This window comes from Caretta caretta, chromosome 9 (genome assembly GCF_965140235.1).
Source record: "Caretta caretta isolate rCarCar2 chromosome 9, rCarCar1.hap1, whole genome shotgun sequence".
NCBI lineage: Eukaryota > Metazoa > Chordata > Testudines > Cheloniidae > Caretta > Caretta caretta.
The window spans coordinates 59,180,192-59,467,236 of NC_134214.1; the positions used below are offsets into that span (position 1 = coordinate 59,180,192).

Consider the following 287,045-nt stretch of genomic DNA (forward strand, 5'->3'; position numbering starts at 1 on the left):
TCTTTTTGAAGTTCTTCACAGTCTGCTTTGGTCTTAACTATCTTGAGCAGTTTAGTATTGTCTGCAAACTTTGCCACCTCAGTGTTTACCCCTTTCTCCAGATCATTTATGAATAGGTTGAATAGGATTGGTCCTAGGACTGACCCTGGGGGAACACCACTAGTTACCCCTCTCCATTCTGAAAATTTACCATTTATTCCTGCCCTTTGTTCCCTGTCTTTTAACCAGTTCTCAGACCATGAAAGGATCTTCCCTCTTATCCCATGACAAATTAATTTACGTAAGAGCCTTTGGTGAGGGACCTTGTCAAAGGCTTTCTGGAAATCTAAGTATACTATGTCCACTGAATCCCCCTTGTCCACATGTTTGTTGACCCCTTCAAAGAACTCTAATAGATTACAGAGTGGTAGCTGTGTTAGTCTGTATCAGCAAAAAAAACCCATGAGTGCTTGTGGCACCTTAGAGACTAACAAATTTATCTGGGCATAAGCTTTCGTAGCCCACGAAAGCTTTTGCCCAAATAAATTTGTTAATCTCTAAAGTGCCACAAGTACTCCTCTAATAGATTAATAAGACATGATCTCCCTTTACAGAAACCATGTTGACTTTTGACCAACAATTTATGTTCTGCTATGTGTCTGACAATTTTATTCTTTACTATTGTTTCAACTAATTCGCCCAGTACTGACGTTAGACTTATCGGTCTGTAATTGCTGGGATCACCTTTTGAGCCCTTTTTAAATATTGGCATTACATTAGCTATCTTCCAGTCATTGGGTACAGAAGCTGATTTAAAGGATGGGTTACAAATCATAGTTAATAGTTCTGCAATTTCACATTTGAGTTCTTTCAGAACTCTTGGGTGAATGCCATCTGGCCCCAGTGAGTTGTTACTGTTAAGTTTATCAATTAATTCCAAAACTTCCTCTAATTACACTTGAATCTGTGACAAATCCTCAGATTTGTCAGATTCCTTGAGGACCTGCTCCATGATTTATTTGTTTTAAACCTGCTTCCTATTGAAAAAATGGCAGATGCAATGCAATGTTGATAAATGCAAAATAATGTACATTGAAAAACATCATCCCAACTACACACCTCTACCCCAATATAATGTGGTCCTCGGGAGCCAAAAAAATCTTATCGCATTATATTGAACTTGCTTTGGCTTCCAGCATTTCCATTATTAATAGTCAGTTCCCGCCCCCGACTGACCCCTCAGAACCTCTGACCCATCCAACGCCGCCACCCGCTCCCTGTCCCCTGACTGCCTCGACCCCTATCCACACCCCAGATCCCTGACATGCCCCCGGGACTCCCAAGCCCTATCCAACGCCCCCGTTCCCTGACCGCTCAACCCTCAGAACCTCTGAACCATCCAACCCCCCCTGCTCCCTGTCCCCTGACCGCCCCCCAAGACCCTCGGCCCCTTATCCAACCCCTCGGCCCCAGCCTGGCACCCTTAACATGCCGCTCAGAGCAGCATGTCAGAGCCTGATGTGCTGATCCGCCGGAGTGCGCAGCCCCGCCCCCCAGTGCACTGCTTTACTGCATTATATCCAAATTCCCGTTATATCGGGGTAGAGGTTTACATACAAAATGATGAAGTCTAAATTAGCTGCTACTACTCAAGAATAGAGATCTTGGAGGCATTATGGAAAACATCCACTCGATGTGCAGCAGCATTAAAAAAAAAGCTAACAATGTTAGGAACCATTAGGTGCCGAGCCGCAGCAGGTAATTTGGGGGGGGGGCGGGGCTCAGGGGAACCAGTCCCCGCCCCAGCTCACCTCCGCCACCCTTGGCCTGAGGGGAAGCCGCAGCCTGCTTCTCAGCCCTCCCTGGCTTCCCGCTGAACAGCTGATTTGCGAGAAGCCGGTGGGGGGGGAGGGGGGGCGGAGAAGCAGAGCAGGGCGGTGGGTTCAGGGGAGGAGGCGGAGGCAGAGTGGAGGTGAGCTGGGGTTGGTCATGGGATGGGGAGCTGTCGGTGGGTCCTCCAGCCCCGGAGCACCCAGGGAGTCGGCGCCTAAGGCACCACTTTTGATGTGATCAGTGGGGGAGCGGCTGCTCCCCCTGCTCTCCCCCAGCTACTCTCCCCTGCCCCTAGGAGCCAGTGGGACCTGCTGGATGCTTCCTGGGAGCTTCCCCAGGTAAGCACCGCCGGGACTCCCCACCTCGCCCCCCGGCAGGTGCCTCTGGCTCTTAGGGGTGGGGTGGGCACCCACTACGGTGGCCAACGAGACCCTCCTGCCCGGTTCTGGGGTCAGTCAGGGGACGGGGAGACGGTTGGATGGGGCAGGGGTCCTTGGGGGGAGGGCTTCAAGGAACACAGGGGGGGGGTTGGATGGAGCAGGAGTCCCGGGGGGCGGGGGTGGGCAACGATGCCCTCGTGGGGTGAGGAGGGAACCCATTGTTAAGGTTTTGGCAGCTCATCACTGATCTGCACTCACTACACCACTGGGAGGGCTTGCAAGAACTCTGGAGGGCAGGATTAGATTTCAAAAAGATCTTGATCAAGTGAGGAATTGGTCTGAAATCTACAAAATGAAATTCTGTGAGAATAAGTGCAAAGTGTGACATTTAGAAAGCAAAACTCAAATGCACAACCACAAAATGGGGAATAATTGGCCAGGTGGTTGCATTGCGGGCAAGGGTCTGGGGTGCTAGTGGGTCACTGATGGAATGTGAGTGATGCAGCTGTGAAAAAGGCTCATATTGTTAGGGGTGTATTAACAGGAGTGGGGTATCTGAGACACGGGAGGGAACTGTCCCGCTCTGTTCCGCACTGGTGAGCCCTCAGCTGGGGAAGTGCGTCCAGTTCTGGGTACTGCAGCTGTAGCTCACGAAAGCTCATGCTCAAATAAACTGGTTAGTCTCTAAGGTGCCACAAGTCCTCCTTTTCTTTTTGCGAATACAGACTAACACGGCTGTTACTCTGAAACTTTCAGAAAGAGGACAAGTTGGAGAATGCCCATGGGACTACAGCTCCCAGCATACCCTGGGAAGGGCAGGCCGCGCCATAGGACTACAGCTCCCGGCGTGCCCCGGGCCCGGCAGGCTGGCCCCTCGCGTGCCGTTGGTCCGGACAGGCCAGAGGGCGCGGAGCCGGCTTGGGGCCCGATGGAGGCGGCTCTGCCGCTGCGCCCGGTCTATGTCTGTAGCCCAGAGTACCTGGCGCTGTGCGACTCGCTCTGCAAAGTGCCTAAAAGGGTGGGTGAGTGGGGGGCCCTGTGGGGGGTGGGTAGGGCACTGTGGAGTGCGGGGTGGGAAGGTTGGGGGGCAGGATAGGGCGGGGCGGCGTGGGGAGCTGGGGGGGCACTGTGGAGTGCGGGGTGGGGAGCTGGGGGGCGGGAAGGTTGGAGGGCAGGATAGGGCGGGGCGGGGCGGTGTGGGGAGCTGGGGGGCACTGTGGAGTGCGGGGTGGGGAGGTTGGGGGGCAGGATAGGACACTTCGGAGTGGGGAGCTGGGGGGGGCAGAGTAGGGCACTGTGGAGTGCGGGGTGGCAGGGTGGGGATGTTGGGGGGCAGGATAGGGCACTGCGGGGTGGGGAGCTTGGGGGGGCCTGTTGTGGGCAGGGTGGGATGGTGCAGGGTGGGGAGCTGTGATGGGCTCGGTGGGTAGCTTGAGGGGTGGGGTGGGGAGTTTGAGGGGGGTCCTGTGTGGGGTGGGGTTTCTGGGTGGAGGTGGCAGAGGGTGGTGGACCCTGGGGAACAGGTTGTGACTTTCCCATCCTAGTTTAGAAGGGTCTGGTGTGATCCAGTGGTCTGGGAGTAGCAGCAGGGCGGGTATAAAAACAGTGTGAAGCACACCCCCTGCCAGTGAGAACATCTGTGTTATAATTGTTATTTGTACATCTGGAGGCCTTTCCGGAGATCAGGGCCCCGTCGTGCTCAGCCCCGCACAGACACATAGCAAGCGATGCTCCCTGCTGCAGAGCCTCAGCTGACTGAGGGGAAAAGGGGAGCTACCAAGGGGAAGAGATTTATGTGACAAAATAGCGACATGGGAGCTAATGTACCCCAGAAAGATTTGTAAGGACCTTTAAAACCTGCCTGAGGGAGAAATCGGGAGCAGGGAACCTTGTTTAGGAAAACGGGGCATAAATCTGTTTTGCTTTGATAACATTTATGTTAAAATCTACTCCTCTTCCCTGTGCTTAACTCCAGAGGGGGGATCTCAGCAGACCTGGCAATCTCTAGACAAGCTGCTGTTGGGAATGCTCGACCCGGCTGCAACAGATCCCAGACTGAGACAGACCTGGATAAAATCCTTATACCAAACTCTGCACCCCCATGTATTCTGCAAATGCCACGTTCTTCAGAAGAACTATTTCAGGTGTAAAAAGAAAAGGAGCACTTGTGGCACCTTAGAGACTAACAAATGTATTTGGGCATAAGCTTTCGTGGGCTAAAACCCTGATGAAGTGGGTTTTAGCCCACGAAAGCTTATACCCAAATACATTTGTTAGTCTCTAAGGTGCCACAAGTACTCGTTCTTTTTGCTGATAGAGACCAACATGGCTACCACTCTGAAACCTATTTCAGGTGTGAATAGGAGTAAGAAGATGTTCAAGCCTTGTATCGGTATTGCTGTTTAGGTTTTCACAAGGCTGCCTATAACCATAGTTTTCAAGCACTAAACCCATCCAAGTCACACTGGGAAGGAAATCCATATAAGGGTGGGGGAAAAGAAATATTGAGTGATTCCTTTTAATTAAAAAAAAAAAAAGGAAAACAAAGAAAAAGCTGTTTGAAGCTGCTCAGAGTTCAGGAGTGGTTGATATAGTCCCTGGGAGATGGATCAGTGGGCAGAGTCCAAGTGAGATGGTCAAAGATGCATGATAAATTCAGTATATCACATGGATGTCACCTGTGTGGTATATATAAGGCCCTTTGGGTTTGTTTTTTATTTTATTTTTAATTTCTTGGGATTTTCATTTTTATTAATTTAAAAAAAAAAAAAAAAAACCCTGGAGAAAATAGGTAAAAACTGAAATCAAAGGGCAGAGTGGGGGTAGGGGGAAGCCGAGTCTCACCATGTGGCAGTAGCCTTCCACTCCTTGCAGTGGTCCAGCCCTTTCAGCTTCCAGGACCTAGCTCCCTGCCCTTCTCATTCTACCACTGTGTGGAGGAAGCAGATGGGGCCATGGGGAAGGGCTGAGTTCTGAAGGGGAGCAGAAGGCTGCATCCCTGACTACTGGCCCCTGGTGTACAGAGCCCCTCCTAACCTGGCTTTCCCTTCCACACAGCCACATCTGGTTTCCCTGCGAAAAATTCCTGGGTCCTGAAAAAGCCAAAATTTGGATGAAAATCAGTAAAACCTGAATATTTTTTTTTTTGAAAACCCAGGAATTTTGTGGGGAAATTGGTAAGGCCCTTCATTATTAGTCTTTTGGTACATACGAGCTCCGTTTAAGTTTAGGATCTCTGACATATCTGCTGTATGTTTGTGTGGAGGTTAGGTTGCAAGTTGTTGGGTTCGGGACATTCTTCTGCATATGGCACAGGCCTACTTGGTAACCCATGCATAACTTGGTAACCTGTGCTCTTATGTTTCTATTCTGTAGGCCAGTATGGTGCATTCTTTGATCAAAGCATATTCCTTACTTGACCACATGAGGTAAGTCACATCATCTATTTCCTGAAGACTGTATGCTAATTGCCTGATCCTGTAGGTCAGAGGTGGGCAAACTATGGCCTGCCTGGTCCTTGAGCTCCCGGCTGGGGAGGCTAGCCCCCGGCCCCTCCCTTGCTGTTCCCGCTCCGCCGCAGCCTCAGCGCACTGTGCCACCAGGTCACTGGCCTGCCGCTCCTGCCGGGCAGTGCGGCAGCGTAGCTGGCTCTGGTATGGTAAGGGAGTGGGGGGTCTCGGGGGGCAGTCAGGGGACAGGGGGCGGTTGGTTGGGGTGGAGGTTCTGGGCTGGGGGGGCAGTCAGGGGATGAGGAACAGGGGGATGGGGGTGGAGTCCCCATCCCCCTGTTCCTCATCAGGGGCGGGGGTATGGATAGGGGTCATGGCAGTCAGGGGACAGAGGATGGGGGTTGGATGCGGAGGGGGGAGGTTGGGTGGGGTCCTGGGGGGTGATTAGGGGCGGGGAGGTCCTGTGAGGGGGCTGTCAAGGAGCAGGGGGGGTTGGATTGGTTGGGGGTTCTGAGGGGGGCGGGAAGTGGGAGGGGGTGGATGGGGGCAGGGGCCTTGCTGTTTGGGGAGGCCCAGCCTTCCCTACCCGGCCCTCCATACAGTATCACAACCCCGATGTGGCCCTCGGGCCAAAAAGTTTGCCCACCCCTGCTGTAGGTGCTGAGTATCATCAGCTCTCCAGGAACTCAGTGCCATGCACCACAGTGCAGGATTGGGTCCTGCATTCTGTGCGTTCATAAAACCCATGCACTTAGTTCTTGTGTTGTTGATTTGTAAGCAGAATTTGCTTGTTCTGCTAAATGGACAGTGTTACAGTAGTTCTAACAGATGCGATTTATCATCAGACCTCAGAATCTGATAAGAAAAGTCTTCCAGATACTAAGTATCTAGTGCTTTTTTTTTTTAAAATGTGCCATGCCATCTTCAACTTCTATTAATGAGTGACAGTGACCAAGCACTGATTAGCTTTCCTGCTGCTAGTAGAGCCTGATGGGCAGCTGGGAAACCAGCATAGACCATGTCAGTTTCTCATTGCTGCTTGAGAACAGACTAACCAAGTCTTAGAGCTATTCATGGGGTACAAAGGACTCAGACAGAGGTTTGGAGTACGGTATTGAAGAGCGCTTCCCTCAGGAGGGTGGTGGGAATTGGGTAGGGAGGAAGAGAGGTCAACACTTCTCTTCCAGCGCTTAAGGGAGCTGGTTTATGTGTTCAAACATACTGGACGCCTGTTTGCCTGCTACAGATGATAGAACCTCTGAGCAGTGTCCAGTAATAGCATCTTAAAGGAATCCCAGCTTTTCTTTGAATGCTTGTTCATGTTGATTCCATTCTAGGTGTGCGCATGCCCACGAGCATGGTTGGAGATTTTTGCCTTAGCGGTATCTGTAGGGTTGGCAGTGGTGCCCCATTGAGTGCCGTGCTCATGCGCTGGTATATCAGGTGCCACCGACCCTACGCCCTCTCAGTTCCTTCTTACCACCCATGGTGGTTAGTCGGAGTGCCTTTCTTCGCATTGCAAGGGCTAGTGGTTTTCGTCTTACTGACTTCGAGCCTTAGGGCCTTGTAAATAGTTAGTTTATAGTAGTTAATGCTAAGTGTAGTTAATAGTTAGCAGTTAGAGTCCCAGTGGGTACTTTGCCCCAGGTGAGGCATTCCCAGGTCTCCAGGGTTTAAGCCCTGCATGTACTGCGACAGGCCTATGCTGCCTCAAGTGCCTGGGAGAATCATATGTTAGAGATAAGTGCTGAATTTGTTAAAACTTTCAGCCCTGCATGCAGAAGGAGTGGGATATTCATTTACAGGCTCTCCTCATGGAATTTGCCCTTCATCCAGCTTCTGTGCCATCCCACCAGGACTCGCTGAGGGCCTCGGTGTGCTCCCAGCACTGGGCTGCATCCAGCACCATTCCCTGTCACCGGTGCCCAAAAAGAAGGCTAGGAAGCATGGCTCCCTGACATCAGGCAAAAACAGACATGAGCCATTGGGCAAGGGACCCACTTCGAGCCATGCAGCCACTCTGGAGCCCCACACTTGTGCCTCCCCGGTCGGGACCCTTAGCCCCTTGAAAGATCCACCACTGACTCCTGGGAGCGGCATGGGACTGAAACCCCCAGATGGCACCAACGCCTTCACAAGCTTCCCTGGAGCCAAGAGAGCAAAGGCCTCTGCCTGCGCTGCTGATACAGCATGTGCCTCAGAAACTAGTAAAGGCTCCCCTCGGGGGCAAGCCAGCTGCTAAGACCCCTTGGGGCGGTAGAGTGCCACCGATCCCCTGAGATGAAGCGGCACTCTCCTCCTCCATGCCGCAGGTCACCGGAATAGCAGCCCAGACCCTCTGGGACTTGCCCTAAGTCACCAGCACTGTGATTGCGGTTCCCAGCATGGATCGCCTAGAGGAAGGTGCTGGTCTCCGTATGACCGGCACTGTTTGCCCTCCCACCAGTTGTTCTCTCAGCGAAGATTCCGGCCGCCTGCCTCATGTGTTCCCTGTTGTGTTTCTGGTTCCCCCGGCACCGGTTCCCTCGATACCGGCACCAATCCCCTTGCTCCAGGCACCAGTCTCCGACAGCGACAGTCAGCAAACAAACTCAAGCACTGATAGCCCCACCGTGGTCACCGGAAGGGGATTCCTCTGGCATGGAAGCTCAGTTCAGCCCCTTGCCTAGACGGCACTGGCGCAATGGCCTTATTGCAGCCCAGCCCAGCAAAACACCCTAGGGGCCAGAAGCACTCATTTTCAGGGTGCAGTCAAGAGCAACGCACCAGTCACCTCCCAGGATTCATTCTGCTCTTTCCTCAACCATCACCGTCCCTTCTGTTTGGCCTGGTCCCGAGTCACCTCAGACCGTTGGGTGCTGGAGATAGAGTTTTAAAGTTACACCCTGCGTTTTTTGGCCACTCCTTCCTTCCAGTCCCCATCCTTTCCATCCCTCTTCAGGGACCCTTCACATGAGCAACTCCTCGTTCAAGATGGGCGGTGGAGGAGGTCCCTCAGGAAATGACAGGGAAGGATTCCACTCCCGTTATTTCCTAATCCCGAAAGCAAAAGGGGGCCTCAGGCCCATTTTGGACCTGTGATGCCTCAGCAATTCTCTCAAGAAGTTGAAGTTTAACATGGTCTCTCTGGCCTCCATCATCCCATCCCTGGATCCAGAAGACTGGTACGTTGCCCTTGGCTTGAAGGATGCATATTTCCATATTCCAAGGTCACAGACGTTTCCTCCATTTCATAGTGGGGGAATGCCATTTCCAGTTTACAGTGCTCCCCTCTGGCCTCTCATCGGCTCCAAGGGTCTTCACGAAATGTATGGCACCAGTGGCCACTTACCTAAGACATTGAGGGGTCCAGGTCTTCCCGTATCTAGACGATTGGCTCATCAAGGGCAGGTCTTGGGAACAAATGCAGAGAAGACTCGATCTGGTGCGTTCCACCTGCCGCAACCTGGGCCTGTTGATAAATGAGGAAAAAATCCAACTTAAGGCTAGTCCAACGCATGAAGTTTATTGGGGTGGTTCTCGACTCCACACGAGCCAGAGCCTTCCTTCCAGAGGCGTGTTTTCAAGTTATGTTGGACATGATCTCCCATGTGAAGAACCACTTGCTCACCATGGTTCACACCTGCCTGCAGTTGCTGGGCCACATAGCCACCTGTACATACATGGTCAGTCATGTCCGGCTCCACCTGTGGCCTCTTCAAGCATGGCTGGTGTCTGTTTACACCCCCAACAGACACCACATACTCCGGGTAGTCAGGGTGCTGGATCACATCCTGTTATCCCTGAAGTGGTGGTTGAACCCTAGGTTGATGTTGCAGGGTGTTCCCTTCATGGCCCCGTCCCCGTCGCTGACCCTGGTTTCAGATGCTTCTGACCTGGACTGGGGATCCCTCCTGGGCAAGCTCAGCACTCAAGGCCGCTGGCTGTGGGACGATCTGGCCCTTCACATCAATGTCAGGGAGCTAAAGGTAGTTCGCCTGGCCTGCCAGGCTTTCTTGCCCCACCTGAGGGGCAAGGTAGTGCAGGTCCTCACGGACAATACTGTCATGATGTATTACATCAACAGGCAGGGCGGAGCCAGGTTGTCAACCCTTTGCCAAGAAGCTCTCAGCCTTTGGGATTTCTGTGTGTGGCATTCCATTCATCTGGTAGCTGCGCACCTGCCGAGGACCAAAAATGAGCTAACAGATTGCCTCAGTAGGACTTTCTCATCTCACCACGAGTGATTGCTCCATCCAGAGGCAGCTAGTATGATCTTCCGAAAGTGGTGAACTCCCCAGGTGGACTTGTTTGCGTCCTGCCAGAACAGGAAATGCCACGTGTTCTCTTCAGTCTGGGGTATGGACGGGGTTCCCTGTCTGATACTTTCCTGCTCCTGTGGTCGGAAGCCCTGATGTATGCCTTCTTGCTGGTGCCATTGATCCACAGAGTCCTCGTGAAGATCAAACAGGACAGGGTGAAGGTTATCCTGATAGCTCCTGAGTGACCTTGCCAGCACTGGTTTGGCATGCTACTGGACCTTTTGGTAGCTGCGCTGCTGCAGCTTCCTCTCTGTCCAGCCCTGCTGTCCCAGGAGCATGACAATGTTCTGCATCCAAACCTAGAGGTGTAGCACTTGACAGCATGGCTACTGCGTGGCTGAATGCAGAAGAGCGGGAATGTTAGACCCAGCTGCAACAGGTCCCAGACTTGAGTATCAGAAAGTCCTCCACCAGAGAAACTTATCTGGCAAAGTGGAAAAGATTCACATGCTGGGCTTCGGATCGGTGCGTCTGTGCCGAGCACACCTTGCTGCAGGTGATCCTGGATTATCTTCTGCACCTCACATTTCAGGGCGTGTGACACTCTGTATCTCTAGTGAACACCCTGTACCCCCATGTTCATCCTTATAATACAATTGTATGTTACCCAATGCAAACTTTGTCATATTGTATGTCTTCGGAAGGCTCATGATGCACTGAGCATTGTAGTTACAGTAATGTTATAGGTTGTAATTTCATATATGTATTGAGTTATGAGGCTGAAAATGTGTCCTCATGGCTTAAAACAAGCCTAGGCAAAACTCTCCAGGAACAGAGGGGAAGTTCATACCTCATCAGGGCATGTATGGGACAAGCCCAGCCCAGCCTCACAGGAATAAAGGACACTGGCCTAGGCAACAAAAAATATCTGTTGGACTCTCGAGTGAATCACGCCCCTCCCCCCTTCCTTTGGTCAGTTTGGGACAATGAGGTAATGCTCACCTGACCCTGAAGGGGGGAGGGGCAAAGCCAAGAGAGAGGAAAGAACATGATAAAAGGGAGAGACATTTGCCTTGCTCCTCCTCTCTCTTCCACCTCCATCCAAAGACACCAAGTGACTGAAATGCTGATCAAAGGGGAGAGCCTGGCTGAATGGCAACGAGCCAGCCTGTGGTGAGACGCATCTTAGTGTGTAAGGGCACTGAAAGTGTTAAGATCAGCTTAGAATGCGTTTTGCTTTTATTTCATTTGACCAAATCTGACTTGTTGTGCCTTGACTTATAATCACTTAAAATCTATCTTTTGTAGTTAATAAATGTGTTTGTTTATTCTACCTGAAGCAGTGCGTTTGGTTTGAAGCTTGTCAGAGACTCCCCTTGGGATAACAAGCCTGGTATATATAAATTTCTTTGTTAAATTGACGAACTCATATAAGCTTGCAGCGTCCAGCGGGCATAACTGGACACTGCAAGACGGAGGTTCCGAGGGTTGTGTCTGGGGCTGGAGATATTGGCTAGTGTCATTCGGTTGCACAATCTAAGTAGTGGCTGGCCAAAAGTGCTCACTCACGTGCTGGGAGCAGCTTACATGCCAGAGGCTGTGCATGAACAACTCGGGAGTGCGGATTCTCACAGCAGAGCAGGGTAAGGCTGGCTCCCAGGGTCAAGGATTGGAGTGATCTAGCAGATCACTGGTCCAGATAACACAAGGGGAATGTCACAGCATGTCCCTGTCATTGATCAGGGTTCACCTGGCCACTATTTCGGTGTTCCACCCTCTGTTCCAAGCCAGGTCGGTCTTCACTCACAACATGAAAGCCTGGTTCTTGAAAGGTCTGTGGCATCTTTACCCTCATGTCTGGAACCCTGTCCCTCCCTGGGATTTGAATCTCATGCTGTCGAGGCTCATGAGGCCTCCCTTCGAACCTCTGGCTTCTTGCTGTTTTCTGTTTCTCTCCTGGTTTAGCTGCAGAGTGTCTGAGATCAGGGCACTTATGTCAGAACCACCCTGTACAGTGTTCTACAAAGATAAGGTCCAGTTGCAACCCCACCCAGTGTTCCTGCCCAAGATAGTTTCCTAGTTTCATGCCGGCCAGGACATTTTCTTACTGGTCTTCTTTCTGAAGCCCCATAAATCTGAAGAGGCGTGCAGGTTACACACCCTGGATGTCCGGAGGGTGCTGGCCTTCTGTCTTGACAGGATATGGCCGTTCCAGGACATGGCTGTTTGTTGCGGTGGCAGACAGGATGAAAGCTTGCCCAGTGTCTGCTCAAAGGATTTCGTCCTGGGTTACAGCCTGCATCCAATACTGCTATGAGCTGGCGAGTGTGCCTCCACCGGCGATAAAGCGCACTCGACTAGAGTGTAAATGTCATCAGCGGCCTTCTCAGCTTAGGTGCTGATCCAAGAGGTCTGTAGAGCGGCTACCTGGTCATCTGTCCATACGTTTATGTGCCATTATGCGCTGACCTACCAGGCCTGGAATGATGCTGGCTTTAGCAGGGCAGTGCTGCATGCTGCAAGACCGTGAACTCCAAGCCCACCTCCATTGGCACTGCTTGTGAGTTACCTAGCATGGAATAGACATGAGCAAGCACATGAAGAAGAAAAAATGGTTATCTACCTTTTGTAACTTGTTCTTCTAGATGTTGCGCATGTCCATTCCATTACCCACCCTCCTGGCCATCTGTTAGAGTTGCTGGCAAGAAAGAATCGAGACGGCGTAGGGTTGGCGGCACCTGATATACCGACGCATGATCGCGGCACTTAAGGGTGTGCCACTGCCGGCCCTACGGATACGGGTAAGACAAAAATCTCCAGCCACGCATGTGAGCGCACGCACATCTAGAATGCAATGGACATGAGCAACACATCTTGAAGGACAACAGTTACAAAAGGTAGGTAACCGTTTTTTCCTCTAGCCTGATGGGGTGGTGCCTGGAAATTCCCCTGTGGAAGCTTTGGGGCAGAAAAGGTGGTGGTGGCCAGTGTCACGGTTCCAGGGCTCGCTGCACATTTGGCCCTTCTCTAGTCACATAGGTGATATGCCCTGTGTCTTTAGCTATCTCTGGGTGGAATCCCATGATTCTCCCACTCTCAGGCTACAATGCCCTGTGTATCAACTGTGATTGCTTCACAGATCCAACGAGGTTTGGCTACTTGTGGGTCTTCTCGTTGGCAGCTTTGACCCATGGTGAATACAATGACACACAGCAGCCTTCTTAGAACAAAGTAGTGTTTAATCTCAACAGTAGGAACAAAGCATAACCAACACAGGCACTGGCTTCCAACTGTCCCCGGGGGTGCTCCACCCCCGTCCCTGCCCCCACTCCGCCTCTTCCTGCCCCCACTCCGCCCCTGCCCCACCTCTTCCAGCCCAATTCCAGCCCCGCCCCTGCTCCTCCCCCTCCCTCCCAGTGCCTTCTGCAGGCTGCAAAACAGCTGATTGTGGAAGGCACTGAGAGAGACGGGAGGAGTTGATTGGCTGGGCCACCGGCAGGCAGGAGTAGGGGGGAGGGTGGGGAGTTTGGCTGCTGGTGGGTGCTAAGCACCCACTAATTTTTTTTCTGTGGGCGCTCCAGAGTCGGCGCCTATGATAACCAGAGAAAGGGGTTTTTAACACTGTAAAAAGTCTATGGTCACACATATCCCTCTTGCTATAGATGTAGGTACTGGTAGGCCTTGCTTATCCCAGACACCCCCATCTCTGGGCACAGGGGTTCAACCTACTCCTCTACCTCGTTCTCTCCTGTTCTTTAAGGACTGTTCTTTGTTCCAGTTTTTCCTACTTGGATCCCCTTCCGGTAGTTTCCAGATTATTGAAGTCTGTCTGGTGTCAGAGGTCACACTTCAAAGTGATTGACACCTGCATTGTCCTTTCTGATGCTGTTGTCCCCTTTTCTTGCTATGTGCAAGCAACCCCCACTTGAATGAATCCCTTGTTATCCAATAGCAAACAACACAATAATAGATCGAACTGGTGGGCATATGGTATTCATAAAATATTACAGGTGCTCCCTGGTCTTTCAGACCTGATTTATGTTCTCTAAGACAAGGGGCCAATTCATCATTAAAAACAGAAGACCAACTGGGGAGACTGGAAGCAGGAGGGACTTTGCTTCCTCCAGGGGCGCTGACCAAACACAGAGACTCACAATGGGGCGGAGGGTGAGATCAGACTGAGGGGGATGCATTCAGGAGTTTGCTGTTTTCCATTGATCTGTAACCCTTGTGTTTTGTAGCAGTAAAGTGTGTGTGTGGTAACGCATTCATTTACTAAGCCTGGGTATCCTTGTTTTACTGTGATGTAAGGGGTTAACTCGAAAGCAGAGTTCCCATAGCCAGGTGGACTCCGTGGAATTTGTCTAAACAACTAGGGATTCAGGAAGGCTATGAAACTGGTTCTGGAGTCTGGGGGGCCAGACTGCAGGGTCCTACTGCCCAAGATGGGTGTTTCTGCTCTGGGGTGTGCGCCTGAAAGTCACAGAGCTCGGACCAGCGACCAGTCACTCTCCAGACCCAGGGGCTTAGCAGCATGTGGCATCCAGAGATTGGATTCCTTCATAACGGATTGGTGTCCATTCAGAGAGTGGGACTAGACCTAGTTGTGACACACAGGTGTTATCATGGGTGGTGAGTATCATGGGAAGGGGGAGGCTGTGCCTCCCCAAACAGCGTAGCATGGCTCTGCCCCCAGGCCAGGCCCCAGACTTGCACTTCCCAGCGCTCTGCCCTGGCTGGCCGGGGCTGGCTGGCCTGCCTCCCGCAGGGACTCAGGGTGGCTGGTGCTGGGGCCGTGCTGCCTGGGGCACCGGGACTGCGGGTGGCTGTAGCTGTGCCACCTGGTGCTCTGGGGCTGGGGGCGCTGCGGCTGGGCCACCTGGGGCACCGGGGCTGGGGCCGGGGGCCACGGTGGGGGTGGTCTGATCTCCTGCGGGGGAAGGGGAAAAGAGAGGAGCGGGAGAGGGGTCACAAGGGGAGGGGCTGGGCCTTTGGCACAAGAGGAGGGGCCAGGGGCTAGCTTCCCCAACGGCCAGGTCATTGGCCACCCATGGTTGTTACCTATCTATGTGTGTGTGACCAAAATGTTTGGATCTGTAGACAGTCAGCCAAACTCAGAGCAGCAGTAAATAAGAGTGAAAATAGAAATGGAATCCAAACAAGGGCAAAAGATTAATTGCAAAGTAATCTGCAGCCAGTGCCTGCAAGTGCTCCACATCAAAGGCAACCATGATAACATTGCCTCGCACCCATTAAAATCAGTGGCCCAGCTTGGAGCAGGAGGCTTTTTTCAGTCAGAATGGCAACCTTTGCTGGGTGCTTTGTGTCCTGTTTATCTTAATAGCATAAGTCGATTCGAGATCCCTAACCTGAGGATCTCCCAGTCAAGTAGTTCCCGCTATACCTTGTGAATCTGCATTACTGCTCTTGTTCCATCTGTCTTGCTAGGATAGTCAAGCCCAAAGTGGCTTCCATGGAGGAGATGGCAAGCTTTCACACTGATGCCTATCTGCAGCACCTCAAGAAGGTTAGTGAGGAGGGGGACGATGACCACCCGGAATCAGTGGAGTATGGACTGGGTAAGGAGCCTTTTTAAGCAAAGATGAATGAAAGATGGTTGTGTTCGTTTTGAGCTTGAAGTCCTGAGCATTTTCCAGTAGGAGCCGTCAAAGGTTTTCTCCTTTTCAGCTTTCTAAACAAAGTCCATTTCTGCTCTGATAAGTGACTGTAAAAATGGGCTGCTCTCACTGCACAGATCTTCTCCCTGTGTTAATTGGCAGAACTACTAGCTTTCCCAGTGCAAACCTTTTTTAAAAATTGCTCCTTTTAACCTAGAAGAGGCAGCACAGCCCTGTGAAAGGGAACTAGATTCTAGTCTGGCTCATGCATCATTAACATAATGCTAATTGAGTTTCAGTTCGAGAATCTATATTACTGGGGCTGGTGTGACAAGGAATGAATCCAGCATCTCTCTTAGATCACTGGGTGAGTTGGCAGGCTGGCAGCTAGACACAAAACAATGGTTTACTTGGAAACGAAGTGCATTTGATCAGGTATGTTTACACAGCCTGCGGCAGCAAGCCTCCAAACCTGGGTCAACAGACTTCGGTCGGTGGATGGGGTTTGTGCTAGCGCTCTAAATACAGTTATGTAGACACTGCTTTGAAGTTGCAAACTGGGCTCTGAAGCCTAGGGGGGGGGGTCTGTATAGCTATTTTGAGAGCTCTAGTGAGTCCTGTCAAGATGGGCTGTGAGGCATGCTTCTGCAGACTTTGTAGACATACCCCCTGAGATGATAAAGATGGAGCTCCAAGAGACATTTTGACAAGGTCACTTTCAGGGTAGAACTATACTTCAGTGGCCATGGCTGAACAAAGAGGGACTTAAACCTTATCTAGATTGCACATAGGTCCAGATTCTAGCCATTGGTATAACTCCATCCATACACCTCTAGTGTGGATGTGCAAAGCTGCTATTTGAACTGCTGGAGCTTATGGGTTTCTGGGGGGGCAGGAAGGGGGTATTACACAGTGACCATCATGCGGAACTTGCTGTGTTCCTTGGATCTGAGGCTTCACTTTCAGTTTCAAAGGAGCAGAGGGCGCCAGAGAGTGGTCCATGATATAACCTGTTACAGTGTTTCTTAAGAGGTCTGGAAGCCAGGCTTCCTGAACCAGTGATGCAAAGGGGGCGGGTGTGGGGGTGGTGTCTTCCTCCTCCGCAGTGGAGCATTAACTTGAAAACCTAAAGATGGATACTTAATTGCCAATGCCATTAACCTCTTCTCTGCTGTTCAGCATGATTCTTGGGTATTGGATTCTCCACTGGACGTTTTGACGTGTGCTGATGTTCCAGGCGTTTGAAAAGCCATTTCATAGGAAGCAGCCACCGAAACCCATGCGCCTTGCAGCAGCAGAAAAGGCAGATGTTCAACAAGCTGGGACTGGCTTTGATTTTAGCTCCAGCACATGCAAGCAGGAATCACAGGAATAGCAGGAGCTCAGTGGGCTCCAATCACGTACAGTAGCATTGTGCTCTATAGTGGATTTATACTGCTCACTTGCCTGCCATGGCACTTGCAGCTACTCCTTGAAGTCAGCTCTCTGAAGGGCTTTAGCATTTCCAGCTGCACAGTGGGAGGTGAAGTTTGTCATCTTTGTGTGAGACAGCGGGAGACACTACCTCCTTCCTGATGTTACACTGAGCCCGACTACAGAGTCCCGAGTTCTGCACAAAACACTCAAGGCTCTTCCAAGGCGACAGGTTTAATTCTAGAAACTGGTCCTGGAATTTGTGCTGCTCTGAGGGTCTGTCTACAGTGCATCAGAAGTGTGACTGCAGCACATCGTTGAAATAGCTTTGATCTAGCTAGCGCCAGTAAACAGGAGCAGTGAAGCCAGGGCAGCATGTGTGGTAGCACAGGCTGTAGAAGCCCTTTTGAGTGACTAACCTGTGCTGCTGCAGCTCACTGCTATTGTTTGAGCTAGCAAGAGCAAAGCTAGCGTAACGTGCTGCCGCCATACCTCTGATTGCAGTGAAGGTACGCCTTGAGATTTTGGATATGCCTGGAAAGGTCTTCAATGCGTGGGGTGGTGCTGAAGGTGAGAGAGTGGGTTACGTTCTAGGTCCACATCCGCTGAGTTCCCATGATAGTGTTCAAATGTAGAAGGGCTCTGCTTCTGGAGACTAAGGATGTTCTGTGTGGTTGTTGGGCAGGTAGAGGGGTTACAGGTACTCCATGTGAAAGAGGGGAATAGAGCAAAGCCAACCCAGTGTATCTGGTAACTGAACCAGTGTTTGTGTGCAAGTGGGGCTCACTGGCCTAGCACTTGCTTGGCACTGAGCCAGGAGGGGTTCATACAACCTCTGAGTATTCTTGGTCTGAGAAAGCCATTTGGCTTTTAATTCTTTTTTCTGTGGGGCACGGCCCAAAGAAACCCATCTTGGAAAGCCAGAGGGTAGCATCTTCCACATAGACCATGCTCGAAGAAGGTCAGTCCCCTTGCCAGCAGCCTCGCTTTGGCTCCCTACAGTGGCCAAAATGGAAAGCCAGAACTGTGAATAAAGTGAAATGCAGTTCTCTGGTGTACTTCCACCAGGAATGCAGTGATGTTCCCACTGGAGTCTTCTGTCCTGAGTGACGCTCTCTGGTTCTTGCCCGTAGGTTATGACTGTCCAACCACTGAAGGTATCTTTGACTATGCAGCAGCTGTAGGAGGGGCCAGCATCACAGCAGCCCAGTATCTGATGGACGGCAAGTGCAAGGTAGCGATTAACTGGCCTGGAGGGTGGCATCATGCAAAGAAGTAAGAAAACAACTTGTTACCGTGTGCTTTCCAACCTGGTATCTGAATTGAGCCTGATTGCTCCTAGCTTTCCACACAAACCATCAGGACGAGGACAAACAATAGCATCCAAAGAGACCAATACAAATGAATCGGGAGTTTTTGGGGGGCGGGGAAGAGGATGAGTGGGTTGAAAGACAAGAGGCAGCTGGGGAAGAAGTGTTGTACAGTGCAGAGGACTGGGAGCCAGGAGTCCTGCATCTAAGTCCTGGTTCTACCATGGGCTTGGTTGTGCAACGTAGACCAATCCCTTAACTTCTCTGTGCCTTGGTATCTCAGGTTCTGATAGTACCTCATGTACTTCATTGGGGTGTTGTGAGGCTTAATGCTAGTAAAGTAGCACACTGCTGAGATAGAAATGCACACTGCTGGTGTGTTGCCAGGCACTGAAGAGAATGGAAACCTGGAGACAAATGAAGTATTTGAGAAGAGGTGAGGTGAAATAGAATTGGCTCTTCATATTCCTTCCTATGCTCTGAAAGTATCTGTTAGATCTGTATTGTAATAGCTGAGATAGGGCTGTACAGTACTGTCAATAACAATATTTCAGAGCCCAAGAGAGGAGATGGGCACTTTGCCCCTAAGTTGCTCTCATTCCCAGGAGGTCACAGGACTAAAAATAACGAGGAGTCCTTGTGGCACCTTAGAGACTAACACATTTATTTGGGCATAAGCTTTCGTGGGCTGGAACCCACGCTGTGGCCTGCACCCTTATTGCTCTCTGAGTTTCAGGGGAAAGTAGTACTTTATCTTCTGAAGCACAAGGACTGTGTTTAATAGCATGTGCAGGTGAGGAAGTGACCCCTCTTTCTAATAGAATCATAAGATTTTCCATACCAGACTGAACCAACAGCCTGTCAGTTATGGTATACTGCCTGTGATAGTAATCTATAGCTGATGCATTGGGGAAAAAAATCCTCAGGAAGTACCTCATCAATTGTGGAATGCTGTATTTAGGGGCAGGGCAAGATTCCTTCCTGATGTTTGCGGCTCAGTGTTTTCCTTGAAGCATGAGATTTGGTCCCTCTATTCTATGTATGTCTACCAGATGGAATCATTCATAAAGTTCTCTCATCCCCTTGAAATACAGCTGCAGCTTTTGCTTCCTGCAGCAGTGCATTTTCTGAGCTGACCAGGAGCTCTGGGAAGAAATGAGGTCAATGTGCACACTTTGGGGACCTATCTAAAAATACTGGTAGTTTAAAGTGAACCCCCAGGTCAGCATTAGAACTGTCCAAATCTGGATTTGGATTTTGTTTCCGTTGAGTGAGCGGAGTTCAGATTAGTCAAGCAGAACAATCTTATTCTGCTCAGGATGAATGGCGTTTTAGCTTCTTGTGCTGTTCTATTTTGACTACATTGCCTGGGTTCTTCCTCATTAGTGATGCCTGGAACTAAGAAACAATCTCAACAGCTTTGCCTCCGATGTGCTGAGCCATTCATGCTGTTTTGGGAACAAATGTTGCATGCTAAAAGGTGCACATTTCACTTACTGATTTTAAAATGTCCTTTCCAGCTTTAGCCAAGGTACCACTAGAGAGAGCTCTAGGTTAAGTCAGAGGGTTTTCCTAACCCTTCAGTGGATTCCCCCCACTTCTGCCAGTATGTGGAATCTGTTAGTTGTGTATTGTGTCTCTAGCTGAAGGTTGTGTCAACATTTCCATTATAAATGTCTGTTCTCAGCAGTTAATTGCTCAGCCATAATGTCTGGCACTAGCCAGAATGTAGTATACTTTGAACAGAACAGTAAGTAGTTGGGATTTTGAAATCAGTCTCCAAATGTCTCACTGAAAATGTCTTAGGGCGTTCTAGTGCGCACTTAAGGATCACAGGACAGCTGCATTGACAATGATGTAATGATGTCTTTTAGCATTAGCCTTGCTCAGAGAAAAGCCTTCATTCCAGTAAGCTGGGAGGGGCCCTTGGGGAGCCTCCGTCAGTCACTGATCTGTGAAACAATGCATCTCGAGGTGTGTCCAATAAAGCTGAAGAAAAATCACCTGTGGTAGGTGTAGCAGACACCCCCGTTGCACCTGTCAATAGTCTGTGTATTCAAATTTCCAAATGAGGAATTTCCCGGATAGCCCTGTCACTCCTGCCCACAACATGCATTTTAAAAACTGGCCTAACTGTGTTCTTTGTGATCAGTTTCAGAGGCACCTAAAGTTCCTGTTGATCTGCAGAACCATTACGGGGGTCTGCTAAACATAGACAAAATCTCTTCCTGTTGCTCTGCTGTCAAGTGAACTGCCTCAGCAATAACATCCCCTCCTCTTCCCCCCACCCCCAACCTGGATACACTCAGCACCTGCTGTTAGCAGTTCCATTCGTGGCCCTCTGTTTCCATAGGCTCGTTGGTAGAGCTTTGTAAAAAAATCTTCACTGATATATAATCATCCCCTTCCAATGAGATTTGTACAGTAGGGCTTTTTGTTGTGCTTGTGGCACCTTAGAGACTAATCAATTTATTGGTTGCTCAAATAAATTGGTTAGTCTCTAAGGTGCCACAAGTACTCCTTTTCTTTTTGCGAATACGGACTAACACGGCTGTTACTCTGAAACCTGGCTTTTTGTTGGTGGCTCTGTTCCGTTCTAAACTTCCAAGTGTAGGTTTCATAGTTGATCCTGGATTGACTGGTACCCCAACAGACAATAATTAATGGAGAAAATGCTGGATTTAATGAGGACTATTGCACAGTTAAAGGCCCTGCTGAAATGTCAGCACAGATTAACTCCCTTAACAATTGCTTTTGTGGCTTTTTACCATATTTGTGTATTTATATACTGGGATTTTTTCCAAACTCCTCAGGGCACTAGCCCCACTGTGCTTTAATTTCTTACTCATGCGTATTGTGCCCTGAGGCCTTCCTTTGCCTCTCAGTGTGTCTAAGTGCCAAAACGAAGATGTTAGCTTGAGTTCTCAAGCATTTAGTAATTCCCTCCCACTCACACAGCTTGCGCTGCACCCCTACTTGGTTCTAAACTTGGGAGAGCCCCTGACAACTTTCTAGGCAAGAGTGCCTATGGTTTGGGCCAAGTTTTCATGATTGCATATGCTATTCCTGGAGAAATTCTGTGCCAAAAAAATTAAAAATTCTGCACACAATATTTTAAAAATCTGCAAAATTCTGCATATTTTATTTGTGAAAATAACACAATATAATCACACCAGTTTCAAGTATTTTGATAAATTATTTAAAAATACCTGTCAGCAACTATGTCTGTAACAATACAGACAACAAAAAAGATTCAGGAAATGTTTTTTGACAAATAGATTCCTTACTAGGCATATTAATACAGAACTCTGAGTAATAAGTCATTTAAACTACAGTACAGAACTGTATTTCCCACACCCCTCAGAAGCAGTGCAGAGGCTTAGGTAGTCAGGGGTAATGGAGGAGCTGAGGGACAGGGAAGTAATTTTTGGGTAGGAGCCTGGCTGTGAACTTGGAGGGTTGTTGGGTATGGGTGGGAGAAGTAAGGAACAGGCTTCTTTTTGGGTGGGGAGGGATTGTCAGGGAGCCTCCACCATGCAGACCCTGTGTGACCCCTAGCCTTTCTCATTCAGTCAGGCACATCTGTCCCTGCACCCCCATTCAGCCACCCCCTCCCCCCATGTGTCCCTATACCCCCTCCCCCATGTGTCCTTGCACCCCACTCAGCCACCCCAATCCTCCCATGTGGCCATGCACCCCTCCCCCAATCTCCATGCGTCCCTGCACCCACTTCCATTGAGCCCCGGCCCCACTCTGTCCCTTTCTGAACCCCAGTCTGTGACACCTCCCCACCAGCATCCCCGTTTGCCCCATATCACGTGCCTGCTGAGCTGGCCACACAGACAGGTTGCTGTGAGGAAGGCAGCATCTTTCTCTTACCTATCCGCATCCTCTGTCCTGGTGCCACAGTGGCCCCTGCTGGGCGAAAGGAGTAACTGCAGCACCTTTCCAGCAGAATGTATTTTCTTTGGGGAAAAAAACAAAAATTCTGTGGGGCACATGAATTCTGCGCATGCGCAGTAGTCCAGAATTCCCCCAGGAGTAATATGCAACTAATATACCACATTTTCTGCAGATGTGATTGTGCACACAAAAGGCCAGTTAGGAGCGCAGTTGTGGGAACCAGTTTAGGTATGAAGTTATGACAATTTGACCCCTTATGTCTTTGCCACTCTGAAGAGGGTTACTTATCTTTTTGTGGTCTCCATTTTATATGGATTACTGAAATTAACGGGGCACCTCTGCAATCCTTAATTTTCAGCACCAGGCATTTCTTTTCCTTTCAAGTCCCTCTAGTGTTCTCCCAAGCAGCAACATGCAGTAGTTTTCTGAGTACACAGGGAACCATTTTTCATTATGTACTTTCTTCAGTAAGTGCATGTAAGCATTTGAACCAAACTCATTGGTCCTGTAGGTGTTAAAGTGACATCGGTCTGAAAATCTCATTGGCCTTGAAAATGTTGTACTTGCTTGCGACGGATGTGGGGGTGCTCCTTAATAATTATTGATTCTGGACCTGGTTGGGCAGCAGAAAAGGAGACCCTTTCCAACAGTTACCTAACAGCTTACATTTGGACATCTATTAGGAGACAGTGTCAGAGCAAGCAGTTTAATAACTCCCACCTGCTCTTGTAGCCAGCGTGCAAAAAACAGCTTGAGCAGGGCTTGGAGAGAGGGAACCATACTGAGTCCCACAGACACACTAGAGGATCTGGGCTTTGTAAGGGCTTGTCTTCATGAGGAAGTTATTCTGGAAGAAGGTAAGGTGTGAATTTAAACTCCTTTGGCTATTCTGGAATAACTTTCTTTGCGAACACCCTTATTCCAGAGTCAGGGTAAAGGAAGGAGTGAGATCAGAATAAGAACAAGACTTCAAAAAAGGAGACTTAGACTCAGAATGGATAGATAGGGTCCTGTGGGAAATAAAACTAAAGGGGAAAAGGAGTCCAGGAGAGCTGGCAGTTTCTCAAGGAGACAGTAGTAAAAGCTCAACTGCAAACTATCCCACTGTGAAGGAAAGATAGGAAAAATTGTAAGAGGCCAATAGGGTCCCACCAGGAGCTCTTTAATGAAGTGAAAAACAAAAAGGAATTTTACAAAAAGTGGAAATATGGGCAAATTGCTAAGGAGGAGTACAGACAAGATCAGAAAGGCTAAGGCACAAAATGAGTTACCCCTAGCTAGGGACATAAAAGGCAATAAGAAGAGGTTCTTTAAGTACATTAGAAGCAAGAGAAAGACAAAGGAAAGTTTAGATTCTCTACTTAGTGGAGAAGGAGAGATAATAACTTATGCTATCACAAAGACTGAGGTGTTTAATGCCTATTCTGCTTCAGTCTTCACTAACATGGTTAATGGTGACCAGTTACTCAACACAGTTAATATCAACAGCAAGGAGGAAGGAACACAAGCCAAAATAGGGAAAGAACAGGTTAAAGACTATTTAGATAAATTAGATGTATTTAAGTCAGTAGAGCTTGATGAAATTCATCACAGGGTACTTCAGGATCTAGCTGAAGCAATCTTGGAACCATTCACAATTATATTGGGGGGGAAAACATAGTACCTATCTTTAAAAAGACTGGTCGGTTGAATGCTGATACTTGGAAAGATACTGGAACAAATTATTAATCAATTTTTAAGTACCTAGAGGGTATTAGGCTTATAAGTAAGAATACGATTTGGTCACAGAGGTCATGGATTCCGTGACTTTAACAGACCTTCGTGACTACTTTGGCTTCAGCCCCTCCGTGCCCATACTCTGATTTTGTCCTTTTTTGACATAACTATTCCATGAATTTTGCTTAATTGTACCTTGACAAAATTGTATACGTAGTTGCAAGGAATAGCCAGCATGTCAACCCATCATGTTGTCAAGAACAAATCATGCCAAACCAACCTAATTTCTTTCTTTCTTTGACAGGATTACTGGCATAATGAATGTGTGGGAACCCAGTAGATGTGATATATCTTCACTTTAGTAAAGCTTTGATAGTCTCACATAAGTCTCAAAGCAAACTAGTAAAATGTGGTCAAGATGAAATTACTATCAGTTGGGTGCACAGCTAGTTGAAAGAGTGTACTCAGATAGTTATCAATGGTTCATTGTCAGACTGGGTGGGGGGTATCTAGTATCGTCCCACAAGGGTCTGACCTGGATCTTGTACTCTTCAGTATTTTCACTAATGACTTGGTTAATGGAGTGGAGAGTATGCTTATAACATTTGGGGATGACACCAAGCTGTGATGGATTGCAAGCATTTGGGAGGACAGGATTAAAATTCAAAATGATCTTGGTAAATTGGAGAATTGGTCTGAAATCAACAGGATGAAATTTAGTAAAGATAAGTACAAAGTACTACACTTAGGAAAGAAAAATCAAATGCACAACTACAAAATGAGAAATAACTGGCTAGGTGGTCGTACTGTTGAAAAGGATATGGGGGTTATAGTGAATCACAAATTGAAGGTAAGTTGTCAATGTTATGCAGGCTTTGAAAAAGGATAATATTCTGGGGTGTATTAACAGGAGTGTTGTATGTAAGACGGGGGACCCGGTAATTGTCCTGCTCTACTCAGGACTGGTAAGGCCTCAGCTGGAGTACTGTTTCCAATTCTGGGCAGCACACTTTAACACAGATGTGGACAAATTAGAGACAGTCTGGAGGAGAGCAACTAAAATGGTAAAAGGTTTAGAAAACCTGACACATGAGGAATGGTTAAAAAATGTGGTCATGTTTAGTCTTGAGAAAAGAAGACTATGGGGAACCTGATAAGTCTTCAAATCTGTTAAGGACAGTTATAAAGAGGATGGTGGTCAATTGTTCTTTGTGTCCCCCATGGGAGCTAGGACATGAAGTAATGGGTTTAATCTGCAGCAAGGGAGATTTTGGTTAGATATTAGGAAAAGCTTTCTAACTATAAGGTTAATTAATCTCTGGGATAGACTTCCAAGGGAGGTTGTGGAATGGCAAACCATTGGATGTTTTTAACACCAGGTTAGACAAACACCTGTCAATGATAGTCTAGGTTGACTTGGTCCTGCCTCAGTACAGGGAGTAGGACTCAATGACCTCTCTAGCTCCTCTGCAGCCCTACAGTGCTATGATTCTGTAAGTGGCCCTGCACAGGGAGCTATTGCAGAATAGTTACTCAGGTCAGTTTCCCCTTGTAGTCAGGCCCTAAGTGGTTCTGTTCTGTTCCTGTTACTTAAGAGGAAAGCCTCTTTAAGTGGGGCCATATCTATGCTACAGGCTTCTGCCAGCCTAGCTGTTGGTCAGGGGTGTAAAGAGATGTGATCTCTGACTGACAGAACTGTGCCTGCAAAAGACCCTCGCACAGACGAAATTACACTGGCAAAGGTGCACTTTTACTGGCATCGCTTGTTTCACTAAGGTGCTGGAATAAACTTATTGGTAAGAGCACAGTTTTGCCAGGATAACGTGTGTCCCTCCTAGGAGCGCTTTACTGGTATGGCTGTACAGGCAAAGTCATCCTAGTGTGGATGTGGCCTTAGCTTGTGGGAAAGGGAGGTGGTGGAATTACCTAGGGGGGTGGTGAAATCTCCTTCCTTAGAGGTTTTTAAGGCCAGGCTTGACAAAACCCTGGCTGGGATGATTTAGTTGGGGATTGGTCCTGCTTTGAGCAGGGAATTGGACTAGATGACCTCCTGAGATCCCTTCCAACCCTGATATTTTATGATTCTATGAAAGCATAAGATTAGATGAGACAATTCATAGAGGCTGCTTGCTCTAAAATTTTTCTCTAATCTTTGTTCTAATTGTTAAATAAAAATACTTTGTGTCAAGATGGTAGTTGGTCACTATTGCTGGTTACAGGTGCCCAAACCCAGTCGGACCTTCAGGGTGATAACCCCAACTATACCTACAGCTTATGTACCTGAGTCCCAGTCTAAGAGTGGGAGAATTGCAGGATTCCACCCGGAAGCAGATGAGGGCAAGAGGCTGAACACCTGAGGCGGTAGTGCTCAGGCAGCCCAGAATGGGGACAAGAGGTGCAGACAGTCCTGTAACTGTAACGGCGCTGTAGTTACAAGTAACACCAAGACCATTGTCAGTGGCTATAAGAGTCTTGGGAAGGCTAAGCCTCCCCAAATAGGGCAAGAAATGTTGAATGAGGTGCACCTCCCTTTGGAAGCATGCCACCCTTTGGAGCGCTGCCGCCGGAAGTTCCTGAGAAGTTGGGGGAAGGCTCCGGCACCTGAACTGTGGTCCTGCCACTGCTTGGCCTCTTCCCCTGTGGCCCTGCCCATGCTCTGCCTCTTCCCCTGAGACCCCCATTGTTTGCTCTTCTCTGCCCTCTCCCTCCTGTTGCTCACCCTTAAGGCAGGAGGGGGGCAGAAAGGAGTGAGTGGGAGGGGGGTTTGGGAGAGGGGGTGGGGAGGAGCAGGCAGCTGGTAGAGAGGAGCAAGTGGTGGCAGGGGGAGGGGGCGGAGTGGAGGTGAGAAGAGGCAGAGTGGGGATGGGGCCTCAAGGGAAGAGGCAAAGCGGGTCAGGGCCACTGTCTGGGCACTGGTGGTTCCTCCCACTTCTAAGGAGCTTTTGGTGTTCACATGCTGCATCCTCAAACACAAGAGTCATGTGCTGCATATAGACAACTCTAAGTGGAAGAGGTTAGTAAAAACTCTGTGTTTTGGGTTGCTGGGTTTTTTTTTTTTTTTTCAGTTTGCCTTATATGGTCAGTTTCTCTCTTCATTAAATGACATTTATAAAAGAAAAGGGAGCTGAAAAACCCTCAAGCCTTTTTTAAAAAGGACGTTAAAAAGAAAATCCTCAGGCTATGCTGTTTAATGGGTGTTTAGTTATAAACGAGGATTTTTTTTGTCAACTCCAAAAAAGGTCAAATTGTATCCCTTTAAAACATTAATTAGGTCCACAACTTAATATTGGGGCTGCTAGACTACTAATTTGCTTGCTGTGTTTCGTGTTATAATCCAGAGTGAGACTAAGGCCCAATCCTTATAGCAGATAAATTGGTCTGTGCGGCTTTTTCAGGCTCATATTGTGAAATCTAGTCAATTTAAAAATGGAGTTATAGTAGTAGATGTTCCCCTGCCAATTTTAATGGGTTTACAGTGACATTTTTCAAATATATCAAGATGTTTCTCTTCTGTGCTGTGCGAAAGACCCATGTGAACAACAGAGGAACCTGAGTACATGGGAAACAGGGCAATGAGCTACCCATAAGGCATTGTCAAATGCACAAAAGTAAACAAGCTGGGGAGGGGGAAGGTCATTTTTTCCGAACTTTCAGTTGTTGTCCTCTGAGGTGCTAGTTATAACCACAATAGGCCAAACACGTTCAGACTGTGGCTTTTTAAAAAGTTGACTGGGACCCTTTAGCATCAGAAGAGTGCACATTGGTGGCATGCATCTGATGAAGTGGGTTTTAGCCCAGGAAAGCTTATGCCCAGATAAATGTTAGTCTCTAAAATGCCACAAGTACTCCTTGGGACTAACACAGCTACCACTCTGAAACATGTCATTGGTGGAATGATCTCCAAAGAGAATGTAGGGAATGAGGTATGAAATTCAATAGTTTAATGATTCCAGGTTTTTTTTACCATCCCCCCATTTTTAATAGAGGAAATAATGGTGGTATAAAACCATAGAAGCCCTTTTCTGTAAAAGTCATTGAGTCAGATCTCACAAGAGAGTTATGCATTTGACAAGCAACTTGAACTGTGGTGCGGGGTGGGGAGGAGGGAGGGAGAGGCAGAAATACTGGGATTTAACTTTCTAGTAATAAAATAGATATTGGAAAAAAGGGAATCTGGCTGGCTAGATTCTGAACTTCCAGTTCTGGGGGAGGTGTCCATTTTGACAATGAAGGCTCAGGCTTGTTAGTTAATTTACCCTCCTTCAACTCTTTGCACTTATGGAAAAGGGGAAAAATTGGTCTGGAAGATCAGCTGTTCTCTGAAAAAGAAATTATGTTAAAACAGGGCTTTAACACCAAAGATCTGTTCCTTGCAATTATACAGACTCAGCTGCTGATATTAAGGAGGAAAACAAGCTTTTTTACTTCTGGTAGCTCCACAGAGCCTGCAAAGCTATGGGACAGTAGAATCCAAATCACTCTTTCTTGTGCATCAGTAGAATTAAATTCTAATGGGATATGCTGTGCCATTCCCCAGGGTACAGTCTGGACTGCTGGATAACTGTGTCCCCATAACTCTTCAATTGGGGGGGGTGGTCTTTTACACAGCTTCACTATAAAAACAACCATTCCTGGTCCATTGACACACAACCTCTAACGTGCAAAATCACTCTCAGCTGAATTATAAGAGTGCTTCTGGCTAGCCACTCATGAATTACATTACAGAGCAACACCAGCAAATTCCTAGTTCCAGACCTGTCCCCAGAAATATGCATCTTGTACTGCCCAGCACCCTCCTGGACAATACAAGCTCATAGAAAGTCCATCATTTCATTAATAGAAAATAAGATGCATAAACCCTGATATCTCAAATGGAGGTTTCTAAACACTTCAATCCAAGCACACACTGGGTTTAGATTAAAACAATAAAACAAGTTTAACTACAGAAAGATAGATTTTTAGTGATAACAAGGAATGAGGCATAAAAGTCAGAATTGGTTACAAAGAAATAAAAGGTAAAATGCAAACTAATAACTAACTTAACTAGCTAAGGAAATTTAAAGCCAAAGGTTTCTTCACATGCTTACAGCAGACTGGCTAGGACCCCACCCCCATTCAATGGTGCTGCTTTTGTTTTTCAAATGTTGGTGATGCCATGAGCAGAGATGAAGGGAGAGAGGTGATTTGTGGCCTCTTCCTCATTTTTATTTTTTCCCCTCCTCTTTGAGAATTGTCTTCAGCTGGGGTTCAGGCAACACCCAGTCTGTTCACACAGGAAGCCCCAGCTGTTCCATTGCCAAGATGTAAATTTCTCACTCACCCCCTTCTTCCTGCCAAAGAATGTCTGCTTACCCTGGTGGTGGTCTATTTGATTGTGCTGGCACCTGGCTGAGGAGTTAGTTTGCCTTTTGTCTCTGAGGAACTGGTCTGAGCTTCTTCTCCAGATTTAGAATATGCCTTAGTAACATCATACAGTTAAATATTATAACTTTACATACAATGTTGCTGCACCCATTTTACCAGGACAGTGAAGATCAGCAAATTATGAGTTTTCAAATGATATCTCACAAGGCATACTTTGTACAAAATTTATCATAGTTTTGTAAAAGTGGTGAACACAGGGGTACAGTCTGTCACATACACCTATACAAAACTATTGCAGATGACTGGGCTGCACAGTTATGACTGTGGACTTAATGTGTCCAGCAGAAATTAATTGCAAGTATTGTTGAAGGAAGGACTCTCAGCTTGACTCTCAGATCCCAGCACTAGTTTGCAGGGTTGACTGCTAGTTTGAGTAACCTATTTTACTAAGCACATGAGCTATGCAAATCATCGAGAAACAATAATAGTGACTCACTCATCTTGCCCATACTATTTTTAGAGTTAGTTTCCAGAGTAGATTTGCCCTCTGAAAATGTTTCTCTAACCATTTTCATGATCCCTTTTCAATACTACAGACTTCCATTTGTTGGAAACAAAGGGTAGCGGTTAAAGCGTACAGCTATTAAGTGTCTTGCATTCTCATCCCGAATCTGCCTCTGACTTCCTGTGTGACCTTGTAGTTACTTAATCCCCCTGTGCCTCTGTTTTCCCATCTGTAAAGAGAACATAATACGGCCTCCCCAGAGTGTCTGTTATGATACTTAATTCATCTGTGTTTGTAAGGTACTTTGAGATCCACTACAGAAAGGCAAAGAATGGCTGTCTGTTACTTAGACAGAGTGTGGTGCTTTAAACATTCCACTCAGATTTAAAATTCTAAATAAAATTAATTACAGTGCTAGTGAAAGCTGGCAGATTGTTGGCTCGAAAGTCTGAAGCCCTCTTTATCAACAGAATGCATAAGGAATTAGGCAGCAGAAATGCAGCCTTCCCACATGCACTGCTGTGTCCGTGTGCCTCAATCCCAACCCAAAGGGAGCCCATTTAGAGGAGACATTCTCCTGGTCTGTTCAGCCCTCGGTGTATCGTCTGAGACTGCCAACAAGGTTGTTGGCTCTGATGATGGCTTTTTGTGATGGGTACAGGCAGCTATGAAGCAGTGGGCTAAAGCCCCAAACTCATCCGATGTATTTTGAGATCGGAGTAACTGTTGGGAAGTCTCTTGCCATGGCTCTGGCACCTGGATGTTTGTTTCCATGAAGCACCTGCTGGTGGAGTGGTTAGAACTCCTGGAAATGTCACTGACTACCAGAGAGCTGCAATCTCCTTTCTGCTGAATGCCACCCACAGTGTCTAAGGCTTGATGCTCTTCTGGATTCTGGAGTGTTTTTAAAGGGGTGGGTCTGTTCTAATTTTATTAAAATTTTGCTTGTTTTGCTGCTGTCAGGTTTGTTAAAACCTCTCAGTGGTGCCACAAAAGTGAAATAAAATGACTACTTACCTCCTCCATTCCCTCTTCTGGTGAAGTCTGGCCCCGTGCTGCCGACTTCACAGACAAGTCATCTTGCCATGTAGAGGGGGAGCTACAGCAGCCCAGTGCAGTCAAACGGGAAATGGATCTGAAACAGAAAACTTGAAAGAAATCAGAAAGCATTAAGAACCCTGAAAGGCTCTTTCCTGGAGTGGTCAGAGGATCTGCTTTCCTGCCCGCACCTCTCCCATACCTGCTGTAGGCTTGTGCTAAAATGGAAAGGATTACAAGAGAATGGAAAGGATTACAAGAGAGTTGTTCCTCTTTCATTGTTCCTGGGTTTTTCGGAGCTTAGGGCTTGGCTACAATTGCGAGTTAGAGCGCATTAAAGCAGCCCCGGGCACCCTAACTCATGATGCGTCAACACTGGCAAGTCACGTAGAGCGCCCAGACTCCACAGCTGGAGAACTCCTGGTAATCCACCTCCACAAGAAGCATAATGCTGGCTGCACCCCGGCTGGAGCGCTGCGGTGCCATTGTGGACACCCTGGTCTATTAATGCTCTCTGATAGGCCTCCAGAAGTGTTCCACAATGCCTGTTCCAGCCACTCTGGCCATCATTTTGAACTCTACTGCCCTGCCCTCAGGTGACCAACCGGCAGACCCGCCCTTTACATTATCTGGGAATTTTGAAAATCCCCTTCCTGTTTGCTCAACAAGGCGTGGAGTGCTCTCAATGAATCTTTCCAGGTGACTGTGCTTCCACGCGCCAGGCGATCGCCAGAATGGAGCAGTGGTGAGGTGCTGGACCTCATCAGTGTTTGTAGGGAGGAAGCTGTCCAGTCTGAGCTGTGCTCCAGCCATAGGAATTACGATACCTTCGGGCAGATATCAAGGGACATGATGGAAAGGGGCCATGACCAGGATGCGCTGCAGTGCAGGGTTAAAGTGAAGGAGCTGTGGAATGCCTACCGCAAAGCGCACGAGGCAAACAGCAGCTCCGGTGCTGCCCCTGCAACCTGCCGTTTCTACAAAGAGCTGGACACAGTACTTGGGAGCGACCCCACCTCCACTCCAAAGACCACCATGGACACTTCAGAGCTCAGTTCAACAAGGCAGGAGGAGGAGGAAAGCGGGAGTGAGGGTGCTGAGGAGAAGGGGGACTGCTCGGCATCCCTAGATGCATGCAGCCAGGAGCTGTTTTCAAGCCAGGAAGAGGTAGCCAGTCGCAACAGACTGTGCTTGGGGAAGAACAAACACCAGAGGAGGTGCCTGGTAAGCGGCTTTTATTTTGGGAAGGAAGTTGTTTGGTGTGGGCTCTTGGGGTGAGGAGGGTTAGGGCTGCATGCATGCCTAGATGCGGAATAGGGCATCGATGTGCCCTCTCACATCGCGGTAATCGGCCTCAGTGATCTCTTCAAAGGTCTCATGCAGAAGCTGGGCAATGCGCTTGCGCAGGTTCCTTGGCAGAGCTACTGTACTCCTTGTCCCAGTAAGGCTAACGTGCACGCCACTGTGCCGTGATGGGGGGAGGGACCATTGCTGCACCCAGGCAAGCTGCATATGGGCCAGGGCAGAAGCTGCATTGTAGTAGAAGACCCTCCCTTCCCAGGTCACCCTCAGCAGCGAGATCTCTTCCAGGACAAACTTATCCTGTGGAAAATGTGGGGAGAGTGTTCAATAGAGGGGCCCCCTGCAGCTGTTGGCTCTCCCCAAGGCACAGAACCCCAGAGGACAGTACGGCCTTGAAACAATTAGCCCCCCTTGCCCCTGTGCTTACTCACCATTTTGGGGCTCCTGTGGGTTATGTGTGCTTGCTTTTGGACGGGCAATTTCTGCTATTGTGTAGACTGTGCTTGTCTTCAAGTACAGCCGAATCATTGCTCTGTCTGGTGTGAACAATGCTGCCTCTGTTAAGTGTTGCATTTTGCCTTTACCGATGCAACCTTGAGATCCCAGCCGACCTTGTTATCAATGGCCGAAAGACTCCAAAGAATCAGGGAGCATCCATGAAGAAGCAAAGAGGACATGCTGCATGAAGTCATGCAGCAGACCCTTAATGAAAATCAAAAAGTGCAGGAGTGGCGGGAGAGTGAAAGGAGGGTCCACCAACAGAATGTGGATCACTGGCACTAAAGCACAGAGCAGCTGCTAAGCATCATGGAGCGCTAAGCGGACTCGATACAGGCACTTGTAGCAATGCAGGCAGAGCACTTCTGCGCCCTCCCCCACTGCAGCCCTTGTCCCAAAACTCTTTCCCTTGTGCCCCCATGTCACCGCCAACCCACTTTCCCCAACATCCAGGTTCTTATCGCCACCAGCTGCCTCCAACACCTGTAGCTTCACCACCCAGCCCTGCAAACTATGACCCTTACCCACTGCACTCAACCCCAATCACCATGCATTTTAGCCATCCTGAAGTGCAGCACTCATTGTACGGCACTCCAGACAGGAAGGCTGAGTATGATAACAGGACATATGCAAATCTGTGACTGCCCCGTTCCCCACCCCACCTCCTTCCCTCGTCCCACACAGCACAGATGTGTCATGCCCTTTCTGTTTCCCAAGCAGTTATGTTTCTTTTCAATAAATGAATTTTTTGGCTTTGAAAACCTTCTTTATTATTGCATTAAGTAAAAGATACCGTAGCCCAGGAAAGCAACAGGCACTGCAAGTCAGTGCATCATATGTAGCAAAAACAGATTCCTACTAATATTGAAACCACTGCACTTCCCTCCCGTGCAGGGCACCAAACATTACTGGTGGCTTTCAGCCTCAGATTGCTCCCTCAAGGCATCCCTAATCCTGGCAGCCCTGTGCTGGACCCCTCTAATAGCTCTGCTCTCTGGCTGTTCAAATCCAGCTTCCAGATGTTGAACCTCTGAGGTCCATGCCTGAGTGAATCTTTCACCCTTCCCTTCACAAATGTTATGGAGTTTACAGCATGCAGGTATAACTGGGGGGATGTTGTCATTGGCCAGGTCCAGCTTCCCATACAGAGAGCACCAGCAGCCCTTTAAACGGCCAAAAGCACACTCCACAGTCATTCTGCACCGACTCAGCCTGTTGAATCATTTCTTGCTGCTGTCAAGGCTCCCTGTGTAGGGTTTCATGAGCCATGGCATTAAAGGGTAAGCGGGGACTCCAAGGATCACAATGGGCATTTCGACTTCCCCTATAGTGATCTTCTGGTCTGGGAAGAAAGTCCCGGCTTGCAGCTTCTTGAACAGGCCAGTGTTCCGAAAGATGCGTGCATCATGCACCTTTCCGGACCAGCCTGTGTTAATGTCAATGAAACACCCATGGAGATCCACAAGCACCTGAAGAACCATAGAGAAATACCCCTTCTGATTTATGTACTCAGAGGCTAAGTGGGCTGGTGCTAGAATTGGAATATGCCTGCCATCTATTGTCCCTCCGCAGGTAAGGAAACCCATTTGTGGAAAGCCAGCCACAATGTCATGCACATTACCCAGAGTCACAGTTCTTCTGAGCAGGATGCGATTAATGGCCCTGCAAACTTGCATCAACGCGATTCCAACGGTCAACTTTCCCACTCCAAACTGGTTAGTGACCAATCGGTAGCTGTCTGGAGTTGCTAGGTTCCAGATTGCAATAGCCACCTGCTTCTCCTCCATTAGGGCAGCTCTCAATCTTGTGTCCTTGCAATGCAGGGTGGGGGCAAGCTCAGCACATAGTCCCATGAAAGTGGCTTTTCTCATCCAAAAGTTCTGCAGCCACTGCTCGTCATCCCAGATTTGCATGACGATGTGATCCCACTGTTCAGTGCTTGTTTCCCAAGCCCCAAAGCAGCATTCTGTGGTGAGCATGTCCGTGAATGCCACAAGCAATCTCATGTCGTATGCGTTATGCGAGTCGACATCATTGTTGGACTCCTCACTGTCAGTTTGTAGCTTAAGGAGTAACTTGACTGCAGTGCGTGGCATGCTGGCGACCCCAATCAGCATATTCCTCAGCAGTTCAGGATCCATTCCCGCAGACCGAAAGGGAAGACAGAGCATGCAGTACAAAAAACGTTGAACAATGGCTCCAGTTATGGACGGAAGCACAGGGGTTGCTGGGATGCGAAGCGATGCATCATGGAGCATTGGGACAGGACCCAGAATGCCCCACCACCTTCCCACAAGCCACAGCTCTAGAATGGGAAGAGGTGCTCTGTGGGCTAGCTGCCCATGTGCACCGCTCCCAATGCCGCTGCAAGTGCCACAAATGTGGCAACGCCAGTGCACTTGCAGCTGACAGTGTGAACGCACTGTAGCGCTTTCCCTGCTGCGGTCTCCAAGGGCTGGTTTAACTCACAGCGCTCTACATCTCCAAGTATAGCCATGTCATTAGTGTGGAAGAGTTCGGAACCTGATCAGGGAGAGCAGCCTCTTGATCTAGATCAGTTGTCCTAGGCTTTTAGGTCACCTGTGCCAGCTTTTGACTATGGGCTCAGCTGTACTGGAGAGTGCCCTGGGCCACCCATTGAACTAACTCTTGGGGCATGTGCAGCTCAAGGTCCATTGTGGATTATTGGAGCATACAGCTGAGTGGGAAGCAGGCAGCAAGGTGTACCAGGACCTCACATGGAGGCTATTCACAAAGCCTGAAGCACCAATGCTAATGCAAATTTCAGTGGTTGGCAAACATAGAGTTAAGGAATCATAGGCGCTAGGGATGGAAAAGACCCATGAGATCACCTAGCCCCACCTCCCCAGAGCTCAGTGCAGGATGGCTTCTTGCAGTACATTTTTCTAGTGTCTCATAAAGTCTAGTATTAAAAATCCCAAGTGGTGGGATTTCCAATGCTTGCCAGGAAGACACTTCCACATCCAGCACACCTTGCTGTTGGGTAGGCTATCCTGATATTCCCCCTAAATTTTTCCTTTCCTAATTTCATCCTGTCACTCTTAATGATATACCAATAAGCCACCCCAATAAAATCTCTCTCCTCGGCTGTTCTCACTCCTTAGACACTTGTCCCTTCCTAGACAAGATCGTTAGCCCTTTCCTTGTAGATCAGCTCTCTCTGGCCCCTGAGCATTTTTATTTCTCTTCTCTGAACTCCTTCCAGTCTGTCGGCAGGTTTTGGAGAATGTGGAATGAAATATTCCAGGTGCAGTCATGTTCAGACGGATTGTTATCCCCTGCTCTGGGACATGGGTGCCCTTCCTTCACCCCCCTCCCCAAGCATAGAATCATAGAAACATAGATTAGGATTGGAAGAGACCTCAGGAGGTCATCTTCCAATCCCCTGCTCAAAGCAGGACCAACGCCAAATAAATCATCCCAGCCAGCGCTTTGTCAAGCCGGGTCTTAAAAACCTCTAAGGATGGAGATTCCACCACCTCCCTAGGTAACCCATTCCAGTGCTTCACCACCCTCCTAGTGAAATAGTGTTTCTGAATATCCAACCTAGACCTCCCGCACTGCAACTTGAGACCATTGCTCCTTGTTTGGTCATCTGGTTCCACTGAGAACAGCCTAGCTCCATCCTCTTTGGAAACCCCCTTCATGTAGTTGAAGGCTGCTATCAAATCCTCCCTCACTCTTCTCTTCTGCAGACTAACAGGCCCAGTTCCTTCAGTCTCTCCTCATAAGTCATGTGCCCCAGCCCCCTGATCATTTTTCTTGCCCTCCGTTGGACTCTCTCCAATTTGTCCACATCCTTTCTGTAGTGGGGGGCCCAAAACTGGATGCAGTACTCCAGATGTGACCTCACCGGTGCCAAATAGAGGGGAATAATCACTTCTGTTGATCTGCTAGCAATGCTCCTACTAATGCAGCCCAATATGCCTTTAGCCTTCTTGGCAACAAGGGCACACTGCTGGCTCATATCCAGCTTCTCATCCACTGTAATCCTCAGGTCTTTTTCTGCAGAACTGCTGCTTAGCTAGTCGGTCCCCAGCCTGTAGCAGTGCATGGGATTCTTCCTTCCTAAGTACAGGACTCTGCACTTGTCCTTGTGAACCTCATCAGATTTCTTTTGGTCCAATCCTCCAATTTGTCTAGGTCACTCTGGACCCTATCCCTACCCTCCAGCATATCAACTCTCCCACCAGCTTAGTGTCATCTGTGAACTTGCTGAGGATGCAATCTATCCCATCGTCCAGATCATTAATAAAGATGTTGAATAAAACTGGCCCCAGGACTGACCCCTGGGGCACTCCACTTGATACCGGCTGCCAACTAGACATTGAGCCGTTGATCACTACCTATTCAATCCGACAATCTAGGCAGCTTTCTATTCACCTTATAGTCCATTCATCCAATCCATACTTTTTTAACTTGCTGGCAAGAATACTGTGGGAGACCATATCAAAAGCTTTGCTAAAGTCAGGATATATCATATACCACCACTTTCTCCATATCCACAAAGCCAGTTATCTCATCATAGAATGCAATCAGGTTGGCCAGGCATGACTTGTGCCTGGTGAATCCATGTTGACTGTTCCTGATCACCTTTCTCTCCTCCAAGTGCTTCAAAATGGATTCCTGGAGGACCTACTCCATGATTTTGCCGGGGACTGAAGTGAGGCTGTAGTCCCCTGGGTTGTCTTTGTTCCCTTTTTTAAATATGAGCACTATATTTGCCTTTTTCCAATCGCCAGGACTGCCCCCGATTGCCATGAATTTTCAAAGATAATTGCCAATGGCTCTGCAATCACATCAGCCAACTCCCTCAACACCCTTGGATACATTAGATCTGGACCCATGGACTTGTGCATGTCCAGCTTTTCTAAATAGTCTTTAACATGTTCTTTCACCACTGAGGGCTGCTCACCTCCTCCCCATACTGTGTTGCCCAGTGCAGCCGTCTGGGAGCTGACCTTGTCTGTGAAGACAGAGGCAAAAAAAGCATTGAGTACTTCAGCTTTTTCCACATCATCTGTCACTATGTTGCCTTCCCCATTCAGTGAGGGTTCCACACTTTCTTCTTTTTGCTAACATACCTGTAGAAACCCTCTTGTTATCCTTCACATACCTTGCTAGCTGCAACTGCAATTGTGTTGGTGAATTCATGTCTAGTTTACTGTCCACTAACACCTCTAGGCGGCACTTCAACATTGCTGCATTCTAGGTTTCCCCACATTAAGTATGAGTATTGGGTCGTTTTCCCTAGCTGCCTTTTTCCAGGGTCAATCTCATTTAGATTTTTTTTAATCCAAGTTTCCCCTTTCTGTGACTTTTGTGTCCTCACTGCTGTTTTCAATTCCTCCCAATTTAGTAGCGTCTGCAAATTTCATTGTTGTGCTACATAACCTCTCCTCTAGATAGTTAATAAAGTTCTTAAATAAGAGTGGTCCTAACACTGGTCTCTGTCGTCCCCACCTGAGTTGCTACGTTGCCAGTTATTTTCCTTTGCTTTCATTCTCTAGTTTTTAGTCCTCATGACAATGTTCTGTTGCAAATCAATTTGAATTATTTTTTTGTTAAGATTTTGTGACACTCTGCATCTAATGGCTTACTAAATCCAAATATATTATTCACATAGGTTCCCTTAGCCTGCTGATAATTTAGTAATTCTGTCCAAAAAAGTCAGTTTTGTCTAAAGAATTATTCTTTATGAACTCATGCTGCTTATTGCATGTGAGTCAATTCGGTGGCTCTTTCTTCATGCTGGATGGACCATCATTTCTCTTGGGGATTGTGTTTAGACTTTCAGATGGTTATTGCTAGGATCATTTTCCTTTTCTCTTTGAATATTGTCTACTTGCTCTTCACTAATTTTTGGTACTTCCCCAGTTATCCATGTCTTCAGAAACAAGTAGCATTACTGTAAAATTTTGTACGATAATCCCACATATTTCAACATGGGTCTCTGTCTCAAATTTGATCTTGGCACATTGAAAGGAATGAGCAATATTCAGGTAAACTGTAAGCATGGTGCAAAACAGAATGAAGGGAGAGGGTTTATCTGTTGGACACACACTGTCTCGGTACATGCAATTAAACTAATAATAATCCTTTGTATCTTAGAGGCAGGAGCTGTTGTGCCACACTGAAAGTGAATAAGTACACTCTTCACCTTTTATCTTTCTTGAACTTACTGCTTTTTCTGCAACCGTTGGGGTGTGGGTGTATACACACACACACGCTTTTATTTTGGATTCCTGAGTCAAATGGGTGTGTATTCAGAATAAGTGCTCCTTTGTCAAAATAATCTGCTTTTGGGGGAAGCAGGATATTGGCTTAATTGCTTCCTGAGGTCATAAGCATGGAAATGGAAACCACCGTCTTCATGGGCTCAGGGCTTGAAGTTCAAAATAGTCTAGGATGGATTGGAGCTAAGGGTTGGTGCCCTTTATTGATCAAACACTGATGTTTCACCTCTGGTACCATGCTCAAAGCTTTCATCCAGCATGAATCTAGGAGATAAATTATCCCAAATATTATCCTCCCAAAGGAGGCATCTTTGCAGCAGCTAATGCTCCATCCTGGAAGGGCAATAGCTGGTTGGGAGTTGGCAATAGCTGGTTCTACTTTTCTTTGATTAGTATTTTAAATTTGTCATCTACTATATTTACAAAGATCGACAACTTCAAAAGACCCAAACAGCTGATGTTGCTGTCTTGTCAGCACAGATTGGGTGTAAAAGGCCTCTTTGCCACTCACAGACTTTAAGGCCAGAAGGGACCGTCTAGTCTGATCGTCTAGTCTGACCTCCTGCACATCGCAGGCCACAGAACCTCACCCACCCACTCCATTATCACTGGCTGAGTTACCAAATAATAAGTAATAAGCCCATTATCACTGGCTGAGTTACCAAAGTCCTCAAAGTTTGATTTAAAGCCTTCAAGTTACAGAGAATCGACCATTTATTCAAGTTCAGATCAGCAAGTGACCCAGGCCCCAAGCTGTAGACGAAGGTGAAAATCCTCCAGGATGTCTGCCCATCCAGAAAATTCCTTTCTGACTCCAAACATGGCAATCTGTTAGACCCGGAGCATGTGGGCGGGACCCACCAATCAGACACCTGGGAAAGAATTCACCGTAGTAACTTAGAGCCCTCTCCCTCTAGTATCTCATCTCCAGCCATTGGAGATATTTGCTAATAGAAATCGTGGGTGGGCCAGATGCCATTATAGGCAATCTAATCATACCATCCTCTCCAGATGAGTCTTGCAACCAGTTAGGGTTTGGGTTTTTTTGCCCCCACTGCTCCCCTTGGAAGGCTGTTCCAGAACTTCGCTACTTTGATGGTTAGAAACCATCATCTAATTTCAAGTTTTAACTTACTGAGGGCCAGTTTATATCCATTTGTTCCTAAGCCAACATTGGCCTTTACCATAAATAACTCCTCTTCCTCCCTGGTGTTTGTCCCTCTTAGGTTTGCTCTTTCTAAACACATATCTCCCCATAGCCTTCATTTGGTTAGACTAACAAGCCACGCACCTGAAGGCTCCTCTCATAAGGTAGTTTCTCTGTTCCTCGAATCATCCTAGTTGCCCTTCTCTGTACCTGTTCCAGTTTGAATTCATCTTTCTTAAACATGGGAGACCAGAACTGCACACAGCATTCCAGATGAGGTCTCACCAGTGCCTTGTATAATGGTACTAAACACTTACCTGTCTCTACTTGCAATACCTCACCTGATGCATCCTAAGATTGGATTAGCCTTTTTCATGGCATCTCAGAGTGATCCTGTGATTGAGAAATACACCCAGGTCTTTCTCCCGCGCTGTCACTTCCAACTGATACGTCCCCAGCTTATAGCAAAAAAAAATCTTGTTGTGAGTCCCTAGATGCATGACCTTGCACCTTGAACTGTTAAATTTCATCTCATTTCTGTTACTCCAGGTTTCAAGGTCATCCAGATCTTCTGTTATGATGTTGCCGTCCTCCTCCGTATTGGCAATACCTCCAAACTTTGTGTCATTTGCAAATTTTATTAGCATACTCCCACTTTTTGTTCCAAAGTCATAAATGGAAATGTTAAATAAGATTGGTCCCAAGACCAAACCCTGAAGAGCTCCAATAGTAACCTCCCTCCAGCCTGACAGTTCACCTTTCAGTATGACCTGTTGTAGTTACCCCTTTAACCATTCTTATCAGCTACGGACAAAAAATTGAAAGCACTTGCCAAAGGGATCCATACGTGCTCTCCTTAGATTGTTTTTGTGTGTCAGTCACCCTGGGATTGCAGCAGTAAAAGTCAGCAATTCTCAGTGTCCCTTCAGTAATTTCCCTAAGATGGTTCTCTCACTGCTCTTATCTGCACTAGCTTTATCTTGGTCAGCTCCACTGGTGGTAGCAATAGTGGGAGTGCTAGTATAGAGGAGATCCTGGTGGCCACCAGCATCTTAATCCATGTGTCATCTCACTCTGCCATCTAGAAGAATTAGGCCTGTCTCTATGAATGGAATTAGGTGACAGGGTTGCGGGGAACTGGACTCTATGATCCTGGAGGACCCCTCCAGTTCAATGCCTGGCTATGTAGACCCTACAGTGGTTACAGTTCCCTTTGCTGGTCTACACTGGCACTCCCACCTGGTGTAGAAGCTGTAGTCATGATACAGAGAACAATGGTGTTTCCTTCCATCAGCACCTAATGCAAACTTGAGCCAGTATAACTGGGGACAGTAATTCTCTTCATGAGAAAAAGAAAAGGAGGACTTGTGGCACCTTAGGGTATGTCTACAGTACGAAATTAGGTCGAATTTTTAGAAGTCGGTTTTGTAGAAAGCGGTTTTATACACTTGATTGTGTGTGTCCCCACACAAGTGCTCTAAGTGCATGTAGTCGGCGGAGTGTGTCCACAGTACCGAGGCAACCGTCGACTTCTGGAGCATTGCACTGTGGGTGGCTATCCCACAGTTCCCGCAGTCTCCGCTGCCCATCTGAATTCTGGGTAGAAATCCCAGTGCCTGATGGGGCTAAAACATTGTCGCGAGTGGTTCTGGGTACATATCGTCAGGCCCCTGTTCCCTCCCTCCCTCCGTGAAAGCAGGGGCAGACAATCGTTTTGCGCCTTTCTTCTTGAGTTACCTGTGCAGACGCCATACCACGGCAAGCATGGAGCCCGCTCAGCAAACCGTTACTGTATGTCTCCTGGGTGCTGGCAGACGTGGTACTGCATCGCTACACAGCAGCAGTTAATTGCCTTTTGGCAGCAGACAGTGCAGTATGACTGGTAGCCGTCATCGATGTAGTCCTGGGTGCTCTTTTAATTGGGCGCCTGGGCAAACATGGGAGTGACTCAGCCAGGTCATTTCCCTTTTAAGTTTCATCTCGTGGCGATTCAGTCCTACCGGCAGTGCACTGTCTGTTAACCTCCAGCCACCAGAAGATGATGGCTAGTCATCATACTGCACCGTCTTCTGCCAAGCACCCAGGAGATGATGATGGCTAGCGGTCGTATTGCACAGTCTGCTGCCAGCAAGCTGTATAAAGATAGATGAAGTGGCTCAAAACAAGAAATAGACCAGATTTGTTTTGTATTCATTTTCTCCTCCTTCCCTCTGTGAAATCAACGGCCTGCCAAACCCAGTTTTGAGTTCTATCCTTGAGGGGGCCATTCAGTTTCTCGCAAAGCCACCCCCTTTGTTGATTTTAATTCCCTGTAAGCCAACCCTGTAAACCATGTCGTCAGTTGCCCCTCCCTCCGTCAGGGCAACGGCAGACAATCGTTCCGCGCCTTTTTTCTGTGCAGACGCCATACCACAGCAACCATGGAGCCCGCTCAGATCACTTTGGCAATTAGGAGCACATTAAACACCACACATATTATCCAGCAGTATATGCAGCACCGGAACCTGGCAAAGCGATACCGGGCGAGTAGGCGATGTCAGCATGGTCAGCCTCATGTGAGTGATGAGGACATGGATACAGACTTCTCTCAAAGCAGGGGCCCTGGCAATGTGGGCATCATGGTGCTAATGGGCCAGGTTCATGCGGTGGAACGCTGATTCTGGGCTCAGGAAACAAGCACAGACTGGTGGGACCGCATAGTGTTGCAGGTCTGGGACGATTCCCAGTGGTTGTGAAACTTTCGCATGCGTAAGGGCACTTTTATGGAACTTTGTGACTTGCTTTCCCCTGCCCTGAGGCACAAGACTACCAAGATGAGAGCAGCCCTCACAGTTGAGAAGCGAGTGGCGATAGCCCTGTGGAAGCTTGCAACGCCAGACAGCTACCGGTCAGTCGGGAATCAATTTGGAGCGGGCAAATCTACTGTGGGGGCTGCTGTGATGCAAGTAGCCAACGCAATCAAAGATCTGCTGATATCAAGGGTAGTGACCCTGGGAAATGTGCAGGTCATAGTGGATGGCTTTGCTGCAATGGGATTCCCTAACTGTGGTGGGGCCATAGACGGAACCCATATCCCTATCTTGGCACCGGAGCACCAAGCCGGCGAGTACATAAACCGCAAGGGGTACTTTTCAATAGTGCTGCAAGCACTGGTGGATCACAAGGGACGTTTCACCAACATCAGCATGGGATGGCCGGGAAAGGTACATGACGCTCGCATCTTCAGGAACTCTGGTCTGTTTCAAAAGCTGCAAGAAGGGACTTTATTCCCAGACCAGAAAATAATGTTGGGGACGTTGAAATGCCTATATGTATCCTTGGGGACCCAGCCTACCCCTTAGTGCCATGGCTCATGAAGCCATACACAGGCAGCCTGGACAGTAGTCAGGAGCTGTTCAACTACAGGCTGAACAAGCGCAGAATGGTGGTATAATGTGCATTTGGACGTTTAAAAGCGCGCTGGCGCAGTTTACTGACTCGCTTAGACCTCAGCGAAACCAGTATTCCCACTGTTATTACTGCTTGCTGTGCGCTCCATAATACCTGAGAGAGTAAGGGGGAGACATTTATGGCGGGGTGGGAGGTTGAGGCAAATCGCCTGACTGCTGGTTTCACACAGCCAGACACCAGGGTGGTTAGAAGAGCACAGGAGAGCGCGGTGCGCATCAGAGAAGCTTTGAAAACCAGTTTCATGACTGGACAGGCTACGGTGTGAAAGTTCTGTTTGTTTCTCCATGATGAAACCCACCGCCCCTTGGTTCACTCTACTTCCCTGTAAGCTAACCACCCTCCCCTCCTCCCTTCGATCACCGCTGTCAGAGGCAATAAAGTCATTGTTGCTTCACATTCATGCACTCTTTATTCATCCATCACACAAATAGGGGGATAACTACCAAGGTAGCCTGGGAGGGGTGGTGGAGGAGAGAAGCACCAGGAGGGGTGGTGGAGGAGGGAAGGACAAGGCCACACAGCACTTTAAAAGTTTAAAACTTCAAAACTTATTGAATGCCAGCCTTCTGTTGCCTGGGCAATCCTCTGGGGTGGAGTGGCCGGAGGCCCACCCACCACGTTCTTGCACATCTGGGTGAGGAGGCTATGGAACTTGGGAAGGAGGGCGGTTGGTTACACAGGGGCTGTAGCGGCGGTCTGTGCTCCTGCTGCCTTTCCTGCAGCTCAACCATACACTGGAGCATATTGGTTTGATCCTGCAGCAGCCTCAGCATTGAATCCTGCCTCCTCTCATCACGCTGCCGCCACATTTGAGCTTCAGCCCTCTCTTCAGCCCGCCACTTACTCTCTTCAGCCTGCCACCTCTCCTCCCAGTCATATTGTGTTTTCCTGCACTCTGACATTGTCTGCCTCCACACAGTCATCTGTGCTATGTCAGTGTGGGAGGACACCATGAGCTCAGAGAACATTTCATCACGAGTGCGTTTTTTTCGCCTTCCAATCTTCACTAGCCTCTAGGAAGGAGAAGATGCTGTGATCATTGAAACACATGCAGCTGGTGGAGAAAAAAAAAGAGGCAGTGATATTTAAAAAGACACATTTTCTAGAACAATGGCTACACTCTTTCACGGTAAACCTTGCTGTTAACATTACATACACAGCATATGTGCTTTCGTTCCAAGGTCGCATTTTACCTCCCCCCACCATGTGGCTAGCCCCTCACACACACCCCCATCCCCCCCCCCCCCCGGCTAACAGCGGGGAACATTTCTGTTCAGCCACAGGCAAACAGCCCAGCAGGAACGGGCACCTCTGAGTGTCCCCTGAAGAAAAGCACCCTATTTCAACCAGGTGACCATGAATGATACCACTCTCCTGAGGATAACACAGAGAGATAAAGAACGGATGTTGTTTGAATGCCAGCAAACATACACTGCAATGCTTTGTTGTACAATGATTCCCGAGTACATGCTACTGGCCTGCTGTTGTAAAGTGTCCTACCATGGTGGATGGAATAAGGCTGCCCTCCCCAGAAACCTTTTGCAAAAGCTTTGGGAGTACATCCAGGAGAGCCGCGAATGCCAGGGCAAATTAATCATTAAACATGCTTGCTTTTAAACCATGTATACTATTTTAAAAGGCACACTCACCAGAGGTCCCTTCTCCACCTGGCGGGTCCGGGAGGCAGCCTTGGGTGGGTCCGGGGGGTACTGGCTCCAGGTCCAGGGTGAGAAACAGTTCCTGGCTGTTGGGAAAACTGGTTTCTCCGCTTGCTTGCTGTGAGCTATCTACAACATCATCATCATCTTCCTCGTCCCCAAAACCTGCTTCCATGTTGCCTCCATCTCCATTGAAGGAGTCAAACAACACGGCTGGGGTAGTGGTGGCTGAACCCCCTAAAATGGCATGCAGCTCATCATAGAAGCAGCATGTTTGGGGCTCTGACCCGGAGCGGTCGTTTGCCTCTCTGGTTTTCTGGTAGGCTTGCCTCAGCTCCTTAAGTTTCACGTGGCACTGCTTCGAGTCCCTGTTATGGCCTCTGTCCTTCATGCCCTGGGAGATTTTGACAAAGGTTTTGGCCTTTCGAAAACTGGAACGGAGTTCTGATAGCACGGATTCCTCTCCCCATACAGTGATCAGATCCCGTACCTCCCGTTTGGTCCATGCTGGAGCTCTTTTGCGATTCTGGGACTCCATCATGGTCACCTCTGCTGATGAGCTCTGGCCAGCGTGGCAAGCTGCAGGTGACCATGCAAACAGGAAATTGAAATTCAAAAGTTCGCGGGCCTTTTCCTGTCTACCTGGCCAGTGCATCTGAGTTGAGAATGCTGTCCAAAGCGGTCACAATAGAGCACTCTGAGATAGCTCCCGGAGGCCAATACCGTCTAATTGCGTCCACAGTACCCCAAATTCGACCCGGCAAGGCCGATTTAAGCGCTAATCCACTTGTCAGAGGTGGATTAAGGAAATTGATTTTAAGAGCCCTTTAAGTCGAAAAAAAGGGCTTCATCGTGTGGACGGGTGCAGGTTTACATCGATTTAATGCTGCTAAATTTGACCTAAACTCCTAGTGTAGACCAGGGCTTAGAGACTAACAAATTTATCTGAGCATAAGCTTTCATGAGCTACAACTCACTTCATCGGATGCATTCAGTGGAAAATACAGTGGGGAGTGATCTAGCTGTTGGAGACCTGCCCTGGCTTAGAATCCAGTTGTGCTCTTTTTGGGGAGAGGGAGATTCATTATTTTTAAAAAGTACATTTTTAAAAAGTACATTTGATTCTAATAAAGATGGCCAAGAGACAGGGCTGGTGGACGCTGCAGGTTCCCTGCACAGCCTTGCCAATGCACCTCCCCAATCCTGTCTTTGTGGCCTTTCCAGTGACCCCTGCTACACCAGTCCTGAACTGCTACCTAGTTTTACCCACTAGCTAAGTGCCCAACTTCAGCATCCTCTGCTAGTCCAGTCCCGGAGAAGATTGTCAGTCATCCTGTGAATTGTTAGCTCTGTAATGTGGGCCGTGGTCTATGAGAGACTAGTCCAGGAAGCCATATCACTTGTAACCCGATCAATCTCTTATGGTGTATGGTTAGTATGCTAAAATACTCTGTCCCCAGTTCTGTGGTGGGGGGGACAGTCTAGCAGGGGCTCTCTTAATGTACTGGTTCAGCAGTTTTATTACCGTGGAGCCCAGGTGAAGTTAAGCAGAAGCCATAATCTTAAATGTCAAACATTTAAAATGGGAAAAATAGCCTGTATGTTAGTAAAACTAAAAAATGCTCCCTGGATGCTTTTAGAGAAACAGTCCCTAGCATTTCTCTGTTAATGGAGCTAGAGGGTCCCTGGACAGTACCCGTGCCAATTTGCAGCATGAGTGTTAGAAACTTCAAGACTACTCTCCAGAGCTTGTTCCCATCTACCCCACAATCTTGTGCCGCAGAGGCAGAGAGTGGTGGTGGTGAGGATACTGAGCAGAGAGAACCACAGGGTGAATATCCAGCAACATTTCCAGTAGTGAGGTCTGAGAACATGGACAAGTCTGGTAAAGGAACAGGGGAGGCCCTGTAACTTGAACCATAGTGGACATGTCTACATTGCCACTGGGAGCAAGTCTGCCAGCCCTGGTCCACAGACTTGTGCTGGCTGTGTAGCTGTTGTGGCTCAGGCTCTCAAGCCCCCCCACCCCACCCAGGCCCAGAGCTTGAGGTCTGGCCCAAGCTGCAGCATCTACACAGCTGTTTCAGCATGCTAGTGTGAGACTATGGACCCGGGCTGGGAGGCTCATTCCCAGCGGCAGTGTAGACACACCCTTAAAAGTGGGCTAGAAAGCACTGTATGGGTCAGCCTGCCCTGAGTTACTCCTGAGGGCATTCTGCGCCCAAAATTTTAAAAGTCTGCAAAATTTTGCAATTTTTATTTGTCAAGCAATAAATGTGGAGGCTCCAGCATGGCAATGGGAGCCCAGGCACAGAGGTGGGAGATCACCCTGCAGCCCACCCTCCACCCCAGACATGGACTCGGCGGTAAGGCTGCAGCTGACCCTGACACATTGTAAGGGTCAGGCCTGCCCCAGAAACACCCCAGGGCCCCGCCCCACCGTGCCAATCACACTAGCTGTATGGAGGCAGGCAGACTCAGTCCAGCAGGATCCAAGTGTGGAGGGGCTTAATGTGGGGAGATTCAGGTATGATGGGGTTCTGTTTGGAGCAATCTGGGTGCAGGCGGCTTGGTGAGGGATCTGGGTGAGGGGGGATCTGGATGAATGGGCTTGTTGGGGGTGGTTCTAGGTGCAGAGGTACTGGGACTCTGCAGGGGGGTCAAGGTGAAGGTGGTTGGAGCTCATGGGGGGTGTCTGAGTGCTGGCTTCATGGGGTGGGTCTGTGTGCTGACTTGGTATGGCTCAGTGGGGTGTGGGTGCAGGGAGCTTGTCAGAGTGGTGCAGGTAGGGTGGGGCTTCTGGAGTGGGAGTTCAGTTGCAGGTGGCAGTCTGGGTGCAAGGATGGGGTGTGGATGCAGGGAGGTGGGGCTCGGTGGGGGGGTTCTGGGTACGGGGGTGAGGTTTGGTGGGGCGATCTGTGCCCCCTCCCCCAATAGCTCAGTGACCCTTCCCCCCATAGCTCAGGAGCAATGGAGGCAGGAAACAGAGGGGTGTGGAGCTTCCTGCAGCTGGAGAGGTTTCTGGGGCTGGATTTGACCTAGTCCTGGCTGCTCCTTGCAGGGGAAGAGGAAGTCCCATCCTCCCCAGCCCAGCTGGGACTAGCAGCTGGATAGAAGCCACTGGCCGGGGCATCCCCAGTCCTTTCCCCCAGTAATTAACGCCTCTGCTAGCTGCTTCTGGCACCTGAAACGATGCACGCACACTGCTGGGGAGTGGCACGTGACTGCTCTTGCGGCTTCCCTTTGCTTCCCCGTCAGAGAGTAAGTTTTGTGCGGGGAAGCAAAGAAATCTGTCGGGGACATGAATTCTGCACGCGCGCAGTGGCACAGAATTCCCCCAGGAGTAACTGAGTGGTGGCCAATTCTGCCTGCCTGGAAGACTTATTGTGGCTGTGCTCCAGGTGTTTACTGTTGCATTGCTGATGCTCTGCTCACAGACGCTAGCTCCAAGCATGACAAAGAGCTGGAGATTGCTGCCAAAGAGAGCAAGGCCCTGGCTGAGAAAAAGTTACCTTGATTTATTGTGTGGATTACTCAAAGTGGGCAGGACTGTAGGTCAGCTTTTGTGACTGGGCTTTGAAAGTGCAGAAGGATTTTCTTCACAGCTTTGCTTTTTATTGGATTGTATCCTGTAAGAAAGGCACCAGCATTCCTTGTTCTGCTAGAATTCAGCATGCTCCTAAACCTCCTGGGATATGGGCACCCAAACTTTGGCCAGCCAACGGTCACATGGACAGTGTTCCAGAAGTTGGAGGGCTGCCTTTAACTTCCATAAAAGGGAGAAGATTGCAGCTGCCCTTCCCTTTAGTGCAGTGGCATGAATATCAGGATCAAGATATTAAGGCTTATGGCCCATGAAGCTTGCAGCTTCGTCTTAGATATTGGGTTATTGATATTCTTTCTTTCCCTTTAATGGGCTTCTAGATGGGTGACTATTGTTACCCCCACTTTACTGGCGGGTGAGGGGGTGGGAAACTGAGGCACAAAGCAGTTAAGTGACTTCCCTGCGGTCACACAGCCCGTTAGTGGCAGAACTGGAAATAGAACCCAGGTCTCCTGACTCCTGTTGTGTGGTGCTGAGTTCATTGTGCTGTCCTGCCTCTCAAAGAGAACTCTAGGGGTTGTGCTTAGGTGACTTCTGTATTAACATGCTTTCCACAGCAGATCTGAGCCAGCATTCAGCCTGGATTCTTACAAAGTGGTGATTTCCCCTTTTCCTTTTCTTGCTGTCTCCTTAAATCAGCCTTGTACATATGAAGAATTCCTGGGATAGGAAAAATAGGACTTTTCTGCAGAGGCAGTGCTGGGAATGTAAAAGTCCCATGCACTAGCTGGGGACAGCAGTTTCCCTACAGCAGCTTGCATTTCCTCCATTTATATGACAATGTGGCAGATACACATGAGCAAGGAAAGCATGTTTCACATTAATTTCATGGGCCCTCCTTTCCATGGGGGGAGGAAGGAAGCCATTCCTACCAGCAGCTTAATTCCCACCCCAATGACTCCCTCGCTGGTGAATTTTCTGGAGGGGGAGGAGTGTTTAAAGTTGCACTCCTCTTCCTCTGAGCTGCATTGTTACACTTCATTGGGGATATACACTTCTTGCATGTGCAAGCTATGAGGTGGATTTCAACCATCAAAACTAAATGGAGACTGGGTGGGAGTGGGATCCAGCCCAGGACAGCAGTGGTTTGATTGCTATCCTTGAAGTAAGGCCAATGCTGAGTACTTTGGCTTTATCTGTTGGGTGTCGGAGTTCTTGGGGGAGTTCCTAGCAGCAGGAGTCCAGAGCGCCAGACTGCTCACTTTTAGCCAATCAGCTGAGACTGCCTACAAAGATTAGCTTGGGCTTGTAGACCTCCATGGTGGGAGAAAGGCGGGATATGTCTCTCCAAGGTAGGGCTGAGGTGCATTGGCAGGGGGAAGATTGTGCTGCAGTGTCTCAGTACTGTGCGCAGACAGAGGAGTTTTAGGCACTGGACTGTCAATCTGCCACCTTTCAGTAGCAGCAAATTCACTTAAAGTGTTTTAGATTTGCAAGAGGCTAATGGCAGCTGAATTTTTGTGTTTAGCTGCTCTGTACTTCCCTCTGCTGTTCATCCCTGGGCCACTCGAGCACAGTCTCTCAAGCCACCAGAGGCCATGATGTCTGTTTTGGTATGGGACAAGACCAGCAACCTCATATTTAACATTTCAAGCTGGACATCGAGCCCAGGTTTCCAAAGTCCCATGTAACTGATCAGATACTCTGTGTGTCTTGTGGCTGGCTCTCACGTTGCTGCTCCTGACCAGTGGGGCTAGTTGACAGCCGTGCCTTAGTGCTCCTTCTTTTAGTCCAGACAAGATGGATGCCATGCTGCTGGATGGGGGTTGTGGAGGGTGCAGGGGGCAAAGGTTGGGGAGAACAACTGTCTTGTCTCCACTTGGGGATGTTTAACTTCCTGAATGTTTCCTTGCAGAGATGAAGCTTCTGGCTTTTGCTACCTAAATGACGCTGTCCTGGGCATCCTGAGGCTGCGTCAGAAATTCGACCGCATCCTCTATATTGACTTGGACTTGCATCATGGGGATGGTAAGGCCGCCATTTGGGCTGCTAAGCAGTCCTGGCAGGGCAGTGCTTTGGGGAAGCTTTGCGGGAGCCAGGATCGCTGAGGGGCTGTTACTGCAATAGAGATTGCCCAAAGCAGTTTGAAGATAAAGTGGCAGGTGGGCAGGCTTTGTGCCTGTTTGTTTGGGTTTATAAAATCATATGAAAAGCCCCAGTGCTGAACTCTTGACACCTCAGCCATAAAGTAAAAATACACTTCTTCAAACAAAATGTACACAAATGAACAGCCTCATCTCGCCCCATTACTGCTCTTGCACAGATTGCAAGTCCAGAGGGGACACCTGTGATCACCTAGTCTGGGCTCCTGTGTAATGCATGCCACTGGACTACCCTTGCAGAACTGCTGTTTAAACTAGAGCATAACTTTTAGAAAAACATCCCTGCTATTAATCAACTACAACTAAGGGAAAGAAAGCAGTTCCGCTGCCCCATAGAAGAAGGGTGATGAGAGCTGCTCTTCAGGCTGTGAAAATAGATGAGATTTGCATCATGCCCTGAAGTTCGGCAGATCCAGGCTACTTTGGACTATTTAGGTATGGGGGAAGAGGCTATGCTGCTGAGGGCTCCTCTAGAAGAAGACCCTGCCAGTAGATCCTTCTCTTTAACACCAAGGGGACTTGAAATCAGCAGATGCACTAGAGCTAAACTCCAGCAGTACAGCACGAGGACTGAGAGGTTCTCTTAAATGGGAGGGGCCAAACCACTCAGAGCTTAACGGGTCAGAGCCAACACCTTTACATGATTTCCAGAAACCAGTGTAGATCTAGGAGCTCTGGTGTTCTGTCTTGATACCCTGCATAGCAAGTGGGATGCTGCAGTCTGTACACACTTGGATTTGCTAGTTGGTTTAAGGTACTCTCCCATGTCGAATGCACGGTGGTACCCTCAGGTCAAGGTAATAAACATGTGGATTAGTGGCATCCAAAAAAGTCCCAGCCTTCTAATGGAGTTGTGAAACAGCTGTCTTGATTGCAATGTCTGGGGATCTAGCCAGATCCTAAGACGGCAGATACGCATTCAGAGGGACAGGTATAATTCTGGCCAAATCTTTTCATTGTTTTCCCCAATCTACCAGTATCATTGCAGTCTTCAGTGAGTTGAGCCTTTGTCAGCTAGGCCAGATCCAGGCCCCGATCTCTACCTGACCCCTGGTAGAGCACATGACTGATTCACTTGGGTTGATATAAGTGAAGAGCTAGGGCAGGCTGGGGTGTCATCAGCGCCATAGCCCATGTCTCCTCGCCAATGCTGCTGGTGGGAAGTGAAGAGTGGTGAGGCACTGGGGCCCTGCAAACAGACTCATGTATGGAGGAGGATGTCTAGAGTGCAGCTTTCACAAGCCAGAGGTGCTAGCTCTCATCTTGCTGTAAAGCAGGGGTTCTCAAACTGTGGGTCAGTGGGTTAGGACTCTGTTTTAATGGGATTGTCAGGGCTGGCATTAGACTTTCTGGGGTCCAGGGCTGAAGCCCAAGCCCTGCTGCCTGGGGCTGAAGTTGAAGCCTGAGCCCCACCACCTGGGGACAAAGCCAAAGCCCAAGGGCTTCAGCCCTGGACAACAGGGCTCAGATTACGTGCCCGCTGGCCAGGGCTGACGCCCTTGATCTTCGGCTTTAGTGCCTCCACCTGGGGCGGTGGGGCTCGGGTTTTGGGCCCCCCAACCCAGGGCAGCAAGCTCAGGCTTCAGTCCCCACTCCTGGGGTCATGTAGTAATTTTTGTTGTCAGAAGGGGGTCACAGTGCAATGAAGTTTGAGAACCGCTGCTGTAAAGAATGGCTTTTTCTCCACTTAGCAAGGTGAGGTTCCCTCAATTCACTTAGGCCCAGGTCTTTAAGGTATTTAAGCACCTAACTCCCATTGATTTTAGTAAGAGTTTAGGTGCCTAAATACCTTTGAGCACCTAGGGCTAGTTGCTGACTCGTGTTAGGAGATGCCTTGTATGGCTCTCCCAACTCCTGGTGCTTGCTCTGTATTATTAAAACACAAGGCCCTGTGGTGATGTTCTGAGCAGTGGTGGAATATTAAAAACAATAAGCTCTGTATTAACAAGCTCTAATTCTATTAAGCCATTCCGCCAAGGGTCTCCAGCAAGAGGATTTCCTCACTGCCCCTTGCCTTCCATACAGGACGCAGGACTGTGTCATGGCCAATCCTGGGGCTTAATTGCTTAATGTTGTCAATGCAGATTTTTGGTGTTGCAGCAATCCATACTAAATGATGATTCTATAAAACAAAATCCGGAACGGGCCTTGACTGAAGCTGCTCTCTGCATTGGGGCCATTATTTCAACACTTTTTAACATTTCCTGCTCTCCTAATTTTTATGGTGTGTTTCATTTTGGTCCATTTCCCCCCCACATTTGGTTTGTGTTAAGTCTTCTGCAACTTCTTTCCCAGTGTCTATGTATATTAAAAAGAGACTTGGTGAACTGGAGTGCTGCTAAAAGGGATGGACCATTAACTCTGGTTATAATCAGGGACAGGTTTGTCCTGGGGCACCCTAATTCTGAGCTGCCAGGCTGTTCTCTGCTCTTCCAGTCTGAGCAGACAATACCAGTGCTGCTGACTTTTGCAATGATTTGTGATGTGGAGATGCATTCACCGATGATTAGGTTGAGACCAGTAAAACTCATTTCACTTGTCATCCACGCCACATTTGAACTCATCTCCATTTGTTAAGGATGGATTTACTGTGTCATGTCTGCCTTTTGCGCATTCTCTCCCTTTCCCCTACTGCTTGTTTGAGGTGAGCTCTTGTGTTTTCTTTGTAATGTGTAGTTTATGTGAGTAAGTGACACCTGAGTTTCTTTCTCTCTCCCTGTTAGGTGTGGAAGATGCCTTTAGTTTCACCTCCAAAGTCATGACTGTGTCTCTGCATAAGTTTTCACCAGGATTTTTCCCAGGTAAGCAATCTTATTATGGCTTCACTAACTAGCAGTTTCTGCGCTTGGGTTATGTCCTGTCCCCTTCACTCTTTCCAGGTTTCCCACCACCCATCTGTGTCTGAATCCTCTCTCTACCCAGAAAACAATATAAGAGGAGCCCATACACTCTGTAATGCACTTCCTCAGCTTCTTCCCGACACTATACCTCAAGGGCACAGCCACTGCTGGGTCCATTCCACTGTGCTGCCGCTCTCTGCCTGGGCTGGTGTCCTGCTGTGTAGCAGAGAAAAAAGTAGAGCATCAGCAGTGCTTGAATGAGCCCAGAAGGAGCACTGAGGGCAACCTCACCCTCTGTATACCTTTAGAGGGGAGAGGGGACAATGCGATGAGATGCAAGGCATCCTTTGCTTGTGCGTTTTTCAAGAGAGGTAGGCGGTGAGGCTCTAACGTGGGAATCTCTAGAGCTATGTCTTCACTTACTGCAGCGTGTCGAGTACAGACACTATATGGCACAGTGAAAGGCTCTGGCAGTGAGGAGACAGCGGGGACACTATGCTGCTAAAAATAGTGGTGTAGGCATGTGAGGCACTGCTTGGGCTGTACACAGCCCGTGTCGAATATCTACCGTGGGGGTTCAGGCATGTAGGGCACTCTAACCTTCTTGTCTAAGTCCTGTCTCACCGTCTCTACATTGCTAGTTATACCCATGCTAGCTGGGTGGGCAGTGTCTGTACTTTACATGCCACCGTGAATATAGACATACTGTATGAGTTAGCCTGTCAATGGCTAGGGAGGGCTCTATTGGCACTAGTGAAAGCTTTGCAGGACTCTGTCAAGAAACGTCTGCAGTCGTCCTCTTTACCTGCTTTCAGTTGTGATATGATTAGATGTATAGAAAGAAAAGGAGGACTTGTGGCACCTTAGAGACTAACCAATTTTTTTGAACATAAGCTTCCGTGAGCTACAGCTCACTTCATCGGATGCATACTGTGGAAAATACAAAAGATGTTTTTGTACACACAAATCATGAAAAAATGGGAGTTAATCACTACAAAAGGTTTTCTCTCCCCCCACCCCACTCTCCTGCTGGTAATAGCTTATGTAAAGTGATCACTCTCCTTACAATGTGTATGATAATCAAGGTGGGCCATTTCCAGGACAAATCCAGGTTTTCTCCCCACCCCCCTACACACAAACCCACTCTCCTGTTGATAATAGCTTATCTAAAGTGACCACTCTCCTTACAATGTGTATGATAATCAAGAAGCAACTCTTACCAGTGTTTTCCGCTTTTTCATGTGACACACTGTTTGCTCCGATCAGAGGTAAAATTTTTAAAATAGCTTTTTTGTTTAAAGGGAACATTTAATGAATTTTTTAGGTTTAGTGTTAAATAAACCTTAAAAGCCTCAATTCATGTCAGCTTTTGTAATTGAAGGAAAATGTAATTCAGATGTCCCCTGCAATGTTGGCAACCCAAACGCAACAGTGCTGTGCAGAAAGTGTAACTGACTATAGAAACCCTGCGTGAAGCTGGCGAGTCTAGTTTTACTGTCTGAGCTGAGTGAAATGTAAAGTCAGTGAAGATCTTAAATGATCAGTGAATCTTTCTAAATCCATTCCAGTTTAGTGTTAGGAAATGATTTTCCATGATATTGACCAAGAAACCTCTTATGACAAGTTTTATCGTCACCATATCCTGTTCATAGGTGCTGTGCAACCCATGTAGGTCTGTCCTGCCATGTGCTGAGCCCTCTGGCCCCAATCCAGCAAAGCACTTAAGCATGTACTTAACTTTGAGCATTTGAATAGTCCCATTGATTTCACTGGGATGACTTACGTACTTAAAGTTAAGCACATGCTTATGTGCTTTGCTGGATTGGGGCCAGATATCTCGGTGCCTTGCAGGACTGAGCCTGAATAGTGCATCTCCTCTGAGGTTGTACCTTCACTGCATGTGTGCCAGCAGCATCAAGATGCCTGCGCAGCTCCGAGAATAGCTGTAGGCCTTCAAACCACAGGCCAGATTCTTAGCTGGTGTTAACAGTAGAGCTAGGGCTTCTGCTTTTCAGAGATTAATAATTTCACTTTTCAGGGTTTATTTTTAGCAACTTTTGAGTTCCATGTTTCAGGGGTTGGGGGGCTTTTTCTTTGTATATACTGTAATGAGGTTGTGTGTGTGTATAAAAATGTCTATATTATGTGTATATCATATGAATATATGTAGTATATGTCTCCTCTCTGCCTCCCAGTGCAAGAGCCTTTTACTGCAGTGGGGAAAGGCTCCAGCAACTCTCAGCTGCCAGAGCCTTTCACACTGCCTCCTCCCATGCCAGAGCCTGTTTTAAATAGTACTACATTAAAGCGCACTAGGGAATGTTTAGTGTGCACCAGGAGGGTCTACACTCACTAATTAATGTGCAATGTGGTGGTGTAATTTAGAAATCACACCTTTGTAGTCTTCATCACTGCTCTGTGTAGACAAGGCCTTAAATACGAGTAACACTTCTGGGTTTTTTATTGGTGTTTGTTGGTTAAAAGTGAAAATCTGAAGCCCTGAGTGTAGCTTTGTTGTGGATCAGGCTTCATATTTTTGCAGGCTCTGTCCAATTATTGTATTATGATAATGCCCAGAGGCCCCCACAGGACCCATTGTGCTGGGTGCTGTACAGACGCTTCTCACTGCAGAATTAATTCGGGTGATTGGCATCTGGGTTGGCCTAGCCTGGGTGTGGACAGCCATACTGCAAATCCATACTTAAGTTTCTGTGTCCACACTGGTGCTGGGCTCCCCTGTGTGTGTTGCTAGGACTTCTGGGGGCATGCTGCATGGTGCTTAGCACTGCAGTAACTGAGCTGCTCTCTGGTTCTTTTCCAGTGAATTGTGGGAGAACTTGTCTGTCCTTCAGAGAACATGGGGGGGAATTGTGGGAAGGTAATGGAAGACTATCAGCGTTCAAATGGCCTGCATCATCACGGCAAAGTAGGCAAGTTAGCAGCCCAAGTGAAAGCAGTATTCAGGCTTTAGTCTTTTGCCAGATGAGCCAGCTATCGCCCAGGGAAAGCACCACTGCATTTGGGTCAGAGGTGTGTGCATGTGGATAGGAGCCTGGTTAGGGGCCACAGCTGAGCAAGAGCCCAAGTTCTCTCTGCAGTGAAGACACGCCCATAGTGAGAGACAGTCCCTGCCCTAAAGAGCTAACAGTCTTGCTGGGCAAGCCAGACAGTAGTTGTGAGAAAGGAAATATTATCCCCATCTTACAGATGGGAAGCTGAGTACAGAGAGACTGAGTGACTTGCCTAAGGAAGTCTGTGACAGAGGTGGAAATCAAACCCAAATCTCCCAAGTCCTAACCACTGGGCCATCTTTCTTTCTGTCAGAGTGGTATTTATTATACACCTTAGGGAATATAGAGCCTTAGCACTTGGATAGGTCATTGCTTTTATCCAAAACTTCAGCAGTATCCCTTTAACTGTCTCCCTTTAACATCAGATTCTACCAAAACCCCTTTCACTGTCAGTTGCAGCAACCTGTGTGTAGGTCTGTTCGTACATACTTCCCTCTCCCACTGTTGCTAATGTGTTGAAGTCTCTGAACTCTCTCTGGGGCTGTAGCTTGCAGGGTTTGAAATCTTAGAAGTATCTGCCCCAGGGCAGATACTTCTTGAACAAGGTAATCATAGGTAATCATAGAATATCAGGGTTGGAAGGGACCTCGGGAGGTCATCTAGTCCAACCCCCTGCTCAAAGAGGACCAATCCCCAATTTTTGCCCCAGATCCCTAAATGGCCCCCTCAAGGATTGAACTCACAACCCTGGGTTTAGCAGGCCAATGCTCAAACCAGTAACTCAAAAACCTCCCCTGTTGGAAGTAGAGTGCAGACTTCTCTGAAGGTGTGCTGTGCATCAATTCTTCCCATCCTGTGGAAGACATCTCTGATCTGTACAGCTGCTGTTATTGAGCTCATTTTCTCCTTAGCTGACTGATAGTTTGGGTTTGTTTTTTATTGCTCAGGAACAGGAGATGTGTCTGACATTGGCCTGGGGAAGGGGCGATATTACAGTGTCAACGTACCTATCCAGGATGGCATTCAGGATGAGAAATATTACCAGATCTGCGAGACGTGAGACCCATTTTCTATCTGTTTTGTTTGAACAGAGGATTTCAGAGAACAAAACCTGTACAGATTTTTAATAATCTTTTTTATTATTTAAGTTTTGGCCCCTTTATGGTGTCAGTTTAAAGACGCACAGATATGTTAACTGGTGAGCTCACCTTGTAGGATCCGAAATCCCTATACAGATTGTATATACAGAAGCACTGAACAGCAATGTCATCCACCTCTAGGTGGAAGGGGACAAGCACCCAGTTCAACTGTGTGTGTATTTTGAGGGGCAGAGGGTGTAATTTTAACCAAGCACACTAGGGCAAATATCTACTCTTAGTGCTGAGGGATCTCTAGTGTCCATACAGAGAGGGACATGGTGGGGGACAAGGTTAAGGTTGTTTGCAAAGCATCTCAAGTGCAAAGCTCCATTAAATTTATTTTATCTATCTTGGAAGGATTAAGGACTGAGCCATCTTTTCTGGAATTGGAACGGTTGGTTCTAAGGAGTCTAATTCTGCACCTTCACAGGTGCATGACACAAACCACTAAATCAGCCTCTCTGGCAAAAAATGAAATCCAGAGCCTGTTCTTTTCTAAAGGTGATTAACTTTAGGACACTGCTGCTGCATGCATTTGTATGTCAATCTAATGCTCATGAAAGCCAAGGGCTAAACCAGTTGCTAGCTCAAGACACGTGATAGGAAGTCATTGTGCAAGCTTCCCAATCCAGCTCTGGCAATACATGTTTGTCCTGACCTGTACAGTACCCGACTTCCTCCACTACCTCCATGATTCCAGTCCTGGATCACTTCTGAGCATACTGTGTCAAAATACAAAGTGATTTTAAGAATCCAATAAACATCTACCCAGGAGTAGGATGAGACCATCAGATTTGTTTCTACTTGTGACTCAAGTTGTGATTTAAACCCAAGTTCAAAACTATTCAAACAAAATACATGGAAAATCTAAAAATAAAACTTGTGAAGTCCGATGTGCTAAATGGGAAAATCTTGCATTGGCCTGGAGAGTGTTAAATAAGCTAAAAGATCCCTTCCCTCTGACTTCTTTTCTGAAATAAAACAATGATCATAGAGTCAAATTATCCATCCATTTACAAAGTGGTCATGGTATTTGATTCTGTGACCTCCTCTGACAGTGAATCCTGTAAACTGACTACCCCCTGTGCAAAGTATTTCCTTGTATTCTTCTCATCAGTGACCCCTGCTGGCGAGAGAAGCCCCTTTTCATTGGCGGCCTTTTCCTCTTTGGCAAATAGCTGGCCTCCAGACTTGCTCTTTGGCATTCCCACAGCCAAGCACCAGTAAAAAGTTATGCAAAATCATGCCACTTCCCTCCGTCTTGGTGGCAACTGCCTTCCTCGTCTCTATGGAAACTGTCCCATTGCAGCACAATGATATAAATAAATAAAAAGGAAGTTTTGCTCCTGGAGTCTTAAACCATGTGCACTTTGAACTTGCCTCTCTATAAATAAGAGTGCTTGTGTTTGAATGCTTTTGTTCTAGCAGATAAACTCCTATCCTGCTCTTGGGTGGTATGACATATGTATAATTGCCTATTGTTTCTGGAAATTGAATGACTCAGACTCCAATTAAATGTAATTGTTAGTAATAGCCGCTGTGTGGAACAGAGGCCATGGTGTGATATTTGTTTTTTTAAAAGTCTGACATGTCTTTAAAATATTGTAGATAAAGGCAGCCAGAGATGAGACATTTGAGACTGACAACTGCAGAGCTGGATACTCACCTGCAGCAGTATGCTTCAGTCATACACAGTGCAGAGATGTCCAAGAAATCTGTACACACACACTGCTCTGGAAACTTAGGCACTTACCTATTTCCTCCATCAAAAGAGAAAGTTACATGGGTTCTAGCTAATCACTGACTATCTCTTATTCATAAGATCATCCAGAATAGCTAATTTATTTGATCTTCATGAAAAAGGTTCTGATAAGATGATGGGTATCTTCACCTCTATTTTAAATATTAACCTTCTGAAGATAAAAATACAGCACCTGAACAACATTACAGATATGGAGAACCATACTAATAAATAATCCAGAACTTGCATTCAAACAGAAATATTTCACAGGATGTTTATTCAAATTGCTGTAGCAGTTAGTGTGGTACATTCACATTTAATGATGTGAGGAGGAGAAATTTAGTTAATTCTCGTCTAACAGAGTCAGTGATGTACAAAAGCAGTAAATATTTGTTCACTGGGTCATACACAGTACATTCCCAGTGCATAGCATATCACTATTTGTACACGTATGTAGTATGATTATATGTTAGCAGTACATGCTGAGCTGCGGTATCAAGTTTTTCTCAGCATGAGTTTGGGATTGTTGCTTTACTCTTGATTGGAGAAACCACAGTGCAGGTCACCCCAAAAGAGTGATTGTGAAACCTTTATAGCACAGATACCTTTGTGTGTTTTGTATTTAGTAGGGAAGAAGGCTTAAAATGTTAAAGAAGGGTTGGAACTGCATGTTTGTATTCCATCACTGAAGGTCACGAGCCTTAGTTACTTTGGGCCTAGTGATAACACTAGCAATTACATTATATAGGATACAAGTATAGAAATCTTCAGATTTCTGCATGTGTGTTGACCATTGATTGCCTGGGGTTAATAGGAAATGGCTGCTGTGGGCTGTTTGTTCCATATTTTTGTCCATGTTTCTTGTCCCTTCCTCTGAAGCATCTGGCAGTGGTCACTGTCAGAGGCAGGATATTGGACTAGAAGAACCAGATCTGATCAGGTGTGGTGGTTTCTTCTGTCCAGGCTTTTGAGGGAGAGAAAACTACAGTACATCTTAAAAATGATTTAAGCAAGGTTTTCTAAGTTAGTGCCTTAGTTTGAGGACCTTTCAGGATCAAAACAAGGGTTGAGCCCCCTCTTGGGGAAAGTGGAATCACCCTTTCACAATGGCACAAAATGCCCATTTCTAGCTTTGATGAGTCAAACAATATCAGATCATAAACCATCTGCTGGCCTAGAATGAACAGTCAATGAATGTAAGAGAGGTGGGTGCATGGAGAGGAGAAAATATTTTCATGGCAGATTGACTTTTTATTAAACAAGACACCTGTTTAAAGAACTTCAGATTTTGGAATGTTAGGCCCAGTCCTGAGGAAATGGGATCAGACGATAGAGAGTGCACGTGAGGCAGATGGAATGTGCATTTATGGCACATCTCTGTAATTTATAGTTTGCAGTGTTGTTGTAGGCCTGTTGATCCCAGGATATGAGTGAGACAAATAGGTGAGGTAATATCTGCTATTGGACTAACTTCTGTTGGTGGAAGGAACAGGCTTTTGAGTGTCAGAGCTCTTCCTCAAGTCTTGAACAAGTAACCAGAGTGTTGAAAGTAAATACAAGAGGGGCAGGTTGTTAAGCATAAGGGGTTCATGCAAGCTGTATAAGACCACTTAAAATGAAGTGGGCAATTAAGACTTAGCAGGTGGGAGACCAATTGGTGTAATGAGCCATAAAACCAGTGTCTCTGTTAAATCCATGTTTTTAGTGTCCAGCCAAAGTTATGAATTTAAGTTCTCAGGCTCGTCTTTTGAAGGTTTTGTGCAGGTTTCCTTTGAGGATGCGGACTGAGAGGTCGGATATGGAGTGATCGCTTTGTGAAAAGTGTGTACCCCGGGTGACAGGATGGTCTTGTCTTATCACTTTTCTGTGCGAGTTCATTCGAGAGCATAGTGTTTGGTTTCACCCACATAGTTATTGTTGGGGCATTTGATGCACTCGAGGAGGTATACCACACAGTAGTGTAGCCGGGGGGGGAGCGGGGCAGCGGCCGCTCCCCCACCGAGCAGAAGTGGCACCTTTTTAATTCTTCGGCGTCTTTTAAATTTTTACTCATCCGGCGGCGCTCCGGGTCTGGGGCGGCAGGTCAGGGGGAGTGGAGATAAAAAAAGGCGCCACGCCCTGATACTCACCCGGCGGCGCTCCGAGTCTTCAGCAGCACTTGGGCGTCAGGCCCTTCACTCGCTCCGAAGACCGGCATTGCGGCGGCGGGGAGGGAGGGTCCTTTGGTCCTGAAGACCGGAGCGAGTGAAGGACCCGACGCTGAAGTGCTGCTGAAGACCTGGAGCACCGCCGGGTGAGTACCAGGGGGTGGCGCCTTTTTTAAATCTCCATTCCCCCTGTTTTTTCCACCTGGCCACGCCACTGATACCACATATTGTGATAGGCATGTGTAGGACCTATGGCTCTTGAAAGTGTGTGCGGAGGGGGAGTATGATCATTGTAGCAGTGGATATATAGCTGCAGGTTTTGCATCTGTTGTTCTGATAGTCTGATGCTGCTTTGAAATGGTGTGTCCTGGTGATGATGAGTGTGAGGATGTTGAGTTGCTTGAAGGCCAGAAGAGGAAGTTTGGGAAAGATTTCTTTGTGGGTATGCTCCCCATCAAATATGGGTTGTAATTGTTTGATACCCCATATGGGTTCTAATGTGGGGTGATAGGTAACAACTGGGGGTGTGCAGTCAGTGTGTGTGTGGAGCAGTACTGTATTGCATCAGGTTCTCCTCTGGTATTTGGGTTGCCTGTTCCATGATGTGTTTGTGACGGGTTCAGTCACAGAGACTCCCCTCGAGACTGTCACTCGATGAGCTGGGATACCACTGAGAACAATCCTCCTGCCAGAACATGCGCCCCTCCACTCCTATCTTGCTGAGTTAGACACTCCAGTCAGCTCCAGCACAGACCCAGAGGGGTTGGGCCATGCCTCTCTGCAGTTCTCTGAAACTGAGATTTACTCAGCCCAGGAGCTTCTCAGTTAACAGGGACTTCCCCAGCACCCAGTATTCAGCCTTTCTGGGAGCCTGAACCCCAAATAAATCCATTTTACTGTGTATAAAGCTTATACAGGGTAAATTCATAAATTGTCTGCCCTCTATAACACTGATAGAGAGATATGCACAGCTATTTGCTCCCACAGGTATTAATCACTTACTCTGGATTTATTAATAAACAAAAGTGATTTTATTAAGTATAAAAAGTAAGATTTAAGTGGTTTCAAGTAATAACAGACAGAACAAAGTAACTCACCAAGCAAAATAAAGCAAAAACACGCAAGTCTAAGCCTAATACATTAAGAAACTGATTACGAGTAATATCTCACCTTCAGAGATGTTCCAATAAGCTTCTTTCACAGACTAGACTCCTTCCTACCCTGGGCCCAATCCTTTCCCCTGGTACAGTCCTTGTTAGTTCCAGCAGACATCTCAGGTGGTAAGCAGGGGTTTTCTCATGACTGGCAGCCTCCTTTGTCCTGCTCTACCCCGTTGTATAGCTTTGGCACAAGGCGGGAATCTTTTGTCTCTCTGGGTCCCCATCCCTCCTTCTAAACGGAAAAGTACCAGATTTAAGATGGATTTCATTATCAGGTGACATGGTCGCATGTCACTGTAAGACCCCTAGTCTCCATTCTCCATGGGCTGGCCCACACATACACAGGAAGGCTTTCAAGTAACTTAGGCCATTTACAACTGATTGTTTCTGGAACATCCTTAATGGCCTCCACTTAATATATTTACATCAGTGATAAAAGTTTCTATCTTATTCTCCTAACTCCAGATATAGAAATAATACATGTAAACAAATAGGATGAACACACTTAGCAGATTACAAGCTTTCTCATGACACCATACAAGGGGGTGGTTAGCCTAAAGCATATTCCAGTTATGTCATATTCATAAGCATATTTCCATAAAGCATATGGAATGCAACATCATAGTGTTGATCTGCTTCTCTGATGGAGTGTGCTTGTTTGATGAGGGCGGTTTTCAGTGTGTTAAGGTATGTACCCCAGACTTTCTCCTCAGAGAATATTCTGTGGTTTCTGAGTGCCTGGCTGTAGAGAACAGATTTCTAGAGGTGTCTGGGTCAGTGGAAGTAAGTGTGGTGATCTGTGGGGTTCTTGTATATGGGTATCTATAGGGTTTCATTGTTGAAGCTGATTGTGGTATCCAGGAAGTTGATGCTAGTGTGGGTGTGTTCTAGAGCGAGTTTGATGGATGGTGGTAGTTGAATTGTGGTGGAAATCTGAGGGCGTTTAGGTCATCTGTCTAGTGGATGAAATTATCATTGTTCTATTGTTGGTGGCCCATGAAGAGGTTGGCATATTGTGGAACCATCCTAGTACCCAGGCTGTTCCCATGGAAAGTTCCCACAGACTAGGCCTATGTCTACATTTAAACTTGTGCTGCTGTAGTGCGTCAGTGTAGACACTCATTACAGCGATGTGAGGGGGTTTTCCCATCACTGTACTCAATCCACCTCCCTTGGAGGCAGTAGCTAGGTTGACAGAAGAATTCTTCTGTCAATCTAGCAGTGTCTACACCAGGAGTTAGGTTGGCTTAACTAGGTTGCTCAGTGGTGTTTTTTTTCCACACCCCTGAGTAACATAGCTAGGTCGACCTAACTCTTTAGTGTAAACCTGGCCTAAGACATACCAACTCAAAGCAGCACTAGACCTTGTCAGAACAATAGATGCAAAACCTGCAGACATATCTCCACTGCTGTGATGATCTATACCTCCCACAACACACCTTTCAAGAGGCAGGATATTAGACTAGAAGAACCGGGGTCCTACATGTGGCTATCGCAACATGTGAGTGAATGTGAAACTTCACAACATGGGTGACACCAGACAATCACTACGGTCTCAAATGAACTCACAAAGGAAAATGATAAAAGACAAGAACAACCTTCTCTCGATGGGCAAATACATTTCACAGAGCGATCACTCTATATCCAACTTCTGAGTCCTCATCCTCAAAAGAAATCTGCATGACATCTTCAAAAGATGAGCCTGGGAACTTAAATTCATAATTCTGGCTGAATGCTAAAAAACCATGAACTTAACAGAGATGCTGGTTTTATGGTTCATTACACCAGTTTGTCACTCACCTTACTACCTGCCAGCCCTTAATTGCCCATTTTAAGTGCTCTCCGACAGCATGTGTGAATCTGTCCCACCTTGTATTTAGCTTGGACACTCAGGTTACTTTCTCTAGATCTAAGGTAGAGCTCTGTGTGCTCAAAACTTGTCCCTTCCACCAACAGAAGTTTGTACAATAAAAGACATTTTACTTATCTCATCTGTAACTTATCACATGGCTAGTGGTCCTGATTCACTTTGCACAAGTGGAGCCAGGTGGGGAGAACTGGGTTCTCCCCTCCAAGTATGGTGTGTGTTCATAATATAAACATAACTGTGTAAAATACAAAGTAATACTTAAATAAATACATGCCTCCAGGGTTTAAATTCTCAGAGATTATTTTGCAGAGCCCCCCACACCCTCCCCATTTGGGGGCTCTGGGCTTCAGCTGCAGGGCGGAGGGTCTTAGAGCTTTAGCCCCAAAGGAGGGAGGGTCGGGGGCTCAGGGTTTAGTCCTGTGGGGGTGGGGTGGTGCCCAGGCTTGGGGCTTCAGCCGCATGGCAGGCGCACCAGGGCTCCCGTGGGTTTGAAAATATTTTCCGGAGCTCTGCTTCAGTGGGCTCCAGCTGAATTTAAGACCTGCATACTTCTGCTGTTGTATTGCGAAGCTATGTGATAAACTGCATTTATCCTGCACCTTTGATCACCTCCACCAGCTCTTTACCCATGAATCCCATCTCATTTGGGACTGCTTATCCTTTCCTGTGCCTAGGCATAGATCTGCCACAAGATTGAGAGTGTCTGGAAACATCCAGATTACAGACACTTAGTGTAGACCATGAGCATTATGGGTCTGAAATTGACTGATCCCATATGCCAAACGGTTGCTAATGGATGCAGAAGGTGGCTGCTGCTCCTGTTAACTGTGATGCACACTGAAGTATAGGAATGACTAAAAGAACAAGCATGATACCCTGTGCCCATTCAAAGACCATCTGTTTTCAAGGCTTTCCATGAAATAATGTTGGGATTAGGCAGGAGCCACACCTGCTGCTGCTGTGAGGAGAGGAGATGTGCTAATACAGACAAGAAACGGCCGGCTGAAATGAAGTGACCAGGCCGCCTGATTTTTATGCCTGACCTGTTTTAAACACACTTTTTATCATTATTATTTCTCAAGTTATTGTCCCAAGCAAAACCACTGCACTTCTCCAGTCAGCCTGCCTCCTCCACTCTTCAGTCCCTGCCATCTTACTCAACACACCTGATAACCAGGACTTCCATCAGTCAAGAGGTAGAGGGAGGGCTTCTAGAAAGCTCCCCTGAGATCTCAGAATAAAGCTAATGACAGGCCAGGCTTTGAAAGCAACTGTGGAGCATGTGGGAGGGAAATGGAGGATCTCTATTTAGAAGAGTCCAAATTCAGGACCTGGACATCAGGATGGGGTACAAGCAATGCAGCTCCCATAAAGAGAGAGGTTTATTCAGGGTAAACACCCAACAGGTAAGAATGGGAGCACTGCTTGAATGCTGGACTTGGCATCTGTTTGGGGGGTAGTCTTGGAAGGTCAGGTGCCTACGCTTGTAGGGATTGCACTCAGCAAAGCACCTGCAACAATTGCAAGATGTCTGGTCCACCATCTGGATTTCTTTGAGTTGATCTGGTTTTCATCATGCAACAAGACACTGATTCTAAGTGCTTGGCCAGACTCTGTAAAGTTGACATGATTAAAAATATACTGCCCTGCAAAAATAACGGCTGCAACAGTGGTAAGATTTGCACCTAAACTCTACAGAGACCACGGCATTTGAAATGAGGGCTGAAAACCCAGACCCAAGCTTTCATTTCTTTCTGGCTTGAACACAGGCCCTGGTTCTAATGGGGGACTTCAGTCACCCTGACATCTGCTGGCAGAACAATACAGCAGTGCATAGACAATCCAGGAAGTTTTTGGAGAGTGTTGGGGACAACTTTCTGGTGCAACTACTGGAGGAACCAGCCAGGGGCCGTTCTCCTCTTGACCTGCTGCTTACAAACAGGGAAGAATTGGTAGGGGAAGTAGAAAGGATGGCAACCTGGGTAGCCATGACCATGAGATGATTGAGTTCAGGATCCTCACAAAAGGAAGAAAGGAGTGTAGCAAAATATGGACCCTGGACTTCAGAAAAGCAGACTTTGACTCCGTTAAGGAACTGATGGGTACGATCCCCTGGGAGGCTAATATGAGGGGGAAAGAGGTCCAGGAAAGCTGGCTGTATTTTAAAGAAGCTTTATTGAGGGCGCAGGAACAAACCATCCCAATGTGCAGAAAGAATAGCAAATATGGCAGGCGACCAGCTTGACTTAACAGTGAAATCTTTGGTGAGCTTAAACACAAAAAGGAAGCTTACAAGAAGTGGAAACTTGATCAGATGACTAGGGAGGAGTATAAAAATATTGCTCAAGCATGCGGGGGTGTAATCAGGAAGGCCAAAACACAACTGGAGTTGCAGCTAGGAAGGAATGTGCAGGGTAACAAGAAGGGTTTCTACAGGTATGTTAGCAACAAGAAAAAGGTCAGGGAAAGTGTGGGACCCTTAATGAAAGGGGGGGGAACCTAGTGACAGATGATGTGGAAAAAGCTGAAGTACTCAATGCTTTTTTTGCCTCTGTCTTCACAGACAAGGTCAGCTCCCACACTGCTGTCCTGGGCAACACAGTATGGGGAGGAGGTGAACAGCCCTCAGTGGTGAAAGAACAGGTTAAGGACTACTCAGAAAAGCTGGACATGCACAGGTCCATGGGTCCAGCTCTAATGCATCTGAGGGTGCTGAGGGAATTGGCTGATGTGAAAACTGGTGGCGATCATGGGAAGGTTCCGGACGATTGGAAAAAGGAAAATATAGTGCCCATCTTGAATAAAGGGAAGAAGGAGAACCCAGGGAACTACAGACTGGTTAGCCTCACCTCAGTCCCTAGAAAAATCATGGACCTGGTCCTTAAGGAAACCATTTTGAAGCACTTGGAGGAAAGGAAGCTGATCAGTAACAGTCAACATGGATTCACCAAGGGCAAGTCATGCCTGACCAACCTGATTGCCTTCTGTGATGAGATATGGATATGGGGAAAGCAGTGGATGTGATATATCTTGACTTTAGCAAAGCTTTTGATACGGTCTCCCACAGTATTCTTGCCAGCAAGTTAAAAAGTAAGGATTGGATGAATGGACTACAAGATGGATAGAAAGCTGGCTAGATTGTCGGGCTCAACAGGTAGTGATCAACAGCGCAATGTCTAGTTGGCAGCCAGTATCAAGCAGAATGCCCCAAGGATCAGTTCTGGAGCCGGTTTTGTTCAACATCTTTATTAATGATCTGGACAATGGGATAGATTGCACCCTCAGCAAGTTCATAGATGACACTAAGCTGGTGGGAGAGGTAGGTATGCTGGAGGGTAGGGATAGGGTCCAGAGTGACCTAGACAAATTGGAAGATTGGGCTAAAAGAAATCTGATGAGGTTCAATAAGGACAAGTGCAGAGTCCTGCACTTAGGAAGGAAGAATCCCATGCACTGCTACAGGCTGGGAACCAACTGGCTAAGCAGCTGTTCTGCAGAAAAAGACCTGGGGATTACAGTGGATGAGAAGCTGGATATGAGCCAGCAGTGTGCCCTTGTTGCCAAGAAGGCTAAAGGCATATTGGGCTGCATTAGTAGGAGCATTGCTAGCAGATCAACAGAAGTGATTATTCCCCTCTATTTGGCACCGGTGAGGTCACATCTGGAGTACTGCATCCAGTTTTGGGCCCCCCACTACAGAAAGGATGTGGACAAATTGGAGAGAGTCCAACGGAGGGCAAGAAAAATGATCAGGGGGCTGGGGCACATGACTTATGAGGAGAGACTGAAGGAACTGGGCTTGTTTAGTCTGCAGAAGAGTGGGAGAGGATTTGATAGCAGCCTTCAACTACATGAAGGGGGTTTCCAAAGAGGATAGAGCTAGGCTGTTCTCATTGGTGGCAGATGACAGAACAAGGAGCAATGATCTCAAGTTGCAGTGGGGGAGATCTAGGTTGGATATTAGGACACGCTATTTTACTAGGAGGGTGGTGAAGCACTGGAATGGGATACCTAGGGAGGTGGTGGAATCTCCATCCTTAGAGGTTTTTCAGGCCTGGTTTGACAAAGCCCTAGCTGGGATGATTTAGTTGGGGATTGGTCCTGCCTTGAGCAGGGGATTGGACCTGCTGAGGTCTCTTCCAACCCTAATCTTCTATGAATCTTTGATTTTTGGGACTTTTGTGCTGGTGGAAGGTGCCAGTTTGACAGCAGTAGAGCCTGAAATCCTCTAGGCATCAGTATAGGCAAACTGGAATGTGATGGGCTCAAGTACAGCCAGGACCTCAAGTCCAGTTGCCAGGCAAGAAAAGGAGATGGTCCCAATTCCTGTGTAAGCAAAATGAGCTTTGTTTACGAATGTGACTGTTGTCACAGTATGTCCAGTGCAAACTCTGGCTTTTCTCTGAACCTAGTGAGCTTGGCTACACTGACTGGCCCATCCAGAGTGACTGCAGCCAAAAACTAAAATGTGCTTCCCAAACCAGTGTTCTTATAGAGGAATGTTAGTTGCATCCCACACTGCACTTTGGGGAGAGATCATAAATGGTTAACAGTGTTTGGTAGGGAGTGCAAGGTGTACACGGCAACTAGAAGATGAATCTGATAAATGGACAAGCTGAACATGGAAATTATCCATTTCTTTTGCTTTTGGGTGCCAGGAACAGCTTCATTTTCAAGGCTGTTCCTAGCCTGCATCACAAGATGCATGAGGTTCTCCCCAGAGACCCATTCAATGTTCGGAATTCCCCCTGCATGGCGGAGAACGCTCCTCGGGATGAGAAGGGAAAGCCCATTCTCCATGTGATCCATTCTGAAAAGACTGGAGACTGACAGGAAAATGTGTCAGTAGTGAGGATGTTCTGTGATGCAGTCATCTGCCTGCCTGTAACAGGGCTGAGACCACCAGTGTGCTTCCCATACAGCCTATGGAACAGCCTTCAGGTGATGATCAGGTTTGGCTATTACTGGCTGGAGCTGGATTGTGTCTGATGGATTGCTATGCACAGGTGTTGCAGAGCTCTCCAGGCAGTAAAAGGTCTTTCATACCAGTGACCTGCATTAAATGAGCCTCATGGGCAGATTTCAGCCTTAAGTCTTTGGGATTTTGAGAGGGAAGGAGAATCAGGACAAGGATGCCTTTGTTTAATCTGGAAAGGAATGGATGTCATCTGTAAGGACAGAGAGAACAGGCTGAGTGGGGAGAGAGGCAGAATCTGTTACTGTTGAGTGCTGTGGTTGTTGAGAAGGAGAACGGATTTGGGGGGTGGTAGTTTGGTGGTTTTGGGACACAGTTTCATGAGGGCTAGGGGACTATTCCCTAACTTGTTTTTCGAAGGTCAAGGTAAATGCTTGAAGAGGAGCCCAAACTTAGGGAGCTCTTCCAGATTTTTCAAAACCACAGACCGTACTGAGATTCACTCGTGACTAGCTAAGAGAAGGTTTGAATGCCTCCAGTCCTTCCCTGTGCCTGTGTGATCACTAATGAGTGTAATCAAGGCTAGATAACATTTTGGCTTCCATTCTGTTTTCAGTCAAGAAACTAGAGTGGTTGGCTTTCACATCCCACCCCAACACAAACCCACCCTCTCTTCTCAGCTGCACTCCAGTCAGGAGGCTCTATTCTTCTGACCTTTCAGTATGTAACAAAGGGGTACTTATACTTCTGCCACTTCCTTGTTTTGAGTGAATTTAGAGCTGATGAAAGATGCTGGCCTGACAGCCCTGGGGACTGAGGGCCTCTGTTCAGCTACACAAAGCACAGCACAGGCAATGCCATCTTCTCCCTGTATGCTGCCCTGATGGGGTTTAATCAGTTAGCCGACACAATGCTGAACCCAGTTTGTCCTCGTCCACACTGCCCACTAAGCTATGGTCATCGTTGTCACCTCGCTTGATTGTCCACAGTCATGGTCAGGCATGATAGAATCCTGTGAGATAAACTCTTAGAGTGTTGGGCTGACTGGATGCTCTCTGGCCACCTGGAGTTGGTTTCTGTTACATTCTTGCATAGTTTGAAGTTTAGCCTGTTCGTCAAATCTGGCACCAGTATCAGAGGTTGCCTAGAGGAGAAATTCTCCCAGCATGTAGAGGGAGCTGACTGCAGAGCAGCACTTCTCATCTCTTCCCAGATCAGTAGAAAGAGTTACTCGCTCCTTGAGTATGGGGCTGAATTATCAACAGAGATTCCAGGAGCTTAGGCAGTATTGATGTTTATTGTTTAGGTAAGGTCTGCAAAGTGCTTTAAAAATGAAAAGTACTGTTTAGGGTGAGTGTTGAAGTTAAAAACTTTTTATATTGTCAGCAAAAAGGTCAGAGCAGCCTGCAGGGACACTTCACTGTCCTAACTGGGAGCTTTTGCTGAGAAATTTTGGGAAGACTTGGGACCTGGATTGGTTCTGTGTGGCTGGAAACCTCTTGCATGTGTCCAGGGTAGTTCTTTTCGGAATGAAGGGAATAATCACAGGGCTTGTGTGGTAGCAATTCTTGCCTTCTGTGGAAGTGGTGGATTCTGCCACAAGAATAGAATGTCCCCTAGATGAGGCAGGATTAAGGAGACCCAGACCTGTGCAAATGTTTACAGGTTCCAATGGGAGCTGTCGTTGGTGCTGGAGAGCTCTCACAAAATTGCCAATCAATATGTGTGTCTTGGAAAGTGGCTGTTGGCAGAAATTTCAGCCCCTCTGACATTGGAGCTAATGGCCTTAGACCTTCCCGTTCTTCTCTCGCAAGAGGCAAACATTCCACTGGACATGGCGTTTCACATGTGTCTGCCCTTTGCTAATGGAGCCTCGAGGAATGCAGAGTGCTTTGTTAGGAGATAGCAAGCTGTTTGAGGTAGCCAGAAACTAGTGTATATCTAACAGAAGTAGAGAACTTCAGCAGAGGGGAGTGTTCTGGGGAAAGGTCAGTTGGGATGAGGGATGACATCAGTGGGTGGGGTTTTGTTTACCTGTTCAATTATCACCTAAATTGTGATTCTTCTCTTCATCCTCTTACCCCCCCGGCCCCCTCCCCCATGCTGTCTACCAGTTAGCTCTTGGACGGTAGCAACTCTTGGTCATACCTGCCCTGAGCTGGCTCTGGAGCAGTGGTCTGCTGTAAAGCTGAAGAATCCATATCCTATTGCTAATCTCCTAAGACATCCGCTCTCCCCACACTGTACCCTGGTGACTTTCCCATTTGTGCAGCTCTGCTTGCTGAAAGCATCTGAACCTGAGTCAGCCATGCTGTACAGATCATGTTTCCTGGTTACATACCAAATATGAGATGGGCACCTCGTGTTTAGAAGGAAGTTACTAATATGCTGTAGCCTGATGCACTCCCTATATCCCTTCCGATTGGCAGGCGAACAAAACCTCAAACCTATGACTTGCTGGCTGGGTGCGGTCAGCTACCTCTTGAAACACCCTGATGTGGATAGTGATATCTTAAGTTCAAGTAGTTCCACATCATGGTTGTCAGGTAGAGACTTACAAATTATTAGAGTTCCTACAAAATACAAAGACTTGACTGTCTCATGTTATTGATCAGTGAAAATCCCCAGCGTGTAGCAAAAAGTGTGTCAGGCAAATAGATCACATGTGATCCTTGTATCATAGAAGCAAAAAAAAGTACAATGCCAAGGTTAGCAATGCCCTTTGTGACTGTATGGGGAGGTGCAGTATACAGTTTAGATCCTGTCTGCTGCTCACAAGAAGAAAAAACTCAAGGTTGGTTTATTTTGATGGGGGGTGCGGGTATGAAAGCTCCTCTTTCAAGATATTAATCTGCTAAAATCATCATTTTCCTCTTTTTATACCAATTCCCACTTCCCTGAGAAGTCCTGCGCCCTTGGCCAAGGTCTCAGCACATATGGGGCTTTAGTTTCCCTCCCAAATTCTGTGTGGGTAATTACCTGCTATTTACCTCTGCAGACAGACATGGATACAGCTCTTCCCTTCCTATCCTAAACTATTACTGTGTAGACGCCATATTATTAATGAATGAACACTGGACACTGCTGCACTCTTCAACATTTGTTGCATTTCTCCCAGAAGTGAGTGCACTTCAGGGCTTTTGTACACGGCAATGTAGTGTGCAGCAAGGGTGTGAGTGTACAGCTCACTAGTCTGCAGTACGCTAAGTTGCCACGTGGACCCTGCTGCTGCACACTTAAAGATCCATAGCAGTACATCAGAGTGCACTCCAGAACAGTTAGTGTGCAGTAGCAGGGTCTGCATGGCCAGTTAGTGCACTGTAGGCTTACACCCCAGCTTGGCACGAACTAAGTCACGAACTAAGCCCTCACTGGTGAATGAAGTAATGCTTTTACCTGAAGCTCATAAAACCCAGTGCCTTGGTCCTGCAGACACTTGTGCACACAAATAACTTTGAGCTCAGTGGGACTGCTCACATGTGTAAAGTTACTTAGGCAAGTAAGTGTTAGTACAACTGGGGCTGAAGTTTCACTAATGTTTGGGATACGTCTGGATGAATGTCATGTAAATGTAAGATCCTTATCACGTAGGAGCTGTTACCTGTAACTAGCTCTCTGATTTGTCACATTGTTTTATGTTTATGTATCAAGTGAGATCTGGGTACATTTTTCTCCTCATTTGCCGAGGTAAAAGTGTTTTTTTTTCCCCCAGAAATGTGGGCTAAGAGTGGTCTCTGGACCACAGTTTTGGAGCCTCTGGCCTGGATCTTTGTTGGTATATATGGTACTGCAAAATCACTTCCCATTTTCTTACTGTTTTTAGGCCCTTTTAGTGTGCAGTGTGACTGAAGAGCAGAGTCCAGGTCTACCATGCCTGCCATAACTTTGACCAAAGTGACATTTTTGGAAATAAGAAAGTACTTCTCTGCTCAGAATGTAAAGCCTAGCCAGTGATTGGAAAGGCAAAGTAACAATGTGCTGTAGCTGGCTGAAGTGGTCTGCACATACCACACTGTCTCAACGTTCCATGGAGGTGTGGCCATTTGTGGGAACTCCGTTTTGTTTTATTGCATGCAGTGTGTTGAAGGAGGTGTACATGGCATTCAACCCGGAAGCAGTAGTTCTGCAGCTGGGAGCGGATACGATAGCCGGGGACCCCATGTGTTCATTTAACATGACTCCAGTGGGGATTGGCAAGTGTCTGAAGTACATTCTCCAGTGGCAGCTGGCTACTCTCATCCTGGGAGGAGGTAAGTGCATGAGAGGCTTATTCTGCTCTTCAAGTAACAGGTTAATACGGTTTGCTCCCCTGAGGCTGCTCTTTGAAAGTGAGCCCCTCTGCTTCTGAAAGCGGCATCATTTGAGAAGGGCAGCTGAAGAAATTGAGCACGCATAGCATAAGGGGGGCACTGTATAGCTGGTGCAGTGCTATTTGTACACAGACTTCAACTCTTTGGTACCAACAAGTCCAAGTCTCAATTCCTGACTCCGAGATTCTGGGTTAAAGGTTGCTTGGCCCCTCCAGAGATCAGAAGCTGTTAACCCCAGTGACCTCTGACCCTGTCTGCTCAATGCCAGCTTTGAGTCCCAGCTCTCATGATCTGCACTGCGGGGCTTCTCTTTAAAAGTAAACATAATGCTCCCAGACCTACCTTGGGCATCTGGCAACGAATTATCTTTTTTGGATTCAGGCAGCGTTTGAATTTTTATCTGCTTTTTTCAGAATAAAGCAGAATTTTGATACCAGATGGAAGCCCCTTGAGTGCTTTTTCGCTTGTAGCACATTCTGCCGCTTGATATTACTAGCTGCTTGTCCAGTAGATGAGAAATAAGCAATTCCGTGTCAACAAAATGGGGCAATGGGGGAGCACTTTGTCCCAGGAAATCTCCTTAGCTTCTTTTGGAAGATGCCTTACCCACAGCATCAGCTGTTTGAGTAGCAGCTATCATTTTGGGGGCTCAGTTGTATCATTTAAGGGATATCATCAAGTACAATAGATTGGGCCTAAAATTTGACCTGGCTACTGCTAGTTGTGTTGTGACTGTTCTGTGTTAAAGCCAGCTGTGAGCATGAGGAGGCGAGGCACAGAGAATTTTGTTTTACCTACCACTTCTTGCCAAGAAATGAGGAAAACTAGCCACTGTCTTAGGGAAAATAACAAAACTGAGTATCCCCGATGACTCCATTCTCAGCAGGGAGATTGATGTTTGCCAGAAGGCAAAGAGGGACAGAGTTTGTGAAACTGTTTTCAATCTCCCAAAGTGGAGTTTTGATTAAGTTACTCTTCATTTTTTGTAAGAACTCCTCAACGTTTCTGACGGTTATTTGAATGGAAGGAGTCCCCTTGCACAAAGTAAGGACATCAGCGGTGCTGACTGCAAACAGATTGGTGCTTTTGACTAGCTGAGCCCCAGAATGAGCCCTACTAGGGAGTTTGTGTTAATTTGGGGCTGCTCAGATGCTGAACCTACTCACAGGTTGTTTCACCACTTTAATTGGCTTCATATTTTGATTACTACTTTTAAATAAGAGTAAATTCTCCTCCAGAGGGATTCTTGCTCAGAAGGTGGCACCGATGGAAATTTTATCAGCAAATGATCAGTGTTGCTTATCCTTGATTTCATATTGGGTCACAAGCTAAGGTTAAAAGTGAGATCCCAAACTACTGTACCTGATTAGTCTGCTCAGCTCCACTCACGTTAACTCCTTCCATGCTGAGCCTGAGCATCTCTCTCCCCACCATGTCACCTTTGGAAATCTTGACCCTTGGAGTCAAAGGCTTGCAGCTTACAGGTATCTCTTGAAGCCAGATCTGGAGGAGTGGATGATATTGCATGTGAAATTGCTGAGATGACCTGTGGGTTCAATTTTGCAAGTCTCCCTTCTTAGTACAGGTGATTAACTGCTTTAACTTAGCCCTATACATCCAACAGGTGCAAAATACAGTTACTATGCATAACTTTGGAAGACCAAATAAAAAGTCTTATTCATATGCATTGCAGATATAAAGTCTCTTGCTTCTCAACAATGCATTCCTTTCATTAAAACTGTCTCTCTCATTCTCTCTCCCTCTTCCCTTCCTAATTTCACTATTCTTGCTGGAGACAGGAGGCTATAACCTTGCCAACACAGCCCGCTGCTGGACATACTTGACTGGGGTCATCCTGGGGAGAACGCTACCCTCCGAGATCCCAGATCACGAGGTAAGGCTCTGACAAACCATCCCTTCTCCTAGAATGAGAGCTGAGTCATTCCACCTAATCAAAACGGCATCCTTGCCACTCAATACTGTTTTGTTGAGAGACGCTCCTGTAACAATAACACACTGTCCCAGCAGCATAGTGGGCTCTTGTTCCCAAAACCCGAGACCATCTGTATCTTTTTACAAGGGATCTTGGAAGCCAGTCGGTTTCAGAGAGGGCTTCACCTGTTTGCACAAAGAGCTCTTTGGGATATGCACATATTTTCACCAGAAAAAAGTAAGCCCTCTCTCAAGTTAAATTTAGTCTTGTTTTCCCTGGATTTATAGAAAGTTCCAGATGCAGCTTCCAAACTGTACTATTGCTATTCCAAAGGGTCATGTGGTCAGGTGTTGTTCTTTTAACACAAGCTATCTTGAAATGCATGATCTCAACAATGGTATCCTAAAGTGTTAAACAGGGCAAGGGGATCAGCTTGAACAAATGCTGTCTAGATAAAATTTTACACCTTCCAATCTGTTTGTTGAACCCAGATAACTAGGTGTTTCTTCCCAAGCCACATGCCTCAGTGCGCTTCCGTTCCTACATCAAAGTTCAGTGCTAGCAACCCTACCAAAAGAAACCAGTGTGTTCAGCCCGGCCCTACAATAACAGCACAGTACTTGGCACCTCTGCAGTGCCTTTTGTCTTGAGGATCTAACCAACCAGTATGCGTAGAATGAGGTAAAGAGCAAATGCATGGAAAGGAAATGGATTTCAGATTCAAGCTTGAAAGAGGTGATAAGCAATTATAAGGCTTATGAAGCCTTTTTAAGTGTGTCCTTTTTAAATGTGAACCTCTGATCACAGCTGGGGAACATTTGAGTGAACCTTGAGTATACATGGAGAGTAAATAAGGTACTATTTCAGGAATTAACAGGTATCTGTCATTATCTTTTTTTCTTGTTAATCTGAATATTCAGCATTTAATGATTTCTAAACAGTACTGAGGGATTAGTGTAATGCAGAAATGAAACAGTTGGAGGATGTTTCTGTGCATATAATGTTGCGACATTTGGCTCCAGGCCTTATGACTTCTTAATCTGAACAAGCTTGTCCGGGGAATGGGTTATGAAAAGTGGGGTGCTTTGCCTGCAAGGTAGGATTGCTCTGAGTTTAGGGTGTGAAATTGGCCAGACCAGATCAGCAGCAGATTCCTGTTGTAGCATTACAGTGCTTGTAATTTTCAAGGGTTGACATTAAGTTGATGTTCAAAGAGCGGTCTTGAATGCATGTTCCCAGATGGGTGTGCTTGGAGGTGACCCTAGATCACAGTGTTTGGAGAGGCATGGGATCTGGAGGAGGAGTTGCATTGGCTGCCCAGCAGACATCCCCATTCCAGTTGTAGAGCCATCAGCTCAGCTTAAGAATTCTAAGCAGGTTTTCTGCAGCAAGTTCTTTGATCTCAATGCCTGCCAGGAGCATCATGTGTGGCTGTCAGATCATGAAAAGGATGGTAGTAAAAGAATCTCTACATTTCAGTGTGGTGTGTCCACCAACTGGTTCAGCCAACAAACCAGCTGTTGATTGGCAGAAGAAGTATAGAATCTGTTTCTTTGTAAACTGTGTTTCCAAATCTAAGACCCTAGGAATGATCACAGTGTGAAGGTGCACTGATACTTCTAGTCTGATAGCCCTGCTAACATATCAGTACTTCTACTTTCTTACATCCTATTTCTCAAGTTCAGCTATTTCTCCTTAATGCTTTCTGACACTCTATATTCATGTCTCCTCTCATACTGTCCCCAGTGCCCAGAACAGCCTCTCTTTCTGGACATGAAGCGGTTTCCCTCTCTGCTTAAAGCCCACTCCGATGACCTAGGTTTCCATTGCCAATCAGCTGAGGCAGCGTTCTTGTACCCTAGTCTTTGTATTGCACCATTTATACTGTAAACTGTTCAGGCCAAGGAACGTGACTATGATGCCTTATTTAAACGCCAGGTAAATTGGCTGAAAAATCATGAATAAAGCTATGAAACACCTAGATGAACAGAGCATGGAGTGAAAGGATTTACTTTTGCAGAAACTGCGTCTCAACTCCATCAATCTATTAGAATACACTTGTGTGTCATCAAAATAGTGGATAAAGTTGAGTCAATTACATTTGTTTGGATTTTTAAATTTACTTTTAAAAAGCTTTTGACAAAGTCCCTCACAAGAAGCTATTAAAGAAAGATGAAGTACTGTCATTGGTCAAATGTTGGCTGAGGTGATGAAACCAGTGTGAAGAAATGGTCTATTGTAATCATGCAGAAGGCTAGCAGCAGCATGCCTGCCACAAGGTCACATACCAGGACTCCTTTTATTGAATATCTGTAATGATCTAGAAAAAGAGGGTGAGCAATAAATTGACAAAATTTGTAGGTGACATAATTATTTAGGTTAATTGAAAGCAGAGAAGACCAAAGAGCTGCAGAAGGACCTAACCAGGCTAAGTGAATGAACAATACAATGCATTTGTCAACAATGAATTTCAGCTACCAAAGTGACGTGCAACTAGTCATTCCAACTATTCCTTGCCTACACATAATCACACAGGAAAAAAGACTTGGGCATCTTTATGGCTTGCTGAATGAAAGTATTTGCTCAGTTGTATAGCAGGGCCAAAGAAGTAAATAAAGTTAGGATGATATTAAAAATGTTTAGAATCAGTGATACTGTGTTAAATTATGGCCTCCTCCATCTCAGAAAGAGCAGAAATGGAGGGGTCAGAGTTGTTCCATCAATGTGGTTAGAGGACTGGGAAAACATTCATATGAAGAGATCAAAATGATTGGGTCAGTTTAGGGATTTGTTGAATATGAGGGGAGATACAGATGGGAAGAGAGAAAGAGATTCTGTACATTGATTCTTTCTGGGAGGTGTTCTGAGACCATGGTGATGGGCATCATGTAAGGACCTAAGTAGAGCCATGATTACATTAAGTAGGATAAATGTAACGGGTATGAAACCATCTGGCTTCAGAACACAAACTGACCACTCAATGACAGGGGTCAAGTAAGAAAAGTTCCCCATGGGCAGGTTTATTCCATAATTGTCCGCTACGGGGTTTCTTGCACTTTTTTCCAAAGGGTTTGACACATGCCACTGCTGAAGACAGGATTGTTGATTATAGTGCAGTTCCTATGTAATCTGTAAAGTCCCATGCATGTCCTACGGCTGTCTGGTATAAGTAAATCTCTTATATTGGAATAGACCAGTGAGCCAGCTAGCCTGCTAGTATCCTCTCTCTGAGAATGGCTAATCCTGGATGCTTCAGAGGAAGGAATTCTTTAAAAAGTGCATCTATTTGTGTGATGCTATCTGGGAGGGAGGGTGAGTGTGATCAGCTGGGAATCAGTTTTTTGCCCTGAAGCATGAAGATTGAGAGCCCTGATTTTTATTCTCACTAGACGGCAGATGCTGTTTTTCATATAAATGCATAATCCTGTTTTGAAACTGTAAGCAGTTTGCATCAATAATATCCTGCAGCCCAGAGCTCCCTAGGCTAATGATTATATTTCCTTTGCAAGGATTTCCTTTTTCAGTTTTTAAATATACATTTCCAGTTCTCCCCATCAGAGATTGCATGTGTTTCTAGCTCTTGAACTATAACCAAGAGCAACAATTTCTGCAACTGACGGTCTTGACAAGAAGTCTGAAAGATTTTGTTTGTTTTTTTTAACATCACCCGCGCACTTTCCACCTCTCCCTGCTGAACAGGATCATTTGCAGGTGGACACTAAACTGGGAGGAGTGGTAGATACTCTGGAGGGTAGGGATAGGATACAGAGGGACCTAGACAAATTAGAGGATTGGGCCAAAAAAAGAAATCTGATGGGGTTCAACAAAGACAAGTGCAAAAATGATTAGGGGGCCGGAGCACATGACTTTTGAGGAGAGGCTGAGGGAACCGGACTTCTTTAGTCTGCAGAAAAGAAGAATGAGGGGGGATTTGATAGCTGCTTTCAACTACCTAAAAGGGGATTCTAAAGAGGATGGATCTAGACTGTTCTCAGTGATACCAGATGACAGAACAAGGAGTAATGGTCTCAAGTTGCAGTGGGGGGAGGTTTAGGTTGGATATTAGGAAAAACTTTTTCACTAGGAGGGTGGTGAAGCACTGGAATGGGTTACCTAGGGAGGTGGTGGAATCTCCTTCCTTAGAGGTTTTTACGGCCCGGCTTGACAAAGCCCTGTCTGGGATGATTTAGTTGGGGATTGGTCCTGCTTCCAGCAGGGGGTTGGACTAGATGACATCCTGAGGTCCCTTCCAATCCTTATATTCTATGATTCCAAAATGCTGAGCATAGTATTTATTTGGCTAAGAGTAAAGGTCCTGCCTGTGCTTTCGTATTGGGTAGTGGAAGATCATGTGCACTGAAGCTGAGATGTCCAACCCTTGACCATTGAAGAGCCATACTGTCAACTTGTTATAAATCTGGGGGTCTCACCTAATAAGCATAGGGTAACTCACATACCACCTGCTCTTATATTTAGTACATAAATGATGTTTATAAACATTATGCATCCTAGCATGCAGTATTGACTCACAATGTGATCATCCTCTTTCCAGATCCAGATGGAGCCTGTTTCTTCAAACCATTTTACCAAGCCACACTGTGTGCACCCTCTCAGTATAGCTTCTTGGGGGCAGTGAGCCAGTCAACAGGAATCTTTTAAAATGTCTTTCATTAGCCTACTTCAGGTCCTGAACAAAAACATGAACTGAAAGTGCTAATGTTGCAGACTTGATTAACAAGAGAAGCGTGTTCAGTGACTCAATTGTTTGCATTACTGATTGCAAGTATCCAGGCAGAGAAGCGTGTGGAGAAGGAAAGCACATGCATCAGTGTGCTAGGCTATTTGCTAAACCTATAAGATGGCTGGATCCCTGCTTTAAGGAATTTAAAATGTAAATTACAGAGGGCCTAGTATAGGCATGAAATATACCAGAGGAAGGTGCAGTCTCAAATGAGTTTTAATGAGCTCTCAGCCAAGCATCTTGTGGCCTATGTGCTACATCATGTCCTTTCAGGGCTTATTTAGCAAGACAAACCTTGAAAAGTAGATCTTGCTGCACGGGACAGTGTGTTCATTCTGCACCTGCGGTGACTGAATTGTTTGCATTACTGATTGCAAGTATCCAGGCAGCAGCAAACCTGCAAGCATTCAGTACCAGGGCCACAAAGCAGCTTTAGTGGGGCGTATTGAGCTCTGCATGTGGGGGGATATGGGGGGTGGGGGAGGATGTTGGCATCTTATTGAAAGATCTTATTGAAAGGGTCCGACAGCCAGTGACCATCACAGGGGGAGGTAATAATATAGGGCACTTCTACTGCAGGAGGAGGTCCTGTGGCAGACAAAGTCACTGTAGCCAGTTTGTATAGGTCTTCATTCTTTTATTCAATCTTTTGTGCTCTTTTCATGACCAGGGATCAAAGAAACACTGCTGTGGTCCTGCTAAGATACCACAAACAGAACCTAGTCATTTTACTGAGGCGCCCCCTCCCCTTCTCCCAGAGCCCCGGGGAGCAGCAGCTCAGCACTGTCTGGGGAACAAAAGAGACTTTGTACCTGCTGAATAAACTCCACTCCACTCCCCACTCTACCAGCTGCCACTGTGCTCCCAGAAGTGAGCAAACAGGAGGCCTGCCTTTCCAAGACCACGCAAGGGGTTTGGGGCGGGGAAGAGAGAGATTTGCATTTAGGATGACCAAAAAAAAAAAAAAAAGCCATCACAAAGCCTGATTGTACGCATAGTGTAGTCCTTTTGTTGTTTCTTCTGTGTGTGTTGGGGCTTGTTCTAGTGTCTCCTTGCTGCTTGGCGCCTTCTACCTATGAGGCTGGCTAGCCCCTGGGATTGCATTTTAAAAAATGAAACTATTCAATGAGGGTGAGGCAAATGGGGAGCCCTCTTCGGAAGTCAACTTTTCTGCCCCACCACTGGGCGAACTTTCATTCTAACTGTGCACAACATGTCTGGGACTTTCCTTCTACTGAGCTACAAATGGAGTTTCCTTTATATCTCAGCTCACTGCAAGGGGGATTGATCTCTTACTTCCTGTCCTATACCTGTGCAACCTTAATTCAGGCCCCTTGTGCATACACATTATGATGCAGTCTTTAGTTATTATTATTTAGTATTTTCCACTGAATGCATCCGATGAAGTGAGCTGTAGCTCATGAAAGCTTATGCTCAAATAAATTTGTTAGTCTCTAAGGTGCCACAAGCACTCCTTTTCTTTTTTCTTTAGTTACATGATTACATACTGTTTTTTCCACAGGGACCCTACCTTGTGGGCTTTTTCTGTGAGCCATAGAGAGAGTAAATTGTGGGTGTCTGATGTGAGATTCCTAGGACTTAATTTTACAGACTACTTAGCATTACATAGCACTTTATATTTTCAAAGCACAGCTTCTATTGATTTCAGCTGCAAGTGCTCAGCACTTCTGTAAATCAGATCCCTTTCTCTTCCCACAGTCCTCTCCCTCATTCATGACGCACCTTCCAACTTCTGCAACAAGCAAGGCAGGGATCCTACAGACAGCAGCCTTCTTCAGGTCACAGCCCCAGTGTCGCCCCAGAGCACTATCCGTCCTGGATGCTTAATGAGGCGGGGGGCCTGTGGAAAAATAGTATCCATAAAACAAATCCAGAGAAGTGAGGTCTAAATTGATGTGAGTGTTTGCACCACTTTAATTGAATCACTTTAAACCAGTGTGACTTCTGCATGTCCACCATCCCTAAGAACTGTGCTGCTCGATAGACCTCTTCCATACAGCCAGCATTTGAAGAGGGCAGTAGTTAGCCCTATGACTAATTGGAATATAGTGGCATTGGGCCCACCCTGCTAAACCTAGGAGTCCACACGTAGCATTTAGGTCACTCTCTGCATGGAAAAATGTTTTTATTAGGAGTGACAGAGCAAGACTGAAGGTTGCCAGCAGGTAAAATTGAGCTGGTAACAATCACTAATGGCTTCTCTAAAAACCAGGTTCACTGAAATTAGAGATTTGGGGAGACGGAGGGAAGCATACTGGGGTAGGTCTTATCTAGCCCTCCCCGCCAGAGCGAACTCTGGCCACTGCATGAATGATCTCGTTAGTTGACTCTCTAGGGCTTTATTCAGTTTTAGATGATGGAAGCAATGAGGTTTCCACCACTTCCCTTAGGAAAATATTCCTCCTTTGAAAAGATTTCCGTAACAGGAAATGCTCAGATATGCTGCTTGATTCACTTTGTTTAATTTCATCCTACTATCCCGTTCCCTCTTGGACCAAACTGTCCTTTGTGTTTATACCCTTCACATCTCCACCATCTCTTTGTTGTTCAGTGCGCACTCCATTCTAACCTTTCCTCCACCAGTAAATCTTTCTTTCTTTTTTTCTCTCTTTCTTTCAAATCAACATTGTGATTTAATAGTTATACTTTTTTGTGGACAAATAAAATGTGACGTGTGCATCTGCTCCTGATGAACCTGGGAATGACTCCTCCCTCCTGTCAACTTGCAGTTTAATCTACAGGACACTGGGCAACGGGTACACTGGAATTTCCATTAGGAGGAAGCTCATCAGTGTTCTGAACTCCTGCTACTGCACAGAAAAGTTAATGATGATGTCAGAATAGTGGGAGTGATATTTTCCTAGCTAACCAGAGAGCTGTCCTTGGCCATTTCTGACCACTCTGTCCCTGCCTGGCTGAGTCTGTCTGGCAAAAAGATTTTGTACTAGGGCTGCAGCAGCAATAAAATGCCCACTTTATTGACACAGCTTTTAACATATACAGGTTAATGGTAACATAAGACCTGGCTTCCAGAGCAACACCACTTCTAAAACTCAGGAGCTTTGCTACTGAACCCTAAGAGATGGGCAGTTGTTTCCAAGGATGGAAAGCTCTGTAAATACAGCTACAGAACCCCCTGCAAGGTTCTTAGCAACTTTTGACAACTAATTAAAGACTGTTATCTTTAGAAGCTGCAAGGCCATTCCCGGCAGGATGGCAAGAGAGCAGAGATAATCTGCCTGTTCTGTGCAATCTTCATTTGGGCTAACAGGCTTCCTTCACCTACTGTACATCCCGTTCATCACAAGAGATCAAAAGATGCAACTCAGCCCCAGCAGCCTGTGGGTGTGTCTTCACTGCATCGTGAACTCAAGCCCTTACTCTGGTGTTGACACTATCCCAGCTCCTGTCCACACCCACAAACCTCTGACCTGAGGGGTGCTAGTGCTTTATACCCAGACTAGCTGGCTGAGCTGAGGATATGGGCTAGAGCCTGGGTGCAGCTTTCACTCAGGCTGGTAACCTGCCCACTTTGCAGTGAGGCTGCAGGCTAAGTCGCATGGATGCTGCTAGTCCTCTAGTGCTGCCTCACAATTCCCTCTGTGCCCAGAAGGACAGACATGTTCTTCCACAATTTGCTGGGAGATAATCATAGAGCAGCTCAGCTCACTGCAGCAAAAAGACCCATGGGATATGCCCCCAGCAGTCCTAGTGCCACCCAACATGGGCTCAGTGGAATGGGCGCACTCAGGCAGGGCTTTGCAATGTCTCTGCTCTCACCAAGCTAGGTTAGCCCAAGTGCTTAGAGCTGAGTGCCCGTCACCAGCATTAACGCTGCAGTGAAGCTATATCCTAGGGTGAAGCAATTCAAGTGTTGTTTGGGGTTTCTCCCCCCAGTCTGCTCTGTAGGTGCCCCTGAATGGAGAGGAGAGTTAGAGAGCTGGAGCCAGAGGACTCCTTACTGATGTAAGCTAGGGACTTGTTTACACAGGTCTTGCTACCTGTTTTAACTGTAGAGAAATTTCTTGTACAGACAAACCCTAAATCAGTACAAGCAAGTTGCAAACCAGTTGAGGTGTGTCCACATATGGGTTTGCACCAGATTAACTCAAATCAGTTTTTAAGAACAAGAACATAAGAATGGCCATACTGGGTCAGACCAATGGTCTGTCTAGCTCAGTATCCTGTCTTCCGTCAGTGGCCAATGCCACGTGCCCCAGAGGGAATGAACAGAACAGGTAATCATCAAGTGATCCATCCCCTGTTGCCCATTCCCAGCCACTGGCAAACTGAGGCTAGGGACACCATCCCTGCCCATCCTGGCTAGTAGCTATTGATTGACCTATCCTCCATGAACTTACCACTTCTTTTTTGAACCTTCTGGCAAAGAATTGCACAGGTTGACTGTGCATTGTGTGAAGAAATACTTCTTTCTGTTTGTTTTAAACCTGCTGCCTATTAATTTCATTTGGTGACTCCTAGTTCTTGTGTTATGAGGAGTAAATAATGCTTCCTTATTTACTGTCTCCACACCAGTCATGATTTTATAGACATCTATCATATCCCCCCTTAGTCATCTCTTTTCCAAGCTGAAAATCCCCAGTCTTTTTAATCTCTCCTCATACGAAAGCTATTCCATACCCGAATGGTTATGCTGTTTTAAAGTTACACAGGGGCAACCTTTGTGTGTAGGCCAGGTCCAAGTGATCTGTGTATACAGTAACTTGGAAAGAAAAGGGGCTTTTAGTTTTGCTAAGTCAGTGTGTGGTGGCATTGAGGAGAGCTGGAAGAAAGGCTTGGGCAATGAAGGGGATATGGGTGGGGAAGGGAGGGCAGAGGTGTTTAGCCAGATTAGGGTTTATTAACTTGAGTTGCGATGGACAGCTGAATGAGAGGTTTGCAGTGATGCTTCCCCATGTATCCTCACCTGTGGGAAGTGATTCAGAGCTGGATTCACAAGCTCTGTAGGTTGCAGCTGTCTCTCTAGGCAATGGTTTTGCACATCCAGCTGGTTTTCATAGTGAGTCACATGCTAGACTTCTTAGGGTTCATTGACTTAATTGTAGGGATCTAGGGCCAAACTTGAACATGATGTAAGTGGGTGCAGCTGCCTGGGATGTCTCTAGGCCAAGGTCAGCAGTAGTGTAAGTGACACAGTGGCTGTCTGGTGGCATAGTGCAGCTTGAATTTATTTGCCCATCCGGTGGGTTTGCAAAATTCATAATTTACCTGCTGCCAAGAGGGGTGGAGGTGCCTCAGGAGGAGCGGCCAAAGGAGGTATAAGATGAAGCAGATGCCCTCTCCTTATGCCATCCACTGTCTCAAGAAAGTTGAGGCCACGTTCAGGCCCTCTCATGCGCAGGCACAATTCTGGTTTCAGTGTTTCTGCTGGTTTTAATTGGTTTCAGTCATGGCTATTCTCAGATCACCAGTGTCAGCCATGTAGGGAAGCAGTTGGTCATCTCTTCCTTTCATCTCTAGGGATGGGCTTCTGCACTGCAGCACTGTGCTTCACAAAGGAATTGTTTCTGTCCAGCTGCCTGTGCTGAGGGGTTGGGCTCTCTGATCACAAGTTCTCCCAGGCTTCAGTTCGTGGTTGAGTTCCCCAAATGTTGTGATTAGATCTGGAATCCCGAAGTGCTTTGGGCTGGGCTAGCTTATGTGGTCACTGGATAAGTCGCATGCAAACAATCAGTTTTGGGTATTATCTAAGTCCCTGAAGTTTCCGTGCACCCCTCAGAGCTCTGTTCCCCTTGAAAGCTTGTCCTTCTCACCAACAGAAGTTGGTCCAATAAAAGATATTACCTCCCCCACCTTGTCACTCTAATGTCTCTGTTTAGTCCAGCATCTTGAAGGCAAATTCTTTCCCTGTCTGTCAGTTCTATAACCCTGATGAACAGCCACCAGTATTTCCCTTTACATGCAACCTGATCCGAAGGTGAATTCTCCAGCGTATACAAATCCAGGGCTGTGTCTGCTGCACAGGCAGGGAGGAGATGGGGGAACTTTCCATCCCCCTCTGAAATATCACGGGATGGGATGGTCATCCCGGGACAGACCATGCCACATGTGTTGGCAGCGTGCTTTAAAAAAAAATGCTAAACACCTCATTCTGAAGTGCCCCATATTCCATCGTCTTTCCCTCTGCAGATGAACTCTCCTTGCACTGGGCGGAAATAGGGCTGTTTTTATTTCATTTTTTCCTCTTGCTCACTGCAGGGCGAGGCAAATTCTCCTAAAAACTCCAACAAGAGAAACAGTCACATGCCGCCTCCCTCCCAAGCCAACACAAACATGCTGTCCCACAGGAGCATTGGCTGTTTTCTTTGCCTCTTCAGAGGATAGAGTTTACAACAGGAAGTGGCTCTGTGGTGTTTTCCAGCCATTGTTTTGCAACCCCTCAGCCAGTGCAGGAACTGATGCATCCGCCTGTCACTCAGAGGAAGAACAGTCGGCTGGAAACGTTGCTGATTGGTATTGTCTACCTGTCAGGGAGAAATTAATAGCCAAGACTAATAAACTAGTGGAGCTGTGGAAAAACTGGTTTGTATATTGGTTAGGACTTCTAAGCAGTCATTGGCGCACACAAGCCTAGAACTAACACCCAGTCAGGACCCTTGGAGAAATGGTGTCAGTTCAGAGAAGGAATATACAGGAGGGTTCAGCTTGGCAGTGTGTTGTGAAAGAAGAGAGATTTGGAGACTGTTAGATCACTCTTTAATATTCTTCAGTGCAATGAGATAGGAAAGCAAAAAGTAAAGGCCCCTTTCTGCCTGTTGAATGTAGTGGATACAGTGAAGTCCTCATGTGACTGGTGAAAATGCCATTCCTTCCACCTTTCTTAGCAGATCTTGTCCTTACCTATTTTCAATTTTCCCATTCGGTATGTACTCAGCAATGCTCTGGACTCTGAATTTTCTCATTCCAAGGAAAGAGATGATTTGGGGATGAGGATTAGGCATTGGCAAGACACACCTACCCTATTTCAGTACTTTCACCCAAAATGTTTGAGAAAGTTCACTTGAACTGTTCTTTTTCTTTCTTCTTTTGACGATTCTGCTTTTGCTTTTCCTGATTCCAGCAATAAATGACACAGGGCCAGGATTGCAGCATCTATCCTCACAATATTCCCAATCCAGTCGTCAGTATAAAGCACTGGGAGTTTCATGAATCTTCCAGCCCAGTTTGGAGAATTCAGCAGAGATTCTCAGCTTTGGGTGCTCATCTGAACCAGACCTCAGAGCCTTCTGAGATCAGCCGATCACTAGTCATGGCATGTTGATAAATACTGGCTGGGGATTTGCAGCAGGCTGTGTTCTGGCTTGATCTGCATAATCCTCTGTACTAAAGGAGCCTTTCACCCCTGGAGATGGCCCCTGCAGGCTGTGAGGCATTGTTGGGGTCAGGGTGGGACCGTTTATACAACTGCTGCCCACATCGTACTGCTCCCAAGAACAGATATTTCATTCTCCAGGGCTGTGAATCTGGCACTTATCACCAGCATTGACAAGAGGAAGCAAGTCAGAGCATAGTTTCAGAAGATGATAGAAGCCAATTCATATTAGCACTAATCTCTCCTAGGAGGCTCATTGCTGAAACCCTGTCTCCAGAGCTGTATGCAGTTTTGCTTTAGCATCTCAGTAGTGCTGATGCGCAGACAAAGGAGCAAAAAGTAAGGCATGTTGGCTCCTGTTGTCATAGGTACCTACATGAACTGCCTGTGATGGGAGAGGCAGGGAGCAGGGTGAGGAGCACAATGTACATTTCTACATTAGAGGCACCCACAGCTGTGAATGCTAGTAAGAAGAAAAGCCCATGCTTGCATGCCTTCAGGACCCCCTTTCATTTAAAGGGAGCAAGCTTGTAGTGCTAGAGACACCCAGATGCATTGGGTTGTTTGTCTAACTCTTAATAGTGAGGTGCTGCGTTGGACTCCAGCAGCATATGACCGTTTTCTGTAGGCAAGAAGGTGAGGTGACTTATTTTGATTCGGGTCTTTTAGGTTTAACAGTTAATTTAGACAATGCCCAGTTATGTATTGACCATGGATTCAGTGCATTGCTGTTTGGAGTGCAGCAAAGCCAGCCAAGCTCGTCCCACCAACTAATTTACATCAACTAGAGCAGGTAGCAGCTATCCTAGCCTTCCATATATAGGCACAGTATGAATTTCTCCATCTTGATCGGTGTGGCCTGGTGGCTTGGCTCAGCCAGGAACGTTGCACGATGCACCTCAGTGTTGAAGCTGACGATGGCTGTGCACTATTTGTCTGAGCTCACTGGGCTGTCTGGACTTAGAGCACCATGCATGTAACTGTCACAGATGTATCTCCAAAATGGCTCAACCCTGAATCTACCCAGCACTCACTCTTACGATGCAGCCTGAACTTGGAATGGATGTCCAGGGCTACACCATTGGGAACTCAGATCATACTGGGGTTGTAATGCAAGGACTCTCCTGTTCTTTCATTCCACCAATGGCCAAACAGATGTATTATTAATGGACACGCTTTACGGTGTGGTGCTGTGGAAAGGGGCAACAAGCCTGAACACCCTTACACCAGGATACCGTCAAAGAGGGTATGGATTTAATGTATACAGATTCCCAGGCTGTTTACAAAGCTACCACGTGGTCTAAAGAAAAGAGGACATTTAAAACAACAATTTATCCTAATTTCTGAGTCTGTCCAAAACAGGGTGGTGTTCCCTGCTGGGTTCAGACTCAGAAAGATTCACTCTTTTCCTCTGCTGGAGTAGAGAAGAGGTTCCCCTTTAAATGCAGACTCACTTCCCTGAAGAAATGAAGGAGTGTGTGGATGGCCAGGACTTCTCTAGGTAAGGGCTCATGTGTCGATGGCTTTATGCACGGAAGTCCTGCTGAGCTATCAGCCCTTACTGGCCACCCTCACTCCTCTCTGCTTCCTGTGGGGGAACTGAACCTGTTGTTAAAAGGGAATCTCCCTTCCCAAGCTGTACATAATAAGGAGGACTGGCTTAGCAAACTCTGGGATCTATATCCCCAGTAATCCAGTGGTTTGTGTTCCCTTTCAAGGTTCTACTGAACCACAAAACTAGCTGGTAGATCAATTTGCATGGGCTAACATTTGCCCTACAAAGCACAGTATAGGAGACTGCAAATATATGTCTTGGAAGATTTGACAGTTCCAAAGCATGGAGAGGGTGCAGAAGGGGGAGAAACACATCATCTGCCTCTTTCAGGTCTTCTTTTCCTTCAGCCCCCTACCCCTCTTTACTTTCCAAGAAGCTCTGACCAACTCACCTCAGTCTTGCTCTCTCAGTCCATTAATTTAAAATTACTTTTCATTTCTTACCATAATGGGTTCCTCTCTTTGTGGCTAGCATGCTGGCCTGGGGCCAGAAGACCTGGGTTCTTTTTCTAGCTCTGCCACTGACTTGCTGAGTGCCTTTAGATAAATCACTTTCCCTCTCTGTGCCTCAGTTTCCCCTCCCACATTTTGTATGGCTTGTCTATATAGATCATTAGCTCTTCAGGAAAGAGGCTGTCTTACTATATGGTTGTACAGTGCGTCACATACCGAGGGCCCTGATCTCATTTGGGGCTGCCAGATGCTACTGTAATCTAAATAATCTATCATCCATTGCTCCCTGGGTCTGACATCATCTTTCCCCTTTGTGCGCTGCAGATTTAACTTCTTCACGGTAGATTCAGGCTCCAAGATAACAAAAATTCTCTCCTCACTCCAGTGTAATTACAAAGCTGCTGCTTTGAGCAGGTATGTAACAGTTTGCCTTCTGGTCTCTTAAGTAATTAAATGGTAGGGGGAAGAAAAAGAAAAATCTCATCATGTCATTAACTTCGTAATGTCTTCTGGGAGTTGTCCTTTTTCATGCATCTACACCACTTCTGTTCTGTACATGCCTGCGCTTGGTAATCTTTGTGGATGCTAATCCAGGCTGCCTGCATTGTACTTTAGGGACAGGTTAGCATATTGATTGTGAACTGGTGGAAGCCGATTTAAAAAACACATCACGCTGGTGGGAAACTGGCTTGGATCTAATGGAAATGTCAGCTGAAATATTTACACAGCTATGAGATAACAGCATGTACTTTCTCTGTGTATATGTCTCTGTGCACAGATTTGCTGTCCGTTTGTCAGGTTCCCAGATTTATTCTGCTGCTCCTGGCAAGGAACTGCTAATGATTTAATAGCCTGTCAACACCTCTACAGAGAAACAAGGGCTGGCACTTCCTGATTCCTTATTTTCTTTGCTTTAAATAGGAACTCCTATTCTGATTAACTGAAACCTGGAAATCAAGCTGTCAGGCAGGGCAACCTTTTGAGATCCTTAATCGAAGCAGATTGAATGTAATCCAGGGGCCACTTTCCTGCTATACAAACACAGGCTTTGCTCCCCTTTCTAAGGAAACAGTAAGAGTTCGTGGCCTGGGAGAGAGCATTTGCTGAAACATGTTGCCACAAAGCAGTTGAAAGTGGAACAATCAGATATGTACCGGTCCTCAGTGTTGCTGAGTCTTGTGATACTTGGTGCTTTTCTTAAAGCCCCCAGTTTCTGGAGTCACATGGCTGTGAGAGTAGCTCAGCTTTCATTTAAAAATTAAGTTTCTAGCTCTTTTGGTTGTGGAGAAAGGCTTGAAAATATCACCCCTAAAGCCTCAGAAAAAAGAACCTCACATTTAATGGTTTTAAATAATCTCATGATTTTGGGGGGGCTGATTCATGATTTTTGCATGCTTTGGGTTGGCAGTACAGTGGGCCAGGTGGTAAGTGTAGGACTGAATGCTCCCCTCCATCTGCTGCAGTCTTCTGTTGATGTCAGGGAGAGTTTTGCAGTAAGATCAAGGATAGAATCTGGCCTTTTATGTAGTAACCGAAGTTTGTTTGTTGTTTTGTTCAGTATCTTGGTGTTGCTTTTGGCCTCCTCCCTTTTAGGAGCACTGCTATTTCTACCCCCTTTATTTCTCTTCACTTCCCATCCTCCTTTCTCTCTCTTTCCTTCTCTTCAAATATTTTAATTTCTCTCCTCTCTATTTCCTTCCTGGCAGCAGCTCCCATGTCCAATCTCCCATGGCATCACTCCCATCCCCTTCATCTTTCCATCCATTAGAATGATCAGCAATGGAATTGTAAATGTTGTCATTGACATGTCATAGGCTTGACTTGCCAGGAGGCAGACTCGGGCACACACTACTCTCATTTCATTTAAGCACCTTTCAACTGTTTTCCCATTGAAGATTTTTAGAATTGTGCACCAAATGATTTCTGCTCTTTGGTATTTCTACAGTGTTTGTACTCACAATTTTAAAAATCTAGGTTTATAACATCCAAGGTGTTTTTTTGCCAAGGATATATGAATGTGAAGCAAAATGAAGGCTTCTGTCTTTGTCATTATTGGAGCACAAACTTGCCTTCTCTTAAAATTGTCCTTGTTGTGCCAAGAGAAAAAACAAAATGAGTCTTTTCAATGCCTTGAAAACCATCCCTGGGCAACATCCAGCCTGTGAGGGATTGATTCCAAGATGGCTGCTGTGACTGGGTTGTTTGTAACAGTTTTAGAAACATTAAGTCTCATAAAATCCCCCATGTCAAAGAGAATCAAAGATGGCAGTTTGATTTTTTGGGGCCGGGGTGTCTTCCCGCGCTTGGCCCTCCATAGCTCATCAGAAATAAGCAAATTCCCATGAGTTGTTTGCTGCATGTTTAGTTGAGGAGTGGCTGAGAGAATTTATTTAGACATTGCTTTTCTGTGGTTATGTAAAAAAACTATTTTAAGATCACAAATTTTGTTCTAAAACTGTGATACAGCATGGCCAGAAGGCAGCAGGAGAGTGTTTTTTTTTTTTTAAGCAGAAAAGAATTTTATTTGTGTAATACTTACAAGGAATCACCAAAAAGAATAAAGCAAAACTATGCAACAAAAGGAAACACAAGGTACAACACAGCAGCTTTCAGGAGGGAGAAGTGTTCAGGCTAGCCTGGGCCCAGAGCGGGGGGGCTTCCTCGACACTCGTGGTCTTCCACCCTCCTGAGTTACCTGGTGGCCTAGAGCGGGGGGGCTTCCTTGACACTCATGGTCTTCCACCCCCTCGAGTTACCTAGTGCCATGCCCAGTGTCACCGATTATTCCTCTCCTGAGAGTGCCCGACAAGATGGGCACGGCTGCAGGGTGGGCGGTTTGGGGGTTGGAGGGGATGTACACCACGTGTGATAGGACCCCTCCTAGGTGATAGTAATGATGATATCCACAGCGGCAACAGCTGGGGCTGGGGTCTCTCGCTCTTCCCCTCAATCAAAGGGTCAGAAGGAGGGAACCGGACGGGATCACCGAGCAGAGAACCTCGGACAGCGCCCACTGCTCCTCGAAGGCGTCAAGGGAGTCGGTGGACGCCGCCCAGAGGAACTCCGCCCGGATACGTGAATGTACTGAGGATCGGAAAATTGCCCTACAATCGCAGGACGCTTCATTAGCCAACCTCCTCTCTCTGGTTTTATAAATGGCTGTTTTAGCTAGGGCTAGGAGGAGGTTAACCAGGAGATCTCGCAATTTTGTGGGGCCACGGATGGGGAGTGTGTAGATAAAAAGGTGAGGGGAAAAGTGTAGCCAAAAGCGTAATAAAATATTTGTAAGGAGCCGGAAAAGGGGCTGCAGCCTGGCACACTCCAAATATACGTGCGCCAAGGTTTCCCTCACATTGCAAAAAGGGCAAGTATCCGGGATGGGGGTGAACCGTTTCAAAAACATGCCCGTGCTCACAGCTCCGTGAAGGAGCCGCCAACTAATGTCCCCGACGGGCCTCGGGACCAAGGTGGAATACAGGCTGGCCCATCGGGGTTGCTCACCCTCTAAAGGTGGCAGGAGGTCCCGCCACTTTGTATCGGGGCGGGACACCAGGGTGTGGGCATGAAGGGTGTGAAGTGTGAGTGTGTATAGATATTTCCGTGGTGCGATTTGGAAGCTGACCGGCTGCAGTTCATGCAGCCGGCTCGCAGTGAAAGGGTGAGGGGTTTGTTGGGATCTACGGGGTAGAGGCCCAATTGAAAGGTCCGGCGGGCCTGGGGTAGAGGGTGGGCAGGGTGCGTCCTCACGCAGGGCTCGGTTGAGATAAGCCCGAGCAGCGGGTGTCAAGGCGGCCTTCACCTCCTGAAGTACGCGCCGGGGGGTACGAGGTCTGGAGAGCCCCATGTGCCGAGCGAGCGTCACGGGATCCAGCCAGTCTCCCCGGTCGTAGTCCAGGAGGTCTCCGACTCTCGTGACTTCCGCCAGGACCAAACTCTGGCGCACTGAGCGGGACCCCGCCACCTGCACACGGAGCTGGGGGTTGTGTAGCAGGGTCTCCGTGAGGAGATCTGCTCCCATAGTGGCCCACGGACCTGGCCGTTGAAAACAGTTTCCAGGTCCGGAGGAGGTCCTGGTAGAAGACCGGCAGCTCGGAGAGGTCTCGTGGAAAACCTCTCGGACAAAGATAAAAGAGCTGCCGGTTGTATCGGAGCCCTTGGAAACAGCGCAGGAAGGTGTGCGCCAGTATGCTCCACATCGAACTACCTGCACTATAAAGGAGCCTCTGCAGGGCCTGGAGGCGGAAGACACGGACCTGAGTGTGCAGACACTTCAGGCCCTGCCCTCCTTCCTTCAGGAGTAGATGAAGAACCCCAACAGGGGCCCAGTGCATTCCTGACCAAAATAACTCTAGAATCGATGTCCGGAGGTCGGTCAGGAAACCCGGGGCCGGGACCAGGGTGTTGAGCCGGTACCAGAGCGTGGACAGGACTAGTTGGTTAAGCACCAGTGCTCTCCCTCGGAGGGAGAGACATCGGAGTAGCCCCGTCCATTTCCGGAGCCGCTCTATCACCCCGCCTTCTAAATTTTGCCAGTTCTCCGGCGGAGAAGGGTGCGTGGCAGAAAGGTGAACGCCTAGGTAGAGCAGCGGGCCTGCGCTCCACCGGATGGTCTGAAGCGCAGGTGGGAGGGAGCTCACCCGCCGCCAGTCCCGCATCGTCAAGCCAGAGCTCTTGACCCAGTTGACTCGGGCGGAGGAGGCTGCCGAATAGATGGCCTGGCAAGCCTCCACCCGCGCCAAGTCCCCTGGGTCCTGGACCACGAGGAGCACGTCATCGGCGTACGCCGAGAGGACCAGCCACAGCTCCAGCTCCCGCAGCACCAACCCCGTCAACCTCCTGCGGAGGAGACAGAGGAAGGGCTCGATCGCCAGAGCGTACAGCTGGCCCAAGAGGGGGCACCCCTGCCGTACTCCTTGCCTGAGCTGACCGGTTTGGTCAGGGTCCAGTTGAGCCTAACCAGACACTCCGTGGAAGCGTACAGCACCTGGAGAAAACTCACAAACTGAGGTCCGAATCCAAACGCCTGCAGAGTGCCCAGGAGGTACCCATGGTCCACTCTATCAAACGCCTTCTCCTGATCAAGAGACAGGAGGGTGAACGACAGACCGTCTCTACGCCCGAGTTCCAAAAGATCTCGGACTAGAAATAGGTTGTCAAAAATGCTGCGACCCGGGACAGTATAGGTCTGGTCTGGGTGGATCATGTCCACCATCATGGATCCTAGCCGCAGCAAGATTGCTTTCGCTACGATTTTGTAATCCATGCTAAGGAGCGAGACGGGACGCCAATTTCGTAAATTGCGGAGGTTCCCCTTCTTCGGCAACAAGGCGAGCACCGCTCGCCTGCACGAAAGAGGGAGGACCCCGCCCTGCAAAGACTCAGCCCAGACAGTGGCTAGGTCTGGGCCAAGAATGTCCCAGAACGTGTGGTAGAACTCCACGGTCAGCCCGTCCATGCCCGGAGATTTATTGGTGGGCATGCGACGGAGGGCTTCCGAGAACTCGGCCAGGGTGAGAGGCAGCTCTAGTCGGTTTCAGTCGCCCACGCTGACCATGGGGAGTTCCTCCCAGAGCACCCTGCAAGCGCCAGGATCGGTCGGATCCGGGGAGAAAAGGCGTGTGTAGAAGTCACGGGCCCTCCCACACATCTCCACAGGATCCGTGAGGGGGGCGCCATCTTCTGCTAGAAGGCAGGTGACGTGTTTCTTGGCCCCCCTCGTTTTCTCCAGGGCGTAGAAGAAACGGGAGCCGTGATCCATCTCCCGAAGGAGTCGGATGCGGGATCGAACAAAGACACCTCGGGCCCGATGGTCCTCGGGGACCTGGAGCTCCTCCCGCTTCTCCCGGCACTCTCTGCAGAGGAACAGGTCCTCGGGGCTGGCGGCCAGATGCCTCTCCATCTCTAAGACCTCCCCTTCCAACTGCTCTATCGCTGCATTTCTCCGTCGGCTGGTGCCCCGGGTGTAGTCACGGCAGAAGAGCTTGGCACGCACCTTCCCTAGATCCCACCATCGCCGCCGAGGGAAAGGCACGCCGCTGCTCTCGCCAGGCCAGCCAAAACTCCCGGAAGGACGTCACAAAGCCCTCATCCTCCAACAGGCTGTTGTTAAAGTGCCAATAGGCCGGCCCAGGCCTCTCTGCACGGAGGGAGGCCGTTATGGTGGCTAGATGATGGTCGGAAAATGGGGCCGGCCGAATGTTGGAGGAGTGGGCCTGTGAAAGATGGAAACGGGATAAATAAATACTATCCAACCGAGAGTGGTGTGACCGATGGGCCTCCATCCGGACAAAAGTGAACGTGGAAGTGTCATCTGGGTGGTGGTCACGCCAGACGTGTACTAGGGAGTGATGTTCAACTATTTCTCGGAGAATGTTCGCAGCGGCCGGGCTCAGCTCGGCCCCTGAGCGGTCCTGTTCCTCGAGGGTGGTGTTAAAGTCCCCTCCCAGGACTAAGCACTCATGAGAATCTAGGGTGCTGAGGAAGTCGGACACCCGCTGATAGAATTGCGGCCGCTTCAGGCTCGTTGTCGGGGCATAGATGTTAACGAGGTTGACCACGAGCCCCTCCATACAGACTCGGAGATGCAGCAGGTGGCCCGGCACGGCCTCAGTGACCCCTAGCACCTCGGGCCATAGGTTGGGGGAGAACAGGGTCGCCACTCCAGCTTGTCGGATCGTGAAGTGGCTGAAGTAGACCCCGTCCCCCCACTCCAGCCGCCAGCTGTCCTCGGCGGTCAGATCCGTATGGGTCTCCTGCAGGAAAACCACAGAGTACCCCCCTTCCCGAAGGTAAGAGAGCACCAGGGACCTGCGGAGAGCCATCCTACAGCCCCTGGTGTTCAAGGTTGCAATAGTGAGGGGCGTCATGCGGAGGGCTGGGGGGTGGGGGTTCCTTGTTGGCGGGGGTGTTCGCAGCCCCTGGCAGGTCGCACAACAATCCGTGACCCATCCCATAAGTGAGTAAATCGTCACGGAAGCTGCGGGCCCACCCGTAGGCCGCGGCACCGTGCCTTCCTTTCCCTTTACCCTCCTCTGTAAGGGCCCTTGTGGCCCGGAGGATTTGATCAAAGTCCCCCCATAGCTGGAGAGCTAGTTGTACCCTGTTGTGGGAGCCACGGATGTTTTCTAAAAACTGTCGCAACGCTTTTCGCAGCTCATGGGGGGGTGGGGTTGCGATTTCCGGGTTATTCCCTGGTGGGGCTCTTGGTGCAGCTTCGTGGTCCACTGAGGCGGGCAGGCAGGGTGCAGACCACCGACGGGGCGTCTGACAGGCTAAAGTTATTAGGTCCGTCTCAAGCCTTGGGGTAGAAGAGGATGGCGGAGGGAAAATTGCAGCTCCTAATGGGTCGCGGCAGGAAAATGCAAAGGCTGCTCCTTGGGGGGGATCCGCAAAAAACGGGAAGGAAATAACCCTGGGGGCGGCAATGGCATTGCAGAAGGAGGTGGATTGGGCAGGGACAGGGGTGGGGATGGGGGCGGGGGCAGAGGCGAGGCTCTGGGCTTCGGGAGGCAAGCAGCAGAGAGGTGGTGCCTCCCGAACAGATTCGACGGTTAAGGGGGTGGGGAGGGGGCTCCCAGTGATGCTAGGCGTAGGCTCTGTGGTGGATTTGGCAGCCATGGCCTCAGGTGGTGGACCACCTTCTGCAGGGTGCTCGCCCGGGAAGGCGGTTAGGGGGAGGGAACATCGGGAAAGGGGGACTGGGGTAAGGTTGCCCAGATCGAGGCCAGCCAGCAGTAGGTCATTCTCTCCCTGGGTGACCGGGGTCAAACCTAGGGCCTCGATCTCCTCACACATGGAGGAGAGGTCGTCGTCTGCCACCCCGGGGGGCTCCCCTCTGGCGCCCGCTACGACGGTCGCTTCGGGGTTCGCAGGGGGTTCGGGTGATATTCGGGCAGAAGGGGCTTCCTCAGGGGAGGGGGGGGTCTCCCGTGGAGGGGAGATTCTACCTTCCAGTGCTATATCTGTCTTCCCCTCCCGACACCGGCGGATGGATCTCGCTCGTGGGCATAGCGGAAGGCTCAGTGTCAGTGCCTCCCTTCCTGGTCTTCTGGGGGGCTTCCGCATCGGATGGGTGCAGCGGAGCTCGAGCCTTCCGTTTGCCTCGCTTTCCCTGGACTAGGGTCCAGCCCTCCATAGCATCGTCTGGGGACTGGTTAGCCGGGGTCGTGTCAGGGGGCAGAGGCAATGGGTCAGGGGCTCGGAGGGGGGTAACGGTGAGGCAACATGGGGGGGCGGTTCTCCTTGGGGCGGGCCCTCTCCTATGCCCGGTAATATCTTTGCTGCACCCTCCTCCATAGGCTCTGCTGGATTGTTAACAGCAAGGGCGGGGCTCCCTCGCTCGTCTGGGCGTTGTAGGGGAGGTGTCTCTTGGGCCCGGACAGGAGCAGCAGTGGATCGAGCACGAGGAGAGGTGGTTGCAGATCTCGGGCGGCCAGGGGCATTGGCAACGACGGAGCCGATGTCCTGCCGGGTCTCGGGGGTCTCGGATGCCCCTCCCCCCCGGGCCAAGGGGCAGTCTCTTCGGACATGCCCCGCTGATCGGCAGAGGTAGCACCGGGCCTCTCCTGTGGAATAGTAGACCTGATAGCGGGCTCCCTAGTAGGGGACTAGGAAGGACCCCTCAAGCGCCTCTCCGTCATGCGGCGGCGGTAAAAGCTGCACTTGCCGGCGGAACGAAAGGACATGACGGAGGGTGGGGTCCTTGCAGCCCAACGGGAGAGGGCTGATGACGGAAATGGGTTTCCCCAGGGTGGAGAGAGCGGGTAACAGAGCAGCATTGGGTAGAAAAGGAGGGACGGAGGTCAGGACTAGGCGGATGCCCAGGTCTTCTAGCGGCTCCAGAGGGACAAATACCCCCCCACCGCCAGGCCCTTCTCCACCGCCTCCTGGGCGGCAGCCTCCGATGCTAAGAAAAAGACGACCTTCCCGTACATTTTAGAGGCCGCCATAATGGCCGTGGGTCCTACCACCCTCGCCAACGCCTGCAAGTATGTCTCCACATGGGGTGAGGCGGGCACCAGGAGGCAACGGACGCCATGCTTCCTGGTCATGGGGGGAAAGGGGCCTCGGCCGCTATTGATGGTAGTGGAGGCGGTGGGTAGGCGAGATGACGAGGCGGCAGGTGGGGGGGGCTGCCACCACCCGGGCATACGCACTGGGGGCTGGGGGAGGGACGCTCGCAGAGCTGGTGGAGGGAACAGCGGGGAGGGACGCCATGGTCGATGACGAGGCTACAGCGGTGGGGGCAGCCTCTGCCATGGAGGGCTTGGTGGTTGTGGCCGGGCCCTTCCCCTTCTTCGCACCCTGGCCTTTCCAGCTAACTGCGAGGGCTTTCCTAGAATCGGGGGGGGGGGGGGCGGTGGGCGTAGCAGCGGCAATAGTCACCCCGGTACCTCCGTCTGCCAATGCCCCAGCGGGGGCGGTGGCAGGTGTTTTGGCAGCAGTGGTGGGGGGGGGAGGCTTGGGGGTTGGGCAGGGGGGTAGGTGGGGGAGGGGCAACTGAGGTTGTTAGAGGGGTCTCACCCCTCTCATTCCCTACCATCGTGAGCAGGGAGAGACGGGGAGACACCAGAAGGAGGAGGGGGGAGGGGGAAGCAGATTAACCACTTCTCCCTGTTGGGCTGCAGGCAGGGGGTGGCCAAATGGGTCGGACTGGACAGGGGAAGGAAACAGGAGTTGGGGTCAGATAGTAGGGGCAAACTGTGGGGTGGGCAGTCTGGGGGTGGCGGGGGGACGCGGACCCACGCGCGTTTATCCAAAGAGTCTCGTTTGGTCGGCTGTTGTGTCTGGTCCGGATGATGGAATTCAAAGCAAGCAGTTGAGGCTAGAGGCAGACGGCAGGTTGGCAGCAGGGACAGACGGCGGGGGGGCCGTGATGGTTGTAGTAGCGTTGGGGGGGGCACCGATGGATCGGGAGCAGCTTCGTGCCACACCCCCCGTGCCCCTACAAATGCAGTTAAGACACAGTCAGACTCCCCCCACACGAGAGTACAGTTCAAAAGTTACTCAGTCTTACGGCCCCCTCCATGATGATTTGTAGCTTCCCCGGGCGATATCTCTATCAGCTGTCTTCTCTCCCGGTCTTTGTGGAGCATTCCAAAAATGCCAGGCAAAGATAAGAAGACGATTAATTGCGGGTCCACAAACAAACAGCAAAACGGTTGGGTCTGGGGGCGTCCACTCCCCTCCTCCGGGGAGCGGGTTGGCAGTCCTCCCCCCTCCTCCGGGGGTTGCAGCTGAAGCAATAGCAACGTCCGAGGGCAGGCGTGGGGGGGCTGGCAGGCAAGCTGGCAGCTGACCAGCACTCGAACGGCAGCAAAAAAAAAAACAGCAAAAAAACAAAACAAAACGAAGAAAAAGCGTCTGGCCCGGTCGCAGGGGGGGAACTAAAGCAGGGGCAAAAAGCAAGGAAAGCCCAGGCCAGAGGGCAGCAGGAGAGTGTAAGAAGGGAGCCTTCTTCCCTTTAGAGGGAAGGAAGTTTGCTATAGATTAATTAAAGCACCTGAAGCCAATTAGAGCACCTGAAGCCAGTCACATGATAAAAACCGCCCTGCTTCAATCAGACAAGAGGAGGAGTTGAAGCAGAGTGGATTGGTGTTGGAGCAGAGAGCAGTTTGGAGGAGTTGAAACAGAGTGGATTGGTGTTGGAGCAGAGAGCAGTTTGGAGGGAAGCAGAGGAAAGTTTGGAGAAGTGCTGCAGTGAGCTAAGAAGACCACGACCCTAGGTAAAGGGACACCTAGTTTGTGCAGAGGGAGGGCAGGAAGCCCCATAAGCTGAAGGGCAGGAGAGGGAAGTAGCCCAGGGGAAGAAATCGCTAGTTCAGGTGGTTTACCACTATCCCTAGGGCTCCTGGGCTGGGCCCCGGAGTAGCGGGCGGGCCCAGGTCCCTCCCTCTCCACTCCCCTCCTCTAGGGCACTAGTGGGACAGTTAATACTCCAGTTCAGGGGCAAGAAACAGTGCCCTGAACCCCCCCTTCCCCCCCCGCCCAGAAGAGAAAGCACAGGACCCATCATAGTAGTGCCGGCAATTTGCCACACATGGTGTTGGAAGTGGGATATATGTGCTGGGGACTTAAACTAGGGTTTGCCAAAACCCTCCCGTCCCTTAGATGGACGACCTGGTCAAGGCCCTAATACAAGCCACCGCAGCCCAGCAGGAGGCAACTTGGATGCAGCAGGAGATTAATCATCTATTGATGAGTCAGGCTGCCCAGGACCGAGCCCTGCTGCAAAAGCTGGTGAACCAGTTGAAGGCCCTTATGGAGCTGAACCGCAACTGCGACGGGACCCGGACCATACGGGCTAGCCACTGCCCAGAGAAAATGACACAGGAGGATGATGTAGAGGCATACCTCCTGGCTTTTGAAAGAGCAGCCCTGCGGGAGGCCTGGCCTCAAGATCAGTGGTCTGGTATCCTCGCCCCGTTCCTGTGTGGGGAGACCCAGAAGGTCTACTACGATATGGCCATGGAGACTGCAGCAGATTATCCCCAACTGAAGGCAGAGATCCTGGCCAGATTTGGAGTAACGACAGCGTTGCAAGCCCAGAGGTTCCATGAGTGGCAGTATACAGAGGACAAGACGCCCCAATCGCAATTGTTTGACCTGATCCACCTGACCCAGAAATGGCTGCGCCCTGGGGCCCTCAGCTCTAAGAAGATGATGGAGCTCCTGGTACCAGACCAGTATGTGAGGGGGCTACCACCAGCCTCCACGCTTGAGTTGGCCAGAATGACCCCTCCACCTATGATGAGTTGGTGTCCCTCGTGGAAAGACAGCTGGCAGCCCGTGAACTGTTCCAGACCCCAGGGGGTGAGACACAGCAAACCAGGAAGCCAGTCCCAAACCCAAGGCCCTGGACTGTCGACAACTCCAGGAGAACCATAACTGGGAGGAAAGACACCAAGGAATGGCCTGAGGCCAAGAAAGGACCTGGGGGTTTGGGAAGAGAGAGATGAGGGCGGGGGGCAAATAGCCCCAGGCAGAGGGCGGCAACCGGAATAAGGGGGTGGTGTTACGAGTATGGGGAATTGGGGCATATAGCAGCCCAGGGCCCCAACAGGGAAGAGCCTATGCAATGTAATCTGGGGGATCACAGGGAGCAATGTGGCCTAATCGGCCTGGTAGGGGTCGCAATGACCTCGCATGGGTATACAAGATCAGTAAAAATGAATGGTATTGAGACCATAGCATTAGTAGATTCCGGGAGTGCTGTCACACTGGTCTCAGGGAAGTTGGTGGGGCAAGACCAACTAACCCGGGCCAAAAACACAGGGGTAACATGCGTTCATGGCACTGTAAATTTCTACCCCACAATCCCTGTACGGATTGAGATCCAGGGGAATACTACCAGAATGACTGCAGGGGTGGTCCCCAGGTTTCCCTACTCTGTCTTAATTGGTAGGGACTTCCCCGGGTTTGAGAGCTTACTCCCCCCATTAGAGCCAGGGGAGGGTAGCAACCCCCGGTCTAAGACGGAGGCACCTACAGACAGCGTCACCCCAATGTTTGCCAAATTTGCCCCAGAGTTATTCTCATCCCCTGGAAAATCCCAAAAGTCTAGGTGGGAAAGGAGGGCAGATAGAAGATTAGGGACCAGGATTCTAGCAGAGAACCAGAAAACCTCCCTTGTTGGTAGGCGAACCCATTCAGGAGGCCAGGAGATCATTCAGGCCAGTGATGACTCGGCGGTTCCTAGCCCAAGTAGGGGCAACAGACCCCCTGCAATTAGATCAGATTGGTACCGCACATGAGAATTTCGGGCAGGACCAAGCCAATGACCCGCAAAATGCGAATGTGAGGGAGGAGGTAGTGGAAGTAAATGGCGTACCCGTGGAAGGAAAGAACAAAGGCCCAAGGCCATATTATATGCTCAAACGCCATCTGTTGTACAGGATAGCGCAAATACGAGGGGAAGAAGTAGAGCAACTCTTAGTCCCACGGAAACACACAAGGGCAGTACTAGAGTTAGCTCACAGTCATCTATTTGGGGGACATCTAGGAGTAGACAAGACACTTGATACAGTCCTAAGAAGGTTTTATGGGCCAGGAATACATGCAGAGGTCCAGCGCTATTGTGCCTCCTGCCCAGAATGCCAGTTGCATAGCCCCCGACCTCACTTGTGAGCCCCATTAGTACCTTTGCCTTTATTGAAGTCCCTTTCGACATAGGGGGCCCACTGGAAAGATTGGCATGGGGACATAGTGGGCCCACTGGAAAGATTGGCACCGGGCCACCGAAACATACTAGTCATCCTTGACAACGTCACGTGGTATCCAGAAGCCATTCCTTTAAGAAACCCCACATCCAAGGCAATAGCAAAAGAACTACTCCAGGTTTTTGCCAGAGTGGGAATCCCTAAGGAGATCCTGACAGACCAAGGAAGCCTTTTCATGTCAAAATTAATGAAAGACTTGTGTACCCTACTCCGCATCCAGGCCATACGGACCTCAGTCTACCGTCCACAAACAGATGGACTGGTTGAGCAGTTTAACCATACCCTTAAAAGTATAATCCGGAAGGTGGTAGCACAGGACGGAAAAGATGGGGATACCCTTCTACTGTATCTAATGTTTGCTATATGGGAAGTCCCCAGGCGTCCACTGGTGTCTCTCCCTTTGAACTATTATACGGACGCCACCCACACGGAATATTAGATATTGCCAAGGAAGACTGTTAAGAACAACCCAACCCAGGAAAGAATGTCATTGAGCACGTGACATAGATGAGAGAGCGAATAACTCAAGTAACGCCTATAGTACGAGAACATTTGGAAAAAGCACAAGAGGCCCAGCAGACATATTACAACCGTCAGGCAAAAGTACGGAGATTTCAGCCCAGGGAACGGGTGATGGTGCTAGTGCTGACAGCAGAAAGCAAACTCCTGGCCAGCTGGCATGGACCATATGAGATAGTGGAAGCCACTGGGGAGGTGGACTATAAGGTCAGACAACCAGACCACCGAAGGCCAGAGCAAATCTACCACATCAACTTACTGAAACCCTGGCATGACCAAGAGACGTGCCTGGTCATTTGGGGAGCTCCACCCCAGACAGACGACCCACAGGGGCAGGTGAAGATATCTCCTGAGTTAACTCCAGAACAATGAACCGAGGTCATTGATATGATCCAACGGAACCAGGACGTGTTCTGTACACAGCCGGACTGTACGACACTAGTCCAACATCATATTGTCACCAGTCCTGGAATAAGGGTGATGATAAGACCGTACCGAATACCGGAAGAAATTAGGACAGAAGTGAAGAAGATGCTGGAACTTGGGGTTATTGAAGAATCCCACAGCCAGTGGTCCAGCCCTATCATCCTAGTCCCCAAGCCTGACGGCACCCTGAGGTTTTGCAACGACTTCCGGAAGTTGAATGAAGTATCCCAATTCGATGCCTATCCGATACCACGCATTGACGAGCTAGTTGATCAGTTAGGCAAGGCCCGATACCTAACCACTCTGGACCTGACCAAAGGATATTGGCAAATTCCCCTGGCCGAGAATGCCAAGGAAAAGACTGCCTTCTCTACGCTCGATGGCCTGTTCCAATACACTGTCCTCCTTTTCGGACTCCATGGGGCCCCTGCAACGTTCCAGCAACTTATGGACAAATTGCTGCCACCCCATGCCAAGTATGCTGCCGCCTATCTAGATGACATAGTCATCCATAGCCCTGACTGGGAAACGCACCTAGGACAAGTAGAAGCAGTTCTAGACATGCTGCGGAAGGCCAGCCTCACTGCCAACCCTCTCAAGTGTGTGATAGGACTAACTGAGGCCAGATACCTCGGGTATGTAGTAGGGAGAGGTTTGGTGAAACCCCAATGGAACAAAGTGGAGGCAATACAAGGTTGGCCTCGACCAGTCCACAAAAAGCAGGTCAGAGCATTTCTAGGGATAGTAGGATACTATCGGAGATTCAGCCGTCATTTTGCCACAAGAGCAGGGCCATTGACGGATTTGATAAAGGCTCGGGGCCCCGAGATAGTAAAGTGGACTGATCCAGCAGAAGGAACATTTTCAGATTTAAGGACAGCCCTTTGCTGCCATCCCATACTCATAGCCCCAGACTTCGAGAAGGAATTCATCCTACAAACAAATGCCTTGGAGGTAGGGCTAGTCCTTTCGCAGATGGTAGGGGAGGAGGAACACCCGATCTTGTACCTCAGCCAGAAGCTCCTCCGCAGGGAACAAAAGTACATTGTTGTTGCAAAGGAATGTCTGGTGGTAAAATGGGCTATGGGGATGCTCCGCTACTACCTACTGGGGCGGCGGTTTACCCTTGTGACAGACCACACCCCACTCCAGTGGATGCACAGAAACAAGGAGAAGAACGCAAGAGTGAGTAGGTGGTTCCTATCCCTACAGCCCTTCCTTTTCCCTGTACACTTAGGGCCAGAAGCCAACACTGGAATGCTGATGGCCTATCACGACAGCACTGCCTCTCGTCCCAAATAGCCCAACCCCATGGTATTGAGCAGGGGGGAGGGGATGTGTGATACAGCATGGCCAGAGGGCAGCAGGAGAGTGTTAGAAGGGAGCTTTATTCCCTGTAGAGGGAAGAAAGTTTGCTATAGATTAATTAGAGCACCTGAAGCCAGTCACATGATAAAAACCGCCCCTCTTCAATCAGACAAGAGGAGGAGTTGAAGCAGAGTGGATTGGTGTTGGAGCAGAGAGCAGTTTGGAGGGAAGCAGAGGAGAGTTTGGAGAAGTGCTGCGGTGGGCTAAGAAGACCAAAACCCTACGTAAAGGGACACCTGGTTAGTGCAGAGGGAGGGCAGGAAGCCCCACAAGCTGAAGGGCAGGAGAGGGAAGTAGCCCAGAGGAAGGAACCACTAGTTCAAGCAAAAAGAAAAGGAGTACTTGTGGCACCTTAGAGACTAACCAATTTATTTGAGCATGAGCTTTCGTGAGCTACAGCTCACTTCATCGGATGCATACTGTGGAAACTGCAGAAGACATTATATACACACAGACCATGAAACAATACCTCCTCCCACCCAGTTCAAGCAGTTTACCACTATTCCTAGGGCCCCTGGGCTGGGCCCTGGAGTAGAGGGTGGGCCCGGGTCCCTCCCTCTCCACTCCCCTCCTCTAGGGCACTAGTGGAGCAGTTAATACGCCGTTCAGGGGCAAGAAACAGTGCCCTGATCCGCGCCACCACCCCCCAAGAAGAGAAAGCACGGGACCCATCATAGTAATGCCTGCAATTTGCCACAATAAAAAATAACTTAGCACAGTTCAGCATTCACGTGCTCTGCATCCACACAGAGTCTTTGGAACTGTCCTCACATGAAGCTACTTTCAGGATTGGGATATTAGTTATTAAATACCAAGAAATTGCATTTCAAGAAACAACAAGATATACCTTGGAAATTAATTGCTGTATTAACTGTATTCATGTGCAGTATTAATTAACTGTATTCATGTGGCGTTTGTGATTTTAATAGTATTGTGATTTTAAAGTCTGAAAATGCAAAAGTAAAGGCTCTGACAACCGTACTATCCTCATTGTTGCCCATACCTCATTTTTATGAACATGTTATACTTATGTCATAAACCATGATATACTTTTACAGAAAAAAGAAAAATAGAAAATAGTGCAACTGAGGCAAGTTTTGCTGTTAGAACCATAAACTTTGCATTTTCTAACTTTTTGTGACTTAACTCTGCAACCCTAACGTTGCAGTGTTTTTGCATTTCATTTCCTTTTTCTTTTATAGAAATGAAATTAAAAGATCTTATTGAGCTTAGCAGGTTTTTCAGCTGAATGTGTAAATTCCTTGAAATAACTTGGTTTGCGCATCATTACATGGTAATGCATGCATTGCACTGAGCTCCTTTGCAAACTCAAACCAATCAAAACCTCTAGACCAGTTGCTTGCAACCTGTGATCTGTGGACCCTGGGGATCTGCATACTGTCTAAGATTTCCAAAGGGGTCTGCATCTCCACTTGAAATTTTTTAGGGATCCACAAATGAAAAAAGGTTGAAAACCACTGTTCCATTCAAGTGTCAGTTGTTTTTGCTGTAGCCCTGTTAAGCAAGGTAAGAATGCTTTTTACTGTGGCGAAAATGTTCATAGTTCTCCCACAACGTGAACTGGAGGTGAATTGGAAAACCCTTTCCAAATTCACCTCAGGGCACAAACCAAGCAAGGAAAATGTCCAACTCTTAAAAGGTGACTATTTCAGAAAGTTGTGGACATGTGAAAAGTAGATGTGCATGGAAACTGTATTGTAAGTTTATCCTTAGTAGCCACTAGGATGGTAGTGTGCTATAACAACCATGGAGCATTCAGAATATAATGTAACTAGTGGAGATGCCTTATGCATTTGAGGTATGCATATGATAGAAATTACCATTGTTATCATGACACTCAGGCCATCAGTCAAATCTAAGACTTTATTGAAGAACGAAGTTAAATTTTCAAAAGTGATTTAAGTTCCTAGACCCACATCCTCAAAGGTATTTATGCTCCTTACTGCCTTTGAAATCAATGGTAGTTTAACACCTAAATACCCTTGAGGATCTACGGCCTTAGTCTCTTCTGCAAATGGAATTTAAGTGCTTCTGAAAATCTTACTTCTAGGAAAAATGACCCTTCCATTTACATGACCTTCAGCTCCTAACATGCTAGGAGGAATGTGTGTCTTGTTCATACAGGGAGAGTGCTCAAATTATAGTCTAAATGACTGAGATCAGTATTTCAATCTGCTGTTCCATCACTGTGAGCATTACTATAGGTCTTTTTCAGGGCTATCGATTAATCTCAGTTCACTCACACGTTTAACTGAAAAAAATGAATTGCAATTAAAAAAATTAATCACGATTAATCGCACTGTTAAACAATAGAACACCAATTGGAATTTATTAAATATTGTGGATGTTTTTCTACATTTTCAAATATATTGATTTCTTTTACAACACAGAATACAAAGTGTACAGGGCTCAGTTTATATTATTTTTTATTACAAATATTTGCTCTGTAAAAATGATAAAAGAAATAGTATTTTTCAATTCACCTCATACAAGTACTGTGCAGCAATCTCTTTATCTTGAAAGTGTAATTTACAAATGTAGATTTTTTTTGTTACATAACTGCACTCAAAAATAAAACAATGTAAAACTTTAGAGCCTACAAGTTCACTCAGTCCTACTTCTTGTTCAGCCAATCGCTAAGACAAACAAGTTTGTTTACATTTATGGGAGATAATGCTGCCTGCTTCTTATTTACAGTGTCACCAGAAAGTGAGAACAGGCATTCGCATGGAACTTTTGTAGCTGTCGTTACAAGGTATTTACGTGCCAGATATGCTAAACATTTGTATGCCTCTTCATGCTTCAGCCATCATTCCAGAGGACATGCTTCCATGCTGATGATGCTTGTTTAAAAAAAATGCTTTAATTACATTTGTGATTGAACTCCTTGGGGGAGAATTGTATGTCTCCTGTTCTGTTTTACCTGCATTCTGCCATATATTTCATGTTATAGCAGTCTCGGATGATGACCCAGCACATGTTTGTTTTAAGACCACTTTCACAGCAGATTTGACAAAACACAAAGAAGGCACCAACATGAGATTTCTAAAAATAGCTACAACACTCGATCCAAGGTTTAAGAATCTGCAGTGCCTTCCAAAATCTGAGGGGGATGAGGTTTGGAGCATGTTTTCAGAAGTCTTAAAAGACAACACTCCAACGCAGAAACTACAGAATCCAAACCACCAAAAAAGAAAATCAGCCTTCTGCTGGTGGCATCTGACTAATGATGATGAAAATGAACATGTGTCGGTCCTCTCTGCTTTGGATCGTTATCGAGCAGAACTCGTCATCAGCATGGATGCATGTCCTCTGGAATGGTGGTTGAAGCATGAAAGGACATATGAATCTTTAGCACATCTGGCACGTAAATATCTTGCGACGCTGTCTACAACAGTGCCATGCGAATGCCTGTTTTCACTTTCAATTGACATTGTAAACAAGAAGCAGGCAGCATTATCTCCTGCAAATTGTAACCAAACTTGTTTGAGCAATTGGCTGAACAAGAAGTAGGACTGAGTAGACTTGTAGGCTCTAAAGCTTTACATTGTTTTATTTTTGAATGCAGTTATTTTTTGTACATAATTCTACATCTGTAAGTTCAACTTTCATGATAAAGAGATTGCTCTACAGTACTTGTATTAGGTGAATTGAAAAATATTATTTCTTTTGTTTTTTACAGTGCAAATATTTGTAATTAAAAATAAATATAAAGTGAGCACTGTATACTTTGTATTCCATGTTGTAATTTAAATCAATATATTTGAAAATGTAGAAAACATCCAAAAATATTTAAATAAATGGTATTCTATTATTGTTTAATAGCGCAATTAATCACGCGATTAACTTTTTTAATCGCTTTACAGCCCTAGTCCTTTTGTATTGTTTTATGGGCTGAAATGAGGGCATGAAATGATGAGATATGCTGCAACTTCCTCTGAAATACGATATTTATCCTTTAATGGAGGGTTAAATAAACAACGTCAATTTTGTTCCACTGTAAACCTATCCAGCACTTCTCTTAGAACGCAGTTACCCATATTTGTGTTCCTCAATCATAGCACCCGTATGTGGATAGTTTTAGGAGAGCAGAAACCAGATACAAAACCTTTCTGCTCTGTCGCAGGCTCAAATCCCGCCAAAGTCAATAATGAACTGAATAAAGTCTTAGCTGTGTGTTGGGTGTCTGGTCTGTGTGGTCTGGGGGTTGTGTCCTAGGGAACAGGGGTCCTTGTCAAAATTTTTTGTCACAATTGGCACTTCTTGCCAAGGCTGCCAAGAAAGTTAAGAACTAACTGGGCTATGGGGATTTCTCTCCTCCTTCCCTAGAGATGGTTGCTGGTCATCAGAATTGAAGAACGTTATTGGCTCAGTGTGGGAAAGCTTTCACAGCTGTTGCCTGTGCTGTACGTATTTGTAGATAAACGGGGGATCTCAGCTGCTAGAGCTGCCAAATGACACCTTTCCGATATTAGCCCTGTGTATCATTTAATCACGCGGGGGAGTCCAGCTAGTTTGGCTTTCCCTTAATTTTATAGAATAAGCCTGATTCCTGCATGCCTAATTACTTTCTTGTAAACTGGCCAACCTTTTAGGCTAAGTTTAAATTCAAATGTATACATTTTTTAACACACTTAACTCAAAACCAGCTGAATTTTTAAAACCTCCCATGTGCTGGCTCTGTGCTTGGTGTTGTGTGCTCACGCAATAATTTATGGTATTCTGTATTAATGTGAAAAACTTCAGTTTTTCTCCTGTAGACTTAGTTGCACATCTGTAGCACATTGTATGGAGAGGTATGTTAACAATCTTGTGCCGAGCCCTGTTCCTTACTGTAATTCCTGTCTGATGTAGCACCTTCCCGGTGTGCAGGGATCATGCCAGTGAAAGAATGTATTGTGCTAGAGCTGTGCAGGGGGGTGGGTTCAAAGTGTCACCACGCTAGGACAAGGAAATCCAGCCGGAGTGTTGATTTCATTGTGTGTTCTCATTTAATACAGGCAGGTGTGTAGGTACCCAAGTGTGTGATATAACAATGCTAAATGGATTTGCCGGATGTGCCAAGGGGGATGAAAAATAAATTGTATTCACAGCTGCAGTGCTGTAAAATATGTCTCATATATGGAACTTGAATTGTTAGAGCAGTTGTAGAGTTCAAGCAGGTAGAAGCTCCATATCACATGCATTCATTAATTAAACTATGTGAGCTGCCTTGGAGGGGAAGAGGTATTTTACAGATGAGTGGATCAGTGGCAGAGCTGGGAAGAAACTCAGTCTCCTGAATAGAGATGGGAAATAGACACTAAACTAGAGAGAGAGAAAAGCTCTCCATCTGGGATTTCAGGAGCACATTTGGAATCTAGTGGACAACAAGGATGGGAGTCTGTCTCCACTACCTCAAGTCCCACCGCAGATGCTTCCCCCTACTGCATTGTTTTCAGGACAGCTCTCCTTGAACCTCACCCACACCATTTCTGCCCTGCACAGCAACAACTTTGCTGATTTCCCTTTCCCTGCAGTTTTTCACAAAGTATGGTCCTGATTACGTGCTGGAGATCACACCGAGCTGCAGGCCAGACCGCAACGAGCCACACAAAGTCCAAGAAATCCTCAGCATCATCAAAGGTGAGCTTCCCCAACCTCCTGCCACCTTACTGCCCTGGGAGACCGACTGCTGGCTGTTGGGAAATCCAAAAATAATACATTAAGGAGGAGAATATTTCTCTTGGTATCTTTATGGCCCTGGCTACGAAGCTGTACTCCATGTGCTTGGCAAGTCATAATATACAATGACATCCATCTTCTGCCCAGTGTTGGATATGGTAACGGGTTGGTTGTGAAGTGCAAATGTTTCTATAGGCATGACCACTGCACTGTGGTCTCTGGCCCGTGGAATTCTATAAAAGGCAGTCCACAGCTGTTGTCCTCTTCATTTCGGAAGGGCAGCCTGCAGAGACCCCAGGGCCTTGTGGTTGTTTATTTTTCGTTGTTTAAACCTGTCTGTACAGCAGCCACAGACAGTAAAGCAAGCACAGAATTTGTTAACAACAGAGCAATAGGCTCATGTGTCCACTAAAGCTAAATCTCTGACACCAGCCAAGAGAATTGAGTTTATACCATGCCCCAAAGGTCAACAGATCTGGGCTCTGCTGGAACAACAGGGGACGTGCCCGCAGCCGAGGACCTCTTAACTCCCCACTCCTGCACACACACCTCAAGATTCCCAATTCTAGGGACATTTACTGAGCACGCTTCAGCTGCTCTGAACTGTCTAGTGGCGCATGGGGAACAGCGGGTCTGGCCCAGCTGCTTAGATCAGGATAGAGCGTTCCATGCTGCCACCCATGGTCTGACTTGTCTTCATTTCTGTATTGAATGGGACGGTGTCTATAAAATGCCCAATGCTCCACCAACCGATTTCAGACATCGGGTTATTGGTACACTGCCGAATGCAACCTTCAGTTGCACCAGTTTGGGTGCCCAATTTTAGTCATTAATTCCATTAACCTGCCTCTGGCACCATCTCAGGCTTGCACTACTCTCTTTCCTTCCCCCCTCCCTACAGACACACACGCCTGGCTCAGACACACACCCTCCTTTAGGAATATTTTAACTTAAAATTTAGCTTTGTGCCAGGTGCTGTATCAAGAGCCCTGGCGACTGCACTCCATCCTGTATCCCCAGAACTGACCAGCACAGGCAGCAGCAGATTCTCCCTCACCCTCTTAGTACCATGCTTTACGCTGACGTGGAAGGGTGATCTCTAGAGGTGAGAGGGAAGATTGCTCTTCATGGCCCATTCATTCCTTGGCCTCTCTGGAGTCCGATGACAAGGAGGCCAGTGAGTGCCATGTGCAATGGAGGTGCCTTGAGTTTGTCCATTGGGAACTACATTGAGAACCCGAATTCATTTCTTGTAAACCACCAAATAGCCACCCAAGGTTGGAAAGCTCCTAGCCCAGTTCCAGTCCCAATTCACTGAACTCTCCAGTGCCTTCTACTCTGTGAAAAGATGAGACTGAATCTAACTAGTTTGCAACCCATCTGTAAAGCCACTGTGTCTTGGAGTGGGGTTACCTGGCCCCAGCAGCATTCATGTATATTCTTAGAACGGGTCACAGCTGCTGGACCAGCCAGTTTCCAAAGGTGGAGGAGCTAGCATTATATCAGGATACCCCTATTAGTGTAAATTACATATTTTAGTCCAGATGTGCTCCCATCCTGCATCACAAGCGCTTGAGCAAAGTTTTGTAATTACTTAAATGCAGATTAGGGCTCTTTCTTCAAGTCCCATATTCCATTGCCATTCTGAACTAGATAGAAGTCGAGTTATAAAAGACACTCCCAGCTCTGTGTAGGGAGAAAATTAGGATTTCCTTTATATTTTAAAAAAGGTGTTGTGACTTGGTACATGGTTTCTTATATAATTGGTTTAAACATACTCTTAAAATGTACCCTTCTGCCATGCTGTATGCACCGCAGGACCTGTGCTGCAGGGAAACTGAAACTGACCAATTTCATTTTACTGCATGAACCATAAGTGGATTGCAGAAATATCACCAAAAGCAGTACCGGGGAAAAGTGAATTTGACCTTAGTGTTCAGTTTTAACAATCTTATGTAGAGGTAGAATCACTGTAGAAAAGATTTGTGTCACATCAGTGTCCATTTAAAATGCCTGGTATCATCTGGATCAGTGAAAATACAAATCAGAAGGTGTGTGCTGGACTGCACAACACAAATGCCCATTAACTGGCCTATGAGAAAACAGTGGGTGTTTGATTATTGGATTAGTGCTGATGCTGTTTTGTAAGAAAGGGACTTCTGAAAAGTATAAAATTTTATGTTCTCTTGTGAACATGCACAGTGCTACGAGTCATTCATGCTAGGGAGATAAATGAGGCTCCATACAGAAATACATGGTAGGTCACAGGAGTTGAGAGGACTATATATGATATAAATTTGGGGAACAGATTATTTTGCATCATGTATTCTGTTCAATAATGTACCCTTCCCCCCATAAATGTGATTAGAGTCTTACGTTAGAAATGTCTCGGCATTCTGGAGACCTGTACAAACTTGTGGTTTATGATTACCATCTTGGATTTACAACCACTTCTAAACAGTTGTGGGGAAGGAAGGAAGAACTTGTGCCTCTGTACTGTACATGATAAATCATTCAAAATGTATGCAAAAGGCAAGGGGCCTTTGTGGAAGATCCAGATGAACATTCTTAATAGGAACCATGTGCCCAGAGTACCAATTGCCCAACTGAACTCAGATCCCTGTCTCATATGCACTCTAAATTAAACCCTGCTTTTATTGAAATCACACGAGAGAAAGGACTGCTGCTTCTAGCATGAGTTGTAAATTGGTGGTTTATGCTTCAATGTATTTGTTTAGAATAACTTTTTCAGTTAAAAGAGGATTGAAAACTAAGGATGATAGAGAACAGTGGGGCCATGTGGTACGATCATATTGCTAACTGGATTATAAGAGCGTTCGGGGGTTGGATTCTAGTCACCTAGCTGTAATCATCTTCCAAACACACACAGGCATCTCTGCTAACAGAAGGGAGCCCCTAATGAGGAGAGATGGAGGGCAGGCTAGTTATACTGCAAACAGAAAAAGTGTGTATACACACAGCCTGTGTCTATCTAGTCTCAGGGTTTTCTATACCGCCCGTTACCCGAGGAAGAAAGGGGAGAAGTCCCTTAGCTCGCTACCTACTTGTCCAGGGTTAACTTAGCAGCAGTTAAGAATGGAAGGCAGATGGATGGGTTTCAACTATTTCTTTAGGATGTTTTCCCTTCCCAGCCTGAGCTCGGTTTGAGTCAGCTGCTCTCCTGGTGCTGATTTCTTGAAGGTGCTGGGACATCCTTGTGGTGGTGCTGGTTGCATTTTACAAAACCAAATGTCCAGCTGAATATCAATATCGTGGGGAAAGATAGCTCAGTGGTTTGAGCATTGGCCTGCTAAACCCAGAGTTGTGAGTTCAATACCTGAGGGGGCCATTTAGGTTGGATGTTAGGAAAAACTTTTAGGGGGAGGGATAGCTCAGTGGTTTGAGCGTTGGCCTGCTAAACCCAGGGTTGTGAGTTCAATCCTTGAGGGGGCCATTTAGGGATCTGGGGCAAAAATTGGGGATTGGTCCTGCTTTGAGCGGGGGGTTGGACTAGATGACCTCCTGAGGTCCCTTCCAACCCTGATATTCTATGATTCTATGATATATTGCTGGCAGCAGAGCCCAGGGTGTCTTGGCATCTGTCCAAGTGGTCCCATGTAATACTGAAGAGGAGGGTATGCAGGACATATCCCTAAAGACGCTCTTGGGAAATGGAAAATAAAATACGATATCCTGGGAAGACAATGAGTGAATGCATTGTGGGGGGCAGATCCAAAGCACAGATATTCTATGGGAGGGAGATTCAGGGCATGGGAAAGCAGCAATAATTAGGCAAATTAGTGGAAAGCAGTTGAGACAGAGCTTGGAATGCAATATAGCAGCAAAAAAGCCAAAGCTTTGCTGGGCTGCATACATAAGGTTGCCTCAACAAGCAAGAATCTAGTTAACCCATCAGTATAGGGCCCTATTTAGATCAACCTACAGTAGGGCATAAGCTGTTGGGCACCTCGCTCTCAGAAAAATGAGAAAGGAGCTAGAGAGTTTGGTTATGAGGAAGCAATACAAGAAACAAATATGTATAGCAAAGCGACAGCCAGTTGGCGCTAGAAACGTACAGGTGCATGAAGGGTGGAAAGCAGCAGGGAGAGGAGTTATATAAGGTGGTGCAGGAGCTTAACCGGGAGCAACAGGGTGAAAACAAGGGAGAGGAAGTGGTGAGATCTACCACTGGCTAGGGAATTTTCTCCATCCCTTGGGTCACTTAAAACGAGCCTGACCGACGCCCTGGAGAACACACTGTAGGGAGCAATCCTGCCCCGGCTAGTAGCTGAAGACAGGATGAGTTACTATATACGCCTCCCCTCAGGCCTGCTGTTCTTGGAGGGGAACTTCCTCCTCGTCTAGCTTGATGGCAGGAATCTGAGTTGCCATATTGGAGCTCTGTGCTCAGCAGCAGCACTGCAGCATGTGTCCCCCACAACACATGTTGCACAGCCAGTGTGCTTAGTTTTGGGAGCAGAAGGAAGAGAGGGGGCTGCTACACTGATCCCTGCAGGCAGATAGGTGAAACGTGTTTCTATAGGCTCGATGTTCTAGCCCATCTGTAAAGTGGGAATTAGTGTTTTCTCACCTCTGTAAAGCCCTGGAGACCTGCGACTGAACATGCCGTGTAATGCTAAGTACTCGTCTTCCAATGGACTCTGCATGTTTCTACCCTCGGGATCTGCTAATGGTGCAGTGTGGACCAGTGGAATCTTTTCAAAATGGTGCCTGTCAGAGTGCTCCTCTGTTCCGGACTGTTCTGAGGGTAAAGCTACAAAAGGCGGTGCTATGTTCCGGCCACCTCAGTTCCCTCCAGCCACAATAGCAGACAGACCAGGAGCCTCGCCAGAGCTCTGTGACCCAGATTTGTCAGAACAGATGATTCCCAGTGCCACTTTAGCTAGCTTTTACGCTGATGGATCAGTTCTGCGACTTCAGCCTCATGCCTCGGAACCCAGATGCACATCAAGGGGTGATGTTGAGGGCAAAAGCCTTAAGACTCATAGTCCTAAGGAAATGAGGCTTCGGGTTCCAGTGGTGATGCCGGATGAAGCACTTGAAGTCACCTCAGATTCATTGGTCCCTCCCAGGTCCATGATTACCATAGTCACTCAGCTTCAGCACCTGGATCCACAGTCAGATCAGAAAGCCCTTCACACAACATGGAACACAATTTCCTCAGGGCAGAAAGAGACAGGAAAGAAACCACAGGTGGTTGGGCCAATTTCTCTTCTTTTGTCTTCCTTTCTAGGGAAACTTACTAAACCCACTCCCTGGCAGGTGCAGGCGTCCCCAGATATACAGGAACCCCTCCCTAGAACAAGTACCGACTCCCCTGGGGGAAATACCTCACCTGTCTCAATCCTTCTTTTACCAGGGCTAGTACTGCCTCCCATACAGCCACCTCAGATCCACAGTCTGAGGCTGGATCAGGCTCTACCTTCCCCTTTGCCTCCTGAGGCCTGAATCAGATATACTGATACAGTGGCTTTCAGCCTTTCCAGACCACTGTACCTTTCTCAGGAGTCTGATTTGTTTTGTGTACCCCCAAGTTTCACCTCGCTTAAAAACTCCTTGCTTACAAATCAGACATAAAAATACAAAAGTGTCACAGCACGGTGTTACTGAAAAATTGCTTACTTTCTCATTTTTACCATATAATTATAAAATAAATTGATTGGAATATAAATATTGTATTACATTTCAGTGTATAATATATAGAACAGTATAAACAAGTTGTATGACATTTTTTTGTACTAACTTCGCTACTGCTTTTTATGTAGTCTGTTGTAAAACTAGGCAAATATCTAGAAGAGTTGATGTACCCCCTTGAAGATCACTGCATACCCCCAGAGCTACATGTATCCCTGGTTGAGAACCACTGCACTAGAGAGCTCTACAGGGGCCATAGATCAGCATTCTTCCCTGCTGGGGAATTATAGTAGAGAATCTGAGACAGAGTACTGGCAGGACTGGGAGATAACACCATGGGCCAGACGTCCAGTTGGCCTTCACCTAGCTATCACACAACTACAGAAAGACTGGAATTAGCATATAGGGAACCTTCTCCTCAAGAAGAAAAGGAGTACTTGTGGCACCTTAGAGACTAACCAATTTATTTGAGCATGAGCTTTCGTGAGCTACAGCTCACTTCATCGGATACATACCGTGGAAACTGCAGCAGACTTTATATACACACAGAGAATATGAAACAATACCTGCTCCCACCCCACTGTCCTGCTGGTAATAGCTTATTTAAAGTGATCATCAAGTTGGGCCATTTCCAGCACAAATCCAGGTTTTCTCACCCTCCACCCCCCCACACAAAAATTCACTCTCCTGCTGGTGATAGCCCATCCAAAGTGACAACTCTCTACACAATGTGCATGATAATCAAGTTGGGCCATTTCCTGCACAAATCCAGGTTCTCTTACCCCCTCACCCCCCTCCCAAAAATCACACACACAAACTCACTCTCCTGCTGGTAATAGCTCATCCAAAGTGACCACTCTCCCTACAATGTGCATGATAATCAAGGTGGGCCATTTCCAGCACAAATTCAGGTTTTCTCACCCCCCCACCCCCATACACACACAAACTCACTCTCCTGCTGGTAATAGCTCATCCAAAGTGACCACTCTCCCTACAATGTGCATGGTAATCAAGGTGGGCCATGTCTAGCACAAATCCAGGCTTTCTCACCCCCCCCCTTTTTTTCTTTTCCCAGGGACACACACACACACACACACACAAACTCACTCTCCTGCTGGCAATAGCTCATCCACACTGACCACTCTCCAAGTTTAAATCCAAGTTAAACCAGAACGTCTGGGGGGGGTAGGAAAAAACAAGGGGAAATAGGCTACCTTGCATAATGACTTAGCCACTCCCAGTCTCTATTTAAGCCTAAATTAATAGTATCCAATTTGCAAATGAATTCCAATTCAGCAGTTTCTCGCTGGAGCCTGGATTTGAAGTTTTTTTGTTTTAAGATAGCGACCTTCATGTCTGTGATTGCGTGACCAGAGAGATTGAAGTGTTCTCCGACTGGTTTATGAATGTTATAATTCTTGACATCTGATTTGTGTCCATTTATTCTTTTACGTAGAGACTGTCCAGTTTGACCAATGTAAATGGCAGAGGGGCATTGCTGGCACATGATGGCATATATCACATTGGTGGATGTGCAGGTGAACGAGCCTCTGATAGTGTGGCTGATGTTATTAGGCCCTGTGATGGTGTCCCCTGAATAGATATGTGGGCACAGTTGGCAACGGGCTTTGTTGCAAGGATAGGTTCCTGGGTTAGTGGTTCTGTTGTGTGGTATGTGGTTGTTGGTGAGTATTTGCTTCAGATTGCGGGGCTGTCTGTAGGCAAGGACTGGCCTGTCTCCCAAGATTTGTGAGAGTGTTGGGTCATCCTTTAGGATAGGTTGTAGATCCTTAATAATGCTTAATAATGATCACTTTAAATAAGCTATTACCAGCAGGACAGTGGGGTGGGAGGAGGTATTGTTTCATATTCTCTGTGTGTATATAAAGTCTGCTGCAGTTTCCACGGTATGCATCCAATGAAGTGAGCTGTAGCTCATGAAAGCTCATGCTCAAATAAATTGGTTAGTCTCTAAGGTGCCACAAGTACTCCTTTTCTTTTTGCGAATACAGACTAACACGGCTGTTACTCTGAAACTTCTCCTCAAGGGGAATCCTGTTGGATCAGTCTCTTCTGCTTGACGAACTGCCTCCATTATTGATCCTGTACACGCTGTCTGAGAAGTCGATTTACCTCCAAGAGACAAACATGGATCCAGATGTTCAGGGGTCTCCAGATAATGTCTATGTTTCTGGCAGTTTCTCCTTTGGAAGATATCCTGCAGTTCCATGAATTGGTAGAAAGGATGGCTGCAGCCTTTAACATTTTGTTAGTAACTATGATGGACTTGCCTGCTAAAAGAAAAATGATTCTTTTCTTCCTAATGCATAGTGAGACTGTATTTAGTCTAGGGCTGTCAATTAATCACAGTTAACTCGTGATTAACTCAAAAAAGTAATCATGATTAAAAAAATTAATCATGATTAATCGCAGTTCTAATTGCACTGTTAAACAATAGACTACCAATTGAGATGTGTTAAATATTTTGTATGTTTTTCTACATTTTCAAATATACTGATTTCAATTATAATACAGAATACAAAATGTACAATATTCACTTTATTACAAATATTTGCACTGTAAAAATGATAAAAGAAATAGTATTTTTCAATTCACCCCATACAAGTACCATAGTGCAGTGTTTCCCAAACTTGGGACACCACTTGTGCAGGGAAAGCCCCTGGCGGGCCGAGCCAGTTTGTTTACCTTCCGCGTCCGCAAGTTCGGCCAATCGCGGCTCCCACTGGCCGTGGTTCGCCGCTGCAGGCCAATGGGGGCTGCGGGAAGCGGCAGCCGATACATCCCTTGGCTCGTGCCGCTTCCCGCAGCCCCCATTGGCCCATTGGAACCGCAGCCAGTGGGAGCCGTGATCAGCCGAACTTGTGGACGCAGCAGGTAAACAAACCGGCCCGGCCCTCCAGGGGCTTTCCCTGAACAAGCAGCGTCCCAAGTTTGGGAAACACTGCCATAGTGGAATCTCTATATCGTGAAAGCAGAACTTACAAATGTAGATTTTTTTTTAATACAGTTCTACATTTGTAAGTTCAATTTTCATGAGAAAGAGATTGCCATACAATAGTTATATTAAGTGAATTGAAAAATACTATTATTTTTACAGTGCAGATATTTATAATAATAAATATAAAGTGAGCACTGTACATTTTGTATTCGGTGTTGTAATTAAAATCAATATATTTGCAAATGTGGAAAACATCCACAAATATTTATATAAATAGTATTCTATTATTGTTTAACAGCATGATTAATCCCGATTCATTTTTTAATCACTTGACAGCCCTAATTTAGTCATGATGCAATACAGAGATTTCTGAAGGGAATGATGAATGTCTACACTGCAGTCAAAGAACCCACCCAACATGGGACCTTAGTCTTGGTACTTAGCTCATGGAGGCTCTGTTTGAGGTTTGGAACAATGTTCCCTGTTTCACTTTTCAGTTGACAAGCTTCCTTGTGACCATGTCATCTGCTAGAAGAGCAAGTGAGCTAAAGGCTCTGACAGCTGCCCCATCTTTTACAGCCCTCCACAAACAAAGTGGTTCTTCATCCACACCGTCAGTTCCTCTCGGAGGTGGTGACAGACTTCCACTTAACCAGTCCATTAACTTGCCAGTATATTTTCCCTAGACCTCACTCAGGAGAGGCAAAGTTACATGCCTTAGATAGCAGGAGAGCCTCAGCTTTCTAGCTGGACAGGTCTGAGCAGTTCAGAAATCACCCACACTGTCCAACTCCTATGGGGAAAGAATAGAAATCAGTTGCATCAGAGTGCCTCTGTATGTGGGCGAGGCTTTGTGTGGTGGAATGGTGCAGCAGATCTCTGTTCCTGTCCCAGTGGGGCTTAGATCACACTGCGCAAGGGCCAAGTCGGTGTCCATGGCCTACCTTAGACCTACTCCAACTTTAGAGATCTATAGGGCTGCCACCTGCAGCTTGTGTCACACCCTTACAAAACCCTGTTCCCTTGATCTGCCAGCCAGATTGGAGGCTCAGTATGACAATCAGTGTGTAACTAGCACGCTGCAGCCCATTGTCCGGAGGCAGGAGTGCTATGGATCCGACTATTGCAGAAGTCCTGGGAATGTGCAAAGGCACCTTGAAGAAGAACTGAAGGTTACTCACCTGTAACCGGAGTTCTTTGAGATGGACTTTGCATGTTCACACTCCCACCTGCCACCTTCTCTTCCTTGGAATCCTGTTTGGACCTAGAAAGGGGGCCAGAGCCCAGCATCCCCTTTTATAGTTTTGCCCTAACAGGATTCAGGAGCACTGAGGGAAGGGGGTGGGAGGACTTTAGTGGGCTCTGCTGCTAGAAAGTTCTGCCAGTTGAAGCTGCGCCATTGGTGCATCCCAAGCATGAGAATGTGCAGACCCCATCTCTGACTCTGGTGATAGGTGGGTAATAGTCACTGCTGCAAGCACCTGTTGTTTGGGAATTAGCTGTTTTCCTCCAGTTGCCATAGTGCCCTGGGAACTGCACTTACTGGATGTGATGTCAGGTCTGTTTATAACTGGAAGAGGCTTCACCACTGTGAGCCCAAGCCCAGATTTAAAGAAAATGGAATTTCAGTTCATGAACTTGAGGGAGAGAGAGGCTTAAAGATTCATAGATTCCAGGGCCTGAAGGGACCACTGTGATCATCTAGTCCGACCTCCTGGAGAACACAGCCCATAAATGAATCCTGGGCGTTCCTGTCCTCCCTGCCTGTCTATCTCAAAGGAGCCAGCACTGGCTTTGATCAAGCGGAGGATACTCTTGCCCTGGCTAACTGCTGGAGTGAGGGTACATTCCACTCCCCAGATAGTGGGAAGAGACTCCTGCGCACTTTGGTGAGGCTGCAATTTGAGTCAGTGCTGAAGAGAAGACGCAGCTGAATGGAGAAGTGCAGTAATGCAAATTAAGTCCTCTGATCCCTACCTCAGATCATACAATCATAGAAGATTAGGGTTGGAAGAGACCTCAGGAGGTCATCTAGTCCAACCCCCTGCTCAAGGCAGGACCAACACCAACTAAATCATCCCAGCCAAGGCTTTGTCAAGCCGGGCCTTAAAAACCTCTAAGGATGGAGATTCCACCACCTCCCTAGGTAACCCATTCCAGTGCTTCACCACCCTCCTAATGAAAAGTGTTTCCTAATATCCAACCTAGACCTCCCCCACTGCACCTTGAGGCCATTGCTTCTTGTTCTGTCATCTGGTTCCACTAGAACAGCCTAGCTCCATCCTCTTTGGAACTCCCTTTCAGGTAGTTGAAAGCAGCTATCAAATCCCCCCTCACTCATCTTTTCTGCAGACTAAATAAGCCCAGTTCTCTCAGTCTCTCCTCATAAGTCATGTGCCCCAGCCCCCTAATAATTTTCGTTGCCCTCCACTGGACTCTCTCTAATTTGTCCACATCCTTTCTGTAGTGGGGAGACCAAAACTGGATGAAATACTCCAGATGTGGTCTCACCAGTGCTGAATAGAGGGGAATAATCACTTCCCTCGATCTGCTGGTAGTGCCCCCACTAATGCAGCCCAATAAGCCGTAAGCCTTCTTGGCAACAAGGGCACACTGCTGACTCATATCCAGCTTCTCGTCCACTGTAATCCCCAGCTCCTTTTCTGCAGAACTGCCGCTTAGCCAGTCGGCCCCCGGCCTGTAGCAGTAAAATGGGATTCTTCTGTCCTAAGTGGAGGACTCTGCACTTGTCCTTATTGAACCTCATCAGATTTCTTTTGGCCCAATCCTCCAATTTGTCTTGGTCACTCTGGGACCTATCCCTATCCTCCAGCTTATTTACGTCTCCCCGCAGCTAAGTGTCATCCGTGAACTTGCTGAGGGTGCCATCCATCCCATCATCCAGATCCTTAATGAAGATGTTGAACAAAACTGGCCCAAGGACAGACCCCTGGGGCACTCTGCTTGATACCAGCTGCCAACTAGACATGGAGCCATTGGTCACTACCCACTGAGCCCGACGATCTAGCCAGCTTTCTATCCACCATATAATCCATTCATCCAATCCATACTTTTTTAAATTGCTGGCAAGAATACTGTGGGAGACGAGTGTAAATCAGTGGGAATCTGATTAACAACCTGGCTTTATACAGGGGGCCAGCCCCCCTCATGAAGGGATCCTGCATCCTGACTTCTGTCTACAAAAATGTGCATCCCCTCCTCTGCTCTTAAGCAATAACTGCACCCTGAGGCGTGGGTGACTCACCCTCACAGCTAGTCAGATACTGGCTGTTGCTAATTTTCCTGGCCCTGCTGCAGCCTGTTTAACATCACTGTAACCTCCTCTCCCTATGCACCATTGCTTGTGCATCTTAGGTGCTAAGAACTGGTTCGCAACAGCTGAGAGCTGTGTTGGTAACTTGAGAGGAATCTGAGAACCTCACTTAATTTGCATGAAATGTAGCCACTCGCACCCATGCTCAGTCCATGTTGAGTATTGATGTGCAAACTGCAGAGAGTACAGCTCCTGCCATGCAATTTTCCATCATGACCCAACTGCAGCTCTACATGGAGCATTGCATGCTGGGAGCCTCTAATTCTGTATTAAAGATGAAGGCAGCTGTGTGTCACATTATAGAATCCTTTAAATGACCTGTGAGCCAGGCTTCAGCCACCCAGGTTTAAATTATATTTTGATTAAAAGCGGGGATGTGAACAGTCTTGAGGGGCACAGTGTTCCCAGCGTAGAGTAGGATATATATAAACATGCACTCCTCTCTCTGCAGTTCCAAGCCGGAATTGCCTGTCTAAGGGTTCATTTCTTTAAATGAAGTTAGACTGTCAAGTCTGTTGAAATGCAGCTCAGCTGGCTGTTGTGTAAGAATGCAGCGTGTGCTTGCCAGTTGGCACCAGTCTTGCCAAGTGTTTAGAGGCTGTCTGGCTGAAACAAATAAAATGAAAGCATCACTGATTAAATGTGCCTGAAGTGCTTAATTGGCTGCCTGAAGAACAGAAAATAAAACAAACTGCTTTCTACGGTGCCAAAAAAGCAGAACAATGGAGAATAACAAAGGCCTGGGGCACACAGGGAAGCAGCCCATACCGAAGTGTCCTGTTCTGCAGCATGGTGTGTTTTCTTTCTGCCCTTTCCTTTCTTTACAGCTTTAATTTAAGTATTTAGTAAATATAAATCAATTGGTGAACGAGCCAGCCAAACAATGCAGAGCCAAGGTGTGTGTCTGCCTGAGAAAGGGCCTCAGCCCAGCGTTTACACACCACTTGCAGTCATCTCTGCACCCCTTCTGGTGTGCAAGTATCTGACCAGTGCTCAATTCATTCTGGACCACCAAGAGCAGGCAAGTCCTTGAGCTGCTGTAACCCACACCCACCCTGTGCCGTGCTCTGCCCTCCTCTAGTAGTGGCTGAGCCTGCACCAGCCTGGGTTAGTCTCTTAACTCAGGCAAGAGAGGCTCATGCTTTAAGATCCCAAGGTGCTAGATTCAGTCACACAGCCAGTAGCCCACTTAGGGGTATGGTGTTATGCTGCCTAGTGCACATGTGGCTCCGGCAGAGCAGAAAGCTACTGAGATTGGCTTCTCAAATGCTGTCCTCCCCTCCATACCAGCAGGCATGTATTGAGTCAAGATCCAGAACTGGGAGGAGGAGAGGAAAGAGATCTCAGTCCTCCCAGCAGCTAGGGAGAGACCCAGATGAGGTGACATTGTTACGCTGCTGTGGTGTGATGCACCATCAGCATGTGGTGACGTAGCGAGATGATGATAATTTCATAAGTCTCCATCTGTGAAAAGCAGAGGGTCCCATTGGTTTCGTTTAGGGCAGCGATGACCATGGGCCAGCAAGGTGTGAACGATACCTTAGCACAGCTACAATTCTGCAACACAGTCAAGTCTGTTCTTAATTTCAGTCTTTGCTTTGCTGACTGCTCAGTTGTTCTGGCTGCTGTCGGCTTTTCCAGCCAAGTCTGTGCTGGTCATAACAGACCCGAACTACTGTGCAAAGCAGTAAATTTACACAGTGGTGCATCCATTCCTTGGGCATGCAGTAAAAGCCTTTATGATCTGTTTGGGATGTAAAGCAGTGAGTCTACAGAGAAATTGGTAGTGTTGAAATTGGGGGAGGGAATACTGGCGCAGGCCTGTGTGCCATCTTTATTAAGTTGTAGTTGTTGCATATTTGAAAGTAACTGAGCTAGAGTTGCCAAATTAGTTAGTGAAGTGGATTGGACTGAAGAACTTATGTATCTAAAGGCAGAGGAGGCCTGGGATTACTTCAAGTCAAAGCTGGAGAAGCTATCGGAAGCCTACATCCCAAGAAAGGGGAAAACATTCATAGGCAGGAGTTGTAGACCAAGCTGGATGAGCAAGCATCTCAGAGAGGTGATTAAGAAAAAGCAGAAAGCATACAGGGAGTGGAAGATGGGAGGGATCAGCAAGGAAAGCTACCTTATTGAGGTCAGAACATGTAGGGATAAAGTGAGAAAGGCTAAAAGTCAAGTAGAGTTGGACCTTGCAAAGGGAATTAAAACCAATAGTAAAAGGTTCTATAGCCATATAAATAAGAAGAAAACAAAGAAAGAAGAAGTGGGACCACTAAACACTGAGGATGGAGTGGAAGTTAAGGATAATCTAGGCATGGCCCAATATCTAAATAAATACTTTGCCTCAGTCTTTAATGAGGCTAATGAGGATCTTAGGGATAATGGCAGGATGACAAATGGGAATGAGGATATGGAGGTGGATATTATCACATCCGAGGTAGAAGCGAAACTCGAACAGCTTAATGGGACTAAATCGGGTGGCCCAGATAATCTTCATCCAAGAATATTAAAGGAATTCACACATGAAATTGCAAGCCCATTAGCAAGAATTTTTAATGAATCTGTAAACTCAGGGGTTGTACCCTATGACTGGAGAATTGCTAAAATAGTTCCTATTTTTAAGAAAGGGAAAAAGGTGGTCCGGGTAACTGTAGGCCTGTTAGTTTGACATCTGTAGTATGCAAGGTCTTGGAAAAATTTTTGAAGGAGAAAGTAGTTAAGGACATTGAGGCCAATGGTAAATGGGACAAAATACAACATGGTTTTACAAAAGGTAGATCGTGCCAAAGCTGATCTCCTTCTTTGAGAAAGTAACAGATTTTTTTAGACAAAGGAAAGGCAGTGGATCTAATTTACCTAGATTTCAGTAAGGCGCTTGATACGGTGCCACATGGGGAATTATTAGTTAAATTGGAAAAGATGGGGATCAATATGAAAATTGAAAGGTGGATAAGGAATTTGTTAAAGGGGAGACTACAGCGGGTCATACTGAAAGGTGAACTGTCAGGCTGGAGGGAAGTTACCAGTGAAGTTCCTCAGGGATTGGTTTTGGGACCAATCTTATCTAATCTTTTTATTACTGACCTCAGCACAAAAAGTGGGAGTGTGCTAATAAAGTTTGCGGATGATACAAAGGAGGGAGGTATTGCCAATTCAGAGAAGAACCGGGATATCATACAGAATATCTGGATGACCTTGTAAACTGGAGTAATAGGATGAAATTTAATAGTGAGAAGTGTAAGGTCATGCATTTATGGATTAATAATAAGAATTTTAGTTCTAAGCTGGGGACGCATCAATTGGAAGTAACGGAGGAGAAGAAGGACCTTGGAGTATTGGTTGATCACAGGATTACTATGAGCCACCAATGTGATATGGCTGTGAAAAAAGCTAATGCGGTCTTGGGATGCATCAGGCGAGGTATTTCCAGTAGAGATAAGGAGGTGTTAGTACTGTTATACAAGGCCCTGGTGAGACCTCATCTGGAATACTGTGTGTAGTTCTGGTCTCCCATGTTTAAGAAGGATGAATTCAAACTGGAACAGGTACAGAGAAGGGCTACTAGGATGATCCAAGGAATGGAAAACCTGTCTTATGAAAGGAGACTCAAGGAGCTTGGCTTGTTTAGCTTAACCAAATGAAGGCTGAGGGGAGATATGATTGCTCTCTATAAATATATCAGAGGGATAAATATCAGGGAGGGAGAGGAATTATTTAAGCTTAGTACCAGTGTGGACACAAGAGCAAATGGATATAAACTGGCCATCAGGAAGTTTAGACTCGAAATTAGACAAAGGTTTCTAACCATCAGAGGAGTGAAGTTCTGGAACAGCCTTCCAAGGGTAGCAGTGGGGGCAAAAGACCTATCTAGCTTCAAGATTAAGCTCAATAAGTTTCTGAGGTATGATGGGATAACATGAATAAGGTATGATGGGATAACATGAATTTGGCAATTAATTGATCTTTAACTATTCGTGGTAAATAGGCCCAATGGCCTGTGATGGGATGTTAGATGGGGTGGGATCTGAGTTACTACAGAGAATTCTTTCCTGGGTATCTGGCTGGTGAATCTTGCCCACATGCTCAGGGTTCAGCTGATCACCATATTTGGGGTCGGGAAGGAATTTTCCTCCATGGCTGATTGGAAGAGGCCCTGGGGGTTTTTCACCTTCCACTGCAGCATGGGGCACGGGTCACTTGCTGGAGGATTCTCTGCACCTTGAAGTCTTTAAACCATGATTTGAGGACTTCAGTAGCTCAGACATAGGTGAGAGGCTTATTGCAGGAGTGGGTGGGTGAGATTCTGTGGCCTGCATTGTGCAGAAGGTCAGACTAGATGATCATAATGGTCCCTTCTGACCTTAATGTCTCTGAGTCTACAAATTGTTTGCCAAGAGTCCTGGGAAGCCCTAGCCACTTCTTCCTGTTTGAGACCTAAAGAATAAAAGCTGTAAATAGGCCCAGATCCTCAGCGCCATTGATGCTGATTTACATCTGCTGAGGATCTAACCTAGACCTTCGCTTGTGTGTAGATACAGAATTGCCATTCACCTTCCTGGCACTGCAGCTGCTTTGAGGAGATCCAAGGGCTTACAGGAGTTTTTGTTCATCAAAGGGAGACAAGATTAGTCTTCTGTTTCCCAGGATGGCTTAGTGGTTATGGCGCTAGCCTACGACTCTGGAGACCTGCTGCACCCCAAACTGCCTGTATAACGTTAGGCATGTCACTGTGGGTTGGTCTGTGCTACAAAGCTAGGCCAGCTTAACTACATCACCCAGGGCTGTGGAAAATATTGTACCCTGTGTGATTTAATGAAGCTAAGCCCAGGGGTAGATGCCACTTCTATCTCTCAGAGGGGTGGAGTTACAACAGTGATGGGAGATCCCTTCTATTGCTGCAGTAAGTGTCTACACTACAGTGGCACAAATGCAGCCCTACTGCTATATAGCTGTAGCGTTTCTGTGTGGATGTGCCCTTGGCTTCTCTGGATCCCGGTTCCCTGTCTGTACTCCATGGATAACAGCCCTTCCCTGCCTCCCAAGAGCAGTGGGGATGAATATGGATGGTGTCCCCATCACAAAAGCCACTGTTACAACTGGGGCCTCAGCATGGAGGAGTAGGAATGAATAAGCGGTGGAGTCTGTCACCCATTGGGAAGGTTTCTCAGGGTCAGGGACCAGGTGAGTCAGCAGGGCAGTGGGAGGGAAGCTTGCCATGTATATGTTGTCATGTCAGTAGAGAGGGTATCCATCTGTATGTAGGGCTGTCAGGCCAGTAATTGATTCGCTTATCAGTCCATACATATACTTGGGCCTCCTGACTTTCACAATTTAAGCCCACATGTGTTTTTTCCCCATCTTATGGCCTGATCCCTTCACCCACTGAAGCCTAGAAAATAGCAAAACTCCCTTAGATTTCAATGGGAGCAGGCCCCTAATCTTGGCTGGAAAAATCTAGGGTTCTCACACTGCACTCGTCGCTGGAGTATCTGAGCGCCTTCTAGTCGTTCGATAAGCAACATGCTAACATCTGTCATGTCCGCCCCCAGGATGAGAAGTGTGCAGTACACTACTTGGGTCTGCAGGTTTGTATAATTCTGTACCTGCTGCCACGTGTTTATATTAGAGAAGAGAGGCCAAAGAAATGTGTCTGGCCCTTCGAGCAGATGATGGGGAGGTTTGTGATGGTCCTTAGTTCTTGGGGGAGTTTGTTCCACAGACTCAGGTTGGCTCCTGAGGAAGTCTCTCCTGCACAGGCTGTAGAGAGATCCAGCATGCCAGAGGAGTGAAGTTGTCAACCACAGTCTCATCTGCTCGATCCAGGCTATGGAGCGCCTTGAAGATAAGGACCAAGGCCTGGAACTTGAGTCAGTATTCTGTGGGAAGTCAGAGTTGTGCAATAAGCAGGAAGCAACACACTGCTCCTGGTGGGAGGGCTGGACCTTTGAACCTGTCTGACAGGAGATGGGGAACTGGCTGAGGATTTCAGCAATGGAGTCATGCTAGCATGTTGTAGAGGGATGATGGTCAAGCCTCAGAAAAAGGAGAAGTCAGAGGATCACCACCATCACTTACTGCAGCACCTCGGTGTCCTATCATGGCTTCACATTTGCGTGCCAGCTAGTCCTAACCCTGAGTAGTGGGCAGATGTCCAGCGGTTACAGCTCTTGTCAGCAGGGCTGCAGGCTTAAGGGCTCTGTGAACATCGGAACGGCCATATTGGGTCAGACCAATGGTCCAGTGTCCTGTCTCCAACAGTGGCCAGTGCCAGGAGTTTCAGAGGGAATGAACAGGACAGGGCAATCATCGAGTGATCCATCCCCTGTCGTCCACTGCCAGCTTCTGGCAAACAGAGGCTAGGGACACCCAGAGCATGGAGTTGTGTCCCTGCCCAGCCCAGCTAATAGCCACTGGTGGCCCTATCCTCCAGGGACTCACCTAATTCTTTTTTGAGTCCAGTTAGAGTGTTGGCCTTCACGGTGTCCCCAGTAACGAATTCCTCAGGGTGACACTGCGTTGTGTGAAGAAGCACTTCCTGTTGTTTGTGTTAGACCTGCTGCCTGTTAATTTCATTGGGTGAGCCCTGGTTCTTATGTTATTGAGAGGGTAAGTAACACTTTTCTATTTACTTTCTCCACACCAGCCATGTGGTTCAAACCCAGGCATTTAATTGACATGCCCCTTAAACACCGTGCTCTTGAAGACCTTTTTCTAACCCTGGCTTAAATCTGTTAAAATTCCGACAGAAGAGTGGTCAGAGAACAAAAATGCAAAGCTTGCTGTGATCCAACATGATTCCAGTTAATAACCAGATCCTGCATCCCTTACCCAGACAGAATCATTATTGACTTCCAGGGAGGGTCTTCAGAGTAAGGAAGCCAGGCAGTGCCTCCAGCCCTATAGGACATCCTGAGCAAGCAAAGACCTAAGGAAATGAAGGGTTCATGGCTGATACATTTGAACTAATTATTAGTCTCCAGTCCAAATGCTTAATGAAAATGATTCGTTCCCCTTAGCAGCCCCTTAAAGCTGGGTTTGAAAGAGAGCTGTGGAACCCTGCACAAACCCCCTCAATGAGAACAAGATGTTGTCTGGCATGTTGGGAATTTGATCTGCTTTGAGGGCTAGTGTGTCTGTATCACTTACTGATTTGTCAGCTCTGCCAGTGACAGGGGAGGGACAAGTCATAAGCAGTGCTCTAATCTCCCAGAGGTCAGCCCTGCTGGATTTCGCATCAGTGCTTTTCCAACACACTTTTCAAAAATCCCTTCTTCCTGGGGTTTTGAAGGAGAGGAACAACCCCCAATCGGAGTACAGCAGCGTTGAAGACAAAGCAAACAGCCCTGTATGCAACCAAAAAAAATACCTTGGTCTGCCTCCTTGTGAGACTGAAGCTAGTCTCAGTGTAAATGTTGTTTTCTCTCTCCCTTTGTTTACAGGGAATCTGAAGCATGTGGTTTAGCTGAAAAGGAAAGCTCATGTTTCCACAACAGCAGAGCGTTTCCTGTGCCGAAGACAGTGTGTTTATGTGAGCAGCTTGCGGAATTTGTGGCTGCAGGGGAAATTTGGAAGAAATTACTTTTTTTTTTTTTTTTTAAAAAGTTTCCAAGCAGCAGTGAGTGGCTGTGGCTCTCCGGTGGCTGTGAGCACACAGTGGCCGCAGTGCTGGGGAGTGGGGGAGCTCCCAACTTCCAGCCCCTTGTTCCCACAGATTCCAGCTTATTTTTCTACAAAACTGCTTTTATTCTTGCAGATGGTTTTTCTAATTATCTTTTTTAAGGGAGGTGTGGCTCTGAGCCACAGACTCTTCACGGCCTGGTGCCTGTGCCACTTGTACTGGGCCGCCCTCCTGGTGGGACCACAGGCTGTAGGTGTAGACGCTGTGACATGAACTCCAGAGGGGGCGGATTGATCGATAGACACGGGTCCTGTAATCCTGGCTGCAGCCTTATCTGGGGAGGGAGCCACAAACATGTTTTTAAACAAATAAAAAAGTTGAAATATTTCTGCTGTGTCCCGTTTCTTTGCAAGCTGCCTATCACCCTGCGCAGTATCGGCTCCCTGTTCCCTTGAACTCCCCCTTGGTCTGTAGCCATCTGTTGTCCTATACTTACATTGTAAGCTCTATGCGGCAGGGTTTGTTCAGCACCTAGCAGAGTGGGGTCCTGGTCCATGACTGGGGCTCCCACCACTGCCATAATACGGATAACAGGCAGCCTAACCGGGGCACTGCTAGCTCTCAGTAACCCATGCTACCCCTGTGTGGAACTGGGCCCAGCGTCTGCTGTCTGTCGCTGGGGAAAGGGCTTGATTGGGCTGTAGTTGCCGGAGGAGAAAAGTGGCTGACTGGAGCTCGTTATCCAGACTTCTGCTCTCTGTTGGGGGAGCCAGACTCTACAGTTAACCCTTTGTTCCAGGGGTTTGGCCTCCAGAGGTTGGCTTCACCTGCCAGGAGCCACCTCCTCTTGGAGCACTTGAACTAATAGGGGTACGGCTAAGTGCAGGCTGAGGACCCAGTGCTTTTGGCAGTAGGTGTAGTTTTGACCCATAGTGATGGCAGTGCAGCCCTCTGGCTCCTGATGAGCTGCCAAAGTGGCCCTCCTTGATGCTCTGTTAATAGCTAGTGCCTTGTCACCACAGCCTAAACGTCCTGCAGCCAGGAAACCAATAGGCAGCTTGCACTCAGACCCTGGCTGGGGGCCAAGATACAAGCTAAGCTGTCAGCAAGCCCCAGGAGGCCGTTTGTTTCTGTTGCTGATAGCTGGGACACATTCCCTGAACAGGCAGTTACTGTATAATCACCACCAGAAGCTAGAGCAGTGGATCCAGCTGATAAACATCTGCCACGCCACAGAAAGTACCTTGCGTTCACCATAGGGCCTGTTTGCCAATCAACTGGCACTGCTAGAGTGGCCTTTCTGAAGATAGGCTCTGCTCTTCCAGCAGCATATGAAGTGTGATGGTATCTAGACTAGGTGCCCCAGCTGTGCTGAATGCAGGAGCCACAGCAGAGTGCCAGCCAGCAACGCCAGCTCCAGCCACCCCGAAATGCAGGAGGGTTTGACTCCAGATCTGAAAATGTATGAATTGGGCCCAGTGCCAGAAGGAACATTTGCTGACAAAATACAATACAAACAGATGTGACTGGCCATGCGGCTCACCGATACTAGTATCTAGAACCACTTTGTGCTGGACTGTGCAGTGGTTGCTTGGCAGCCTGGGAGTGAATGAGTTGCAGGTGGGGCATTTCCCTGTAAAAGTCTCCCAGGTGGGAGGTTATTTTTTGAGGAAGGTGATGAAGGTGGGGAAGGGAGAGTGTCAGCAGTGGTGCAAATATAACTAAACTTCACTTAAAATGTGCTTCCTGTTTTATGAAGACTGAGATCCTGCGCTGTCCACCTCCCCTCCGCCCACCCTCCCCCCACGCAGCTCTGAGCAGTGCCCTTCACACACTCCAGCCCTCAAGGAAAACGCACAGAGGTCTCTCTCCTGGGGCAGATGAACAACTCATAGCAGGACCCCCCATCAACCTCGCTCGTTTGCCCTAGGAATAGGCAGATGGAAAAGAAATTGTGAAACTGGAAAGACAAAAATTCAGCTGGAAAACACGTACCCCCAGGGGGATTCTGTGGGATTATTGGGAACAGAACAGAGAGAAACAATGTTTAAAATTAGTTGTGTCCCTTTAAAAACAAATCCCAGCCCAGCTGGAGAGTGGTTTTTGCACTGTGTATAAAGCTGTTAGTGCCTCCTGCCCCTGGGCTGCAGCAGGGTGGTCCAAGCAGTCAACTTTGTCCTGTTGAGTTGTCATTAGTGGGTTGTCTATTGGTTTAGAAACTCCTCCTCCCCCCCTAAAAAAAGAAAGCCCAACCAACCCTGGAATCTGTAAGGTTATAATTAGCATGGAACAAACATGGGGAAAGGCAGCCTGGAGCGGGGGAAAGGGATTGATTGTCTCTGCTGGTTCTTTTGCTCTCCTTGAATAGAAGTGTGACAGCGAAGGCTTTCCCCATGTACCCTTCCCTTCTCCCCCCCTTTCCCCCCACCCGAAATCTAAAGTTATAATACCAAGTTGCTTGATGTCAGTCACTGTGCTGCTGTGGAAATCAGTGTGAGGAGTCAAAGCTGTGGTCATGACATCAGGGCAGGGAAGCTAGGCTGGGAGGGAGCAGATCCTGGGGTTACATTCAAAGATGGCAGTGTGTGTGAGGAGAGCGACTGGAAAGAAAGGGTTAACTTTTTAACCCTGTTTGAAATGGCCATGAGCTGCAGCCCTGGGAGCTGGGGTTTGGGCCTGGCTCTGAGTTCTCAGGTGGGGCAGCTCGCAAGATGCAACTGCTCTGAAGCTTAAAGCAGCCTTGCTAATGTCCTCTAAAGACCTGTGCAAAGCACTTGCCAGCATTAGTGTTACCGTTGGCTGAACCCATTTTCTGCCTGGCACAGAGAGATATGCTGTACCCATGAGCCTTCCCAGGGGTGATTAGAGCGAGGCACATGTGCTGTTTGCACATTACCTGCGCCAAAGAGATGGAGCCAAGCTGCGAGGATTCTGGGTCTGGTATTGGAGGCAGGAAGACAGGGCCATGCATGGCAAAGCCCTGCCTATCCTGCAGTCCCCACATCTGTTCCAAGGGGTAGATGGAAGCAAACTTCAATATCTAGATGCAAAACAAGACTATGTGGTTACTGAGCTGTGAAACGCTAGCTCCAGCTGGTCTAGACCTATGACCCTGGAGAAAGCCCCCGCCCATGCCTGCCTTCTCCCACTGGAAGTCTCCATCTCTACTCTAGGCGCTCCCTTAAACATATAGAAACAGGGAACCCTGCCACTGCAGCTGCTTTTAATGATGGTTATCTAGTCAGTGCATCTGTCCCCCTGTATGTCTGTCCGGTGGTTTTGGCTTGTACATGGGTTTGGTTTGGGGTGTACATGCATGTGCATTCATTCACATACAGTATGAAGGGCATAAAGACATAGGGGCAAGAGCCTGGGTACCAGGAGCCCATCAGTGGTTGCTTTTTTGCAGTGTCTTTGCGTTGCAGCAACAGAGCTGGGGGAAGCCAGCTGGCAGCATTAAATGGCTCGGCTTGGTCAATGCAGCCTGGCAAGGCACCTCAGGGACAGACCGCTTGGTGGTGTGTTTTTCAAGGGGGATTGGGCTGGCAAAAGGTGCTGCCCAGCATCCTCGGTCCATAGCATCGGGTGCAGCAATCCCTGCATCCTGTGCAGTGCACTCCCCTTTCACTACAGCTGATGTGGAGGCAGGGCTAGCTGCAGGGTAAGCAGGGCCTGCATCACTCCTTCACCCCTGAAGGACACTTCCTCCACCCCTCCCCAGAATGGTCCCGTTTGGCCTTAAAATCTATGAATCCCTGTTGCATCTCCATTGCAGGTTACCGGGCTCCAGCTTCATGTTCCCGCTAAGCTGTGGGACCATCTGTAGGGTCAAGAGGGGAACCCACTTCTCAGCCTCTCTGCCAATACCAGGGGTTTGCAGTGGTGTAGCTGTGTGAGTCCCAGGACATTAGAGAGACAAGGTGGGGGAGGGCATATCTTTGAGTTTCAGCTTATGCTGACGAGCTCCGAGCAGCTGGAAAGCGTCTCTCTTCCCCCAGCAGAAATTGGTCCCATAAAAGCTATCCCCACCTTGTCTCTCCAACAGCAGGGGTAGCATTTAGTGCCAGCTGCCTCACTGGCCATGCTTGGGGCCCGCTGTTCGAACACAGCCTCCCCGTAGCAGTGGGGCCTGATTCTCAGGGGTGCTGGGTCCCCCCTGCCATCAGCTGATATAATGGGGTTGCAGCATGAGCCTCCTCTGTGGCTGGCCTGACTTACCAGTGGGGTCGCTCCCTGCCAGTGACACTGCTGCTGTAGGACCACCTGGAACCTGCCAGAAGCTAAGCAAGGGGAGAGAGACCTTCCCCGTTCACTGTGCCCCCCACTACCAGGCTGCAGCAGACCCTGGCTGTGCCTATCCCAAGAAGCACTTGACCCTATAGTTAGGGCCCTACCAAATTCATGGCCATGAAAAACGCATCACAGATCATGAAATGTGGTGTCCCCCCATGAAATCTGGTCTTTTGTGTGCCTTTACCGTATACCAGTGGTTTTCAAACTTTAGTATTGGTGACTCCTTTCACATAGCAAGCCTCTGTGTGTGACCCCCCTTATAAATTAAAAACACTTTTTTACATGTTTAACACCATTCTAAATTCTGGAGGGAAAGTGGGGTTTCGGGTGGAGGCTGACAGCTTGCGACCCCCCCCATGTAATAACCTCATGATCCCCTGAGGGGTCCCGACCCCCAGTTTGAGACCCCTGCCATATACCATACAGATCTCACCCAGCATTTCTCAGACTAGGGGTCCTGACCCAAAAAAGAGTTGCAGGGGGGCTGCGAGGCTATCTTAGGGGGGTTGTGGTATTGCCACCCTTACCTCTGCATTGTCTTCAGAGCTGGTGGCTGGAGAGCGGTGGCTGCTAACTGAGGGCCCAGCTCTGCAGGCAGCAGCACAGAAGTAAGGGTGGCAATACAATAGCATGTGATCCTTACTTCTGCGCTGCTCCTGGCGTGGCTCTGCCTTCAGAGCTGGGCTCCCGGCCAGCAGCTGCCGCTCTCCAGCTGCCCAGCTCTGAAGGCAGCGCCGCCGCCATCAGCAGCGCAGAAGTAAGGGTGGCAGTACCACAACCCCCGCCCCTACAATAACCTTGTGACCCCCCCCAAACTCCTGTTTGGGTCAGGACCCCTACAGTTACAACACCGTGAAATTTCAGATTTAAAATAGCTGAAATCATGAAATTTATAATTTTTAAAATCCTATGACCATGAAATTGACCAAAATGGACCGTGAATTTGGTAACTATAGGCTAACTATAGGCTTTGGCCGGCTCTGTCTTGTACCTTAGTGGCAGCAGGGGATGGGGCTTCCTTGTGGGCAGCGTTGGGGAAATTCCCACCCTACGCCTGGTTTTAAATCGAGCCAGTAGAGACAGCATGTTCCTGGGGACCTGATCCCCCACCCCCTCCCCACATGCGCCCTGGCCCTTCTTGCCATTTCTTTTGAAAAAGCCACTCACGCAGAGTCAGTTGCATCCTCCTGCAGTTGCTCCAGGAAAGCTAATTTCCTGCTGCTTTAATTAGATTGCGAAGGAATAAATAGCAGGGTGATGGGATTCCCAGTGCGGCCGGGCTTTGTTTTTATCTGTGCTGTTTTTCCCTTTGGATACAAACAACAGGAAATCCAACATGGAGTTACTTCAGCTGGATTCAATTCCCATGTTCTAGTCTGCCCAGTAAACGCCCCCTGTCCCTGCTGCCCTGAACAGGACATTGAGCCCCGGTTGCTAGAGAGCATGCTCCTTCCCCTCTTTCCTTCCTCGCAGGGAGATTGTTCCCTTTGGTCTTTAGTTAAACACTTATGCCCAGATTAACACACACACACGGCTGCCCATATTCTGCTGATTAGTTGGAATGAAAGATTGACAGGCAGTTGCCCACTAGGCCTAGCAGTGGGGCTGCACATACCTGCCCTCCCCAGTGAGCAGTGGACATGGGGCCCAGGGGGATCCAAAATGAGGGGCAAAGGGAAAAGAGCCCATTGGTGTGTGACCCCGCCCAGTTTTTCAATCCACATGGAGCTCTGGTTTTGGGGACATGGGCACCACGCCAGTGAGCATTACTTGGGCTTTGGATTCACGGCCTACTCCCAAGGATGCTTCTGTAAAACAAATTGTGGCCTCCTGTCTATGGCACAGTTAGGGCTCAAGGCCTGGGTTCTCTTCCAGGCTCTCTCATGAGCGTCCCCTGTGACCTTGGGCAAGTGGGGCTCAGTTTCCCTCTTGAGAGTGCGATGGTGGCACCAATTCACCTTTGCAAAACACTCTGAGACCAGCAAAGAGTTCTGCACAGCCCACGTGTTACTAGTAATGCACTTCTTAGCACTAGCAACACCCTTGGGGGCCTGACCTGGGAGAGGCCATGGCAGAGCAGAGTTATTACTGACAGGGTTAGTTCCTACAGCTTACAGTTGCAGTAGGAGCTGGTCTAGTGAAGTTCCTACTTACAGTAGAGGGTGACGTTCTCTCCAGTGTGAAATGGCAAGACAATGAGCCACTGTTCAGACTGGCAGGAAGGTGCACATTTTAACAATGGAGCAATTAGGCATTGGAACAATTTACCAGAGGTTGTGGTGGCTTCTCCATCACTGACCACTTCAAATCCAGATGGGCTGTTTTTCTGCTGCAGGAATTGTTTAAGGGAAGTTCTGTGGCCTATGGACAATAAGCTCCCCCCCGTGATGTAAGTTACATGGTGTGGACAGTGATATGGTGGCAGGATTTTCTCCTGCTGACAGCTACCGTCTCTTGCAGGGGGGGAGTTGTTATGGCAACAACAGGGGAACTGTCTCCTGTCAGCATGGAGCGTCTTCACCAGATGCACTACATTCATAGAACTGAGCGCTCTGAGCACCTCCCCTCCTGCTCTGCACATGCCCCTCTGCAGCTGCTGGACGTGGGCATTGTCCGGGCACTTGCTCAGCAGCTGGGGAGGATCTGTGGGGTGCTGCCAGCCTCAGAGACACAGTGAGCACAAGTAGTCCCCTGAGCCTTAGGAAAGGCATGCTCCAATTACAGGAGAAGGGACACCTTGAGCAGCCCACAATTTTGGACCCACCCCAGCACTGAGCTGTTCCCTCTCAGGAGGAACAAGCCATAAGCTGCTGCTTTCAGTGCACAGCAGAGATCACTGGCACCAAATGCTGCATGTGAAACTGAGATTATCCAACCTGGGCAGTTGCAGTGTGCTTCCCCAGTCTCCCCTGCAGCTGCAGCTTGTTCCTTCAATCAGAACTTCAGCTGGGGGGGAAGAGCTGAAAGGCCAAACTCCCAGTGACAGTGCAGCTTGTGCAGATGTCTGCAATCCCCTAGCTGGCCTATATGCGGTTCCAACATCTCCAGCTCCCTAGCCTCATCAAACCACTTAATGCCTAATTCTCTGATGGACCTTTGGTCTGACCCAGTATGGCCATTCTTATGTTCTGACAGGACCTAGAGTCGTAAGAGTTCCTTCTGCCTTGGCAACAGGCTGAGTCAGTACCTAGAATGTGCTGTGCTCCAATTCCTAAGGCTGTGTAACCCTTCTGCCCGTCAGAGTTGGCAGCAACAAGGGCCGGGTTCAGTATCTAGGGGTTCCATTCCAATAACACAATGCAAACCAGCTCGAGCCCCCACCCAGTGACCTGGGACAAATATATACCACCCCCGCTGGGCACCTCCCAGAGGCAATACTTCCCCTCTCGCAAGCACCTAGTCTGAGTGTAGCAAAAAGCCTTTTAATAACAGAGAGAAACAATGTGGCATTATGTTGGGGAAACACCACCAACAGGATTCATAACACAACCCATGAGCAAAAAAACCCACCCCAAGCAAATTGGGGCATGCCCTTTCTCTTTGGTTCTTGAGTCCAGCAACCCCAAATCACCCAAAGTCCCAAAAGTCCAATGACCCAAAAGTCTCTGTCCCTGGTCAGGGCAGCTCCAGAGTTCAAAAGTTTATCTGCAGAGCTTTACCTCCCAACCTGGGTGGAGATGGGGGCGGGGGTAAAAGGCAACTTACATGATCTGAAGCTGACCGCCCCACAGCTCCAAAGGCCTTTGCTTCGCTCCACTCCGCTCCACCAGCCGCCCCACGAACTGCTTTGCTCAGCTCCGTGTCCCACCAGCAGCTCCTGCCGTCCCCTGAACTGCTCCACCAGCCTGTCCACAAGGTACACCAGCCATCCCACAAACTTCTCCACAATATATTTTCAGGCTCCCCCACTACTTAACACAATGCTCAGTGATTTCAGCTCTTAGTCAGTTCAGCTCTTTGGTGAATTCAGCTTGTAGTAGGGGAGCCTCAGTGCTGGTGCACCATTAGCCCAAAGTGAGCTCAGCAGCCTGTAACTAGACTCCTAATGAAATCAAAATTAGCTCTGATATTCCACAGTGGAGAAAGGAGGAAGTGCAATTAGCATGTAAGGCCCTCACCAAGGGGCCTAAGCCACCAAGTATTAATACTTGTCCCCAACCTCTCTCAATTCACAGAGTTTTGGAACCCATGACCCTTGCCTAGCGAGTGCTACTTAGTTGATGGTGAGTCCCTCCGTCATAACAAAAGGCCAAGTACAGTTCCAAGCACAGTTCCCATAATCAGGGTGATAACAATTTATTCTTCCTGCCCCAATAACAGAGACACTGGGGATCCCACAGCAGCCAAAGAGACCATTTGGGCAGCTATGGCCTCAGTCTAGGTGGGGTGGGTGTGCCTATGCAAATGAGATTGGCCCCTGAAGTTCTTTTCCACAACTTGCCACACCTCACCACCAGATGTCAGGGTGGAGCTCACCCTGACACGGCTTACAGCTGCAGTCCTAGACCTCCCCAGTGCTCACACCCTGCAGCCTTTTAGCCCACCCCCACCCTGAGCCCAGCATACTTCTACCATAATAGAGGCTCAATTTAAATGTATACCCCAAATTTAAAAACACAGTAAGAGAACCAAAAAAGTGCCACCATGGCTAAACAACGAAGTAAAAGAAGCAATGAGAGGCAAAAAGACAGCCTTTAAAAATTGGAAGTTAAATCCTAGGGAGGAAAATAGAAAGGAGCAAAACTCTGGCAAATGAAGTATAAAAATATACTTAGGAAGGCCATAAAAAAATTTGAAGAACAGCTAGCCAAAGACTCAAAAAATAATAGCAAAAAATTTTTTAAGTATATCAGAAGCAGGAAGCCTGCTAAAAAACCAGTCGGGCCCCTGGGTGATGGAGATGCTAAGGGAGTGCTCAAGGACAATAAGGCCATTGCAGAGAAACTAAATGATTTATTTTCATTGGTCTTCAAAGATGTGAATGTGAGTGAGATTCCCAAACCTAAGCCATTCTTTTTAGGTGACAGATCTGAGGAACTGTACCAGATTGAGGTGTCATTAGAGGAGGTTTTGGAACAAATTGATAAACTAAACAGTAATAAGTCACCAGGACCAGATGGTATTCACCCAAGAGTTCTGAAGGAACTCAAATGTGAAATTGCAGAACTACTAACTCTGATTTGTAGCCTATCATTTAAATCAGCTTCTCTACCAAATGACTGGAGGATAGCTAATGTGATGCCAATTTTTAAAAAGGGATCCAGAGATTATCCCGGCAATTGCAGGCCAGTAAACCTGACTTCAGTACTGGGCAAATTGGTTAAAACTATCGTAAAGAACAGAATTGTCAAACACCTAGATGAACATAATTTGTTGGGGAAGAGTCAACAAATGATTTCTGTAAAGGGAAATCATGCCTCACCAATCTACTAGAATTCTTTGAGGGGATCAACAAGCATGTGGACAAGGGGGATCCAGTGGATATAGTGTACTTAGATTTTCAGAAAGCCTTTGACAAGGTCCCTCACCAAAGGCTCTTAAGCAAAGTAAGCAGTCATGGGGCAAGACAGAAGGTCCTCTCATGGATCAGTAACTGGTTAAAAGGTAGGAAACAAAAGGTAGGAATAAATGGTCAGTTTTCAGAATGGAGAGAGGTAAATAGTGGTGTCCCATAGGGGTCTGTACTGGGACCAGTCCTATTCAACATATTCATAAATGATCTGGAAAAAGGGGTAAACAGTGAGGTGGCAAAATTTGCAGATGATACAAAACAACTCAAGATAAGTCCAAAGCAGACTGCCAAGAGTTACAAAGGGATCTCACAAAACAGAGTGACTGGGCAATAAAATGGCAGATTAAATTCAATGTTGATAAATGCAAAGTAATGCACATTGGAAAACATAACCCCTACTATACCTAGAAAATGATGGGGTCTAATTAACTGTTACCATTCAAGACAGAGATCTTGGCGTCTTTGTGGATAATTCTCTGAAAACGTCCACTCAATGTGCAGTGGCAGTCAAAAAAGCAAACAGAATTTTGGGAATCATTAGGAAAGGGATAGATAATAAGACAGAAAATATAGAATCATAGGACTGGAAGGGACCTCAAGACGTCATCTAGTCCAGTCCCCTGCACTCATGGTGGGATTAAGTATTATCTAGACCATCCCTGATAGGTGTTTGTCTAACCTGCTCTTTAAAATCTCCAATGATGGAGATTCCACAACCTCCCTAGGCAATTTATTTCAGTGCTTAACCACCCCGACAGTTAGGAAGTTTTTCCTAATGTCCACTTCCCTTGCTGCAATTTAAGCCTATGGCTTTTTGTCCTAGCCTTAGTGGTTAAGAAGAACAATTTTTCTCCCTCCTCCTTTTAACAACCTTTTATGTACTTGGGGGAGGGATAGCTCTGTGGTTTGAGCTTTGGCCTGTTAAACCTAGCGTTGTGAGTTCAATCCTTGAGGGGGCCATTTAGATATCTGGGGCAAAAATTGGGGATTGGTCCTCCTTTGAGCAGAGGGTTGGACTAGATGACCTCCTCAGGTCCCTTCCAACCCTGATATTCTACGAGAACAGTTATCATGTCCTGTCATAAATATAAAGGGAAGGGTAACCACCTTTCTGTATACAGTGCTATAAAATCCCTCCTGGCTAGAGGCAAAACTCTTTCACCAGTAAAGGGTTAAGAAGCTAAGGTAACCTCTCTGGCACCCTGACCCAAAATGAGGTGACAAGATACTTTCAAATCTGGGGGAGGAAAGGCTTGCTTTTGTCTGTCTGTGTGATACCCTTTGCCGGGAACAGATCAAGGATGCAAGTTCTCCAACTCCTGTAAAGTTAGTAAGTAATCTAGCTAGAAAATGCATTAGGTTTTCTTTGTTTAATGGCTTGTAAAATTTGCTGTGCTGGATGGAATGTATATTCCTGTTTTTGTGTCTTTTTGTAACTTAAGGTTTTGCCTAGAGGGATTCTCTGTGTTTTGAATCTGCTTACCCTGTAAAGTATTTACCATCCTGATTTTACAGAGGTGATTTTTTTACCTTTTCTTTAAATAAAATTCTTCTTTTAAGAACCTGTTTGATTTTTCACTGTTCTTAAAATCCAAGGGTTTGGGTCTGAGTTCACCTGTACAAATTGGTGAGGATATTATTATCAAGCCTTCCCCAGGAAAGGGGGTGTAGGCAGGGGTGAAAGTGAACCGGTACGGGCCAGTACTACGTACCGGTAAGAACCCGCACTGGCCCATACCCAGCCCACATTAAAGCGTTGCCGCGGCATCACTTTAATGTCCCTGCCCCTTTTGCCTCCCCTGTCGGCGGTCCTGCTGGTAGGGTCCATACTGGCAGGGCCACCAACGGAGCAGGGGGAAGGGGCAGCAATGTTAAAGCGCTGCCACGGCAAAGGACCATCCTTAAAGTGCTGCCGTGGCAAAGGACCCTGCAGCACTTTAACATTCCTGCCCCTTTTGGCCCCCCCGGCCTCCGACGGGCGGGAGGGCAAAGGGAGCAACTGCCCTGGGGCCAGCGATTTAAAAGGGCCAGGGGCTCCGGACGCCACTGCCGCTACGCCAGCAGCAGTGTCCGGAGCCCCGGGCCCTTTAAATCAACACGGGAGCCCTGGGTGGCACAGGCCAGCTGGACTGGAAGGGCTGGATGGGGGATGCTGATCCCCCCCAGCCCTGCGCCCCACCCTATACCAGTAAGTGGCCTCAGTTACTATCTCCCCTGGGTGTAGGGCTTGGGGGAATATTTTGGGGGAATAGGACTCCAAGTGGTCCTTTCCCTGTTTTTTGTCTAAAACACTTGGTGGTGGCAGCGTTTTACCTAATCCAAGGGCAAAGACTTTGTGCCTTGGGGAAGTTTTAACCTAAGCTCGTAGAAATAAACTTAGGGGGTCTTTCATGCGGGTCCACGCATCTGTACCCTAGAGTTCAGAGTCGGGGAGGAACTTTGACATGTCCCCATTTCAGTCTTCTCTTTTCCAAACTAAACAAACCTAATTTTTTCAATCTTTCCTCATAGGTCATGTTTTCTAGACTTTTAATCATCTTTGTTGCTCTTCTCTGGACTTTCTCCAATTTGTCTACATCTTTCCTGAAATGTGTCACCCAGAATTGGACACAATACTTCAGTTGAGGCAGAATAGAGGGAAGAATTATTTCTTGTGTCTTATTTACAGCACTCCTGCTAATACACCCCGGAATCGTGTTTGCTTTTTTTGCAACACTGTTACACTGTTCACTCATATTTAGTTTGTGGTCCACTATGACCCCCAGATCCCTTTACGCAGTACTCCTTCCTAAGCAGTCATTTTCCATTTTGTATGCGTGCAACTGATTGTTCCTTCCAAAGTGGAGTACTTTGCATATTGACTCTTGAATACTGCTTGAAGATATGGTCGCCCCATCTCAAAAAAGATATTTTGAAATTGGACAAGGTTCAGAAAAGGGCAACAAAAATGATTAGGGGTATGAAACGGCTTCCGTCTGAGGAGAAATTAATAAGATTGGGACTTTTCAGCTTAGAAAAGAGACGACTAAAGGGAGATAATGTAGACGTCTATAAAACCATGACTGGTGTGGAGAAAGTAAATAAGGAAGTGTTATTTACTCTTTCCCATAACACAAGAACTAGGGGTCACCAAGTTAAATTAATAGGCAGCAGGTTTAAAACAAACAAAAAGAAGTATTTCTTCACGCAATGCACAGTCAACCTGTGGAATTCCTTGCCAGAGGATGTTGTGAAGGCCAAGACTATAACAGGATTCAAAAAAGAACTAGATAAATTCTGGAGGATAGGTCCATCCATGGCTATTAGTAGGGCCCTTCCAAATTCACAATCCATTTTGGTCAATTTCACTATCATAGTATTTTTTAAATCGTAAATTTCATGATTTCAGCTATTTAAATCTGAAATTTCATGGTGTTGTAATTGTAGGGGTCCTGAACCAAAAAGGAGTTGGGGGGGGGTCGCAAGGTTATCGTCCGGGGGGTTGCAGTACTGCTATCCTTAGTTCTGCGCTGCTGCTGGTGGCGGCGCTGCCTTCAGAGCTGGGCAGCTAGAGAGCAGCGGCTGCTGCCTGGGAGCCCAGCTCTGAAGGCAGAGCTGCCACCAGCAGCAGCGCAGAAGTAAGGATGGCCTGGCATGGTATTTCCGCCCTTATTTCTGCGCTGCTGCTGGCAGGGCAATACCTTCAGAGCTGGGCGCTCGGCCAACAGCCACAGCTCTTTGGCCACCCAGCTCTGAAGGCAGTGCCAAAGTAAGGGTGGCAATACCACGACTCCCCTAAAATAATTTTTGACACCCCCTGCAACTCCATTTTGGATCAGGACCCCCAATTTGAGAATTGCTGGTCTCCCCCATGAAATCTGTATAGTATAGGATAGAAGCACACAAAAGACCAGATTTCATGGTCAGTGACGTGTTTTTCATGGCCATGAATTTGGTAGGACCCTAGCTATTAGCCAGCATGGGCAGGGATGGTGTCCCTAGCCTCTATTTGCCAGAAGCTGGGAATGGGTGACAGGGGATGGATCACTTGATGACTACCTGTTCTGTTCATTCCCTCTGGGGCACCTGGCATTGAGCACTGTCAGAAAACAGGATACTGGACTAGACAGTCCTTTGGTCTGGCCTAATATGGACATTCTTATGTTCTTACATCTGAATACATGGCTACACATCTGATGACTCAAGCCTGGTCCACACTACAAACGTAGGTTGACATAAGCCATGTTAAAGTCAACCTAATAATATATGTGTCTACACTACCGAGTCCCTTCTGCCAACCTAAGGGGCCTGTAAAGTCGACTTCTGTACTCCACCTCCGCGAGAGGCATAGTGCTTGAGTCGACATCCCCGGGTCGACATGGGGATAGTGTAGACATTGCGTTGTGTAATTCGAATGAATTGGTCTCCAGGAGGTGTCCCACAGTGGTCCGCTGTGACCGCTCTGGAGAGCACTTTGAACTTCAGTGCACGTCAGCCAGGTACACAGGAAACAGCCGCTCTCCTGTTAAAGCCTCAGGAACTTTTGAATTTCCATTTCCCATTTGATCAGCGTGGAGAGCTCGCCAGCCCAGCTGATCATGGTGTCTCAAGACCGCAAACATGCTCCAGCATGGAGTACACAGGAGGTGGTGGATCTTATTGATGTGTGGACAGAAGAGTGCAGGCAGAGCTCCAATCCAGCAGAAGAAACACTGATATCTATGCCAAGATTGTGCGGGGCATGGGGGAGATGGGTTACACCAGGAACACACAGCAGTGCCGCGTGAAAATAAAGGAGCTTTGACAAGCGTACCAGAAGACAAGGGAGGTGAACGGTTGCTCTGGTTCTGCCCCACAGACATGTTGCTTTTATGAGGCGCTGCATGCGATTCTATGCGGTGACCCCACCCCTACCCCAAAACATTCCATGGATACCTCCCAGGAGCCCTGGGTGACCTCAAGCAACAACAAGGAGGACATTGTTGATGAGGAAGAGGAGGAGGAGGAGAATGTGAGGCAGGAAAGCAGAGGATCCATTCTCCCTGACAGCCAAGAACTATTTTTAGCCCTGGAGCCTGTCCCTTCGCAGGACCCGTTGGCGGTGGAGCATGATGCTGGGGAAGGCACCTCTGGTGAGTACACATTCCCAATCAAACTGTAGGGATTACATGCTATTATTTTTTATGTTTAATCTGAACAACAACGGGTATCAGTGGCCACTCCAGCTACGCAGAGGGTGCTGTCCAAAAAGACCATTTGTGTGCATGGGGATGGCCTGGGAATCCTCCATGGAGATCTCTAGGAAGTTTCATAGAGGTACTCTGCAATCCTTTGCAGAAGGTTTCTGGAAAGGGCTGCTTTATTTCGTCCACCAAGGTAGGACACCTTCCCGTGCCACTCCAGTATTAACTCTGCTGGCATCATTGCGGCACATAGCATTTCAGCATAAGGATCAGTCTGTACCCAGACGCTTGCAGCATCTGCTCCCTTGCCACCTCTGTTGCCCTCTGGAGAGTGATATCTCATAGGGTCACCTAGGGGAAATGGGAAAAGTTTTCAATGCTCGTCCTTAAACCGCAAGCAATTTGACAAGTAATCTGCCTCCTGTTTGGTGAAATATGGGTCACACAACCACATTTTCCCAACATGCCGTGGTTGTGGTTGGAAGGGATCACCGTCTGTTGCAAGCAGCATTGGAAAAAAAAGAGGGGGAGGGGTGATGGCTTCCTGTTCTCTCCCTTCCCCCCCAACCTGGTGCCAATTTTGTAAAAAACAAACTATTTGGGGGGGGGAAGGAAGACAAACCATTCCTTCTCAAGTTCCAACCAGTGATCTCGAGGATGTCTTCACAAAAGCTGCAGCACAAGACCTCCCGCCCATGCTTCTTGGCCTTACTCACCATGGCTGGAGCAGAAAACCGATTCTTGCAATAGCCAGCTGTTGTGATTATGTTGTGGCTTGCAGTGAAGTGTATTGAGGGGTGTTTTTTTAATAAAAAAAATTAACCTTGCACCAGAAACAATGTATGTACTGTCAATGCTACCCTTGTGCTTTGCATTCCTTCCAGCTGAAACCTTGTCTGTCGGTACATCCTCCACACTGGGTCAGAGACTTTCCCAGATTAGAAGGCGGAAAAAGAAGACTCGGGAGGATATGTTCAATGAGTTAGTGCGCACCTCCGAGAGTGACAAGAAGGAGCTCAGAGCATGGAGGATTGCACTGTCCGACAACCTGCACATGGACAGAGAGGAGGGAGAGCATGCAGGGAACAAGAGTGTGGCACACAGGAAGAGATGCTGCGAATTATGAAGGAGCAATCAGACATGTTGAGGCATCTGGTTGAGGTACAAGAAAGACAGCTGGATGCTAGAGTCTCCCTGCAGCCTATGCTGAACCTGTGCCATCATCGTCCAGTTCTATGTCCTCCTCTCCCAACGGGGGATGGGAGAGGAGAGGAGGAAGTTTTGTATCCCTTGCACTCAATACCAGGGGAGGGTACAAGGACCAGAAGGTGCTCATTCCCACACCTTTGATTGTTATTGCAGTGCATCTGTGTGATGTTATTAATATGAACTGTGACCGTATAGCTCATTGTTGCAACCAAGGTCATATAGTGGCACCAAATCTGGTACAAAGGAGGTCAAGTAATGTGTCTATGAAAAGGTTATGATTTGCTGATTGTGATGATGCTATCTGTATGCATGTATCATTTTTGTATTTAAAAGTTATAAGTATTGGCTTTATGCTGTCTGTATTTCAAACTTGTGCTATGCTTCTGGGTGACAACCCAGACAATTGGGCATCAGCACTGCCTCGCCTGCTTGATGGCCTATTAAGGACCATCAGCTATACAACTGACCCATTGAGAGAAGGCAGATACACCTTGTGACTCAGCAAGGCATGCAGGGACATGCCTATGGACTGAACTTTAAGGTTTTTCCATGCAATGTATTGGGCAGCTTGTGTTTGGAACAAAGGAAGCACAAGCCACATGGCAAAAGGACTATAAAAGGCAGCTGCATCATCTCCATTTTGTCTTCAATCCTGCTTCTTACTTCTGGAGGAACTTTGCTACACTGAAGCTCTGAACAAAGAACTGAATGACCCATCCAAGCTGTGGATGAACTCCAGAGACTTGATTTGAGCCTGCAGTTTATTCCATCACCGCTACAAGCCTGAACCAAGAACTTTGCCATTGCTGAATGTAATTGATTACTTTGACCAATTTTAGCTCTCATCTATATTTCTTTCCTTTTATGAATAAGCGTTTAGATTTTAGATTCTAAAGGATTGGCAACAGCGTGATTTGTGGGTAATATCTGACTTTTATATTGACCTGGGTCTGGGGCTTGGTCCTTTGGGATCGGGAGAACCTTTTTTCTTTTACTGGGTTATTTGTTTTCATAACCATTCATCCCCATAAGGAGTGGTGCTGGTGGTGATACAAGGGAACTGGAGTATCTGAGGGAATTGCTTGTATAACTTCTGGTTAGCCAGTGGGGTAAAACCGAAGTCCTCTCTGTTTGGCTGGTTTGGTGTGACTTAATAATAAAGGACACCCAGTCTTGGGCTGTGACTGCCCTGCTCTAAGCAATTTGTCCTGAATTGGTACTCTCAGTTGTCCTGCCAGAGGCTGCTTTGTTACAATCTGTAAGCAAGCTGTCCTTGTCTCTCCCCCCACAATGTTATCAGACCTTTTGCCCAAGGTTATCTTACTTTTCTTTGCTGTCTCTGTGTGTTTGAGTGCACAATAAAACTTAATGGACCGAGGAGAAAAGGCTCTTTCTTCACTCAACACACAGTAGTTGGTGGGGGTGGAGGTTACAGGGAAGAAAATGCAATGGAGGGGACAGTTTGGTAAGGAACAACAGATAAGTGTCACATTACTCTGGCTTATTGCTGAAACTGGCTTTCAAAGCGTCACAGAGATGCAGAGCCCCTCGATGTGCTCTTCTTATTGCCCCGGTTTCTGGCTGCTCAAAATTGGCTGCCAGGCAATCTACCTCAACCCCTCACCCCAGCGGAAACTTTTCTCCCTTTGTTTCACAGATATTATGCAGCACACAGCAGGCAACAATAACTATGGGGATATTGCTTTCACTGAGGTCTAACCTAGTAAGCAAACAACGCTAGTGACCTTTTAAACATCCAAAGGCACATTCCACCTCCATTCTGCACTTGCTCAGCCTATGGTTGAAATGGTCCTTACTGCTGTCGAGGCTGCCTGTGTACGGCTTCATGAGCCATGGGATCAAGGGGTAGGCTGGGTCTCCCAGGATCATGATTGGCATTTCAACATAACCAATGGTTATTTTGCAATCTGGAAAGAAAGTCCCTGCTTGCAGCTTTCTGAACAGATCTGTGTTCCTAAAGATGCGCACATCATGCACCTTTCCCGACCATCCCACCTTGATGTCGATGAAACAGCCCTGTGATCCACCAGCGCTTACAACACCATTGAGAAGTACCCTTTTGATTTATGTACTCTTTGGCAAGGTGGTCTGGTGCCAAGATAGGGATATGTGTTCTGTCTGTTACCCCACCGCAGTTAGGGAGTCCCATTGCGGCAAAACTATCCACTATGTCCTGCATGTTGCCCAGAGTCACTACCCTTCTTAGCAAAAGTCTGTTAATGGCCCCGCAAACTTGGATCGATCCCATGGTAGATTTACTGACTCAAATCTGCATCTGATGAAGTGAGCTGTAGCTCACGAAAGCTCATGCTCAAATAAATTGGTTAGTCTCTAAGGTGCCACAAGTACTCCTTTTCTTTTTGCGAATACAGACTAACACGGCTGTTACTCTGAAACCTGACTCAAAATTGATACCCCACTGACCAGTAGCAGTCTGGCATTGCAAGCTTCCACAGATCTATCGCCACTCGCTTCTCCACTGTCAGAGCAGCTCTCATTTTAGTATTGCTGAGCTTCAGGGCTGGGGAAAGCTCTTCACGCAGTTCCTGGAAAGTGGCCTTACACATTTGAAAGTTCTGCAGCTATTGCTTGTCATCCCATAGCTGCATAACAATGTGGTCCCACCAGTCAGTGCTTGTTTCCTGGGCCCAGAAATAGCGTTCAACCATGTCAAGGTGATGCGTGACCGTTGCCAGCAACTGTGAATTGCTCTGCTTTATGTCTTCTGGCATGGCTGCTTGCATGGCATCACATTGTTCCGCACGGCAGCTCCTGTATCAGCTCTGTAAATTCTTCAGGATAAGGCACGAGGTCTGTGTAAGGCTCACAACAACAGTATACAGCTGAGCTGGATCCATACTTATTGTGCTATGGCGTCTGCTCTGATAACCCAAACTTGCGAAAAAGGCTTGGTTATTTGCCAGGAAAGGAGGGAGGGAGGTAAGTGCATCATGGGAGGCTAACGTCATGTTCCCATAACCACCCGTGCCAAAGTTTTGTTGCAAACCCAACCCAAAATTCCACTAGCTACATGGGATAGGTACCAATAGTGCAGTGCTCCGTGCGTTGATGCAAGCCCTGCTAGTGAGGATACACTCTGCCAACACAATGAGTGTAGTGTGGCCACACAAGATCGACTTACTTAAATTGGAGGCTCGATGTTGACTTACATGAAGTCGACTTAACTTTGTAGTGTAGACAGGGCCTTAATGGCTCCCATTCAGGTTTTCTGCTCAGTGGGGTGCAGCGGTCAGTGGAAGAGCTGAGATGAGAACTCCTGGCTCCTGGCTTGTTAGTGAGAGCTCTGGGGTATCTTTCAGGGGAGTCTCTGCATGTGTCTATCACACACACAGCCATATGCACCAACCAACAGGTGACAGTTCACCGCAGATGTAGGAATGTGTGACAGATCTGCCAAAGTTGTGAGGTCCGGCCTGCTTCTCTGCTCATCCCATTGTTCACCCTCAAATTGCTTTTAAAAACTCCCCCTGTTCACTTCTGCTGGAATCGTACAAACTTTCAGAGTAAAAAAGCTAAAACCCAGCAATGTTAGACAGAGCGAGGGACAAGAAACTGCTAGATCACAACTAAAATAACACAAACCATTCCTCAAGGTACATGTCCAGTAAAGTCACAACTGCTCTACACTGCCACCTGCTGACTGAGGGCTGATCTATACTGAAAAGTTATATCAAGACATAGCTATGACCCCTGCCCCAACCAACGTAGGTATGCTGCCATGACCCCTAGCGTAGACTCACCTAAGCTGACAACAGAGGGCTTCCTGTCAGCCTAGCTAGCATTGTTGGGGGGAGGAGGGGCTCGTGTTCCTGCTGCGTCTACACTATAGGGTTATATCGGCATAGCTACACCAATATAGTCTCTAGTGTAGATATATCCTTAGACAGAGCTGCAGGGGAACTAAACTTGCCCAGCAATGCTTCTATTATTTGTTTCATGCTGTGGACTGTTGTGTGGTGTTGCTGTGCACTGTTAAACAGTGTTCCATCACAGAAGTGACAGCCTTTCAATGTTGAGTGAAGTGATTCCTGGATATATATGCTTTTGGCTCCTTACAGAAGAAAAGCAGTATAGCAGGAAAGCTAGTCATACAGACGTGGGTGAACCTGCCCCCAGTGTCGTTATGTGGCCTATGTAGCATTGTCAGAATCTCAGCTGCTTCTAGCCTTTGTGGTTACAAAGAAACCTTCCAAGTGTGAACGGAGTATAGCTGATGCAGGGATGTCTGCCTGAGTCTGCAGGCAGGCTGAAACAATGACTCAGAGTGGTATGTTTCCTTCTCCCCCTCTCCCCCCATGTCTCCTTAAATGTCAGCATTAACTATTTCATTGCTCATTCTAGCAGTGGACTGGGGAAGAGGATGAGGCCCATGAGGAGTCAGGAACTGGAGAAGGAGGAAACGAGGAGCGACACAGGGAATAAGGAGAGGCACAGAGAAAGGAGGATGCAGGAGGAAGAGAAACAAAGGGCAGACATAGCGATAGGCCTGAAGGAGTGCAGGCTCCCATGGAGCAATGCTGAAATAATGACAGGTTTCAGAGTAACAGCCGTGTTAGTCTGTATTCGCAAAAAGAAAAGGAGTACTTGTGGCACCTTAGAGACTAACCAATTTATTTGAGCATAAGCTTTCGTGAGCTAGTGAGCTGTAGCTCACGAAAGCTTATGCTCAAATAAATTGGTTAGTCTCTAAGGTGCCACAAGTACTCCTTTTCTTTTTGCTGAAATAATGATAGCTAACATACAGGTCACGTCCACCCAGCTCTCTCTGTGCAAACCTCCCACTGGCCCACACATGCCTTCCCCTGCCTGCCTGAGCCTTTGTATCCCTGCCCACGGTCTGTGGCCGCAGTGGACTCCAGCCTCAGTGCAGTGGGCTGGACCAGGGGAATGGTATTGGAAGGAATATGCTGTTTGAGTAACTTGGTGCGAAACTCAGGTCTGCGCTTTCAAGGGCTTCACTGTTAATATAGCAGCTGTGTGGAGTTGTGTTGCTTCATCAGGTATTCACGTTGTCATGAGTCACTGCACAATGGCAGATCTGTTGAAGCAGGTTTAACGCCCCCACCACCCATCCCCCACTAAACAATTTCAGGGGAGCTCTGGGCTTCCGTCTAGTGCACGGAATTGCCCACAGCGCTGGGGCAGTTGTTTCAGAGAAGTGCAGCAGGCTCGTGCACCCCCACCCCCCCCACCCCTGGGACAGAAAGAAATTGGGGTGGACCCTTCCCTGGCTGGGGAGCACTTTTGTGGCCTGCTGCTGACTAAGGGGCAGGATTTCTCCTCTCTGATGCTCATTGTACTGCCATTGTGTGGCAGGCCGATGAGGCGGAGGGCTGGGCTAGAAGAAGGGGTGTGTGTGTCAGGGCAGGCCTTTCTGCTGCCTCTTAATACTGCGCTCATTCAAGGGCTGTTGAGCAACTGATCTGGGAGACCCTCTGCACAAGAAACTGAGCAGATGCCCCTTTCCAACCATCTCCTGGAGGCTCCTGCAAAACCCGGAGGGGAATATCCGTGGATCTGGATTCAGAGCGCTGCAGGGCCGCTCTCTAACCTTTGAGCTGCCTGCCAGCAGTTGTAGGAAGAGGGATTTACTCCCGAGGAGGGAGCTGGATAAGAGTAGACTAACGCAAGCAGTGAGCTGAGCCCAGTATGCCCTTCACACTGTGCTCAAAGCTGGTTTCCATGGAAAGTCCAGCTTGCTCTTTATGTAACCCGCTGAACACAAGGTACATTTCCCAGGGGCCGACATGCAAATGCTCTGTTAACATGCACTAGAATAGAGCTGCACTAGTGCCACCAGCAAGCAATGAAGCAGCCAAGCAATGCAGCTGTGCTGGGAATCTCTTTTCTGGGGCTGGGGGAGGGCAGCTCGGCCCCTGCTGCCATTTTGTGCTACAGCAGCGTCACTCTGCACTCTCTCTGGCACCCTACAGTAAAAAAAAAACAAGGAAAGCAAAAATTAAAACAAACCAAAAAAAAAAAAAAAGGCCAGCCTTCTTTATACATTGTATGGAGATTTAAAAGGGCCATACTACCAATCTTGTAAACATCCTTTGCAGGTCACCTTTAAAATTGCTAAAAAGAGTGGATGTGGGGAGAAGAGGAGAGATGAAGGAGCAAGTTCAGCATTGCCAACCCCAATCATTCAAAACCCATGAGACAGGCCACCAAACTCAGAATTTGGCTTTAAAATCATGAGAAGTTAAACAGTCAATGTTGGGTTCTTTGCATTTGCCTTCTGGTGTCTGATCTTAGAGCTAGAAACTTACTTTCAAAAAAAGGCAAATTGGTTTGATTCTGGCATGTTCACATGACTCCAAGTGCTGGGACTTTAAGAAAAAACAAATCCTGTGTGACTGATAATGCAATTGGGAGAGCTGGCAGCACTATTGTGTGCCCCCTCTACTCTACAACAGGGTGAGCGAGTAGTGTGCAGAAGCTTGCGCAGCTTCAGGCTGAGCTGAATGCGCATGCCACTGATAGCAGGCCTGGGCCTCCTCTCCTGGTGTAGTGAATGCCACCTGTCTGAGCCCCTCCTCTCACACCTCTCCATGTCATAGCAGTGCGGCAGGTCCTGCTGCAGGGCCAGGCTCTGGAAGATCCTGGCATAGCTGCTGTGTGCCTGGTTGGCTAAGAACACAGGAATTGCCAGGGTGGCTCAGACCCAAGGTCCACCTGGGCTTCACAGAAAGGCAAGAGCCTCACCCAAAGCAGCTGGTGGATCATCTCCCCGCCCAGCAAAGATCTCATCCGAACCCTTAACCGAGACTGGCTTAACCTTGCCTACATTACAGGGAATTATCCCCTGGCCGGATCACAGTTCACAGGGTCCTAACGGGACCCAGCCGGAGACGCCTCCCACTCCCAGAACTCCCGTCCACGTTTTGGGACGGGCTCGGAGAGCCAGGCCATGTGCTAGTAGCGATCGCGGCGGGTATAAAGAGGGACAGCGCAGCCCGGGTCCGCAGCAGGGCAGAACGGCGCGGTAGTTGGCCCGGGCCGGGGCCTGGCTGCGGAGGCTGCCCTGTTAGCGAGGGGGCCGCGGGCACCGCCGCAGGTTGCTGTGAAGTCACTGCGGAGCAGCCGCCCCATGGGGAGCGGGGTGTGCCGGCGGGGACGCGTCTGAGTTGGCCGGGGAGCTGCCGAGAGGTGAGAGCGGGGGACGCTCCAGCCGGCCACTCCCGGGGGGTAGCGGGCGCTGGGCATCCTCCCCGGGCAGGGCGGGTCGCCGGGCAGCGCAGTAACTTGTGCAACTTCCTCTGTCGGCACACGCCGGCTGGGCTCGGGCGCGTGCGAGCCGGGGGCAGAAATTCGGGGCGCCCCCGGGCTTCTGCAGCGGCCCCCCATGCACACCGCGGCCGCGCTGCCGGCCGGTCCTGCGGGCCTCCCAGCTGCAGCGCTGGGGCTCGAGCCCCGCGCGCCCGCCCGGCACGTGGTGGGCGGACCCCGGGCCCGATGCTGGGAACCCCCCGCTCCCGGATCGGGCCCGCAGCAGGGTCCCGGGGAGTCGCTTAGCCGGGCTCGGGCGAGGCGGGGACAAAGGGGGCGGCCGCCGGGTACCTCCCAGCCGGGGGCGGGGGAAAGCTGCGCGGTCTGTGGGGCACGGGGCCGAGGTGCGCTCCGGGCCATGGCTGTGCTGACGGGCCCCAGCTCGGCCGGCTTGTGAATCCGTTTGCGGCTGGAAGGTGGGGGGAGATGCCAGTGCTGGGGGATCCCGGGGTCTCCCCGGCCCGGCAGGCTGTGGGCACTAGGGGGCGCTCTCCATCCTGGCCTGGTGGTGGAGCCGGCTGGGGCTGGGGCCCCGGATCTGGGTGTATGTTCCTCCTTCCCCCACCGTTAACTGTCCCCCGTTAACTGTCGCTGCACGTGCAAGTGGCACAGTGGCTTGCCACCACCTGCTGATCCAGTGTGAACCCTGCACTCCCTGGCCTGGGAGTGCTTAGTGAGCAGCCTCCTGTGAGGTAGGAAAATGGGTATTGCCTTTCCCAGGTGGGGAAACTGCCACAGACAGGTGGCATGGCTCATCCAGGCAAGTCAGTAGCAGTGCTAGGCACAGGTGGCCCATCCGAGCTAAAAGTGACCCCATGGCCTGATTTAGTGATAACTGCTGCACTGGCTCTTTCATCTCACTCTGCTGTAATCATCCCCTGACCTGAAACTGCTCTAGCCTTGGCTTTCAACACCACTTCGATACTGTGGAGAGGGGCTCTTCGGGGGTGCTGTCGGACACCTCCTTATATTTAGGCTGGTTACAAGAGACCTTTCCTATAACAAGTATGGTTGGCTTGGCAGGGAGGAGTGTGAGGTGATTATAGCTTCCTGTGTCATGGGTGTCACCGCTGCCCTCTACTGGGTGCACTCAGAATGGCCTAGCTGTGTGTACTAGACCCTGTACAGCTAATAGTGACTCTCCTCTTGTTTGTGCTCTTGGGAGAGGAGGGCCTGTTCTGTGCCTGTTGGTGAGGAGTATGGGCATGACAGCACTAGCAAAACTGTGGGAAAGGACTGAGCTCTTCCTGGCTCCTCCCACTGCTGACTCCCATCCACCCCAGCACTTGAGTTGTACTTGTGCTCTGGCCCCGCCTGACAGTCCCAAGCTGGTATTCCAGTGGGGCCTGGGACTCTGAAATCCCAGCTGGGCTCTACGCCTTCAGCCTGAATTTCCTTGTTGCTCAGTGGGGTTTTATAGTGTCTCTTCAGAACATGAAAATCTCCCAAAAAGCAGCAGCAGAGGCTAAAACTGGACCAATTCCATTCCCCTGCACTGTCCTGTCTAAGCTAGAGCTTTGGGAGGTGTTAGCACATGTTGGTTAACACCTTCTAAGGCCCTGCCTTTCCATCCATTCCCTCTGAGTGGGGGATGGGTTGTCTGAGCCCCCAGAGTTCAAACTGAAACTCAAGTCTGCTTAACGGCCCACTGGCCATCTGTTCAATTCTTCTCTCCTCCCCCGCTGCCCCCAATTCCCCACCCGCATGCTGCAGCATTCCTGGAGGAAGCATTACTTAACTACCCACAACACTTGTACAGTGCCAGCATCTTCTACCAACAGTTTAACAAGGCCCTCCCTGAGAGGGGTGGGGATTGACCTCTAAGGAAAATGTTATTTGGGGGCCTAACTAGATCTGACGCTGTCCTCTTTTCCCACCTCTGCTCTGCTGTGAGGAGTGTGCTGTGGACAGAGTGGGCCAGCAGCAGTGCCACATGGATGGACTTTGCATTTTAAGTGGTGATGACCATCAAGCTTTAAAGCTTAAACCCCTACTGAAATAAAGCTCTCAATGCAGAGTGCTATTGTATTCCTCTGCTAGCTGCAAGGGCTGTGCTCCAGGGAAGGGGTGGTCCTGTTGGGTGGGTTAAGTGCAGTGCAATGCCCTGGGATGCTCTTTTCCAATGGGGGCAGATCCCAGCCCTCTGGCTATGGCTGCCAAATCATTGTTTTGTATTACCATTGCCTCTAGAAATCATGGAGCAGGAATCAGCTGCAGGTAGGCATGTTTCTAGTAACCCTGAAAAGGCACAATCCAGATGATGTCAGTCGCTCCCTGGTTCGGGACTTGCAGGCGTCTCCCCTTGTGCATTTTGACTTCTAATTGGTCAACCCCTGGTGCGGCTCTTGCTGGCTGGTGGCCATGTGAATGTGTGCCACTCAAGATGCTGAGGGCTGTTGTTAGTGACTGGGATTCCACTGCACCCTGCGGCCATCCAGCACAAAACTTCTGCCGGACAAGTGGTGCAATTAGAGATGGGAAGGGGCCACTCAACCCGAGGGTACCATTTCACTGGGGGGGAGGGGGGATTGCAAATGGGTCTGGAACAATTACCCTTCCCATATTGCTAAATAGGGGAGGGAAACCAACTAGATCCAAGTACATGGGGTGGGGGATCCTTGCAGGGACATTATTAGAGGATTGCAGCCCTGCATTCCCAGGACAGGTCTGTTCTCTGCCCAGGGTGCTCTTGAGCAGTGTGGAGCCAAATATTCCTTTGTGGCAAAGAGGAATCTGAAGTGCTGTTGGGGCTGGAAGGTAGCTGGGGGCTACCACATCTCATGGGCTGGAGGAAGACTGTTACAGACATTCTGCTTAGCACGTTCTCCCTGCTGGGCAGAGAGGGGAGGAGTGCCCAGGGCTCAGGGGCGTCTGTCTCAGCACAAAGGCTGAGGATCCACCAAAGGTACCAGACCCAAATGCATTGAGCTGGACCACCTGCCCTGAGTGCCAGATCTCTGGCTAGATGCTCCTGTCTAAGGACTATGACCCTCCTAGCGGGATGAGCTCTGCTTAGGCAATTGGACAGAAGCTCAAGATGCTTCCTGAGATGTGGGATGGGGTCTCTGCCATGGCCACTGCTGAACAGGGCAGCCTTGCCAGGCAAATGTATCTGCACCAGCCTCTCTGCCATGGAAGAGTGGGAAGGGAACTGGAAGCAGGCAGAAGGGGGTCTGGGGGTGGAACATGGGCAGGGCCACCCCAAGCTGATGGGGGAGGCACAGCCTCCCCCGGCCTATGATACCTGCTGCCCATGCAGGGCAATTACTGGTTGATCCATCCCCTGTCGTCCTACGGAGACCCAGAGCATGGGGTTGCATCCCTGGCTATCATGGCAATAGCCGTTGATGGACCTATCCTCCAGGAACTTATGTAAGTTTTTAATTTTATTTTTTTTATACCCAGTTAAACTTTTGGCCTTCACAACATCCTGTGGCAATGAGTTCCACCAGTTAACTGTCTTGTATGAAGAAGTACTTCCTTATGTTTTAAACCTGCCTATTAATTTCATTTGGTGACTCTGGGTTCTTGTTATGTGAAGGGATAAATAACACTGCCTTATTTTTTCTCCACAGCAGTCATGATTTTATAGACCTCTCTCATATCTCCCCTTAGTCATCTCTTTTCCAAGCTGAACTGTCCCAGTCTCTTTAATCTCCCATCATATGGAAACTGCTCCAGACCCCGATCATTTTTGTTGCTGTTCTCTGTACCTTTTCCAATAGGTCTTTTTTGAGATGGGGCGACCAGATGTGCACATAGTATTCAAGGCGTAGGCGTACCTTGGATTTATAGTGTGGTGTTGTGATATTTACTGTCCTATTATCTATCCCTTCCCTAAGGGTTATGAACACTCTTAGCTTTTTTGACTGCTGCTGCACATTCTGTCCTAGGGGACACACCCATAATCAAATCCACATCATGACAAGCATCATCCAGCACTCTGGTTGCCAGTTTCAGCCTAGGTTGCCATGGCCTGTGAACTCCCTCCTGGCCTCTCCCCAAGGCCAACCTAAAGACAGGCTGGCAGAGATGGTGGGTGACTGGGCGCTTGCCCTGCTGTTAGAACAGTTCTATGGCTAAAGAACTCCAGTCTCCGGGGGCAGCAGCTTGGTGGCTTTTGCTAGCACTAAACTCTGCAAGGAATGCAGACTGGCCCAGCATCCAAACCTGAAGGAAGTGACATGGCTGCAGGCAGGGGATTGGGATGGAGAGGTGGGTGGCTGGGCTGAAAGGGAATACGCACATGCGAGCACCTGGCTGGGATGGGACTGGAACAGAGCATATGTGAGCACAGCTGGGTTTAGCTCCCATGAGGTGGTGGAACCCAGGGTGGCTGCATTCAGAGTTATGGTGAGATCTGCCCATCAGGCACTGTCCCTCCACTTGTGCTGGCTCCCTGCACAGGGGTCTCCAGCGGTGCAGGGCCTGGTGCTGATCCTTAACCCAGGGTGGAATGGCCCTGGTCTGCAGGAGGGGATGGCAAATCTCGAATGCCACTGAAATAGCCTGGGGAATGCCATGGACACCAAACCTGGCAGGCTGGTGATCCAACAACCCCTGCCAGCTGGCTCTGCCTGAGCTGCTCACAGGATCTGGTTCCAGAGGTGCTCTCCTCATTCCCTTCATGGGCTGGCACTTCACTGGCAATGGGGTGGCCCTCGGGTCCCGATTCAGGCTGCGCCGTGAGTGCTGGCTCCCATGTGGGAATGCAGGCTGCAGGGCAGTCCATGGCATGGTGCTTGTCTGTGGTGGTCTCCCAGTGCCTCTAACAGAGGGCAAGTCCGAGGGGCTGACAGGATCAGGGGAGGGGCACTGGGATCTGGCTCTTGTAGTAAGAACTCCTGTTTCTTTTCCAGGACCCAGAAGGAGATGAGCTCTCTGGTTTATCCCAGCCTGGGCATGAAGGACCGCAAAGCAGTGACCATCCTGCACTACCCTGGGGTGGGCATGAATGTCAGCAAGGCCAGCACAGGACCCCACATCACCAGTGCGGGCATGATGGCCCCCTCTGCGACCCCCCTGCCCTCAAAGCAGCCCTCCTTCACCCTGCCAACAGCCCCTCACCTGCTGGCCAGCATGCAGCTGCAGAAACTCAACAGCCAGTACCATGCCATGGGGGTCTCTGGGCACCCAGCGGAGGCTGGGTCCATCCAGAGCTGGGGCTTTGGAGCCCAGCCCCTGGGCCAAGGGGCACTGGCTCCCCCTGCCAGCACCCACAGCCCTAGCATTATTGATTCCGATCCAGTGGATGAGGAGGTGCTGATGTCACTGGTGGTGGAACTGGGCCTGGATAGAGCTAACGAGCTGCCAGAGCTGTGGCTGGGCCAGAACGAGTTTGACTTTGCTGCAGATTTCCCTTCCAGTCGCTGATGCCAGACTGACCTTGACCACAGGCAACCCTGGCAGAGGACTTGAACTGGACAGCTGTCAAGGGCAGGCTAGCATGATGGACCTGCCCCTCCAGCCAACTGAGAGGCCTCTGGTCCTGGTTCCTACTGCAGCGGAGTCCCCCTCTGCAAGGCTGCACCCGTGCCATTCAGGACAGTTCGGTGAAGCTGGAGAAACTACAGCACAGCTGGTGTTTTTTGGGCTGCGTGACCTAGTGCCTGGTGGGGTTGCACCTTGCTGTGGAGGGCTAGCATCTCCTGCTGGAGGTGGGATTTAGCCCCCAGGGCACCATTCCCCAAACTGGTGCTGGAGAAGGAGGCGGACTGGCAGGTGAATGTGGCAGGGCAGAAGCTGAAGACACAGGAATGTCGGCTCAAGCAAAACATACACCCCTGCTGTGGCCTGGGAAAGGGCTGCCCCCAAAGGGGTCCCTCACAGCTCCCAGGGACCAGAGCTGTCTGCCATCCCTGCAGGGGGCCAGTGACTCACAGGGGAGACAGCTGGGGGCTAAGCACAGTACCTGGGGTGCTGGGACTGGGGGGAGACAAGGTCTGTTTTTGCAACAGCATGGGGCTGCTCCTGTGTGGCTTTTCAATAAAACCGGTGGAAGGAATCGGCCTGCTGGGGCCTGGCTCCTATCACCCCTTGTGCTGATTTACAGTCATGCCTGGGGTTGCCGACTTTCTGATTGCAGAAAACCAAACATGCTTGTCCTGGGCCTTTCTCCAAGGCCTGACCCTGCTCACTCCTCTCCCATACCTCTGTCACTAGCTCTCTCCCACCCTTGCTCGCTCACTCATTTTCACCAGACTGGGGCAGGGGGTTAGGGTGAGGGCTCCAGCTGGGGGTGTGGGCTCAGGAGTGGGGCCAGGGATAAGGAGTTTGGGGTGCAGCAGGGGGCTGGGGCTAAGGGGCTTGGAGTGTGGGTGGGGGCTCTGGGCTGGGGGTGAGGTCTCCAGCCCACACCCCCCCGCTGTAGGGTGGAGCCAGAAATGAGGAGTTCAGAGTGTGGGCAGGAGGTTGGGGTGCAGGAGGGGTCAGGACTCAGGGTGGGGGTGCAGGCTTTCAGGTAGGGCTGGTGATGAGGGGTTTGGGGTACAGGAGGGGGCTCCAGGCTGGGGTGGAGTACAGGGGGGATGGCACACAGGCTGCTGGGGGCATGACCCATGGTTCTTTGCAGTGCAGTAAAGCTGAGCAACTCTGATTTTTCCCAGCCAATCACAGGGGAATGGTAGGAAGGCTGGACGGGTACATACCCTGGCTGCTGCCATGTGGACAGGGCCATGTAGACATACCCTGTCACTGCACTATTGCAGAAAACCAGTGTGGACATGATAGCTCACATGTTATTTTGCAGCATGGTTGCTCTTGCTCCACCTAGGCTAACATGAGAAGAGTGACTCAGGCACAGGTAGCTTGAGTTAGCTCTGCAGTGAAGAGGCATCCAAATGCAACTGCCCATGCTTTGTACATGTACCTGCCCCTTAGCACCAATCACCTCACCGTCTAGGCCCAGCCCTACAAATGCTGGGATGTAGGAGAAGCTGTTGAGGACACATTTCATGGTCTTAGCCCCACCCAGTGGCCACAAGGAAAACTGCATGAGCATGTCCATATGTGGCTAGTACACCCAGCAGGATGGCAGCAGTATCTCAGGGGGACGCTTGGTTAAATGGACAGACGAGCCTGGCAGTCTGAGCAGCACCTGTGCAGTGGCAGTGATGGGCCAGGCTTGGAGATATTACAGTGACCCAGCAGTCAGGGATCACAGATTGGGTAGGGAGAGGGGGCAGCAGGTGCTGGCAAAGAAGGTGGGGATGAGGGGGTCAGTGCAATGGCCCTGGACTTGCCCTGGGTCCAAACCAGGCACCTGTGAAATGAGTTTGGCAACCTGGGCTTAGACAAGAGCAGGTGCTCCCTTAGCAAATCCCCTGCACAGCTCCTGTGGGTGCCACTACTGGCTGTGGCTGCTATTAGCCATCAGTCTCTTGCCTAAACCTCCTCCCTCTCATCACCCTTAGGAGACTGCCTCCTCCCCAAAGCACTGTGGGAACTGGCTGAAAGCTGGGCTGGTGGGGAGGGGCTCTAGGGTGGAGCATCTTGCTGGAGCCAACCCCTCCCTCTTGGGAGGCCCTGGGAGATGAGTTGCTGCATCAATGGAGAACCAGCTTTGAGGAGCAGAAAGGGAGTGTGAGATCAGGGGTCCACTTCAGAACCGTAATGAGGTGCTGAGATCTGCAAGGCAGCCTGGGGGATTTGGATGTTTCAATAACTGGATGTTACGTGTCTAAAGCCCCTAGACTGCCTGGGAAATTTCAGCCCCCTTTTTTAGCACTTGAAGAGAGACTGGTACAATGGCCCCACACACTAGGGGTGCTGAAGATTTTAGAATTCAGCTTGTAAAATCCCAGCAGAAAGATGAGAAATGCCCCAAAAGGGACACCAGCAAGAGTAAAACCATATAAGTAATAACTGAAGTGCCTCCCCTGAGTTGTTCCCCCCACTGGAGACGATTAAAATAGGAATATTTAGCACCTTAGATGTCAGAGTGCCATGCAAACAGGAGTGAATTCTTCCTCAGAAGGTCCCTGTAAAGTAGGTGAGTTTATCACCCTGTGTTACAGATTGGGAAACTGAGGCACAGTGAGGGGCAGCAACTTGTTGAAGGTCACACAGGACATAAGCAACAGTTAGGATTTGGGCCCGTCAGCTTCAGACTCTTAACTTAGTGCCCTGTCATTCTGCAAGTGCCTTAAACACCAAATGAGCTTCTGGTTGGTTTCTACTGTTTCCTTTTTTCCCTGCCCTCAATGCTTTCTCTCTTCAGACCTCACTTTAACACCTCAAAGGGGGGACTGCAGAGCAATGGCTGCCTGCCCGGTCCTGCACTGTTGGTAGTTTTGTCACTGACATCAACATGCTTCGGACTGGACGCATTGTGTAGTATCACACCCAGCTTGGAGAGTGAAAGAAGCATGGTGTGTTTCATTTGGTTCTCATGTGCAAGGACAAGTGTGAGCCCTAGCCCAGAGCTCGAGGACTGCCCCTGATTTGTATCAAATACAGCAGGTTGGCCACCCCAGAGGCTCTCAAGGGCAGCTCTGTACTGAAGGGTAAGAGTGAACATGACAGCATGGGGCTCCCTGCTTACGGAGACTCCAGCTCCAATGTTCTTTCCGCAGCCAGCTCCGAGGCTCTGGCCGAGAGCTGGGGCTGTCTGGCTTGCAGGGGGACCAACTCTCACAATTTGCCCATGAGTGTCACGCCAGTGGAGGTTTTGCCATAGGTGGTGGGCGGAAACATTCTAGGGGCTGGGGAGGGGGATGAGTAAAATGTAAAGCCAGCTGTGGGGATGTTATGGCACAGGCTGGCCACCTGAGTCCAAACCCGCCCAAGCCCTGTGCCTGTGGTATGGAAGAAGCAGGAGACGCTAAACTCACTAGTGAAGGTGTCCGCCCTGGTACTCCTAGCTATGTGCGGGGCGTGAGATGCAGCCTGGCCCCTGGAGGCTGAGGAACTGCCCTGTTACCCACATGGGAAGGAGGGCTCTGCTCATGGAAGGCAGCTCTCTATGGGGGCAGGCGGAGCAACAAGGTTACCAGCTTTGTGGGGTGGAGGGGGTGTACAGGTCCTGCTTTCTGGGCATGGGGTGTCAGGCCCTGCTCTCCGGTGTGTGTGTGTGTTTCTCTCCTGGCCCAGTGGAGAGCAGAGACCCTGGGTGGGGGGTGTTTGGCGAGTCACCGCCCCAGCAGTGGCTCCTGTCCCTCAGGGCTGGGCCCTGCTCTGGCCTGTGGGCTCTTGCCACTCGCAGATTCAGAGCCCACCACAGTGGCTTGTGCCATGCACATCCCCACACAGGTGGGGCCCTCCTGCAATGCCCTGCCCTGCCCCTTTCCTGGACCTGGCACCACTGGACATGGCATTTTACCTGCTGAGCTGGGCATGGACATGGGATGGCTCAGAAAGTGACAAGACAGAGAGATTGAGGGGGGAGACTGAGCCCCCTTTAGCCCTAATCACTTGCTGCCCAAGTGTTTTACATAAAGCCACAGGCCCTGGAGTCATGGGATTACGTAAGACTCCACTTTAGAGAGGAGCCCAGCACTCCTGGGTGCTAAGACAAGTTTGAACAAGGGGACTTGAGCACACCCTCAAGGCACCCAGACCCCAAGTCATATATAAACTCACCTGATGATTTTTTAAGCCAATGATCATTTGCAGGGCCTGGCTCAGGATCTTTGGCCGCTGGGGCTGGGGCTGCTGCTCACATGCCATCACAACCACTGTAGTCAGACACCAGAGACTAACCCTGCCCTCTGTGCTACTCAGGTGCTTCTAATTGGGTTTAGGGGATAGCAAAGGAGCCCCTCTCTTGGGTCTAGAAACATATCAGAAGGCTGTAGGTGGGTAAGGTGGTGGGGGGAAGAGGGCAGCATCCCTGCCCTGCTCTGCAATGGACAGCTCTACCCTCCTGCTTGTTACTATTTGTGGCTAGTGACTCTGATCAGAACCCCATTGTGCTAGGTGCTGCACATCTATAATAACCCTCCCCATCCCACATAGGGATGCCAACTTTCTATTTGCAGAAAACCAAACACCATTGCCCCATCTCCTGCCCTGAGGCCCTGCCCCTGCCCCACACCTTCTCTGGGGCCTTGACCCCACTCACTCCATTCCCCCCTTCCTCCATTGCTCGCTTTGCCCCACCCCCGCTCACACTCATTTTCACTGGGCTGGGACGGGGATGTGGAAGGGGTGGAGGGCTCTGGCTGGGGGCGCAGGCTCCAGTGTGGGGCCAGAAGTGAGCGGTTCAGGGTGAAGGAGGGGGCTCTGGGAGGGAGCTTGGGTGCAGGATGGGGCAGAGGGTTGGGGCATGGGAGGGGGTGAGGGCTCTGGCTGGGGATGTGGGCTCTGGGGTGGGGCCAGGGATGAGGAGTTTGGGGTCCCAGCAGGGGCTCTGGGCTGGGGTCGAGGAGTTTGGTGTGCGGGAGGGGTCTCAGGCTGGGGCAGGGGGTTGGGGCACAGGAGGGGGTTCAGGAAGTGGGCTCCAGGCAGCACTGACCTCAGGTGGCTCCCAGGAAGTGACTGGCATCTCCCTCTGGCTCCTAGGTGGAGACGCAGCCAGGAAGCTCCGCGCGCTGCCCCTGCCTGCAGGTGCCACATCTGCCGCTCCCATTCGTCGCTGTTCCTGGCCAATGGGAGCTGCTGAGCTAGCGCTCGGGGTGGGGACACCACGCGGAGCCCCCGGGCCTGCCCCTATACCTAGGAGCCAGAGGGAGATGCTGGCCACTTCCTGGAAGCCACGCGGAGCCGGGCAGGCACCCTGCCCGCCCCCGCTGTGGGTGGCCAACCTGACTTTCAGTGGCCTGGTCAGTGATGCTGACCAGAGCTGCCAGAGTCCCTTTTTGACCGGGTGTTCCAGTCAAAAACCGAATGCCTGGCAACCCTAATCCCAAAGAGTTTACAGCTGCAGCCTATGGAGAGCTAACACAGGAGGGAGATGGGAAGGACAAGCCCCAGTTTCAGAATGCCAGCTGCCATCAGATACAGGCCTTAAGGGGCTTGAAGGGGGGCAGGGTATTTAATGGTTTTACAGATGGGGGCTTTGCTCTTGAGCAGAGGCTGGCAGCTCACCCCCTTTGGTGGGAGCCCCTCTAAGGACACCACCTGGCAGGCATGCAGAGCTCCGCACCTGTCAGTCCCAGGGCTCTTCTCTCAGGGGTTAGGATTTTAATGCTGTGCCCTGGGTGCTTCGGTGGCAGCAGAAGTTGGATCTGAGATTTCAGAGTCTGGGATCTCCAAGCAGGGTTTCTCCTGCCTGAGCTAAGAGCCTGCTCTGGGAGCTCAGAGGCTGTAGCAGATTCTGTGATCCAGCCACTAGAGGGGGACAGAGCCACACGGCGCTAGTGTGGGGTAAGTGCCTATCTCCCCATTGCGGGGAGCAACCATGAGGAGAAGGAACTGGCCCCAGGTCACCTAGCAAGTCAGTAGCAGATTTGGGAATAGAACCCAGGCCAGCTGTACGTGGTGCCCTATGCGTGAGGCTTCCTGCCTGCCCTCATGCCGGTCTCACCATCAAACACTGCAGAAGGGCCCCCTCCCTGCAGCCTGCATGGGCTGGGGACCCACCGCTCCCCAGGGCTCCACTGGGGTACCCCAAGGTAGAATTTGGCCTTGCAGTTACAGCTCGTTAATAAGTCTGTTGCTGACAGGTGAGCTTGGCTAGCCCCTGGCTCCCTCTCCCAGAGCTGTGCAAGGCCCTTCAGGGCTGATGGCAGTAAAAGCTCCCAAAGGGACACAGACAGGAACTGGTTCTGGCTGGATGCTAGTTTACGCAGCCAGTTCTCAGAGTAGATCTGCTGTGCTGTAATTGATGGGCTGCTGCTAGAGACTCCAGGGATCAGCAGGCAACACTTCTGGCTTCTTAGATCAAGATAGAGGTGGGGGTGGGGGTGAGACAATCAGAGCACTTGTGTGGGCTGGGAGATAGAGACAAGGGCCCAATTCTCTTTGTACTTAGTCATGTAAATCTCCAGTAACTGCAGCAGTAAGGATTGGTGCAGCGGGGAGCTCCCTGGGGAACATTACGAGGGCTGCAGAGAATTACAAACCATGACGAAGTGGGACACCATCCCCATAGGGTGAGGCCTTGAGGAGTAGAAGGAGGTAGCAGGCTGCTTCCGCTCTGGACCCCATGGTTCCCCTCTGAGGTCCTGAGAATAGGCCATCATAGGACCTATAATTGTTGCAGCCTTCACTTCCATATTAAGGCTGATGGAAGACGGGATCTGGAGTACAGAAGTCTGCTGGCTGTATTTATTCTGGGAATGTGTGGTGCATTGTTAAAATTGTAAACTAGCTCTTTACATTTCAGGGAGGATTTCGGGATCCTGATTTATTCCTGGGGGAATTCTGCACCAAAAAAATAAAAATTCTGCGCACAATATTTTAAAATTCTGCAAAATCTGCAAATTTTATTTGTCAGTAATAAATGTGGAGGCTCCAGCATGGCACTGGGGAGCACAGGCCATTGTTCTGCACAGAGGTGGGAGATCACCCTGCAGCACCTCCCCAGCTCCCAGGACACAGACCTCTGGGGCAGGCCTGGCTCTTGCACTGTGTCAGGGTCAGGTGGAGCCTCACCAGTGTCTTTTACTGAGAGGTTCGGGGGGCTGCAGGGTAATCTCCCACATCCATGCAGCCAGTGGCCTGTGCTCCCCACTGCCCTGCTGGAGCCTCCACGTTTATTTATTGACAAATAAATTTGCAGAATTTTAAAATATTGTGGGCAGAAATTTTAATTTATGGAGCACAATTCCCCCAGGGGTAGCAGCCCTAGGCCAGGTGTGGCCAGGCAGGCTTAGCTGTGAAGGGGCTTAGTGTGAGGGGATCCAGGTGTGGGGTGAGAGGGTTTTGTGTGGGGCAATCTGAGCATGGGTGGCCCACTGTGGGGAGGGGGAGGTTCGGGTGTGGGGAGGATCTGGAAGCACAGGGGGTCTTTGAGGGGTTCTGGGTGCAGGGGCAATGGGACTCTGCAGGAAGGGTCCAGGTGAAGGTGGTTGGGGCTCAGCGGGGTGTGGGTCCAGATGTGGGGAGCTCATGGAGTGTCCCAGGTGCAAAGGGGGTGGGGCTCATCAGGGTGGGGGTTCAAGTGTGGGGGAGTGCAGCAGGGGATGGTCTGGGTGCAGGGGGTGGGGTTCGGCAGGGGTTCTGGATGCAGGGGGTGGTCTGGATGCAGGGGGAGGGGCTCGGTGGAGAACTGGATGCAGGGGAAGAGGGGCTCTGTGTGGGGTCTGGGTATAGGGGGGGTCTGGATGCATGGAGGTTGGGCGGATGGGGGAGCATCTACCTGTAAAGTGACCCCTATCCTCATGGCTGAGGAGCAATGAGGGCGGAAAACAGGTGTGTGTGTGCACGCGGAGCTGGGGGAGGGTTCTGGGGGTGGGTCTGGCTTGGCCTGGGCCACTCCATCCAGGGGAAATGCGCTCCTCCCCAGCCCAGTCGGGACTAACACCTGAGCCTAGTGCAGAGTAGCGGTTTGGGAGAAGGGCTGGGTGCGGGGCTGGGAGGAAGGGGAGGTTTTGTAAGGATAAGGCCTTTGTCTGCAGTCATATTAGGACAGCAGCAGCCATTAGCCAAGAAGGAGAAAGTCACATCCTCACATTCCATCTAAATTACATTAAAACAATGTAAGATCAGGCTGTTAAGAAGGTGATCCTGGCCTAACAGTACCCACCATCACCAGCTAAAGAAACAGATTATAAGATGGTTAAAGAAAACATAGTTTAATAGCATCCTGTCTGGCAAGAAATCACTTATCAACAGTTGTGATTGTAAAATCTATACTTCTATTGTTTTGCCTTTATGATCCCCACTTCTCTATTGTTTATCTGTATGGTCTCTGTCTATTTCTTTGATTGTTATTGTCTGTTGCATAACTAATTTTTCTAGGTTTAAATCAATTAAGGTGGTGGAGTATGATTGGTTAAAGAATTGCTTTACAGTATGTTAGGATTGGTTAGAAAATTGTATCGTAATATTTTTAGTAAAATGATTGGTTAAAGTATAGCTTGGCAGGACTCAAGTTTCACTATATGAACTGGGGTCCAAAGGGAAGTTCAGCTACAGGACACAGCCCAAGATCAGAGCTGCCAGACCTCAACATGCTGCCAACACTGTACTGCAGAAGCTGGAGTCCCCGAGATGACCTGATCCTGACTGGCCATCAATTAAAGTTCATCTGCCTTATTGGGAGCGGTGAGCATTGTATGCTTAGCATGTGAATTCTGTTTTGGTGATTGTTCATAAATAGAGGTTAAGTAGGATATTACTATGTAAGGCTCTTTCACTGGTAAAAGACCCTGCCAACCCGTAGAATGTAAGGTTACTCCCTGAGTCCATGGAAGGGTAAGGGTGGGTGCCTAAATTAAGACGATGAAGTGAGCTGTAGCTCACGAAAGCTTATGCTCAAATAAATTGGTTAGTCTCTAAGGTGCCACAAGTACTCCTTTTCTTTTTGCGAATACAGACTAACATGGCTGTTACTCTGAAACCTAAATTAAGACGGTTACGCCTTGAGCCCACAGAAGGGTAAAGGTGGGTGCTCCTAGACTATGTGAGTGACAGAGAATTTTGTGTGGGAAACAGCTTGTCGGGATGGGGGTTCATGTGTGGAGGGCTCAGTGGGGGGTTCTGGGTGCAGGGGGTGTGTGCGCATGGGGTGGGTCTGTATGCACAGGGGTTGGGCAGATGGCAGGTGGGTCTGACCTGGCCTGGCTGGGGTGTCCCCAGGTTTGCCCCCCCAAGAGATTTACCTCTCTGACAGCTGTCAGAAAAGATGCACCCACGCTGCTGGGGAGGGGGTGTGATTGCTCTTGCAGCTTCCCTTTCTTCCCCATCAGAAAGTCATTTTTCTATGAGGAAGCAAAGAAATCTGCACAGGACATGAATTCTGCATGTGTGCAGTGGCACAGAATTCCCCCTGGAGTACTCTTTGTAGGCTAAGGGGCTCTGTAGGGAAGCATGGGATCTGGGTTCAGCAGCAGTGAAGCTACAGAGAGCTAGCCTAAAGTAAGATGCGTTAAATTGTTCCTCTCTGTTTTAGGGAGCAGCCTGTTTTCTCCCTCTCTCTCTCTCTGGTTTTCATTCTGAATTCTAAGTAGTAAAGGAGTGTTATGTTGCAACCTTCCAGAAAGAGTACTTTATTTAACTTCTCTGTGGAAGTGCTGTGAACATAATCCCGACCATCCTTGTTCTCTGCAGTGCTGACACATTTGGATGTTATACACTGCCCAGGCTGGTTGCATTGATTTTAATTAATTACTGAAATAATATAAATTTGTAAAGAAACTTTTAATATTCAGCTCTCATACAGTGCTTTTCATCTGTAAATCTCAAAATGCTTAACAATACCATATTCCTCAGTTCACTGATCGCACTGTTGCCAATGCTCATGATTTTATGGTGAGTCTTGCACTACTGTGGTGTTTTTTCTTAAAGCCTGAACTCCTGCAGTCACAAAAATGTTAAATAGCCCCTAAATCACAAATTCCCTTCCTGCTCCAAAACCTCCATCAGATCCCCTTATGTGTGAAGGCTCCAGTGCGGATCCCCTCTTCCACACCTCTGCCCCGTATGTCCCGGAATCGTGTGTTGTCCATTTATGTGAGTGGGCCTGAAAGTGGCCTAGGGCAGTGCCCTGATTACTGGTCTAGCCCACACAGTGCATATTTAGTCCCTACATAAACATGCACATACCAGTTTTCCTAGGGACATGGCTGGATTTACACCTTACGCACCCCTAGGAAAAAAGAAAAGGAGGACTTGTGGCACCTTAGAGACTAATAAGCATAACGCATCCGATGAAGTGAGCTGTAGCTCACGAAAGCTTATGCTCAAATAAATTTGTTAGTCTCCAAGGTGCCACAAGTCCTCCTTTTCTTTTTGCGGATACAGACTAACACGGCTGCTACTCTGAAACCCTTAGGAACAGCATCTTCAGCACCCCCACTGCCTACACCTGACCGTTGTGTTTTCCCTAAAAATTGAAAAGAATTATAAATACAGCCTCCCCGGGAAAGCACAATACCGTCTGCCACTCATGGCGCTCCCAGCCCGAGCCAGGGCACAGACCACCTACCCCAGGTGAGGCGCAAGGGAGGACTGTACCCCTCCCCATGGTGAGTGCTCCCTGGGTGTCCTCCATCCCTCCTGCAGGCCAGCATGGCAGCCGCGCTCTGGCTCTGCCCCTGCAAGTGAATGAGGCGCTGGCTATGCCCCTCCCCAGCACAGGACGGAGGCAGTGGGGCGGCCAAGGTTGGGAAGGGGCTGGGACCCCGCTCCCAGCAGCACCTTCAGTAGCTGCCCCGCTCGGCTCTGGCTCCCAGCGCCCCCCGGCAGGTTGACTGGCACACTCGCCCAGCTCCAGCCCCACTCGCTGGGCGGCCACCCACCTGCACTCAGAGCCTGGCTGCCCAAAGGGGAGCTCTATGGATGAACTTTGAACCCACTTTTAACTTTTAGGCGCCCCAGGCACCTGCCTACAGTGCTAATCGGAAACCCCACCCTGCCTAGGGAGAGGAGACACCCTGATCTACAGCAAAATAACCCCTCTCCCTGGGGACTGTCTCTGGGGGCTGCCGGGGCTGTTCCTGTTGGGGCTTGGAGGAAGGTAGTTGCCCAACAGCCCGCGGGAGGCTCCCCAACCCACGCTGCGCCCGCATGTCAGCCCGGGGCTCTCTGCGGCAGCTTGGAGTCTGGCGGCGCGGCCGCACTGAAGCCTCCCCGCCGGCAGAGGGCGCTATCCGGCGCTCGCGCTTAGCCAGGCTTGTCCTAGCCGGGCCGCGGTCCAGCCGGCCGGATATCCGTGGCTAGGCGGAAGTGGGCGGCCCTTTCCTCGGCAGAGCGCAGCCATGGTGAGTACGCGGCCCGGTCTCCGGCCCCGCCATCCGTCTCCATCCGTCGCCTGCCGCGGCCCCGCCGCCGCCTCTCGGCCGGGGCAAGGGAGCCCCGCCGTATGGGGCCGGGGGGAGCCGGGCCTGGGCCGCGCCCCGGCCCCGGCCCCAGCCCCAGCCCCAGAGATCCCCGCGGGGCCGAGCCGGGCCTCAAGGCGGGAGGGAGGAATAGCGGCTTCCCCGAGCTCCTGCCGCGGCTGGCGCCGCCCGGCCGCCGAGGGGCCCGGGGTGTGGGGAGGACGGGCCCGAGCAGCTGGCGTGGCTCCGGCGCGCACGTGGCGTTAAGGGAGCTCGTAGGGAAGCAGGCCGGGTGCGCGCGGTATTGCACGGGAGCTTTAATCCGTGCAGTCTCGCAGCTACTGAGGCGGCCAATTCAGAAGGGGGGTTGTGGGTGGTAACATGCGGAGGATGATACCGGGGTATGTTTCTGCCTCAGAGCTCCCCAGTCTCTGTTAATAGCACCATAGGTTCTTAGGAACACCTGTCTAGTGAGCAGCTTAGTAGTGTCTTAATCCGTCTTTTTCCTACCCAAGGCTCGCGGTCCCAAGAAGCACCTGAAGCGTGTAGCAGCTCCAAAGCATTGGATGCTGGATAAATTGACAGGAGTGTTTGTAAGTATCCCTTTGTGAATTCTGCACCTCAAAATCAAAACAAAAATACCGGTTTCACAGCTGGAATATTTGTTTCCTTTTAATCTGCCTGTATTTGGTTTAGTAGGTGATTGGGAGCTTCTGTGAGGTTTCAGCCGTGTTGCTTCCACAAATCCTTGGCATAATTTGCCCACTGGTGGCAAGTAAGAAAATTCTCTTGGTTGGTGACCGCTTGCTTAACTTGGCAAGGGTTATTCAGGGAGACTTAGAGTGGAGTTTGCAAGAGATGGAGGCCATTTACATTTGTGGGATGTATTAGTACAGTTATTGCCTTGGCTTGTCACAGAATAACTCAAATGTTTAGACCCAGGGAGTGTTGTTGAGTATGCCCCTGCTGCAGCTGTCTCTGGCAGATAAGGAGCAAGGCTGTCTGTGAGCCAGTGGGATCCAAACTTTATGAACTTGTGAAGAAATCATAAGTCTAACCTAGTATTTATTGGGCACTTGCTATTTCTGTTTTGGAAGATGGGCTTTGCTGTTTGCTCATGTCATTGAACAACTGGCAGAAACTTAATTTTTCTTCTGCTTTTCTTTTTTTTTCTTCTGTTCTGTAGGCTCCCCGTCCATCAACAGGTCCTCACAAATTGAGGGAATGCCTTCCACTCATCATTTTCCTTAGGAACAGACTCAAGTATGCCCTGACAGGAGATGAGGTCAAGAAGATCTGCATGCAGAGGTTCATCAAGATTGATGGCAAAGTCCGCACTGACATCACCTATCCTGCTGGCTTCATGGGTGAGTGGAGACAAATCCTGGGAGAGGTGGTGAGGATTGGGGCAAATGCTCAGCTGCTTAAACTGTTGCATGGCCAAAAAATGAGCCTTTCATCACCATGCTGTGAAAGCCAGTGTTTGATCTTGGGGGTTACCCAACTGGATGGGGTGGCTGTTGCTGTGCAGCGCGGGTCACGTAGGTTCATGTTTTAAGTGCACGTGTAACCAGAGGCCATAATTGGCCAAAACCAGCAATTGGTGCATTACTGACACACTTGCTCCTGATTCTGACAGTGAAGGTAGTTTCTGTGAACCTCAACATATTAATCTGAAGAGAGCAGCTAGCTGACTGTTCAGAACCGTTGGCTTGTGTTCCCAGTTGAACAAATTGCATAAAACTGCCCTTTTCTGAGCATGCTTGGGCTGATGCTGTGATTTGTGCTAAGAAATGTTATCACTGGCACATTTGCTGTTGCTACTTGGCAGTTTGGTCAAACAGAAAAGAAACCAAGTATAAGTAGTGAGATTCTTTTTATTATACCCTGTAAAGTCCAGTATTTTGTGAGGCTTGCAGTTGTACTGGGAAACCACTTCCAAACCATGTTGTTAGCCTTGCGTAATCATTGGACTCTGGCCATACTGGGTCAGACCAAAGGTTCATCCAGTCCAGTATCCTGTCTACCAACAGTGGCCAATGCGAGGTGCCCCCAGAGGGAGTGAACCTAACACGTAATGATCATAGATTCATAGATATTTAGGCCAGAAGGGACCATTATGATCATCTAGTCTGACCTCCTGCACAATGCAGGCCACAGAATTTCACCCACCACTCCTAAAAAAGACCTCACACCTATATCTGTGCTATTGAAGTCCTCAAATTGTATTTTGAAGACCTCAAGGAGCAGAGAATCCTCCAGCAAGTGACCCGTGCCCCATGCTACAGAGGAAGGCGAAAAACCTCCAGGGCCTTCCAATCTACCCTGGAGGAAAATTCCTTCCCGACCCCAAATATGGCGATCAGCTAAACCCTGAGCATATGGGCAAGATTCATCAGCCAGATACTACAGAAAATTCTTTCCCGGGTAACTTGGATCTTACCCCATCTAAAAACCCATCACAGGCCATTGGGCCTATTTACCATGAACATTTAATTACCAAAACCATGTTATCCCATCATACCATCTCCTCCATAAACTTATCGAGTGTAATCTTAAAGCAAGATAGATCTTTTGCCCCCACTACTTCCCTCAGAAGGCTATTCCAAAACTTCACTCCTCTGATGGTTAGAAACCTTCGTCTAATTTCTAATCTAAATTTCCTAGTGGCCAGTTTATATCCATTTGTTCTTGTGTCCACATTGGTACTGAGTTTAAATAATTCCTCTCCCTCTCTGATATTTACCCCTCTGATATATTTATAGAGAGCAATCATATCTCCCCTCAACCTTCTTTTAGTTAGGCTAAACAAGCCAAGCTCCCTGAGTCTCCTTTCATAAGACAAGTTTTCCATTCCTCGGATCATCCCAGTAGCCCTTCTCTGTACCTGTTCCAGTTTGAATTCATAGATCTCTCTCCTGCCATCCATCTCCACCCTCTGACAAACAGAGGCTAGGGACACTATTCTTTACCCAGTAGTTGCTCTGATTTAGTTTTAAATTGCGTACCGCCACTAGTATTAGCAACAAATATTTGCAACCCCTGAGTGGTCCTTTGCACCTGGAACTACTTTCCAACTTATCTGAGCTGAGTCTTGCATAGCCCACTCTTCTAATTGTAGTCACTTGCCGCATAGGCTGGTAGCAATTTAGGAGTGAGGGCTTATGTCGACATGGCTGACCCACTGTACAGAGTTTTTATATACTCCATGGTGCTGTATAAATGAGAACTCCTCGCTGATGATGGAACCTCTAGTGTGAATGCTACTGAACGGGGTAGCTTTCAAGCTATGATAAAGGCCTAAGAACCTGGAAACTCCTAATGAATGTATTTGTTTGAAACCAGATGTCATCAGCATTGAGAAGACAGGTGAGCACTTCCGTCTGGTATACGACACCAAGGGTCGTTTTGCAGTTCACCGCATCACAGCTGAAGAAGCCAAGGTGAGCCCCTCTCTCTGGCAGTGTTTGGGAATGTTTTGTTTGCTTTGGAACTTGGTGTAGCCAGTGGAGTGGCTGGGTTTTGCTGCACGTATCAAAACTGCCGTGTGCATGAATCTAAAAGTTGGTGTCAGTCCTACTGCCTTGAGAGAGAATCTGGGCCATTCGGTGTACTAGGTGCAGTCTACATGGGATTAAAGGGGAAATGGTGAGGGCTTACGTAGTCTCCATACACAGAAGGGTGCAGCTGGCTGTCAGAATGTGGAGCTCTGTTTAAAACTTGTTTTATTACCTTGCTGTAAGCCTCCCCTGGAGCCGTTTCAGTGGGGTGCATGTGCAGCTGTTCATTGGGGTGTTTACAAAGTGCTTGTTGAAGCAGCAGAGTGCAAGTGGTCAAAATACAGTGGACTACAAGATTAGCTGTATTCCTTCTCTGTGCTAAAGTGAATCGCTTTAGATGACATTAACTATCTGTTTCTTCACTGAAGACCTGTGGGCAAACATTCTCTTCAGTGTACTCCCAAATCGTTGTGCAGTGTGCTAGTCTCCCTGCATCTATGTTCAAACTAGCCCCTTCCTTCCAGAAGGCTCTAAGATGATGCTTTAGGCCAGGGGTGGTGAATATCTGGGCTGCCAGATGCTTTTCAATGGAACCCAAAATCTTTTTATTTACTACTTGTTGTTGGACTTTTTTTTTTTGTTTTCTCTGGAGTCCGGTCCTCGACTATATCTTGACAAGAAATTTGGACCTTGACAAAAAAAATAATTGACTATCCCTCCTTTAGGCCTTGTCTAAGCTAAAAACTTGAAGTAGTTTAACAAATTGCTTTTAAATAACTGGTTAATCTGATGCAACCTCCAAATATAGATTACTGGGACTTTTTAATCAGTTTAGTTTAAATTTGAGTACAGGTCTAGTACAGACAAAGCCTTATTTTTACCAAATGCCCAAGGCAGAATTTTCTGGGTGCAGTAACTATTAAACCTGCCTGTAAGTTCCTTTGCTTTAAACAAACATTTATACACTGTCTGATCAAGTTCTAAGACTTGATCCCTGTTTTGCAACAGTAAAAATTGGAATTAATTGCTCAAGAGGCCTGTGTCAATATTCTGTATCTGGTGGTGCGTGAATTGTCACTTATTTTGGGAGGTTGGTATCTGTGGAAGAAATGGCCATTGGGTTGGGTCCTGGTCACTGGAGTAATCTCAAACTCACTAGTGATTTTATCTGTCTTTAAATTGGAAGCCGCAAGGATGTCTGAAAACTGCTGGCCTTATTTGTATGCAAAATTGGCTCTTGATGGACGGCGTAGAGCACAGGAAGGGTAGTGCGAGCTGTAAAACAGAATGACTATTAACTGGATACAACTCAGCAAAGCTTCTCAAATTCAAATATGAAGTCAAAACCTTTGTACCAACTTACGGACAGACACTAAAATAATGGTTCTCCAACTCTTACATCCGAGAACTTACCTCAGTGTGGCTGTTTTTGTGATTACATGATGAGGTCCTGGCTTGCTTAAACGTTTTTTGTTTAGAAAACAACAGACATTTTTACTCGTAACTGCCAGCCCTGTGGTTTGGCTGGGTTAGTTCTGCCATACATGTGATCTCACTAGTAAACACCGTAGGCCAAATCACTTCCTCAGCGACACTTTTTCCTTTCCGTTTGTTGCCATATCATGTTGCACTGGTGTCCCTGGTGGGATAATTTGGTCTACAAAAGTGTCTCCTGTTGGTGGTACATGAGCAGGAAAGGTCTCAACTTGACTCCCAGATCCCAGGGGGAGTTTTTAGGGCTGGTAGAGGAAAACCTCATTTTACTTGTAAACTCAGCAGTTTAGCTCTAAGGAGGGACAATGGACACACATTCACTGTGCTGTTTTTGGATATACTTCTGAGCAGAACCATGCTAAAATCTCTTCGTGGACACCTCTCCTCCCAGTCTAGATCTTTTTGGAGCACTTGGGTTATCTAGAAAGTAAAATTAGGGTAGCGTTAAGAGAAGGTGAAAATAAACTTGCTTTGTAGCAGTGGGGATGGGTATGTACAGTACTCAATGCCTGACTGCTGTAATCTCCAGGCTGCGCTGCAGTTTGATTCTCTCCTGTATTTGCTGCCCTCTCAGTTATGTTGTGACTCTCAAATTTGGTCACTGTTACATTTACACCATGGAGACATGAAGTAGCTATGTAGGGATCAGAGGTTAGAAAGCCATGAGACCACATGAAAGGGTTTTGGCAACTGCTCTTGGTCATGGGCCACAGTCTTGCGACCAACACTAGAAGCAAAAATCTGGAAATCAGTTTCTCTTCTACTTGTCTGCCAGGTTCACAGTTCCCTTTGTAAGAGGCCTTCCTCTGGTGTCGGGAAGCACAGAACTGATGAAGTGAGCTGTAGCCCACGAAAGCTCATGCTCAAATAAATTGGTTAGTCTCTAAGGTGCCACAAGTACTCCTTTTCTTTTTGCCAATCTGAAAAGACTCAAGTGCAGTGTAATTTGTGTTAAAAATGAACTTGGCCTCAAGCCATGTCTTTTGTTACTGAGCTGGGATGTCAGTGGACACCCAAGGCCAGCAGTGAGACAGTCATGGTGGAAGTACTGGAGATGAGGGAGAGTTGCTCCCTTTAACAGCCTCTTAGTAGGACACTTTGCTCTGGAGTGGAGCTTGGCCGCTGCCCTCGGCACATGGCTTATCGAGCAGTGCTGATACTATTTGTGCAGAGGTGGTACTTCATATGTTGTACCTAGGTCCTGTCCTGAACCATATAAGCTGTCGGTCTAGTCTGCTTGCATTCATTGCTGTTGGCTTGTGTTCACAGTACAAGCTGTGCAAGGTGAGGAAGATATTTGTGGGCACTAAAGGAATCCCTCACCTGGTGACCCATGATGCCCGTACCATCCGCTACCCAGATCCCCTCATCAAGGTGAATGACACTATCCAAATTGACCTTGAGACTGGCAAGATCACAGACTTCATCAAGTTTGACACAGGTATGTCCCTCCATCTCCTCCTGCACTCAGCTCTCTCCAAAATAGGAGAGCAGGGGTTTGGCTAAATGGGGTTATAGGATCCCCCCTTCAAAGGGAAGAAGCCATTAAGCTGAGCCCCACTGTCTGTGGGATCCAGTTTCATTAGATGCGCACAGAGTGGGCTTGGCGGTGCCAGAGCAGTTTCACAGTGCCATATCCAAGTGTAACAGCAATACTGACTTCCTAGGTTTCGATCACTGTGCGCTATAACTGCTGGGGAACTTACAGAGTGAAAACTGGCACAGGTCTAACATGCAAGCAGCAGCACCTGGGGTATATCACTTTGCCATTTGGGAATAAAATAGGCAACTCCCTTGGGCTAACTGTTGCCTGTTGTAAGGTGAACATTTGATTCCAGGCATGGGATGGAATAGGAGTGGTAGGGAAATTTCTAGATTTCACTGCTCCTTCCTTGTGACACTCCAGATATAAGCTCTCCCAGTGCTCATTGTTTATGATGTCTGGTGCTGTTTCAAATGAGGCACCTCTCTGAAATGTGGATTGCCAAAGACTGTCTTAAGGCAGGTCTGCATTTGAAACGCTGCATCGGCACAGACATAGCGCTGTCTGCACTGGTGCGTAGGATGGTGTAACTAACTGCATTGCAGAGGGGTGTGGATTATACTTACAGGACGATGTAGTTATACTGAAGTAATTTTGTAGTGTAGACCAGGGCCAAATCTTAATTTCTCTTTCTCAGTAGGGTCTTCTCCACAGGCAGCGTAGGGGTTCGTGTTTCCAGGGCTGCTCTATAATGCTGGAGCGGGACTAGCAGAGGTCTGTTTCCCCCAAGGAGAGAAGGTGGTTCTCTAGTTGTCCTGGCAGAGGAGGTGCCCTCTGTGTGTGACCTGGGAGAGGAGTGGAGACTCTTCCTGGTTTTAGTCAGACTGAGTACACAGAGGCTTGAGTGCGGGAAGTGGAAGAGCCCCAATGCCTGCACTTGAATTGCACTTTTTGGTTGTAGACTGTTCTGCCTCCCTGCCCCCCCCCCCCCCCCCCCCCCCCAAAAAAAAAAAAAAAAAGGCAGCACGATGTTTCCTCTTCCCTTGCCCAAACCGGAAGGGATGCCGCATCAACTGTGTGTGTTCCCTGCTGCAAACCCAAATGCATCACTGCTGTTGGGATAATCCCTTGCCCTGGTGTTGCATTTATGTCTGTTATGGAGGGGCTGACAGTAACCCATTCACGTGACATCTTGTGCCGTGCTAAGGCAGTAACACATGCAACGTTGTTGTGCAGTTATATGTAAATTCTTCTAAATGTGTGATGCACGTTTGACGTGCCACATCTCAACTTCAGTATTGATCAAGGCAGGAGCTAAAAGAAAGCCCTGATTTCTTTAACTGATTTCTTCATGTTGATCATCACTTCCAGTAGGACAGTGCTGTTGGGGTTGGAGAAACCCGAGTCATAGAAGTGAAACGCTTGGTCTCAAAAATAACACACTTGGAAAGAAACATTCCTTGTCTTGTCTTGATGGTCTCTAAATCGTGATGGTGCTGTGAGGGGCCCTCTGTATAGTGCAGTCCTTCGGATAGGAGTGATATGACCAGTAGGAATAAAACTGAGCGGATGAAATATGACTGCACTGGAATAAAGCAGTGAACACCAGCTTCTCACTGCAACTGTTCACATTTGGTGTAAACTTAAACAGCTGCAGCTAGTGCCTCTGTCCATGGACTTGCATGGCCTGAGGTGGCCTCCCTTGTTGGACAGTCAGCCTGATTGTAGTAGGTCATCGGGTGCCAACACAACTAATCGGACCATGTGCCTTGTCTGGTCTTGTCTTTGTAGCATCTTAGTGTGACTGGTAGGGTTTCTGCTTGACCTCTGTACCAGGGCATTACCTTATTGCATCAGCATCAGACCAGACAATTGGTGCCCCATCTCTAGCAGTGGTCCACACAGGATACAAATGATCGTGTACATTGTCATAAAGGGCTTGGGGTTGATTCAGGTTTAGAGACTCACTAATGGCCTTCCTTCCATTTAGGTAACCTGTGTATGGTGACTGGTGGTGCTAACTTGGGCCGTATTGGTGTGATCACTAACCGGGAGAGACACCCAGGCTCGTTCGATGTGGTGCACGTGAAGGATGCCAATGGCAACAGCTTTGCCACCAGGCTCTCTAACATTTTTGTTATTGGCAAAGTAAGTGTGAGCTAATAGAACTTGTATTGCTTTCCTTCCCCGTGGCGTGGCTTGTGCTGAAGAGCCCCCTGCTGAATATATGTCTCACTTAGAGGGAATGGGTAAACAAAGCGCTAACTGCAAGAGAGACAGATGTGTTCCCAAGCTAGTTCTGAGCTTGTTCTGTCTGAAGCTGCTGCTCCAACTGCTGTCTGTAGCAAAAGTTAAACATTGGCTGGGGCTGCCATCTAGCTTCACCCCATGTGTTCCCAACCTCCTACAGGCTGTGGCCTGTTCACATGGCTGCCCCCACACCCACGTTAGTTGTAATGCAAACCTTTTTGACCAAAACAGTCAAATTGCTTCATGGAATGTACAGAAACCACTGTGCGCCTAATTGAAAAGTGGTGACCTCAGGGCACTGGCTGTGAACCATAAGCTGAGCACGTCCACTCATGCAGGCCATTTTCCCATGAACGTGTCCTTATGCTGTGGAACTTGAGAGCAGATTGTGGCTTCTGATCAGCTAGCAGAAGTCACTCTACAAAGCAACAAGGTGCTGTGCTGTGCTAATGGAAATCCACCTGCTCTTTACCATGTTGACCAGAAGGGACCCTGTGATGATCTAGCCCGCTCTCCAATGTAACGCACACAGGCCATAGAACTGCCCTGAAATAATTCCGTGTTTGAGCTACAGCAGATCATTTTAAAAACATCCAGTTTTGACTTTAAACCACCACTGATGGCAAAGCCACCGCACCCCCAATGGTTCCAATGGTTAATTACTCTCATGGGGTCCTGTACTGAAAGAGGTGACTGTTCGAGGCTTGAGACTGAAGTGGGTGCCCTCAGTAAGGCTGCAAAGGGGTCACAGGTGCAGTTACCCCAGGTACAGTGACTAGGTGGAGGACTAGTTGTGAACTGCCCCTTTAGTGGGTATTAAGTCATTAAAGGCTCCTGACCAATCAGCAAGCATTAGGAGCACCATCTCTGCTTATTGAATATTTTAAAAATAATTACATACAAGCAACTCATCATTTTTACTTCCAGTGCAAGGAAAAGGAACAGATATTAGAATGTGCTTTGGACAAATTAGCCCAGCCATTAAGGGTCTGATTCTGCAAAGTGCTAAATGCCTTCAGCTCCCACTGATCTCGGTGGGAGAGGATGCCTGCCACTTACAGGCTTGGACCATAAGAAAAAATATATATTTTAAATTGGGGCACTTTGCACCAATGCCACAGTACATGATGGGTAACAAATTCCTGCAGCAATGTTGCCTTTATGTTGTCAAAGAGCTATCTAGGAAAGAGGCAGGGATTCGGCTGCTGTTGCAAAATTCAGAGACCAAATGTGTCCCTGCTGTTACCCCACTGACCTATGGGACACCAGGCTGAATTTAGGCATGTGCCTAACCATGAGTTCTGTCACTCAGTAAACTCTGTGTGGCTATACTGTTCAGTGGTGCTTGTTAGGTCCTGCATGTAGGGGAAATGTTCCACTTGATCCTGTAATCTGTGTGTGAAATCTGCTGTGGGTTTGACTGAGGAGCTGGAACTAGGGCATGCACTGGCAGAGCAGCTGACTAGCTGGACATTTCAGGTTTAACTTTACTTTGATCCCCATGATGGATTTCTTAGGAAAGACTAAGGTCTTGTCTAAACAAGGTTTTTTAAAACAGTTGAGTTAAACTGGTACAAATCTCTGTGTGGCTGCTCTTGTTTTGCTTTGAAGCATTTATTTCAGAGTAGCTTAAATCTGTTCCTAATAGACTTAAGATAAACTGAAATGAGTCTCCATGTAGCCTTTTGCACCTGTTTTAACTAAATCTGTTTTAAATCCAACTTTAACACAAAGTTGCACCACTGAATTTAACAAGGCCTTAGAAGCTGCTGCCAAGAGAGCAGAATTTACTTCTCGAGAGGGAGGTTCTCCTTGGCATGGAATAACAAGGGGAGGGAAAGGGGGGTGTAGTCTGGAGTTGGAGAAAGCACCGATACTATGAAGGTTGCTTAATTGTACTGTGTTGTGATTCTCTCCTCTTGCTTTAGGGTAACAAGCCATGGATCTCCCTGCCCCGTGGAAAGGGAATCCGTCTGACCATTGCTGAAGAGAGAGACAAGAGACTGGCAGCCAAACAGAGCAGCAGTTAAACCCTCAAAAGTGGACAAACAGCAGGCCATTTCCTTTGTCAAATAAAATTGTTAGCAACTATAAAACACTGCCTTTTCCCCCACCCTCTGAACACCGGTTCTTGCAGTCCTATGGCTCTGATAAGCTGGCAGTGTACTGCAGGCTACCAAATCACGGGAGTCTGGTCACTCTTAAATACTAGGTCACATGTAAAAGGAAGCTGTGGGCTACTAAATTGTCCCTTTTTTAAAAACAAATAAATTTGAATGTAAAGTTGCGGGGCGAGGGGGACTCCTTGTTACTGGGGTCTTATGAAGACGGGCCAGTTGTGAGAAGGCGTCTTCACAAAGCCACAGCCCTCTAATGCTTTTCCCCTTAGAGCAAGGGCTCTCAAACTGGGGTTGTGACCCCTCTGGGTCACGAGGTTATGGGGGGGTGTGGAGTTGTGAGCTCTCAGCCTCAACCTCCAAACCTTGCTTCACCTGCAGCATTTATAATAGTGTGAAATATTAAAAAGTGTTTTTAATTTATAAGGGGGGTGTTGCACTCAGAGGCTTGCAGTGTGAAAGGGTTCACCAGTGCAAAAGTTTGAGAACCATTGTCTGCTGTCTCCCAACAAAATTAAACAAAAAATGGGTTGTCGTTTTTTGTATATCTGCACAACAGCATCATCTTCTAGTATAGACAGATCTTCAGAGACAAAGCCAGAGAGAAGGGTTTGTGACCAAGCTGCTGCTAGCTCATGTTCTCGTAGTTTAAGATGTACATTTGTAACATCATTTTCTCTGACCCTGGCCCAGCCTGGATCATGGATTGCTGCTGCTCCACCCTATTGATATGGTACATCTGAGTTGACTGAAGACAGGAAGGCCTCTTATGCTAACACAGTAGAACCTCAGAGTTAAAAAAAAAAAAAAGATTTGACAAAGTAAGGAAATGGTTTCTGTGCTTTTCGTTTAAAGTAAGATGGTTAAAAGCTGCATTTTCTTCCTCAGAGTAACGTTTCTAAGTTGTATTAAGTCAAGAACATTTGAAAGAACCAGATGTTTTGTTCAGTGTTATGAACAGGAAGCTTACAAGAAATGGAAACTTGGACAGATGACTAGGGAGGAGTATAAAAATATTGCTTGAGCATGCAGGGGTGTAATCAGGAAAGCCAAAACACACCTAGAGTTGCAGCTAGCAAGGGATGTGAAGGGTAACCAGAAGGGTTTCTACAGGTATGTTAGTAACAAGAAAAAGGTCAGGGAAAGTATGGGACCCTTAATGAAGGGAAGGCAACCTAGTGACAGATAACGTGGAAGAAGCTGAAGCACTCAATGCTTTTTTTTTTTTTTCCTCGGTCTTCACAGATAGGGTCAGCTCCCACACTGCTGTCCTGGGCAACACAGTATGGGGAGGAGGTGAGCAGACCTGTTGTGAAAGAACAGGTTAAGGACTATTTAGAAAAGCTGGACATGCACAAGTCCATGGGTCCAGATCTAATGCATCCAAGGGTGCTGAGGGAATTGGCTGATGTGATTGCAGAGCCATTGGCCATTATCTTTGAAAACTGGTGGTGATCGGGGGAGGTCCTGTATGATTGGAAAAAGGCAAATATAGTGCCCATCTCTAAAAAGGGGAAGAAGGAGAACCCGGGTAACTACAGACCGGTCGGCCTCACCTCAGTCCCTAGAAAAATCATGGAGCAGGTCCTCAAGGAAACAATTTTGAAGCACTTGGAGGAGAGGAAGGTGATCAGGAACAGTCTACGTGGATTCACCAAGGCAAGTCATGCCTGACCATCCTGATTGCCTTTTATGATGAGATAACTAGCTCTGTGGATATGGGGAAAGCAATGGATGTGATATATATTGAATTTAGCAAAGCTTTTGATACGTTCCCCCACAGTATTCTTGCCAGCAAGGTAAAAAAGTATGGCTTGGATGAATGGACTATAAGATGGATAGAACACTGGCTAGATTGTTGGGCTCAGCAGGTAGTGATCAATGGCTCCATGTCTAGTTCGCAGCCAGTATCAAGCGCAGTGCCCCAGGGGTCAGTCCTGGGACTGGTTTTGTTCAACATCTTTATTAATGATCTGGATGATGGGATAGATTGCACCCTCAGCAAGTTAGCAGATGACACAAAGCTATGGGGAGAGGTAGATACGCTGGAGAGTAGGGATAGGGTCCAGAGTGACCTAGACAAATTGGAGGATTGGGCCAAAAGAAATCTGATGAGGTTCAACAAGGACAAGTGCAGAGTGCTGCACTTAGGATGGAAGAATCCATGCACTGCTAAAGGCTGGGGAGCGACTGGCTAAATAACAGTTCTGCAGAAAAGGACCTGGGGATTTCAGTGGATGAGAAGCTGGATATGAGTCAGCAGTGTCTCCTTGTTACCAAGAAGGCTAAGGGCATATTGGGCTGCATTAGTAGGCGCATTGCCAGGAGTTCGAAGGAAGTGATTATTCCCCTCTGGCACTGGTGAGGCCACATCTGGAATATTGCTATGATGACTTGGGTCACAGAAACCCCCTTGGGACTGCCATCTGATGTGCTGGAGCTACCGCTGAACCCGTTTTCCCTGGCAGCTTGGGATTTCAGTAGCTTGCCTGGTTGTTCCAGTCATGGTAGCCTGCTACAAACAGACCCAGGTCTGAAACATGGCCCCGAAAAGCTGCAGGCTTAACTGAAAAGAGCTTAAGAAGTGCTACTGTCTCCAATACCCAGTTCCCAATGGGATCCAAACCCCAAATAAATCTGCTTTTGTATAAAGTGTATACAGGATAAACTCATAATTGTTCACCCTCTATAACACTGATAGAGAGGTATGCACGGCTGTTTGCTCCCCCAGGAATTAATATTTGCTCTCGGTTAATAAGTAAAAAGTGATTTTATTAAATATGTAACTGGTTCTAAGTAATGACAGACAGAACAAAGTAAATTACTAAGCAAAATAAAACATGCAAGTCTAAGCCTAATACAGTAAGAAACTAAATGCAGGTAAATCTCACCCTCAGAGATGTTTCAATATGCTTCTTTTACAGACTAGACTTCCTCCTAGTCTGGGTCTAGCAATCACTCACACCCCTCTGGTTGCTGTCCTTTGTTCCAGTTTCTTTCAGGCATCTCTTTGGGGTGGAGGGGCTATCTCTTGAGCCAGCTGAAGACAAAATGGAGGGGTCTCCCACGGGCTTATATAGTCTCTCTTGTGGCTGGAAACCCCTTTGCTCTGTGTAGAATCACAGCTACAAGATGGAGTTTTGGAGTCACATGGGCAAGTCATGTCCATGCATGACTCAGTTCTTTTCAGGCAGATACCATTGCCTACATGTTAGTTTGAAGGTTCCCAGGAAAGCTCAGATGTGGATTGGTGTCTTTCAATGTTCACTGTTAAGTACTCCCAATTACTTGAATAACCCCTTCATACTACGTTGACCAAATCTGTTTTATGTGCTTCCTACAACAAACACTTTAAATACAAGCGTAGAGCCAACACACATAATTTCAGATATAAAAATGATATATGCATATGAATAGAATGAATACATTCAATGGAACATAACCTTTGCAAAGATATGTTACATGGCATATGTAGCATAAAACATATTCTAGTTATGTCATATTTACATTCATAAGCATATTTCTATAAAGCATTATGGGGCGCAACGTCACAATTGCATCCAGTTTTGGGCCCCCACTACAGAAAGGATGTGGACAAATTGGAGAGAGTCCAGTGGAGGGCAACGAAAATGATTAGGGGGCTGGGGCACATGACTTATGAGGAGAGACCTAAGGAACTGGGCTTGTTTACTCTGCGGAAGAGAAGAATGAGAGGGGATTTGATAGTAGCCTCCAAAGAGGATGGAGCTCAGCTGATCTCAGTGGTGGCAGATGACACAACAAGGAGCAGTGGTCTCAAGTTGCAGTGGGGGAGGTTTAGGTTGGATATGAGGAAACACTATTTCACTAGGAAGGTGGTGAAGCACTGGAATGGGTTACCTAGGGAGGTGGTGGAATCTCCATCCTTAGAGGTTTTTAAGGCCTGGCTTGACAAAGCCCTGGCTGGGATGATTTAGTAGGGGACTGGTCCTGCTTTGAGCAGGGGGTTGGACTAGGTGACCTCCTGAGGTCTCTTCCAACCCTGATCTTCTATGGTTCTATGAACATTTCAGAGTTATGAACAGCTTCCATTCCTGAGGTGTTCATAACTGAGTTCTACTGTACTGTTCATGGGCTAGGGCTACACATGGCATCTAAATCATTCAGGGTTGGAGAGTTGCTAGTTCTCTAACTGCCTGGATCATGCAGCAGGGGAAGACCTGTAATTTCTAAAGTTCAAGACACCAGTGTGGACACAGCAACCCGGACGCCAGTCCCTCAAAGGCTCAGCCACTGTTCTCAGCAAGGGCGATCAGATGAAGGGGAACTGGAACTGCTGACAGGTGTGAATCCAGTATCCCAGCTGGCCCAGGGCATCTGAGCTGAGATTCTCAGTCCAGGCTCTGTGTTCCAGGCCCTGCAGTGCCCTTTCGGGTGGCTGTGGGATGTAACATTTCGGTAGCCAAGCAGTGGGGATTGGGAAGGTGCTGTCCATGAAGGGGTCCTCCTACATCTGGGGGAGTAGGCTCAGCTCTTAACCCCTGCCTGCCAGAGCAGAAAGGGGGGAATGACCTCTCCTGTCTGGGGCTCCCCACAGAGACCATGCTGCTTCTCTGCACTGCTTGCAGTAGTCCTCCCCCTCCCACCATTCTGTGACCCCAGGAAATGACAGCAAGGCCAGCTGAGGCAGAGCAGAGTGGGGCACATTCAGCCTGGAGAGGGGGGCTTGTGCCCACACTGTTGTGGGTGGGGGAGGGCCCCCAAGGGGCATCAGAGAGGCTAGGCTGAGGTGCCCAGGAATGTGTGTGAGGGGGTGAGGTTGCACCCTGCAGTCACACAGCCCCTTAGGGCCTTGTGATGGGAATGGCTGCCCTCACTCCCCCTGTAGCTAGCTGCTCCTTCTCCTGGGGTGTTTGCCCCTGCTGTTCCCATGGGCCTTTCCCCTGCAGGGGTCTGTCTATGTGAGCAGTGAGGGGTTAGTGGGAGCTGAGGCTAGGCTGGATGGGTGGGTGACAGTGGGATGCACCATCCAGAAATGCTTTCCTTCAGAGCCTCCCCGATGCGGGGATTTGAGGAGTGAGCAACTACTGCCCATAACTCTCTCTGCTGCCAGGCTGGCTCAAGGCATCAGGAAAGCTAGTGCGGGATGGTGGGAGGTGGTGCCCCTGCAGCCACAACCTTGCATTGAATTCAGCACTTTGCTGTGGGATTTGGGCCTCTCAAAGTGTGTGCAAAACCGTCTCCTCATGTTGGTATTTGGAAAAACTGCCGAGTCTTGGCACGTGCCGGTCATCCCTGGGTCACTGGTGAGTTGGGCAGTGCTGGGTGTACCCACGCAATCCTGAGCCGGAGCAGCACACTCCCTGTCACCCTGCTCCCCTGCCACAGCACAAGGGGGGCACTGCAGGCTAGATGGGCCATTTCCGTGCCCTGCAGCTGCAGGAGCAGCCAGCTCCTAGGCACTAGCCACAGCTGCAGTGGGATGGTCCTGCCCGGCCCAACAGCCTCGTCCCGGGGGAGATCCTGGAAAACCATGTGAGATTTGGCAGGGGAACAGCTAGAAAAGCCCAGTTGGAGCACTGAGGGCAGCCCTCTCGTGAAGTCACCCCTGGGAACAAATTCTCCTTGTGCAGGGGGAAGCCTCCAGCATCCCTCTCATCTCCTAAGCCCTCTCTGTCGCCTGGCTGCCGGGCCAAGAAAGGCTGGGCCTGACTCTTGGGTGGGCTCGAGTGCCATGACATGAAGGCATCTGCTATCACTGGGGACTGATCTTGCAGCTGTTTACTCTGGGAGCTCTGATCAATCCCAAGCAGCAGTGCTGAATTGCTCAGAAACCTTGGTTCTCTCTGCTGGCCTTGGGAGCTCCTGTCATTGCCTGTGGTTTGGGGGGGTGCTCCTGATCCCCCGTGATGCTGATGCAGAAGGTCCCCATCCCTCCCATGGCACTGCCTGCTGTCTGGGACTCCTCATCCCTTGTCCTGTGGCCCCTCCAGCTAGCTTGTGGTGTTCTCTGTCTTGTCATGGCACTGCCTGCTGGCCTAAGAGGCTCCTGGGGTCCCCACAATGCACCAGGCCAGCTTGCATAGCTCCCCATCCTCCATGTGGCACTGCCTGCTGACTGGGAGAGCTCCGCATCTCCTGTATGGGCCATCCACCAAGGGCCCCTACTTGTACAGCCTGTGTCCAAGGTACTAGTCCCTTTGTCTGCTCCTCCCTTTTCTTCTGCTGGGCTTAACTCCATGATGTTTAAGCTACAAGGGATCACTACAACAACTGTTACCCCCTTCCTCCCCACAGCTCAAACCCACACATTTTTGACTAAAATATTTATTCTCTCTGGCATATATGCTTTCTCGCATGGCATGGATCTCCTACGCTTTCTCAGGATCTGGTGGGGGCCCATTCGGTGCGCTAATAGAAGAAGATCGTGAGAAAACTCTGGACAGAGCACTAGGTACTTTCTTAAACAATGAAGAGCGTTGTCTAGGAACACTGGAGTCTGAAACAGCAGCAGCTACTGTGGAGAAAACAGAGCAGGGGTGTAACGTACCATACTGGGGTGAGTACACGGTGCACTAGTAAGCTATATTGGAAGTGACTGAGGGATTCCACTAATAAACTACAGGGCTGGATCCTCAGCTGTGGTCAACCACTGTAGAGTTCAGTGTGCGTCTGCTGAAATACTGCGTGTGAAATGCTAGCTCAGGTACGAAGGGTAGTGTCGGTGTGGTCTGGTGAGAGATGTCTGTAGAACTGTGACCTCCATTTTGTATTATGTGCTGAATCCATGGAGATTTGCCCAAGCAGTTGATTGCATCATAGACAGAGCCCCAGCCAGTGAAGATGCTTGACACCTTGTTCCAGGACAATGGATGAGAAACAATAAAAACTGTCTCGGGCCACTGGCTCTGATTGTCTCTCAACTTCTAGCTCCTCTGTGAAACAACAGGTTTTCTGCTCGGCCCACAGGGTGGGGTGAGCATGAGTCGGGGAGGGGAGGGGGGAGCATCCCAGGGCAGCTCGTGGCAAAGAGAGAAGACATTCTATGTAAGAGGGGGTGGGGTGCTGCTGTGTGATGAATGAGACCAACCATAAGGACTGACAGGAGTGAGAGGGCAGGACAGATGCTGGGCAGCCTGCAATGCTGAGGAGCCTCAGATGCACAGGAAGGATGAGCTCAGATTGGGGTGAGAGCAGCTCAGGGCTTGGTTTATTTTCAGAGATCTGTAACTTGCGTGCTATTAAAGTTCCCATGGCTAAGAAACTCCTTTGCTATGCCCATGTTCCTTACTTTCCTGCCACACTGTCCCTGAGTGCTTGCAGCATAAGTGAAGCTCTGGGGGAGCACATGTGAATGCCTGGGAGGGTGGCCTCAGGAAGGTGCAGACACTGATTTCAGGGTCTGGGGCAGTGGGGTGACAGTTCCCCATGTCCCAAGAAATGCATCAGATGGGAGGCTTGTGCCCTAAGCCTCAGACCTAGGAACAGCAACCAAACTTGATCCAGAGCCCACTGGCTTGGAAGCATGTGGGAGTCAGCAACTGGATCTGTTTGCAACAGACTGGTAATTGGCCAGAGGGGTATGGGCCAGCTGGTAACAGCTGGTGTAGTGGGTAGGGCAGTGGATGGGGGAACTCAGGATACCTGTGTTTAGTTCCTGGCTCAGCCACAGGCTTCCTGGGTGACCCTGGGCAAGTCACTTAATCCACCATGTCTCCGTTCCCCCTCGGTGTGATAGAGAGAACTCTTTCCTACCTCCCAGGAGCTCTGCAGATAAACTCCACTAAGGAGTGGGAGGTGCAGAGAGCCTGCAGTGAGAAGGGCTACAGAAGTGCTTCGATACCTGTTTTCTCTTGCAATGGGAAGTCTTTATGGCCAACGTCTTCGTAGGGCGAGACAAACTGCACCGTGAGAAAAGTAAGAGAGTCAGTGTATAGTTCTGTTTTGTTCCTGCTCTCCAGGGTTATGCAGCTGCAGGATGAGTAACAGGCAGCTGTTAAAGGGGATGGAGGACTGTCATTACATCCATGCTTCCTGAGGATGTCGTGAGTGACTAAGGCCTGGGCTACACGACACAGTTAGGTCAACAATTATGTCAGTGTCCAGTCTACAGCCTTGCTCCTGCGGATGTAAATGTCTTACTACACCAACATCATAACTCCGCCTACACGAGCGGCGTCGGGCTTATGTCGGTGTTGTTAGGGTGACACTGCAGGTTATTTACATTGACAAGAATGACAGCCAACAGCCAATGCTGGAGCCATGAAATTGACAAGAAAGCCAGGCTGTTACCCCAGGGCAAGTTGGGGGCTCCAGTCGAGCCCAATTGCCCCCTGGGTCCTGGCTCCCAGCCGGGCTGTCCCCCTAGGTCCTGGAGCTGGGGAGCTGAGAGCCTAGGCTTTCAGCCCCTCACACCACCCCTTTTAAGTCGGTGGAAGCGCTCCCTGTGAGAACGCGCACCACCGATAGAAGGTGGGTAGTGTGGACATCAGCCAGCGTAGTAATTACTGACAGAGATTGACTTAAGTTTCTAGTGTAGACATGCCTAAGGGTGAAGCTTGAGTCATTAATTGGAATTGCAGCCCCTTATATCAAATGTAAAGATCTCTGTTTTGAAGTCAGACATGGATCCATCTCCGTTCCTCTCCCTCCCTGCTCCCAGTGCTGTCCCTTCCCCTCCGAACATCTCCTCTGCGCTTGGGTCGTACTGCCCTTCCTTCCTGACAAAATCCTGTTGTGCGTGAACCCCTCCTGCAAACTCCTCCTTGCCCTGCTGCTGCCTCTAGCTACGTGCTCTATGATGTTTGCCAGCAGAGGGCTCCCCTTCCTGCTCTGCTGGCTCCTTCTTCAGTGGCATCAGCACCCATTTCCTTATGCTGCAGTGAGGCAGGAGTTGCATGGGAAGGAGCAGACGTTATTGGCCAAATCCCGCAATTCATGGACATGGTGTCTGACCTCTGACTTGTGAGATTCGGCCCCAAACTCTGAGCAGCCTTGCCCATGTTATGATCCAAAGGCTTGACTGCTCAGAATGAGGCAGGTGATGCTGAGCATCACCATGCCTAACTTTTAGGTACCTGGAAAACCCACTGGGATTCACAAAGCCTGAGCTAGGCACCCTGGCTCCTATACAATGAATGGGGTGCCGTAGGAGCCTTAGAATGTGACTCACAAAGCCACCATGCTGGGTGGGGTGGGGTGGGGTGGAGCCGGCTAAACTAGCCAATGGGAGATGCTGACCAGAGGGGTGTGTGCTAAGCCCCTCCCCTTGCAGAGTTAGGTGCCTCGCTCTTCTTGCAGTTCTCACCTGGGGACCTTCTTTGTTGCAAGGGCCCCTCCTTCCCCCATGCCAGTGTAGGAGGAGGAGCCTGGTGGCTGGGTACCCAGTTCACATTCCCCTCCACCTGAGGAGACCAGAGGATTCCTGTCATCTCTCAGAGGGTGCGCTAGGCTATGGGTACTCCAGTGTGGGGCTCCCTCAGTCTCTCCTGTTGAAGCTTTGTACTGTGGCTAGATAATGAAAGAGTGACCGGAGCAGGGGGACTGGACCCTGGGTCTCCCACCACCTGGGTGAGTGCTCTGATCACCAGGCTACAGGGTCATTCTCATACTTGTGTACTCGCTCTCTCACACTCTCTCCAAGGGCCATTTGGTTCAGAGAGGGAGGGAGGGAGGGACTCCCTATATCCGAATATCCCATAGCCTGGTAGCCAGAGCACTCACCTGAGTGGTGACAGGTCTGTTCAAACCCCTTACATAGAGGGGGGGATTTGAATGGGGGTCTCCCCCCTCCCAGGTGAGTTTCCTACCCACTGGGCTATAAATGTTGAGAGAGCCCTCCCTGATTTGTGTAAGCTCGCCTGGGGGGCCCAATCCAGTAGGCAGCCTCTGAGCATGTCCACTGGATCAGCCCCTCAGGCGAGTCAGGCAGAGGAGCGCCTGTCCTTCCCTGTGTGTGGATTGCACTGGGGCTTAGGTAGGACACAGGCATCCAGACACCCACAGGGAGACAGCAGTGAGCAGGCCAGAGGCAGAAACATAAGAGCCTCAGGATATTTTGCTGCCAAACCTTAGGGTACAGGGTTTAAGTGGGAGTTTTGTGCCTCGCAGTGGTCCCAAAACTGGGACTCAGGCACCTGACTCCATCTGAGCATTCAGCCCAAGCTACGAGTGAGCAACAAAGGGCTGCATGAAATAAGATGGGTTTCAGTGCTAAACCTGCAAAACTAATAAACCTAAGTAGAGGATATCCAGTGCACAGATAATCATCACCATCAGTAACTGTATCTAGAAAGGTTTCAGAGTGGTAGCTGTGTTAGTCTGTATCAGCAAAAACAACAAGGAGTCCTTGTGGCACCTTAGAGACTAACACATTTATTTGGGCATAAGCTTTCGTGGGCTAAAACCCACTTCATCAGATGCATGGAGTGGAACATACAGTAGGGAGGTATAAATACACAGCATATGAAAAGATGGGAGTTGCCTTACCAAGTGGGGGGTCAGTGCTAACGAGCCAATTCAATTAAGGTGGAAGTGGCCTATTCTCAACAGTTGACAAGAAGAACAGTTGATTCTCACAGACCTTGAGAGGCAAGCCAGTCCTCGCTTACAGACAGCCCCCCCAACCTGAAGCAAATACTCACCAGCAACTACACACCACACAACAAAAACACTAACCCAGGAACCAAACCCTGCAACAAACCCCAGTGGCAACTCCGAACGCATATCTATTCAAGGGACACCATCATAGGACCTAACCACATCAGCCGCACCATCAGGGGCTTGTTCACTTGCACATCTACCAATGTGATATATGCCATCATGTGCCAGCAATGCCCCTCTGCCATGTACATTGGCCAAACAGGACAGTCTCTACGCAAAAGAATAAATGGACACAAATCAGACATCAAGAATTGTAACATTCAAAAACCAGTAGGAGAACACTTCAATCTCCCTGGACACTCAATAACAGATTTAAAAGTGGCAATTCTTCAACAAAAAAACTTCAAAAACAGACTCCAAGGAGAGACTGCAGAACTGGAATTAATTTGTAAACTGGACACCATCAAATTAGGCCTGAATAAAGACTGGGAGTGGATGGGTCACTACAAAAAGTAATTTTCCCTCTGCTGATCCTCACACCTTCTTGTCAACTGTTGAAAATGGGCCACCTTGATTGCATTGGCCTCGTTAACGCTACAAAAGTAATTTTCCTCCCTTGGTATTCACCTCTTCTTGTCAACTGTTGAGAATAGGCCCCTTCCACCTTAATTGAATTTGCTCGTTAGCACTGACCCCCCACTTGGTAAGACAACTCCCATCTTTTCATGTGCTATAATATATATTTTGCTTACTGTATTTTTCACTCCATGCATCTGACGAAGTGGGTTTTAGCCCATGAAAGCTTATGCCCAAATAAATTTGTTAGTCTCTAAGGTGCCACAAGGAGTCTTCGTTGTATCTAGAAAGCAGAGTCCAGAAGATCTCGAGTGTTGAGAGACAGCCTGAATAAAGACTGGGAGTGGAAGTGCTGCTTGCCTGGAGATAGAATCCAGGATGTGATGGAGTGTTTGCTGAGACTGATCAAGACCTCAGACCGCTACCCCTTCCTACTTCTCCATGTGGGCACCAATGATACTGCCAAGAATGACCTTGAGCAGATCACTGCAGACTACGTGGCTCTGGGAAGAAGGATACAGGAGTTTGAGATGCAAGTCATGTTTGTGTCCATCCTCTCTGTTGAAGGAAAAGGCCCACATAGGGACCATTGAATTCTGGAGGTGAATGCGTGGTTACGCAGGTGGTGTTGGAAAAAGGGCTTTGGATTCTTCAACCATGGGCTGTTGTTCTGGGAAGAAGGATTGCTAGGAAGAGATGGGATCCACCTAACAAAGAGAGGGAAGAGCATCTTCGCAGGCAGGCTTGTTAATCTAGTGAGGGGGACTTTAAACTATGTTGCCTGGGGGATGGTGACCTAAACCCAGAGATAAGCGCAGGAGTGGGATACCAGGAGGAAACACAAGGAGGAGGGTACAAGACGGGATGCCTCCTGATTCATACTGAGAAAGTAGGGCAATCGGCTAGTTATGTTAGGTGCATGTACACGAATGCAAGAAGCCTGGGAAACAAGCAGGAAGAATTGGAAGTGCTGGCACAATCAAGGAACTACGATGTGATTGGAATAACAGAAACTTGGTGGGGCAGTTCACATGACTGGAGCACTGTCATGGATGGGTATATACTGTTCAGGAAGGAAAGGTGGAGGAGTTGCATTTTATGTAAGAGAGTGGTATAATGGCTCAGAGCTCCAGTTTGAAACTGGAGAAAAGCCTGTTGACAGTCTTTGGGTTAAGTTTAGAGGCGAGAGCAACAAGAGTGATGTCGTGGTGGGCATGTGCTATAGACCACTGGATCAGAAGGATGAGGTAGACGAGGCTTTCTTTGGATAACTAACTGAAGTTTCCAAATCACAGGCCCTGGTACTAATGGGGGACTTCAATTGCCCTGATATCTGCTGGGAGAGCAATACAACAGTGTACAGACAATCCAGCAAGTTTTTGAAGAGTGCTGGGGGCAACTTCCTGGTACAAGTGCTGGAGCAACCGACTAGGGGCCATGCTCCTCTTGACCTGCTGCTTACAAACACGGAAGAATTGGTAGGGGAAGTAGAAGTGGATGGTAATCTAGGCAGAAGTGACCATGAGATGGTCAGGATCCTCACAAAAGGAAGAAAGGAGAGTAGAAAAATACAGACCCTGGACTTCAGAAAAGCAGACTTAGACTCCCTTAGGGAAATGATGGGCAGGATCCCCTGGGAAGCTAATATGAGGGGGCAAGGAGTCCAGGAAAGCTGGCTGTATTTTAAAGAACCCTTATTGATGGTGCAGGAACAACCATCCCAAAGTGCAGAAAGAATAGCAAGTATGGCAGGCAACCAGCTTGGCTTAACAGTGAAATCTTCGGTGAGCATAAATTCAAAAAGGAAGCTTATAAGAAGTGGAAATTTGAACCGATGACTAGGGAGGAGTATAAAAATATTGCTTGAGCATGCAGGGGTGTAATCAGGAAGGCCAAAACACAACTGGAGTTGCAGCTAGGAAGGGATGTGAAAGGTAACAAGAAGGGTTTCTACAGGTATGTTAGCAATAAGAAGGTCAGGGAAAATGTTGGACCCTTACTGAATAGGGGAGGCAACGTAGTGACAGATGTGGAAAAAGCTGAAGTACTCAATGCCTTTTTTGCCTCGGTCTTCACAGACAAGGTCAGCTCCCAGACGGCTGCACTGGGCAACAGTATGGGGAGTAGGTGAGCAGCCCTCAGTGGTGAAAGAACAGGTTAAGGACTATTTAGAAAATCTGGACGTGCACAAGTCCATGGGTCCAGATCTAATGCATCCAAGGGTGCTGAGGGAGTTGGCTGATGTGATTACAGAGCCATTGGCCATTATCTTTGAAAATTTGTAGCGATTGCGGGAGGTCCCAGATAATTGGAAAAAGGCAAATATGGTGCTCATATTTAAAAAAAGGGAGGAAAGAGAACCTGGGGAACTACAGACTGGTCAGCCTCACTTCAGTCCCCAGCAAAATCATGGAGCAGGTCCTCAAGGAATCCATTATGAAGCACTTGGAGGAGAGGAAGGTGATCAGGAACAGTCAACAAGGATTCACCAAGATTGCCTTCTATGATGAAATAACTATGGGGAAAGTGGTAGATGTGATATATCTTGACTTTAGCAAAGCTTTTGATACGATCTCCCACAGTATTCTTGCCAGCAAGTTAAAAAAGTATGGCTTGGATGAATGGACTATAAGGTGGATAGAAAGCTGGCTAGATCGTCGGGCTCAGCAGGTAGTGATCAAAGGCTCGATGTCTAGTTGGTACCTGGTATCAAGCGGAGTGCCATAGGGGTTGGTTCTGGGGCCGGTTTTGTTCAAGATCTTTATCAATGATCTGGATGATGGGATTCATTGCACCCTCAGCAAGTTCGCAGATGACACAAAGCTATGGGGAGAGGTAGATACGCTGGAGAGAAGGGATAGGGTCCAGAGTGACCTAGACAAATTGGAGGATTGGGCCAAAAGAAATCTGATGAGGTTCAACAAGGACAAGTGCAGAGTCCTGCACTTAGGAAGGAAGAATTCCATGCACTGCTAAAGGCTGGGGACCGACTGGCTAAGCAGCAGTTCTGCAGAAAAGGACCTGGGGATTACAGTGGACGAGAAGTTGGATATGAGTGTGCCCTCATTGCCAAGAAGGCCTGTCATAAATATAAAGGGAAGGGTAAACCCCTTTGAAATCCCTCCTGGCCAGGGGAAAGCTCCTCTCACCTGTAAAGGGTTAAGAAGCTAAAGGTAACCTCGCTGGCACCTGACCAAAATGACCAATGAGGAGACAAGATACTTTCAAAAGCTGGGAGGAGGGAGAGAAACAAAGGGTCTGTGTGTCTGTCTATATGCTGGTCTTTACCGGGGATAGACCAGGAATGGAGTCTTAGAACTTTTAGTAAGTAATCTAGCTAGGTATGTGTTAGATTATGATTTCTTTAAATGGCTGAGAAAAGAATTGTGCTGAATAGAATAACTATTTCTGTCTGTGTATCTTTTTTGTAACTTAAGGTTTTGCCTAGAGGGGTTCTCTATGTTTTTGTATCTAATTACCCTGTAATATATCTACCATCCTGATTTTACAGGGGGGATTTCTTTATTTCTATTTACTTCTATTTTTATTAAAAGTCTTCTTGTAAGAAACTGAATGCTTTTTCATTGTTCTCAGATCCAAGGGTTTGGGTCTGTGGTCACCTATGCAAATTGGGGAGGCTTTTTATCCAACATTTCCCAGGAAAGGGGGGGGTGCAAGTGTTGGGAGGATTGTTCATTGTTCTTAAGATCCAAGGGTCTGGGTCTGTAGTCACCTGGGCAAATTGGTGAGGCTTTTTACCAAACCTTGTCCAGGAAGTGGGGTGCAAGGTTTTGGGAAGTATTTTGGGGGGAAGGACGCGTCCAAACAGCTCTTCCCCAGTAACCAGTATTAGTTTGATGGTGGTAGCGGCCAGTCCAAGGACAACGGGTGGAATATTTTGTACCTTGGGGAAGTTTTGACCTAAGCTGGTAAAGATAAGCTTAGGAGGTTTTTCATGCAGGTCCCCACATCTGTACCCTAGAGTTCAGAGTGGGGGAGGAACCTTGACATGGTGGCATAGTGGTGGGATTAACCTGAAATCATTTTGAGATCCAGTTGAGATTTTTTGAACTAGAAATACAGATTTTAAAAAGGAAATTTTTTTTTCCTTTGGAAAGGAAGTCCAGAAAGCAGCTGAAACTGAAAGCAGCTTGTTTTTTCTCTGCTTTGTGGCCAAGCAGAGACAAAAGGGGATTATCTTTGTGAATTGCAGGTTTTCTTTGCCTGGAGGCAGGGTACTTAACTCCTGCAGGGAAATTCAGTCTTCCAACCCAGCCTTTTTTTTTTTTCTTCCTAAAAGTAAATAGGGGGTGTGTGTTCTACCCCTTTGCTTTTTCTTTGGGCTGGGTAAGCAGGTTTCCAAGTAGTTGGAGGTTTTTTGCTTTAATTTGGGCCTAGAGCAGAGACAAGGGAATTGTCTTTTTCTGTAGGCTGACAATCACTATCAGAGAATAGATATTCTATTCCAGCACAGCAAAATTTTACAGCCAAGTTTTGTTTGTTTATTTCTAAACCTCGGGTGTAAAGTTAGTTAAAAACAGAGAGGTTAGAATGACAAAATCCGCGGCTCGACTACAGCTCGAATTAGCCAAATTTCAGGCTGAGGAAAGACAAAGGGAACATGAAAGACAGATAGAACTCATGCGGCTGAAGAAGGAACAAGAAAGGGAGGCAGCGAGAGAAGCAGAACAACACCAAGCGGCTGCTCACAGGAGAGCTATGGAAGCAAGGGACAAAGAACTGGAGGAGAAGGAAAAAGAGAGGAAGTATGTGGAGGAGATGGAGAAGATAAAGGCTCAGCAGAATATCCCAACAAACCCTAGTAATCCTTCTCCAAGTACCACTTCCCATCCCAGAAAGTTCCCCACCTACAAGGCAGGCGATGATACTGAGGCCTTCCTAGAAAACTTCGAAAGGGCCTGCCTTGGGTACAACATCTCTACTGACCAATACATGGTAGAGCTGAGGCCGCAGCTCAGTGGACCCTTAGCTGAGGTGGCAGCTGAAATGCCTAAAGAACACATGAACAAGTATGAACTGTTTAAATCCAAGGCGAGAGTCAGAATGGGGATAACACCCGAGCAGTCTCGTCGGAGGTTCAGAGCCCTAAGGTGGAAACCAGACATGTCATTTACCCGACATGCCTACCACATTGTGAAACATTGGGATGCCTGGATATCAGGAGCAAGTGTTGAATCTCCAGAAAATTTGCCCTTCCTAATGCAAATGGAACAATTCTTAGAGGGTGTTCCTGAGGAAATAGAAAGATACATCCTAGATGGGAAACCCAAAACTGTAATCGAGGCAGGAGAGATTGGAGCCACATGGGTGGAGGTGGCAGAGAAGAAGAAAACTGGTCGCAGTTGGAGCGGAGACCAGAAGGGACCACCCCAGACCACACCCTATTACCGGGGGCCGCCCAAAGCCCCACCTACCTCCCAAAGAACCCTCCAGACCCCTTATCGTCCCACCACCCCGTTCTCCAGCAACCCTCCTCGCCCCAGTGACCCGTCAGCTGGACGATGTTTTAAATGTAACGAGCTGGGGCATGTAAAGGCCAACTGCCCCAAGAACCCCAACAGATTACAGTTCATTGCACCGGAATCACACCAGAGGTCCACAGGCCCAGATACCTCCCAGATACCCTTGGAGCGGAGGGAAACTGTGAGTGTGGGCGGGAAGAAGGTCACCGCGTGGAGGGACACCGGAGCACAAGTGTCAGCTATCCATGCTTCCTTAGTGGACCCCAGTTTAATCAACCCAGAGATCCAAGTGACGATTCAACCCTTCAAGTCCAACTCTTTCAATTTGCCTACAGCCAGGTTGCCTGTCCAGTACAAGGGCTGGTCAGGAATGTGGACTTTTGCAGTCTATGATGATTATCCCATCCCCAGGCTGTTGGGGGAAGACTTGGCCAATCATGTGAAGCAGGCCAAGAGGGTGGGAACGGTCACCCGCAGCCAGGCTAAACAAGCCGTGAGGCGTAGCTCTATTCCGGAAACTTCTATCAGGACCCGGTCAGAGGTGATGGACCCGGACCCCAGGCCAATGTCTGCAACAGCAGTAGTGGATCCAGTTCCAGAGACCCAGACGGAACCAGTCCCAGAACCGGAACCAGCCAAACAACCAACACCAGACCCAGTGTCAGCACTGAATCCAATACTTGCAACCTCAACACCAGAGGGCCCCACCGACCCTGAACTGGCAGCAGCCGATAACCCGACCCAAGAGGCTCAGCCGGAGCCTGAATCCCAACATAGTGCACCAGCGGAGAGCGGTTCACAGTCAACAGAAACAGCTCCATCCCCTATATCGCTTCCAGAGGGACCAAGCCTAGGTCCACAATCCAATGAGGAACTGATGTCTCCAGCATCAAAGGAACAGTTCCAGACCGAACAGGAAGCAGATGAAAGCCTCCAGAGAGCTTGGACGGCGGCACGGAGCAACCCACCGCCTCTCAGCTCTTCTAATTGATCCAGGTTTGTTGTAGAAAGAGGACTTTTATACAAGGAAACTCTTTCTGGGGGACACCAGGAAGACTGGCATCCTCAGAGACAGTTGGTAGTTCCAACTAAATACCGGGCCAAGCTCTTGAGCTTAGCCCATGATCACCCTAGTGGCCATGCTGGGGTGAACAGGACCAAAGACCGTTTGGGGGGGTCATTCCACTGGGAGGGAATGGGCAAGGATGTTTCTACCTATGTCCAGTCTTGTGAGGTGTGCCAAAGAGTGGGAAAACCCCAAGACCAGGTCAAAGCCCCTCTCCAGCCACTCCCCATCATTGAAGTTCCATTTCAGCGAGTAGCTGTGGATATTCTGGGTCCTTTTCCGAAAAAGACACCCAGAGGAAAGCAGTACATACTGACTTTCATGGATTTTGCCACCCGATGGCCGGAAGCAGTAGCTCTAAGCAACACCAGGGCTAAAAGTGTATGCCAGGCACTAGCAGACATTTTTGCCAGGGTAGGTTGGCCCTCCGACATCCTCACAGATGCAGGGACTAATTTCCTGGCAGGAACTAAGAAAAACCTTTGGGAAGCTCATGGGGTAAATCACTTGGTTGCCACTCCTTACCACCATCAAACAAATGGCATGGTGGAGAAGTTTAATGGAACTTTGGGGGCCATGATACGTAAATTCGTAAATGAGCACTCCAATGATTGGGACCTAGTGTTGCAGCAGTTGCTCTTTGCCTACAGAGCTGTACCACATCCCAGTTTAGGGTTTTCCCCATTTGAACTTGTATATGGCCGTGAGGTTAAGGGGCCATTGCAGTTGGTAAAGCAGCAATGGGAGGGATTTACACCGTCTCCAGGAACTAACATTCTGGACTTCGTAACCAACCTACAAAACACCCTCCGAACCTCTTTAGCCCTTGCTAGAGAAAACTTACAGGATGCTCAAAAAGAGCAAAAAGCCTGGTATGATAAACATGCCAGAGAGCGTTCCTTCAAAGTAGGAGACCAGGTCATGGTCTTAAAGGCGCTCCAGGCCCATAAAATGGAAGCATCGTGGGAAGGGCCATTCACGGTCCAGGAGCGCCTGGGAGCTGTTAATTATCTCATAGCATTCCCCACCTCCAACCGAAAGCCTAAGGTGTACCATATTAATTCTCTTAAGCCCTTTTATTCCAGAGAATTAAAGGTTTGTCAGTTTACAGCCCAGGGAGGAGACGATGCTGAGTGGCCCGAAGGTGTCTACTACGAAGGGAAATGTGGTGGTGGTGTGGAAGAGGTGAACCTCTCCATGACCCTTGGGCGTATGCAGCGACAGCAGATCCAGGAGCTGTGCACTAGCTATGCGCCAACGTTCTCAGCCACCCCAGGACTGACTGAACGGGCATACCACTCCATTGACACAGTGTTTCTCAGCAAAAAAACTGTCTGAGAGGGAAAGCAACTGGTCAGTCACTGAAAAAGAATGTTATGCCATTGTCTACGCTCTGGAAAAGCTACGCCCATATGTTTGGGGACGGCGTTTCCACCTGCAAACCGACCATGCTGCACTGAAGTGGCTTCACACCGTCAAGGAAACTAACAAACTTCTTCGGTGGAGTTTAGCTCTCCAAGATTTTGATTTCGACATCCAACACATCTCAGGAGCTTCTAACAAAGTGGCTGATGCACTCTCCCGTGAAAGTTTCCCAGAATCAACTGGTTAAAATCGTCCTTGAGATGTGGAAAATATTGTTAGTCTTTATGTACTTGGTAGTATATTTAGAGATGCATGTGTCTTATTAACTCTGTTTTTCCTAGAGCTCCAGGAAGAAATCCCAGCCAGTGTTTCACCCTAGCTGAGATTTGGGGGGCGTGTCATAAATATAAAGGGAAGGGTAAACCCCTTTGAAATCCCTCCTGGCCAGGGGAAAGCTCCTCTCACCTGTAAAGGGTTAAGAAGCTAAAGGTAACCTCGCTGGCACCTGACCAAAATGACCAATGAGGAGACAAGATACTTTCAAAAGCTGGGAGGAGGGAGAGAAACAAAGGGTCTGTGTGTCTGTCTATATGCTGGTCTTTACCGGGGATAGACCAGGAATGGAGTCTTAGAACTTTTAGTAAGTAATCTAGCTAGGTATGTGTTAGATTATGATTTCTTTAAATGGCTGAGAAAAGAATTGTGCTGAATAGAATAACTATTTCTGTCTGTGTATCTTTTTTGTAACTTAAGGTTTTTGCCTAGAGGGGTTCTCTATGTTTTTGTATCTAATTACCCTGTAAGATATCTACCATCCTGATTTTACAGCGGGGATTTCTTTATTTCTATTTACTTCTATTTTTATTAAAAGTCTTCTTGTAAGAAACTGAATGCTTTTTCATTGTTCTCAGATCCAAGGGTTTGGGTCTGTGGTCACCTATGCAAATTGGGGAGGCTTTTTATCCAACATTTCCCAGGAAAGGGGGGGTGCAAGTGTTGGGAGGATTGTTCATTGTTCTTAAGATCCAAGGGTCTGGGTCTGTAGTCACCTAGGCAAATTGGTGAGGCTTTTTACCAAACCTTGTCCAGGAAGTGGGGTGCAAGGTTTTGGGAAGTATTTTGGGGGGAAGGACGCGTCCAAACAGCTCTTCCCCAGTAACCAGTATTAGTTTGGTGGTGGTAGCGGCCAGTCCAAGGACAACGGGTGGAATATTTTGTACCTTGGGGAAGTTTTGACCTAAGCTGGTAAAGATAAGCTTAGGAGGTTTTTCATGCAGGTCCCCACATCTGTACCCTAGAGTTCAGAGTGGGGGAGGAACCTTGACAAGGCCAATGGCATATTGAGCTGTATGAGTAGGAGCATTGCCAGCAGATCAAGGGAAGTGATTATTCCCCTCTATTCAGCACTGGTGAGGCCACACCTGGAGTATTGCATCCAGTTTTGGTCCCCCCCACTACAGAAGAGATGTGGACAAATTGAAGAGAGTCCAGTGGAGGGCAATGAAAATGATTAGGGGGCTGGGGCACATGACTTACGAGGAGAGGCTGAGGGAACTGAGGTTATTTAGTCTGCCGAAGAGAAGGGTGATGGGGGATTTGATAGCAGCCTTCAGCTACCTGAAGGGAGGTTCCAAAGAGGATGGAGTTTGGCTGTTCTCAGTGGTGGCAGATGACCGAACAAGAAGCAATGGTCTCAAGTTGCAGTGTGGGAGGTCTAGGTTGGATATTAGGACACACTATTTCACTAGGAGGGTGGTGAAGCACTGGAATGGGTTACCTAGGGAAGTGGTGGAATCTCCATCCTTAGAGGTTTTTATGGCCATTTGACAAAGCCTTGGCTGGGATAATTTAGTTGGTGTTGGTCCTGCTTTGTGCAGGGGATTGGACTAGATGACCTCCTGAGGTGTCTTCCAATCCTAATCTTCTATGATTCTATAGCAAACTAAATAGAAGCTCCCAGTGTGACACCACTGCTAACAGAAGGACATGCTCTTCCCAGTGCTACAGAAGGAGCATCTCTCTCAGAAATTTATGGAGGGTAGAGGGCAGTTTTGGTTCCCACCATTTAGGAATGTTATAGAGAAACTAGAGAAAATACAAAGAAAGGCAACTAAAAGGATGCAAGACTGGAAAAAAGAGAGAGACTAAGGCTCTAATCCCATACAAAGATTTCATAGAATGGATCACTATGATCATCTAACCCAGACATTCTCAAACTGTGGGTCGGGACCCCAAAGTGGGTCACCTGTTTTAATAGGGTCGCAAGGGCTGGCGTTAGACTTGCTGGGGTCCAGGGCTGATGCCACACAATTTCACCCAGTGATTCCTCCACTGAGCCCAATAGACTCTGATTGAGCTAGTGGCTGTTCTAAAAAGCCATCCCACCTTAATTTAAAGGTTTCATTCACCGCAGCTCCACGCAAGATGTTCCAACAGTTAATTACCATTACTGTAAAAATGTGCACCTCCTCATTTGTAGTCTGAATTTGTCTCATTTCAGCTTCAAGCCTTTGTTTCTTTCTCTGCCTTTGTCTGCTAGTGTAAGAACCCGAGGCTATCAGAAGTCTTATCCACATGTAGGTATTTATAGACTATGATTAAGTCACCTCTTAACCTTCTCTTTGTTAAGCTAAAGAGATTGACCTTCTGTATTCTTTCACTGTAAGGCCTCAAATCATTCTTACAGCTCAACTTTTTTCCAGTTTGGCAACATCCTTTTTAGTGTGGGCACCAGTACTGGACTCAGTATCCAGTAGTACTCTCACTAATTCATATACAGCAGTAATAACATCCTTACTTCTATGCTGTACACAACCAAGGACTACATCTGACTTATCAGCCACTGCATCTCACTGGGAGCTCCTTGTCCGTCGATTTCCACCTAAATGTCCTTTTCTGAGGCACTGCTTTCCACCCTGTAAGAGCGACCTACATTCTTTGTTCCTAGGTGTAGGACCTTGCATTTAGCTGGACTCAAACATGTGTTTAAGTGAGAGCAGTTTACTATGTGATCCAGATCACGCAGTAAAATAACCTGCTCTTAATTATTTACCACCCCACCAACTGTGTGATATGCAAACTCTACCAGCAATGATTTTATGTTTTTCCCCGCAGATCATTAGCTTAGAGCCAAGAACAGATCCTTGCAGGAGCCCACTAGAAAACACCCCCATTGGATGACGATTCCCCATTTACAATTACTTTCTGTGTAATTCATAACTGTATGCACATGTGTAAGTCTGTGATCTGGGCTTATGAGAAATAAATGTATCCACAGGCTATAAATATCTATTTAAGGGAACAGTATACATGAAGGAAGAGAATTAATCCACCTCAGAAGATGGATGGGGAGGGGAGTGAAGGAAATGTTTAGATTAGAGAGTAGGAAAAAGTGCCTAATACTGCTTCCATTGAAGCCAATGGAAAAATACCCATTGACTCAAGTGAGAGCCAGGTTGGAGGTCAAAGACTTTAACAGATGAAGGACCGTGGAATAAACTCCACCGTAGACCGGGTGGAGGCAACATCGTTACAGATCACAGAACAGGTTACAGGAAAATGTTAGCGGGAATGGAGCGGTAAAGAGATCTGCAAAATGCAAGGAGGTGGAAGTCTGGAGAAGCCCGATCCCACTCTCTGGGATGTTGTTATTGGCTGTTTTAGAACTTATTTACCTCAAAAAGCTCTGAAGTGTCCTCTGTGTCCCGAGCTTCGTGCATGTTAACATATATTCCTGTAACACATACATAGTTTGCTCAACCATGGCTAATTTCCACTTTCAATGTTGTCTAACATTACTATAGAGCAGTGTCTTGCAACTTTTGTATCTTAATCTGCATGTAAAAATAGTGGGTACTATCTTTTATCTTTAGGAGTTGTGTTTATACACTGGCGTGTTTTTATGTTACTTTTGGGGCATGTCTGGCCAAAGCCTAGCACAATGGGCCATGGCCTCCAGGTACTATGTAATAATAATGATTGGTAAGTGGATGATATAATATAGAAGAGTAAACTCTTAGAGTTTATGTGCCATTTTTGCAGGTCTTTAGTGAATTGGAATCCTCATGCAATTGTTTTAGATGTTTATATCTATTTCTATCACCACAGCCATTACTGGTGCCCAGAGCTCACCAAGCACTGTGTTCCAAGGAAGCCAGACTGTAAACACCAGTTGCAGGAAGTGAACAGCTGTCCTTTACTCAAACACACATGCTACCTCTGATATAATCCAAAAAAGCCCAAAGGCCCTGAAGGCTGCTGTAGCAGTGATTTTGCCCAATGTAATTAACTTTCACTCTCATCATACCTTCTCTTCACTGCCCTCTTGACTGATCCCTTACCACGCTGTCCATAAGAGATTTGCAGTGCAACCATTACTGGTCTGTTTGGTAAAGTTGGCCCAGATCCTCAAAGGTATTTAGGTGCCTAATTCCCATTGAAATGAATGAGAGTTAGGGCCCCAAAAAACCTTTGAGGATCTGGGCTGTCATTAATGACAAAGAGCCATAGGAAGTCCTAGAGCTTAAGGCCTGAAGGGACTCTAGTCTGACCTCCAGTACATTACAGGCCACTAACCCGCACCAGTTACCCCTGTATTGACTCCAATAACGGCAGTTAGATTAAAGTATTTCAGCCCTGAGAATTGGAGGGACTGAGGCACCCCAAGGCCTGATGGACCTGCAATGGCAGGGAACATCATGAGAATGCGTTTGACAACCAATGAAGCAAACGGTCCATTTGTAGCTGGTCTGCCGCAGAGACAACGTTCTGTGCAAATCTGTACAGGGAACTGCAAACAGAAAAGGAAAACCAGATCGAAGGCCTGAAGAGCCCCTTTAAAGCTCTTTTCTTTACTTTTCTTTCATGCAGTGAGTCAGTTCTTTGGGAGAATTGCTCCCACCTAGGCCTGTCCAGCCTTTTGAGTATCATCTTTTAATGGGAAGCTTTTTACTGATAAAATCATTGAGATAAAGGAAGGGAAAAACATCAAACCCACAAAAAAGTAAAAATACTAAACAAACATTCACCTTTGTCCTGTGTCACAGGAACGGAGGATGTTTTTTCAGCACTCTCACTAAAAACAAAAGGAAGCAGTGATTTGGATTATTAACACTCACAATAACGAGCACTAAAGCGTACCTTTTATAAGTGTATTCCATCTGCAAATCTTGTTTTGATTGTTAGCTGCGTGGGACCGGATGTGTCTCTACTTTGTACTGTGCCCAGTGTCAAGAGCCTTGTCAGTGCTTAACAAATAATCCTCCCAAGCACTTTTCAGACTTTGTGTCCAGTCTTGCCGCCCTGACTTCCGTGTGCAGGACCACTGGGTGGCAACTTGGACGGGGGATCAGGGCTCTTGGGTTCTGTTCTCAGCTCTACCACTGACCTGCTGTGACCGTGGGCAAATGACTTTGTGCTACAGTTCTCCCTTTGGGGAAATGGAGCTCACAGTGCTGCTCACCCGCCCGTGTTGAACACTTTCAGCTTGAGGGTTGAAATGACCTACATGACACATAGGTATAGTTGAGTAGGATTTTCAAAGGCACCCATGCGATCTAGGAGCACATGCCTCATTAAAAGTCACCTGGACTTGGCCTTAGGAGCTGTGTTCCTAAACCACTTAGGCACTTTTGAAAAGCACCCCCTTATTGTTGACTTCAGTGACAACTTACTGCAGCATCAGGCACATGAACTAATTCAGTTGTTCTCAACCAGGAGTATGTGTGCCCCTGGGGCTACACAGAGGTCTTCCAGGGGGTCCCGCAACTCATCTAGATATTTTACAACAGGCTACATAAAAAGCACTAGTGAAGTCAGTACCAACTAACATTTCATACAGACAATGACTTGTTTATACTGCTCTATATACACTATACACTGAAATGTAAGTATAATATTTATATTCCAATTGATTTATTTTATAATTATATGGTAAAAATGAGAACGTCAGCAATTTTTCAGTGACGGTGAGCTGTGACACTTTTGTATTTTTGTGTGATTTTGTAAGCAAGTCGTTTTTAAGTGAGGTGAAACTTGGGCTGTATGCAAGACAAATCAGACTCCTGAAAGGGGTACAATAGTCTGGAAAGGTTGAGAACCACTGAACTAATTCACTTCCTCGTCAGAAATGGTAGAAACTTCTCACACTTCATCTCTACAGGTAGCATCCAAATCAGAATTGGAGTAATGCAAATAGGAAAAAAACCCATATTGCCTTTAAAAAATAAAGGCTTGAGTTTTTAAAGTCATTTGACCTTTATTTAGAGCCCAGTTCTTCTCTATCTCAAGTCAATGCTTCTAAGTTTAACTCCCTGTTTCCTATATATGCCCAGGATCTTCATTCTCATAACTGTTTTGGGTCTCACCTTTAGGGCAAAATCCTGCCCTTTGCTGCTTGGAAGTGCTATGGAGGGAGAGAGCACTGGGAAGCTCTTCCCCCAGCCCAGCGGCAGGGCAATATCCCATACACAGGGCAGGACTGGCCAGCACAGTGCAGCTGGTTTGGGTCACGCAACTGGTGGATTCTGGATACACACCTGGTGAAAGCAGCACCAGGAGCGAACACCCCAGGGCTAGGGGGCACAGGGGCCCCTATGCTGTACCGATCTCTAGCTGAGGTTTTGGGCTTCTGGCGGCTTTTAGCAGCAGACCCCCAGGCTGATCTAACATACTGCAGACTGGTCTTGCACATAGCAGCCTCCAGATTACAAAGAGTTCACAGTCTACTTTTATTCCCTTCCCCCCATTTAATGCTGTGGGCAGTTGGGCCAGACCCAGGATCTGGTCCACAATGTTCAATAGAATGCTAGGCTGGACTGCACTGCCACAGATAGGAGAGCACAGCTGTGTAGGGGCACAGTCTGGCAGCTGGTGGTGTAATTTAGTCCCCTGCATCCTTCAGCATAAAGGGCTCAATCCTGAAATATGGTGCATCTACTGAGAGGGGCTGAACCTACCCCGTCCCCCTGAGCCAGTGGAGTTGAGGAAGCTCAGGGCCCCACAGGAATGGCCCATGCTGCAGCCTGCAGCATCTTCTAGACTGATGTGGGGTGCAAGGTGACCCCCACAATGTAGCCTGCTTCAGCCTCCCTTGGCCATCCTGCCCAGCAGTGCTCAGGGAAGTGAAGCCAGGGAGCCTGGAAAGCATAGCCAAGAAAATGAGTCCCTAAAGTGATCACCTACAAACTTGATGTCAGTGAGCATTTCCAGCTGAGAGTATGTGGGGGCTGAGGATATTTCCTGGTGACAGCACAAATTAATGCTGCCATGCAACTGTGGAGTTTGGTCCCATTGAGCTGTGGAGGACACAGGGCTCTGGTCATAAGCGAAGGAAGAGTTGAATGGAGGCCTGTTTTACCTCACATAGAGCCCCCACAAAATCTAGACTGAGCCATGCCCGGTACCTCTGGAGACTCCTGCTGTAATGGGGCTCCATTCATCACATTGGTGCCTCCTGCTGGTTCTTTGGGATTAGCTCTGCAGGTCAATACGCCCACTCCTGCTCCCAGAACCACCTCACTCCAAGGATCGCGGCATCCTCTTCATGACAAAGCCCTCCGTCCATGTCAAAATCTGGGTTCCCCCCTTCCAGGGGCAAGTGTTGCAGTCCAGCTGTTCCACCACTTCTCCAGTGAGGACTGCAGCCACTTGTCTGGCCACTTCTCAGCAGCCCCAGTATCCTCTTTGCCCTTGCCTCAGGCCCTCAGCCTGCAACTCCCAGCCACCAGCCAGGAGCTCTTCCCTAGCTCCCCTGGTCCCTGGTAGCAGCACTGCTCTGTCTGTGCTAGCTTCCTTCCATCTGCAAGGCAGCCAGTCCTCCCTCCTTGAGCTTCAGGGAGTAACTGACCCTGCTATGCCCTGCAGCTCTTCTTATATTGGGCTGCCCGGCCCTGATTGGCTGCTCCTCTCAGCCCCTCTCTAATTGGCTGCCTCCTGCACAGCCTCCCTAGGGCTCTATTAACGCCTTCAAGACCAGTGTGGTGCCAACGCCCCATCACACCCATGCTCAAACACAGACCCTCTCTTGTTTCCACCATGGAAGCAGTTACCTTAAACATTTGCTGTCCTTGTTTAGAGCAGACACATCTGTGCTTGAGGCTGAGCCAAGGACTCTCTGTTCCAAGTCAGGGAGGGGCCCGTGAGTTAATATTGTGTCTTTCACACTCTGAAGAATAATTACAATTATTTCAGGCAACATTTCAACACCTTGGCTCACTCATCTTTGCCCTGCTTCTATTCCTTGCCTCTCTTGGTCCCCTTTTGTTACATTCATGGTCACCTCACCTGAATGCTCCTGCCCCAGAGAGGAAATTCAAGGGTAATGAAGGAATCTCATTGTTGGGCAGGTACAAAAGCAGTGATGCATATATTTCTCTGACCTCAGTGGTGTTCACAACATGTCTCCTCGTTAGTAGCATTTATACATTAGGGAGATTAATTTTTTTCACTGGCTATTCAGGTTTAAACAATGTAACAATAAAATAATATTAACACGAGGGAGGTGGACACCTGGGGAGCTCTAATCCAGAGCTAGAAAATAACCTACATTAAAAATAGATTTAACCTACAGGACACATAATCAAGAGATAGAAAAAATGGCTCAGACAAAAGGCGGGAGATGCCATGCAGGATGAGAGGACAGGTAGGAGTCCAGATGAGCTAAACAAGCCTTGTATGTTTCCACAGTGTAGTAAGATGTACAGGGTAGAATCTAAAAAAGTACTTAGGTGGCTAAACCCCAGACTTAGGTGCTTTAATCTTGGGTTTAGGCACCTGAGTCCCAGTTTTGGCTCCTCACAGAACTCCCATCAAACCCTGTAGCTGGCTTAATTCACTTGGTGCCTATATGTTCAGGGTGAAAATTCCCTTTGGCCTGTGTTTCTACCTCTGGGCATTCATGCTGCTGCCTTCTGCAAGGGGTCCACATGCCGGTCTTGTGCCTAAGCCCAGGGGAAGACAAGTGTTTGTCTGCCTACATCGCAAGCAAGGCCCAGTCTGGTAGGTGTGCTCGGAGGCTGTCTCCAGAGATGGCATGTGCCTTATAGCCTGGTGATTAGAGCACTCGCCTGGGATGTAGGAGAGTCAGATTCACTCCCCACCCCCTTCTTCTGGAGTGGGAGAGAGGCTTTGACCAGGGATCCTGAGAGGACAGTTCTCTGAGCTATGGTATATTCTGGGGATGGGGGACTCCTTCGGTAAATCCTCTAGAGGCTGTTCCGTGGTGGCTAAAAATGAACGCAACTGGAGGAGGGGTTGATTGGGGGAGCACTCTCCTGAGAGGTGGGAGGCCCCTGTTGTAATCTTATCTGCCTCGCTTGCAGAGAGAGGGAAGTTAGCCTGGGACTGCCACAACCCAGGTAAGTGCTCTAATCACTGGGCTAAAAGTTACAAGGTGGGCTCCATCTCCTCCTGGCTCCTGTGGAGTGTATTCTTAGGTGCCTATTTTTCCCCATTCAGGATAGAGGGAGCTTAGGTGCCTCACTCAGCTTTGTGGATTGCACCTGTGATTTTTCTAGGCACTTAAAAGTCAGGCGACATGACACTCTGCATTGCACTGCCTAAGTCCCTTTCTGGATCCCACCCACTCTCCATATGTTCAGGTACATTTGCTGGTTGGTATTGACTGCAAATTTAATTACATAGGGACTCCTTTTTCTGATCATTAAGGGGGATCTTAAACAAGCTCTGATCTCTGCTCTGCTCTCCTCATAGCTCTGATCTCTGCTCCACCTCCCCATTAACTATCAACAGCCCTTTGTATGAACATTTCCAGACTGCGAGGGTGAGCTGCTCGTCACATAATGGGGCTACGGTCCTACGCTAAGTGACATCAGTGAGAGTTTTATCATTGACTTCTGTAGGGGGAGGATTTGGCCAAGCGTCATCGGGGGAACTAGTACAAGTTTCACATACTCCACTTACCTTGTATTGAGCTTCTTTCTCAGTTGATGAGGAGGCAATTAAATTATCCTGTGTACTAGCTGAAGAGATAAGGCTCAGATTATCCTGGTCATCTTTTATTTCTCTGACGATATCTTCAATATCATCAGGAATCGAGTTTGACAAAGCTTGGCAACACTTGCTCAAAGACAGAAATTTCTTCTGGCTGCTAGTGCTTGGCCTGACTTCTGGCAATGAGGCTTCATTCTCATATTGCTGCTTCTCCAATGGACGAGCAGACGCCATGTCCTCTCTCCTTGCTGCATCTGGAGGTGATTGGCTCTCAAAAGTCAAAGAGGATTCTACTTTTAAAATTTTTTCAAAAGCTGCCTCTTTCTCCTCTTCTTGCTGCTTCACCTTTGCCTCAATATCATGGGTTACTAGTCTCATGATAAGGTCCTGCTGGTTCTCTACATCTTTTAAAAGCTCCACTTTAGCTATGTCAGGTTTTAACATGTCCCAGAATGAATTTCTGCTGGCGGGCTGAAATTGAAGATAGAGCTTTTGAAGAGAACTCCTGATCATCTAGTCTGACCTTCTGTTCATCACAGGCCACAAAACCTCACCCACCCCCTCCTGAAATAGACCCCGGACTTCTGGCTGAGTTACTGAAGTCCTCAAATCATGGTTTAAAGACTTCAAGTAACGGGGAATCCAAGATTTATACTAGTTTAAAGTGATCCGTGCTCCATGCTACAGACAAAGGCAAAACCCCCCAGGGTCTCTACCAGTCTGTCCTGGAGGAAAATTCCTTCCCAAACCCAAATATGGCGATCAGTTAGACCTTGAGCATGTGGGCAAGACCCAGTAGGCAGACACCTGGAAAGAATTCGCTGTAGTAATTCAGAGCCCTCCCCATCTAGTGTCCCTTCACTAGCCATTGGAGATATTTGCTGCCAGCAGTTGCATATCGGCTGCCTGCCATTGTAGGCAGTCCCATCACACCATCCCCTCCATAAACGTAATCAAGCTTGGTCTTTGAAATTGCTAATTTGGGTGCATTTGCCAAAAGAATGGGATTGACACTGAACCGCTCCCCAGTCAGAGAAAGTTGAATCAAACTGAAAGCAGATTGGGGCTAGAAACTGATCAATTTATTGCTCCAGAACCAGACTGTCAAGTGAAGGGACTGGAACAACAGCTAAATGCCAGGCAACGGGGGCACCTTGGTAGGAGCTCAGATAGTATTGTTAATCTCTAACAATAGCTAGAGACCAATGTAATGCTAACGTGACCAACAATAGCAAAGTAGAAACACATGGCAAAGGAGCAGCTGGTTGTGGAGCCAGTCAGCTCCTGTAGCAAGAAAGGAAATAAGGGTGACTGGGGCAGTAGGTTCTTTTATAGCTTTGTGCGCAGTGTCTGGATACCCAAGCTGACCTATAGCTTCAATATATATGACTTTCTCTGTGGTTCGGAGCTCATGGTGCCAAGGGTGCACATGTCTCAAGAGTGGGGATCTAGCCAGGCAGAGGGACGAATTCTCCTTTGGATGAGGGAGAGCCAGGAGAGAAACTAAATGTTAAATGAACTGAATCATGGGAAACCCTAAGACAAGCCAATGTGAAACTCTAGAATAGAAAATGGAGCCCCACTTTCTCTTCTGAAGAGCCTACTCTGCTGGCTGAGGGGCTGCCACAGCAAAGGCTATAAGTAAGAGGAGAAAAGGAGACACTCCTAGGATGAAATCTTAGTCTCGCTGAAGTCAGTGGGAGGTTATGAACCACTATCTCTCCTCCTGGAGAGGGAACCAAGTCCAGGAAGTTGCAGCACTTCCAAAATTTGGGTGAAAATCCGTAAAAAACAAATAATGGCTTTTTTCAGTAAAAATCCATAGAAACTGGAAACGAAGGGTCTTACTGATGCAGCAAAGCTCTTAAGCTCTTAGTCCCATTGACTTCAGTGGGATTCACGTGCTTAAAGTTAAGTGTGTGCGTAAATGCTTTTGAGATCATGGCCCTGGGGAGGTTAGGATGAACAATTTTTTAATCAATCTGCATATGAAAATTCCTATGTCACAACCTGCTCCAGTCCTCCTCTCTGGATGGATCCTAGTCAATTGGGATGGAATCCCTCTGCCGAATCCCATGTGCTGCTGAGCCCCTGGGTCTGGCAGGCGATTGGTCATGTTTCTTAGCTCTGGGTCTCTCAGGTGCATTCCCAGGTGCAGACCATGGGTCTGACACTCTTCTTGGGAATGGGACCCTGCAGTCTTACCACCCAGGCCTCAGAACAAAGTGCCTCAGTCTTCCAAAGACACCCCGTTGCTTAGATGTGTTGCACCCGGAGACCACCTTGCCATGCGAGTCTGGTTTCTAGTTAACCCCTTCAGGGACCATGTATCAGTAAACCAAGGACACCCAGACTTAGCAAAGGAATTTCTTATCCACACACAGTTTTCTCTTAAAAAACACAGGAGAGTTACAGATCAACAGCGAACATCAAACTCCTGAGCACACCCTACTCAGTCTGATTTCACCACCTTTCTGAGCCCCTAGGTTGTGGAAGCCAGCTCCTTCCTTCCTCCACTCTCTCCATCTGGGACTTTTGTTTCTGGTGATGAAAAAGCCCCTTGGCTTAGAGAGCACCAGTCTCTACCATGCTGGGACAGGTGGTCAAGTGGAGAAACAAGTTCTCCCAGCTGTGTGCTGAGCAGGTGGGATTCCAGCTGCCCCTTCTCCCCAGACAAATTTCCGTGAAAAGAATCCATTAAAAGTCAGTGGCCCTATTTGCAGCTATCCCCATTTCCCAGCAGGGGAGAGTCATCATGGCTGAGGGCTCATTGTTAACTTTCTAGGACCTTCCCACTATGACATTCTGTAACTCGGGAGAACACTCAGCGCCCTCACGTTCATCCTTATAATATGATTTTGTGGTATCTAATGTAAAGTTTGTCATGTTGGGTGTCTTCAGTGCACTGAGCATTGTTATAGTAATCGTTGTTATAGTAATGTGATAAGTTGTAATTTCATGTATACAGTTATGAGGCTGAGAATGTGTCTTCATGGCTTAAAGCAAGCCCAGTCAAAAACTCTCCAAGAGCAGAGGGGCTGTTCACACCTCATCAGGGAGGTGTGGGGGACAAACCCAGCCCAGCCTCACAGGAACAAAGGATAGTGGCCTAGGCAACAACAAAGGATCTGTTGGACTCTCAAGTGAGTTACCCCCCTTCCGTTGGTCAGTTTGGGATTGCGATGAGTTAATGCTCTCCTGACTCTAATGTGGGGGGGAGGGGGAGAGGGGCCAAAGCCAAGAGGGAAGAAAGAACATGATAAAAGTAAGAGACGTTTGCCATGCTCTTCCTCTCTCTTCCGCCTCCATCTACAGACATCACCACCAAGTGACTGAAGTGCTGATCAAAGGAGAGAGCCTGGCTGAAGGGCAACCAGCCAGCCCTGTGGTGAGAAGCATCTAAGTTTGTAAGGGCACTGAAAGTGTTAAGATCAGTTTAGAATGCCTTTTGCTTTTATTTCATTTGACCAAATCCGATGTGTTATGCTTTGACTTATAATTACTTAAAATCTATCTTTCATAGTTAATACATTTGTTTGTTTATTCTACCTGAAGCAGTGCATTTGGTTTGAAGCGTGTCAGAGACTCCCCTTGGGATAACAAGCCTGGTACATATCAATTTCTTTGTTAAATTGACAAACTCATATAAGCTTGCAGTGTCCAGCGGGCATAAGTGGACACTGCAAGACAGAGTTCCTAGGGTTGTGTCTGGGACCAGAGATATTGGCTAGTGTCATTTGTTTGCACAATCCAAGGAGCAGCTTACATGCCAGAGGCTGTGCGTGAACAGCCCAGGAGTGGGGGTTTTCACAGCAGAGCAGGGTAAGGCTGGCTCCCAGAGTCAAGGATTGGCGTGACCTACCAGATCACAGGTCCAGATAAAACCAGAGCAGAATGTCACACCCACCCCTTTTGCATGAGCCTCCACTACCCAGAATAGACCGGTTGTCAACATCCTGGGATGTCTTAACCCAAGATGGAAGTTACAATGCAAAGGGACGGTTACAGGGAAGGTTACAAGCATGGCATTCACAAAACAAAATGGAGTTTACGAGTTGACACAGACATATCCCCCAAACTGCCAATCTCATTCTGTTTACTTACCTCCTTTGGTTTTACATCCAGCCGTCCTGACGCATCCAGAGAGGGACGTCTTTCTTTTCTTCTCTTTTCTTCAGCTCCACTAGTTTCAGCTGCAGGACTCTTCCCAGCCACTGATACTCTTCTCAGGTCTGTTATACTCAGTCCAGTGTAAGCGAAGCATGCTTTCTTCAGCTCCTCAAGAGGCTCTGTTTTTATGGAAATAACTGCTAAATGTTCTGACACGATGTCCGGATTTATTTGTAATGCCTTGTTTCCAATATAAGGGATTATTTTAATGGGTAGCCTCGTTTCTGTTGGTTGCTCATTTGCATTTTCATCTCTGATTGAACATTCTGGCGCAGGCACTGTATGAAGGGAAACTTGTTCGTGGACTCTGTCAACAACTCTGTCAAGTGCTATAGTGCTCTGGCTGACCACCAGTGGATTGTCTTTAAAAGCAAGTGCTAGATGGCAATTAGAGATTTCATTAATTATTATATTAGCTACTTGTTGAGGAAAATTTGTTCTGGAACTTGTTACATTATCATAAAAGTCTTGCTGAGATCCAGATTTTTCAAGGACATTATTGTAAATAGCACGAGCCACTTGATTAAGAGTCTCGTTGTGTTCTGGATTTGCCATATCACCTGCTGCTTCCACAAGACTGATTTTATTTTTGGACATTAGTTTTTCCATGGACTGTTTCAGCTTCCCAGCAACTTCATTCACTTCAGTCTTTGATAAACTTCTTTTTTCTGGGCTTCTGCTGTGAGCTGACTTTAAGATCTTACACAAGAATCTACTTAATATTTCTTCCACAAACATCACTGGTAACACAGGGATATGTGATGCCGAGGGATGATTCGGCATCTCTATATTGGTAAGAATCTTTTTAACAATATTAACAGCCTCCAGCATTAAAGGTGAACTGGGTGGTGGCTCTTCCTCCGAAATGGGTTGAAATTCCTGTTTAGAAGTACCACTTACCATTAAAGAAGCTATTCTGTTAGCTAAAACATCATTCTTGTTTGTTAGATCTTTGTGAATAGAAATGTCAGAGTCAGATTGTTTCAAAATGTGTGTATAAACAGAATTGACAACGTCTCCAGTAGCTTTGCTGTCTTCTTCTTGTAAAGAATCTGGTTCACTGATATTTTCACTAATCTTTACCTGATTTTTTGAAAGGAGCACTTGCAGTGAATTCATTATTTTGGAAGTTATTGAAGAAATATTTTGTGCATCTAATTCCACAATTGGAAATATGGACAAAAGTTTATGTAAAAGTTTAGCTGAAAGTTCTTCTATGATGAGAGAAGATAATTCACTAATATCTGATGTTATGGGGTTTGTGTGATCCGAAGGTTCGGTGAGGTCTCTAAGCATATCTTCAACAACATTGTCAGCTTCAGCACATTGGTGAGGTGTTAATTCTCCAGAAAAAATGGTCTGCAATTGATTCCCTGAGATCTCTCTTAATACCAAGTCAGCTATTGCTTCAGAAAGAATTGTGCACCCACTTTTTAAACACTTCTGTATTGTTAATTGGGATCCAAACTGTGGCAAAAGCTTATTATACACTGATTCTACAACTGTTTGAATAATTGCATCATCATCTCGATGCAAACATTTAACATACTGAATAATCAAATTCTGGTCTTTAGAGATTACTGTCATAACCTTACTTACTAGCTTCATGTGAATAAAGTCAAATTCTGCAATTTGATTTTCCTTTTCTGCAGAGGAAGACATCTTGGAGTGTTCAGGGAGAATTTTAGATAACAGTTTGGTAATTATATCTTCTAAAAATCCATGTGGTACCCTAATAGTATGTGTGGTGGAAGTCTGGCATTGTGTGCTGAGTTTGTTAGCCTTCTGTAAAACGTCTTCAGCAATTAATCCAGATTCTAGAGGCTTAAATATAGTAGAAGATGATGCTTTTGTCAATGGTCCCTGAAATTGGTAATCAATAATTTCTCTCCTTATTGAAGTAGCTAATGTTTCTACTGAAGCACTGTGGTCACTTTTTACGTCTGTATAATCTGAGGCTTCAGATCCACATTCTTTCAAAATGTCACATAAACTGGAGTGAATAATTCTTGTAGCCAGTGTGCTAACCTGTGGTGGGGGGACGGGACTTTCCAACAGTGGCAGCTCCTTGACTTGAGACTTTGAACACTCATTTAACATTGAATCAATTAAATTTGTCATCACATGAGAAGGATCAGTGTCAGCCGTCTTTCTGTCCTGGGTGTCTATGTTTTGAGAAGCAGTGATTAATGTGCTTATTAGTTCACTACACATTTCTCTCAAAAAACCAGCAGAATTAATACCATCCTGTGACTGTGTTGCCTGATTCTCAGTTTCACATGATGGCAGGCACTCACCATATTCTTCACGCACTGGCCTATGGATTGCGTCTCCTTTAGGAGATTTCTTTATGCCTATTTTACAGAATGACTTTTGTGCAAATTGTCTTCCAATCGGGGGTAGAGTCATCCTGGAGCTAAGTGTTCTTATTGTTTCCAGTGCTGGTCTAGAAGATCTTGGTTTGGGAGCTGTGGTGTAGAAAAGAGACTTTCTGATTCTCTCTGATGTAATGGGAGCATCCCGTGCAGAGAACTGGTTACATTGGATAGTTGGAAGATTATGGAGAATTTCCTTTTCCATTGCTGTTTTTTCCTCTGAATTAATCACCATGCCAGGAACATTGATAGATGGAAAGGTTTCTCTTAAGTCAATTTTTAATTTTTTAGCAAACATTTTCATTCCTTCTGACATTGTAACACCCTGACCAGGAATTTTATTATTTCCAAATGCTCGTCCATGTTTTTCCATATGAAGATTTCCAAACTTCGATTCTGAAGTAATTTCCATCCGATTTTGACTGCATTGCTCTAATATGGCACCAGTTATCTCACTTGCCATGATGTTTTCTTCGGACACGTCATTAAATGGAGAAGTTTCTCTTTGGCTCATTTCTTTTTCAGGATTCCACTTGATGATTTCCAGAATTTTGGTAACGGCAATTTTAGCGTAAATGCTCAGTTCTGAATGGAGTCTTTGGACTTGGCAAATCGCATTCTGTATGCTTTCCCTGGTAATCACACTGCTAATCCTTGATATGTCGGAAAAACTATGAAAGGGTTCTAATGTGGGCAAAATTCTTTTACTTGTAGTTCCTGGCACTTTATGTTCAAATGATAATTCTATTTCATTTGCTACTTGAGTTGAGAGAGGTCTTAGGAATGGTTTCTGTTGTGCACCAGATCTATTTTCAACAGGGAGTCTCATTATTTCAGAAAATTTGCATTTAAAGTCATGTTTAAATTGAAAGGCTACAAATGACTCCAGGGTGAATATAACACTTTCAACCATCTCTTTGGCTATTTTATCGATAGACGCCAAAGAAAAGTGTGGGTCATAAACAGGTAATTCAGATTGCATGAATCTACTTCTTTCTGATTTGGAAACTCCTCTCGTTGAAACTGATGCAGTGGATATGCTGGATACCAAACACTTGTGAAAGTTATCAAACACAGTTGCTACAATCTCTCTAGCAACTAATCCAATTTCTTTCTGGAAATCTTTATGAAAAGTCCCTGGAGATTCGGTTCTTTTAAATTTACTACAGAACAATCTTTCACTAAGCTCAATTGGAGCCTTCTTTAAAATGCAGACAGAATGATCTAGATCTTTTACCCTCATAAAAACGTCCTTGACAACATTCTCAGCCACCTGTAGCATCTTCAAGTTGTCAATGCCATTTGCTTCCATTCCTCTTTGCTGCTCAAATAATTTTTTGAAAATCCCTTCTGTAGCAAGACTTTGGTTTAAGGCTGAAGAAATATCCCCACCAATCAGACATTTTTTGGGGTTGGCATCTTTTGTTGTCGATTCAAGTTTAAAATAAGTTTGGCTAAATGGAAATGTCTCTGTTTTGAAGTTCTTTCTGGGAAACTCAGCTATAGCTCCCATGCTCATGACGTCCCTGTGCAAACTAGAAGTATTTTCAGTCTGAAACTGAGACGTTATTGCTGGTTTTCCCTTGTGAATATTTTCTTTGCGGAACTCACTTTCTAGAGACACCTGTGTGCTCCTTGTCAGAGGTGTGAAAGGTGATTTTTGAGCCAGCAGTGGAGTTGGTTTCCCTCCTGTGAAGGTCTTGCAATCAGTTGGTGAGCTGGTGGGTTTTATGCCTGTGTCTGTAAAGATGACCCTTCTGGTCTTGGAGTATGGAAGACTTCCAAACACATCAAAGATCTCTTCATTGCAGTTATTAGAGTTCTCATAAGAGAGTACTGACCCTACAACTGTCGTACGTGTTTTAGCTCTGATTCTCTCTTCATACTTTGTTACAGCGGGGTATAAGATACTTGTTACTTCAGCCAGGAACCATGTCATTATATTCTGAATTTTACTGTTCAGGTCTTCAGTTCTGTTCTGCAATACAAGCAAATGTGAAAGGACACATTAATATGTTCATTGACTCCAGTTTTACCTTCTTCACATGGTATAAACTACTTACTGTATCTGATTAAAACATTTAGGATGGACAGTAACAGCTGTGACACCTATAAACAGCTAGTTTAGAAAAGGGCTTGTCAGTGAAAGACTAATTAGGGCCACATTGCTTCCTCTGGAGCTCTGAAGGTATGGCAGGTGATCCAGCCTCCTTTATCTTCCAAAGACTCTGGGGAAAATTCTGCCCCCACTGGAGTCCATGGGACTTGTGCCGTTGACTTCAGCAGAGCCAGGATCTCACCCCATGAGCCCAAGGTGACTGAAGTTTGCCTGTTTGTTCCTACCACAGGTGTCAGGGAGGGCTAGGAGTATGACACACCTCTGAGCACATTCTGTGGGGGTGAAGTCAGGGACTCCATCCTGTGCTGCGTGGGAGAGTACAGCAAAGCGTGGCTGTTAACTCCTGTACAGCACTGAGCATTCATACAGTCTGATGGAGTCTCATTCCTAGCCAAGGGCCATTGCAACTTGCACTGAAGCAGCCTTGATGCCCAGCTTTTGTCCTAGACTCTTGCTTTCTTGAGGATGAAACCTCTGAGACATTCTGGCCAATTCATGCTGGAGCTCCTGGGAGTTTCAGAGGAGGCTTTTATACCCCTGCTAGGCCTCAGTAATCACAGTACATCACACAGCTGGGCCAGCTGTGGTCCTCTCTTGGGAACAGCACACCACAGTCATACTTGCCCAGTGGTTAAGCATGCCTGTGGGCACCTGACTGTGAGGCAGCTGTTCTCCCTGCACAGCACATGCGTGACAGGGGCCTGTGCCTGGTGCGGGACTGTCTCCATGTCCCACAGAAGTCACCTGTCAATCAGCACATTTCTCTTTGGGGCAGAGAATCAACTAATCTGCAGGTTGTTTTCTGTGTGTCATAGTGACCATGGAAGGGTCTGTGTTCTCTTGGTACATACTGCTCTCCGGTCTGCTGAGCTGCAGGAGGAGGCATCCAGCAATACCAATAATACTGCCATACTGCCTACTTTTATATACTCAAAGGGCTGCCCCAGCATTGGCTAAATGTCCCTCCAGTCTCCCTTCCCCAGGAGGTAGGTGAAGTAATTATCCACATTTTACCGATGGCAGAACAGAGAGGTAAGTGACTTGCCCAAAGCTCCCATCTAGTAGCCTTGGCCCCTGGACCGTGGTGCCCTCCAGGTGAATCACTCAGTGACTCTATCTTACTTTTCCCAGTGGGGATGATGATGTCATTTCACATTTACATAGCATATGTTCCTCTGTAGATCTCCAAATGCTTTACAAATCTGGGTATGCCTTGACACAGAGTGGTTAAGGCAGTGTCTACACTAAATTCCCTCCATTGCTACCACAGGGAGAGCCGATTCAGGGGCAGTGCAACAAAAGTATAGCTTGATACCTTGTTTCTGCCAAGATGCCTCCTCAGAGTGCTGGCTCATGCCACTGGAATGATTATCTCAGAACTCTGAATTAATGAAATCTGGCCTGTCAGGGGCCAGAGGCACGAAATCTAGAGTGCAGATCTACTGCACTATGTAACTTTGGAGAACATACTATAGTTCCTCAGCCACGCAGTAGGAAGTTTTGGGGCCTTGCAAGTCAGCTTCCCGTTGGAGAAAAAATCAGGGATGCAGAGTATGGGTATTTTCTTAGGGTAACTCGCTTATTTACATCATTCACACGAGTCCTTGAACAGATGTGGTCACAAACAGCATACAGAGAATCCCACTTTCAAAAATCTCAGTGCAGGCACCAGTGCCTGGTTCCCAGGAAGCAACTCTGCCACAAGAATTGACTCTAGCCAGAGAGATTAAGGTGGAGAGAGAAAGAGAGAGAGAGCGCAAACTCTCTTCCCATTTGCAACATCTTCCCCCAGAAGAAGATGCATCACAAAACTAATAACAATACAAATTTTCTTCAAAGATTGTACCCTGCTCACAGGCTACAAAAAGAACTTACAAGAGTATATGTCATAAATATAAAGGGAAGGGTAACCACCTTTCTGTATACAGTGCTATAAAATCCCTCCTGGCCAGAGGCAAAATCCTTTCATAGAATCATAGAATATCAGGGTTGGAAGGGACCTCAGGAGGTCATCTAGTCCAACCCCCTGCTCGAAGCAGGACCAATCCCCAATTAAATCATCCCAGCCAGGGCTTTGTCAAGCCTGACCTTAAAAACTTCTAAGGAAGGAGATTCTACCACCTCCCTAGGTAATGCATTCCAGTGTTTCACCACCCTCCTAGTGAAGAATTTTTTCCTAATATCCAACCTAAACCTCCCCCACTGCAACTTGAGACCATTACTCCTTGTCCTGTCCTCTTCTACCACTGAGAATAGTCTAGAACCATCCTCTCTGGAACCACCTCTCAGGTAGTTGAAAGCAGCTATCAAATCCCCTCTCATTCTTCTCTTCTGCAGGCTAAACAATCCCAGTTCCCTCAGCCTCTCCTCAGAAGTCATGTGTTCCAGACCCCTAATCATTTTTGTTGCCCTTCGCTGGACTCTCTCCAATTTATCCACATCCTTCTTGTAGTGTGGGGCCCAAAACTGAACACAGTACTCCAGATGAGGCCTCACCAATGTTGAATAGAGGGGAATGATCACGTCCCTTGATCTGCTCGCTATGCCCCTACTTATACATCCCAAAATGCCATTGGCCTTCTTGGCAACAAGGGCACACTGCTGACTCATATCCAGCTTCTCGTCCACTGTCACCCCTAGGTCCTTTTCCGCAGAACTGCTGCCTAGCCATTCGGTCCCTAGTCTGTAGCTGTGCATTGGGTTCTTCCATCCTCAGTGCACCTGTAAAGGGTTAAGAAGCTAAGGTAACCTCACTGGCACCTGACCCAAAATGACCAATGAGGGGACAAGATAGTTTCAAATCTGGAGGGGGGGACAAAGGGTTTTGCCTGTCTGTGTGATACCTTTGCCAGGAACAGATCAAGGATGCAAGCCTTTTAACTCCTGTAAAGTTAGTAAGTAATCTTGCTAGAAAGTCATTACACAAAGTAAAACTATTTCCCCATGTTTATTCCCCCTTCCCCGCACTGTTCCTCACACGTTCTTGTTAACTGCTGAAAATGTCCCACCTTGATTATCACTACAAAAGGGTTTTTTTTGGTTTTTTTCCTCTCTCTTCTGTTGGTAATAGCTCATCTTACCTGATCACGCTCGTTACAGTGTGTATGGGAACACCCATTGTTTTACGTTCTCTGTGTATATAAAATCTCCCCACTGTATTTTCCACTGCATTCATCCAGTGAAGTGAGCTGTAGTTCACGAAAGCTTATGCTCAAATAAATTTGTTAGTCTCTAAGGTGCCACAAGTACTCCTTTTCTTTTTGTGGATACAGACTAACACGGCTGCTACTCTGAAACCTTGTCATAAATATAAAGGGAAGGGTAAACCCCTTTGAAATCCCTCCTGGCCAGGGGAAAGCTCCTCTCACCTGTAAAGGGTTAAGAAGCTAAAGGTAACCTCGCTGGCACCTGACCAAAATGACCAATGAGGAGACAAGATACTTTCAAAAGCTGGGAAGAGGGAGAGAAACAAAGGGTCTGTGTCTCTCGGTATGCTGGTTTCTGCCAGGGATAGACCAGGAATGGAGTCTTAGAACTTTTAGTAAGTAATCTAGCTAGGTATGTGTTAGATTATGATTTCTTTAAATGGCTGAGAAAAGAATTGTGCTGAATAGAATAACTATTTCTGTCTGTGTATCTTTTTTGTAACTTAAGGTTTTGCCTAGAGGGGTTCTCTATGTTTTTGAATCTAATTACCCTGTAATATATCTACCATCCTGATTTTACAGGGGGGATTTCTTTATTTCTATTTACTTCTGTTTTTTATTAAAAGTCTTCTTGTAAAAACTGAATGCTTTTTCATTGTTCTCAGATCCAAGGGTTTGGGTCTGTGGTCACCTATGCAAATTGGGGAGGCTTTTTATCCAACATTTCCCAGGAAAGGGGGGGTGCAAGTGTTGGGAGGATTGTTCATTGTTCTTAAGATCCAAGGGTCTGGGTCTGTAGTCACCTAGGCAAATTGGTGAGGCTTTTTACCAAACCTTGTCCAGGAAGTGGGGTGCAAGGTTTTGGGAAGTATTTTGGGGGGAAAGACGTGTCCAAACAGCTCTTCCCCAGTAACCAGTATTAGTTTGGTGGTGGTAGCGGCCATTCCAAGGATAACGGGGGTAATATTTTGTACCTTGGGGAAGTTTTGACCTAAGCTGGTAAAGATAAGCTTAGGAGGTTTTTCATGCAGGTCCCCACATCTGTACCCTAGAGTTCAGAGTGGGGGAGGAACCTTGACAGCTACTCTGAAACCTAGCTAGAAAAATGCGTTAGATTTTCTTTTGTTTTTTTGGCTTGTGAAATTCGCTGTGCTGGAGGGAATGTATATTCCTGTTTTTGTGTCTTTTTGTAACTTAAGGTTTTGCTTAGAGGGATTCTCTATGTTTTGAATCTGATTACCCTGTAAAGTATTTACCATCCTGATTTTACAGAGGTGATTCTTTTACCTTTTCTTGAAATAAAATTCTTCTTTTAAGAACCTGATTGATTTTTCATTGTTCTTAAGATCCAAGGGTTTGGGTCTGTGTTCACCTGTCCCAATTGGTGAGGATATTATTATCAAGCCTTCCCCAGGAAAGGGGGTGTAGGGCTTGGGGGGATTTTGGGGGAAGATGTCTCCAAGTGGTCTCTTTCCCTGTTCTTTGTTTAAATCGCATGGTGGTGGCAGCGTATCAGGTTTTTAACCTAAGCTGGTTCCCAAGGCAAGAAAGAAATCTGTGCCTTGGGGAAGTTTTAACCTAAGCTGGTAAGAATAAGTTTAGGGGGTCTTTCATGCAGGTCCCCACATCTGTATCCTAGAGTTCAGAGTGGGGAAGGAACCTTGACAGTATACATAGCAGTACCATCTGGTGACTTATACATAACAATACTTCGCATATGTGCAATATGACAACATGCACCTGTTACTTTTAGTTTTATGACTGGAGATCTGTATGTGCAATCAGTTCATACCTGAAAACATGCTCTTTTCTTGTTCGTGATATTATTAACAATCTGATCAAAAGGCTGTTGAGAGACCATTGAAGTAAGTAAGATTTTCTTTCCATTAACTGAAGGGCGACTAGAGGCATTAGCTCCTGGAAAATAAATTACAAAAAACTTCAGGTGTCTAACTGTTACATATAGAAAATGTGATGGTGTGGGGGAGCTAAAAAGAATTTATTGCCATGAGTTTGGGATGAATACATTGCTCACACATGGAAGAGCCATGAGTGAATTATACAGAATATTCCTAAATCAAATGGCAGTAAAATGTAAATCCTGTACTACACTGCTTCATAGTTCATGCCATTTATTTTGTGCATTTCTGGGCCTTCTTTAAGTCTCATTGTTATTTGAACTATATTAGTTTCTATGCAAACAATGACATTAGTATGTGCACAGTTTAGCAACTTCTACAAGTGCCATATAACATTACTTTTATATTAATTCAAAATGCATCCCATAGTTATGGTAACACAAGAGTTTATGTGGTGGTTATGAGAAGTGACACCTCCAAGAGCATGATGTTTCCTACTATTCATGCAGGGCATTGGGTCAATACTGGCTCCAGTCACTTGGCCTCTTCTAAATGAGCTATGCTGGTTCAACTTCAAGTGTGATTTTAAATCCGTTTAGTCAAATCAGCGCAAACTCCAGTGTGGATGCACTTATTTCAAGTTAGGTTTATTTCAGTTTAATTTAAACAATCTCTAATGGAGCTAGGCTAAACTGAAATAAGAGACTCTTAAAGCAATATAAAAATGCAGGGATTTGCACCAGTTTAACTAAACTGCTTTGAAAAACAATTTAATTTAAACTGGTGCTACTTCCTCAGTTGGAAGGATAAGACCTTAAGCATACTGGGCCTCAGTACCTGGAATAAAAATAGCCCTTTGCTTTTTGCCCAGAGGCTTGGGCTCAATGACATTACATTTTAAACACTCAAGTATATTGTTTGTAGATTGGGGGTGCCAGGCCCCATGTGCCCTTTGCCTATGTCTGTTTATGTGGGTGACCGCTTTGTCCCTCCCAACTTGGGGGGAGGGAGGGCAGGAGGAGAAGAGGAGGGGTCACTGCTGCCTGCGCTGGCTTGTTCTGTCAGCTCCTTGTTCTGTCAGCTGCAACCCCTGAGAACAGTCTAGATCCATCCTCTTTGGAACCCGCTTTTAGGTAGTTGAAAGCAGCTATCAAATCCCCCCTCATTCTTCTCTTCCGCAGACTAAACAATCCCGGTTCCCTCAGCCTCTCCTCATAAGTCATGTGCTCCAGCCCCCTAATCATTTTTGTTGCCCTCCGCTGGACGCTTTCCAGTTTTTCCACATCCTTCTTGTAGTATGGGGCCCAAAACTGGACACAGTACTCCAGATGAGGCCTCACCAATGTCGAATAGAGGGGAACGATCACATCCCTTGATCTGCTGGCAATGCCCCTACTTATACAGTCCAAAATGCCATTGGGCTTCTTGGTAACAAGGGCACACTGTTGACTCATATTCAGCTTCTCGTCCACTGTAACCCCTAGGACCTTTTCTGCAGAACTGCTGCCAAGCCAGTCGGTCCCTAGTCTGTAGCAGTGCATAGGATTCTTCCGTCCTAAGTGCAGGACTCTGCACTTGTCCTTGTTGAACCTCATCAGATTTCTTTTGGCCCAATCCTCCAATTTGTCTAGGTCACTCTGGACCCTATCCCTACCCTCCAGCGTATCTACCTCTCCTCCCAGTTTAGTGTCATTTGCAGACTTCCTGAGGGTGCCATCCACACCATCCTCCAGATCATTAATGAAGATATTGAACAAAACCAGCCCGAGGACTGACCTTTGGGGCACTCCACTTGATACTGGCTGCCAACTAGACATGGAGCTATTGATCACTACCCGTTGAGCCCGACAATCTAGCCAACTTTCTATCCACCTTATAGTCCTTTCATCCAGCCCATACTTCAACTTGCTGGCAAAAATACTGTGGGAGACCGTATCAAAAGCTTTGCTAAAGTCAAGGAACAACACATCCACTGCTTTCCCCTCATCCACAGAGCCAGTTATCTCGTCACAGAAGGCAATTAGATTAGTCAGGCATGACTTGCCCTTAGTGAATCCATGCTGACTGTTCCTGATCACTTTCCTCTCCTCTAAGTGCTTCAGAATTGATTCCTTGAGGACCTGCTCCATGATTTTTCCAGGAACTGAGGTGAGGCTGATTGGCCTGTAGTTCCCCGGATCCTCCTTCTTCACTTTTTTAAAGATGGGCACTACATTAGCCTTTTTCCAGTCCTCGGGGACTTCCCTATATCGCCATGAGTTTTCAAAGGTAATGGCCAATGGCTCTGCAATCACATCCGCCAACTCCTTTAGCACTCTCAGATGCAGCGCATCCGGCCCCATGGACTTGTGCTCGCCCAGCTTTTCTAAATAGTCCCGAACCACTTCTTTCTCCACAGAGGGCTGGTCACCTCCTCCCCATGCTGTGCTGCCCAGTGCAGTAGTCTGGGAGCTGACCTTGTTCGTGAAGACAGAGGCAAAAAAAGCATTGAGTACATTAGCTTTTTCCACATCCTCTGTCACTAGGTTGCCCCCCTCATTCAGTAAGGGGCCCACACTTTCCTTGACTTTCTTCTTGTTGCTAACATACCTGAAGAAACCCTTCTTGTTACTCTTAACATCTCTTGCTAGCTGCACCTGCACCAAGGTGTGATTTGGCCTTCCTGATTTCACTCCTGCATGCCCGAGCAATATTTTTATACTCTTCCCTGGTCATTTGTCCAATCTTCCACTTCTTGTAAGCTTCTTTTTTGTGTTTAAGATCAGCACGGATTTCACTGTTAAGCCAAGCTGGTCGCCTGCCATATTTACTATTCTTTCTACACATCGGGATGGTTTGTCCCTGTAACCTCAATAAGGATTCTTTAAAATACAGCCAGCTCTCCTGGACTCCTTTCCCCCTCATGTTATTCTCCCAGGGGATCCTGCCCATCAGTACCCTGAGTTTGTCAAAGTCTGCTTTTCTGAAGTCCAGGGTCTGTATTCTGCTGCTCTCCTTTCTTCCCTGTGTCAGCATCCTGAACTCGACCATCTCATGGTCACTGCCTCCCAGGTTCCCATCCACTTTTGCTTCCCCTTCTAATTCTTCCCGGTTTGTGAGCAGCAGGTCAAGAAGAGCTCTGCCCCTCATTGGTTCCTCCAGCTCTTGCACCAGGAAATTGTCCCCTACACTTTCCAAAAACTTCCTGGATTGTCTGTGCACCGCTGTATTGCTCTCCCAGCAGATATCAGGGTGATTGAAGTCTCCCATGAGAACCAGGGCCTGCGATCTAGTAACTTCCGTGAGTTGCCGGAAGAAAGCCTCGTCCACCTCATCCCCCTGGTCCGGTGGTCTATAGCAGACTCCCAACACGACATCACCCTTGTTGCTCACACTTCTAAACTCTCAGGTTTTTCTGCAGTTTCATACTTGAGCTCTGAGCAGTCATACTGCTCCCTTACATACAATGCAACTCCCCCACCTTTTCACTGCCTGTCCTTCCTGAACAGTTTATATCCATCCATGACAGTACTCCAGTCATGGGAGTTATCCCACCAAGTCTCTGTTATTCCAATCACATCATAATTCCTTGGCTGTGCCAGGACTTCCAGTTCTCCCTGCTTGTTTCCCAGGCTTCTTGCATTTGTGTATAGGCACCTGAGATAACTCGCTGATGGTCCCTCTTTTTCAGTATGAGGCAGGAGCCCTCCCCTCTCTTGCACTGCTGCTCGTGCTTCCTCCCAGTATCCCACTTCCCCACTTACCTCAGGGCTTTGGTCTCCTTCCCCCGGTGAACCTAGTTTAAAGCCCTCCTCACTAGGTTAGCCAGCGTGCTTGCGAAGATGCTATTCCCTCTCTTCGTTAGGTGGAGCCCGTCTCTGCCTAGCACTCCTCCTTCTTGGAACACCATCCCATGGTCAAAGAATCCAAAGCCTTCTCTCCGACACCACCTGCGTAACCATTTGTTGACTTCCACGATTTGACGGTCTCTACCCAGGCCTTTTCTTTCCACGGGGAGGATGGACGAGAAGACCACTTGCACCTCAAACTCCTTTATCCTTCTTCCCAGAGCCACGTAGTCTGCAGTGATCTGCTCAAGGTCATTCTTGGCAGTATCATTGGTGCCCACGTGGAGAAGCAGGAAGGGGTAGCGATCCGAGGGCTTGATGAGTCTCGGCAGTCTCTCCGTCACATCATGAATCCTAGCTCCTGGCAATGTCTGAGCTATTGAAGTCCTCAAATCATTGTTTAAAGACTTCAAGGAGCAGAGAATCCTCCAGCAAGTGACCTGTGCCCCATGCTACAGAGGAAGGCGAAAAACCTCCAGGGCCTCTTCCAATCTGCCCTGGAGGAAAATTCCTTCCTGACCCCAAATATGGTGATCAGCTAAACCCTGAGCATATGGGCAAGATTCACCAGCCAGATACCCAGGAAAGAATTTTCTGTAGTAACTCAGATCCCACCGCTTCTAACATCCCATCACAGGCCATTGGGCGTTCTACCCCCTGCTGTGAAGAAACATGGCTGGTGGCCAGGAGAAGTCTGGTAATTGAGGAGCAAGACAAGAGGAGGTGAGGCCATGACTGAGTTTTGGCAGAGGAGTGGTTAAGATGCATGAGAAGGGAACGCTCTGGAATTGATAGTAAGCATATTTGCAGACCCTGGAGACAAGGCAGGAGGCAAAAGGCAGTTACAGATTCTATACATATTATTTTATGTGTATAGCCCTTGTTTTGCAATCTCTTAGTCTTCAGATAACGGCTTACCCCAGCACTTTTCATGATTTTCAGATTCTTCAGTTTGATAACCATTCTCATGCAGTTTTCTGAGGTGGGATGCCATTTTTTTCTCTAGCTTTGCTTGTTTCTAGAGTATTTAAAAAGAATGTGAAAGTGTTGTTTAAGATTTCCATTGCAGAGAGCAAAAGAATGTTCTTAGATGCAGTGATATATTGATAGATGTTTTGTTAAAATTTTTATATCTTCTAATTTATTAGATTATATTATTTGATGTCATCATAACTGCCCACATAGTTACATTATCTCTTTGACGCCCACCTGTGTTTCTTCCCCCAACAACAATTTTATATGTTAAAATGGCTTTGCACCCATTTACACCCAGACTTTTATCAAACTATCTTTTCGGGCTCTTTCCTTCTCTTCTTTCAAAAATGCAAGCAGAACAAGCAATTCAAACTGTTTCTAGAGGAGCTGTGTGTCACACCCATGAAGCTCAAAATTCACAACCATGATGAGATTTTAGGAGGTCTTTCTGTATTGGATAGCGTTAATGATAAGCCTTATCTATATACCGCTCTTTTGATCTTAATCATCAGAGGCCTGATTCGCAAAGGCATTTAAATGCCTAACTCTCGGTAATTTTGATGGGAGCGACGCATCTGAGCCCTGGTCTACACTACGAGTTTAGGTCGGATTTAGCAGCGTTAGATTGGTTTAACCCTGCACCTGTCCACACTACGAAGCCATTTTTTTTTACTTTAAGGGCTCTTAAAACCGGTTTCTGTACTCCTCCCCGATGAGTGGATTAGCGCTGAAATAGACCTTGCTGGGTCCAATTTGGGGTAGTGTGGATGCAATTCGATGGTATTGGCCTCCGGGAACTACCCCAGAGTGCACCAGGGTGACCGCTCTGGACAGTACTCTCAACTCAGATGCACTGGCCACGTAGACAGGAAAAGCCCCGCAAACTTTTGAATTTCATTTCCTATTTGGCCAGTGTGGCGAGCTTATCAGCAGAGGTGACCATGCAGTCCCAGAATAGCAAAAGAGCTCCAGCATGGACCGAACGGGAGGTACTGGATCTGATCGCTGTATGGGGAGACGAATCCGTGCTATCAGAATTCCGTTCCAAAAGACGAAATGCCAAAATATTTGGAAAAATCTCCAAGGGCATGAAGGACAGAGGCTATAACAGGGACCTACAGTAGTGCCACATGAAACTTAAGGATCTCAGGCAAGCCTACCAAAGAACCAGAGAGGCAAACGGCCACTCCGGGTCAGAGCCCCAGACATGCCGCTTCTATGATGAGCTGCATGCCATTCTAGGGGGTGCCCCTAAAACTACCCCAGCCCTGTGCGTGGACTCTGTCAATGGACTCTCACGCAACAGGGATGTGGATTTTGAGGACGAGGAAGATGAGGAGGAGACGGAAGTTGAAGCACAGCAAGCAAGCAGAGAAACTGTTTTCACCGACAGCCAGGAACTGTTTCTCACCCTGGATCTAGTACCCTCCCAACCGAAGGCAGGCTCCCGGACCTAGAAGGCAGAGAAGGGACCCTTGGTGAGTGTACCTTTGTAAATATAATACACAGTTTAAAAGCAAGCATGTTTAATGATTAATTTGCCCAGAAGACTTGGGATGCATTCGCGGCCAGTACAGCTACTGGAAAAGTCTGTTAATGTGTCTGGGGATGGAGCAGAAATCCTCCAGGGATATCTCCATGAAGCTCTTCTGGATGTACTCCCAAAGCCTTTGCAAAAGGTTTCTGGGGATGGCAGCCTTATTCCATCCTCCATGGTAGGACACTTTACCACAGCAGGCCAGCATCAAGTAGTTGGGAATCATTGCATAACAAAGCATGGCAGCGTATGGTCCTCCTGAGGATAACACAGAGAGATAAAGAACGGATGTTATCACAGGAGAGTGATATCATTCATGGTCACCTGGTTGAAATAGGGGAATTTTATTAAGGGGACATTCAGAGGTGGCCGTTCCTGCTGGGCTGTTTGCCTGTGGCTGAAAAGAAATCATCTCCGCTGTTACCAATGCGCTGGAGGGAGGGGTGAAGCAATCATCCCAGAGAATTGTGTGTGTGTGGGGGGGGTAGTTGGGTTTGTGCTGCATGTTAGCCCCAAAACCGCAGCCCCTCCTTTTAAATGGCCAACCCATTTTAATGGGCCAACCCAACGGGTGCTTGGTATGCGAAATGGGGGCGCTGCTGTTTGAAACCATTCCCACATGTTAGGAAGGTTAAAGAAGCCAAAAGACTGTGGCTTACCATGTCTGCCTGCAAGCCAAATTCTGTTGCCCGCCGACCCTGCGTGTGTGATCTCTCACACCATACCAGCAGGCCCTTGATATAAGAGGCAAAATGCGACCTTGTAAAGAAAGCACACGTGCTATGTAATGTTAACAGCTTGGTTCACTGTGAAAGAGTCTACCCCTTGTTCTCTAATATGTCTCTTTTTAAAGACTAATCTCCCTTTTTTCCCTCCCGCAGCTGCAAATGTTTCAACTCTCCCCCTATCATCTCCGTCCAAGAGGCTATCAAAGATTAGAAGCTAAAAAAAACTCCACACTCACGATGAAATGTTCTCTGAGCTCATGCAGGCCTCCCACACTGAAAGAGCCCAGCACAATGTGTTGAAGGAGACAATGTCAGAGCCCAGGAAAGCACAAAATGAATGTGAAGACAGGAGGGACGAGCGAGAGGACAGGAGGGATGAGTGAGAGGAGAGGTGGCATCAGTGTGATGAGAGGAGGCAGGATGCAATGCTGAGGCTACTGGAGGATCAAACTGATATGCTCCGGCGTATGGTTGAGGTACAGGAAAGGCAGCAGGAACACAGACCGCTGCTGCAGCCCCTGTGTAACCAACCGCCCTCCTCCCCAAGTTCCATAGCCTCCTGACCCAGATGCCCAAGAACGTGGTGGGGGGGCCTCCGGGCACCCAAGCACTCCACCCCAGAGGACTGCCCAAGCAACAGAAAGCTGGCATTCAATAAGTTTTGAAGTGCAGTGTGGCCTTGTCCTTCCGTCCTCCCATCCTCTGCCACCCCACTCAGTGCTTCCCTCCTCCCACATCCCTCCTGGGCTACCTTAGCACTTATCCCCCCATTTGTGTGATGAATTAATAAAGAATGCATGAATTTGAAATAACAATGACTTTATTGCCTCTGCAAGCGGTTATCAAAGAAGGGAGGCGAGGGCGGTTGGCTTACAGGGAAGTAGAGTGAACCAAGGGGGCGGGTTTTCATCAAGAAACAAACAGAACTTTTACACTGGAGCCTGGTCAGACATGAAACTGGTTTTCAAAGCTTCTCTGTTGCGCAGCACGCCCTGCTGTGCTCTTCTAATCGCCCTGGTGTCTGGCTGCACATAATCGGCAGCCAGGCGATTTGCCTCAACCTCCCACCCCACCATAAATGTCTCCCTCTTACTCTCACAGATATTGTGGAGCACAAAGCAAGCAGTAATAATGATGGGAATATTGGTTTTGCTGAGGTCTAACTGAGTCAGTAAACTGCACCAGCAAGCTTCTAAACATCCAAATGCACATTCTACCACCATTCTGCACTTGCTCAGCCTGTAGTTGAACAGCTCCTGACTACTGTCCAGGGTGCGTGTGTATGGCCTCATGAGTCATGGCATTAAAGGGCAGGCTGGGTCCCCAAGGATAACTATAGGCATTTCAACATCCCCAGTGGTTATTTTCTGGTCTGGATAGTAAGTCCCTTGCTGCAGCCATTCCCACAGACCAGAGTTCCTAAAGATGGGAGCATCATGTACCTTTCCCGGCCATCCCACGTTGATGTTGGTGAAACGTCCCTTGTGATCCACCAGCACTTGCAGCACCATTGAAAAGTACCCCTTTTGGTTTATGTACTGGCTGCCTTGGTAGTCTTGTCCCAAGATAGGGATATGGGTTCTGTCTATCACCCCACCACAGTTAGGGAATCCCATTGCAGCAAAGCCATCCACTATGACCTGCACATTTCCCAGAGTCACTACCCTTGATAGTAGCAGCTCAGTGATCACGTTGGTTACTTGCATCACAGCAGCCCCCACAGTAGATTTGCCCACTCCAAATTGATTCCCAACTGGCCGGTCACTGTTTGGAATTGCAAGCTTCCAGAAGGCTATCACCACTCACTTGTGAACTGTGAGGGCTGCTCTCATCTTGGTATTCCGGTGCTTCAGGGCAGGGGAAAGCAAGTCACAAAGTTCCATGAACGTTTCGCAGCCATTGGGAATCGTCCCAGACCTGCAACACTATGCAGTTCCACTAGTCTGTGCTTGTTTCTCAGGCCCAGAATCGGCGTTCCGTGGCATGAGCCTGCCCCATTGCCACCAGGATGGCCAAATTGCCAGGGCCCGTACTTTGAGAGAAGTCTGTGTCCATGTCCTCATCACTCTCCTCACCGCGCTGCCATCACCTACTCGCCTGCTTCTGCAGGTTCTGTATATAATGCATGATAATGCGTGTGGTGTTTAGAGCGGTCACAACTGCCGTGGTGATCTGAGTGGGCTCCATGCTTGCCATTGTATGGTGTGAGCAGGAGAGAAGAGTGGCAGTGGAAGCGGTGGGTGGATGATGATGCTGACAGCAATATGGCGCCTGCACGGAAAAAGGCATGAAACGATTGTCGGCCCTTGCTTTCATGGAGGGAGGGAGTGCTGCTGCCTGGGAGAGCTATCCCTCTGCCAATATTCCAGGCAGGACTGAATCTCCATTAGACAAAACTTAAAGAAGAGAATGACCTGAGTCACTCCCATTTATGTGCAGGCGCCCCTGACAGACTTTACTGAGGTCTGCCAGGAGCACCCATGTCAGACCAGGCACCCTTGACAGACCTTACCGAGGTCCGCCAGGAGCACCCATGTCTGCCCAGGTACCCCGACTGACCAGACCGAGGCCAGCCAAGAGCACCCAGGAGATGACAAGGACGGCTACTAGTTGTACTGCACTATCTGCTGCCACAAAGCAATGAGCTGCTGCTGTGTAGCAATGCAGTCCCATGTCTGCCAGCACCCAGGAGACGTATGGTGATGGTGAGCTGAGTGGGCTCCATGCTTGCCGTGGTATGGCGTCTGCACGGGTAACCCATAAAAAAGGTGTGAAACGATTGTCTGCCATTGCTTTCATGGGGGGGCGGGCTGACTAAATGTACCCAGAACCACCCGCGACAATGTTTTTTGCCCCATCAGGCACTGGGATCTCAACCCAGAATTCCAATGGGTGGTGGAGACTGTGGGAACTGTGGGATAGCTACCCACAGTGCAATGCTCCGGAAGTCAACGCTAGCCTCAGTCCTGTTGACGCACTCCACCGACTTAATGGTCTTAAGTGGGGACACACAATTGACTGTATAAAATCGCTTTCAAAAAATTCAACTTCTATAAATTCGACCTAATTTCATAGTGTAGACATACCCTTAGTATCTTTGAGGATCTTGGCCTAGTGTCCTTGTTCTGTGGCATGTTAGTTTTAAAAGATATAGTATTTTAATATACCTTTTTAGCTTTCTCTTCTCTGTTTTTCCTTCGCAGATGTTCAGTTCTCGATTCTCGTTTAACATCGTCTCCAATTTTCAGCAGAAGTAACATTTCTTTTTTTTTCCATGCCTAAGGATCATAAATTTGCCATGCTGCACCAAAAGGTGATAATTATAAGTGTATTTTACTAAATGTGTCTGGCACACAACACATTTTCTATTGCTTCATTTAATGATTTTCATATCAGTACATTCTAAACACATTGGGCCAAATTCATTTATAAGGTCAGATGACTGAAGTCAATGGAATTACCAGAGGGAAAAATTTGGTACCTACAAAATTATTTTTCCAAGTTATTAAATTCTACTCAGTTTTAATGCTTGATTGTCAGAGGGCCTGCTGGATAGCAGAATGACAAGTATTCTTCAGGACCGTTCATAAATCTATAAATTCCAAGGCTAGAAGGGACCACCCTCCTGTATAACACAGACCACCCAAACAATTCCTGGAACACATCTTTTAGAAAAACGTCCAACCTTGATTGAAAAATTGTCAGTCTGGAGAGTCCACCACAACCCTTGGTAAGTTGTTCCCATGGTTAATTACTCTCACGATTTCAGCCACCAACACCCCGTTGGAATCACTGACTTGCAAAATGCTGTGTTCAATGTGACCCTGTAAACACCACTCCTTAATGCTACAGTTCCAATGTCATGCATTTACGGCTCAATTTTCAGCCAGCTCTCAGCCTGGTCTCCCTTCTTATAAACACAATTTTGCATCCAGAAAAATTCCACTTTTATTTGTTTGGCCCCTACAAATAACCATAGGCACAAATCCCATTGCTAAGACTGCTAAATACCTGATCATTTGCAGTGTAAATTGTAGCTGTGCTGGTCCCAAGATATTGCAGAGACAAGGTGGGTGAGGGAATATCTTTTGTTTTCAGTTGGTGAAAAAGACAAGTTTTTGAGCATACACAAAGGAACAGCTCTGTGTAAGCCTGAAAGCTTGTCTCTTTCACCAGAAGAAGTCGGTCCAATAAAAGATATTACCTCACCCACCTGGTCTCTCAAATACCTGATTGTGAATGCAAATAAGGGGTGAAACGCTGACTTCACTGATTCAATAGGACTTTTGCCATTGACTTCACTGGAGCCAAGATTTCTTCCCATGGGCAGAACTGTCTAAGTGGTAGGATTTGTGACTGTAAAAAGCAGGCAGAAAACATCAAGGCAGTGTCCAGAAATTTGAGCCTTAAAATATTAATATGTAACCCTGCCTATCTGACTTAAAAATGTACAGGTTTTTTTCTTCCAATATATACCCAAACACTTATGCATGTGTTTAACATTAAGCATATATGCAGTCCTATTAAACTCAATAGAACTGCCCACATAGAATATCAGGGTTGGAAGGGACCTCAGGAGGTCATCTAGTCCAACCCCCTGCTCAAAGCAGGACCAATCCCCAACTAAATCATCCCAGCCAGGGCTTTGTCAAGCCTGACCTTAAGAACCTCAAAGGAAGGAGATTCTACCACCTCCCTAGGTAACACATTCCAGTGCTTCACCACCCTCCTAGTGAAAAAGTTTTTCCTAATATCCAACCTAAACCTCCCCCACTGCAACTTGAGACCACTACTCCTTTTTCTGTCAGCTGCTACCACTGAGAACAGTCTAGAGCCATCCTCTTTGGAACCTCCTTTCAGGTAGTTGAAAGCAGCTATCAAATCCCCCCTCATTCTTCTCTTCTGCAGACTAAACAATCCCAGTTTCCTCAGCCTTTCCTCATAAATCATATGTTCCAGTCCCCTAATCATTTTTGTTGCCCTCCGCTGGACGCTTTCCAATTTTTCCACATCCTTCTTGTAGTGTGGGGCCCAAAACTGGACACAGTACTCCAGATGAGGCCTCACCAATGTCGAATAGAGGGGAACGATCACATCCCCTCGATCTGCTGGCAATGCCCCTACTTATACAGTCCAAAATGCCATTACCTTTCTTGGAAAAAAAGGCATACTGTTGACTCATATTCAGCTTCTCGTCCACTGTAACCCCTAGGTCCTTTTCTGCAGAACTGCTGCCTAGCCAGTCGGTCCCTAGTCTGTAGCGGTGCATGGGATTCTTTCGTCCTAAGTGCAGGACTCTGCACTTGTCCTTGTTGAACCTCATCAGATTTCTTTTGGCCCAATCCTCTAATTTGTCTAGGTCCCTCTGTATCCTATCCTTACCCTCCAGAGTATCTACCACTCCTCCCAGTTTAGTGTCATCTGCAAACTTGCTGAGGGTGCAGTCCACGCCATCCTCCAGATCATTAATGAAGATATTGAACAAAACCGGCCCCAGGACTGACCCTTAGGGCACTCCGCTTGATACCGGCTGCCAACTAGACATGGAGCCATTGCTCACTACCCGCTGAGCCCGACGATTTAGCCAGCTTTCTATCCACCTTATAGTCCTTTCATCCAGCCCATACTTCTTTAACATGCTGGCAAGAATACTGTGGGAGACCATAACAAAAGTTTGCTAAAGTCAAGGAATAACATGTCCACTGCTTTCCTCTCATCCATAGACTCAGTTATCTCATCATAGAAGGCAATTAGATTAGTCAGGCATGACTTGCCCTTAGTGAATCCATGCTGACTGTTCCTGATCACTTTCCTCTCCTCTAAGTGCTTCAGAATTGATTCCTTGAGGACCTGCTCCATGATCTTTCCAGGGACTGAGGTAAGGCTGACTGGCCTGTAGTTCCCTGGATCCTCCTTCTTCCCTATTTTAAAGGTGGGCACATGCTTGAAGTTAAGCACAACATGCATAAGTGTTTGCAAGATTGGGGTCATATTCATTAACTCTTTAAAATTCTTTATGGGCTTGCCAGAAAACTCACTCACTGCTAACAACTTTAAATATTTGTCAGTTGTCTCTTTAAGGTGTGGTGTAAGTATATATATTTGTCTTTGTTTCAGTTTCTTGTTTCTAACCTCCTCCATTTTTTTACGAAGCTTAAGTTGTTTCTTTTTATTTTGGCTGTGTTGCTTTTTCTCTTCCTCAGCCCATTGAAGGTGCAGGTTTTCTTGTCCAGTGGCCTTGATTTTTTCCAATTCCTTATTAATCGTGTCTAAATCTCTTTTAAGAAAAGCATAAATAATTGGTTAGAATCAGTTGTGACAATCTCTCCCAGTCAATTTTCTGCTCAGCTCCAGACATCTTCTTTGCCTGGGTTTCTGTTTGCTTAATCCGCCTGAAAAATTTAGAACTGACTTCACAAGGTTCCTAACACAATTCACGCCCTATTAATAAACAATTTTAAATTAGAATGAGGTATTTCATCATTTACACTCAGTATAGGTAAAAATAAGGCCCCGTCCTTCTAGGAGCTCTGTGCAGGCCCCCACAGACACTCCCAAATCAGTAAATTATAAATTCATTTTGTGTCCTGTACCTGTTCCTCATCTGTCCTTTTGGGTCATGTAAATCTGGACTTTCTTCTTGCATCAGCCACTCCCCAAAGTGGCAGGTGTCACCTCCTTCTGGAAGCAGACTGGGTTCTTGTCGTTTTGTCACTCGTTTTTCAAACATTTTCTGAAAATTGAGAATGGATTTAAGGGCTTTATTCGCCACGAATGCCTTCACCAATCTGCGTGTTGAGTTCTCAGACAAGCACTTTGCTGATAGCCAAACCCTCCATTTCACCCCCGAAATGATAGAGTGAGGAGGGAGCCTTCTGCAGTTCCTAGCCACTGCAGTCTCACAGTCTCCTCCACTTTGGGAATGGGCAACCAGATCTGTAGCCAGGCCCCAGATCCTGACTGAACTGAAAATCAGCAAACTCTTTAAATGGAGAAAAAAAGGACCATCAGTGCTGGAACTGGGGGGAGAGGCAGGGGGTCATCGCCCCCCACTTTTTGACAAAAGAAACATACAAGTTTGACCCCCCTCCCCCAAAGAGACAACCTGTACCTGCTAATAGTGTGGGGGCAGAGTGAGGGCAGCGGCTTCAGCAGATGTTACTGAGCATGCTCAGTACAAACCAAGCAACAAATGTTGGGGGAGGGGGAGCATGTGATCCCGCATGCCCCTCCCCCCCCCCATGTGTCGCCTCTGGCCCCATTTCTACAAAGGTTCTAGCACCCTTACAAAGGATTGTCATTTGCTAAAGTTAAGTTCAGTCACTTAGAAGCGTCTTCTACTTTTGTTATATTTGTAACCAATTCTGTTTCTGCTGTCTTCACTCAGTATCATGTAAATCTCTGTTCTTTATTAATAACCTTATTCATGGTTTTCCTATAAGCTGATCTCAGTGCAGTATATTAAAACTAAAGCGTGCACCCTCAGCTGAGCCAAGCAGGCTGGCATATGCTCTGCCTCTGGAGACAGAAGAGGTGGTAACTTCTGCGAGTGTCCAGCGCCAGGGCTGGGTACTGCAGGGGAGCACTCTGCAAGGGGGCCAAGGACAGCCGTGCGCCTGAGGATAACCTGCATGGTGAAGTACAGGCTGGCAGAGCATCTAAGGAGATAGGTGGAGGTGCTGACAGACTGGAGTGTCAGGGAGCTGGCACGCACATTAGCTCCAGCCAGGCCCCGTCTCGCTGCGGCTGGAGGTAAAAGGTGACTCACAGTCCTGATGCCCTGAGAAATGTGACAGGACTGAGGCTGTAACCGAGGAGAACAAATGGCCTTAGGCATTCTGGCTGCCTGCATTCTAGCTGCTTGGTGGGTGCTGGAGGCAGAGTGATCTCCAGTACTAAGTTTTCTAAAGGGGTACTAAGTTTTCTAAAGGGAAAGGCCTGTGACCAGAGGAGGCAGGAGCTTGGCCACGCTGCCCACTTGGGAGACAGCATCTCCTGTGGCCACACTGGCTGTTCTCCCAGCCCCTGATGTCAAATAGTGTAGAGTTCTGCCTGGGCCCTGCACTGGAGAGCAAGAGAAGCAGTCACATGCTGTTGCCTTGGGTTGTGTTGGCTCATTGTAAGGCAACCTGCCTTGTGCCAGTCAGATGTCTGGAGTGCTGCCTGCATGGCCATGTGTTGCTTCCTACAGGAGTTTTCTGTGAAGGCAAAATAAGCTATAAAATATGATGGGTGTGAATGTAAAAAGCTCTCACTCTTGGCCAAACTCTTGTTCCCATTGAAGTCAATGGCAAAGCTCCCACTGCCTTCTAGGGGAGCAGTCAGGCCAACACTAAGCGTTTGTGAACACCCATGCCCCGCATTACTAACATCATGTGATTTAACCTACTTTGTTCTCATTGGTGACATAGCCTCCTCTTTTAAATCTCCGTAGATTATCTGTGCTCTTGTAGTAGGAATGCAAATGAGGATTGTGGAGACTCGTATATTTCGTTGTCATTATTTGACAGAAAGGCTCACCAAGATCGAAACCGCTGGAAGGTTGATAAAGCTGCAAAAATATAAACAAAATATCAGCTGTCTGTAGAAGAGAGACATTCCACAATTCTTTATACATCCGGGCCAAAATTTTAAAACATCATTCGGTCAGATTAATTCCCGGTTTCAGCAGAATTACACTAGGTGTGAATTTTACCCAAACAAAAGATTTATGTACTTCTGGTACTCTTAAAGTGAAAGATAAACTTGTCTTAATCTGAAGCTTGTCAGCATTTGAGTAACTGCTCGATTGGTTGCTGTACTGAAAAGACTAACTATTTCAGATATTTATAGAGAATTTTAGATGCTCTACTAAAATTTACTTCTGTGGACACAATTTGCGCTTGTAGTGAATTGTGCCTGAGTGTGGTGTATGCAATATATTTATGTCTTTCTCTGGAAGTCCATTGCAGTTGCAAGTTGTGGATGCCATCCATCGTAAGTGCAAGTTTGCCCCTACAAAAATGGAAGCCTGGTTTGAAAATCAGATCCTACGATTTTATTCAAGTATTTTAAATTAATTTAAAAAAAATAAAATCTATAGCCAAATTTCAGAAAAACTACAGGCAGAACAATTCAGATTTTCTCTTTCAGTTTGTATATATTGCTCCAAAATACAAATACATGCAATAAGATGTAAGATGTCAAGACACATGAGAGTAAAGGGACCAGTTTCTGGAGGAGGATTCTCCTCACCATATAAATTAATTCCAGTAAATGCCATGCAATAGTAATCTGGAGAATAAAGCCACACACAGGCTCAAAGGGTCAATCAGTTCCCCATGGGGGCAGTTTTCTTTGAATTACTCTAGGCTCCTAAATTATGTACAGGCTGGCTTAGACCCTAATGTATGCAGATTTGGATTCCTTCCCAAACTCTGTGGCAATATATTTGAAGACAGTCTTTAAAGAGTAAATAACCTTTGAGCCATTTTCATGATATCATCCTGAAAGAAAGTCAAGGTATTTTTTCCACTACCATTGACCAGGTAAACAGAGTCTTGGTTAGAGTTCTCAGCAGCTTTTTGGTGTTCTGGCCTCATCCAGAGGGCTTGACAAAATGTCTCCAAGGTAGCAAGATGCTCCAGTGACCCTACAAAGGACTCTTGAATCCTGAATGCGTCAAATCCAGACAAGACGACAAGACGCAAGTGTAGAAAGGCAGTTTCTGTGTGAGGAAGGTGACCAGGCCAATGACCCTCCTAGTGATCAGGTGTACAAATCCCACCCTGGGCCCAAAGGGGTTAAAGGACACTACTGGGCCCAGGTGGATCTCCACCTCCAGAGCATGCTCCAGCTGGACAGGAAGCTTAAAAGAGAGCCAGTGCCAATCAGCCCAGAAGGGGAAGGCTGGGGAGGAAGACAGACCTGCCCTGAGGGCTCCTGAATGCTGAAGAAGGCTCACAGTGAAGAAGAAGACTGCCTGCTGAGCCTGGATGGGGCTGAAGGGTTAGTCATATTTTCTTTTGCTATTTATAGGACTTGGAGGCTGTAGGGGAGAAGGATGGTAGGTTGTGACCCAGAAAGGCAGCTCCAGGAGCACTCCTGAGTGCCCAACATTGTTGTTTCTTGTGGGCCCTGGGTTGGAGCCTGGTGGAGTGGGAGGGCCCAAGCTCCCCTACCAACTGCCCTTGTTGGAGGAGGGGCATAAATCTCATTTCCACCCCATCTCCCCCTCTAGTAAGGGGAGAGAGGGACACTGAAAGCCTGAGGTGAGGATAAGCCACATTAAGGGATAGGAACTGGCTTGAAGGCCCTTCCTGCCCGGAGGTGAGAGACTGGAAAAAGAGGTGTGCTAACCAGTGGGCAACCTGGCTCTCTGAGGACTATACAACCCCCACAGTGTGCTTAGGTAATTGGCACATGCAAAACTCGAAAGCTGAAAACCTACCTTGTCTCAGGGAGCTGCTACTAACACAGTGATGCTGTCAGCTAAGCAGTTCAAAGCCCTCAGGAACATGGGTGTTCTGAGGAACCAGAGAACCAGAAACAGAGCAATCTGATAAGAAGCTACAGAAACACAGTGCACACCGAAGGCAATCTGGCAAAGCACTGGAAGCAGCTTTAATGGCTCCATTTCCAATGGGGAGCCTCCTCTGTTGAGTCAGTCATTATCTAACCAGAGTAAATGGCACTGGACAAGACACAGGATCCTCTCTGAAATCAAGGTGAGTTGTAGGTGCCCAGAACCTCTTACAATCATGCCACTAATTCAAATATAGATTTGGGAGCCTAAATGTAGGCACTCAGCTTTGACCCTTTGATGTTAGCACTCAGATGTGTGGCGAACAGATCCGTGTGGTGGAACCATAGATGGGATTTATCGTTAGACCAGACACAGATGCATGAAGAAGGTAGTCAAGCAGTGCTTTGTCGGGAAATTCAAAGGGGCTCACAAGTGCCTGAAGAAAAGGAGTACTTGTGGCACCTTAGAGACTAACAAATTTATTTGAGCATAAGCATAAGCCTGAGTGCACCATGCCGCAACCCTTTCGTAGGTCCTCCGGCTAAATGCATTTTAGGGTTTTCAGCACCTATTCAGGAACCCCAGGCCTCTGCCCTGTCAGGAAACAGGCTGACAGGGAGACATCTCCTGGGTTGGGATAGAGCAAAGTGTCTTGGGTCGGAGTGATCATCTGTGACCAACCTTCAAGCCTGATGGAATCGCCCAACTTCATTGGTAGCAGGGTGGAGCCAGAATTGATCTGTTAGAGCCACTGAACCCTTACCACACCTTTCCTCTAAGAGATATTGGTGGGGAAAGGCATGTGGAGCTTCCATCCTCTGACAGGCTGATACTTACCTATGCAAGAAGCTGACAAGATCCACCTTCCGGGTCGCCCCCGCAAGCAGTAGACTCACCACGTTGTGTTCCAGAGACCACTCATGGTAGGGTCTATTAGCAACTGACTCTGTCTGTGGCTGTTCTCAGCCCTTGGTCCAAGTGGTGACCCGGAATACCTTATGCGTAGGACTTGACTTAAATTCACGCCGATTTTGGTCAATTTCATGGTCATAGGATTTTAAATATTGTAAATGTCATGATTTCAGAAATTGAAATCTGAAATTTCACCATGTTGTAACTGTAGGGCTCCTGACCCAACTCTGAAGGCAGGAGTGCAGAAGTAAGGATGGCATGGTATGGTATTGCCACCTTTACTTCTGCACTGCTGCTGGCGGGGCGTTGCCTTCAAAGCTGGGTACCTGGCCAGCAGCCGCTGCTCTCCAGCCACCCACCTCTGAAGGCAGCACAGAAGTAAGGGTCGCAATACTGCAAACCCCAACAATAACCTTGCAATCTGCCCTCCTCCCAACCCCCCATGGCTCTCTTTTGCGTTGGGACCCACGGTTTGAGAAACACTGGTCTTCCCTGTGAAATCTGGTCTTGTGTACTTTTACCCTATACTGTACAGATTTCACGAGGGAGACCAGATTTCACAGACAAAACCCATTCTCACGTATGCAGAGCTTCCCAGCATGAGAAATGCAACCTGGTGTCCCCTGCTTATTCTTGTTATAGAGCATGGTGGTTTTCCACTGGAACCAGGACCCCGTTTTGGGATACCAAGCCTCTCCAAGTCCTTGGTGTGTGTGGGCAGGCCTGCTGTTATATCCTGAATGCATCGCTGCCATTCCTGGTGTGAAGTCCCTCGATGTGGTCTCCGCAGCCCAGCGTGGACGTATCCATGCTCATTACAATTTGTGCTCGTGGAAGTGGGAAGTCAAGTCCATGTTGAGGATTGTTTTTGCCTGCCACCTGGGCAAAGAGGCCCCAAGGCCATCTGGATGTGATAGGAGAGTCTCTGTGTGGCTTGTTTAAAATGGGATCTCAGGGTCCAATGAGGTGGTTTCTTGTGCAAACTTGCCATGGGTACCATGACTCCTACTGAGGCCACAAGATCTAAAATTTGTGTCTACCCATAACAACTTCTGGCCTTGACAAATCTCCACCAGGCTCATGATACCTTGGAGCAGACCCTGGAGTAGGAAACCTCTGAGCTCAGCCATGACTGCTGGGCCTTTTGCTTATTTCAGAGGGCTGCTGGGCAAGCAAGCTGGGACTAGGTAGCTTATTGTGACCCCTGCTGATTTCAGCACCCTACTGGTGACACAGGTTGATTCACGGATGGCAGTTCCAGAAAGGAGAACACATGCACTCCCTGCTGGGCAGGTAGACAACTACAGCCAAGTTTTCCATGAACACAGAATTAGTAGTGCTGGTCCCCTCTTACAGATCTCAGATATAATCTGTAATTGAGGTGTGTCCATATATACAAATAGGCTGAGATTTTCAAAGACGTCTAAGGAAATTAGGTGCCCAAATCCCTTAGGTGCCTTTGTAAATCCCAGCCTAAGCATTGGCAAAGTCCAGAATGCATGGCTAGTAGCCTTCTTGTAGAAGGAGTTTGATAATTTCCTGCGTGAGCTTTCCTTTGGACCACTACTTCTAATTGGCTAGACAGTGATAAAGGTCCTTGAGATCCAGGATATGCCTGAGCCCTCCCGGTCTTTTTTAGGGATCAGGAATTTGGAATTCCTTCTTTTTCCCAGTGGAATGGACTTGATGGCTTTTTTTGGTCTTGCCTGCAGTATCTTTTTCTGATAAAAAGGTGCCCAAGAACAGTAGGACTTTGTCTTTTAGAGCCAAGATTTTTTTTTTAAATATTGTACATGGTTTGAGAAATTATATTTTGCTAGGATAAGTGATTTTCACACTGATCACTTGGTTTAAGTGCTTTACTTCAAATTATGTAGCATGTTGTTGATATACAGATTAATTATACGAATGAGGATAATAAAAGCTTCTGTTATTCTCTGGCATACTCTACCTATGTAGTGGCAGGAGTGAGGAAAAAAGAAAGTGAGATATTTTGCCACTTTCTACAGCTAATTTTTTACCTGTTTGCCCAAATGGGTGGAACGGAACAATGTACTGGAGCCCGGTAGCAAAGGCAGCTTGGCCCCAAGTGGAATATCCAGGAGCCGATTAGGTGCTAAAGCTGGTAATCGTTTTCTGTGGCTAACCTAGAAAAAGAATACATTAATGGGATTTCAGTCTGACATTTGAATAGTCCACTTGCATTGCAGTTCTCATAAACTACCCTGATGGTTTAATAAGCCAAACATTAATTTCTAGAAGAAAACAAAGAACACAGTGTTCTGGGAGTGAGATATTTAAAGCTAGTCTCTGGTTCTGAGACTAGAATTTACAGGTGCTGTTGAGGTAATTCCGATATCTCTGTACCTGACTGTACTCACAGACCAGGTACTGAAATGTCTAAGGGCCTGATATGAAACTCCCTGATGTCTGTGGAAAGAAGGAACTTGCAGCTGGGGGTGAAAGCCAGATATTTCGCTCCATAACTTCCTGGCCTCCCACTGGGACCAAACCCTCCACCTCTTCCTTGCCTCCACCTGCTTAAACTAGACTTACCACTGTGTCTGTTCCCCCCAGGCTGGGGCCCCTACACCTTAATTACAACCTCCCCTGGCTTCACCGAAGCCTGCTCCCACCTCCCCCTTCCTCACCCCCCTGCTCGCACTTCCCTCAGCCTCACCCCCCTGCTTCCGCCTCCCTCGGCCTCACCCCCCACAGTTCCCACCTCCCCCTTCCTCACCCCACCATGCTCCCGCCTCTCCTGGCCTCATCTCCCCTGGTCCCAACTTCCCCTGGCCTCACCCCCCCACCCCGCTCTCACCTCTCCCACCCTCAGCCCCCCGCCTCTCCCTCCTTCACCCCCGCCCGCTCCCACCTGCTCCCTCCTTCACCCTCCCTGCTCCCACCTCCCCCTTCCTCACCCCACCCTGCTCCAGCTGACACCAAGGAGCTCCAACTCCCCGAAGCCTCACACCTCCCCCTTGCTCACCTCGTCTACCTCCTCTGTCCCCAACAGCTCATCTGCAGTCCGGGAGCGGGCATAGAGGTAGTGCTCCATGGCCGTCTTCAACACCCCCCGTCTGGGACCCGTCATTGTTCTCCTCCAATAACTCCAGCTCCCTGGGCAAGCTCTGGCCCTAACTGCCGCCACTGGTCTGCGATTCTAGAACTGCTGAGCTTGTTGCCCTGGGAGTGTTCTCTCACAATGGCCTTCCCGCCAGCCAGCTTATGTGGCTGTCGTCATTTTAGGGGGCAGCTGTTGGAGAACCTAACCAGTCCTTCCTAATTCATACACACCCCTTTCCTGGCACAGAGGATTGGCCAGGGCTCCCTCCAGAGACCCTCACCACTGCTCTTTGAGACCTGGATCCTGCTCCTGTTGATTTCTATAGCAAAACTTCCATTGACTTTGATGTGAGCAGGATCAGGCCTTACCTGACTGCAGGGCTTGTTCTTGAGTTCCCCTTTGCAACACACAGGCCCTGCAGGCCTGGGAGCAAGCACGTCTGTGACCTGCAGCCTGGGATTATGGTTTTCTTAGCAGTTCCTCTGGGCACTGGGAGGTAAGGGTGCCCCCACCCTCTGGCTTTCTACCTTACAGCTCAGCTTTGAAGTTAGGGTTTTAATGGTACAAACATTTAAGCACTGCTGAGTTTAACTGGCTCGGCTATAAACTGATGTCTTTCTATTATCTCCAAACATTAAGGAGCTCAATAAGGTGAAGGATGAACCTTTTACTTCCCCGGCTCCTGTGGCATTACAGTGTTTTCCTTGGCTCTCACTGCCTTACAGATTCCTAATTTCCCAGGGTCCTCTGAGTCCCCAGAGCTGGAAACTCCACAGTTTAGTATGAGCTGAGCCAGGGAGGCAGGGGCCCAGGCGGGGAGAGTCTCAAAGCTGGGGAGTTGGTGGCACACTCAATTTTGTTCACACAGGGGCAAGGGGCAAATTTCCAAACTTATCTTGAGAAAATGCCTGCTCTGCATGCCTTGGTCATCACCACACGTGTACACTGGAGCCTTGGGATTTTCAGAGGGATGTTGGCATACACAGAGTGGTACCCAGACAATGCTGTAACCATGGGAATCACTTAGGTATAGCCCTCCCCTACACAGTATGGGACTGCAGAAACTCTACATAACATAAGAATATAAGAATGGACACACTGGATCAGACCAAAGATCCATCTAGCCCAGTATCATGTCATCCAACAGTGGCCAATACCAGGTGCCCCAGTGGGAATGAACAGAACAGGTAATCACCAAGTGATCCATTCCTTGTCACCCATTCCCAGCTTCTGGCAAACAGAGCCTAGGGACACCATCCCTGCCCATCCTGGCTAATAGCCATTGATGGACCTATCCTCCATGAATGTATCTAGTTCGTTTTTGAACCCTGTTATAGTCTTTGCCTTCACAACATCCTCTGTCAAAGAGTTGTATAGGTTGACTGAGTTGTGTGAAGAAATACTTCCTTTTGTTTGTTTTAAACCTGCTGCCTATTAATTTCATTTCGTGACCCCTAGTTCTTGTGTTATGAAGAGTAAATAACACTTCCTTATTTACTTTCCTCACACCGGTCATGATTTTATAGACCTCTATCATATCCTTAGTCACCTTTTTTCCAAGCTGAAAAGTCCCAGTCTTATTAATCTCTCCTCATATGGAAGCTGTTCTACACCCCTAATAATTTTTGTTGCCCTTTCCTGAACCTTTTCCAATTCCAATACATCGTTTTTGAGATGGGGTGACCACATCTGCACTCAGTATTCAAGATGTGGGCGTACTATGGATTTATATAGAGGCAACATGATATTTTCTGTCTTATTATCTATCCCTTTCTTAATGATTCCCAACATTCTGTTTGCTTTTTTGACTGCCGCTGCACATTGAGTGGATGTTTTCAGAGAACCATCCGCAATGACTCCAAGATCTTTCTTGAGTGGTAACAGCTATTAGACCCCATCATTTTAGATGTATAGATGGGATTATGTTTTCCAATGTGCATTACTTTGCATTTATCAACATTGAATTTCATCTGCCATTTTGTGGCCCAGTCACTCAGTTTTCTGAGAACCCTTTGTAGCTCTTCACAGTCTGCTTTGGATTTAACTATCTTGAGTAGTTTTGTATCATTTGCAAATTTTGCCACCTCACTGTTTACCCCTTTTTCCAGATCATTTATAAATATGTTGACTAGGACTGGTCCCAGTACAGATCCCTGGAGGACACCGATATTTACCTCTCTCCGTTTTGAAAACTGACCATTTATTCCTACCTTTTGTTTCCTACCTTTTAACCAGTTACTGATCCATGAGAGGACCTTCCCTCTTATCCCATGACTGCTTACTTTGCTTAAGAGCCTTTGGTGAGGGACTTTGTCAAAGGCTTTCTGAAAATCTAAGTAAACTATATCTGCTGGATCCCTCTTGTCCACATGCTTGTTGACCCCCTCAAAGAATTCTAGTAGACTGGTGAGGCATGATTTCCCTTTTAAAAAAACCATGTTGACTCTTCCCCAACAAATTATGTTCATCATCACATCATGACAATTTTGTTCTTTACTATAGTTTCAACCAGTTTGCCCAGTACTGAAGTGAGGCTTACTGGCCTGTAATTGTTGGGATCACCTCTGGAGCCCTTTTTTAAAAATTGGTGTCACATTAGCTATCCTCCAGTCATTTGGTACAGAAGCTGATTTAAATGATAGGTTACAGACTACAGTCGGTAGTCCTGCAATTTCACATTTGAGTTCCTTCAGAACTCTTGGGTGAATACCATCAGGTCCTGGAGACTTATTACTGTTTAATTTATCAATTTGTTCCAAAACCTCTGCTGACACCTCAATCTGGAACAGTTCCTCAGATTTATCACCTAAAAATAATGGCTCATGTTTAGGAATCTCCCATCCTCGTCCTTGAAGACCGATGCAAAGAATTCATTTAGTTTCTCCGCAATGGCCTTATTGTGTTTGAGTGCTCCTTTAATGTCTCGATTGTCCAGTGGCCCCACTGGTTGTTTAGCAGGCTTCCTGCTTCGGATGTACTTAATTTTTTTGCTATTACTTTTTGAGTCTTTGGCTAGCTGTTCTTCAAATTCTTTTTTGGTCTTCCTAATTATATTTTTACACTTCACTTGCCAGAGTTTTTCTCCTTTCTATTTTCCTCACTAGGATTTAACTTCCACTTTTTAAAGGATGCCTTTTTGCCTCTCACTGCTTCTTTTACTTTGTTGTTTAGCCATAGTAGCACTTTTTTGGTTCTCTTACTATGTTTTTTAATTTGGGGTAGACACTTAAGTCAAGTCGCTATTATGGTGTCTTTAAAAAGTTTCCATGCAGCTTGCAGGGATTTCACTTTTGGTGCTGTACTTTTTAATTTCTGTTTCACTAACCTCCTCATTTTTGTGTAGTTCCCCTTTCTGAAATTAAATGCTACTGTGATGGGCTGCTGTGGTGTTTTCCATGCCACTGGGATGTTAAATGTAATTATATTATGGTCACTATTACCAAGCGGTCCAGCTATAGTCACCTCTTGGACCAGATCCTGTGCTCCACTGAGGACTAAATCAAGAATTGCCTCTCCTGTTGTGGTTCCAGGACTAGCCTCTCCAAGAAGCAGTCATTTAAGGTGTCAAGAAACTTTATCTCTGCATCCCGTTCTGAAGTGACATGTACCCAGTCAATATGGGAATAGTTGAAATCCGCATTAATATTGAGTTTTATTTTTATAGCCTCTCTAATCTTCCTGAGCCTTTCACAGTCACTATCACATGTTGGGTGGACAGGACAAACAGCATATGCTCTAGCACAGGCATTGTCCCCAGGTACCTCAAAGAGAGAGAGGAAAGAAGTAGAGGCCCATAAGTCCTTCACTTTCTCACTGGCTCATTCCCCTCTCCCCTTGTTAGGACTATGTGGAGGAGATGTGCCACATTTCTAGTTCTGTGCAAACTGTGATGCTATAACTCCTCTAATAATTCTTGTGGCGCATCAGCTTCTGCTCATGTGTCACTACTCCCAAGAGATCACCCCTTACTCCTCTCTCATCAGCTAAACTGGCGATGAGTTGTCTTTGTGGGACTAGGGCCAACAGGTGGTTGCTCTCTGCTGCTGGTTCCATTTGGGCTCCCTGGGCTGCCTCGTTCCCTCCCCATCTGGCTCACTTTGCAAGTCCGTGTTCTCTGTTTGAGCCCAGTGGCACCCCACTAGGGATAACAGTGTGGGAGAGCCTTCAGCATACTGGGAATATCTGTGTAGAGATGGTTCATCGGGGTTCGTCCCTCTCCAGGGCGGCGGGGAACCACACCACTTTCCTTAGTCCTTGCATGGCCCCTTGGGGAATCAGTCGGCCGCAGGAGTCCTGGCTCAAGCCGTCTGGTAGGGGGCTGAGCACACACAGGTAACAATTAACAGATAACTAGCCCAGGCCCTGGGTCAGGGCGGGGTAGTAAAGAGTGAAGTCTCAGGCCCTCAGGCAGGGGCTGAGCAGCAGTTTATATAGTCAGCAGGCCCAGGCCCTGGGTCAGGGCGGGGCAGTAAAGAGTCCAAGGGCTTGGCTACACTTACACTTCATAGTGCTCTAACTTGCTGGCTCATGGGTGTGAAAAATCACCCCCCTGAGTGCAGCAAGTCAGAGGGCTTTAAAGTGCCAGTGTTAACAGGTTCCAAGTGCTGGGAGCTGCACTCCCGGCGCTCGGAGCTAATCACCTCGTGGAGGTGGATTACCAGGAGCGCCGAGAGAGCTCTCTCCCAGCGCTCGCATGCGACCACACTCTCACTTCAAAGCGCTGTTGCGGGAGCGCTCCTGCGACAGCGCTTTGAAGTTTCCAGAGTAGCCATGCCCCAAGGCTCAGGCCCTCAGACAGGGGCTGAGCAAACACAGGTAAACAGCACACCCAGGCTTCAGGCTCCGAGTGGCCTGGGAGAGGGGGAGACTGCCACCCACACATTGGGTGGCAGGGGGGACGCAGGCCCTCCCACTCCACTGTGTCCCTGCCTGGGGCCCTAGCAGCGGCCAAAGGCTCGCTGCTGTGTCAGTGGGGCTCCTGGCTGCAACACACTGATGTGGGTTCCGGCTGCATTGCAGCCAGACTCGGGTCGGCTGACCCCAGGCTACTTCCCAACTCTCCCTCTGGAGGTACCTGAGTCAAGGTGGGTTCCTCAGGGGGGTTGATCACCATTGGAGCCTCGGGGTAGCTGGCAAGGGGTAGGCTCAGCAACTCTCCCACATGCTGGTCCGTGTCGAGTGTCAGCCAGTCTCCAGGTCCGCTGCTGGTTGCTGGAGTCTCCTTGGCGGGAGCTGGGCCAGAGGTGTCTGGCCGCTCCAGCAGCTGCCTCTTGAGTGAGCTCTGGGGTTGAGCTCTTATACTTCCTGTCTAGCCTCTGACCCTCTGGGGGGGCAGGCTTGGAGTGCTCTGGCTGCGCCCACTCTGGTGTCCGGCGGAGCTCGTCCCCCTCCAGGGCTCCGGGGAACCACATCGCCTCCCTACAATCTGGTTTTCCATTTTGGGATCTATAATACTCTACCCCTGCTGCAGACACCTTAATCTCATCTTGAGTAGGGCAAATGCCCTCCCAGTGCCCATGCTGGGGGTCCTTAGGGCGTCACTGTAGCTGCCTCTGCCCTGCTTGGAGGCAGCACAGTGGGGTGAGTAGCCTGGTGCGCAGGGAGTACGCCCTTGCCGCCTGTGGGCTGACGGTGAGGCTACTTTTCCTGCGCTCCTCCCCCCGGCCGTGTCTGTGGGTGGCTGTGCTCTGAGTGCACAGCGTGAGCTGCCGGGGCTCACCAAGAATGGAACCCGCTGTGGAAGTGCCTGCCCCTGCCCATGCTGGGGGTCCCAAGCTGTCCAGGATGAACGAGTTGTGGCAGGCCCTTGTTGGGAACACTGGGGCATGGCCACTAGGTAACTCGAGGGGATGGAAGACCACGAGTGTCGATGAAGCCCCCTTGCACTAGGCCCCGGTGTCCTTGGCCCCCCTCCTGCCTGGAGGCTCTCGCAGCAGCTCTGCGTACTAGGCCCAAGTGTCCTTGGCCCCCCCGCCTGGAGGCACACACAGCAGTTATGCTGAGAATCTGCAACAGTATGTTGCAGAGTCAGACTGCCTGAAACTAAGCAAGGCCAAACAGGGGAGATATGGAAGAACAATGCTGAATAAAGCAGCTTTATGTATAGTTTAACAAATGATACAGAGAATCAGGGAACTAGCTGGGAACTGGATTGGCTGGCTATATGGATACTTGGGGCAGCTTGCTATTGGATAAGTATGCTGGGAAAAAGGATGTATAAAAGCCTGTGTAACTTCCTGCTCTGTTGTGCAGGATTTGAGATTTTATTCTCCCTGTACCTTTTTGCAGCTGCAAATAAACTTTTCTGCTTCTCCACCCCGTTGTGATTATTGGGTGTAGCACACCTGGTAACGAACCACTCAAGCTGTTGTTCAGCCTCTCGGCACTGGGTGCCGGCAACACCCTGGAGTGTCTGGCCCAGCCTTGACAGGCTTGGACATTGCAGACACATCACACTGATGAAGCAGAATTGCTCCCCGTTCCTGAATGCTGTGCTTTGCCCCGGGAGCCCTCAGCGGGAGGTCTGTCCTGCACACGGCACACAGCCCTGAGGAAACGCAGGCTGTGGCTCTTCTCTCGGTGGGCCTCAGAACTGCTGGAGGAAGCTGGTGGTGAGATCCTGATTGTGTTCCCAATGGTCCTTTGAGAGGTACCTGGTGAGAACACTCAGGGCCACAGTGACCCTGATAGGCACTGCAAAAACACTCCATGTTGCCTTCCCCAGGTCACCTCTCAGCTCCTCACAGATACATGATGGCTTCTGGGGGAACAGCTTGCAGTGGGGGGTGACCTGGCCTCAGGTAGGACAGGAAGGTTCTCTAGGGCTTGTACACACTTTGTGACAGGGCATGGCTTCCTCCTAGGCCTCTGAGCCAGGGCCTGTCTGTTCTTTCTCTTCCTGCCCCTCAACTGCCTCTGCACCTAGAGCAGAAACATGGCTGGCTGTGGTGCTGTAGATGGTACAAACCCAAGAAACACCCTACCTTGGCTCCCCCTGTCTTTCCTTCCCTTGCTGCAATTACTCCCTGATCTCTCTACTACTGTACCCCATCCCCCTGGCTTGGGACACTTTGTTCCCCGCCCCCTCAGTCTGCTAGGGCCCTCCCCCTGACTCAGGACCATTCAATTCAAGGCAGATCGTTGTCTTGGAAGCTCATTAGAACAGCCAAATCTGGAAGTTAATACCCAAGACCCAGTGTATGCTACTGCAAGCTGGACCTCAATTCTGCATCAAGATCCCTGTTCAGCCACTGGGCCCCAGGTCAGGTATTCTGGTAGATTTTTGTGCCCAGCTATTGACACAGGTGTCCCCTGATAGCCCCTTCCATCCGTCATCCTCACTGACCACCTGGGCATGCATAAGCAGTTGGACACAATGATGCTACTGGGGGTCATTCTGCTCTGATTTAACTGTTGCACTTTCTGAAGCTCTTATATTCCTAGACCACAGCTGTAATGCAGACCAAAGATTTTTTCTTCTCCACAGTCATATCTGCAAAGTCCAGGCCATTGGAATTGTTCTGTACAGAGGGCAGCCTGGGGAAACCAGACCTAGCCCTGGTCTACACTAGGACTTTAGGTCGAATTTAGCAGCGTTAAATCGATGTAAACCTGCACCCGTCCACACAATGAAGCCCTTTATTTCGACTTAAAGGGCTCTTAAAATCGATTTCCTTACTCCACCCCTGACAAGTGGATTAGCGCTTAAATCGATGTTGCCGGCTCGAATTTGGGGTACTGTGGACACAATTCGATGGTATTGGCCTCCGGGAGCTATCCCAGAGTGCTCCATTGTGACCACTCTGGACAGCACTCTCAACTCAGATGCACTGGCCAGGTAGACAGGAAAAGAACCGCGAACTTTTGAATCTCATTTCCTGTTTGGCCAGCGTGGCAAGCTGCAGGTGACCATGCAGAGCTCATCAGCACAGGTGACCATGATGGAGTCCCAGAATCGCAAAAGAGCTCCAACATGGACCGAACGGGAGGTACGGGATCTGATCGCTGTTTGGGGAGAGGAATCCGTGCTATCAGAACTCCGTTCCAGTTTTCGAAATGCCAAAACCTTTGTCAAAATCTCCCAGGGCATGAAGGACAGATGCCATAACAGGGACCCGAAGCAGTGCCGCGTGAAACTGAAGGAGCTGAGGCAAGCCTACCAGAAAACCAGAGAGGCGAACAGCCGCTCTGGGTCAGAGCCCCAAACATGCCGCTTCTATGATGAGCTGCATGCCATTTTAGGGGGTTCAGCCACCACTACCCCAGCCGTGTTGTTTGACTCCTTCAATGGAGATGGAGGCAATACGGAAGCAGGTTTTGGGGACGAAGAAGATGATGATGAGGAGGAGGTTGTAGATAGCTCACAGCAAGCAAGCGGAGAAACCGGTTTTCCCGACAGCCAGGAACTGTTTCTCACCCTAGACCTGGAGCCAGTACCCCCCGAACCCACCCAAGGCTGCCTCCTGGACCCAGCAGGCGGAGAAGGGACCTCTGGTGAGTGTACCTTTTAAAATACTATACATGGTTTAAAAGCAAGCATGTGAAAGGATTACTTTGCCCTGGCATTTGCGGTTCTCCTAGATGTAGTCCTAAAGCCTTTGCAAAAGGTTTCTGGGGAGGGCAGCCTTATTGCGTCCTTCATGGTAGGACACTTTACCACTCCAGGCCAGTAACACGTACTCGGGAATCATTGCAGAACAAAGCATTGCAGTGTATGTTTGCTGGCATTCAAACAACATCCGTTCTTTATCTCTCTGTGTTATCCTCAGGAGAGTGAGATATAATTCATGGTCACCTGGTTGAAATAGAGTGCTTTTCTTCAGGGGACACTCAGAGGAGCCCATTCCTGCTGGGCTGTTTGCCTGTGGCTAAACAGAAATGTTCCCCGCTGTTAGCCACAGGGAGGGGGGAAGGTTGAGGGGGTAGTCACGCGGTGGGAGGAGGCAAAATGCGACCTTGTAACGAAAGCACATGTGCTATGTATGTAATGTTAACAGCAAGGTTTACCCTGAAAGAGTGTAGCCACTGTTTTATAAAATGTGTCTTTTTAAATACCGCTGTCCCTTTTTTTTTCTCCACCAGCTGCATGTGTTTCAATGATCACAGGATCTTCTCCTTCCCAGAGGCTAGTGAAGCTTAGAAAGAAAAAAAAACGCACTCGCGATGAAATGTTCTCCGAGCTCATGCTGTCCTCCCACACTGACAGAGCACAGACGAATGCGTGGAGGCAAATAATGTCAGAGTGCAGGAAAGCACAAAATGAACGGGAGGAGAGGTGGCGGGCTGAAGAGAGTAAGTGGCGGGCTGAAGACAGGGTTGAAGCTCAAATGTGGCGGCAGCGTGATGAGAGGAGGCAGGATTCAATGCTGAGGCTGCTGCAGGACCAAACCAGTATGCTCCAGTGTATGGTTGAGCTGCAGCAAAGGCAGCTGGAGCACAGACTGCCACTGCTGCCCCTCTGTAACCAACTGCCCTCCTCCCCAAGTTCCATAGCCTCCACACCCAGACGCCCAAGAACGCGGTGGGGGGGCCTCCGGCCAACCAGCCACTCCACCACAGAGGATTGCCCAAAAAAAAGAAGGCTGTCATTCAATAAATTTTAAAGTTGTAAACTTTTAAAGTGCTGTGCTTAAAGTGCTGTGTGGCATTTTCCTTCCCTCCTCCACCACCCCTCCTGGGCTACCTTGGTAGTCATCCCCCTGTTTGTGTGATGAATGAATAAAGAATGCATGAATGTGAAGCAACAATGACTTTATTGCCTCTGCAAGCGGTGATTGAAGGGAGGAGGGGAGGGTGGTTAGCTTACAGGGAAGTAGAGTGAACCAAGGGGCGGGGGGTTTCATCAAGGAGAAACAAACAGAACTTTCACACCGTAGCCTGGCCAGTCATGAAACTGGTTTTCAAAGCTTCTCTGATGCGTACCGCGCCCTCCTGTGCTCTTCTAACCACCCTGGTGTCTGGCTGCGCGTAACCAGCAGCCAGGCGATTTGCCTCAACCTCCCACCCCGCCATAAACGTCTCCCCCTTACTCTCACAGATATTGTGGAGCACACAGCAAGCAGTAATAACGGTGGGAATATTGGTTTCGCTGAGGTCTAAGCGAGTCAGTAAACTGCGCCAGCGCGCCTTTAAACGTCCAAATGCACATTCTACCACCATTCTGCACTTGCTCAGCCTGTAGTTGAACAGCTCCTGACTACTGTCCAGGCTGCCTGTGTACGGCTTCATGAGCCATGGCATTAAGGGGTAGGCTGGGTCCCCAAGGATACATATAGGCATTTCAACATCCCCAACAGTTATTTTCTGGTCTGGGAATAAAGTCCCTTCCTACAGCTTTTGAAACAGACCAGAGTTCCTGAAGATGCGAGCATCATGCACCTTTCCCGGCCATCCCACGTTGATGTTGGTGAAACGTCCCTTGTGATCCACCAGAGCTTGCAGCACTATTGAAAAGTACCCCTTGCGGTTTATGTACTCGGCGGCTTGGTGCTCCGGTGCCAAGATAGGGATATGGGTTCCGTCTATAGCCCCAGCACAGTTAGGGAATCCCATTGCAGCAAAGCCATCCACTAGAACCTGCACATTTCCCAGGGTCACTACCCTTGATATCAGCAGATCTTTGATTGCGTGGGCTACTTGCATCACAGCAGCCCCCACAGTAGATTTGCCCACTCCAAATTGATTCCCAACTGACCGGTAGCTGTCTGGCGTTGCAAGCTTCCACAGGGCTATCGCCACTCGCTTCTTAACTGTGAGGGCTGCTCTCATCTTGGTATTCATGCGCTTCAGGGCAGGGGAAAGCAAGTCACAAAGTTCCATGAAAGTGCCCTTACGCATGCGAAAGTTTCTCAGCCACTGGGAATCGTCCCAGACCTGCAACACTATGCGGTCCCACCAGTCTGTGCTTGTTTCCCGAGCCCAGAATCGGCGTTCCACCGCATGAACCTGCCCCATTAGCACCATGATGCATGCATTGGCAGGGCCCATGCTTTCAGAGAAATCTGTGTCCATGTCCTGATCACTCACGTGACCGCGCTGACGTCGCCTCCTCGCCCGGTATCGCTTTGCCAGGTTCTGGTGCTGCATATACTGCTGGATAATGCGTGTGGTGTTTAATGTGCTCCTAATTGCCAAAGTGAGCTGAGCGGCCTCCATGCTTGCCTTGGTATGGCGTCCGCACAGAAAAAAGGCGCGGAACGATTGTCTGCCGTTGCTCTGATGGAGGGAGGGGCGACTGACGACACGGCTTACAGGGTTGGCTTCAGGGAGCTAAAATCAACAAAGGGGGTGGCTTTACATCAAGGAGTATTTCAGGCAGGACTTCACGGAGGGTTCCAATAAGAAATGGTGCACCTACGTTATCGTTCTTATTGGAACAAGGAGGTTAGCCTGGCCTCTGACTGATACATGCCTAGATTTACCTCGCTGCACCTTCTCTGTGAGTGACTGCAGTGTGACCTAGAGGAATGAGTCCCCTAGACAGGGGAGGAGGCAAATGAGTACAAAACAAATCTGGTCTATTTCTTGTTTTGACCCACTCCATCTATCTTTTACATCTTTGGCTGGCAGCAGACGGTGCAGAAGGACTGCATGCCATCCACATCTCATGGCTGCTCGGCAGAAGATGGTACAGTATGACTGCTAGCCATCCCCATCTCTTGCCTGCATGGCAGAAGATGGTGCAATACGACTGCTAGCAATCCTCATCTCTTGCCTGCCTGGCAGAAGATGGTACAGTACGACTGCTAGCAGTCCGTATCGCCTGCCCGCTCACCATAAGACGGTTCAATAGGACTGACTGCAGGACTAAAGAGAATGACCTGGTCAAGTCACTCCAAATTTAGTCCCTGCGCCCATGTCTGCCCAGGCGCTCCCAGCCGACGTGGCCAGGAGCACCTCGGACACGACGAGGACGACTACCAATCGTATTGCACCGTCTGCTGCCAGAAGGCAATGGGTTGCTGCTACTGTGCAGCAAAGCCGTACCGCGTCTGCCAGCACCCAGGAGACATAGGGTGACGGTTACCTGAGCGGGCTCCATGCTTGCCGTGGTATGGCGTCTGCACAGGTAACTCAGGAAAAAAGGCGCGAAATGATTGTCTGCCCTTGCTTTCAAGGAGGGAGGGAGGGAACGGGGGCCTGACGATACGTACCCAGAACCACCCGCGACAATGTTTTAGCCCCATCAGAGTGCTCCATTGTGACTGCTCTGGACAGCACTCTCAGATGCCCGATTGTTTGCCGTTGCTCTGACGCCGGGAGGGGCGCTTACAGGGTTGGCTTCAGGGAGCTAAAATCAACAAAGGGGGTGGCTTTACATCTAGGAGTATTTCAGGCAGGACTTCACGGAGGGTTCCAATAAGAAATGGTGCACCTAAGTTATTGTCCTTATTGGAACAAGAAGGTTAGCCTGGCCTCTGATTGATACATGGCTAGATTTACCTCGCTGCACCTTCTCTGTGAGTGACTGCAGTGTGATCTAGAAGAATGAGTCCCCTAGACAGGGGAGGGGGGGAAGCAAATGAGTACAAAACAAATCTGGTCTATTTCTTGTTTTGATCCACTCCATCTATCTTTTACATCTTTGGCTGGCAGCAGACGGTGCAGAAGGACTGCATGCCATCCACATCTCATGGCTGCTCGGCAGAAGATGGTACAGTACGACTGCTAGCAGTCCGTATCGCCTGCCCGCTCACCATAAGACGGTTCAATAGGACTGACTGCAGGCAGGACTAAAGAGAATGACCTGGTCAAGTCACTCCAAATTTAGTCCCTGCACCCATGTCTGCCCAGGCGCTCCCAGCCGACGTGGCCAGGAGCACCTCGGACAGGACGATGACGGCTACCAGTCGTACTGTACCATCTGCTGCCACAAGGCAAGGGGTTGCTGCTACTGTGTAGCAATGCCGTACCGCGTCTGCCAGCACCCAGGAGACATAGGGTGACGGTTACCTGAGCGGGCTCCATGCTTGCCGTGGTATGGCGTCTGCACAGGTAACTCAGGAAAAAAGGCGCGAAATGATTGTCTGCCCTTGCTTTCACGGAGGGAGGGAGGGAACGGGGGCCTGACGATATGTACCCAGAACCACCCGCGACAATGTTTTAGCCCCATCAGGCATTGGGATCTCAACCCAGAATTCCAATGGGCAGCGGAGACTGCGGGAACTGTGGGATAGCTACCCACAGTGCAACGCTCCGGAAGTCGACTCTAGCCTCGGTACTGTGGAAGCGCTCCGCCGAGTTAATGCACTTAATACACTTAGAGCATTTTCTGTGGGGACACACACACTCGAATATATAAAACCGATTTCTAAAAAACCAACTTCTATAAATTCGACCTTATTCCGTAGTGTAGACATACCCCTACTTGGCTACAGAGCTGAGTATCTTTCACTGTGAAGCGTTTCCAATTGTGGATTAATCCTAGGAATGGGTTGTGTGAGTGCTGTGCAGGAACTGAGAAGGACAAACACAGTCACTTCCGGCTTGGTACCAACACTTTCAGAGTTGTCGAAAAATAGAAAACTTCTCGTTGGATTTAGGGCCTGACATTACTCACAAGAGGAGGCCTAATGACTTCAGTTGTGCTGCTCATGTGAGCAAGGGCTTTAGGATTTCTAAGGAGGAGAGAAAAATGTTTCAGGCGAAGATATTGAGTCTCTGCTTTTCAGGATTCAGTGCAGCAATTATAGAGTTAATCATGGCAGAATGTATTCTCATGGGTTAAACTGGAGTCTGAGTGAGTGGTGTGTTTGTTGGCTAGGCAGCGACTGCCCCAATGGTGGTATATTGTTGCAATTAATATTCCAGCTTTCATCGGTGTTTAATTACTCTGGAGGCAGAGCTATGCCAAGGAAAATTGTCTGGAAGCTGGTAACAGCAACTGGCTGCTTTGAACATCTGGGGATCTTCTTTCCTTGTTAAATAAAAGTTTAGCATCTGTTAAGGAAATCTCAGTGTGTATTCTGATTCTTCAACACACAGCATCAGGCTGAGACGTGCAGAGGAAGGGCCAGCTCATAGCATTGCTTAGGATCAGAATGCTAGTGGTATCTTTGTTCATGCCAAATTGTCCAGTGCTGACTCTTCAGACTCCCCCATCATTTAAATACTCCCTCTCCCAGAACTTCACCCCAAGGTGTTTACACTTAATGCCCCCAAGAGGCACTTGATGGTTGTGATGTATAGAACTTGCACAGTCTCTAACACATTAATGCTCTTTTATACTTAACAGATAAAGCACAAGAGAGTACAGGTGCTCTGTATGAGCACAACCAACATCCTGAATGCAGTGCTCTCACTAGCTCATCCTTACCTTGCAAGTTCTTGGGGGGGGCCATCTGTGTCCAGGAAGGAAGGTAGGGCCCCCTGCCTCATGCAGGCTCCTTCCTACATGTTGGGTTGCTTCTCCCTCCTGGCATCTCCTTCCCCAGCTTGGCTTCTTTCCTGTCCACTGCTTTCTGTGCACCTTATTTAAGCCCCTGGTTGGTCACCTGGCTTTCTGTTTCGTGTTCATTAACTTTCCATTGCTCCAAACCTGCACCAGCGCCCCTCCCAGCAGAAAGGTAGGATACAGTTACGCTCTTTAGCATAACTATTGTGGCCTTTAAAGTTAAGAGCCTTCCCATTGTCCTCTGTCTGGGAAAGGCATGCTTTCAGACTGGTGAGACTTGGTGAATACACATAGAGAGATATTCATGATATAGCAGTTTTCATGAGAGCAAAGTAAAAATAATCCTGAAATGCCAGGGTAGTAAAACTGCTCTGCCAGTGTGTTCCCCAGCTCCACAGTCAAACCTGTAGCAGATTTCACACTCAGATTGTAGGTTAAAGTGGAACACTTCCCTCATGCATGGGGCTTTGTTATCTCTAGGATTACTGCACACAGCCAATACAATATAGCCACGCAGTATAATCTTCTGATTGACAGAACGCATGGGTATGACCAGGCCCAAATTTATCCCTGGTGTCACTTCCCATAAGTCAGTGGAATAACACCATAGATGCATTTGGCTTCTGCAGGTGTCTCTGAATTTTGCACCAGTAGTCAAATCCTGGTCTCCTCCTTAGGGAGCTCTTTGAGAGTATGAGAGCAACACAGGCCCAGGCCCAGGCCCTGGAATTTGTTACCCATCTGAGAGGTTATTTGTTGTGTACTGTGGCGCTGGTGCAAATGTCCCTATTTTAAAATATTGATTCCTTCTTTCCAAGGGGCTGAGCCCATAAGTGGCATGTGTCCTCATCACCCAGTGAGATCAGTGGGAGCAGAAGGTGTGAAGAGCAGTACAGGTCTCCCACCGTTGGTGGAGGCTCAGATGGGCTGGGGGCATTCCAACCAGACTATCCATGTTGTGTGGGTGGGAATCCACAGTAAGTGACTGTGGAGTACCTGACCCCTTTGGAGTACACAGGTGTCACTTCAGAACACATGTGATTCGTGGCTGGAGGGCTGAGCTCCACAGGCAAAAGGGAATGCCACTCCAAACTAGAGACAAGCGATGGGTGGTGACCGCTGCATGGGCTCTGGGCCAGTAAACTGTCCGGGGACTGAGAGAAAGAAATGGGTTGTGCAGGGAGTTTTTGGAGTGACTAGCGAGAGAGAGACCAAAAACTGAGAGGGACCCCTGTGGACAATGCAGCCTGGAACCAGTGGGACAGCAGGGACCACCCATCAGGACCCCATCATTCATAGCTCACCCCAAACACCAGCTTCAATGTGCCAGAGGTAGGACTCACTGGAGGAGGGTTGAGTTAACACAGGACAGGGAATCTGTGTCTATGTCTGTGAGGGGGCTATATGCTGTACCAGGGGCAAAGGAGATCTGTGTTACCCCTGCTAGAGATCCTTCCCTGGCTTGACTCCTGGCATTGCTTGAGCTAGATATTGTTCAGTATAGTACTTGTTCCAGGGATTTACCTTGGTCTGTCCCCAGGCAGGAGGACTGGTGTTTTGGGAGAGAGAGGCATGTGGTTGGAGGCCTGGGACCCCTTCCCTAATCCCGGGATGCTCCACTCCTGGCAAAGGCATTTTGTTCTTTATAGAATCTGACCTGTAACCACTTGGCTTAAGTTGTGTGAAGTATATTCTAACACCTGTTCCTTTCTCTCATTGGTGGAAGTACTAATGACACCATGATTTGTTTGTATGTAACTTTTTCCTAAAGCTTGCTGTTTGCTCAGCAGCCTTCAGTGACTTGTAGCTAACAACTGTCCTTTTAATTGTCATTGAGCTGGTCACCACCCCCAGGTACCTGTACCTCTGACCCCTTTGTGGCCTTCGTAACGGCACCGCAGTCAAATTTCAGGTTTCTAGCCATCACCTTCCTCATGATGGAATCTCACAATCCTCTTCCTCCAGACTGGGTCCTTAGGCTGCCGACTCCTGTGATTCACTGTCATGATCTCAGCGGGGCCAGCTTCTGCTCAGCACCTGCCATCCTGTTCTGTCTGGGGCAATGACAGGGTTAACCAGTGATGACCAGCCAGGCTTCGTAAAGCAAAGTACTTTTTATTCAGAACAAAATAATTACAGAGAAAACATACATGAATGCCTGGCTTACCAAGTGGACACCCATCTTTCACATGGAGATCTGGCAGGTTTCAGAGTACTTCAGGTCCTTTGCAGGGCCTGTCCCTCTTGGTCACAATCTCACCTCTGTTCTTTGATTGAGGGTGAGTAAACTCTCTCCCTGTGTCACAGTGGCTACTTTATATGGTTTACAGTTCTTTTTCTGACAGGCCACTTGACACAGGTCAAACCATTCTATGCTATTTCTCCAGGGGACAAAACTTCCCCACACTTGTTACCTGCTGTGTTTAGCATTAGTGATTTGCATACATTACCTCCCCCCTCACCACACACCCACCAGTGATTTTAGCTCCTACAGGAAAACATCTTGTAGCTCACTCATTGAGCTACGAGTCCAGTCACTAGACAGCCCATAACGATATGTGCATCATTATAACACTTAGAAAGTTGATACAATAATATTTGAATATTCCAAAGCATAACATGTGTCCCACACACTTCTTCACTAACACTATTTTAGTTACAGTGTAATCCTTCCTCTCTAAAAGGTGTTAACAAAGAGATGGGGAAAAAACCAACACAAAGAAGTAGACCTATCAAGACTTGCTAAATTTTGCTGCTGAATCACTTTGGTTTTTGGGGTATCCCACTCCCATCCTTCCATAAGGATAAGGCCTTTGTCTGCAACCATACTGTAAGACCTAAAGCCTAAGGCCTTCCTCTGCAGACAGATTAAAAGAGCAGCCGATCAGCAGGCATTAGCTGAGAAGCAGGAAGTCACATCCTTTCCATTTCCATTTAAATTACATTAAAACAAAGTTATATCAGGCTGTTAAGAAGGTGCCCACAATCACCAGATAAAGAAACAGATCTTAAGATGGCTAAAGAAAACGTAGTTTAATAAAAAGGAGTACTACTGGCACCTTAGAGACTAACCAATTTATTTGAGCATAAGCTTTTGTGAGCTACAGCTCATTTCATCGGATGCCTGTTTAATAGCATCCTGTCTGACAAGAAATCATAGAATCATAGAATATCAGGGTTGGAAGGGACCCCAGAAGGTCATCTAGTCCAACCCCCTGCTCGAAGCAGGACCAATTCCCAGTTAAATCATCCCAGCCAGGGCTTTGTCAAGCCTGACCTTAAAAACCTCTAAGGAAGGAGATTCTACCACCTCCCTAGGTAACGCATTCCAGTGTTTCACCACCCTCTTAGTGAAAAAGTTTTTCCTAATATCCAATCTAAACCTCCCCCACTGCAACTTGAGACCATTACTCCTCGTTCTGTCATCTGCTACCATTGAGAACAGTCTAGAGCCATCCTCTTTGGAACCCCCTTTCAGGTAGTTGAAAGCAGCTATCAAATCCCCCCTCATTCTTCTCTTCTGCAGGCTAAACAATCCCAGCTCCCTCAGCCTCTCCTCATAAGTCATGTGTTCCAGACCCCTAATCATTTTTGTTGCCCTTCGCTGGACTCTCTCCAATTTATCCACATCCTTCTTGAAGTGTGGGGCCCAAAACTGGACACAGTACTCCAGATGAGGCCTCACCAATGTCGAATAGAGGGGGACGATCACGTCCCTCGATCTGCTCGCTATGCCCCTACTTATACATCCCAAAATGCCATTGGCCTTCTTGGCAACAAGGGCACACTGCTGACTCATATCCAGCTTCTCGTCCACTGTCACCCCTAGGTCCTTTTCCGCAGAACTGCTGCCTAGCCATTCGGTCCCTAGTCTGTAGCTGTGCATTGGGTTCTTCCATCCTAAGTGCAGGACCCTGCACTTATCCTTATTGAACCTCATCAGATTTCTTTTGGCCCAATCCTCCAATTTGTCTAGGTCCTTCTGTATCCTATCCCTCCCCTCCAGCGTATCTACCACTCCTCCCAGTTTAGTATCATCCGCAAATTTGCTGAGAGTGCAATCCACACCATCCTCCAGATCATTTATGAAGATATTGAACAAAACCGGCCCCAGGACCGACCCTTGGGGCACTCCACTTGATACCGGCTGCCAACTAGACATGGAGCCATTGATCACTACCCGTTGAGCCCGACAATCTAGCCAGCTTTCTACCCACCTTATAGTGCATTCATCCAGCCCATACTTCCTTAACTTGCTGACAAGAATACTGTGGGAGACCGTGTCAAAAGCTTTACTAAAGTCAAGAAACAATACATCCACTGCTTTCCCTTCATCCACAGAACCAGTAATCTCATCATAAAAGGCGATTAGATTAGTCAGGCATGACCTTCCCTTGGTGAATCCATGCTGGTGCCCTAAATCACTTATCAATAGTTGTGGTTGTGAATAATTGATATAATTACAGGTTTCTAAGGTATCACAAGTACTCCTTGTTCTTTTTGCTAATATAATTAAGTAAATCAGGAGTGGCTCAAGGATATTTTGCAAGTAGAAAAAGAGAGTAAATTTGTAGAATAAATTGTTAACTGGAAATTATTTGCCGAGATCTTTGTTTGGTAGAATTTAGCATTTGGAATAAGTGATTGCTTGCAACATATCTTAACCCCTTACAATTAATAATCTCTCCCAACTCGTATTTAGCTGTGGGACTCTGATTACCTTTTCCAGGCCTGAAGAAGAGCTCTGTGAAGCTTGAAAACTTGTCTCTTTCACCAACAGAAGCTTGCCTTGTCTGTCTCATATTCTGGGAGCAACATGATTACAGCAATACTGCAAAAGCTGAATATAGTAAGAAGAAATAAATATACTGAAAGCTTTGGTGTTTCCTTTCTTCTCCATTGAGAGTTACAGAGGAAATAGAGCAGAACTGTCACTGTAATGCAGATGACTGAGAGTTTGTTTAGGTGAAGTGGGCACTGATGCAGTTATTATTAATCAGCAACTCAGTCTGAGTTTTAGCTTTATTTTTATGTTAAGTGCAGTAACTGTGTGTGCCCATGGTCATAGCTGTTCAAAGCCATCTCAGATTTAAAGGGACATTGTCAAGTTGTTTTAAAACATTCAGATTTCTGACAGAGCACCCTTTAAATAGCATGGACAGGACGTTTTTCAAAAATTCCTTTTTACAGTGTTTTCAACTCCTGTGATACTTGGTAGATATTTTTACATCCTCCCTTCCCCTCTGCCCCAGGTCTTGAAGTTGGGACATTATGTGAGAATCTTAGCTTTCATTAAAAGGTAAGTGTCTGGGTTTGCAAATGTGAACTCTAAAGGCAAATAAGACTCTGAAGTTGTTTTTTAAATGCTCATGATTTTTTGGGCCTGACTCACGATGTTTGAACACTTAGGATTGGCAATGCTTCTTTCATATTTTGTTTTATAAGGCTTTTCCTGCTCCCTTCTAATCCTTAACAAGGATCTCTTGGGCATACCTGGCAGCAATACCAACAACCATGTGCACCCTCTGACCTCCACACTTCCCCTGTCCCTTCCTCACTACACATGCCTCCCATTTCAGCTGTGCTGATGCTGTTACCAATAAACAACCACTTGTGGGGTCTGGTGATGAGCATAGCCATGAGCTCCACCATCACCAGGCCCGGGGAACGCTGCCTATGAGTTCCCCTCCCTAATGAATGCATGAAAGTTCTGTCAAAATGGAATTGCTACATACATTTCCTCTAATCTCTTTCATTAATACGAATTTTTCGTACACAACTTTCAGATAGAAAAGTGGTTTTCAAGTTGATCCTGCCCCTTTTAATATGGGTTGTGGGAGGCAATCCATGCAGAGGTGTCTGCAGACATTCTGAAGGCACAGATGGCATGTGTTACCTATGAGACTCTTGCCACTTCAGAATTTCAGCTTGACTTAGAAATCACAGAAGCATTGGTTGATCAGCCGTCAATGGGACTCTAGTCTGAAGATAAGAAAGAGGGAAGACTAGCTCTCATATTCCCTCACTTCACACAAGTCCTATAAAAGGATGTAGTAGACCAGATCAAAACTGTGCTTCCAGGGAAGTGGTACCTATTACAGTTACAGCTCTGGGCTTAGTTAGAGCTTCTGGGTCTGTGGATCAGCATTTGGAAGTCAATAGTTATTTGGCTGTGGCACAAGATAGGCAGGGACTGGGGAGTTTTCAGAGACTTCAGGATTAGCAAGTGAACAAGACTTAATGAAGAGTCTATATTTTCACATTGCTGAGTGAGCCTTCTGCTTATACCATGTACGTCAGCGCCCAGAGCTGTCAAACCTTCTAATGTCTGTCATAAACCTTTATTTATATTGTGCTACTTCCTACAGCTCCATCTCCTGGGCCAAAAAATAATCCAAGGGCAAATGAAAATGTAGTTTGGAAAAGAAAAAAAACCCTAGTTTTGCATTGGAAAGTGGTACTTTAGTGACTGCACACCCTATGCCACTGCACCCTCCTTCTGCACTCCATCTCTGCAGCAGGATTCCAGCAGGCTCAGTGCTTTATATTATTGTGATGCTATTTGTGGAGGATAGTCCATCAATGGCTATTAGCAAGATGGTCAGGGATGCAACCGCATACTCTGAGTGTCCCTAGACCTCTGACTGCCAGAAGCTGGGAGTAGATAACAGGGGATGGATCACTCGATTGCCTGTTCCGTTCATTTGCTCTGAAGCACCTGGCACTGGCCGCTGTTGGAAGAATGACCAAGAATGTTGGAAGACAGGGCACCGGGCTAGATGGACCATTGGTTTGACCCAGCATGGCTGCTCTTATGTACCAAGCAAGGAGTGAAAACTCAGCATTGGCCATCAGGCCACCTTATTTGCCAATCTGGAACAACACTCAGCAGCACACTACTTTGTATCTTCAGCTAAACTCTCGTCCTTCAGGCTGTTTCCATGAAGAGGCCTGGACTAAGTTGTTTCCTGGTCCAAGCTGAGGAGCAGGTAGCAGGTCTCCAGGTGGTCAGGGCCCATTCGATGTTCAAAATGAGGCTGCAGATCCTCAGGGGTGAACTGGGCCTGACCTGTGATTTCATCATACAGAGAAGGTCCAACCCCACCTGCAAGCAAGTGTCAGACAGGTGAGTTCAGATGACCCCATGTGGATATATTCAGAGTTGGGCAATGTGGTATGGAACCTTGCTTCTCACCTCACTTGTTCAAACCCAGCCCAGCTGACTAGGGACTGAAGGCTGACACTGCCCAGTGGTCATTCTGTAGTATTTCTAGATCTCACTCGACTTTCTGGTAGATAGATGTCTACAGCACAAAACTGCTGCTGCACCTTGCACTTAGCATGGCAGGGACAGCTGCTGCCACATCAGGGTGATAGGAAGGTATTAGCCAGGCTACAGTCTAGTCTCCGCTTTGCCCCAATGCACTGTGCAGTTTGGGGTGTGTCACATGACTTTTTGGCTTCAGTTTCCCCAGCTGTGAAATGGAGATAAGGGTGATTAGCTATCTGAGAGCCAATCAGGAAGTTCACTGGTTTCAAGTGTGTACAGTGATTGCGCTGGGGATGGACTGTGCTAAGTGTTACTGCACCCTCTCTGGCAGACTCAGCAGAAAGAATGGGCCATAGTGACTGCACTTCACTCCCTCAAGATGTGTCTCAGAGCCCCCCAGAAGGTACCAACAGTAGCATTAGGGAGGTGGGTGGAGTCCCACCCCCCACTCCTACTTCCCACCTGGGGCCTCAGGCTAACGTTGAGCTTTTGAACCTAGGTTGTCCCTAGGCCCGTGCTCTGTGTGGAATGATGCAAAGGATTCCAGGACAAGACATGTGAAGGAGAGAGGTTGTGGGTGGTTGAATTCTATCAAAGCATGGAAAAAGCTGAGGACCCTTTTTCACAGCTCAGCTTGTCTCCTGTAAAGCAGAAGCCCAGGAATCAGATGAGCCTAGCCTCCTTGTCCGTTCCCTGCAAGCCTGCAGTTAGTATGGAAAGGCAAGAAGATTAGTAGTCCCTAGTGCATTTACTGGCTTCCCAGTGTTTCCTCACCTTTGCATGTCTCCCGCAAAGTCTTCAGGGTGGAGGAGAGAACAGCGGGCCCTTGGTGATCCACCTGTTCCTCCTGGAATGCCTCATTGTCAGCTGGCACCTTGATCGCACAGCGAGCATTGCTCACCACCTCCTCCAGGCTGGTTTCCTCAACCTCCTCGAAATCATCAGGGTAATCAGTCAGCTCTGCTTCATCCTTCCACTCTGCAGCGGGAGGGGCAGGGGAGCCCCAAGAGCATTAGTATGGTCTCAGGCTGCTCTTGGTGCTGCTCTCAGGATAGAGCCATATGACATGCTCCTCTGCACCAAACTCCGCCCCCCCCATGATACACAACTCAACCTGCTGTACTACACACACGCTGCACCCACCTCAGTACCCAGCTCCACGCTCCCCCCAACACACTCACTTTCCCTGGCATGTCACACGTATCACCTGCCTCTACACAGCAACTCCTCATCATACACAACCTTGTGCCCCCACACAACACACACCTCCTCACACACACACACACATCACACCTCACTATCCTTCACACCCTGGCCCACCGCCATGCCCTGTCTCCACACCACATTACACAGACCTTCGGCCCTTGTACAGGGGATGGCCTCAGTGCGGCTTGGGGGAGCCCTGTGCATGTCTCATGCCAGGACTGCAAACCTCCCCAACAGAGCCAGAGAGGTGTGGGATGAGGCCTCCCTGCTACCCTACTTGAGACACACCCTGAGAGGATAGGACTAACTGGTTCCCCCAGAAGGCTTGTGTTTGCCAGTGACCTATGCCAGTAATTCTCAACCGGGGCTAGAGCCCCCTGGGGGGTTGCGAGCAGGTTTCAGGGGGTCCCCCAAGCATGGCCAGCATTAGTCTCACTAGGCCCAGGGCAGAAAGCCAAAGCCCCACTGTGCAGGACTGCAGCCCAGGGCCTCCAGCCCCACAATCCAGGGCTGAAGCCAAAGCCTGAGCTTTGCGTTGCCCCCTGTGATGTGGGACCCCGGGCAATTGCCCTGCTTCCAAACCCCTAATGCCACCCTGGCTTTCATATGCAGAAAACCAGTTGTTGCAGTACAGCTGAGCCGTGGAGTTTTTATAGCATGTGTGTGTGTGGGGCAGGGACTCAGAAAGAAGAAGGTTGAGGACCCCTTACCTATGCAACTTGTGTCAGAACACTGAGATTTTCAGTGCAGGAAGCAACTTTGTAACAAGATGAAAGAATTTCCAGTTTGGGCTGGGTTTGATTAATCAGCCAGGGGGCTGGGTGTTCTCTGAATGTTGTCTGACTTGCACAAGGGGATTGCAAAGCGGAGCTTGGACTCTCATGACACTGGGGCTCTTCCCTGACATTCCCAGGCATGCTCCAGAACCATCTTCCTGGATGTATTTTGTCTTTTCCACATCTGTTCCCAGCGTAAACCCAGCTGTACAACAACGCACTGTGTGCAAAAACGAATGATGGGCACATGGTTGGCGTGGGGGTTATATTGTATCTGACCAAGATCATGCATGCCTTTGTGAAAGTCCTGATCTGGGCTTTCATTGCCCTGGGTTTCAGGGATTGTGCCAACAGGACATGTGAAGGTACCTTGTAAATCTGTGCTCAGAGGGCTGGAGGGTAATAGTCTGTCAGGAGAGCTGCACTGGTCTGCAACAAAGGAAGGAAGACACATGTCAGACAGAGCAGGGGCTTAATGCAGTGGGTTTTCTATGACAACACTGATGTCAACCAGAGATGGTCCTGAGATGCAGAATTCAAATTTGGGTATAGGTCCAGATTTCAGCTCCCTCAAAATTCCAGGTGTCCAGCTCTGGGGCTCTGGTTCAGACCAGTCTCTAGTTTAAATCCTGCTTAAGTCTCCAGTAAAAACATCCACTTGGTTGATCTTATCCTAGATCTGATTCTACCTCATCCCAAAGCCACCAGCCATTTTTGCATGGCTAGCTCTCCCTAATGCCTGTCTGCAATAGAAGAGGCGGCAGCAGGCCAGGCCTGAGGTCCACTGGCAGAGAGTGCTGCGGGGAGGGGCAGGACTAGATTAAGAGGGGTTACTGTAGGTCAGGTTGGGGAGTAGAGTCAAAGTTGTATGCATGGGTCTGTCTAGTTCTAACTGATGGAAAAGTGTGCCTGGTACAAAGCTCTTTATAGCCCTAGACAGCAAACCTCTAGAATATTATGAAGTTGGTTGGGTGTCTTCACCCCCATCCTGAAATCATGTGCCTCTGAACAGGAGTATGGATGTACATGGTAGTAACCACTTGCAGGGTTAGGCCTTATACAGCCCATAATGAGCTGTGGCTACTTACTGCTTATATACCCAACTTAGGGAAACATTTGGGTTACATATTTATTTTTATGTAAATAGGGCTCAGTTTGTGCCTATGATGCACGTCCCTGCTCTGTGGGCAATACAGAGCTGCCCCTGCCAAGGAAAATGCCGAGAGGCCTGGCACTGCCTCCCAGAGCTAGGTGCACAGAGGCCCCATGTCCCTTAGGAACTCCACAGACTCCCCTTGCATGGCTGGCCACTGTGGCCAGTGTCACGGGCTGGCACATAGGGCAGACAGAGCCACATGGTGCTATATGCCTGTGTAAGAACAATCTGACTTGTCCTTATTTTCATACAAAATTTCAGGGGAAATGCTCATCCTTTTTTTTTTTTTAAGCTCAGACAGTGCAAAAAAAAATTGCCCATGCCCTTGTCTGGGGCACTTTTCTATGCTCCTAGAACTTAGAGGTGGAGTTATTTAGCAGTGCCTGGTAACTTTGCAATACATTATATTGTATGGTTCATGGTTTCACAGTGCGCTGCCAGCACCTCCCTGAGAGGTCCTTCTAGCCAACTGCTGGCTCCTCCACAGTGTTGTTAGCTGAAATGTCTGGTGGTTCCAAGGTTAAAAGGGCAAGGACTGAAGTATTTCTCTGTGCCCTCTACATAGCACAGCCGTCACCTCGGATTCAGGTCATGGCAGGAGGGAATCCGGGAATCACATGTCTCAAGCCAGTCCTTCAGTTTTGTGTAATGTTCAGACTGAATTAAAGCCAAAGCGGTTGCCTGGATATTTTATTGCAGAGGAAATCCAGGACAGCAGAGGCATATGCAGGATTGTTTCATTAGCCCAACAGAGCAAGAACCTGCAGAACCTAAGAGTCAACCACACTTTGAACCTGTCGATACTCTTACGGCTGGCCTGGCGGTCTTATTGCTGCCCTAGCAGCTTAAGGATGTGGCTCTTGGTGACAGAGATCCTGGTATGAAGCCCTGGTGGCAGAAGAAAAAATACTATGAAAGTTGTGACACCTCTAATTTTAGCAGAGACATACTAGAGGTAAGACTTTTGCTCAGACTGCAAGAGGTGCATGGTTCAGATTGCACACAAGACCTGAAGGTCGATATGAAAGCCTTGTGCTTCTCATCCCGAAGATATGCAGATCATACATGGATGTACATGCAGTTGTATGTGTCTGCATCAAGCCTGCATTTCGTATTTGGGTTCTGAATTTGAAAACACTTGAAATTATAGTTTTCCCTTGTAATTTTGACAAAATTAATATTGAGGCCAGGTCTGAGCATTTTCAGTGTGGATATGAAATTCAATATGATGTGGGAAGGCAGCTGTTTGCTGCTTTCATATGGGGTATGTCTGTAGCTGTATAGTTAAGGACAAATTTCCAGCCACCTTCAAAGGGGCCTCTAACTTTTGCCTGGAAAGTGTGCAGTTAGGCTCACAATTACTTGCCCTGCATGCACAGATGCCTATTTGCATGTAGAAATGTGAGGTTTATGCAAACAAATGCGCACGTGTAATTTTTCAGAAACAAAATTGGAGGCACTTCTTAATATGAAGCCCATAATCTCCTGAGATGCTACATCTGTATATGTAAGTGATAGTTGTCAGGATTTAGGAACCAGCCTTTATACTGTGGCTGTTTGATTTTCTTATAAATAATAATGAAAACCTCCCATTCTGCACAGGCAAAAAAGTCAAGAACCAGGGCTGGGGGCCTAGCAGGGCTGCTCCCTTTCCTCTCTCCCCACCAAATAAAAACAAACCAGCAAAATCTCACACTTTCCTCTTTTCCATTTCTTGGATTTCAGCCTGGTCTCCGGAGCCTTTCCTCCCCTCCTACACCCAGTGTTCCCTGGTGGCTCTCTGATGTCACTTACTGTTTAAACCCATTATTTTACAGTATTTAGAAGCATAGGATAGACTAGTTGAGTAAACTCTCCCCAACAGTGGCCAGTACCCAGCTCTTACTTATCTCTCTTGGCACCTCCTTGATCAGAGGTGGAATGGGTATGTCGTCTTCTAAGTTCTCCTCAATGGAAGACACACTTTCATGCTCAAAGTCTTCAGAGTAATCTGAGCTGCTGTCTAGAGTGCTGAAGAGCTCCTCTGGCTCAAAAAGCTCTGGACTGTGGGTGCTGACATACGGTGGAGCTGACTTTGGCCTTAAGGCTCCCCTCCCTTGGTGAGCCAACAGTGTCTTACTTTGAGATGTGGGTGGGAGGGGATCTGTGTTGTCCTCCTCATGGAGCTTGGCCAGATGTTGCTGCTTGAAGAGCTGGGATTCTTGGTGAAGAAGGAAAAGCTTGAGGTGTTGCTGGACATAAGGGATGTTAAGGATGCTGCTGGCACTGGGTCTCTTTTCTGGGCACTTCTCCAGTATGGTTTGGATCAAGCCATGCAGGGGCTCAGAATAGCACTCTGGCACAGCAGCATACTCATCTTTCACAATCTTGTAAAACAAGCTGACCAGATTTATTCCATCAAAGGGTGGTTTTAAGGCACACATTTCAAAGAGAACACATCCCAGTGCCCAGATGTCCGACTTGGAGCTGTACGGCACATCCTCGCAGAGCTCTGGGCTCAAGTAATAGGGTGTGCCTACAAAAGTGCTTGCCATGTCCAGGGTGCTGTTCATGACCTTCGAAATGCCAAAGTCCCCCAGTTTCACCATCCCTTTCTTAGTGAGAAACACATTGGATGTTTTGATATCTCGGTGCAGGATCTTCATGGAGTGGATGTACTGAACAGCCATAGCTAGCTGCACAAACCATTCCATGATTGTGTTCTCGGGAAAGTACCCCTCCTTCCTCATCTTAATGTGGTCATCCAGGGAGCCACCATCACAGTAATCCTGGATGATGAACATATGTTCCTCCTCAAAGAAGTGCTCATGGCAGGTTACAATGTGGGGGTGCTTGAGTTTGCCCAGGATGGTCACCTCCTGAAGCACTGCCTCTTTGGTTCTCATTTTCTTTGATGGATCTGTCTTGATTTTTTTCACGGCAAACAGTTTCTTTGTCTCTGTGTTCCTCATCAGGAAGACCTCAGCACTTGATCCCCTGCCTATGGTTAGTATTTGCTCATACTTCTCCATTGTCTCAACCAGCATTCAAGCTAGAAGGAGAAGCAAAACCTCAGGTTACCATGTTGGAAATGTCAACCAAGTTCACATGCTTTCTGTTTCACCACTGAGGGAGGTTACCCTCAATTTTATGCTAATTGTGTGGTTGTGTTGGTAACAGTATTTGGAGCCTTTCACCTCTACATCACTGGTTTGAATCTGCACCAGGCCAGGAGGGATTGAATGATGTGGCTCTCTGACAGCAGTTGGTTAGTGGGCCTGTGTGAAGGGATTTGCTGGGCTCAGTCCAGTGGCTAGGAGCTACATCACAGAAACCACTATGACACTAATCCCCGTTGTTGGCAATTTTAGCTGAAAGGCCAAGGATTGAATGGGCCATGCTTCACCAACAGAGGTGGCCTCTCCAGGGCAGGGTTGAGGCTTATTGGTGGGGGTTGGTGTTCAGGAAGCTTGCACTGATGCTGGTCTGCAGTGTGACTGTGATGCCAGCAGACCAGGTGCCAGCTCATGCCAACACCCCTGTGTCTCAATGGAACATTGACAAATACCTGGTGGGACCAGGCTGGATCACCGATGAGTTAGAGTGGTTAAAATAGATATTAGGATTATAAATGTGTTTAGTCTTTTTCTGAAGGCTTGTGAGTTGCTGCATGCATTAATCTCACTTATAACATCTGCATCCTGTTTTGTAAGGTAATATTAGAGTGGTTGTATTGTAAGCCTCTGTGACTATGTAAATCACCAGACAGGAGAGATGCATTAACTAGTGTAAAGTGCTAATCTGCAACAGTAGGTGCTACATCCTGCCCAATGGGAAAGGTCCATCGACACCAGATGGATGCCAGATGGTCTATTGTGGGGCATTAAAGGGGACAAAAAACTCTGTTGTCCTACTCTCCCCCACCATGAAGATGAGTTATGCAAGTGAATTCTTCCATCAGCTGAGTTTGCAGTTCAGAGCACATGGCAGGAAGGGGATAAAATCCCAGACAGAAGAAACTGATTGTCTCTATGCTCTTGGCCTCTGGGGGGCAAGGTTTGCTAGGCATAAGCAAAAGATCCTCAGTGTTTAGCCTGGGTTAGCCCAAAAGGACATATAGAGCTCACTTATTATAGAAGCTTCTATTACTTTTTGAAACAAGATTGTAACTCTTTTGTGTATATATGTTTATCTGCTTTAACCTTGTAAATAACTCTTATTTCCTTTTCCTACTTTATAAATCTGTATATAGTTTATTATAGGATAGGCTACAAGCTAAGTTCTCTCTAAGCTGTGTGGCCTTGCAGCGGCTATCAAGGGGAGGAGAGGCACCTCACCCCCACCCCCTGCCCCGGAGCTGCTACGGCGAGAGAGGGTTGGGTGGAGTCCTCTCTCCCTGCTGCAGCCCCGGGGCAGCCTGCACCCCAAACCCTTCATCCCCAGCCCCACCCCAGAGCCCCACCTGCAGCTAGAGCCCTCACCTCTCTGCACTCCAATCTTCTGCCCCAGCCCTGAGCCCCCTCCCATACCCCAAACCCCTCATCTCTGGCCCCATCCCAGAGCCCGCACCCCAAGCCAGAGCCGTCACCCCCCTGCACCACAAACCTCTATCCCAGCCCTGAGCCCCCTCCCACACTCCGAACCCCTCAGCCCCACCCCTGCCACACATCACTTCCATATTGGTGCACATAACAAACTTCTTTGCGCACATGAATGTAAAAAATTAGTGGGAACACTGGTCACAAGTGTCTTTGGTGTGAGATCTAAGGTACAATTGACCGGAGGTAAATGACTGGTCCTTTTGGACTGGAAGGAACCTGAATACTGCTGAGATCCTTGGTATAAAGGGCCATCCATCACAATAGCTCTCAACTGTTCCAGACTACTGTACCCTTTTCAGGAGTCTGATTTGTCTTGCGTACCTTCAAGTTTCACCTCACTTAAAATCTACTTGCTTACAAAATCAGACAAAAAAAATACCAAAGTCTCAGCACACTAGTACTGAAAAATTGCTGACTTTCCCCTTTTTACCATATAATTATAAAATCAATCGATTGGAATATAAATATTGTACTTACATTTTAATGTGAACTATATAAAACAGCATAAACAAGTCACTGCCTGTATGAAATTTTAGTTTGTATTGACTTCGCTAGTGCTTTTTATGTAGCCTGTTGTAAAACTAGGAAAATCTCTAGATGCGTTGATGTACCCCCTGGCAGACCTCTGCGGACCCCCAGGAGCAGGCATACCCCTAGTTGAGAACCACTGAAGTGTCACAAAGGCAGGCTCACTTGGGTGGCGAGACAGATTGGAGAACCCAAGGGGAATGTCTGTGACTCCATGTTTAGGCTGTTCTAGTACCTGTGGAGTTTACACTTGATTATTGGTTGGTGAAGTCTAAGTTCTTAACAGGCCGCCCTGAGGTTGGTGCTCACACTCTTGAGTCTTTGAAGGCTGCGTTACAGTGACCAGTGAGTGAATGGAACTCAAATCCCCTGATTTGAAGTTGTTTGCTTTAACCACAAGTCCATCCTTCCTCCCTAAGAAGTAATGAGCTGCTGGCTGGGAAAGGCATATTTACAAGGATTGTGAAACAACCAAGAACAAATGCTGTATAGTGCCAAACTATACTTGGCAATCGTCAGCTATGAAACTGGAAAGCATCTGGACAAAAGAGTAGACAGTGGGGAAATGCATGCCTGGCAGAACTGAGACACCTTCTGCCTCCCAGATTCCTGGGAACTCTTGAGGCTAACATGTGAGGGTCTGGCAGAGTTGTGCCTGCAGCATGTGTAGACAGACCCAGACTAGCTCAGGAACCAACATCAGTGAAGTTGCATTAGTGTGCGCTCAACAGACCCGTCGAGGACCCCCAGTGCTTACTCAGTTCTTACTCAGAACTTACTGAAGTTCATACTGCTACGGCTTCACTGTTATCAATGTCTGGCCTAGCTAGACCAATGCTAGCTCAGGTACATCTACATGTGCTGCACTCCCACATCTGATTGCAGCGTAGACAGACCCGGACACCCAATATCACCTCAAAGGGGACGCTCCACAGTACACAAGAGCTTGTTGGAAGTGTGGTTGAGCTCTGAAAGGTGTTTGTAGAAAAATGGCCCCTCCTTACTCCACAGTCTGCTACCCATGTGTGTATCAGGTTCAGAGCTGCTGGTTTTACTTAGCCAACTCCGTTTTCACTCCTGCCTATCCCATGGAAGAACAACCTGGATTCTGTTTCTCCTGGTGCAGCATCATGACAGTTACAATTACAGGGCCAATCAGTGAAACCTTTGCAAACCCAGGTAAGACAATGGGGTTGCACAGGTGTCACTGAGGGTAGAGTTTGGCCTCTAGGACCTTTATTATTGCTAGTGCTGTGTGAGAAGGAAAGAGCCTAGTCTGAGACTCAAGTACCAGGAATTGATGGGGCTGGCAGTTAGAAAGAAAACCATCTTTTGATGTGTAACCTGAGTGCTTTGCAGATGGAGGCAGGGGAAGATAAAGAGGAGGCCTCTGTGGTGTCATTTCTACAAAGTCAGAGCAGAGCTGTATTTTCCATTCTCTCCTGTGCCAGGCTAATGAATGGCTTGCCAGGCTGAAGAACGCAGGCCTCCTGCCATAGCGCAGGCAATGGCAATGTAAGCTTGCCTGGTGACCGCAGGAATGCACCCAAGCTCTGCTCTGCAGAGACCCCGGATAGAGTGAGAGGTGTGTTCTGTCTCCACAGCCCATCTAGTCCTTGGCTCTGCTGAGGCTGCCGTGAAGGGAGGGGGCCAAGTACTGCCCACTGTGCGGGACACCACTGACCCCTTTCCTATCACACATTCATGTGTTTCAGCCACTCCGAACACTGGTTGGACTTGAACTGGTGCCCTGGGCAAAAGGTATCAACCTAATGCTCAGACTCCTGAGTCATCCACTCCCCTATCAGTAGCTCAGGAGCTTGTCACCCACCCGCTACCAGCGGGGCCCCTCCCACACAAGGTGATTAGCACAAGCAGTGGGGACTGAAGAGGGAGCAGAGGCGGAAGAAGGGAGGAAGGAAGATGTTGAGAGGAGCCTGGAAAACTCCTGGGAAGGTCCCAGGGGACAGTGAGAGCAGAGGACACACTTTCATGTGGGTTCTTCTGAAATCTTCTCCAATCTCTTTAAACAACTGTAAAACCAGTGCTGTAGCTATGTTCCTCCCTACAGCAGTGCCCCTGAAACAGAACTTTGTTTGTTCTTGGCTTTTCTAACTTCCCATAGTTCCATTTTCTTTTAAGCTGTCAGGTTTCGCCATCAAAGAAACTCACAACAAAAGCAAAGCACAGCAAAGCTACACTAGGCAAATATAGGAACATAGGACCTGCCGGGTCATTGAGTCCAGTCCCCTGATATCACAGGAAACCCCTATCCTGTTCATAAACTTATCTACAGAGTATAAATGAAAAGCACCATTTACAAAACATATCACTGAACGGCTGCTATCACAATAAATGCTATGTAAATGCATCCGAATGCAATACAAAAAATGTTCATTCCCATTATCTCGATTCAAAAGGGTTTATACCTTATCTCTTTCATCTTTCCTGTGCTGCTCATACATACATACACATACCCACTGTAATCATCAGTCTGTGTTACCCATAGTTTGCTGAGAGTTTCTTTCCTGATCCTTTTATTTCCTTTTCAATATCTGCCATTTTGGTGCAGCTTTTGCCATGGTCCCCCCAAATATTCATAAAAGGGGCAGTGCAGAAACAAAGTGAGCTAAATCTAACACTCTCTGGGTCAGGTGCATTCATGCATTCCCTTCTCTCCTGCCGCTCTCCTCATCCCCCTCTTCCCCTGAAGCCTTCCCCCTCTGGGGGGACGGATCCATGTAGACCCACCTCCCCCAACTATAAACTGTGCTCCAATGACTTTACACACCATTTCCCCTTAAAACAGTGACTTTTACTAAATCTACCATGATTGCTCTGTGCTCTTGGATAAAAAATGCTGTGACAAAATGCATCCCTATTTCTGAATGTTAACAAACCCGCCTCAGTTTATCTGTCCCTTGTTGTTTATTTTGCCCCCTAGGAGTTCTCTAGGTTGTTGACAGGTTTACATGCACCTGCTGATGCAATGACTGAAATAGACAGCAACCACAGCTCGGCCCTGCACTTTGCTTTTCCTGATCTTTGAAACGGTGCTTTCCTTGTTGGCCAGCCCAGCACAGATCAGAGCCCCCCGAGTTCTGAAAAGCAGCCTACCAGTCTGTGGCTCTGTAGCTGTGCGGAGAGATCACTGTCTCACGCGGACGGATTTGCCCAGGAGTATGCAGATTTCCTATTTGCAGGGAGAAGGCTGGTGGGTCTCCAAAGTAGCCCAGGTAAATCTTCTGACGGTTCCCCAGCCAGGAAGTTTGGAGCTGGCGTGTGTTTGTCCTCAGGCTTCCCCACCTGGCTGGGGCCTGGTGCAGCAGTGCACTGCCAGACTTGCTTTGGACGTCTCCATGGCAACCCAGCTTACCCCAGCTGCTGTGCCTGCCTGAAGAGCAACGATGCCGACTTCTGATCAGGCTTCACGGGACACGGAAAGCTCCTGGGGGGCCTTGCAGTCCTTCCCCCCAGGTTGAGACAGTCACCAAGGCTAGGCCAGTCTGAACGGGGAACGAAGTTACAGAGTCCTTCAGGGCCCAATCCTCGCTTCAGTTGCACTGATGTAAACCAGACTAACACCAGGGTAAAGCCAGGGTAACTGAGAGGAGAATCAGACTATTTCCTTTACATTTCCCTAGGAAAAAGTACTACATGCAGTAACGGTACATTATCTAGCTGTGCTTTCACACAGTGCCTGTCACTATGGTACCTGGGCCCGCTACAGTGTACAATAGTAACAGAGGAATCCTTGTGGCACCTTAGAGACTAACAAATTTATTTGGGCATAAGCTTCCATGGGCTACCAAGGCTACCACTCTGAAATAGTAACAGAGCAGCATGTGAGGCTATTACTATATCATTACTCCCAATTAATAATAGTTTGCCAAGGGCATGCCAGGCTAGGGAACCACATGCCCTCGAATGACAAATCATGGCTCTACTTTATAAGGACCATTGCAAACAGTACAACGTATAGCCGAGTTTGCAGAGTACTGCGGGATGTCTCTTCTGTAAGGGTGCCCATGGTGCTGCTAACCAGACCTGTGGTGCTGGAACATGGAAGGGGAAATGTACATGGTCACATTTGCCTTTGCAAGCCCCTTGGATTCATAGAATCATAGAATCATAGACTATCAGGGTTGGAAGGGACCTCAGGAGGTCATCTAGACCAACCCCATGCTCAAAGCAGGACCAATCCCCAAATAAATCATCCCAGCCAGGGCTTTGTCAAGCCTGACCTTAAAAATATCAAAAAAAAAAAAAAGGATTTCTGTATGCTGTCCCTTCAGATGTCCTGCATCACCATTAGAGCTGGATGGAAATAGCACTTCTATTCTGCAGAAATGGGATGGATCATTTGATGATTCCCTGTTCTGTTCATTCCCTCTGGGGCACCTGGCATTGGCCACTGTTAGAAGACAGGATACTGGGCAAGATGGACCTTTGATCTGACCCAGTATGGCGGTTCTTATGTTCCAAGACTTCCAAATTTGTTTTTGTTACAAATTGGAACTAAGAGACGAACACTTTGGAATTTCTCACAGAATGAATATTCCAAAAAATGTTGATTCAGACTTATCAAAATGTTTGGTTTTGATAACCACAGAATCATAGCAATGTAGGGCTGGAAGGGATCCCAAGAAGGCATCTGTCCAGCCCCCAGCGCTGAGGCAGGAGCAAGTAAACCTAGCCCATCCCTGGCAGGTGTTTGTCCCATCTGTTCTGAAAAATCTTTTATTTTCATGTCAAAACATTTTATCAAATATGAACTACATGATCTGTTATATTCAATGCAATATATAAATATATAATATTGAAATTAATATATTAATAGAAAAGTCTGTGATGGGGGCTAGCTGTATGTGATTTATGAAGCACTGGGAAGACTCCAGGCTTAATTAAGGTCAATTAACCAGTTTCTGTTGGGTATTACTGACACTTGGATGGCAGATGGTGGGCCAGTGAGGCAGTTGGCTCCATAAATGGGGCGATGTATATTTGGGAGAACCAGGAAACATAGATGCTGGCTTCCTCTGGGCCCAGAAGGGTGTTTAACACCCCCATCCTCGTCCTGCCTCTTCCCGCCCCGCTTCTTCTGGCCCAGTTCCACCCCTCTCCACGGCACGCTCCTTCTCCCTCCTCCCCCTCCTTTCCAGAGCCTCCTGCATTCCACAAAACAGCTGACTGTGGCAGGTGGGAGGCCGGGGTGCAGGGAAGGTGCAGATCGGCGGGGCAGCAGGCAGGCTGGAGGTGCTGGGAGGCGAGGGGGCAGCTGGCTACCAGTGGGTGCTGAGCATCCACTAATTTTTTTCCATGGGTGCTCCAGCCCTGGAGCACCCAAGGAGTCGGTACTTAAGACAGGAAGAATGGGGGTGTTCAGAGGAGAGGAAGAGGGAGAGGAGAGGAATCTGTGTGACAGGCTCCTTCAGCTGTACACCTGGGGATCTGTTATGCTTTGAAACAGCAGATGAAGTGCACACGAGGCGAAAGAGGAACAGCCTGTGTGTGTCTGTGGCTAGGAGACCCCAAGAACAGGCTAGGCAGCAGTGATCCTGGGTTCGGTGGAGGGCCTGTGACCAGTGTTCCCCCTAATTTTTTACATCCATGTGTGGAATGAATTTTGTGATGTGCACCAATATGGAGGTATTGTGTGACACATCACCTTCATATTGGTATACATAGCAAGATTCCTATGTTGGGGTTAGGGCCGATGGGTTTGGAATGTGGGAGGGGGCTCAGGGCTGGGGCAAAGTGTTGTGGTTCGGGGGGTTGTGGGCTCTGGGGTTGGGCTGGGGCTGAGGGGTTTGGGGTGAGGGATAGGGCTCAGGGCTGGGGCTGAGGGTTGGGGTGTGGGGGGTATGGGATCAGGGGTGGGGCCAGGGATGAGGGGTTTGGGGTGCAGGCTGCCCTGGGGCTGCGGTAGGGAGAGAGAATTCTTCCCAGCTCTCTCTTGCCACAGCAACTTGGGGCCTGCGGAGAGGTGACTCTCCCCGGCCGCAGCAGCTCTGGTGGGGCTGGGCTGAGCCTAGGGAGGGGCTCCTCTCCCCTGGCCGCGGCAAGTCCAGGGCAGGTCCGTGCTAGGGCTAGCAGGGAGGGGCGCCTCTCCCCTCTGCAGAAGGTCTGAGCTTTGGCCGGCGGGGAGGGGCACCTCTCCCCGCTGCAGAAGGTCCTATGATCCTGCGTGGGGCTTAATAGGCAGCTGCACAGCCGCACAGCTGTGCAGTTTAGCAGGAACTTAACCTGTGACCCAATGAGAATGAGAGGGATTAAAAGGATAAAGTCACAATGCACTGGTTTGGCCTTATTGACATGACGCCTTTTGATGTCACACCACAGTGAGAAAGGTGAAATAATTGGTTTAAACTTTTACCTGTTGAAAATATTGTTGAAATTGACCCATTCTCATGAAATGTTTCCATTCTGACTGAAAACCCCTGCCGGCTATTTTTTGACCAGCTCCGAGAGTGTCACTTCTGCCGCAGCAGCCTGCACTACAAACTGTTTCCCTAGAGCAGAAGGAGGACCCAGTGGGTAGGGGACTAGCCTAGGCCTGGGAAGAGCCAAGCTTAATTCCCTGCTGTACCACGGACTTGCTGTATGATCATGGGCAAGTCACTTAGCCTCTCTGGGCCTTGGGTCCTCATCTGTGCAATAGGGCTAAGAGCATCGCACTGCCTCAGCAACCAAAACATCAGTGATTGTGAGATGCTCAGATACAGTGATAATGGGGGTTAGGTAAGTATCACAGATAGATAGATCCCCAATTTTTTCATAAAAAATAACAACGCTCCTGGCTTGTTTTTCCCTCCCCCCTCCAAAAAGTGCTCACCATTCAATAGCTCCTCTCAGGTCCAGGTGCACAGCCCTGTCTCCTGTTTCACTTGCAGACACAGGCTGGAAAACGATAATGTAATAGGATCCTTTCAAGCTGCAGGAGTGGCGCTCACCTGCTCAGAGATGAGTCTACTCCAGCAGACAGGCAGATTCAGCCACAAATTGCTCGCTGTAGCAAGGCGTGCATAGCTATCGAACTGGCTTGGCTTTGGTTTCTGTGCATTTACATTCCTTAGCAATTTCTAAGGAATAGAACAGGCTGGTAGATTCAGAGTGACATATGCCCAGCAGTCATCACGCTTGCAGAGCTCCTTTGTGCCAGTCCTGGCTACTGATGCTTTGCACATGGAATTTAATGAGGATCAAAATTCTAGGATGAGATTTTCCAAAGCACTCAGCATGAGCTCTCTGCTCCTGTTGACTTAAATAGGAGCGGAATAGGAAGAAACATAAGTGTAGGCTGGTAGGTAGAGATGGGAGGGGAGTTTTCTTGGGTTGATTTTTTTGGTCACCTTTTGTTCCTTGATGCTTTCAAATGTGATTTGTTGAGCTGTCTGTTGGTCTAGCTAAGCACTACCAGAGTGCACAGGCTGATGGACATATTTCTAATAAATAAATAAATATACCAAACTTCTGTTCCAGCAAAGACTGTACAGGAAACATGCAGGTCAGTTGTGCTCCATCTGCCACTCGTGGTCACTAGTGAGACACTTCTGAAGAAATCCTAACACTGCTGGCTCTGAAAAAAAATTATACCCGTACAACAATTGCACAGGAGGACACGCGCCATAACACTGTCCGGCTGCAGAAGGGTCAGCTTCCGTCGTGATGCTGTACTTGGCTCCCTGAGCTCCTAATGGAAAAGTGGTGGTCTGCTTGGGGGGCTGTCTGCTGAGCTGAGTGGCCTGCTAGGCTGAGAGCTCACTTACTAATGAGGATCTAGCCTGCTATCCCTCAGTCTATTACCTCTTTAGGGTCCCTTGACACAGGGGCAGGGCTAACTCAGGGAGAACAAAGGTTTAAAAAACCAGCAGCTAGGTGAGGAGAGCAGCTGGTGGCTAGGGGAGTTTTGCAAGGGAGCGTGAGAGGTATTCCTTCCAGGTCCAGCTCTCAGGCAGCGAGGGAGAGGGCATGAGACAGAGTGAGCTGCCAAGGTAAGGTAAGGAGAGTTTCGCTGCAGGGAGCGTTGGGAAGCAGCGTGAGGAAGATGAGGGATTCTGCCTAACCACTAGAATGGCACCAGAAAAGCCCACGAGAAAAGAAACATGGGTGGTGGTGGGGAATGGAAGGGGAACGAGAGAAAAAAAACCCCAAACTAAAAAAAAATCCCCAAACAATTTTCAGCAAGAGTAACAATGACAGAGATAGACATCCCACAGCAGAGTGGGGGCTGCCCAGCGTATTGCACTCAGTGCAGCACGTATGATTCCCTGCCTCACAGGAGTAGTAGGAAGAGAACCTGGGACATAAGCCCTTTTATCAGAGGCCTGGTATAAGGCAGGACCTGCTCACAGAATATGGCAAGAACAGAGCTGACATTGCAAAAATACACATTCCTAATAAGAGTACTATGAAATTCTGAACTACGAAATTAGGTCGACTTCATAGAAGTCAATTTTTAGAAATTGATTTTATACAGTCGATTGTGTATGTCCCCACTAAGCGCATTAAGTCAATGTAGTGTGTCCTCAATACTGTGGCTAGCATTGACTTACATAGCAGTGTACTGTGGGTAGCTATCATAGAATCATAGAATATCAGGGTTGGAAGGGACCTCAGGAGGTCATCTAGTCCAACCCCCTGCTCAAAGCAGGACCAATCCCCAACTAAATCATCCCAGACAGGGCTTTGTCAAGCCTGACCTTAAAAACTTCTAAGGAAGGAGATTCCACCACCTCCCTAGGTAACCCATTCCAGTGCTTCACCACCCTCCTAGTGAAAAAGTTTTCTTAATATCCAACCTAAACCTCCCCCACTGCAACTTGAGACCATTACTCCTTGTTCCGTCATCTGCTACCACTGAGAACAGTCTAGATCCATCCTCTTTGGAACCCCCTTTCAGGTAGTTGAAAGCAGCTATCAAATCCCCCCTCATTCTTCTCTTCTGCAGGCTAAACAATCCCAGCTCCCTCAGCCTCTCCTCATAACTCATGTGTTCCAGACCCCTAATCATTTTTGTTGCCCTTCGCTGGACTCTCTCCAATTTATCTACATCCTTCTTGTAGTGTGGGGCCCAAAACTGGACACAGTACTCCAGATGAGGCCTCACCAATGTCGAATAGAGGGGAACGATCACGTCCCTCGATCTGCTCGCTATGCCCCTACTTATACATCCCAAAATGCCATTGGCCTTCTTGGCAACAAGGGCACACTGCTGACTCATATCCAGCTTCTCGTCCACTGTCACCCCTAGGTCCTTTTCCGCAGAACTGCTGCCTAGCCATTCAGTCCCTAGTCTGTAGCTGTGCATTGGGTTCTTCCATCCTAAGTGCAGGACCCTGCACTTATCCTTATTGAACCTCATCAGATTTCTTTTGGCCCAATCCTCCAATTTGTCTAGGTCCTTCTGTATCCTATCCTTCCCCTCCAGCGTATCTACCACTCCTTCCAGTTTAGTATCATCCGCAAATTTGCTGAGAGTGCAATCCACACCATCCTCCAGATCATTTATGAAGATATTGAACAAAACCGGCCCCAGGACCGACCCTTGGGGCACTCCACTTGATACCGGCTGCCAACTAGACATGGAGCCATTGATCACTACCCGTTGAGCCTGACAATCTAGCCACGTCCCTTGATCTGCTGGCAATGCCCCTACTTATACACCCCAAAATGCCATTGGTCTTCTTGGCAACAAGGGCACACTGTTGACTCATATCCAGCTTCTCGTCCACAGTAACCTCTAGGTCCTTTTCTGCAGAACTGCTGCCTAGCCATTCTGTCCCTAGTCTGTAGTGGTGCATGGGATTCTTCCGTCCTAAGTGCAGGACTCTGTGAATTGAGAGAGGTTGGGGACAAGTATTAATACTTGGTGGCATGGGCCCTTTGGTGAGGGCCTTACATGCTAATTGCACTTCCTCCTCTCTCCACTGTGGAATATCAGAGCTAAGTTTGATTTCATTAGAAGTCTAGTTACAGGCTGCTGAGCTCACTTTGGGCTAATAGTGCACCAGCACTGAGGCTCCACTACTACAAGCTGAATTCACCAAAGAGCTGAAATCACTGAGTGTTGTGTTAAGTAGTGGGGGAGCCTGAAGATATATTGTGGAGCCTTGTGGACAGGCTGGTGGAGCAGTTTATGGGACGGTGGGAGCTGCTGGTGGGCCGCAAAGCTGAGCGAAGGAGTTTGGGGGGTGGCTGGCAGAGTGGAGTGGAGCGAAGGCCTATGGAGCTGTGGGGTGGTCAGCTTCAGATCAGGTAAGGTGCCTCTTACACCCGTCCCATCTCCACCCAGGTTGGGAGGTAAAGCTCTGCAGATAGACTTTCGAACTCTGGGGCTGCCCTGACCAGGGACAGAGACTTTTGGGTCATTGGACTTTTGGGACTTTGGGTGATTTGGGGTTGCTGGACTCAAGAACTAAAGGGAAAGGGGCATGCCCCAATTTGCTTGGGGTGGGTTTTTTGCTCATGGGTTGTGTTATGAATCCTGTTGGTGGTGTTTCCCCAACATAATGCCACATTGTTTCTCTCTGTTATTAAAAGGCTTTTTGCTACACTCAGACTATGTGCTTGCGAGAGGGGAAGTATTGCCTCTTGGAGGTGCCCAGCGGGGGTGGTATATATTTGTCCCAGGTCACTGGGTGGGGGCTCGAGCCGGTTTGCATTGTGTTATTGGAATGGATCCCCTAGATATTGAACCCGGCCCTTGTTGCTGCCAACTCTGACGGGCAGAAGGGTTACACAAGCATGGAGGTTGCTCAGCTCACCGCTGCTGTTGTGAGCATTGTAAACACCTCGCGCATTATCCTGGAGTATGTGCAGAACCCGGCTAAGAGATGCCAGCACGAGGACGATTGTGATGAGGACATGGACACAGACGTTCCTGAAAGCACAGGCTGTGGCAATTGGGACATCATAGTGGCAGTGGGACTGGTTGATACAGTGGAACGCTGATTCTGGTCCCGGCAAACAAGCACAGACTGGT

General features: G+C 48.0%; 4 protein-coding genes and 1 long non-coding RNA gene across 13 annotated transcripts; 3 read left to right on the forward strand and 2 right to left on the reverse strand.

Moving 5' to 3' along the window:
- The first annotated feature begins 3,053 nt into the window (after positions 1-3,053).
- On the forward strand, positions 3,054-159,150 carry HDAC8 (histone deacetylase 8). 8 transcript variants are annotated; one of them, XM_048863409.2, is made up of 12 exons: positions 3,054-3,210; positions 5,568-5,620; positions 15,331-15,461; positions 18,047-18,188; positions 50,521-50,633; positions 53,491-53,568; positions 57,566-57,674; positions 73,668-73,840; positions 75,700-75,794; positions 109,816-109,892; positions 111,006-111,111; positions 146,571-146,757. In XM_048863409.2, the coding sequence occupies exons 1-12, from the start codon at positions 3,121-3,123 to the stop codon at positions 146,670-146,672; spliced, it is 1,269 nt and encodes a 422-aa protein (XP_048719366.1). In that variant the 5' UTR covers positions 3,054-3,120; the 3' UTR covers positions 146,673-146,757. The 8 variants fall into 8 exon arrangements, with proteins under 8 accessions (XP_048719366.1, XP_048719368.1, XP_048719373.1 ...); XM_048863411.2 differs by lacking the exon at positions 146,571-146,757 and adding an exon at positions 130,541-131,106; XM_048863416.2 differs by lacking the exons at positions 109,816-109,892; positions 146,571-146,757 and adding an exon at positions 159,066-159,150.
- On the forward strand, positions 159,079-160,257 carry CITED1 (Cbp/p300 interacting transactivator with Glu/Asp rich carboxy-terminal domain 1). Its single transcript, XM_048863420.2, has one exon. It carries the CDS (start codon positions 159,079-159,081, stop codon positions 159,577-159,579), a length of 501 nt encoding a protein of 166 aa, XP_048719377.1. The 3' UTR covers positions 159,580-160,257.
- Positions 160,258-170,897: 10,640 nt separating this feature from the next.
- Positions 170,898-182,082, forward strand: RPS4X (ribosomal protein S4 X-linked). Its single transcript, XM_048863421.2, has 7 exons — positions 170,898-171,011; positions 171,584-171,661; positions 172,255-172,435; positions 174,414-174,511; positions 177,332-177,503; positions 179,536-179,693; positions 181,724-182,082. Exons 1-7 carry the CDS (start codon positions 171,009-171,011, stop codon positions 181,823-181,825), a joined length of 792 nt encoding a protein of 263 aa, XP_048719378.1. The 5' UTR covers positions 170,898-171,008; the 3' UTR covers positions 181,826-182,082.
- Positions 182,083-240,150: 58,068 nt separating this feature from the next.
- LOC142073286 (uncharacterized) lies at positions 240,151-251,313 on the reverse strand. The gene is made up of 3 exons (XR_012670087.1): positions 251,228-251,313; positions 245,108-245,233; positions 240,151-240,221 (listed from the first exon to the last, which is right to left on the reverse strand). It is a non-coding gene; the product is annotated as an uncharacterized LOC142073286 (long non-coding RNA).
- Positions 251,314-262,500: 11,187 nt separating this feature from the next.
- LOC125642942 (uncharacterized) lies at positions 262,501-279,509 on the reverse strand. Of its 2 annotated transcripts, XR_007358535.2 has the most exons (6): positions 279,179-279,509; positions 272,839-273,984; positions 270,167-270,226; positions 268,590-268,793; positions 265,266-267,650; positions 262,501-262,599 (listed from the first exon to the last, which is right to left on the reverse strand). XR_007358535.2 is itself a non-coding variant. In XM_048864906.2 (5 exons), the coding sequence occupies exons 2-5, from the start codon at positions 273,977-273,979 to the stop codon at positions 267,502-267,504; spliced, it is 1,554 nt and encodes a 517-aa protein (XP_048720863.1). In that variant the 5' UTR covers positions 273,980-273,984; positions 279,179-279,509; the 3' UTR covers positions 264,550-267,501. The 2 variants fall into 2 exon arrangements, 1 of the variants encoding a protein (XP_048720863.1); XM_048864906.2 differs by lacking the exon at positions 262,501-262,599 and having other exon boundaries at positions 264,550-267,650.
- Between the last annotated feature and the right edge of the window lie 7,536 nt (positions 279,510-287,045).

Bases quoted from the DNA above. Each gene is read 5' to 3' on its own strand.
- LOC125642942 (XM_048864906.2), bottom strand. From the start codon at position 273,979: ATGCTGGTTGAGACAATGGAGAAGTATGAGCAAATACTAACCATAGGC. The intron at 270,227-272,838 runs GTAAGAGCTGGG...CCTTTGTTGCAG, and splicing joins GGAGGTGCCAAGAGAGATAA to ACCAGTGCAGCTCTCCTGAC. The intron at 268,794-270,166 runs GTACCTTCACAT...CTCCCGCTGCAG, and splicing joins TCTGAGCACAGATTTACAAG to AGTGGAAGGATGAAGCAGAG.
- CITED1 (XM_048863420.2), top strand. From the start codon at position 159,079: ATGAGCTCTCTGGTTTATCCCAGCCTGGGCATGAAGGACCGCAAAGCA.
- HDAC8 (XM_048863408.2), top strand. From the start codon at position 3,121: ATGGAGGCGGCTCTGCCGCTGCGCCCGGTCTATGTCTGTAGCCCAGAG. The intron at 50,634-53,490 runs GTAAGGCCGCCA...TCTCCCTGTTAG, and splicing joins GGACTTGCATCATGGGGATG to GTGTGGAAGATGCCTTTAGT. The intron at 73,841-75,699 runs GTAAGTGCATGA...TGCTGGAGACAG, and splicing joins TACTCTCATCCTGGGAGGAG to GAGGCTATAACCTTGCCAAC.
- RPS4X (XM_048863421.2), top strand. The intron at 171,662-172,254 runs GTAAGTATCCCT...TCTGTTCTGTAG, and splicing joins ATAAATTGACAGGAGTGTTT to GCTCCCCGTCCATCAACAGG. The intron at 174,512-177,331 runs GTGAGCCCCTCT...TTGTGTTCACAG, and splicing joins TCACAGCTGAAGAAGCCAAG to TACAAGCTGTGCAAGGTGAG.